Consider the following 288,358-nt stretch of genomic DNA (forward strand, 5'->3'; position numbering starts at 1 on the left):
CGGCAACTCGAAATCAACCTCATTTTGTAGTGCGTATGCTTTATTTGAAGAAAAATGTAGCATTACTGGATTGCTCGATCGTTCAAATATAATCAGATTGAAGCTGAAAGGCTAAACAATCGTTTGGACACATTCAGGGAAGTGCGTTGATGGGAAAACATAGTGAAATTAACGTTTAAATTTTGGTTGCCGAAAACAGTCAATGGGTGCCGAAGCCAACATTTACCCTATGTTTTCGTATGGTTCTATAATTCGTTAGTGGATATCGAGTTATGGAGAGTTGACTGTAGTGTAGATCAACTACTGGTCACAGTAGATTTTTGTCCTAAACAGCCCAAAAGCAAATTAGCATATCTAAAAATGTAAACGTAATGGAAAGGAGAAATTGGGTTCTTTAATTTTGAAAAAAAATATCGAAAGCACAACGATATTTTTTGCGTACCCATAGGCTTTCATTTCGGTTTTTAATAATAATAATAACTTCACCGTTTGACACTAAACTAATAAATTGACAGCTCGCTCTCATAGAAAGTCACACCGAGGAGCGCTAAGATGGTGATTTTTGCCAATGTCATCGCATTTATTTAAAATAGTTCTAACACAGACAAACAGACATAACAGATTGAATATTTCTCACTGTAAAACATCGTCGCTGAAACATTAGCACCATCTGTTGAGCACACTGTGGTGGGTAGTACGCTGAACAGATGGCGGTAGTGTGTAAACGTCAAACGCAAGGAAAATGACTATGCGCGCCACAGGTGGCGGTACTACCAACTACGATACTTTTAAATTGACCGTTAAATGCTTATTCGATGAACAACTTGAGTGTTATGTCTGTTTGTCTGTGGTTCTAATGTACCAAAATTGATGAAATTTTGTATTCAGGTTCCATTTTGTAATGCAGATTACGAATTGCATTTACGTCAATGCTCTTAAAGAACCCAATTGAATATTAAAAGGTAGTAATAAAAAACAAGAAGCACAATAAATTGAAAAGTTGCAACAAAAAATACTTTAGCAAGAGCAAACATAACATTAGCAATACAAAATCTTGAATACTGCATAAATAGTTGAAGAAATGTCAATTAATAACCTAAAAGTTGAAATGAAAAAATCAAAGCTTTAACTTCAATATTAGAAATAATTCTAATTAAAAAGAATCTAAAATTTTCCAGAAAAACTTAAATAGTGACAAATAAAAACAAATACAAAATGCCAATAAAATCTCACAAAATATATACAGCAATTAATTGTTTGTATTGCAAAATTTAGATTTAGATTTATTGGCATTTTGTCATCTTTTTATTGGTAATTTTTTAATAGGGAAACGCCGTTAGCTTAGCTTACACTGACAGAGCTGGTAGCAGGTCACTTTTTAGTGACTTGGTCACTATTTTGAAGCCAGTCACTAAAAAGTCACTTTTTACACCAAAAAGTCACTAAAGTCACTATTTCCCTAAAAATAGTCACTAAAGTCACTTTTTCACTACTAAAATAGAATGAAATTTGAAAATATCAATAATGTTTAAGTTGAGTACTTGGCACTTAGAAAGTCTATATTAGTTTTAACAAAATAAACATATCTGTTAAAAAATTGAAATTTTTAACCAGAGTGACAAGTGAATCGTAAAACTTTAGAACACCAGGAAAACTATTAGGAAATGCCTTCAATTTCAATTAAAAATCGGGGAAATATGCCTCCTTTCCCAGAAAATAAATTGTTAAACTTGGAAACTTTCCAAAGGTATTTGTCTGTGATAGATTTTCAAAAGCCTTTCAAGGATGATTACGAACTTTAAAAATCCAAAGTACATTTTAAGAGAATTTTAAGGGATTCCAGGTATGACACCAAGATATACCAGAGAATAATACCAAAGTACAGACTACGAAAATTGGATTCGAGGCCCAATTCTAATAAGAATTCAAATTAATTCTGAAATTTTGTATAAGGGAGTGTGATGAAAATTCCATGAAAATCCCGTGCACTCCAAAGATGCTCTCTGCGGATAGTTCTAAACGAATTCTGGGGTGATTTCTGAAGATACTTCCCAGATAATCCTAGAGAGTTCCGAGAAGAATTTCCAATGGAATCGAATTATGATGATTCAATTTCAAAGGAATTCTGGGAAGAGTTTCAAAGTTATTCTTTGATGGATTTTTGTTTTGAGATTTTGGAAGAAATACCACAGACAAACAGACGTAACTCTTTGAAAAACTTGTTCTTGAAAACATAGTATCTCAAAACATATAACCTCAGTAACGACATCTATCTGGCTTCTCGCGGAAAACAAGCTTGCTCGCTAACTCGTAAACAATATTGCATAAAATTTCTATAGAATATAGAAACGTCAAAGTGATCCGATGCCAGCGCTGCGGCGAGTAGTTCGCGGAACTGATAATATTCAAATCAACCGTTAAATGCATGAACGAAGATACACAATGAAGAGTTACGTCTGTTTGTCTGTGGAAATACTATGGGGATTCTAATGAGAATACGAATTGAATTTCCAATTAAATGCAGGGGAGGAGTTCAAGCTTATTCTAAGCAGAAATTTATAAAATTTCTGAGGTAATTGCATGGAAAATCTAAGGAGAATTCAAAGAAATTTAAAATTGATTTATGGAAGGAGCCTTCAGGGAGTTCCTAGAAGAATTAGTAAAAAATCGGAAATAATCTACCTTAACTAATCATATGTTATTACTTCATGCATGAATTTAACGATTAACATAGTCGGAGATGCTTAACGCAGGGCTGATAGCGGGTCACTTTTTAGTGACTTTGTCACTTTTTTGAAGGTGGTCACTAAAAAGTCCCTATTTTCGACAAAAAGTCACTAAAGTCACTTTTTTCGCCATTCCCGCTTGAATTGCAATGTAAAATTCGTTAAAAAAAATAAAATTGTAACAGTGCTACACTGCTTAGTTCTTAGTTGGAAGTACGCAGAAGAAACCTGGACGATACATAATCAGAGCACACTTTTATTTGCGATTTCTCACCTTTGAGGAATCCAGATTCAACTGCAAAATTAAATAATCAGGGTGACCGGGACTAGATTTTCAGGATACAGTTACTTTGAAGAACTATTAAAAGAACTTTTTCCAAGTAGGCCTGTGAAAAATTTCTTGGGTACAAATTGGACTAGGAACTACTTGGAAAGCAGTTCCAGATAATTTTAAGGAGAAATCCATGTGAATTTTCAGTAGAACTTAGAGGAGAACTCCAAGACAATTCAGATTAAAAATTTATAAGAACTCAGAGGTAAACAGTATGGGAATTTCTAAGGGGGTGAATTCTTTAAAAAAGTTTATAATTCAAAGAGAATCTAAGGACGAATTTGATGATTGTTTTAGTGTTCTGCAGAGAAATATAATCCTGTTAAGCTCTGTAAAGCTCTGGAACTTCAAATACGGCAAGTTGGAATTTAAATAACTGAACAGTCTCAAATACTCATGTTAAATATTTATTTCGTTACAATATATAAGAACCTTATGGTAACTAAAATCAAACACTTCATCAATAAGTAGCTTTTGGTTTTATATATAATTAATCTACTGATTGGTTTAAGTTAAATTTGAATCCATGTCTCTAAAATTTCACCTTTCACCAAGTTCATGTACCTGTTGAGTTTAAATTTTTATTCTTGTCAATGTGTATAAAATTTAACCCTTGGATCATTTTCAATGTCCTAGAACTCTAGTTTTGTAGGCAATTCTGAGGCAATTCCAAGGCAACATTGAATAGGATTCAATACAAATTTTAATGAAAATTCATAACAGCTTTTGACTCTTATTCTTAAGGAATTATGAGAAAATTTGGACGAGAAGGAGGATTACACCATGATCATTCTGAGGTGAACTTCAAGATAATACAAAAGAGGACATTCTGAGGATAATTTAAAGAAGATTCTGAGACAAAAGAATCCGAAGCATATTTCTATGTGAGTTTTTGGAGAAATCATAGGATTACAATTGAATATGAGTATAATTTCTATTGAACCTCAAATGAATTCGGTTAAAAATTTCAAGAGGGTTCTGACAAATTTTGTGGAGAAATTTAAGCAAAACTGAAAGTAATTTTTCAGGTGAGAATTGCATAGTTCCTAGTAAGAATTATTAATAATGTAATGAGCATTGCAGAGTGAATTAAAATAGTTTTCTAAAGATGTTGTAATATTTTTTAAAATCAATTTTTTTTCTTTACACTAGTCAATAATACCTATCAAATTTCTGGCTCCATTTAAAATGTTTCCATTATACATTTGGATTGTATTTTTGAAAAATGGGTAAAATTAGGATCATAGGTTAATGAAACTATGGTACTTTATGGTAGAAACATTCGGAAAAACCTGTCCCAAGACGACCTGATGACACATTCAGCCTTTGTTCGATCCAGTAGATGTTCGGCCCAGTAGAATGAATAGCAACTCCTGTTGTAGAAGAATTCTGCTTTTTTTCAGTAATTCAAAAACTAGATCTGGGTATCTATGTCATTTAATATTTTAAAACGCTATCTCGCTTCCTCATTTCCCTGTCTTCTTATTAGGTAACTAAGCAAACGCGGAGCACCTTCGTGAAGCAAATCCGCAGATCGCATAAAGATTATCATAGTTCATAACTAAAACGCGTAACGTGTTAGAGAATAGATTTATTCTAAACTTTAATTCAGGATACCATAATAATTTCAAATATGGTAAAATATCTCTGTTATTGAAAGTCGTGTTACACGGTTGTTAGTTTTTAATCTAGTTGTGCAAGATCTTGCAATATAAACTTTTGACGAATGCGTACAGATAGGAAATCAATGTCTACCTTTTTTGGATGACTAACAAATCAATTTGCATGATTCTATTTCTGGAAGTTTTCTGATCATGTTTAAGTCACATTTTGGTAACTTTTTAAAATGATTTTGGTCACTTTTTAGTCACTTTTTTAAATGCTTTTAGTCACTAATTCACTATTTTTATTGCTTAACACTGCTATCAGCCCTGTTAACGTCAAATATCAGACTTAAAGTGCAGATTGTATATGATAGATGAGGAGATTAAAATATAGAGTTGATAGCTCCGTTATAGTACGGCAGTGTGAATATTGTATATACAAAGTAGAAAGCGAGCAAGATCAATTTTGATGAAGGTACGAATCTGGTAGTTTTTTTATTTGCTCTATTATAGAGTCTTTTAGCCTTTAGCTAGTAGTTGTTTACGTCAGATGGGGACTTGAGTGTGAAACAATCGATAGAACTGTTTCCGCACATCGGAGGTACATGAGCAAATCGGCGATCATCCCTTTTGCCAGTGGTGGCAGGGGGAAACACCCCTCACCATCCCTCATTAACGGATGAGCTTGGTAAAGAAGATACTCTACCCGATTCGTACGTTCCTCAAAATTGTTCGCTTTCTACTTTCTATCCAGCATTTTACGATCGCTTATAGGATGCTGCACGCTGACGTCACGAATGAACGCCATGAACCCGAATTCATCAGTTTGACATCCAGTGGTGGTTTGTTTACCTTTGCTTGTTAGTCAATTCAAGTGAATTTGAGGTTTTAAATAAAAAGAATTAAAAGATATGATATCCGACTATGTTCGTTTGAAAAATATTCCTCTCCAATAAATCTAAAAAAAAATTAATAAATTTTTTAAACTTTTTTATCTAAGTCCATGTAAGCAAACCACTGCCAGATGTCAAAAAAGTGAGGTTAAGCGCTCGTAAAATGCTGGATATACAAATTTCACACTGCCGTATTATAACGGAGTAATCAACTCTTTACTTTCATCTCATCAATCGTATAAAATGTCCACTTTAATTCTGATATTTGATGTTGATAACTACCAAAATAATCAAGAATTTTGTTGATTGTTCTGCAAAGAATTTCAAAAATGCAATATTATGTTTGTAAAAGCTTATTTGCCTCTTAGTTTAAATGAAGAACTATTATTCTAAAAAAAAATCTTGAGATCATTCTAAAGAAATTCTGTGAAAAGTTCTTATCGAATTATAAAAGTTATCTAACTAGATATTCGAACGCAGAATCAAATTCAAGATCATAAAAAATCGGAATTAGTATTTGCTATGATAACGTAAATAAAAGTAAATTATTCAAATCACTTAAATGTTCTTCACAGGAGATTCCGTTGTGAGATTCGATTAAATTAGAGGAATTTATGAAATTTGACTTTAAGTTCCATGACATAAAAAGTTTATTTCAATATGTATGAAACCGTATTTGAATTTCTATGTTACAATATAAATGATTACTTATTCAGTATTTACAAGTCACTATTTGGTCACTATTTCCGTAATTTTAGTTACTAAAGTCACTACTATTATATCGGATCAGCACTACCACCCCTGCACTGACAGCATATATCAATGTTGATCAGAATTAGTTAAATAGCACAATTAATCAACAGAATGGGGTTGGCAGTTTCGCTGACTCCATATCAGGTGGGAGTGGTGAAGTAATATTCCTCCGCGGTCCTCATGATCGTGTCAGGGAGGAGGCGTACGCACATGACAATACATCAAAATCTAATCGGTCAAGTGCTAACATAGTCGTACTCAGGATATTTGTTTAGGTGGTGAACTCTCATGTTTGCGCCCCCCGTTTGTAGAACTTCCCTGAAGTTCAATGAACTTCTCTGAAGGTTATTGATCTTCTCTGCTTCTCTTGAGTTTTCAAGAATTTCTAGGCGCAGCTATAAAGCAAGACCATGCTGAAGTTCGATTCCCGGTCCATTCTAGGAATTTTTCGCGTTGGAAAATTTCTCGACTACCCTGGGCACAGAGTATCACTGTAATTGCCAGGCCACACAATATACTAATGAAAAATTGGTACAGGCTTCGAAAGCTATCAATAAACAACTGTGGAAGTGCTCCAAGAACACTAAGTTGATAGCGCTACTATCAGAAGTGCAAAATACGACCATGGCAAGAGCCTATATATAATCAACAAAAATAAGCCTTTCCATTTCGCTTGCCTCCATCCGATAACCCCGACTATCAACGTGATGTCAAGCATCCATAATTTCCATCAATATAGTGCAACTGTACCTACCTAACTAGTTATTGATTTGTTACTCCCCAGCAGAGCGATAGTATTCTTTCTGCAACGTTTCACATGTTGTTTGCATGTTAACTTGTAAATATTTTTTTCCTGATGGTTTCAGCAATCAGTTAATCACTAAGCGTTACTTTCTCCTTGACTACAGTTTACTTCCAGCAACGCACAGGAGCGGATCTTCAAGTCGTGCTCTCTTCCATAGCAGAATCATGGCGAGTGGAAAAATTGGTACGGTGAAACCGATAAATTTAGAAACATTCTGAATATTTCTACTAAACTAATAATTTCAGCAATCCTTAGTGTATCCGACAAGTCCGGTCTGTTGGACTTTGCCAAGGGTCTCAACCAGCTGGGATTGAAGTTGGTAGCTAGTGGTGGCACAGCCAAGGCTGTTCGTGAACAAGGAATTCCGGTTCGCGATGTTTCCGACGTAACCGGAGCCCCTGAAATGCTGGGAGGTCGTGTCAAGACTTTGCATCCAGCGGTTCACGGTGGTATTCTGGCTCGTCTGACTGAGTCCGATTTGAACGATATGAAGAGCCACAATTTTGAGTTTGTTCAACTGGTCGTGTGCAACTTGTATCCGTTCGGTTTGACCATCTCGAAGTCAGACGTGACGGTTGATGATGCTGTTGAAAACATTGACATCGGAGGAGTTACGCTACTGCGGGCAGCAGCGAAGAACCATAAACGAGTTACGGTACTGTGTGATCCAGCAGACTACGGTAAGGTAATCGATGAAATTAAGCAATTCGGAGATACCACTGAAGCAACCCGTCAAGTGTTGGCCTTGAAAGCCTTCACCCATACCGCTGAGTACGATAATCTCATTTCGGATTACTTCCGTAAGCAGTACTCAGCAGGAGTGTCACAGTTGAACCTTCGCTACGGTATGAATCCACACCAGAAACCTGCTCAGATTTTCACCACTTTGGAGAAGCTCCCGTTGAAGGTAGTCAACGCTTCGCCAGGTTTCATCAACCTGTGCGATGCCTTGAACGGCTGGCAGTTAGTTCGTGAGCTCAAGAAAGCCTTAGGACTACCGGCTGCAACCAGCTTCAAGCACGTTTCTCCCGCTGGGGCTGCAGTGGGAGTACCCTTAACAGTGGACCAAGCAAAACTATGTATGGTCGATGACTTGTTCGACAGTCTAACGCCACTGGCTACGGCATATGCTCGTGCTCGCGGAGCAGATCGCATGTCATCCTTTGGAGATTTCGTAGCACTATCCGATACCTGCGACCTGGTGACGGCTAAAATCATCTCCCGTGAAGTATCCGACGGAATCATCGCTCCAGGATATACTGAAGAAGCTTTGGACTTGTTGAAGAAGAAGAAAAATGGGGCCTATTGCGTCCTTCAGATAGATCCAACTTATGAGCCAAGTCCAGTGGAGAAGAAGACCCTTTTTGGATTGCATATGGAACAGCGGCGTAACGATGCGGATATCAACAAAGCCCTGTTTACCAATATTGTAACGAAGAATAAGAATCTCCCGGATGGGGCCGTCCGAGATCTGATCGTGGCTACTATTGCTCTTAAGTACACTCAGAGTAACTCGGTGTGCTACGCAAAGGATGGTCAGGTGGTCGGTATTGGTGCTGGTCAGCAGTCCCGTATACACTGCACTCGGCTTGCTGGGGATAAAGCTGATAACTGGTAAGACCTTGACCTGCATACGGTCTCCTGTACATATATTAATAGTTTTCCCTCAATAGGTGGCTCCGTCAACATCCCCGTGTAACTTCGATGCAGTTCAAAAAAGGAGTAAAACGTGCGGAAATCTCCAATGCCATCGATAACTACGTCAACGGTACGGTCGGTAAAGATATGCCACTAGCTCAATTTGAAGCTATGTACGAAAAGATTCCAGAGTTCCTGACCGATTCCGATAAGCAGAACTGGGTCCAACAGTTCTCTGGAGTATCGCTCGGGTCGGATGCTTTCTTCCCGTTCCGAGACAACGTTGATAGGGCCCGGTTGAGCGGTGTGTCGTACATCGCTAGTCCATCTGGATCGACTAACGATGCCGGAGTCATCGAGGCTTGTAACGATCATGGTATTGTGATGGTGCATACCAATTTGAGATTGTTCCACCATTAGAATTCGTACGTTATGCATTGTTGTAGGTTTAAACAGCAAAAGTGTTATATTCGTGCCTCTATAATAAAACATGGCTAATCAATATCGATTTACAATAAAGCAGTTTTTATCGTTAATGACGAAATTGAAAGAAATGAAATTAGTGCTCTCATAGAACTAACCAACTAGTAACGCTCTATGGAAATTCAGATGAATTATATGCTGGTGAACCTGTGAACCACCTTAAGAAGATTCATGCTATTCACCCATGTTCTCGTTTTCGTTCGAACCGTATTTTCCATACAAAAAGCAGTTTTTTGTATGGAAAATAGGTTCGATCGAAAACAAGAATATGGGTGATTATTATGTATTAGACCGAAAAATATTAAACCAATTGCAGAAAACTGTAAGTCCGCAAGCGTGAACAAGGAGATTGACTCAGAAAAAAATAGATCCAGAACTTAGAATATATTTAAAAATTCCAGACATAGTTTCGGATAGGATTCTGAGATGGTTGATATCTTGGATTTGGAAATATTTTCCAGATCGTACTAGTTTGATATCTTTGGATATCCTACAATTTAACGCGCGCACATACCGAATTACATACGGGACTTTCTCAACTTTAGCGAGCCTAGCTGGGAGAACCAGTAGTAGGTTCGCAAAGAGAATACTAGCTTCTTATTTTGTGAAGTTATTCGATAAGCCAACTGTGAAGTCGGGTCGAGCTTCAGACTAAGAATCTTTTTGTTTATTGAAATGCATTTTCCTTTTATACAGTTTTAGTTACATTGATTCATGAATGTTGAAAAGAGTCATTTGGGAAAAAGAGTGACACGACTGGAGTGACACCAAAAATGCGCATCCTAGCAATATCGGAAATAATGGTTATATTTTGGTTGAGCGCCCGGCGTTGTCATTCGAAACCTTTCTTGCTGCGCGAACAACCTTGGCCCACCCGGGAAGGGTGGAAGAGGACGAGGGAGCGCTGCAGTTCTAGTGACGAGTGACAAACATATGGGTTGTGTAAAGTTGCATAATTGCATTCTTGGCCGAGCGATGGCTCGGTGCCTGGAGTGGATAATTTATTAGCATGGTTCATATTGATTGGGGTTTTGTTAGCTATGTGAGAATGGTATACTACACTAAATACAGAAGAATTCTTAAGATTTCAGATTAAGAACAAAATTTCAAGATCTTAAAAAAAAACAAATAAGCAAAAAGACAGTACTCACATTTGTTGGAATACACAAAACGTTTTATTGCCCAAATATCGAATAATGTTTATGGAATGTTTTTTTCTCATACTATTACATACTAAAGGGTGTCCACGATGAAATTGCCACACACAAAATTGATTCGCAAAATTCGAGTTTTCATCCGATTGCCATCAAATTTTCAGGGATTGAGAAATAACTATTAAACTTCATTTTACCATTTTACTCGTATTTTATTTACAGTCCATACGCAAATGCCCGCACCTTGGCCTTAACCCCGGCCATAAGATTCTGCACAACCTGTGCAGAATTTTTTGCATGTAAACCCATACTTTCTTCAGTTCCTCGACTGTCTTCACTACCTTAGGTCGTTTAAGAAGGTGCTGCTTCATAATCGCCCAGTACTTCTCGATGGGGCGGAGCTCCGGAGTGTTGGGAGGGTTGAACATTTTCGGCACGAAATTGACCTTATTGTCCGCATACCACTTCAGCACGTCCTTGGAGTAGTGGCATGAGGCCAAATCCGGCCAGAAGATTGTTGGGACGTTGTGGGCCTTCAGGAGAGGAAGCAGCCGCTTCTGGAGGCACTCTTTTATGTACACCTGTCCGTTCATCGTGTCCTGGGTCACGAAAGGTGCACTCCGCTTCCCGCACGTGCAGATGGCTTGCCAAACCAGGAATTTCTTCGCAAATTTGGACATCTTCTGAGTGCGGACAAGCTCCGGAACGCTGAACTTATCCTTGGCCGTGAAAAACAGGTTGCCGGGGATCTGTTTGAAGTCGGCGTTCACATATGTTTCGTCGTCCATAATGCAGCATTCAACTTTCGTCAGCATGTTGAGGTACAACTTCCTGGCACGGGTTTTGGCGGACTTGTTCTGCTTCTCTTCGCGATTAGGGGCCTTTTGTACCTTGAACGTTCGAAGCCCAGCCTTAGTTTTGGCCTTCTGGACAAAACTTCGGCTTAGGTGCAGCTTCTTAGCCACATCCCTAACGGAGGCGTTCGGATTTCGATTGAAGGCCCCAACTACGCGGTTGTGATTTTTGGTGTTGTACGGAATACTTTTTCCTTCACTTCTGGGCTTCCGATCGGTGGTCAACCGTTCCTCGAACCGCTTAATCACTCGCGACACCGTGGAATTCGCGATTCCCAACGTTTTAGCGATGGAACGATGCGAGAGATCCTTGTTCTCGTGATGAATGCGCAAGATTTTATCACGCACGAGCTGTTCTTTCGACTCCATTTCCGCGAGTTTTGATCACAGGACTTTAAAACTTGCAGGATGTAAATAATGCACTATGAACTAAATCCACCCAAATTTTCATTAAATTCTACCCAACGGTTAAAAAGTTAGAGCAATTTCATAGTGTGGCAATTTCATCGTGGACACCCTTTATCAATCCCGTCTACAGTCTACAGAAGCTTGGGCTGAACAAGTTCCTCGCCGGGGAAGAATGGGAGTTGCTGCGGGGGGTAAGGGTAATATTTTTCCTGCGTTTGTCTGTATCGGGTATTCCAAAATGGTCATACCTTTTACGAATTCCAGTTCGTGACTATATGGCACTTGTCTAGGGTTGTGTCGACGGTAGTGATGCGGTAGAGTGGCGCTTTGTCGTTGGGGTCTGGTGGATTGTGGATTGTGGAAAACCCGCTTTAAAACGCAATAGAGTTCGGTCGGGGCCGGTTAATAGATGTGATGCAATTCTCGATTCAGATCGGAAATCATGGTTGAGCCTTCCAAGGAGGTACATTCGTTCTTACTGATTTTTCATTTCGCGTGATAGTTGTCGTCGTCACCTGATTTGCACACTGATACCAACGCGGCTGACGTAATTTGTAGTGATATGACAAGCTCGTTGGCCTAGTGGTGTCCGTTTTTGCTTACTGCACAAAAAATCATGGGTTGTATCCCAGGCCCCTTTAAATTACTGAGTGGATTGAGTCACATCATGAGGGGCACGCAATATAAAGTGCAAGCAAAAGTTCTTGAAGTAATTTATTCATTTTAACCAGTACTGAGAGATCATAATGAAATTATTTTACCAGTCCGCATCGTGCTCTCTTTGCTCTATTTGCTTTTTGCTGAAGGTAGAGTACTGCTTCATATAGTTACAACAAATTTAAACCGCACTTCTCAGTGTTACTTATTACCTGCATATTGTGTACCTTGCTCGACTCTTTGATCTTTGTTTGGATCCTACCCGAGGTAAACATGCTTGGAAAATTCCTCTACGATCCTTCGGATTCTTATAGTAATCTGCTTGGAAATCTATTTGGAGGAAAAATATAAATTTATATTCCCCACTATTCTGCGAGTCACGTGACTCTCTCTCACCGGTGAGGTGACAATAGTCACCTCGTGTGAGGTGACTCTCCATTTGATTTGCATGGAGAGTCACGTGACTCGCAGAATAAGGGGGATTGTATTATTCCTCTTAGATCCTTGTTTGAACCCTACCCGTGGTAATCCTGCTTGGATATCGAGTAGGAAAATTCCTCTTCGACCCTTCGGATTCTGATAGTAATCTGCTTGGAAGTCGATTTGGAGAAACTTTCTCTGTCGCTAAACGTTAAAAGAAGGGCAATCTCTTGATCCCCCTTTTGATGAAATTTATATGAGCAACCAAATTTGATATGCTCACGGATGATGAGAATGATCCATCATCCGACTTAATGCCAAGAAGGAAAGGTTTCCCCTATTGTGATATCCACTTTCGATTTCCATGCTCTTTGCCCGGAACTTTTCAACTTCGTTAAATTCCAGTTTTCACTTCAGATTGGGCGTCGAGTCGAATGCCGTGTATTGGTTGAACGGTTTTAAACGTCTTCTCAAGTATCTTACTGAGAACCAACACAAATTTTTCACTTACGACACCAACGTCTGTTCAAGGTTGTCTTGAAAGGTCTGCCCAGTGGTGAATCCCTGGAGAAGATCAAAGATGCATTGACAAAATTAATTGGAGTTGAGCCAGTTCAAGTAATCAAAATGAAAATGAAATCCCGATTCGTGCAACGAGATTTCCAACGATTTTTATTACGTTCACTTCAAGTCTATTGTGAACTGAGCAACCTTAAGGCCTTAGAAAAAGCTAGGCGTATGCTCCATGTCCGAGTGAAGTGGGAACAGGGATGAGGTCGCGGAACAAAAAAATTGCTACTTGCCAGCATGAATTGTGGTGATTCCTCTCACGCTAAGGACGACTGTCCTGTGAAGGAAGATCCTAAAAAAATGTTCAAATTGTGGTGAAAACCACAAATTAAATTTTTGGGAATGTAAGACTTGTAAAGCGATCCTACAATCTCATTCGAAACGACAGGTTCGACTACGTTCCCGACCAGGTTCTAATTTATCTGCTGTTAACAACGGTTAGCGAGGAACCAATTCTAACCATCTTTTCATGTAAAGGATTTACATACGTATTTATAATTTTTCAACACTAACTTTAAAGGGCTTTATCTTGCAGGTTAGCAAGTATTATCAACAGTATTATCAACCGGTGAAAACTAACGATTTTAAATTGACTCACTACTTGACTAGCCTATTGGTCCCAAGTACATCTATAAGCGTACCCCATTCTAGTCGAAATTCTAGTACTACGCTACAACGACCTCAACTTTTTGGCTCAGCTCTGGTACACACTTAGATTTTTTTTCGCCGAGATGGGCACCACCGAGCAGCTCGGCATTTTATTTTGCTGAATCTCAGTGAAAAACTTGCCGAAATTCTGCTAACAAACGGGAATTTTGCCGAGATCTCAGCTAACAAACATATTTTTTGCTGAAATTCCAGCAAAATAAAATGCCGAGCTGCTCGGTGATGCCCATCTCGGCAAAAAAAATCTAAGTGTGTACTATCTTCGGTCCAAAGTTAATAGATGCACCCCACGAAACATAGGAGAATCCACTAACCACTCATTTTATCTGTCAAACTTTCACAGCGAATCAAAACAAACATTGTGTAGTACTAGAATTTCGACTAGAATGGGGTACGTTAATCGTTTGCTTGAGACCAATAGGCTAGTCAAGTAGTGAGCCAATTTTAAATTGTTAGTTTCGTATTGATTGTTGGTATTTAATATTCTGTATGATGGTAGGGGCAAGCCAGCTGTACTCATAGATAATATTTTTGCTCCGAGTAAATTTGAGTAGCTCATAATTACTCAACAATGATCAAAGTAGTCTGGCCTTATATACATACATCAACAAATACAAATCACAGTGTGAATGTGTCAGAGGAGAAGAAGAATCTGAATTATTTTATTTATTTCTTGATACAAATCGTTATTTAATCAATTGAATTCATTCACCGCATGAAATCTAAGCGAAATCTAATAACTTTGCTTTGAAGGGAAATAAAGTAAAAATGCCATATGCGAAGATGCCCTAACATTAAAAATGTATCCGCATCACCCGGCAAGACGTGCTTTATGAGGCCTTCATGTGCTCGGAAAATCAGAGGTTCTGCATATAGCAAATTGCATCATTTTAAATAAGAATGAATAAGTTGAGAATGCAAGATGGATGGTAGCTTGATTTGGTTTTATGGAAACATAAAATTTAAAATATGGCTATACGATGACAATGTATTGCTTTTCTATTAATCTCGGGTTGAACTTAGTGGCAAATAGTTATTTTTTTCTGAAAGTCATGACAACCAGCATTATTTTTCTAGACTTCTTACTGCCTCAAAGTTCTGCATTAATTCTTGGGCATTCAGACAAAAGTCAGAGAATACTATTGCAAAGTAGTAGTCGTAACTTTGATGTCTTTCGAAGATTCAATCTGTGGTTAATTTTACCAAATGTATTTCGGAAAATTTATCATATTTTGAATCTGCAAATGCTATGGTCAACGTCGACCGATAACAGCCTGCATTAGACTCGGATGAAAACGGCTAACAAAGGATTGGCACAAAGCAGTAGGAAGGTCATGGGATCTATCTATGGATGGTTATCCAGTGTAAACCACCATTTTATCTCTTTATACAGCTATTTCACTACGACGCCCACATTCATCAGGATTCACCTTTCGACAATGGGAAGCTGCAGAATTTAGAAATATTTATCACCGTTGAACGTCTTTCTTTGACAGTTGGGGAACGAACACAACAAGGTTGCTGTGTTGCCGTGCATCGCATGTTGAGCAACTCGAGTTACTCAGAGTTGCTCAAAATTAACTCAAATTTTACTCATGATCAAAAGCTGTCTTGCCCCCAGGTATGATGATTCTTCTGCACACGGCCAATCATACCAAAGAAGAATACTAAGATGAAACTGTTGGAAGAAAAACTTTATATTTTAGTGTCCTTTTTTACGGTCCCTTTCATCCAATGAATATCAACCCGTATGCAAGGTAATTTTGTGGTTTTGCTGCCCCCTCGGTAGAGATGAAATTTTGAGCTCTTTTTATATCAAAACAATCACACTAAAATCAGAGATGTCCCATGTTTTAAATTATTCGATTAACATCTAATCGATTATTTTTTGTTCGCTGTGCTGTCATTTTTCCACCAATGAGAGTGCAGCATATGTTTGAAACAATGGGTGATGATCCTCTGGAGAAGTTCATGCTTGTATCAGCATGATATAACCAATTACAAATATTTTACTTTTCTGTTCGTTAATCGATTAATCGATTATTCTAATGAAAATCGGCCATCACTAGATGAATGTGAAACCACCGACAAACCGACATGAATGACCATAGCAAAAACAATAAAATGTCTGACCAAAGCACACTAATGACATCTGGCTCCGGGTTCGCGGGAAATATTTTGCTAAGCCATGAACCCACATGCAAAAGTTATGAATTGGTTCCTGTCTGATCTATTCTGAACAAATTATTTTTATCTAGATAAATAAATCCTATGGTTTTGACAGTTCGGATCCCGCACATTTAAATCGACCGTTTACGATTTTCGGACATAATTAAGAATTAAGTGTCATGTCGGTTTGTCGGTGGTGAAACGTCATTTCAAATTTAAGGCCGTACATAAATAATGGTAACTGAAATAAACACGAGTGCGGACCGGTTGGTAAAGCCGTTGGTCCAACAATCAATACGAAACTAACGATTTTAAATTGGCTCACCACTTTAGTAGTATTGGTCCCAAGCAAACGATTAACGTACCCTATTCTAGTTGAAATTCTATTACTACACTATGTTTGTTTTGATTCGCTATGAAAGTTTGACAGATAACATCAGGGGTGTGTGGATTCATGCAGAACATGCAGGGGTGAGTGAAATAGCTTGGGACTGCTTGGAACCGTTGTTCTGGTACTGAGTGAGCCAAAAATAATAATGATTTTCTTCGGGTCGATAGGTAGGGTCCAGGTGTGGGAGCTGCCTCCTTGGCGTCGTTAGCATTGGTGCTCAGCACAGAAAACAACTTCGATGGAAAATATTCGGCTTCAATATTGGAACAACTTTTGCATTTTCCCATTTATCAGGAAAGTATGCCAAATGGAAACACTAGAGTCGGTGTATAATGAGTCACGCCAAGAGAAAAACAGTTGAACTCGCATCACGGTTTTCGAAATATTCCCTTTCTTTTAACTTGGCAACAGAGGACTGCTACATCAACTTCAAATGACTTCTAGCGAGAAAAAATAATAGCGGCTGTAGTAAATCATTATATTAGTGATTTTATCAAATTATCTTAACAAAAATTAGTAGAAATTCTCATTCCTGATCATTACCAAACGTATCCCATGACAATTGAATGCGCACTGCGTGTTTATTATCATTTCTTCGATTATATTTTATATTTTATTGCAATAACTTTCGTGGACCTTTCATAGCATCGTAATGTTTGTTTATTTTGCACGATAGGTAGCTGGTTTGACAGTTCGATAGGTAGACTTGGCTTTACTCTTGGCGTGACTCATTATACACCGACTCTAGGAAACACCTGTTGAATTTTTTTTTTTTCAAGAAAGACAAGGTACTCTTCTCTGCGAGTTTTTTGATGAGGATATAGTGTAATAACCTGCATCCCCGTGATCAGAGATGTTATGCCTCAGAACATCGCGGCGGCGTCGACTGGGATTGAACCCAGGCCTGCTGGGGTGAGAGGTAATCACGCTTACCACTACACCATCGGCGCCGCTGCTGACGTAACTCTGCAGCTAAATTATCAGAATTCATCATCTGATCGACTACCTGTTAGAGCAGAACTTTCTCAGGGTAGCATTCTTGTGCCTATATGGTGTAACATTTTTACTAGGACCTCGCTGATTTGCCTCAGGGTTGCCACAATTGTTTGTTCGCCGATGACAACGGCATTTCCGCTAGAACAACCCAATAATCATTGAATGTTGAATAAAAGCGAATACATCATATCAAGAAGACTGGTAACTCTTCCATTTTCTCATACGATCATCTTGATTTGTTGTCTTCTAAAAAAGCATATTGAGGCAAAAATATGCTTCTGCAGCTGATAAATTTATTATTTAGTTTTAAATCAGCTAAAATTGTTCGCTGGGAAGTCTTCGCGTTATTTGCAGCAGACCTAAATACATTAAATGCATTTTCAAAGATTTCTCTCCTTTTAACGCTTTCATCCCAGCTTGTTTCAGTTGCCAGAATTACGGAAAATGATGAGCATAATAAATTTTGATAGTTTTCATTAATTTTTGCTGGACTTTTCGTACGGTTGAAATTTCGACAGTAAATCAAAATTTTAGTCGCATTCTGTTTATGCGAAGAAATTATTGGAAGTACGTCGGTTGATAAAATAGTTTATTATTATTAGTTAGGGTAAATGATGGCTTCGGTACCCATTGACTGTTTTCGGCAACCAAAATTTAAACGTTCCTTAGTCAATCAGCTTCAATCTGATTATAATTTCACCATACTGTATTTTAAATCAATATCTAGAAAAATGCACGATAATTTCACTACACAGCTTAACGTAGTCTACGTCAACCATGCGGTCGTATCATAGAGGTAACTCTAAGACCAGAAGGTCCCGAAGAAACGAGCTCAACTTTTTGGCTCAGCTCTGGTACTATCTTCGGCCCCAAGCTAATCGATTCACCCCTCGAAACATAGGAAAATCCACGAACCCCTCATTTTATCTGTCAAACTTTCATAGCGAATCAAAACATCCATAGTGTAGTACTGAAATTTATACTAGAAGGGGGTACGTTGATCGATTTGCTTGGCACCAATAGGCTAGTCAAGTAATGAGCCAATTTAAAACCGTTAGTTTCGTATTGATTGTTGGTCGTATCTTGTACATAGCCCCGCCATTTTTTCTATATGTGTTAAAGATCCATTCAACATCGAGTTGTAAAGAGTTGAAGTATTCAAGAATTGGTATCTGTATCCATTTTCGGGGTTATGATCACCGACGAACCGAAATGCCACAGGAGCATTTCGTTTGTCCACAATTCGAATTGTCAAACGAGCGATACGAACTGTCAAATGGGCGATCAGATCTGTCAAACGAGGTGAGACGCAAACCAAGGCAATATAAATTATACATGGGTTCGTGTCCTTGCTTATGGTATGACCCGATCGGATAAGTAGATGTCGGTAGTGTTTAACGTATTTTAAATATGGCGTCTTGGGCATGAATTTGAAAGTAGCTTGTATGAGCTGTCACGTAGGTTCGTCGGTGTTATGATGGTACAATTGGGGTGATGGGATATATATTTTAACGGGGTAATGTAGCACAATCTTGGTATCTTATCAATTTTCGGGGTTATGGTACGTTCGGGGTAATGGCATTCAATCGCCGTTTCATGTAACATTTGTATAAAGGAAGGCATATATTATAGTGAAAAACAGCGTCAAGTATGGTAGTGCTTTCACGGTAATGGTTCGGGGTAGTAGCATTCGGGGCAAAGTCATAGAGTCCTGTTCCCTCCGGCTTTCGGTGCAAATGAGACAAACATAGGGAAAGATACCTAGTTAAAATGATTTCACATTACTCTATGGTTATGTATCGACTGCTTATTTACCTACGGCAACCACGTGGTTGTTCATGTATTGAAAATTCATCTATTTTTAGTTCGATACCTGCGCGTGGTCGTCACCGAGTTGGCGTGATACCGGTTTAACAGCGTATAAGGATACGAAAAGCGGTTGAATATCGTATTACATACAAGTGCGCTAAGGGCAAACTGAAAGTGAATGGAAAGACTTATCCGGAGTACCTTTGTACAGTAGCAGCGTACCTTACTCCGAACATCCCTTGGAATTCCAGTACCAAATAACGAATGAAGCACTCCAAGTGACGAATCAAGCGCGACGATCAAAATTGCGTTCTGCTTACAGTTGTTACTCCAGTACATTTGTGCGTATTATTCGCGACACATGTGAAGCGCCCGTTCAAATATTAGGTAACAATCAGGGATCCCGGCAACAACTTTGCCAAATCAGTAAATGTAAGAAAAGGATGACCAAATGCATCTACCCTAATCTCACATGCTCTATTGTAAATTGTAGGTAGCCAAGTGCTCTGTAGAGCATCTCTGGATCCTCAATGACGTCGCCGAACCGGTATGGGAGATACGCAGTGAAAAACAAAGCAAAGTAAACTCCTAGACTGATAAGCGGACCCGGAGATCTCCGGGGCTTCGGCCACAGTTGGTGTGTAAATAGAACAAACTTTTATAAATCGTCAGTGATTGTGTAGTACGAAGACAGTGCATCTCTCTCTTCAATTCTTTACGCTTGTATATATAGTTGATAGGAGTCGGCGGTCGATGAAAGGTGACAAATCGGGGTACGTGCCTCCTAAAAGGTTTCATAGTGCAGAAGAAAAGTTTAGAAAACCATTAGATTAATTTTCTGGGTTAGTGGAGTGCAATCTTGTTAGAAGTCGAGGGTTAGTGATAATCAACCGAACAGCGTCATGATGGATGATATCAATTGGAATAAAATTATCTACATAGATGATGAACAAAAGGTGAGTATACAAAATAGTCTTCCAGCGGTAAATATTGAAAGAGGGTGAATTTTTGTTTATTCTGTGCCGGTAAAAAAGAACACGAAGAAACGGCAACATATTAAGAGGTCTTATTCTCATAAATGTTAAACTCTAGCAGTGATAAGGTACGATTTTTGAAGCGATTTTTAACTGTCTCTTATCAACTGTCCTTGAACGAATATGATTTACTTGCGTTATGTGTGGTTTATTTATTTACTTATAGCAATGTGAATATCGCTCATAAACTAAGTTTCACTTTTACATCAAAAAAGTTTGGTATGACTTAGCATAGCGTTTCTCAATACAGGTGGGTCGTGCAAATTCAGACAACTTGGTCAGAAGCATTTACATTTTCTAATACTAGTTTAGATCTCTTAACGAATTCTTTCTCCCTTAACTATTCTGGAAATCTAAAATCATTTTAGAAAACTTGCAATGCCATTTTTGCGATTAATGGGTTCAATGTTTTGGCGTTTTAAGGATTGAACAATCATCATTTACGTAATTCGAGAAATAGTTAAGAGTTTTAAGGGCATTTCTATACAAACATGTCAAAAGGTTTTGATACCCAGGACTGCAAACAGATTTTGGGCTATTTTTGCCACATAGTTTTGTAAAGAAGATTCTAATATAGCGTCTAAAGCCTCAAAAACAACAGGGAATGTTTTTGCAGCTGAGTTATTGCCGAAAGAGAAAGTCAATGAAGAGAGTCGAGCAATGCAGATAGGAACTTTTGAAATGTTAGATTTTGGAGATTTAAATGTCATTGTGGCATTTAAAATTAATTTTTAAAAGTTAGATTTTGACTTATATTTGGCCATTTTTAGCGTCTTTATGGTGTGTTTCAACGTTTCAAGATTATTATGAGATTATTATTAGAGCTTTCGGCCGGTTTACGGGTTTTAGGACCGTGGTAAGCGTGAAATCTCTGAAGTAAAGCCGTTGGTCCCCGGTCGAGCTCCCTCCCTGGCGGCGGTAGCATTGGTACACTCAAAAAATTTATCACATATCTAATCGATTTTTTTATCTAGTTCGTTTATATGTAAGGTTCAATCACGTTAGCTTTACGGAGCCGATAATTCATTGTTCTTTGTTTGTAACAATATTCACTTAATTATATGTCTAGTAGGAGTTGGGCCGAATACTCGTGGCTTACCCGATGTTAGAGGGGTACATTGTCGAAGGGTATGAAAAGGGGAGGAGCTTGGGGGCAGGGTTTCGTTGTCTCATCAGAGCGAGTATGAACGGTAGTGTGGTTCTAGATTCGTCTGGAGTTCGACCGGCTATGGTGACGGGGGACAAGACAAACAAAAACTAATTAAGAGATACAAAAGACAAACGAATTAAATTCTTATACTAGACATTTACAGAAGCACATCAATCGACTGCATATAAAGGGTTATATGGTCAAAATTTGGTCAATATCAACTTGACGTATTTCTTTCAATTTTGCATTTAAAAAACCTGACCACCCCTCATTTTGAAGGTGTGTGTGTGTAGAATGTTGCTCCTATTTTGATTTTGGAATTCACTCTTCAGTTGTCAAAATGCCGTCCAAGCAAGAAGAGCAGCGTATCAAAATTTTGCTCGCGCATCGCGAAAATCCGAGCTACTCGCACGCAAAGTTGGCAAAATCGCTAAAAGTTGCCAAATCAACCGTTACAAATGTAATTAAAGTGTTTGGGGAACGTTTGTCGACAGCCAGGAAGTCTGGATCGGGGGGAAATCGAAAACCGGAAGCCGCTGAGACGACAAAGAGAGTTGCCGGTAGTTTCAAGCGAAACCCTAACCTCTCTCTTCGAGATGCCGCAAATAAGCTGGGTGTATCGTCTACAACCGTGCATCGAGCCAAAAAACGAGCCGGACTATCGACTTACAAGAAGGTAGTGACTCCAAATCGCGATGATAAACAAAATACGACGGCCAAAGCGCGATCCCGGAGGCTGTACACGACGATGCTGACGAAGTTTGACTGCGTGGTAATGGACGACGAAACCTACGTCAAAGCCGACTACAAGCAGCTTCCGGGACAGGAGTTTTATACGGCAAAAGGAAGGGGAAAGGTAGCAGATGTTTTCAAGCACATGAAACTGTCAAAGTTCGCAAAGAAATATCTGGTTTGGCAAGCCATCTGTACCTGTGGCTGGAAAAGCAGCATTTTCATAGCTTCCGGGACTGTCAACCAAGAAATTTACGTGAAAGAGTGTTTGAATAAACGTCTGCTGCCTTTCCTGAAGAAACACGGTTGTTCCGTACTGTTTTGGCCGGATTTGGCATCTTGCCATTACGGTAAAAAGTTGGAAGGGTTGTATACTAGATACGACCGCAGGGTTGGCGTTGGATAACGTCTGTTATGTGTTGTACTTAATTGTGTATATTATATTTTTGGAATATTCCTTAATAACTCTTTTGCGAAAGTTTGGTGGCCCTGAAAAGGTCCGTTTTGTTGGGCTGATGTTGTTGACAATGATGGAACGAGCGACCTTGTTGGATGCTTATATAGTAGAACAGAAAATATCAGAGATGTCAGATACTCGCATACGTACGTTAAACACTTTCTTGATAATGTTGTGGCCCTGAAAAGGGCCATTTGTCCAAGGCGCTCGGCGTAGTTGTCCTTGCGGAGCATACGGTGAATACGACCGACTGAGAACTGCAGCAGCTGGGCATTCCATGACGGCGACCCAGTATACCGGAGCACTGGCACCAACGCACTCGGCGCACTGGCACCAACGCACTGCCGCTGCTCTGCTGCCGCTGCTCTGCTGCCGCTGCTCTGCTGCCGCTGCTCTGCTGCCGCTGCTCTGCTTCCGCTGCTCTGGTACTGCTGCTCTGCTGCTCTGCTGCTGGGTCGACGATCGGATAGACAATGATGGAACGGGCGACCTTGTTGGACGCTTATATAGTAGAACAGAAAATATCAGAGGTGTCAGATACTCGCATCTGATGTCTCGGTTGGCGAAATATAAGAATATAAAAAAATCAATCGATTTTCACCATCTTTAGACAATGGTTTACTTTTAACCATTTTTCAATAGTTTACAGAATGAAATCAATAGTTTATCAACATTCAGCAAATTGCTAGAAATATTTCCAATCGATTGATGCCATTATCTCGTAAATCTATCGAGAGACGGTTGAGTTATTATCGTTCAAAATCTTTTAATTTTTCGTAACGCATCTAAAATGACTGTTTTCAATTTTGTACCCCCGTATGTTGCCGAAAGACGTTATCCAACGTCAAAAGGCCATGGAGTGGTACGCCGCCAACAACGTGCAGGTGGTTCCCAAGGACAAGAACCCTCCCAACACGCCAGAGCTCCGCCCAATTGAGAAATACTGGGCTATTGTCAAGCGGAACCTAAAGAAGACCAAAAAACTGCTAAGGGCGAGCAGCAGTTCAAGGCAAACTGGCTTTCTGCGGCGAAGAAGGTGGACAAGGTGGCTGTACAAAATCTGATGGCAGGGGTCAAGCGTAAGGCCCGGCAATTCGGATTTGGAAAAGCGGAAGCCTAACTGAATATTTTTCCTGAATTTTATACTAATTGAACTTGAAAAAGAAATTTAATTTGATTTTTTAAATAAACGATTTCACCGATTTACACGCGTTTTCCCTTGACCAAATTTTGACCGTATCACCCTTTAGTAGAGATCGCAGGCATTCAACACGTCTCTGATAGGGATATAGGGTTGTCTTCCTTGGGCCTCGAGGGTATTCCAAAGTCGCTCTCTAGTGGCGTCATTATCCGTACATTGCCAAACTGCGTGATCGATGTCATCGTAACCGTTTCCACACCAACAGATGTTGCTGTCCACGAGGTTTATTCTATTGAGCGAGTAGTGGTTGGACATAAGTCTACTCATCACGCGAATGAAGTCACGATCTAAGTCCAAGCCTTTAAACCAAGCTCTCGAAGAAACATTAGGAATAATAGAATGTAACCACCTTCCAAGATTTCCATTGTCCCAATCGGTTTGCCAACCCGAAAGACTACTCTGACGCACTAATTGGTAAAATTCATCGTGTGAAATTTGCTTGTAATAAAATTCGCCTTCCTGCGCGTCCACATTTGCGAGAGAGTCCTCCTTCTCATTGCCTGGGATTGAGCAATGTGAGGGGACCCATACAAAGGTAATCATATTTCGACCAGCATACTCATCTGCTCCCTTACCTTTGAAAGGAAATAAGATGAGTACCTGGTTTCATCGACCGAATAGCCTCAATCGAACTGAGACTTGACCGATACTGCATCAAAAGCCTCCTTGATATCCAAGAGCACAGAAACCAATTGCTCTTTTTCAACAAAAGTCAATTGAATTTCTGCGCAAAGCAATGCTAGACAGTTGTTGAAAAGATCGCAGTAGGCCGCGCTTGAAAGCTGACGTGTTTTTCTTTTGCTGCGTATTTTTCGTAAGCGAATTAAACACTTTTTGGCTTTAAATTTGTTAATTTGTGTGCTGAAATTTAGTTTCAAGTGTCCATAAAGTTATCATTTAGTGATATATCGTGTTTTGCCTGTGTTTGCCTTGAGTGACTCGGTTGACCTTGAATCTAACCTCCAAAATATACGACGCAGCTTCAGTTCCATTGTTCGGTGTCTCCCGGGAGCCTGGTTCTCCGAGTTCGGATGCTACACTTTCGGCGTGTAGTTCTATTGAGAGATCGCTCCGGTTGGTGAACTACCCGGGAACGTGTTGATAATGTGTCCGTCGCGAGTTTTGGTGGTGATTCGGTGGCCGACGTTGCCGTGAATCAGCAAGTTTTCCGCTTGCAAAAATGCTCGACTGCTGGTCTCTCGCCAGTGTCGGAGATTGCGAGCAATATGAAAGATGCCTCGCTGGATACGCCCAAGACTAGACAGGTGGCAGTTGGTGGCCGCGAACTGTTCCTGAGGAAAGCACTAAACGCGAATCTCCTCCCAGATGACCATGACAATGCTAGTGATTTGTGTTCGTTAAAGGAAGTATTACGGCAAAGGTGCATCACGAAATGAGATGCAAAGCTTAGAGAAAATCAAAATTACGGAACCCATGGATTGGAGGATCAAATTAACATGGTGAGACCAGTCCAAATACATTTTACAATATAAAAAAAACATAACCTGAATACGTGCCAGGTTTGCAAGAATATTTTCGAACCTGGAAGCGTGTATGTAATACCAATATCCATTTGATAACCGTGATACACACATGCGGGGCTTATTGTAAGTGAAAGTAACCACGGAATGGGCGTGACTCTCCAGACATTCTGAAATGGGTTGCTGGATCTCCCACTTTCTAACTCCCGGACTAAAGCTGTGTACAATGGCCATAAATGCGACATTGCAGAGAGAGTTCTTCCATAATAACACTGCCAGCCAGTGGGAGTTAGAGGGAACACACACACACACACACACACAGCAACGCTAGACAGTCGTTCGTTCCCTTACCCCTACGGAAACCAAATTGAGTATCTGAGAGTAGGTTATGCATCTCAACCCATTCGTCCAGGCGAAAAAGGACCATTTTCTCCAACAATTTTCGTATGCACGACAACATCGACGAATTGCAATCTGACGCGGGTTTGCCAGACTTTTTAATTGGCTCTCACCCACCTCCAATCATCCGGAACAATATAGCTCCAGGAACTGACTAAACAAGTTAAACATGCGCCTCTTAGCGATGTCTGGGAGGTTCTCCAACAAGTTGAACTTGATCCTATCAGCCCCCAGAGCCGAATTGCCACACGAAAGGAGCGCGAGTGAGAGCTCCAGCATTGAGTAAGGTTGACTAATCTCGTCTACCAAATTCGTCGTTTCGCGAGGAATCATTTGTGCCGGCACGGAATCAGGACATACTTTTCGCGCGAACTTGAGAATCCAACGAACCGAGTACTCCTCGCTCTCGTTGAGAAGGTTTCCTACAGAAAGACGTTCCTGGAACCGGTCGAGTTTGAGCTTGAAACGCGCTGTCCAAGATCAGATTGGATAGGAACCCTAATAAAAAAAACACCATACCCGAACCATAACCCAAATTATTGAACTATTCCACAAATGGTTGGGATGATACCCAATACAAATTTTATTAGGGAAGTTATATATGGTTATATTCCTCCAACGATGGAAACCCATCTACCGACGTTAGTGCTTCATCTATCACAGTCTTGAACTTTGCCCAATCGATATTACGGGTAAGATCGTTCGCCGACGTTAACGGGTTCCGACGGATTGAACCCACTGGCAACTGAAACTTTAAACGGCAAGTGATCACTACCGTGGGGATCTTGGATCACATTCCACGTGCAATCCAACGATAATGAATTAGAGCAAAGGGTGAGGTCTAATCAAGGCCACACGTGTTATTTCTCCATTGTTAAGAATTTTCATATTGAAGTTGTTACAGAAAACATATAGCAAAGTAGAACCGTTGTCATCATACAGTTCCCCCCCAGCCTTTACCGTGGGAATTAAAATCTCCTATAATCAACCGTGGAGTAGGAATAACTGAACACATAGGGGAAATGACGGCTTCGGCATGCCAGACTATTTTCGGCAACCCAAATTGAAACACTATTTTCACTGGATTTTCTTACGAAAACACTTCGCTGAATGCATGCAAACGATTCTTTATGCTTTCAGCTTCAATTTGACTATATTTTTACCACTGAGAAAAAGCAATCTAGTAGGTTTTTCTTGAAATGAAACACACGCACTACAAATTGTAGCTGATTTCGAGTTGCCGGTAGCTGGGTTGTACCAACAATCAATACGAAACTAACGATTTTAAATTGGCTCACCACTTTAGTAGCCTATTGGTCCCAAGCAAACGATTAACGTACCCTATTCTAGTCGAAATTCTAGTACTACGCAATGTTTGTTTTAATTCGCTATGAAAGTTTGACAGATAAAATGAGGGGTTATTGGTTTTTCCTATGTTTCGAGGGGTGATTCGACAAGCTTGGGACCGAAGATAGTACCAGAGGTGAGCCAAAAAGTTGAGCACGTTTCTTCGGGACCTACTTGTCTTAGAGTTATCTCTATGGTAGAAGCATAGAGGTAACTCTAAGACCACTGGGTCCCGAAGAAAATCATTATTATTTTTGGCTCACTCAGTACCAGAACAACGGTCCCAAGCAGTCCCAAGCTATTTCACTCACCCCTGCATGTTCTGCATGAATCCACACACCCCTGATGTTATCTGTCAAACTTTCATAGCGAATCAAAACAAACATAGTGTAGTAATAGAATTTCAACTAGAATAGGGTACGTTAATCGTTTGCTTGGGACCAATAGGCTACTAAAGTGGTGATCCAATTTAAAATCGTTAGTTTCGTATTGATTGTTGGTAGAAGTCTCCTTTTTTCTACTACTCCTTGATTTGGACTAGCTTGATGTGGGGTTTCTGATCTAAAACTTTCCGCGAACGGATGCGTCTTCGTTTCCGTGCAGAACCTTCCGGAAAACTGAAATGAGTTCCCTCCTCAGCCAAGTCTTGCAATCTGACAAAAGAGAAAAGGGATTTTTGTCGTTGGTCGATGGCGTGGCTGTCTTAAGCATTTCTGAAAAAGACTGCCTGGAACGTTTCTTAAGTGATCGTTGCAGTTTCTACCTGCGTTGTTTGTACACCGGGCACGACGTGAAACCATGAAGAGGAGTTCCTTTGCAGTACACGCATTTTAGTGCAGTAGCTTTACAGGCTACATCCTCATGCTTCTCCACGCATTTAGAACAGCGTTTCGTGCTGCCACAGTGGGAGGCCGTATGTACCTACTGCTTACAGTGTTGGCAGTTCATGACCGGGGAACGAACATGCGCACAGGTAGTCGAAGTTTTCCCAGTTCGATGTAGTGAGGATGGGCTGATCTAGAAAAGGTCACACGAAACGAGCCTGTGAGGGTAAAACCATAGAGGTAACTCTAAGACCAGAAGGTCCCGAAGAAACGTACTCAACTTTTTGACTCAGCTCTGGTACTATCTTGGTCCCAAGCTAATCGATGCACCCCTCGAAACATAGGATAATCTACGAACCCATCATTTTATCTGTCCAACTTTCATAGTGAATCAAAACAAACGTAGTGTAGTACATACTAGAATTTCGACTAGAATGGGATACGTTAATCGATTTGCTTGGGACCAATAGCAACCGGTGGAAACTAACGATTTAAAATTGGCTCACTACTTGACTAGCCTATCGGTCCCAAGCAAAGCAGTACTACACCAGTTAAGATAGGCAGCATGCTACACAGCAAAAAAAATGTAATATCGATCAATGTAATTCAAGTTGATGCATGAAATAATGATGTAATAGCAAAAAGCAGATACAATATTACATCAATGGATGTAATTTTGTTCGCAAAATCGATGTACATCGTACAACGTTATATTACACAAGCGATGGATTGACCTGGTTGCAGCAGTTTGGATGTAATATTCAACAATTTTTTTTTCTGTGTATGATAGTGTGAGTGCACATAGAAAACCCGTGAGGAACGCTACCCGACACATTGCCACAAACGAACCACTTTTTGATTCATCGATTCGTTGGCACTTTCCTTTCTGTTCTGTGCTTTTTTCTGTATAGTTAATGTTATGTTTCGTAATTATAATTTCTTATTGTGTTAGTTGGAAGTGCAAAAAGTCAGGAGAGTAAAAATAATTTGTTGAACTATTTGAGATTTTGCCAAGACGGTCCTCCAACATTATATGTTGGAGATGTTGGACGATGGAATGGTTGGTGTAGCATCCACCGCCATGGATGTATTCGAGCAGTTCGAATGGTCGGATAGTAGTTTTTGTTTGGTTGTTGACTTTCATTTGAAATTTTTACAACATTTAAAGGTTTGTTTTTGGGCTGAAAATAGACAACCCATGAACCAGTCGAGTCATTCGGGTAGGCCCGCGGTCTGGTTAGGATCGTTCTTTATAGAATTTTTAGACTGTTATAAAGAAAATTTCTATGGAATCCCAGAGAGATTATCAAATTGATATTAGAGGAATTCTAAAAAGAACATTCATAAAAAATCCTATGAAAGTACTATGCGAATTTTCAAGTTAGTTAAAACGTAGAACAATTTTGCTGCCTTTGTAATGATTCATTTTACTTAGCGATCCGTTCGGTTCAATTGCATTCGATTTTATGCCTAATTTAAAAGTATAACGCACAAGCGAGACGGTAGGGTGCATCAGGGCATCTTTGAAGTTGTAACTGGACAATGGAGTTGAGTCTAGGAGGGATTGTGTACTGTCATTTAAGATAGTTGCATTTCACTCCAACAGTTGCAATGAATTTGGCGCGCTGTTCTCAAACAAACCATCCCATTGTTTTGTTGGAAGAAGATTCTCTTATTCCCGCGGGTTTCGCGTAAGTGTCTTTGCTTCCGGGCCCGTCCAACCCCTTTTGGCCCTTCATACAGCAGTATGTTGTATGTTGCATGGCAAGACCCAATCTAGAATGGTGGCTTCTGTAGAGAATAGGACAAATATATCGGTTGTTATGCTGACAATCATTAGAGATCGATAGTAGGCGAAATATATCGGTTGAGGTAAAGAAAATGATCGGTGAAATCAATAGTAGGCTAGTTGATAAAAAGGACACAATAAATCAGTCTTAAGAGTGAGTTCGTAACGAACGGAAGCAAAACATAGAAAGTCGTCTGTTTGGTGAAAACTAGAAAAAAGAAAGAAGGTTCCAGATAAAGCCGCTTGGAAATGGATGGTCCAGAAATCGAGTCCGGTCACGACAGCTTCTTACATACAATTTAAATGTATATCGCACAAGCGAGACAATTTCTAGAATTCCGAGAAAAAAATACAATTTTTTTAAATACTTAAAGTTATTCTTCTTTGTTTAAACTGCAAACAGAAATTTCAATTTCGGTGAAATTACAGAGATGTAGTTATGGTTGGCAGGGGTCCTTTTAAACCATGAAAATTACGCCCCTCTTCAAAACATCAGTGATTTTTTATTATTTAACAGCACAGACATTAAAAATTGTAAATCAAACATCGTGGTTGTAATGGGTCATATAATATGGGGGCAAAAATGCCGTCTAAGAAAATGTTCGGCTCTTCATACTTTAAGTCTTGAGATTCATTTAAACCTCACATCATCTTGTACAGCTCATCTACTTTGATCAGAAGACGTACAAACTACCGGAGGCCATCCTAAACCTGTACTCGGATCGAGTTCGTCATCTGGATCTGAGCTACAACAAACTGTCCTCGTTCGAATCGCTGGAACTTTTCACCAAACTCGAAGAACTAGTGCTGGATAACAATTACCTCACGGATGACATCATCTTTCCGGCGCAGTTGGATGGAATCAAACTGTTGTCGTTGAACAATAATAAGGTGAGTGTTACTACCTACTGATGTTTCTGAGACATAATTAACCATGCTTTAACTAAACTCTAAGATGCAACCGAGCACCGATAATTCACCATCAAGTATCTTGTGTTGTCTTATTTTTTTTTTTTATAGTCACTTTAACACTCTTGGGTCATTCGTGACTCCTACGGGGGTGAGATTTGCACCCCTATTCTGCATTTCGTTCAAAACGAAATACACATACAAAAAAATATTTTTTTGTTTATGAATTTCGTTTCGAACGAAATACAGAATAGGGGTGTTGAACTCGTGACTTTGGCGTGAGAAATATGGATGTTAACCACTACGCCGGGGTTGCCCCTGTTGTCTTATTCATTTGTTACAAAGTGTAACAAGTTGTAACTAACGCTTCGGAACCAGTTAGTTATCTTGCTGAAAAACTCGGCTATATACTAGGTACTTGGTAAGACTAGCCTGGAAACAGAATGTTAAAACCAATACGCATTGGTCCATTTGTCCGACCAAGAAGTATATTGATATCTAATCAATATTATTATTAAAAATCTGACCTTTCCGCCACCCAGATCATTCCATGGTGTTTAATTAAACGCTCCTTTCCCTATTGCATTCTTGATAAATGTTGCATCCTGCAGCACGAGCTCGTATCAGTGCAGTGGTTTGATTTTTCCAGTCTCAATTCACTAGCAATTCTGCCTTCGCAAAGAAAGCATTAAAACAGGGTTTACTTTTATATATTTTCAGTTCGAAAATCTGGATCTGCTGCTGACAAAGCTGTCTCTCTGCTTCCCGAATTTGGAATACCTGAGCTTGTTGGGGAATCCAGCCTGTCCGTGCCATTTGCTGAATCTCAAATACTCCGAGTACGATTATCTCAAATATAGGTGAGACAATGACATGGGATTTGACCCAGCGATCAATTCATACCGGCTTTCGTTCCACTAGGTTGTACATTATTCGCTATTTGCCGCGCCTTCGGATCCTGGATGCACAGCGGGTGAAAAAGATGGAACGCGACTTCGTACGCAGCCAGCAGAGTCAGGAATACGAGGAAGAGGAGAACACCAGCCGGAAGGGTAACGCCCTGCGGCATTTCTATGCCAGCTTGAGTACGGCCTTAGGTGTCCGACCGAAGGAACCACCGGTGTACCATCCACTGCCGGAGAGTATCCGCGAGGCGGGCGACCATCGGGGAGCTTACGGGAAGTGCCGCTATCGCTACATCGGGGCACAATCCGAGGGAAATCGGTTTATACTCAATACGGATTTATGAGTATTTTTATGCATTGTATTTGTAGGTATCATTTTTACACAGATTGATCATAATCATTATAATTAAGGTAATAGTTATTTTGTATATGTGGATCATTATTTGGTGGAACTTAAGAGAAACATAAGTGGGAACGTGAGCAACTTCTGGTAGGAGTTCTAAATCTAGTGTTTGCCAATTCCTGTCATATCCTGGATATTTTTGATGAGATAGGCATTGTACTCCTTGTGATTAAGGGATGTGGCTGCGACAGCGGTGGTCTTGTTCCGTGCTGAGTCTCCGTAGAATTCGACCTTTGTTCGCAGCTTGAAGACGTAGTTCTTGAAGCTTATCGCAGAGAAGATTTGTTCGGCTTCCTCTTTGTTGAATTCTAGGGCATCGCCGATTTCCTGGGATGTTTTCCCCAACAGCTGTTCGGCCAGATCCGAGAACACCGTGATCCATCGGTTGGAAGTCCAATCGCCAACCAACATCTGAAAGAATACAATTTATCAGGGACACAAATCCTCGATGGCAAGATTTGCAAATACTTACACTGACCAGCAACCGATACTTAAAATTGGGGAAATCGGCATTGCATTTTTCACACCTGTACTGTCCGTTCTCTTGATCAACGACTTTCTTGTTACACTCTGGCTGTGGGCAAGCTTTGTAGACCGCATTACTGGACTTGACACTATGAATGAGAGCTTTCACCTGGAAATAATCCGGCTTATCGCCATTGCCCAGGTTCTTTTCCTTAGCCTCGTGGAATGTTATCCATTCGGTTGTATAGCCAGATCCGGCTCCCGTGCGAGTCGAAACACTGCTAACGACATTATCACACCCACCATTATCATACCAGCCGCGAACCTTGTGAGCAGCTTCGATATCGGGATTCATCTTCATGACACTGCCAGCGACCAGTCCAAGCGATTTGCCTCCCCCAAATTCGGTCACTCGAGCTCCCTTGATCACGATTACCGGATTGGTGGAAGCGGGGAAGTTCTGTGCATCATCACCCCACAAAGTCAACTGTACGGCCGCATTGCTTGAATCGACCACTGTGACCTCTCGCTTCTTCAGCTCCCGTCCGGATGATCTAGCTGTGAATTGCAGCACATCTCCGGCTTCCTTACAAATACCGACTACATCGATCACGGCATTTGGTTCCATGTTGCCAATCCCGGAAATCGGCACAAAGTTGTACTGAATCGTCGGCATGGAAGAACATGCATCTTTGCACTCCTGCACAATCGTATCGTTTGTCATGGTCATCTCGTAATCGTTCTTTAAGGTCGAGAATTGCTTATTGGCCGGTTTCAGCTGACACTTTGTAATGTAGTAAACCTTATCAGCTTCGATCATATCGTAGAACTTATCACATTGGTCCTTAAAGGCCGTGACACGAATTTCACCCGATTCATCCATAATGTCCATGGAGAACAACTTACCCTCACCCTTGGCATTGCTCCAGGTACGAATTGCCGATTTCGACATGACACGCGCTCTGATGACCCACTTGTTCTGGTACGGGCTCAGCGAATTGATAGGATGAGTCAGGGTATCCTGGAGCGACATGCTACCACCACCGGACGGGGCACTTCCCATTCCTCCAGCCGGTCGGTTCTGATAATTAGATCCGTTACTAAAAAAAAAATATTTCGTACTAAACATTCCACAAAACAAATCCTTCCAAACCCTACCTGACACTTCCGGCAGATTCCGACCGGGTGGGGGCAGCCGATGTCGACGCAGAGCCAGCACTGCCACCAGCACCCGTTTCAGTCAACGGTTGCGGATTGCCAATCTTCTCCCCAATCGACGCACCCGGCTTGATCACATTCAGTTCCAGAATAATCAACACCCGTTTCTCGCCACGTTCATTCCGGTTCACAACCGATGTAATGTACCGGTCAATCCGGATCACGGTGTACTCAGCCAGCTGACCATTTTGATGCAGCTCGTTCAGCTGCGTTGCCAACATGGCAAAACTGTACAGATTCTGACCATCGGAAATCAGCAGCCGATAGCGTTCCGATTGTTCACCGCCACCGGCGATACGTTTGGAACCCAGAATCTGGACCACCGGTTTCTCCAGTTCTGTTCCACGCATGATATCCTAACATTTAAAACATCAGTTTTTATCAAATCAAAGTGAAAGAACAAAAAACTACTTACGGCAATACAGCCCGTGGTTAACAATCCGCTGAAACTCATGTTAGCTATCTATTCCTGTTCGTTCCTGAATGAAACCAATAAATCCGATTGATCCGCAGTTGTTTTGTTCAAGCCGTTTCCAAAATACTTTTAACGGAATTTTTACCAGCTGCAGACGTTCGAAATAAATAATAGTTTGATTCCGTGAAACAATTTCTTATAAAAACACGAAAAATCCTGAATTATTTCCAAGATTATTCCACATAAGATGGTCACTGTTTGAACTGTGAACAGAATGTTTACAAAGTGCGCACAGTGCGCGGGAATTTTTGAACGTCAAGCGTTATTTGCGTGTTTGTTGAGCGCTTTTCGTTCTTCCAGGGGGTGATGCAGTCTACTGATTTTGTTTAGATTAGGTCAACTCAAGGCAGGGATGCCAGATTTAAAAACATGGCTTCCTTTTGAAGTCTTTTGAATGAGCGAATCCAATACACGGATAGAAACCTCCTTATACCTTTTGGCAAATTTCTATTGCTGATTATTCATAAAATGTATAAGTCAAGTAATAAGCAGACGCCTTGCAAAAAGTTAATGAAGATCATATGTCAAATGAAATGTATGAGCGGTCACACATACCTTTTATGCATTCTTTTTTTTTTTTATCTAGTTCGTTTATTTGGAAGGCTCAATCGCGTTAGCTTTACGGAGCCGATAATTCATTGTTCACTGTGTGTAACAAAATTCACTTAATTCTATGTCTAGTACGAGTTGGGCCGATTACTCGCGGCTTACTCGAGGTTAGAAGGGTACATTTTCGAAGGATAGGATCAGGGGAGGAGCTTGGGGTAGGGTTTCGTTGTCTCATCAGAGCGTTGTCGCCAGTATGAACGGTAGTGCTGTTCTAGCTTCGTCCGGAGTTCGACCGGCTATGGTGGGTGACCAGTGGGCGACGATGAGACTCATCGAGACGGGGGGACAAGACAAACAAAAACTAATAAAGAGAGACAAAAGACAAAAGGAATTAAATTCTTATACTAGACATTTGAAGAAAAACATAAACGGACTGCATATAGCAGAGATCACGGGTTGCCAACACGTCTCTGATAGGAACATAGGGTTGTCTTCCTTGGGCCTCGAGGGTATTCAAAAGTCGCTCTCTGGCGGCGTCATTATCCGTACATTGCCAAACTGCGTGTTCGATGTCATCGTAACCGTTTCCACACCGACAGATGTTGCTGTCCACGAGGTTTATTCTATTGAGATGAGCATCTAGCGAGTAGTGGTTGGACATAAGTCTACTCATCACGCGAATGAAGTCACGACTTAAGCCCAAGCCTTTAAACCACGCTCTCGAAGAAACATTAGGAATAATTGAATGTAACCACCGTCCAAGATTTCCAGTGTCCCAATCGGTTTGCCAACTCGAAAAGGTACTCTGACGCACTAAATGGTAAAATTCATCGTGTGAAATTTGCCTGTCATACAATTCGCCTTCCTGCGCGCCCACCTTTGCGAGAGAGTCCGCCTTCTCATTGCCTGGGATTGAGCAATGTGAGGGGACCCATACAAAGGTAATCATATATGATCTTTCGACCAGCACACACATCTGCTCCCTTACCTTTGAAAGGAAATAAGATGAGTGCCTACCTTGTTTCATCGACCGAATAGCCTCAATCGAACTGAGACTATCCGAGAAGATGAAGTAATGGTCTGTGGGCATATTGGAAATCATCCCCAATGCGAAGTTGATTGCTGCCAGCTCAGCAACAAAAACGGAACAAGGTTCCTGAAGTTTGCGGAAGGCGCTAGAGTTTTCATTGAAGACACCGAAGCCAGTGGATCCATTGAGACGGGACCCGTCTGTAAAATATCTTTTCATGCAATTGACTTGTTGGTACTTTTCAGTAAAAATACGTGGGATAATAATAGGTCGAAGTTGATCTGGAATCCCATGAGTTGCTTGTTTCATGGTCAGATCATATTCAATTGAGGAACTGCGATTGGTGAAGTGAACACGGTCTGGAGTATAACAAGGAAGACACATATCTGATGATATGTAGTGGTGGTAGATTCTCATAAATCGAGATTGTGTGTTCAACCCAAGAATTTCTTCAAAATTAGCAATTATAAGTGTGTTCGTCACTCCGCATTTGATTAGTATTCTGAGAGAGAGCTCCCAGAAACGGTTCTGGAGGGGTGTTACTCCTGCCAGAACCTCGAGACTCATGTTATGCGTTGAGTGCATACAGCCTAGAGCAATACGCAGACAACGATATTGAATTCGTTCCAATTTTATTAGGTGACTTTTTCTTGCCGAGAGAAAGCAGAAAGAGCCGTACTCTAGAACAGAGAGAATAGTTGTTTTATAAAGCGTTATGAGGTCTCCCGGATGAGCACCCCACCATGTGCCGCAAATTGAACGGAGAAAGTTGATCCTCTGCTGACATTTTTGCTTCAAATACGTAATATGGGCATTCCAAGTGCACTTTGAATCAAACCAGACCCCAAGGTACTTGAAAGACAATGATTGAGTAATGTTTCTGCCCAAAAGATTAAGATGCATTTGGGCTGGGTACCGCTTTCGAGTAAACACTACCAGTTCAGTTTTCTGCGGCGAGAATTCGATCCCTAGATTCATAGCCCAAGAAGACAAGTTATCTAAGGAATTTTGCAATGGTCCTTGCAAGTCCACGGCATGTGGACCTCTTACGGAAACCACACCGTCATCTGCAAGTTGTCTAAGCGTGCATTGTTCTGCCAAACAGTTGTCGATATCTTTGACATAAAAGTTATAAAGAAGAGGGCTGAGACATGAGCCTTGGGGCAGGCCCATGTAACTAATTCTGGAAGTTGTCAGTTTTCCAAGAGAAAAGTTCATTTGCTTTTCTGACAACAAATTGTACAAGAAATTATTTAAAATTCCAGAAAGTCCACATCTGTGCAGATTGTCTGACAGAATTTCAATGGAAACTGAATCAAAAGCCCCCTTAATGTCCAAGAATACTGAAGCCAATTGCTCCTTGTGTGCAAAGGCCAGTTGAATATCTGTGGAAAGCAGCGCTAGACAATCGTTTGTTCCTTTGCTCTTGCGGAACCCAAACTGTGTATTTGATAGCAAGTTATTTGTTTCGACCCAGTGATCGAGTCTCCGAAGGATCATTTTCTCCAACAATTTCCTAATGCACGAAAGCATAGCAATCGGACGTATGAGTTATGGTCAGACGCTGATTTGCCAGGTTTTTTAATGGCTATTACTTTGACCTGTCTCCATTCAGGCGGTACAATGTTGTTTTCTAGCAAGGAATTGAATAAATCTAGCAAGCGTCTTTTAGCGATATCTGGGAGATTTTTCAGAAGATTGAATTTAATCATATCGCTTCCCGGTGAGGAGTTGTTCGATGAAAGAAGAGCCATAGAGAAATCCAGCATTGAGAATGGTCTATCCAGAGAGCCGCCGCTAGGAGACGCTTCTCGAAGAATATTTTGTGCTGGAACTGAGTCCGGACAGACCTTTTTAGCGAAATCGAATATCCATCGGTTGGAGTATTCTTCACTCTCATTGAAAGATGAGCGGTTACGCATGTTGCGAGCCACCCTCCACAAGGTGTTCATTGAGGTTTCTCGTGAGAGTCCCTCGACGAAATTGCGCCAATAACCGCGTTTTTTTGCTTTGATTAATTGTTTCAGCTTTGTCTCAAGCTTTGAATATTCCTCGAAGTAAGTGGAGGTTTTGTGTCTACGAAAAGCTTTGAAAGCATCAGATTTTTCTACATACAATTTTGTGCATTCTTCGTCCCAACCAGGTGTGGCTGGTCTCCTTTTAAAGGGTGCACTTGGAACTTTTCTTTTTTGTGCTTCCAGTGAGCTTTTGTAAATCAAATCGGCTAGGAATCGATATTCTTCCAATGGTGGAAGCGCATCTATTGATTCGACCCCGATTGTCACCGCCGTTGCATATTTCTGCCAGTCGATGTTCCTTGTAAGATCAAATGGAACCCGAGATGGTTCTGCAGAGTGAGGGCCACACTTTATTGAAATGATGATTGGCAAATGATCGCTACCATGGGGATCATTGATAACCTTCCACTGACAATCCAATGATAGCGATCTTGAACACAAAGATAGGTCGAGTCGGCTTTCTCGAGCCGGAGGTTTTGCTATACGTGTCGCTTCACCAGTGTTCAAAATAGTCAAATTGAAATCGTCACATAAATCGTAAAAAATAGCCGCTCTATTGTCGTCATATAGATCGCCCCACCCAGTACCATGGGAGTTCATATCACCCAGAATTAATACTGGGGATGGAAGAATCGAAACTAGATTCCAGAGTTGACTACGGCTAATGGAGGTTCTTGGTGGAACGTATACTGAAGCTATGTAAAGATCTTTGTTCTTCACATTTATTTGGCAAGTGACGATTTCGACGCCTGATAGAGCAGGAAGGGAAATTTTGTAGAAAGGGTAGCACTTTTTGATCCCTAAAAGTACTCCTCCATAAGAATCGTCTCTATCCAGGCGAATAATGTTAAAATCGTGGAAGTTGAGTTCTTTATCGGAAGAAAGCCATGTTTCACAGAGAGCAAATATATCACAATCAGAATTGTGAAGTAAAAATTTGAACGAGTCTAGTTTAGGCACTAGACTACGGCAGTTCCACTGTAGCACAGTGATCATATCTTCAACCTCGTTCGACGAATTATCCATCGAAAGATATGATTGATGCAAGGAGGGGCCATGAAACAGTCAATTGCTTAAGATATGATTCTAACGTTGGAAGCAAGGCAGAAACTAAGCTTCTTAGAGGGTCTTGTATGTTGAACATGTTTAATATGAATTCCACAATGTCCGAAAAAGCTAGCAAACCTCGTTCGGACTTGGATTTCTTTTGAGAAGTTTGAGGAGCAGCTTTTTTATTTTTTTTATCTTTGTTGGGCAATGGCGGAAAATTCTTGCTGCATCCAGGGATTGGATCAACAGGAGCCTTCGGTTTTGTTTTTTCATCCCCATTACCCTGGAATTTGGCAATCGTCTGGAGGTGACTTTAGTTTTCTTACGGCGCACTTTCGGGGAGGGGCATTTTCTTTTTGAGGAACCGTCTATTTTTGAAGGTGCGTGTACCACCGTAGAATCACCTTCATCGGATGAGTCAGAGTCCGATTCTTCAACTGACAAAACCGAAAATTGGTTTGCATCTTGGACGGCTGATGCAGCCTTCAACATTTGAGCATATGTCTGCTTGGAGCGTCCAGAGATTGAACGCTGCACTTTATCGGAGTGCTGTTTGTACATCGGGCACTCCTGCAAGGGGTGAGGATTCTCGCCACAATAAGCGCATTTTACTGATTCTTTGTGGCAAGAATCCTCTTTGTGGTTTTCACCACATTTGCCACAACGAGTTTTGTTGCCGCAATGGCTGGCCGAGTGTCCCAGTCTTTTGCAGTTGGTACAATTATATACCCTCTGTACAAACAGTCGCACCGGAAAAAAAGCACCATCAATTTTAACAAAGTTTGGGAGAACTGAACCTGCGAAAGTCACCCGGAACGAGTCTGAATGTTTATAAACTTTTTTACCGTCTAGCAAAGATGCTGAATGCAGTTGCCTTACATCCAGTATCTTCACTAGCGCGGTAGCGAATGTCGAGTTTTTAAAAGTTCCCGAGGCATGTTTCAAGTCCTCGACAGTCAGACTCGCGTCGGAGACCACGCCTTCTATCTCCACATCTCGAGAAGGGATGTAGATGTTGTACTCAACACTAAACAACTCGTGATCAGCAATTTTATTTGCCACATCATAAGTCGGTGCTTCTACACGCAGTTTGTTGAATCTTTCTTTGTGTACCAAGATTCCCGGATACTTACGCAGCAAATCTCTCGTTATGTCGAGAGTTTTCAAAGGTTTATTTTTGGGCCGAAAAAAGACAACCCATGGTCCTTTCGAAGACGGTTCATAGTATCTGGTTCGCGTAACGTAGGCATCGGAAGATGCCATAAGTGTTGCGCAAAAGCGGTGCGCAACCACTTAAGAAGGAAAAAAAAATAAAACCTTCACTAATTAATTAATTTTAATTACTAGTAATTAAATTTTTTGCCCGACGTACGAACAAATCAAAAAGAAAAAAAAAAATCGAAACAAAAAAAAAAGCTTATATCTACTTGCAAAAAGTTGTCTCACTATGACCCATACTCCCCTACCAGGGGTGAGAGACAGAGTCACGCGCCTAGAGGCAAAATTAAACTACAATAGGGAGGCAATGGACTTGCAAAATGTATTGTCTAATACTTATGCCGGTTGTAAACAACCTATCAGCCGTTGCAGCTAGATGGTCCGTTTGCTGCTGCTGGTGGTGATGGTTGGTGTTGGTGGGTCGGCACGATGATGGAAAAATGGCTTGACGACCGGATGGATTACCGGGGTGAACTAAAGCTGGATGGCAACTCCAAGGGGCTCGGCCCATGGAATTCCACTTCCTCTGTTGCACACTGGTCACTTGGGGCACCCAATGGGGGGTGAAAAAACCGCTTGGGCGGAAAAAACACCGAAAAAAACTAGATGCCGCGCGACTGAGACCGGGACGTTGTTAACCGACTGAGTGTTCAACTAGGAATGATTTTTATGCATTCTTATTGAAAAATCCAAGTTTCAATCGACCACCGTGACGCTGCAATCGTAGCGGTGATAAGTCCGAAATAATGTGTCAAACTGAATACATTTTTGAAATTTCATCCAAAAAACTATTATTTTCTATTTATTCTAGCGAGTTTCTGTGGAAGTCAAAACATGATCCGAGCAAAAAAGTAGTACTCGTAATAATAGTATATAATGCTGAATTTTATCGTGCTTTGTTTCGAAAATATCTTCCAAATAAACAAACATCATCCAAATCACCCGATTCGCCAACCGACTAAATCTATTGCCACTTGTAATTAATTTTAGTTGGTGTATTAATCAGCATATTAAATCGTTTTTCGTTTGATGATACACCGAGCAATCGGCCTATTTAATAGTTTTTCGTCGAGGGATTTAGTCGGCCGACTTCTTCTTCTGTTTAATCGGCAGATGATTTCAAACCTTAACATGTTTTCTGTAATTTATAAGTCTTATAGTAGCTTTTTATTTAGGGACAATGCATTACAAAATAGTTTTATGCATTTTGTACAAGATTAATCCATTCTAAATAGAAATTTGCATGAAATTACATTGAAATTAATCAATTTTGAAAACAATCCATGAAATTATCAAGGGCTGTCACAAACGTATCACCGTCGGTTAGTGCTTATTCCTGCCACCTGGCGCGCAGGAGTTTAAGTTGGATTTCTCAATAGGACCTATGTGGTTTATCTTATGGAATGTATAAGGCTGATGTTTGGGCAAAAATGTATAAGTGAAACACATGATTAAAATAATTGATTTTCGTTTCGTGTAGAAACTAGGTGACCGTTTCAGTATCTAGTGGTGATGAATAGGAGAACACTCAAAAGAGTGATGAGGTATAGAACAATTTTGCCATGATGACAAGAATCCCAAAACTCGAATCACCATCCAGGAGTCACTGGAGACGGAATGGATGAAGCAGGAAATCAATTCGGCACAGTTCAATTTGGCCAAAATAACACCCTGCGACCCGTACGAACAGAGAAGTACAACGTAGATGCGAATATCTTCTCCAGCCAGACGGGACTGTCTACGTTGCCGCACAGCCTTTCGATGGTGAAGATGACGAACTAACCCACAAACGGTTACCCCGTAACGTGGGTAGATCACCTTTTCGTGGTACGTTACGGGATGTAAGATCTACCACCGATTCCTAGTCCTGACTTCTTCAAACTAGGGGAACAGGATTATTCGGTAATCAAAGGAACACATCTTAGTCCTTGTTACTTTTTATGCCTTGTTGATAGTGATAAGTCCTCGGGTTGATCTTGAAACAAGGAAAAAATGAGTTAGTTAGTCTTCACCTATGTGATTCCTAATCTTCTAATCGTTGTTACCTAGTTTGAAGTGATTAAGACTAGGGTTCTGATTCCTTTTTCATTGTCGGTGTCATAGCTTGTTTTTGTTGTTAAGGAATCCAATTTTGACTGACAAAGACGCCTTTGGAGGGTGTTCCAACTCCGAAGGGTATAAATAGCAGAACCTTTCAGTTAGAATCGATTCCTTGCGATGAAGGCAAGAATGGCAACTGTATCAAAACCGAATACTTCATCATTTCTCAATAGTGATGGAGTAATACGACATGCACTAAACTAAGGACACGGTGTATACTATAATAGATCAAATTACTGATCGCAGTGGTGTTATGTCCCGAACAGAGGGGGAAAAAAATCCACAAACGGTTTGGAGGATACCCCGAACACGTCGTTAAGCAAAATAACCATAACAATTTTATAAGGGCGATCATGTTTCAAATTCTAATGTGTTGTATTATCGTTCAAGTTGAAAATCAGAAAACCCCACACGTGACAATCTATGTTACTTTCGACCTTGCGTCGGACATAGTACAGTACCACACACAGCAAAAAAAAATGTAAAATCGATCAATGTAATCAAATATCGAGTTGGGGACTTTGATGCTCCCTTTCGAAATAAATAAAGGACCTGTGTTGACCTAATGGAGCATTCCACTCTTTTCACTCCAACATAAACAGAAAGTTTGAGCCACCCTGTGAATGTTATGACATTTTTAATTGCCCACGAATCATAACAACCAAAAGGAGGAAAAAAAAATATTGCGTCAACGGGAGATCGAGAGAGAGAGAGAGAGAGAGACAGAGAGCAACAGCAAGGATTTCGCCTTGACGGCAGTGCTGAAGTGACGTTTCTTCATACAAATGTTGACAGTTTCGTATACGATTTTATAATAGTGTGAGAGAATAAGAAAAAGTCCACCATGTTTCACACATAGACTGACAGTTACATACGCAATTTCCCCATAGGAGTAAAGAGTTACACCGCTCGCATCATCGCCAATAGAGAATTTTCGAAAGAAAAACATCAGAAAGTCAATCTCAATCGAGACACGGCCCGTCGTTTCGTCATTGAAGTGCAGCTGCAGGCGAATAAAAGTTTTTGTCAAATTTTGATTCTATCCCTGCTCGCCATCGAAAGTGTGGGTATTTTATATTTGTCTGACTACAATTTTAATTCGCACGTCTATATCAAGGCCAAGTGTATGCGATTTTCATTCGATTCGGTGGTGGTAATCGATTAGTGCCTGTTTTCTTCTCTTGCTTCCGGGGTAACGAACGAGCAGCAGACAAAGGGGTGTGCAGAGGGAATACATCAGCAGCTTTGGAGAGGAGTCACCAGTTCGGGATTCCCTCCGATTGTGATCTTCCCGAGAAGGGACAGGTATGTCATAATTGGGATTTAACTTTCCCATCAGTGCGGAAGATTATAAAATGAACTACGATGTGCTACTGAATCGGACGGGTTTCGGTCGTCTGACGATCAGTCAACACATCAGGAGTATTTCCGAGAGTGAAGGTCAGCAGTCCTTTCGGCAACAGCAGCAGCAGCAACAGAATGAAACTCCTGCTAGGAAGATATCGTCCCAATCCGCTCGGCAGGATGTTGGATCCGGTGCGGGAAGTGTTCGCGGGACTCCTGTCCGATCAGGTTGTGCGGGGGCGGGAAACAGCGGAGAAGAGCTGAAAGGCAAAGTAGAAACAAAGCTTATGACCATGTGGAACAATGTCAAGTTTGGTTGGAGTGGTAAGCTGAAGACTAGCTTCTCGAAGGAACAACCTCTGTGGCTGCTGGGACGATGTTACCATCAGAGGCCACTGCATGGTTCACCGCCGATGGAAAATTCAATGGAGTTGGTGACTGCGACGGTTGAAACGAATCAAATGGTGTTCGAAAGCGTTCAACAGTTGCCATCGGAATTTTTTGGGGAATCGCCTCCGGCAGAGACGGGAACAGATGCAATTGAAGAAAGCAGCCCGGAAGTCGAGATGGAAGACATTGAGGCATTCAAGCGGGATTTCATAACGCGGCTTTGGATGACGTACAGGAAAGAGTTCCAGACGATGGACGACTCGAATTACACGTCCGATTGTGGGTGGGGTTGTATGATTCGGTCGGGGCAAATGCTGCTGGCCCAAGGACTGTTGATTAATTTTCTTGGTCGCAATTGGCGCTGGGATGCATCGGCTGAGAGTTTAAAGTTGAATTACAATTCGTTAAGCTACCAGGACACTATCCACCGGAGGATCATTCGCTGGTTTGGGGATACTTCTTCGAGGACCAGTCCGTTCTCGATTCACACATTGGTTGCACTTGGAAAAGCGTCTGGAAAGAAGCCTGGCGATTGGTATGGTCCCGGTTCGGTAGCACATTTGCTTAGACAAGCGGTCAAACTGGCGGCTCAGGAGATATCCGATCTCGACGGGATTAACGTGTATGTCGCTCAGGATTGTGCAGTTTACATTCAGGACATAATTGACGAGTGTACAGTGTCCACTGCGCCAACCGTTGCCCCGTGGCAGAAGAAGCTGACCTCTGCCAGTAATTCACCTTCTTCATCATCGTCACCTGGTACGAGTACAGCTACCAGCACCACAAACGCCACTGCTGGACCTTCAAGCGCCTCTACCACTTCTGCCTCCGGAGAATCTAGCCACTGGAAGTCGTTGATCCTTTTAGTACCATTACGACTAGGAACGGAAAAGCTAAATCCGATCTACAGCGATTGCCTGAAAGCAATGCTCAGTTTGGAAAATTGCATTGGAATAATCGGCGGTCGTCCAAAGCACTCGTTATACTTTGTTGGATTTCAAGGTACACATGTACTTCTGTTTGCGAGGTTTGTCTGTTCAATAACAATCTTCTCTTTGTTTTCAGAGGACAAACTAATCCACTTGGATCCGCATTACTGCCAGGACATGGTGGACGTGAACCAGGAGAGTTTTCTCGTTTCCTCATTCCACTGCAAATCGCCACGGAAGATGAAACTTAACAAAATGGACCCGAGCTGTTGCATTGGGTTCTACTGTGAAACAAGAGAAGACTTTTTCAAATTCGTCGACAACGTCAAACCGGTGAGTGCGACCTACTAGGTCATTATCTTCAACATAAACACATCAACTGATCCCAACTTCCTTCTAGTTCCTCCAACCGGCCAAGCAACAGATGAGCAACAGTTTCACCAGCTCGACCGGTGTGACACAGTTTCCCGAGGTAACCTATCCGATGTTTGTGTTCTGTCGGGGCAAAAGTAGCGAACAGCAGATGGAACTTCCGCCACGACCCATCTATAGAACGCCACCGGCTCCGCCGCCTCTCACGGCACAAGGGCCCGATGGCATCTCGCAATCCCATCAGCAACTGCCGCAGCCTGATGACGATGACGACGATGACGAAGACGAGGCAATGGAGTTTGTGATTTTGTAGAATTCTCGTCATTGTGTGAGGTAGCAGGTAAGCTGGACCATTCGCGCCAATGATTAATTTTTGCAGCACATTCCGACACCTCCCCATAGCACCAAACAGTTATGCTAACTTTGATTTATTACCCCCAAACCTCGAGAGATACCTGCTGACACATATGAACTATCCGGAATAAAATAGCGGTAGAATGTACTTATAGCGATTGATCATATATAGGAAGATTATACATTATAGGTACATATTAATCAATCATCAACAGAAAGTTTACATTGACGACGTGTGTCTTTGTTTGAAAAATATTCGCGCTCGAGATAAGCTTGATTTTCGACTAAGCAGTAACAAAGCTCCACTGCTAAATCTTTGGCTAGTTTTTTTTTTTTTAAATATACATTAGATGTGCGTATTATTAAAATTTATTTTGACAAATTTTATTTATTTTTTTTACATTATTTATGACGTATGTTTGCTGTACACTGCACCAAATTAAAGTTACTATGAAAAAAGCTTGCTCATTTCAGTTATAAAGACTTACATAATTATTAAAGCCATATCTACTGAACAAACATTTGAAGTTGAATAAGTTCATTTAAGTTTTTATCTAACTTCAAAATGTTTGTTAGCGCCGCGGTTCGTCTAATGCAATCGAAAAAGAATAGCTATTCACGCATTAGTAAAATATCCCATCAAATGTTATAAACCGTGACTGTAACAATATATGAATACAAATGTGGAGTATTATTTGGCCAAGTTGAGAAATCCTTTTCGTCATCCATAAGTTAATGATTAACATAACACATGTCCTGACAGATGTTTTCTATTTTCTATGTGTATTAGGTACCTACTGCATTTTTTTTTCCAAGCTGAACTTCTTGGAACATTGTCTCCAAATCACTATAGACGGATTTCACGCCAACTCATCCAGTGGTTGGCAGCACCCTCTCAGAACCTTATGGAACTTTGTGGGTGTGGAGACTTAGCAATTTTAAGCAACTTTGCGTACTTATTTTTTTCAAAATTTATCTCGCCTAACATTTGATAAGGGTCAAAGTTTTTTGTCGATTTTTTTTTTCAAATCGATATAGCTTAAAAATGACAAGCTCTACAAAAAAGTGATGTATGGCGAACTTTTAGCAAATAATCTGAAATTTTATAAAAAAATTTAAATAAAATAAAAAATCGGTTTCTACACTCTAAAAAAATATATTTAAAAATTAAAAGTCATTTTCTCAAAAATGGTACCCCTCAGATTCGCTTGATATTTTTTCTCATGAAAGGCAATATAATTACCTAACTTTTCTTCATACATCGCAAAGTGACCTTTTGATAATCTGGGCGTGCTTAAAACAAAAATCTAGCCTAACATTTGATAGGGCCTAATACAGAGGATTTTCCTGCATTTCGAATGGTGTTTTAATAAATGAAAACTCTAGTGTTTTTGTTTAGTGCATAATTTATTTTCCTATAATTCTCCATACATAATTTGAGTTTTTCATTGATTATTAGTCTATCGGAAACAGAGTGAAATTTTTCGGAGTTTCCTTTGAATGTGAAAATCGCTTAGTAGAAATTATGTTTTGAGAAATAGGTACAAAACAATGAAATTTTTGTGTACCAGGTATAGTTTTTACATGACTTAATTTGTCATTTGTACTCGTAGAAGGCAAATTAAATTTCTCCTTTAACTGCATGATCATTTCGTCAAAATCATTTGATTTGTTGACATCGTCTGAATCCATCCCAAATATATTTTTACGCACTGCCTTTGTGATCTCTGCAGATTTTTGAACACGATAATTCATACTTCTCATACTTCTCGATGAAATTGGTGATAACTGTAAGGTTGAAGCTATACAATTGAATTGTTCCACATTATATGGACCTTGGATCTGATCCGCTGATGGGATTGATTCTAGCGATGGATCTGTATCTGTAAAATTAAAGAAAAGAAAAAAAAATATTACCACACGGCAGAAAGCCGTCAGGTCAGTGAGAAGACCGTACCAGGCAGTAAGCCGTCAGGTCAGGGAAGACCGTATCAGGCAGAAAGCCGTCAGGTCGAGGAAGACCGTCAAAAGGAACGTAGCTCTCGGGTCGAGGACGACCGATAAAGGCAAGAAGCCGCCAGACGGAAACTGGCCGGCCGACAGGATTCGTGGATGTCAATCGTATTGTTGGCCGTGTTTAAACGTAATTCGTCGATTTTGGAAAGGTGAATGCGTAAATAGTATTTACTAACAAACGAAAACCAAAAACAATTATTTTAAATTTTAGCGTTTTTATCAAATAATCAAAGATGGACAAATGGGACATACCGCAATTCAAGTTCAGATCGATTCCAAACAGTACCGTACGCGACGAATGGCAGAAATATAAACGGAATTTCGGTTTCATAGCGGCTGCCAATGGGGAAAAGGACAAAACCCGATTGAAAAATATTTTTTTGGCTAGAGCCGGCCCGGACGTGCAGGAAGTTTTCTCTTCAATACCAGGAGCTGACGTTGATGAAGACAAAGAAAAGAAGATCGATCCGTATCAAACGGCGATCGAGAAACTTGATGAATATTTTTCGCCCAAACGGCACGAAGCTTTCGAAAGGAATTCCTATTGGAATTTGAAGCCAATGGAGGATGAGTCTATAGAGAAGTTTTTGTGGCGTTCGCTTGAGGTGGCTCGAAAATGCAATTTCGGAAGTACCCTTGAGGAGAGTCGTAATATCGCTGTCGTTGACAAGATAATTCTGTTTGCTCCTCCGGAATTAAAGGAGAAACTGCTGCAAAAGGAGTCCTTGACACTAGACGATGTAACTCGAGTGGTCAGTTCGTATGAAGCAGTGAAATATCAATCACAGCAGATGAAAACAGCGTCATCGAGTACAGAACGTTCAGCACCTAGCTATTGGATGGATAATGGCACTAATGTCTGCAAGATTCAAGGTTCGTCGAAAAACCCAACCGGTGAATGTTACCGCTGTGGGCGTAAGAACCACTACGGAAATGATCCGAAGTGTCCAGCTAAAGATCAAAGGTGTAACAAATGTAACAGAATCGGCCATTTCTATAAACGGTGCAGAACAATCACACTTCCTCAGAAGCGAAGCGCGAATAACCCTATCGAATGGCGGGGAAAGAAACCGAAATCCCAAGGTATCATGCGAGTTCAGGACAGCGCACAGTGGGGAATGGCTGGCCATTAGACAAAATTGAAAAATTTGCATTTCTTCCTCCATTTTATTTTTTCTATCATTATATACTATTGACCCGTTCAAATCCAAAGTTTGAACGCCATACGAGAAAATTTGAATTTTTTATGCCTTTTTGAAGTTGGTCACTTTGAACTTTTTTCGCATTTTTTCGAAAAAAACGGCATTACTACTCAATCAACTGGAGGTTTAACGGTAGCTTGGATTATGGTGACGTCTGAGAGAAAGTTGTTTTAAAAACAATGCATAACAAATTTGTTTCATTAAAATTTGTAGAATCTTATTAAAGTAGGCCTAAATCTTTATTTGATTAAAAAAATAGTGATTTTTCCATATAAATGAAGCTTCAAAGTTATGAAGCCAGGGTTTGCCATGGTTGACACTAGTTGTAAAAGGTAGTTTAAAATGTAAGATTTCGAATGAGCATAACCTGATCTTGCGCAGACTTGCGCAGGATGCTGATAGTGCGAAATGAAAAGTGTTTGTACTCAGGTGGAATTCTACAATTTTAAATTAGAATCACGATCAGCAGATTGGTTGATTGCTCATTGCGCCTGTTTGAAAAAGCACTTAAACCATCACTTATGAAATGTTTTTTTTCCAATAAGGCCATCACAAATTCAATGTTGTCTTCTTATTGCTTAAAATTTTTCTGATTATATACTCATTCAAAGTTTCATATTTCTTGAACTAACTTGTTTGACATTCACGCATGTTTTTTCTATATTAATCGAGCATTATCAAAGTAACCCCAAATCAAAATATCAATGTTCGGTCAAAAGACTAAAAAAATAGTGCAAATACAATAATTTTCGTTAAACATGTTACTAACGAATGGACTCAAGGAACCTCAGTACTTGTTTAATCTAAAGGAAACGGACAAAAAAGAAAACAGATTAACGAAACGATGAAACATCAAGAATCGCTAGAACAGATGAAAGCAGCCGCGGAAAAATGCTTTCCTTCGAATGCGAAAAAGGAGTTTGAGATTTTTTGGAAAGCATTCAACAGGAAATTTCTAAAATCCCAACGGAAGCGCGACCGCTTTGAGAAGGATTAGTTAGAGGAATTTGCAATACCACCATCTGATGCACCTTGGCGGCTAGGAAAATCTGGAAAATCTTTTGAAGAATGCAGTGATCGATCGAAGCGGCGCCGTACTGAGGAAATTAGAGCAAAATATTCGTCAAATCAGTTAAGCTTTGCTGTGGAAATGAGTTTGCGTGCCGACCACAATTAAAAAGCAGCAAAGTTAATAAAACAGGCTATTGATCTCATCAACCAAACCACTCAAATCACACCTGAGAAGGCGTTGTCCATTTTAGTGATGGCAAAACTGACGAGATATAGTTACAACATTATTAGGGAACCAGTAAAAGACAGGTATTAAGTTTAAAATAAGGAGTTTGTATGTAAAATACAATGGTTTTATTATGTCAGGTACCCATCGTACTACCAAGTACAAAGAGCCAAAAAGGAATGTTATCCTCCGCAAAACGCATTTTTTGCATTGATCTCCAGGCTATTCTAAATAAAACCGCTGAAAGGTTACTGCTGCTGCTACACACTAAGATTTTTTTGCCGAGATGGGCACCACCGAGCAGCTCGGTATTTTGTTTTGCTGGATCTCAGTTAAAAACTTGCCGAGATTCTGCTAACAAACGGGAGTTTTGCCGACATCTCAGCTAACAAACAAAAATTTTGCTGAATCTCCGCAAGTTTTCACTGAGATTCAACAAAATAAAATGCCGAGCTGCTCGGTGGTGCCCATCTCGGCAAAAAATCTAAGTGTGTAGAAAGTACTTTTGAACCCCGATTGCAACATGGTAAGGAGTAGCATTTGACTTTGATTGCCAAGTGGGGTTGTGATGGTGCTTCGGGACTCACAGAGTACAAGCAAAAATTCCAAATCGATGTAAATAGAGATTCAATTTTTTTTTTCATCATTTGTTCCATTGCGGTTGCTAAATGATTGGAACATAGAGGACATTATATGGGATAATGATCGACCAGGATCATCATATTGGTGTAGACCGCTTCATTTACAATTTTGCGCAGAAACTGATGAAGTGATTCAAACCGAAGTTAGCCGTATCGAAAGCGAAATTAGTGCATTGAAACCTTATGAGGGGATGGTGAAGAGCAGCAAAATCGTCGTTTCGTTTTCTCTTTTCCTCACAATGATCGACGGAAAATGTGTCAATACTTTAACCAATACAAGTTCTGCCCAACGGTGTTATGCTTGTAAGGCAAAGATTTCGGAATTCAATGATATAGAAAAAATCCAAAACTTAGAAGTAAATGAAGACTATCTAAACTACGGAATCTCTTCGCTGCACGGTTGGATACGCTGCTTTGAGTGCATGATCCACATTGCCTATCACCTGAGTTTCAAACGCTGGAGAAAATCTGGATTTGAAACGCAGTTCGAGGCGAACAAGAAAATAATTCAGGCAAGCTTCAAGAGCAAAATGGGTCTGATTGTCGACAAACCGAAGCCAGGAGGATTTGGCAACAGCAATGACGGCAATACAGCTCGTAGATTTTTTTCCAATCCTAAAGTCATTTCCGAAATAACAGGAGTAGATTTGGAGTTGATTACAAGACTTCGGAACATTCTTATTGCAATTTCTTGTTCCCAGCAAATAGACCCAGCTAAATTCAAAATTTACTGTGTTGATACCGCAAAGCGCTACGTAGAATTGTACGCGTGGTTTTACACGCCGTCGTCGATGCACAGAACTTTGATTCATGGGCATAGCATTGTTCAGGCGGTGATATTGCCGATTGGAAGAATGACGGAGGAGGCTCAAGAAAAATGTAACAAAGTCATTAAAAACACTATAGAGCATTTCACTCGGAAGGATAAGCGTGAAAACACAAATCGGGATATTATTAATCGACTTCTTATCACCACCGATCCAATGGTTAACTCTTATTATGAGAAGGAAAAACATAATTTTAAAATTCTACCAGAGGAAGTTAAATTTCTGATGAAGACAAAAACTGACTCAAGCGAAATGGTACCAGAAGATGATGATGATGATGATGACGATGATGATGATGATGAAGAAGCAGAAGAAGAAGAAGAAGAAGAAGAAGAAGAAGAAGAAGAATATGATGATGCTGATGATGAGGAAGAAGTTTAAGTAGCAGGAAAATACAAATTTGACCAATGGTGATTTTTAATTTGTGCTGCTTTTTATAATAACTTTATTGTTAGGGATATTTTAAGCAAATAATAAAAATATGTTTTCTAAGCATTGTTTAACAATGAAAATCTTCATTGTATGACTTGTTTCATGACCATCATTCAAAGTTACAACGTATAAAAAATTTAACATAAAAAAAAACATACACATATAACGTAAAAAATACCAGATATAATGCAAAACTGATGACATATTTGGATTCAGCGCCCCAAAATTACCCAATAATCATGATTTTTTTTCATAATTTGGAGAATTATTTGCTTGGCCAGACTTTGTATGGAGTCGCCCCACTGTGCAGCGAGGAGGAAAAACCGGTACCGCCAAATTTCATCTTTAGTATCGGAAATGGGGACGAATTTATCTGGGTCAAAGTAGGAGGCGTCATGATCCAAATGTTGATTGATTCTGGAAGTGCCAAGAACATTATAGATGACAGGACGTGGGCGTACATGAAAACTCATGGAGTGAAAGTTGAGGAACTTTGGAAAGAAGCCGATCAAACTTTCCGTGCGTATGGCCGCGATTCGGAACCGTTAGCAGTAGGTGGAATGTTTGAAGCAGTTATTTCTGTTGAGGATGCCGGAAAGCGGATTGAAAGGAGCGATCGCTTTTATGTAGTACAGGGAGGTACACAACCCTTACTCGGGCGATTGACTGCTACCAAGCTAGGAGTATTGTCGATCGGTTTACCTAGTGTCCAATCTTCTTTGAACCAGGTTGTAGACGAAAAAAGGCCTTTTCCTAAAATCAAGGATGTCAAATTGAGAATTCCTATCGACAGAACTATAACTCCTGTTGTACAACATGTCAGACGCCCACCTATTGCTCTGCTTTCACGTATTGAAGACAAATTGTCGGCACTTCTGACTACAGATATAATTGAACCAGTCACTGGAGCCAGCGAGTGGGTATCACCGCTAGTGACGATAGTGAAGGATAACGGAGATCTTCGCCTATGCGTGGATATGCGACGCGCAAATCAAGCTATACGACGAGAACACCACATGATGCCAACTATCGAAGATTTTCTTCCTCGCCTCAAAGCTGCCAAGTTCTTCAGTCGGCTTGATATTAAGGAGTCCTACTATCAACTAGAGCTCGAGGAGGATTGCCGAGATATAACGACGTTCATCACTCACAAGGGACTATACCGTTTTAAGCGATTGATGTTCGGCGTCAGCTGCGCGCCGGAAATGTTCCAGAAGGCCTTAGAGCAGATTCTAGCAGGTTGTGAGAATACAGTCAATTATATCGACGATATCATCATTTTCGGACAGACAGAAGAAGAACATGACAGGGCATTGCAACAGGTTCTATCAACTCTAAGAGAAAAAGAGGTGCTTTTGAACCATAGAAAGTGTGTTTTCAAGGCAACGGAGATTGAATTCCTGGGACATGTTATCTCAGAGGAAGGCATACGACCAACTGCAAGCAAAATAGAATCCCTGACCAGATTTCGAGCGCCGAAGACTGCTGAAGAAGTTCGCAGTTTCTTAGGACTGGTAACGTACGTCGGACGTTTCTTGCCGGACTTAGCCACAGTAACGGCTCCTTTACGAGAGTTGACGCAATCGGGAAAACATTTTGTTTGGCAAGAAAGTCATCAAAAGTCGTTCGAAAGATTGAAGGAAATAATCGGCGATATTCGAACCCTGCACTTCTTCGATAACTCACTGCGAACGAGAGTAATAACTGACGCGTCTCCAGTAGCCCTGGGCGCTGTGTTAGTACAGTTTGAAGGTAGTGATGATGAAAATCCTCGGGTTATATGCTACGCTAGTAAGAGCTTAACCGCAACGGAGAAACGTTACTGCCAGACTGAACGTGAAGCGCTGGCAATCGTTTGGGCTGTGGAGCGGTTGTCCGTTTATCTCATTGGTCGGAAATTCGAATTGGAAACCGACCATAAACCTCTGGAGGTAATCTTCTCGCCGTCTTCGAGGCCTTGTGCTAGAATAGAGCGGTGGGTCTTACGCTTACAATCCTTTACATTCGAAGTTAAATACAGGAAGGGTTCAAGCAATGTCGCAGATTCTTTCTCTCGGCTGGTGGAAGAAGATAACGCGGTGGAGTTTGAAAAGGATAATAAGTTTCTTATCCTTGCGGTAACGGAATCGGCCGCAGTGGACGTTGGAGAAATAGAGAACGCGGTGGAAAGGGATCAACAATTACGATTGGTAGTTGAAGCTATGCGATCTGGATCATGGACCAGGGTGGAAGTTAAGGCATTCGAACCATTCCAGAATGAGCTTGGACTTGTCGGAGATTTGTTAGTGCGTGGAAGTAAACTGGTGGTGCCGGAACAGTTGCGGAAGAGGATGCTGGACCTTGCACACGAAGGTCACCCCGGTGAATCTTTAATGAAGCGTAGGCTGCGGGATAGAGTCTGGTGGCCCCGGATGGATGTTGATATCACGTCATACGTCAAGAATTGTGAAGGCTGTCGACTAGTCGGACTTCCTAGCAAACCGGTTCCTATGTCACGCAGAATGATGCCCACAAAACCATGGGTGGATGTGGCCATAGATTTTATGGGTCCACTTCCGTCGGGTGAATACCTGCTTGTCATCTTAGACTACTTCAGTCGATATAAAGAGGTAGAAATCATGGTTAAAATAACAGCTAAGGATACCGTTGGACGTCTCGATAGAATTTTCACTCGACTCGGATATCCACGTACCATGACACTTGACAATGCCAAGCAATTTGTTGGAAAGGAATTTGAACTGTACTGCAACACCCATGGGATTACGTTGAACCATTCTACACCATACTGGCCGCAGGAGAATGGTTTAGTTGAGCGGCAGAACCGATCCTTGCTGAAGCGCTTACAAATAAGCCACGCTCTCGGCCGTGACTGGAAGCAGGATTTGCAGGATTACCTTATTATGTACTATACTACACCGCACTCTTCAACGGGAAAGACGCCAACTGAGTTGTGTTTTGGCAGAACTATCAGATCAAAGATTCCATCCTTGGAGGATATCGAGACGGCACCGGTTAGCACCGAATATACAGACCGTGATCAAGTACTGAAAACAAAACAAAAACAGAGGGAAGATTTGAGAAGAAGGGCTACGGAATCATCAGTTGAGGTAGGTGATACAGTTCTTATGCAGAATCTCGTTCCAGGTAACAAACTTACCACAACATTTAACCCAACGAAGTTCAAGGTCCTCAATCGCAGTGGGGCACGTGTCACAATCGAGGATCAAGATAATGGACGGGTTTTCGACCGTAACGTTTCTCATGTGAAGAAGATAAGTGACGTGGGTGAAACCGGAAGCAACCAGGACCAGGATGTACCTTTTCAGAAGATCATCGAGTCAGATTCAGACGATGATGAAGACAGAATGGGTTTCCACGGATTTGAGGAAGAAGACCAGCAGAGGGATGTTTTGCCAGAGAGGGAGCGACGCAATCGCCGAGTACCGGACAAGTTTCGAGATTTTGTACTGTAAGCGGATTATCTAAAATTTATATAAAAGGGGAGATGTGGCAGTCCGTAAGTAGCCACAGCCACTGGGCTGAAGCTGAGCTACGGATGTCAATATGCCGTACGGCTAACCACTGGGCAGACGGACGGTACTATGACATCTGTAGAGAAACGTAGAGGAACAGATAATCGTTAAATAAACGTTCTTATTAAAAGCACTAATTATTAGTTGATTAATCATTAATAAAACGGGTTATCACAGCAACGATGACGCTATCGCTAATGTGTTGATCGGAATTACATATAAAATCCTTCTCAAGAGCAGTTGTTGTCGACGTCGGTAAGATCACCGCTGGGATTGAAATCTAGTGACAGCAAGTTGAACGGGAACTTGATCGTAATTTTTCTGTGATTTAAGGAGCTCGTTGGCCTTGTGGCGACCAATTTTGGGGGTTCGAAAATTTTAGGCTTAATTTTTTCTATCATTGATTTTTTCATCGCGTTTTAGCCCGAAAAAATGTGCCACTCAATAACATAGTTCTAAAAAAGAACTTTAGTGCAAAGCAAGTGCAAGTGATCGGGTAAAATGCATTTCAAAGTGGTTTTTTTTATCGGCATCCTTTTCGTCAGAACTGTTATTAGGGCAAGTTGGCCCGATGGTTCTGATTGGATTAGAGGCGGATTGTGCAAAAGTTTCTTTGAAGATCCGATGGAATGGTTTGAAGTGTTGAGCTAGAACTAGGAGATGCAACAGGCTTCCAAGTTTTTGCTTCCCGGGCAAACCATCGTTCATTTGGTGAGATCGTTCCTGTTTATATATTCTGCTTTTTTGGTTTCTACAACGTTGTCTTAGACATCATTTCGAAGAGCCGCTTTCGTGCTGTATTTTGATGAGAAATCAAATGTTGAGTGCGCTATTGTCAAAGGTTGGGAACGAGTGATTATGGCCAAGTTCTAACATAGATTTACCAATTGGTTCATTCGGCAAGAGAGTCGTCCTATTGCTTTTTTTCTGGTTTTCGCCGTTTGAGCGCAGCAGGACAGTAAGAGTACACAATTAATGAAACTTGCTGAGATCTTACACTTTATTTTAATTTATATGTGTTTTTTTTTTTAATTTATAATATATTTTCGTTCTATTGCTCTCTCTTGAAATCTAGCTCTCACCTGTTTGTGTTCAGCGTTGGAAAATTTTGCGTGGTTTAATGAAGCACACAAAAGGAAAAGTTCGCGAGTCATTGTGAGTTTCAGCGAAGTTTTCCTGTAGATTGATTATAGACCCGTTTTTTTTAGATTTTACACAAGGGAAGATAGAACTAGGGTTCCTTCCTCCTCTTCCTTTTCCTACGGACTTTTATTCCTTTTTTCTTTTCAGAAAGCGAGTATTGGCCCTATAACCATAAGCCATATAGGGCTAAGACAAGAGCTAGTGCTCATGTCCCAACCACTCGAGGAAAATGGAGCATCCTTTAACTTTTTTAGATTAGATGCTCCCAACGACCAATCATTTATAGATAACAATACAACAGAACGTATGGTACGAGATGTCCACGTTTCATCCATTTATTGGATTCTGAAGCATCGTGTTTAAATCTTTGATTTAAACAGGCCCGATGTTTCTGAATCATCTTGCCCCTTAAATGCTGCACAGTAGACCTGGCCGTTTTGATATATTTTGCGCATCTCTGATGGACAAAATATACCAAATAGACAAGAAAAGGATGGAGGTATATCTATCATTTTCCAGGATGCTTTCATGAACTGGCTGTCTTGGTGTTAGATTAGATTAGTAAGAATTGGGTCGCAATCTTGCTTGTTCAAATTCAGATTTTGTATGGTTTGAACGGTTCGAACGAAATCAAAAATATGGGTGTAGGTATATCTAACAAGTTTTCCCATTATTCCTAAAAATGCGTTTTGGTTTTTGTCCTGGATTCATTCAACGCACTGTGTGACGCTCAGGAAGGAATTTTCTTCTACATATGTTCACAAATGAAACACTGCAATTAACGATTTTTTATGACAATTTATTTGGTTTATTTTTCATCACTATGTACAGCACTTGTCTTCTCGCATTAATTTAAAAAAAAACAACTGTTTTTCTTTATCTTCCTCTTTCTCATTTGTTGATGCTCGGTGTTACAAATATACAAGACACAAAGCGACTGATTGGTTTATACAAATCCATTTCTTACGACGTTAATTTGATTTGTTTTTTTTTTTTCGTTCTGCACAATAGTAAAAGGTATTCTGTTTTGCTATCTTCCTAGGTTTATTTTTTTCTCGTCTTTCCGCTTACGTTTTCTCGCAAAAAAATTTCTTTCAATCTTTCTTTTCATCTCTCTGCAGTAGGCGTTCTACTAGCATTCCATTTTGTTTGTTTGTTTTGTTAATCAGTATCACAGATTAAAAGATTTCATTATAATAATATTTGTTATTAAAAATTAAAAAAAAAAAAATTGTTTCAAATTGCGGGTTGGTTGGTGGTGGTGGTGGTAATGTCGGCGTCGTTGCCGTCGTTTGTTGTTGCTGCTGTTGTAGTACAATCATGCAATAAGACGAAACCATTTCCTATCAAGGGAACATGATCTAGGTAAGGCGTTGCCCATAAACTACGTATACAATCGTCTATACATTTATTTTTTTCAAATTTATACGAACTGTCGACATTTACCGATTAAAGTGTTTACGTGGTTTATGGATATCCCTTTCTTTCATTAAACTGGATTTCTTCATTGTATTGTTCTGGTTCCCTATTTCCAGTTCTTCCTAGTTTACTTTTGATTAGATGCCTAGGGGCTGTCCACAAACCATGTAAGCGGCTTAGTAGGAGGGATCTATACATTTTTTTTTTTACGAAGCGCTGTCTACGCATGATGCGGGAGGGTTGGTCTAAATTTTATCAAAAACTTTCTACGTAGCTTATGGACGACGCCCTAGGTGTTCTTCATTTCTTCCTTTTATACATTTTTGAATCATTTGCTATCTATGCTGCATGTAGATTTTTTTATTTTCATTTTTTTACAAATATTGTTTACCTGAGTTGAAATATACATATACACATACTTTGTTTACTTTATTTGTTTGACTTTTGTCTGTGTTGGTTCTATTTTTTTTTTTATTGTTTCAGCAGTAGTATTAATGGAATTTTTTGCCTTTTCGCGTTGATGCTTGTTTGCTGTAGGTGTGTTTTCTTCTTCTAACAATGGCATTGTTGACGTTTTCTTCTTTGCTTAAAACAATTTGATAGTTTAAGTATGCCTATATCATTCCAATCAGTTCTGATCACAAGAACCATTGCGGTGGCGTGTGTTACGTATAAATTATAGGAAAAAATAGGGCAAATGCACATCGTGAATGGCAAAAATGCATTTCAAAGTGTTGCTGTTGATTTCAGTTTGCATTTTTTTTTTGTGTTTGACAAGTACAAATCAAAATAAAACAACACAAATTGTTTAGAACTATCTAAAATTTGGCGGATTGAACTTTGCTGGGCCAATCAACCAATGTTCAAAGTAATTCCCTGGGCCGATCCTAGCATCCATTGACCATGGCTTCGACGACGAGAGTGGATTTCCCGGCGGGAGTCAACCCATTGACAGCGGCTTTGATCAGACTGGCCGGGGCGTAATTGACGCTGATGCTTATCGGATGCAGCGGAGGCATCTGCCGATAGCTCTTGCCAAACAGATCGATTCCGTTCAGGTATGGCAGTAGACTTTCATAGTTTACGTTCAATGGAATATAGAAACCTTGAGTATGGCAGGCGAAGATCGGAACGGCATACGAGGCGTAAACGCTTCTCGCCACGTGTTCACTCTTGATTTCGGTGAGGCCGTTCTTGGAGTCCTCTCGGTCGTCCCGAACCTGCGGCACTGGCGAAGGTTGCTCTCCGGAGGAAATCTTCCGCTTCAGGGATAATGGCTCATCGTTTCCGTTGTTCTGGACGGTAACACTGTCAGTTCTACTCTTCGGACCAAGCCCATTTACCAGTCCTTTGATGGCGGACGGCGGAGGCCCTTCAGCCATCGGATGATCGTCGTGGATGGACGAAGGACTGAGTTCCATTTCCGTCATGTGACCATTTTCATGACCATGATTATCCTGCGAAAAACGTTGCTGGATGTAGTTCTTAAATTTGTAGCTATTGTGACTGTGTTCGTGTTCGGGCGATGTTTCCGAGAACTTTCGCATACGAATCGTCCGCAGGACACTTTCGTGCTGAGCGTTGATGTTGTTGTTGGTATCCTGCGAGAGGTGCTGCATCTGGCCGTTGGTAGAGCTGGTGGAAATGCGAGAAGGTGACGACGCTTCAAAGTCCACCGTTGAGTGGTTGCTGGAGGTGTCCAGATGTTGTACGCTGCTGGGCGCAGTTGAAGTAATTACCGCAGCCTGTGGCGGATTGCTACTGTTACTGTTGGTGTTGCTGCGGAAACTAAGATCCTTCACGTCGTGGTGGTCATTGCTACTGTGTTCGATATCCGACGGACACGATAGCATATCCCTGAGCTGTGACAGAGGACCTGGATGCAAATACACTGGACTGCCGCCGTTGGGAATCTCCGATCCGCACCGCGACTTGATCATTTCACCTACAAACAGACATAGACACATAAGTTGGTCACAATCTTCTAGCCCTTATCAAAAGCACCGCCCTCCTCACCTTTCATGATTTCATTGCAGTGTTCCTTGAGATGCGCCACCATTCGGTAGCACATCTCCTCGCCACGCTCGCGCAGCATAAACTTGGCCGCCTCAGTCAGACAATCGTTGTAGCCCAGCCGGTACTGCTCGGCACAGGAATTCTCGCGGGCGCATTCCTGGTTCTGGAGGTTCTTCAGGTGACGGATCGCCATTTCGATGATTTCGGTTTTCTCCACCCGACCACGACCCTTGCGCATGTACTGCTGGGGGATGAGCCGGGACAGGTCCGCCAGGCAGGAGTTCATGCGATCACGCCGCCGTTTTTCTATTATTCGATGTGATAATGGATCTTGCTGAAAGGAGAGACAGAGAGAGAGAGAAGGGATATATACGGCTGTTAGTATTTAATTTATTGCTAATTGTGATAGGGTTTTTGATCTAATTTCCGTCCTACTAAGCACAACCCGCGCTTTACCTCTCTTTTTTGAACGGGTTTGATAAAAAATGGAATTTTATTCACCTTTCCATACTTTCCATACTACGTGGACTTGATAAAGAGTCACACATTGTTGAGATATTGTTTAAAATCTAATACTGCTTCTTGATTCTAAATTCGTCTTACGAGTTTCAATTCCGTCCTAACGCATTGAAACGCCATTAGATTGTCTTCGTCATACGGATGAACGTAGAAAAAGGGGATTCGCTAGGAGCACTTCATGTGTTTTGAGAACAATGAGCGTAAATATAGCTTAATCAAACGTACTTTTCGTTGAGCAACGAACTTTTCAGTCTCGGAGCACTTAATATTACATGACATGTTTGTTTACGTCTCATCTTTTATGTCAAAGATGGATTCCGTCACTGGTAAAATTAGTTATTTCTAAGTGTGCAGGAAAGGGTTGCATTTTCATCGCCTGGTGTTGTTGTGATGATCCTTGGATGATCCATATTTAGCACAAATGGAACATTGTTGAATGCGGTCTTTTATTCATCCCAGGTCAACATAGGTTAGTTCTGGCCAACTTCATAGTTGATTCTATTCTGGCTTATTTGAAGTTTGTCAATGAGCGATGCAAGAACCAGTACTTCTCATTTTTTCATACTGGGATTGTCCAGAATCCCCCTTTGGACTGACTGGATTGTTTTGAATCCCCCCTGGGACTGCCATGAATCCCCCTCAATATTGAGTGAAATCCTCCCTGGGATTGTCCCAGGGAGATTCCTCCTCTGGGATAGTCCATATTCCCTGTTTGGATTGTCCGTAGTCCCCTTTGATATTGTTGGGAAGCCGCACTGCACACTACGAAAAAGTCATGTAAATTTCGGTTCCATGAGACCGACACATGTAAGCGGCCCTTTTGACATAAGAATCAGTTGAAAGAAACGGGAAAATCAATTCAATCAAACGTTCTCTTCGTCGAGTTGCTTATGTTTCGGTTTGAGAACACTTAATTTTACATGGAATGTTTGCTTACGTTCCATGATTTACGTCGAAAATAGATTACGTCTCGTGTAAAAGTAGTTATTTATAAGTGTGTGGGATTATCTGAAATCCCCCCTAGGCTTGTCCGGAATATCTACTGAGACCGTTATAAATCACCATCAATCTACCATCGATTTTGAGGGGGCAGCTGCAATTGCCCTTTCATTGCCGAAAGATCTTCCCGGTTAAGCATTTAAAATGTTGTTGATATATGGTTGCAATGCGTATTCGATGTTTAGCAACGCGATTTACTCAGAGTTACTCAAAATTAACTCCGATATTACTCATGATCAAAAGCTGTCTTGCCGCAAGATTTCTCGTGAATAAAAGCTCAATCTCACTAACTAACAACACGATCAGGTGGGGGAGTGATTCCTCTAGCTACTCTAGCAGTTGGTATAGTTTGTTTGGTAAATCGAGCTTTTATTTATAGGCCCACCCTGGAAGCTTCTATAAAATTATAGAAAGAATTATTTTCTGATTGAACTTGCTAAATTTTATTAGAGTTTCGTTAGGGTGGGCATCTTGCCCCACTTTTCCCTATGTAAGAAGGGCAGATCTTAGGTGAATTTATTCGGATTGTTCATGACGAATCTCTGGAAATAGGTAAGCCGCTAGTAGGTAATAAATGAAGGCGTCATACTTGCCCAATGGAACCAGTTGCAACAAAAGAGGTCCAGTCATCAGTGTGAATCGCGTGTGTGTGTTCAAGCTGGTCTGATCCTTTTATCTAGGATGAGAAATTGTTGTATTGCTTGATTATGTTGGTTAAAAGTCAGTAAGCTTAAGTTTCGGAACATACTAATTTACCAATGTTGGTTAAGAAGAAGAAAATGATCTGCATGATGATTGACTTCACTTCAATGATGAACTTTTCTCTCCGTTTTACGGTACTATTTTTAGTTTTCAAAGGAATGCTCTGAAAATTATTGGGCTCTGATATGTTGAACAACTTATGCAGCGTCAAAAGTTTCAACAAGTTTTGCAAAGTCTATCAATTATCGTCATCTTTGGATCGCCATGGCCGTGTTATTTTCTAGTAGCTAGAAAAGTAGCTACCCGAGCAAAGCTGAAGATCAAATTGAAATCAAAATTTGCTGTTATGATGTAACTTATTTTGAATACTCCAGTTGATCTCATTTTGGTTGACTTAACGGTTAACACAGCAAAAATGAGAGCAAAATTTTACACTGTTGAAGCAAACGGAAAACTAATCCTGCTTTCAATGAAATCAATTTGATTACTGATTTTGCATTCATAATGTTTAACTGAATACGGGCCTAGAGTAAATGGTTACCATTAATGTTTCTCAAGCTGAAAGACTTAGGCTCCAATCTCAACGCGGGCAAGTCACGAATGACCTTAAATGTGTTAAACAAATCAGATAAACGATAATCTTTAGTTCAACGACAGATGAATTTCAATTAAATTTTAAACAAGACGTAAACAGCAGAACTTCAAGTTAAGTTGCTTTCATTTAAAACGTCTTGACTGCATAATGAAAGCACAATATGATATCAGACTTATGTCGCAACATTTGAAATCAAAATGAGTTTTCATTATGATAGGAACTGCACACTTTAATATCGATTTGCTTTCATTTTGTTAACCGACTTTGCTCGGGTATCCAGCATCCAGTACGACAACTACACTGAACCAATTTGACATATTCCTGTTATGTGGAAATCTAATAAATTTGCGCTATAAGATAATCCATTGAAAATGATATGATTGAAAATGTGTCAGGTAAATTATATATGAATATCTGATACATTTACAATGCTGATAATTTGGTAACTTTTATGTGATCGTCATATGATAAATGAAAATCAGTCAAATTATAATAATTAACTGAAATGGATTTGAAACCCTTAAGCATAAGCTTTACGTTTCACCACAATATTATATATGTGTCATAAATCAATCGAAGTAAAGTTTATGTGAAAATCACATGAAATTTACTTCTTCTTTTGACACATATATTTAATCGATTTCTAAAAATAAATCGAAAAATAAACATTAGGCAGTGGGAGCTTTCACAGTTGTGTCTTTTTTTATTGTAGCTGATTTGGAATTCGATCAAGAATTGTTGAGGTGTGATGCTTTCGGTTTCTGCGCTCGATTCCACTGGACCACGGCTGACTTCAAGATTGAGCTCGTTCAATTAGCATGAAGTAAGAACAGCTCTCCCGACATGGAATGTAGTGCAACTTTATGCTCGTTTTGCTAGAGTGAAGACAAATAGCACTGACAAATTTATGTTCCGTTTCGGTGGTGTCGTTTGTTCAAATCTTTCTTAATGCGCCTGTGTGCAATAAAACAACGACTAAATTATATGAGTTGATGGAACTGGTTCATGAAGTTCGAGTACTAGGGCTGGAATCTGAATTAGCTGTGTAGAAGGCTTACAATTAGAATCACAGCAAAGTAAATATTGCAGTAGAATAATTTTTTTTTCAATCTCAATACATTCTTTTCCGGAACCCCTTATCTTATGAAACAATAACAAACAAAGATTATTCAATACAGTATCATTGTTGTTAGCAATATTTACAATATCAACAATATCAACTAATCATTTTAATGAGTGTACGATAACATCGTTGAAAATTGTTTCAATAATTTATAAAGAACAATCAAGTAAGATGTATTTTATTGGGAGCGATGTTCATCCCAGAAAATCATGCCAAAACAAATGTTTGCTGTTGGATTTCTTAAAAGGCAAATCTATATGACCACAGACAAGCAGACGTAACTCTTTGAAAAACTTGTTCTTGAAAACATAGTATATCAAAACATATAACATCAGTAACGACATCTCTCTGGCTTCTCGCGGAAAACAAGCTTGCTCGCTAACTCGTGAACAATATTGCATAAAAGTTCTATAGAATATATATAAACGTCAAAGTGATCCGATGCCAGCGCTGCGGCGAGTAGTTCGCGGAACTGATAATAATCAAATCAACCGTTAAATGCATGAACGAAGATACACAATGAAGAGTTACGTCTGTTTGTCTGTGATATGACTATATAATGATTGGGATAAATCTGTTTACAATCTTTAAACCTCAAAAATCTAAGGAAGCTATTCCAATGAGATATGAGATATACATGTTTTCCTATACTGCAAAGTTAAATGACAGTCCAATAGTTTCTACATGTCTGTTTACACGCGACATATCAACAAACGTCAATTTCTAATAATGCAAACTTATATGATTTTCCATTACTTTCTAGATGTCTGTTCCCACATATATCAACATGACATATCAACAATTTTTCACCATGAAATATATCAGACAATATTCATATACTTTTTACCTATCGCTAACCACGTTCGAAGCAAAGTATTATCAAGTACAAAGTATGTGAAATTACGATAGAAATCATTCCATATCGCAGTCATAGTTTTAAAGTGATAATACAATAAAATCTATCAATCATCACATAGAATGAATAAATCTGCTGACATTGCTATGTTATAAGATGGATCCAGTAAACGGTACATGTCGATTTGTTTCAGTGTACGTCCAGGAAACTTAGATGAACATTTCAAAACGACCTATCTGCTTTGATCGATTCTATCCATCGACTTTCTCTTTTGATAATCACTAACAGATTTAAAGCTGAACAATGCATTAGGTCCTAAGTAACATTGACAGATTCTCTTCGTCGACTTTCTCTTTGCATCCTCACGGCCATGTTAAGACATTTCCAGCTATTTTCAGCACACATATCGATGAAAGAAGCTATGACAAACATGACGGTTCTATACCCAAGTTATTAACGAAAGAGAATCGATCAATGTAACTTAGGACCCAATTCATTGTTCAGCTTGATTTCGCGCTACTTTTGCCACATAGACGAGTGCACGGATGGATTTGATGGTTTGAGCACAGACAAACAGACATAACACTCGTAAGTTGTTCATCGAACAAGCATTTAACGAACAATTTAAAAGTATCGTAGTTGGTAGTACCGCCACCTGTGGCGCGCATAGTCAATTCCCTTGTGTATGACGTTTACACACTACCGCCATCTGTTCAACGTAGTGCCCACCACTGTGTACTCAATAGATGGCGGTAATGTTTTAGTGACGATGTTTTACAGTGAGAAATATTCAATGTGTTATGTCTGTTTGTCTGTGGTTTGAGGTTGAGTGATTAACGATGAAGCGAAATGTTGAGCGAGAAACTTAACTCTAGACAAACTTTTCAAAAGGTCATATCTTGTTTGATCGATTCTCTTCAACGACTTTCTCTTTCGTTAATAACTCAGCTGCAAAAAAATCCGTGTTGTGTGTGTCGTTCTGGATGCTAGATGAGAACCTCTTTCTTCAAACTAGGGGAAATTGATGTTATGTCGGCCTAAATGCCCCTACACACTTAAAATCAAAATCTGTGCTCGGTGAAATATATTGCCGTAACAATTCAGCAAACTGAAAATTTACCAAAGTTTCGTTAAACATATGATAGTTCACTGAAATTCGTATCTGGTTTTAGCCAAATTTCGGTAAAAACATAATTTACCAAGCTTCGTCAATTGTAATCACTGATCTAATTGGAAAAATCGCAAACTGCCGAAATCAGCCAAATAATTTAACGAACTATACGGCATTCACATTTTGCTTTGCCGAAAATACTTAAAATATTTGTCAACGAAAACGAGCACATAAATAATTGTCAGAATGAAATTAGGTTAGGTGCGCATGAAAATTTTAAAGTGGTAGCGTCGCAGTTCAGAAAAATCAGTGAGGAAGATTAAACGGGTGCCCCGGAATGCACCTTCCTCGACGGAAGAAGCAGCACCGACAACCGGAGATAAGATGTCCGAAGCAACCAGTTCCTTGCAGTGGCTGTGGTGCATTGCTGCAATGCGCTGAACCGTGCATTACCGGGTACCTGCCCAGCAGCTGTTTAAGAATAAATCCAAGCAGCAGCTAATGACCGCCATCTGCAAGAGGTGCTAGATTACGTCGAGATTATATCCTCCATCAAGGATATGAAGTCACTCGTCCTGTTGCTGGTTGGAACCATTTTGCTAGGCTTCTGTTTAGTAAAAAAAAAATGTTAATTTCTCTTGTAATCCCTTTCAGGTGGATCTCCTCGATCTCCCGTGCTCTCTCTGGCCGGGTCTGTCGGAAATTATTGGATCCAAACGATCGATAATCGTCGTCGCGAACAAAGTCGACCTTCTTCTTCGGGACTGCCCCGGCTATCTGAACAACTATCCTGGAGGCTGGCTTCACCAGAAATAACATCAAATACGTGTCGCTCATCTCGATCACCACCGGTTACTGAGTCGAACAGCTGATCACTAAAATTCACAACTCTCGGGAACACGTGGTGACATCTATCTGGTCGGATACACCAACGTCAGCATTGCAACCTAGCAGGTTGTATTGGCTATCAAAAGCAACAGCAAACGCACCAAAAAATGTTAATCCAAGCGAGTTATTAACAAAAGAGAAAATTGACGGAGAGAATCGATCACTGTAGGCCCTTATGGACGCTCACTGTCGAATTTCACATATCAAGCTGAACATTGCATTAGGTCCTAAGTAACATCTTTGTATCCCCATGGCAATGTAAAGACATTCCCAGCTAATTTATTTTCTGCACAGATCGATAAACGAAGCTTTTACCTAGCATCTAATACGACAAACAAAACAAGAGACGGCTCTGTGCTCAAGTTATTGACGAAAGAGAAAGTCTTTCCTTTTGGTTTGTTTTTTTCCGTCGATCTTGTTTTCCGTGCTGAGCACCAATGCTACCGACGTGCCAGAAAGGCAGCTCCCACACCTGGACCCTACCTATCGACCCATCAACTCATGAACCGGGGACCAACGGCTTTACTTCCCATCCGAAGGAAGGCGTGATCAGAGATGTTATGCCTCAGAACATCCCGGCGGCGCCGACTGGGATTGAACCCAGGCATGCTGGGGTGAGAGGTAATCACGCTTACCACTACACCACCGGCGCCGTTGAAAGAGAAAGTCAACGAAGAGAATCGATCAATGTTACTTAGGACGCCCGAGTAATTGCCCTTTTGCAATATAAGGCTCATATACGACTTAAATAAAGTTCAGGAGCCCTATATCAACCTTCTATTGTTATTGTAGTTAGCGGGCTTGATGGTAACTTGGGCGCAATGCATTGTCCAGCTTGATATATCTACCAGTCGACTTGAAACACGAAATAAAGTACGTCGTGTTTTGTTTCTCAGCAACCACAGCTCCAAATTGGATGCAACAACCGTTAAATGACCCTAAAGAATGCAATTGATGTTTATTTAAGAATCGGTTAACTGGTTCCGGAGACATCGTTGGAACATAGGTCATAAGACTTGAACCGACCAAAAATGTGCCGAACCCATCATGCGACTCCTCAAACCACATGAAAATGGTGCAATGGTAGTTAAATCAGATGTCCAACAGCCCATTTGGCCATATGCGAACATGTTCCTAGTGCTCCGGGGAAGTGGTTAGTGTCTACCTTAATGCGTCACCTCGAATCACATGAGAATTCGAAAACAATCGCAATGGTAGCCAAATAAAGTACCCAGGCCCACATTGACCAAATTCAGGCATGGTCAGGGTGCCCCGGGGAAGTGACCTTGGATACTGATCACTTGGACCAAAACCTATTATACGACACCACAAATCACATGAAAATTCAAAAACAAGGTAAATGGCAGTCACATCACAGCACGCAACAACCACCCTACTGCTTTCTCTCTGAGATGACCACGTTAGTCATAACGAGAGGAGCAACACAATAGTTGGGTAAAGAAGAATAATTGCATTATAACGCACCATCGATTGGAAATGCTCTCGCAAACGTGGGGCTTTAGGTAGTGATGAAACGTCGCTAGAACTATTCCACAGCCGCAGTCAGTTATGAGCAAAAGGAGGACGCACATCTTTTGCCTGTAGACTTGAAGACATACTTCAAGTCTCCGCGTACATCGTACGTGTTAGGCAAAAGATGTGCATCTGACTTCAAAAACTGTCGCATTAATGGCCCTTCACTCATTTTCAACTTCTATTCAATTTTCATACGGCAGTACTCTAACGGAACTATCCACCTACCCTCGTCTAAAGATCATTCTTAGCATTTCCAACCATCTCAGTCATATTGAGTTTCTAATTTTTCATAATGGCGAGTTCGATATGTTATGTCCTAATCACAGGGCTGGTAGCGAGACACTTTTTAGTAACTTGGTCTAATTTGCTTGAAAAAAGTTCACTTAAAAGTCTTCTTTCTTAATTTCCAGGTTTATAATAATAAGAGAGCTATTTATGAAATGCTTTAAAAATATGATTAAATTTTTTTGAAAAACAACAACAACAACAATAATTATCGCAAACGTTTTTAAGACATGACAATCAGTTTTAAAGCAACAGCTTTACTACATTTTAGTAAGTCTAAGATCACAAAATGTTAATGTCTTGAGGTTTCGTACTAGCAGAATTGTGGAAACTTTAAAGAAGTTCTATTTATCTTAGAAAAACTAGATCTAGAGATCTTTGGGGAATTCCAGAGATCTTAAGCGGAAGTCCCCGAAATTTTAGCCCAGATTATTGGATTGGTTTAAAAATCAATAAGCGTGAGCTTAGACACATTTACGATATTTCCATGATGTGCTGAAATGTTCCGAGAAATTCAGTACAGAGACCAGGAACCAGAAATCCAGAGAATTCCAGGGAAGTTTAAAGGTGTTCACGAGAATTCCATTTATTTTAAAGCAGAACTGAGATCTGCATTAGAATTGAGAGTTTTAGGGAAGCTCCGAGAATATCAAGACAGATCATAGTATTAAAGGGTAGTTTAAAAAAAATCAAGAAAATTGCAGAAACCTTAAAAAAGTTTCAAGAAAATTTAAAGGAATTTTCGGAAACTTCGGTTTACTCAGAGAAAATTTCTGGAACCCAAAAATTATATGAACATCCCGAGGGGGGCGACACATCTAAATCTCAATTTTAGATGCTCAAAAAATCTCACTCTAATCTTCTTTCATTTCTCGCATCTTCTTGCATCGCGCATAATCTTTTTGCAGGAAATCTTCAAAATCGTGATAAATCTTCTTTCTATCTACTGTATTTCTGCATCGTAGATAGAGTCGCCCCCCTCGGTTTGAACAAATGTCATTTTTGCCTTGATTATTTTTTTTCATCTGAAATATAGAATGTTTTTAAAATTGAATTGGAACTTTCAAAACATTGTCTAGCTTGTTTGGAACTTTTAGGAGTCTGTATTTATGATGAAGAATAAACACAATCAATATCAAATAATTCATAATTTAGGATTTTGCAATGTTTTTAAGATCCAAAACTTATATATAACAATGTATTGACAAAATCGAACTTTTCCACTTGCAGAAGCCGATCCGCGATACACAAAAAAATGGTAAATGTAGAAAACAAAGTTCCCAACGAATGCTGAATTGTTAAGTCTACTATCACTATCACGGTCGACTGATGTCATTTCCATCTTTTGTTTGATTTGGATTACGGTTTAAAGTGCAAACGACTTATACCTATACTTAAGTACAAGAAGTACTTTAAACGCTATATATAAACGGTGCTACTTGTACGCACTACCCGTTATCAACTGTTTTGTTGTATTTATTGTTGACTTAATTTATGACAATTTCATTGCGAGCGGTCAATTTAAAACCACCAATAAATGTTTCGCGCGATTACCAGGATTATTGTCCCTGTTGTTATGTACCGTAAGTCGGGGTAGAGCTTGATCACTATTATTTCTCATCGTTTTTCTCAAGTGCAACAGTTTTGTTGCTTCCGGACGTTTGAAGGCAGCCTATTTCTACAGCATTGGTTACTGCCCATTCAGAGAAAAATTGACATTTGGCGTCTGTTTATCAGCTGCAGATTAGTATGCTGCGGTTGTCAGTTGCGTTTAACTTTTGCCCTGAAATAATATCATACACACACTGATTTAAAGTCTATTTTGCTCAAAAATAATTTCAAAACTAGTTAGATCTAATTCAAATGATCAAATCTTGCAACTGTTGTGGAGTTTTCGAGTAGTAGCTTTGAAACAATAATATTAGACTGCCTAAACATTACCGAACAGTTCAGCCAGGGATGCCAAATTTGAAGACTTTTATGTTCTGCAGATGTGTTGAAGACATTTCATGTTTTGTGGAGACTTATAAAGATATATGACGACATTTGAAAATTAAAGTAGATTTCGGAGCACACAGGTGAAGAATTGAAACTTCATATTTGAATCAGCTCCGTGGAAATGGTAATTATTAACAAGGGCGTAACCAGGTTTCAAAACAGAGGGGGCCGAAATCTGGAATGGAATGATGATCATATTTAAAAGAAAGAGAAACCAACCACAAACAATCATTCATAGTCTCGGAGTCTTGAAAAAAATCATCAAGTCTGCAATTTTAAATGTGTATACATTTCGAAATCGTTTTTAAATCTCAAATCTTAAACATTTGCGGCAAAAATTTTGTTGAGCTATATCTTCAAAAATATTGAAGGACAAAAATCCTAAAATGCTCTGTTGTAATTTTCCTAGTGGGTGCCCAAAATTAATTTTTGGTTCACGGCTTCCATCTAGTATAACTTCTTTTCTTGTGCTTCGTTCCTTTATTTATCGTCGGTCTCTGTTCCGCAATCTAGTGCCAATCACCGACGAACATCGATTGCCATCCATTGACGGCAATCGAATGTGCAGGAAGACAGCTTCCGCACCTGCGTAGGATATCGCACCCATTGAACACACATGGGCCGGGACCAACGGCTTTACTTCCCTTCCGAAGTATAACTTCTTTTAAACAAAATGAATCTTGATGAGCTTTTCAGCACTGAAAGAGGAAACATTTCAAAACAAACTGCTGTCACAATATCCGACCGCTAGGAGCACTGCAGTGAAATAAACAGTGCGTCGAGATATTAAATGACTTAAGCTTTAAACAACTTCTACTAAGACACTAATCACCTACGGAACGGAGTTTTTTTTTCCCCATTATATGGCCGTTTCGGACCACAGTGCACTGATCAATCGAACAGTAATCATCGTCGGAAAGGGAATATATAAGCATTCGCTCTTTATCAAATCAAAAAGTACACATTACTGTATTTTGAACTGCCTACCCGACACGACACAATGGGTTGGACTTGGTACGTAATTGAGGTTGCTTTGTAAATGTGTAGTGTTAACACACTCTAAAAGTGATAATAACAACTGTAAAAAAAATATTCACGTTTGCGTTTCTCCATATCGGTGGCAACTGTTGATATTTTTACAGCCAATTAGCGAAAATCGGCGAACTGATAACAATATCAATAAATGTACGATCTGCTAAGGTTGTTGGACAAGCGGAACCATCGTCACGAAGAGCAATATGTTTCATTCCACCATTTGTCGCCGAAGATTGCGCCCACATGTGACAATTATTGTGATGTTCATACAGGCAACTCGAGGCAGGCCTGATCGGCTGACTAACCGTTGAGTGGCCTAGGGCCATCTGAATTAGTTTCATCCGGGAGTCAAACCTCGTACATTCAGATTGAATACAACATATTTTCGAATTTGAAGTTTGACATTTTGGCTCAACAAACTATCCTAAACTCCTGAATCGATTAACAGGTTGCTTAGATATTTCATTTTCATGTAGAATTTAAAAAGCGTTTTCAGCCCTCCGGTATCATCGTACTGTCGGTTGCCCGAAGGCGCGCGAGTTTACAACGACACAGTAGGCGATAAAAAAGAGCAAACAATAGTTTGCAACACATCTCGCGTTTTGCCTTGGGGCGGGTTGGCAAGCGACATTTCTTCACTACATTGGCCCCCCTCGCATTTGTTGGTGTTCGAAAATATTGTAACCTCAAGATTTCCTTGTGCACCACGCGAGATAGATAAACTGCTGTTGTCGTTCGTATTGACGGATGAGAGCGAGTATTTTGTCGTTTCGCCTTTCCATGGCTGAGCAGACCATCATCATGTAAGTACCTAAGTTATATGGCCATGTGATCGTGCTCTTATCGGTTTAACCAAATGCCGTTGTGAACAGTTCTAAGCTGGTAGGCGTTTGCTGAGTTGTCTCCACTCCCGCGGCGTGACGTGGAGCCGATAGAGTCGAGAAGAGCTTGTTAGAAGAATGATATTTACATAGAGGTTTGTTTTCTTTCGCAATCAGCAGCAATAAATACCTTCGAGTGTGCGTTTGCGACGAGTCGGCTGGGCAAATTATGTACACATGCCCAGCGAACGTGTACAGTATACAGTGTACGGCAATTTGTTTGTTTGTTTATATTTTCCCTTCCACATAGACTGAAGTGCGTGCAAATGGGCAGCCAGGTCGTTGTCACCGCCATGGATGGCGGGTAGGCTCATTTGTCGCATACGAAAAAAAAGAACAATAATAAATTAACGGTACGAGAGATAGGCACGTGAGCAGACACTTGCTTCCGCTGATAGAAGAAATTGAATGTTATCTAGGGGAAGTGCCCCAATTCTGGCATTACTTAAAATTAGAGAGGGTCTAGTATAAGAGAGGAGCTGACTCAAAACAAACTACCTTGCTGAATTCTAGCAACACTGCCGCTGTAACCAAGATAGGCGCTGCGCGATTGACTCTGGCTTTGACAGTTCGTTTGGCCCAAAATTTGCTCCAGTTTTAGCAGGTACCAATCATGGCCTATGTGATTTAATAGGGTAAGGCCAAAAACTGGTACCGTTGCGTACATGGAATTGTGCCATAACTGATGCATATGCCATAACTGGCTCACTTGCCCTACTTTACGTTACTGCTCGCCACACACAGGCACACACCTCAGTACATACCTACTATAAAAAGAGTGATACGGGAAACCGCGGGAATGATGTCATGTGGGCACGGTAATAGATTCGCGGCATGTTGAAGTTTTGCGATGATATATATCAGTTGATAAGTCTCTGAATAAAAAGTCATTATTCGAAGTTACGTACCATTTCCCCAGGCTCTTATCAGAACACATTCGTTAACTGTCTGATTACATTTGACCGTTTTTGATGGGTCAAATTGATGATGTAAGGATGTATTTTTCATCCACGATCTATCATTTTGCTCTACCTTTCAGTATTCCATAAATGTTGTAGAGTTACTGGGTGCCATACGCGTCACAGTGTAATATGACCAATAGGATGCTCCATTTTGAAGAGAAAAAAAACATATGTTAGATTTCTTATAGGCTACACGGGAAAAAAGAGTTCTCATATTCGTGAACCACAGCCGTCAACTATTGTTCACGGTGTATATTTGAGAAAATTTTGTTCTGGATAGTTGGCCGTGATTTTTAGTTCTTTGGTCTAACTTTGGTTCTAGTTATAAAAACGTTAAAAAATAATAATATATGGTTGCCATGACACGCCTGTTGTTGTTGTGATTCATTTGGTGTTGTTGTCTGGTACATATTCAACTATCAATTTGTCAACGGCGCCGGTGGTGTAGTGGTAAGCGTGATTACCTCTCACCCCAGCAGACCTGGGTTCAATCCCAGTCGGCGCCGCCGGGATGTTCTGAGGCGCCTTCCTTCGGATGGGAAGTAAAGCCGTTGGTCCCCGGTTCATGAGTTGATGGGTCGATAGGTAGGGTCCAGGTGTGGGAGCTGCCTTCCTGGTGGCACGTCGGTAGCATTGGTGCTCAGAACGGAAAACAAGATCGACGGAAAAAAACAAACCAAAAGGAAAAACTATCAATTTACCCTAAGGGAATAAAATAAGGCTTTCTGATGGCATACCAAATAAATGTTTGATGTTTTAGATTTATTCAATTAGAATCTCATAAACACTTAAATGTGCACGATAGGAACCTTTAGAGCGAAAGATTCAATAGAAAGTGTATGACGAAACCTCTAAGTGTCTACTACTTGGAAAAACCTGAAAAAAACGAGAATTCTCAGGGAATTTGATTTCTCCTGAAAATACCTGGAAGTCTCAGGGAATCTTATCAGTATACAGGAAATTAAATATTTTTTACTAAGGATATTCCAAAGAAAAGAATGCATTTTAAAATAAAAACATTCAATATTCCTAGTTATTTTCATTAACACATTTGAAATCGGAGCATAAGCTTTCGTAATTTTATGGTGAATACTTAGGGGGTGAAAGGGGATGCTCAAAGGAAGATTACAGTTAAATCTGAGAATAACTCCAGGGGATCTTCAAAAAAAAAATCTTAAAATAATTCCAGGAGAGATTGGCAAACAAATTAAGGGGAGAAATCTAAGGAATTTGTGAGGAGAAATGAAAATGAATTCTTAGGAGGCTTTCAATGCGAGTAGAATTCCAATGGAAGGAGTTAGATCAAAAAAGGGAAACCGGAAATGAATTCAATGAAAATTCTTAGAATCTTTCCCTAGGATTTCTTACTGAAGAGAATTTCAAGGCAATCCCTAGGAAAATTAAACGAAAATTGGATTCAGAGGATAGTTGCGAGAAGTATTCTAACTATATTTTTGTGATATTTTTTAGAGAATTCAGAGAAGCGTTCCAAGTGAATTTCTGAAATAATTCCATGAGAGTTTCGGTAGAATACGAGCGAATGATGAGGAGAACTCCAAGCGAATTTACATGAGAAAACTCCGTTGAACATGTAATGGACTACTCCGAGGACTGTAGAACAACTTGAAAGTTCCCAAAATATTCCTGAAGTTAATGAAACTGCCTTGAAGTTCTTTTGTAGTTTGAGAAACTAGCCTGATGCACGCAATACTTCTCATCATTGTTTTTAAGTTCTCTTAACTTTCTATAGTTTCCAAAATTTTCCTAACGATCATGAATCTTTTCTAAAGCTTTAACAATTCACTGAATTTCTCGAATTTTTTTTTAATTTATGTAATGGCGCTGCTTTGGAATATCTCTGCTCTGAGGATATCTCAAGAGCAAATTTTCATTACGTCGAATGTAACAAAGGTAAACAAAGTCGAGCTATCAGTGTCAATCGATGCTCCTGCTATTACACTATATACTGTCCGAATATAGGATCACATCCCATTTTTAAATTTATTTTCCAGTCAAATTGCTTTTTGACGTAGTCACCTTCCGATCAAAATAGTTTTCGATGTTACTTAAGTCACCCGATTTCTATGGAGATGCCGTTTGACTTAAGTAACAGCGCAGATAAACCAGTGAAAAGTGTACGTTCGTCGTTTCGCTTTCTCATTATTAAAGTGAATAAATCGAGCTGTTTGTTGCTAAGATGATTTCGGTGGTCCTAAAATCCAGAACAACATGTGAAAAGGGCATACCAGCTTTTTGTAAACAAACCTTTGTAGGCCCTTTTCTCACCAACCGAGGGTCGCTCACGCAAACCAGCAATATCATCGGGAAGGGGAAAGTGTCGCCTACCCGGTGATGTTAAAGGTTTCCGTTGGTGTCATATGGGTGGCGAGAAAAAGGCATAAGAAGGTTTGTTTACAAAAAGCTTGTATGCCCTTTTCACATGTTGTTCTGGAAATGATGAATGGTCTGCACGTAAGGAGACGTAATTGATAATTCTCCCGAATATCCTGGTAAATACACTTTGACTTAAGTAACAATAGGGGCCACCAAACGACGTATAATAACTTTTGACTCAAAAACCAGTATTTTTTAGCATGAAAGCTAGCGATTTGCATTTATTTGATTAAAACACTGCTAAATATGTTAAACATTGTTATCACTATGAGATTATATGTGTTTAATTGGAAATAGGAATAACTTTTCGGTCATCAAAACAAAACTTTATTTTTCTCGGATTGGTGCGAATTACTTACGACATAATGAAAATTTGCTCTTGATCTGTTCTTTCTTGAATTTTTTTTTTGTTGAGATTTTTAGCGAGATCAGTATCTTTCTTGGAGTTCTCGAAACTTCTTTAAAGTGCTTGCAGTTCTCATGAAGCTTATTGTACTATCCTGAATTTAATTGAACTTTTCTAAAAAAAATTAAGCTTCCCTGAACTTCTGGACTTCTATGATTTTCACTGAAGTTCTCAAAATTTGTCAATTTTCAAAACTAATGCATAGCTTCTTCAAAAGTCTAGAGTTTTCTGATGATTTTAAAACCGATCAAAATATTTTTCAATTTCCATAATATTCTCTAGACTGCCTTAGTATTTTTTTTTAAAGAACCCACAATTTTACTGTAATTGATTGAATTGCCTTTAGGTTGTACAACTTTACTTAAAGTTTATAAACGCGCACGGAACTTTGCCTTAAATCACTAATTTTCCCTGGAAAGTCCGGCCCTGAAGTTTTCTATGCTTACCATAATTTCTCGTAATTGATCAAATGTTCCGGTAAATTTTCTGATACATATTTATAATTCCCTGAATTTTCTAAAGTTTTCAGATTAACCATAGAATTCTCGGAATATCCCATAATTTCAATGAACTCCTTGTAAGTCACTGCAAATTTCCTCAAATTAATGGGATTTTTGTGATGTTATCTGATCGACCTCGAAGTACTCGGAACTTCACTGAGAATAACGAAACAATCTAAAAATATCTAAATTTCTTAGAAGTTCTCTGGAATTTCTTGATAATTTAGGTGCTTGCTAAAAGTTCTAGCATTTTTTTAATTAATGAAACTTTGTTGATGTTCTCTAATCAACTTAGCTAAATTTTCGAATTTTTTTAGATCTTGAAATACTCTCACATTATTCGGATGTTCCGAGGGGGATGACTCTATCTACGATGCAGGAAAGAATGTGTTTTACTGTGGCTAGCTGCACGCACACTGAGTAGATAGAAAGAAGATTGCTGACGATTCTGAAGATTTCATGCAAAAAGATGAAGTGCGATGCAAGTAGATGCGAGAAATGAAAGAAGGTTAGGTTAGGTTATCTTTATTAGCGAGACTTTCAGCCAGAGTCAATGAACAAAGATTTTTCAAAAGATTAATTCGCTAGTGTGAGATTTACGCTAGATAAAAAACAGACACTGCACTGGTTCCTTGTAGCTTCTATTGCTGAGCAGTTCCAGGAGTGAAAATCTTAAGAAAAATTAATTATTTTCATTTGGGAATATTTTAAGTTTGAAATATGCATATATGCTTTATTTTAGGAGAGCTACCGATGAAAAATATTCTTATCCGAATCCTCCTCACTATTCCGGCAAAACCTCCATAACGCAACTATAGGTACATCCCTATTACTGGAACACCTACCCTAACAGCTTTTTTTCTTTTCTTCGGTGTGTATTTTTTTCTGAAACGGCGATCCAGTTCTCTACAACATTATCTCAGACGTCATTTCAATTAGATGAGCCGTTTTCGTGCTTTGATTTATAGAAAAATTATCGAATACGCCATTTTGAAAAATCCGATGAGAGTCAAAATGGCTGAATTCCGCAACAAGCTTGGTTCATTGCCGCAGCGAACAATTATGCGAAATTTCATGCAATTCGGAGAGGGAAAAATAAAACCGATTCGATAGTTGGTGTGAAACTCAAGACCAACAATTGAAATGGCCTTAACTCTAGGGTTACCATATCAAAAACATGAAAAGGAGGACATTTCATTTGAGGTTTGTAGATTAAGGAGGACAATTATTCCTTCTCTTAACATTAAAGGAGGACAATGAGTTTTTATCAAACGATTTAATAATATGTGCGCTATCACAAAATTCATGATTTGCAAAGGTTCAATTTAGATTGTTCATAACTTGCAGTCGTTATTAATTCAATTAATCTTTTCGTTATACTTCTGAAAACTGCATCAAACTAGCCCTCATAATTAATTTTTGATACTTGGAAATTATCTAGTCTTGCTTATTTGCATGAAAACTACAGCTTTACAGCCTTAAAACCATCTGAAATTTTATAATGTACATAAATCAAGATACACGTCATCGCTGATTGAAACCGAAGTCACTGTTTGTAAAATCAGATACGTTGATTTGAATATTTATGCTTGGAATACCTAAAATCTCATAGAAACAGAACGTCAAAGTCGAAAACATGTTGGATTCAATCTGTTGTTTTATTTATTTATTTTTTATTTAATTTAATTTTTCTAATAAACGGAAGTCTGGCACTGGACCATTCCGTTGCCCACGCTGTCTGCAGTGTGCAAGTGATCCATCTCTTCACGTCCTGCATCGGTACCTTGTGCGAGTACCGAGGACCAGATGGGCCTGACCCGGATAGGTTGTTCGCCTCGATGTTCCCTGGGATCCCGCAGTGTCCGGGCATGAAGAATAGCCGCTGCTTCTGCCGAGAACACCGAACATTGTTTTGGCAGACTTCTACTCGTTGAGGAAATGTCACCAGTGATTCCCATTCCGACTCCAGCTCTCGATCTTGACCCATCCGTGTAACGATGCATGTAGTTTGGGTACAATCCGGTCAGCTCTGCTACCGATCTCCTAAGGGCTACGGAATTGTCCCCGGCTCTGAACTTCTCCTTTATCTGGCTGTCGATGTTTGGTGCGGGAGATTGCCAACTCTTATCTCCGTACCAGTGAATCTTTACCACTGAGGGGAGCTCTGCGTTGGCGATTGTACGGAGAACTCTGTCCCCCTCGGTAAGGAGGCAGTTTCTGTCGTTTCCGGCGGTATTTGCTGAAAATGTAGCGGCTTTGTTGGCAATGGCTGCATAAATGCGGTACCGGAAAGGGAGAATGCCGGCTTCGACACAGCTAGCATCGGCTGGCGTCGAGGATAGGGGACCGGAGATGATGCGCGTGTAGCTATTGTACACCGGAGCGAGTATTTGTATTGCCTTGTCGGTGGCGATGCAGGTCAGCTCGAGTCCAAACATCAGCCGGCTGTCTACGATGGCCCGGGCAACACGAAAACGTACTTCTCTGTTGTTGGACCGGTGGGTACGGGAGATTGTGCGGATGAAGATGATCCTGCTGCGACAGCTGGCCTTGACCCCTTGAAGGTGGTGGTCAAAACTGAGCGACCGATCAATGACAACCCCCAGCAGTTTCACAGTTTTCTTCAATGGGATAGCTGGATTACCGATCTTTATGGAAGGCCCGCAGACCAGATGTCAATACTGGCAAACGTGGCACCTAGCGCTCTTTTCAGCAGACAGCTGAAAACCTTTCGAAGCGGCCCATCTGGATACGGCGGAAACCCCTGCTTGGGCTCTAATCCTCGTTCGTCCCGGAGTTTGACCTGTGGCTACGATTAGAACGTCGTCTGCGTACACGAAAATGCAGATGTTCGCTGGTAACCGGTCGAAGACACTGTTCATGGCTACCAGGAACAAAGTGACAGCGATCACTGAACCTTGGGGAACGCCAGTTTCCTCGCAGAAAGTGCAGGGTTTGGTATTACCTACCGAGGCTAGTCAAGAAATTTTGGACGAAATGGATGATATGGCCGCTAAGGCGCCAGCTGACGAGTTGCTTCAGTGCCGTGGGCGTCCGTACGGTTGAAGGCTTTCGCCCGTACATGGACGCCCGCAGTACTGAAGCAACTCAATCTGTGTAGTTGTGATCCATTTGGTGAATTTTAACTTAAATTTGACAGATAGAAAATTTTCAAATAAACATGCTATTGTACCAGACTTATTTCTGGCAGACCAGGAATTAATTTTGACAAACAGAGATTTTCGAACATTGTAATTTATTTTCGAAATGTCAAATTTAAGTAAAAATTCAGAAAAAAAATGGAACGCAGTGTTACATTTGATGAATTTTCACTGATACTTCGAAAATAAATTATAATGTTTGAAGATCCCTCTGTTGTTCATCGTCCAACTTTCGAGAAATTATTTGTCAAAATTGATTCCTGGTATGTCTGAAATAAAGCAAGTTTATTTGAAAATTTTCCATCTGCCAAATTTAAGTGAAAGTTTACCAAATGGATCGCAGCCTAAATGTGCGGGGGTTGACAGCTGTAGTATACTCCTAGTCTCACCATCGAATGGTATTTGCTAGATAAGATGAGGTTAATCAAATAAGCTCTGCAAACAACGCTCTTTGAAAACAATTTTATGAATATGTAACTGGAATAAATGCAAGGATTAAAAAGGAGGACATTTTCGGGCAAAAGGAGGATGTAGAAAAATTATTGAAAAAGGAGGACATGTCCTCCTTTAGGATACCATATGGTAACCCTACTTAACTCCATGTTGTAAACAAACCCTGTAAGGCCATTTTCTCGCGAACCGAAACCTTTATTCGCAAACCTAAACCACATTCGGGTAAAGGAGAATTTCCCCTACCTGTTCATTATGTTGGTTTGCCTTTGCGGACTTCAGTTCGCGAGAAAATGGCCTTACAAGGTTTGTTTACAAAATGGAGTTAAGGCCATTTCAATTGTTGGTCTTGAACTGCTCTATAGCAAACCCCACACGCATCAATATATTGACGCGAAGGGGAATTATTGACAATAATATTGATGATGTGAATTCAGAAATATTGTCAATCTCGATATATTGACGTCAATATAGCATGTATTGACAATACGATTATTGTCAATAAAAGCAATCGTGTAGGGTTCACTTATAACAAAGAACTTACATCAATTTTTACTATTAAAAATTTATTGTTCCAATCGCCCAGTCTTCCCTTTTCCTCCCTTAAACCGAACATTTGTTGAAAACGAGTGAATAAAATCTGACCTTGTAAAAAAAAACACTTCTTCACCTGAGACTAAGGCATACTTCGATCAATATTAGAAAAAAAAAATCTTTTATTTAAACCAATTTGTTAACAGATTGACACGTTCAGAATTCAACGTCAAATTTGCTGACAAAAAAAATAAAGAATCATATTTTTCGATTACTTTTTCGAACGTATCTGCATTTGTAAACAATGCATTTGATCGACGATCAAATGCATTGTTTACAAAAGCAGATACGTCCCGTCGAAAAAGTAATCGAGATTTATCTCATTTTACACTGAAAATTTTAAGATTGTTTTCAAAACCATACCAAGAAAGTTATACCTTACTATTAGTATTTATTTTTTTGATAATTTTCGTTGAAAGGTTCCACTACAATTAAAAAGCTGCAGTATCTTTACCAAAGGCAATACATAGGGCTCAAGTTCCAAAAACTTTGATTGTTTACAATCATCAATAAAAAAAAAAGAAAAACAAGTTTTCGAAAAACTCACCCTAGACGTTTTTCCTCGTCGACCTGGGGCAAAGTCGGCGTCATCCTCGCTGTAGGTGGTGTTGGCGGCGGAAAAATTTAGCTGCTCGCTGCAATACGAATATCCGGGCACGGATGCTTCACTGGAGAGAAGTAGAAAAGAAACCGAAAAAAAAAGAAAAAACAATCAGACTACGTGGGCAAAAATAGTGTGGGCGACGACGATTCTCAACGAGGGGTCAATTTCCTGCTGAATGAGCATCCCACCCCCCATCGATTGAGTCGGATGTGTTACTAAGTATGAATATGTGTTCTCATTTGCAGTTCATTAATTTCGGGTGATCGATTGTGTCCATTGCATCCGATCGAATAATTCAAACGGAAATTCAGGATATTGGAACATATCGGAATGTCAATAACAAACGTAGGAGTCGAGATATTCAGCGTTGCCATGGTGTGTAACTGCAACGATTGCATTGTGATGAGATTAGCAAACAAACAACAATCTGCGCTCCATCTCAGCAGGCAGCGTTGCAGTTGCAGCTGCACCCGGATCGACCAACAATAGGGATTTTCTCATAGGCTACGTATGAGTCTGCTCAAGTAGGTAGCTAGTAGTGGTAGTGTAATGAGATGGAGACACCCCGTCGAGCATCTTGCATGGAAAACGCAACTTGGCAACTGTGGCGGAATGTGGGGGCTTGCCGTCCAAATACCAAAATAGGGTCAACAACCGTTGCAGATTCCGATGATGTTGTTGCTATTGCTGTTGCTGCCGGCAATTGCACTACTGTAGGTGGCCGGTAGAAGAATAGAAGGCAAGATTACAGCAACAAGATTTTGTTCTTTACGCTGCATCATGATGAGCAGTTCCAGGCAAAATAGCGAAAATGTACACACATGTTAGATTTCACCTCGCAGAATTCCATGAAACTTCGCATAATGGCTCACTAGGGGTAATGAATCAGGTTTGTGCTGAAATTCAGTCGTTTTGGCACACGCCAAAATTTTCAAAATGGTGTGTTCGATATTTACCAATAATAGCACGAAACGGCGCAGCTAATCGGAATGACGCCTGCGACAAAGTTTTAAGAAACTGGATTGCCTTTTCCGAAGAAAAGCACACTTTTAAAAAAATTAAAAACACTGTTAAAAACATATGTTTATTTGAAAGGACACAATGGACCCATCAAAATGGATCAAACTCGTAGAACATGAACTTTTAGTAAAGTTTTTGAACTTTTTTTTTCACAATTTCGGAGACAGCAAAATAAAATCGATTCGTCAGTTGGCGTGGAACTGCTCTATAGAAGAATAATTGCTTGAGCACTGTCGCTCCACGTGCATCGCGTTAGGGCATGAAGATAAGACGTTTCAGTCTGATGGTGCAACGTCAGTCAGTCGCTCTCTGGCCAGTAATGCCCCTCGGGTGTATTGTTTTGCTTTTGCATAGTACGCGCATTTCCTCATCATGGGTATTCTTTCGTTTGGAGAGCTTTGCGATTTCCAGACGAGGGTGTGTTGTGACCTTCTCGATTCTTGAGCAACGTGGAATGTTGCTCGAATGTATTTAGTTTTCAGTCAGTGATGTTATCAGGAAGTCTTAAACCCTCAAAGGCATATAGAACATAAAAATAGAATATTCGCGTCTGTCGTGTTGGGAGCTCTATCGGAAATGGCAAACAAATTTCGAATTCAAATGAAAACAGTGCGTTTTTGCTAGTCGACGATACACCGACTGACCGGCTGGCTGGGTCACATGCCAATTCCGGTGGTGGAATACTGACGGGTGGCTTTTGTCTGTGGCCACCCCAGTCCAGTCTGGGCGAGAGCGGATTAAGCTATTCTATAAAACAAATTAATATTAATTCAAGTGCTCCCCGTCTTGACTGGTCACAACACTATGTTCAGACATTTATTTTTACGTCTAGGTATGAATAACCAAATTAGAAATGTTAATATTGCTCGTGATTGATCGGGGATCTTGTCCGAAGGATTCAATACATACGTAATCCGTTGAAAATTACGTGTGTGTTGAATATCACTCAAGTTTGTTTACAAAATAAGATATGCACAAGAATTATTTGTTAGGGTAAAAACGGAATCACATGTTTGCTTAACATTGGGTCAAAGAATTCGTAATTGAGGTTTCATCGTTTGAGGTACAGTCAAATACTTTTGACTCGATATTTTTTTTTATTCACGTGGTAATAATATTTACAAAACATGACAAATCTAAAGAAATCATGATATGTGATCATTGAAAATAACTACAAAATAAAGAAAAGAAAACAATCATGTGAGATTTTTCAAATCATGTAAATATTAGTGCCACGTGCAAAATTAAAGGGATCATCGAGTCTGAGAGGATATTGAGTTACGATTGTGTAATTTTGGAAATGTACAGGCAAAAAGTGAGCGACGTAGTCTAAACGAAGCATTTTTTTGTATGAACGTTTGTATGAAAAAGTCTGTCGTTTCTAGGGCTGTGGAGTCGGATCAAAATAAACCGACTCCGACTTCTCTGATTTGAAAAAAAAAATCCGACTCCAACTCCGATTAGTTCACTTATTTAACCTGCATTAATGCATTAAGACATTACACATTGTGCTGGTCAAAATAGACCCAAACTGAAACTCTCTCCCAAAAATCCATTTTTGAACCGATTCTTGATCCATTGGCCTCAAATAAAAGATGAAGGTTCCTTAAATCGCATACTGACCAGGATTTCTCCGATTTTGCCATTTAGGCTACCTGAATCCGGTTCCGTTAGGGCACAAATGGACACTTCCAAACCTGAAAACTGACCCTGATATTTGTCGTTAAGCATCTTCAACTATGTAACTTCTCGCATGGAGTAATACAAACATAATTAGTTAAAGTACATAACTCTAGATGGGAGCTTACCGAGTCATGGAAGAATATTGAAATGCAGGAAAAGATCTCATGGCTTTAGCGTTGGATATCAGTAAGGCATTTGATACTGTAAATGTGCAGAGTTTAAGAGAAGTTTTAGATTAGTTGACGAGGTGTTATTATGTGTTAGCTGATATTTTAGGGAGAGCATAAATAAGACCCTATTTTCTTGAGGTTCTAGAAGACAAAATCTCAAAATAATGTTGCAAGGCAAAGTTCGAGTGGTAAGATATAACATTTTAATCCTTTGAACCCTGTGGAATGGCTGTATAAAATCATCACATTACAGCCACATCAACAGTAGAAAAATTCAGGGTTCAAAGGGTTAAACCATAGAGGTAACTCTAAGATTAGAAGGTCCCGAAATAATGTGCTCAACTTTTTGGCTCAGCTCTGGTACTCTCTTCGGTCCCAAGCTAATCGATTCACCCCTCGAAACATAGGAAAAACAAATAACCCCTCATTTTATCTGTCAAACTTTCATAGCGAATCAAAACAAACATTGCGTAGTACTAGAATTTCGACTAGAATGGGGTACGTTAATCGTTTGCTTGGGACCAATAGGCTAGTCAAGTAGTGAGCCAATTTAAAATCGTTACTTTCGTATTGATTGTTGGTTAAACTGCAGGAATGATTTGATTAATTCCAAGAGCATCTCTAGAAGAATTTTTAGAGTATACTAAGGAGAGTTCCAAGTGAATTTTCTTAAGATTTTAGAGTAGAACTTCAGGACAGTTATGAAATTTTTTTAATACAATTCTGAAGTGAACTGCTTGAGAATTCTAAGGACAATTTAAGCTAATTTTAATTAGAATAATTGAATGAAGCTTCAGCGAACTTTTGGAATAATCATAAAAAAATCGAAAAGAAGAGGATGAATTTTATGAATCTTTCGGGTTGTACTAGGCAGTTAAAACATACACACTTATAGGGGAAATGACGGCTTTGGCATGACAGACTATTTTCGGCAACACAAATTGAAACACTATTTTCACTGGATTTTCTTACGAAAACACTTCGCTGAATGCATGCAAACGATTCTTTATGCTTTCAGCTTCAATATGACTATATTTTTACCACTTAGAAAAAGCAATCTAGCAAGGTTTTCTTGAAATGCAACACCCGCACTACAAATTGTAGCTGATTTCGAGTTGCCGATAATAGAACAGCAGATTTACACGCAGTTCAAATGGAACGGTTGCCGAAGAAAAACTGGTTGCCGACAATACTCGCTCTCACTAGAGAAGATTGGAGCTTTGTAAAAGCGTTTCAAAACAGTTTTTGACAATTCTTTCGACTGAAATTGTTAGAGCAGCTGGCAGCAAAAGATTGTAAACAAACCAATACTGCATATGTGTGCGTTCCTTAGAGAAAAAGCCTATAGAAAGATGGTCGCTGCTTAGGTTGCCGAGAATACGTAAATTCCCCTATATGTTTACAGAAATCAGAATTTTTTACCGAAATCTCATCAGAAAAGTTAATTCTTAGGGTGCATTTTAAAAATAATTAGTAAAATTATAATTATTCTTAAAAAGGAAAAACCGGAATTCATTCGGCTTAGAGATATTTAGTGCTGCAACCAATGATCCAGGTTTTCAACCCTCATGTGATTTTATGTGTCGCCGGATTAATTTTGCATTATGGCAGATTCTGCTCCATCCCTGGTGGCATCCATAACATGTCCGGGAAATGCATTCTTCTAGTGAATAGCTTTTCGGTACGCCTAGGATACACGTGACCAATAGACTGATGCAAAATTTGACTTTTTCGCTCCACAGTGCTTAAATGGTGTCAAATCGCGTCCTGATTAGCCTCCCAAAGTTACAACTCATTTCTAGATAGAGCAGGAATTAGGGCGTAACAGCTTTTGTAAACAATTACTTCTATCGATGATTTCTAGGAATTCAAGGCACGTCCACGAAGACCAACCTAACCATCGGATAGGGGAAGTCTTTCCCTACCCGATGAGGATGTTAGTTTGCGTGGGCGAGCCTAAAATTTCTAGAAATCATCAAGAGGAATCATTGTTTACAAAAGCTGTTACGCCCTAATTCCAGTTCTATCTAGATTTGGTTGGAAACAGACTTCGCACAAGCCATTTGAAGTTAACATGTAAATTACTATGGGAAATCTCAACTTTTTGTTCATTGCCTTCCAGTCTTTTCCATATTAAGCTGCGAAATAGTTCGATAGCTATTATTATAGAAAATTTTCTCAGCTACAACTTTGCTCAAGATCGTTTCTATGTTAAACAAGACAAGAAAAAGTTATTAATTATTTAATAGATTGGTAAACTTATGACAAGATCAAGCAGCTGCTCTGTAGGCAACACTGTATTTTGCAGTGTGACATAGTAGCCATGATTTTTGTGTCCTATTCAACACCCCAGAAACACCACTGTTGCCTGTTGAGCAGTTGATTGAGCATGATCATAAGACATCAACGCATTGAACCATTGATAACTTTCGATCCTTGCATTTAATCAAAAAGTGATCCTCAGCATAGTTGTAGCTGGGAAAATTTCCTACAAGTACAAATGAAAGTTTTTGAAGCAGACCGATATGGTGAATTGTCAGATAGACATGAACAAAAATCTTGATTTTACCATAGTAATTCCCATACAAATTTCAAATTGTTTGTGCCATCTCAGTTTCTCACCAAATGGGTTCAAATTTCGAGAGGTTAGTCAGGATCCAATTTGGAATCGTTTAAGTATTGTGGAGCGAAAATTTCAAATTTTGCATCACTCTAGTGACCAATAATATTCAGCTTTTGACAATGGTTACACGGGTTTCCACTTAGCAAAATTCGACTTCAAACAAACCAATTTCCGCACCGAAACGTAGCTTCCAATGTGGATACAATATGTTTATCACACCTTTCAATGTCATTTCGTTCATACCGGACGATGTCACGTGCAAGCAGCAAGGGACTAACAGCCAACCAACCATAAAGTCAAATACCTACATATTCTCTTTAGGAAGTGTTTTGCTTTATTACCCTCAACAAAAGCTGGCAACAGAGAGACACCCTTTTGCCGCGTCATTAACACTAGAAAAGAAATAATAAACGGCATTCGAGACAAACGGTTCGGCTCATGAGAATATGACTAACACCTCAAGCACTCTACCCAGGCAGTGTAAACGCAAGGAACCAGTTCCCAGCCGCACCGTTCACTGGTACCGTAACAAAGGCCTTCTAAAGTTTATTGACGGTAATGCAAGCGGTGCTAAGTCGAAATAGTTGAGTAAAATCACCAATCGCGGTTTCATGACAGCGAGAAAAAATAAAATCAACCTCAGTAGGCATGCGCTTGGCTCCGTCTACAGGTGTGACTGGTTTTCAACGATGACGACGACGTTTTGCGCGTTGTCTTTCCTGAATGTTTAATGCTAAGCCAGTACCGGTTGGTGCGGTTAAGCATTAACGTAAAGAACGGTTCACTCTGTAGGATAACCAGCTCATCTATCAACTCAGATCGTAGTTGACCGTGCATTGCGTGTTTGCATGTTTACTCGTACGAAGGATGACTTGCGCATCAAAGCAACCGTGTCCGTCCAGTTGACATGACCACCACGATTGACCAACTGCCGGGTTATTTGCAGTTTCTCAGCGGCGTCCATTACTTCAATACTTTCATTACTCTCACCCACTGCACCTAAGAGAACGAATAAGTCTATTTTTAAGAGCACGTTTTATAACAAACGCTGCCAAGCTAATTGTATGACTTTATGGCAGCCGAGCAGAACTCGCACTGAACACATCCACGACGCATCGAATTTTAATGCATCGCAGCAATTTTGTGTGGCCTACAGCTACAAATAACACCGGCGAACCCATATCAGCCGGGGCGTATATGAATAGAAGCGTATGCAAAAACAAAAACTTTGTGTAACTGTTTATATTGACCGACCGAGTGAATTGCATTGCAAGCAGGAAAAATCATGTGCGAATTTTTTTTCAGATAAATTGACGTTCGGTTGCAAGCATGCGCTTGCTGCGCTTTTTATGTGAACCGCAGTTGCACCTGATGAAATCTAAACACCCCTGCGATGCGGGGTTTGGAAGCGGATAATTATCCTACCCGATTGAGAAACAGCACACTTTGTAGATTGCATATTACTTAAGGCACATGTCGTTGGTGAACAGAGAAACACAAGTTGAAACATCGAGTGCCATGCTTTGTAAACATACCCGCATTCCATGCCGCGTGACACAACATAACTAACTTTGATCTCTTTCCCGGCTAGTCACCAGAAAACTAACCTCCACGTTGTCACGTAGCGAAGTCCCTATGCGGAGGTATATTGCACACCGTTACAAGTAAACAATAATTCCGTAAAATAGGTCACAGCAAACACGTGACCAGATGTAACAACAACGCTAAAGCAAGCTACGATCCGTAGAGTGTTGTACCCATGGCGACAAAATATGCTTCTCTATATTGGCCACGGCCAGACGACGACGGCGGTGGCGTGGCCTGCTTTAAATAAATTCCAAATCTAAGGCCATGCATTTTGTCGTCGTCCGTCGCACCAGCTACCTTCGAACATAAATATTCGCGGCAATATCTAAATCCTACTGCTCTATCCTTTCTCCGACTTCGACAGGGTTTGCAAATTACAAAACAAAGTTAACTCCTTCATGAATAAGCAATCACTTTTCCGGTATATTTGTCGGTTGCTGTGTGTGACCCTTGCACAAAACTTACAACTGGCGATGACTGGCTTCACTTCGGCCGTCGTCGCTAGTTTGGATGAGTAAGCGTCTACAGTGACCAATATGGTGAATAATTATTCTAATTAGAGACGCTAAACAAACTTGCGTGATACCGATGCGTAAAATGTGTTATAGCGATTAGCAGCTTGACACAAACCCGGCATCTTAGGATGGCTTTTTTTTTGGCAGTCAGTGGACTGGGAAAGTCACAGGTACTTGCGTTGTTAAACTCTCTCGCGTACTTCATTATGGTCAAACTTTCTTCCTCAATGGCTCTAATTAATTTCACCTACATAGAATCCAGTCCAGTTACGTCCCAACAGGAATGCCTGCCCTCAACCTAGTTTTCGTTGTGGTGGAAGTGCCCTAACTTGTTAAAATTGTTTATTTATTTATTTATTTCAATGAAATTTGGCATGTAGATTATTGTGTATGGTTGCAGTAGTGTACTTCGATATAAGCAGCTCGGTGACCTAGTGGTGATCATTTTTGCTAACTGATCAGAAGATCGTGGGTTTGATCTTAAGTTCCTTCGTAGCCCAGAGCAGACTTGATGAAACTTGAGGTTTTAAAATACTCTTGCCTTTCGAGTTTACCCAGCCCTCGGCTCGAGTTAGTAGCGGCTGGAATATGAAATAAGTAAACAACGACTCCCCGAATGAGAGCGAGAGCGAACTCAAGGATGATTTGAGGTGAGGTGAGCTATTCGAGGCTCAGGATGACTTTTTGTTCTAGGCAAGAAGCTCAGAGTTCACACAAGGTGAGAGTAAAAGCGTGTGAAAGAAAACATACAAGTGTATGGCCCCCTTCGCTCAAAAGCTGTGAGGCTCGGTGAAATGATTTGTGAGTAGGAATCCTACTCCTACTAGAAAAATGCTACGCTCGGCTCATTTCAGACTCACGGGTGACGCTCCATCAAGCCTGGTCCAGAGTTGTTAGGATCACGATGCAATCAAACGGTGGTGGTGAATCCAGATCTTATTTGTCCCTCCCGTGACAACCGTGGAGATGGAGAGGTAAACTGGGTCTCTAGTAAAAACGGTGGTCGAACTAAGATTTCTTCTCTTCCTCAATGACTGCAAGGACAGGGTCGGCACCATTGTTGGCAGTATAATATAATGCGCTTCCAAATCATCTGTCACGACCACGAGACGAAACTACCTATTATGAGCTTTCATGTCATTTTTCAATGTTCATGCACTCATGAGAATAATTTCCATACGGTTGTGGAATCAAAATTTTTAACTAATTTAGATGAATTTATATTCATAAGATTGTCGCGGTGCATATAACAATAATATCAATAAATGAGCTAGAAATTGCAATGATCCCAACACTAAGAAAATCTCTATAATTGTTTTCTCATCCGATGATAGTGACAGAAGTATCTCTGTAAATATCGCGTGAGATCTTTCATTGAAAATGACATTTGACAGCCCTGGTTCATCCTGTAGCTAGTGTGGCTGATAGTTAAAATAAATAAAATACTATATTTTACCCAAAAAAATCTACATTACAAATTGAAATCACCATTAACCTATTATGGATCGCCCGGAGTCTATTATAGGATTTTGTTTTCTAAAATAGAATTACATTTAACATAAGAATTCATCTTATAAACAAGGTAGGATCAATAGGGTTTGAGTTACACTTATATCAATCCAAAAACAAGCAAAACTGCCTCATGTTTTGATAAATTGTCACATAAAACAAATGGTCCACTAGAGGAAACATTCAAATTACGTGCACACTTGGATTTTTTGCGGAGATGGGCACCACCGAGCAGCTCGGTATTTTGTTTTGCTGGATCTCAGTTAAAAACTTGCCGATATTCAGCTAACAAACGGGAATTTTGCCGAGATCGCAGCTAACAAACAAAAATTTTGCTGAATCTCCGCAAGTTTTTCGCTGAGATTCAGCAAAATAAAATGCCGAGCTGCTCGGTGGTGCCCATCTCGGTAAAAAATCTATGTGTGTAATGTGGAACCCAGAGGCGTCGCGTGCCTCATTTGCTTACTTGTGCACTAAACTTTGTTTGTTATAGTTTACCACCACATATTAGTTTTTGTTTTTTTTCAATGCTCCATGAATTCGAGGGGCATATCCTCAATTACTATATTAATCACTACCGAACGTAACATTTGAGGGCCTATCATCTTGTGTAATACCCCGTTCACATTACAGCGTATATTACGTTATATACAACTACGTCTTGCAATGAGCACTCTTACATCTAGTTTTCACTGGAAATCCTTTGTATGAGTGCTCATTGCAAGGCAGCCCATATTACGTAATATAAGCTGTAATGTGAACATGGTATAAGCAAAACTTGTACGGCCCTTTTCGCGCTAACCGAAGTAAAAGGAATTGCAAAACTAATTCTCGTTTTTATCACAAGGCTAACTCTTTCCACTGAAGTCTCCTGGGTAGCAAACATGAGTTAATCATCAGAACAACACTATGATAATGAACCAGGAGAAGCTCATAAGTTTTGACAGGTGCACCGGTGCAACCATCGGAATTTGAGAGATTTACAACTGACAAGACAGTGAGAGCGAGCTTTTGCGCTCCCTTTCTCCATTACTCTCTTTGCCTGCAATCAGCACGTGCACAGCGAGAAATGCACGCTTTAGGCGGAACCCATGCATCACAAATGTTCTTCTAATTTAAAGTCACACATTCAAGCCGGTCTGCAAGTGATAACGTACCACCCAGACTGCTGTTTCCATATTACTCCCATTTGACGCGTGACTGTTGAAAGTTTCAATTGCAACTAGTGGTCCAAACCGCCATGTACTGTGGAAAATTTGTGGTATGTTTCAAGAGGTGATAGAAGGTCTGCTTGGCTTACATCAGGCATTTGACCATTCAAAACATGCCACCAGCCACCCAAAAAAGCTCGCTTTTAGGTGCACTATTTAACGAGTTTTGTCATGGTAGTGATATCGACCCGCTTAGAAATCATTGCATTAGGGATTGGCAGGCCATCCGAACTGAATTTAATCCTTTTTGAAGCAAATCAAGGTCGAAGATGTAATAGATAAAATAGTGTATTCATGGTCACTTGTGGTCTGGAGTAAAGAAGTACATTTTTTTAAATTATTTACACCTGTGTCGTGCACAGGTTGCACATGTAGACGCGACGCCACTGGTGGAACCTTTGTTTATTAAACAGCTCCTGCCGTGCTTGACATCAAAATGTAAAAAATGCATTTTCTGCTTGTTTGAAATAGTATTTGACCAATGCTCTCCATGAATTCGATGCAGATGAGTTATAAAAAATGTCTTCCGACGGCTTTAGTTTGAAACTGGCCACTCCTTTGTTGGTGGATCCGGATATGTCCTATTTCGACCAGGATCTTGTTTTCCAATTCTGATGTCGTTTGATGTGCCTCATAATAGATTTTCAGTCAGGAACTGACCACTTCTCCGGGGGTCCCCGGAATTTGAACGGATGTGACCAATGTGATCCTGGGAACTTGACATGACTATCAATGAACTTGCTGTTGTATGCTCATTTGATTCTATGTATCGGATGATGGGTTAGGCACGTTTCAGGTAACCTCCATTCTCGTAACCCATACTCATTGGAACATGTTCCGACCATATCCGGCCGATTCCAAAAATATTCAATACTGTTCTGTGAGACAATGATGTTAGGAGAGACCACATCTCCACGGGAAAGACATTTTGAAGAGGGAATGATGAATTATATCTGCATTAACAAACCAACGAACAACAAACTCTGCGACGCCTGGAAAATTCTGCTCAAAAAGCAAAATTGGTTGCCACTAGGACGCTGAGCCCCAAGTCGATGTAAAGTATTATCGTTCAATCCTGGCGATGGCTTCAACGACGACGACAACGACTGTCACACGAAATTAAACATTAGCAGGAAAACTGCAGCAAATAAAAGCCATTCCGATTGAATGATCTCCCTGAAAGGATTCAATCAGCAGACTTCCCATCGTACCGTAAATAACACTTCTGTTACTTGTCAATTATCACAAACTAGGAACACTCTATAAATCATCTTAATAATCTACCAGGAATGTACGGTAGTCCCATTTTCAGAGATGGAAGCAATACATTTTCATTTATAAATAGTTTTCCATTTGCCATTGCTATCAGCGCCCACAAATGACGGAGGTGGCTTGGAACGAACGGGTCACTGCGTTATGTTATGTATTCAACAAAACGTGACCACCGTTCATTTTTTAAGCACTCTTTCTTCCCACACACATCGACTAGTGTACTACCCTCATATGTGCTCACAGATGCTCATGATGCGCGTTGCTCGGCATGGCCATCTGCGGTAAACAATCTGAGCCTACGTTGCTTGCACATTCCATCACTGTGGAAAACACAACGCATCTACTAGATACCATACCACGATGATTTGCTTGGCCTTCTTGTAATTTGATTGTCAAAAATTAACACGAGGCACCATGTCTGGCTTAGTTTTAATTTGTGTGGTTTCTGTTAGTTTTTGTGATGTGCTTTTCCGCGACGACGACGACGAAAAGCTGCTGTCAGTTGCTTTCTGTGCGGTCCAGTGTGTGAAAGAAAAAATCAATTGCCTTCTCCGTTTACGACGGGTTATGAGCGCTGAGGACCACCAAATCACCCTTCTGAATTCCGGACGACGATGTTTCCCCACAGCTGTTAAGGTAAATTGAAAACGTGTATGCTCAAGTGCTTGCATACGGGTGTCGTGTTCGATTCAACGTCGGATTAGCAATGGTGCTTGTTGTTGGAACGTGACTCGGACGCATGTTTGTTTTTGAGATTAATCGAAACTATGTTGACATTTTGATTGAAGAGAAGTTAAAAGTTGGCTTATCATTGATGGATCAAAAATGTCAGGCAACAATGAGCCTCCATGACAAAGCATCTCCTGCTGGAGGCGCATGGTTGTTGGTGCAGACATTTACATATGGTTGTCTAATTTTGATTTCAGTACTGTTACGTATACCGATCACCATTAGAAGCCTTGTAATCTTCATTGTCGTGATTCGCGGCTCCTCCACCTTCCAGCCATCCAGCCATCCATCCATCTCAATCCGTTCCAGATGACGCACGTCGTTTCCAGTTGTTGCTCTGTAACCAGCTCGGTTGCCTCGTGACTGATTGCAAATTAATTCAATTGCCACTCACCCCCTTCCCGTCGGCGTCGTCCTCGTTGTCGTTGGAGATGGAGCACTGTGCTCCTACGGGATGTGCCGGTTGAAAATGTTTGCCGGGAGGAATAATTGTAGAATAAATATAAAACACTTTTATTCCGCTTTCAATTTCTCGTCACACAGCTGGGCTTCTGTGATCCTAGGAGATTGCAATGTGCTGGATCATTCTAGATGTTTGTACGCCAATAGCCTTGAAGAGTGCATCTATTAATTCTCTCGGCCCTCGGTTGCATAGCAGTAGAATGTGATGTTGAGCAGTTCCCCACGAGGGAGTTGATTCGTACATTTATCAGTCACGTGCCCCCGTCTGTGGTGACCTGCCAATCAGTGATGCGCCATGATGATGGGCGAGTGAGAGTATTGTTATCACTTGGTTCGACCGTTTGAATGTGGAGTATCACGTGAACCTGTTGATAGAAATAGATCGTCAACTCAAACGATAACGTCTTATACTGCGAAAAGCGAGCAGTTGTTTGGCTAGCGAATTAGATGAATGGGATTTCCAATTCGAATGCAGACGTACGTACATGTGGCTCTCGAGTGGTTGTTAACTGTTTCAATAAAGAAACTTGTTTACGAGATATATATTTTTGCGAACGATCGATATCGATGCGTGCGAATAGCTATTTTGTTATGCTACTTAAAAACTTATGCAAATAACGTTTTGTGACCTCTTAAAACTGGCGTTCTTTGTTGTCTATGATTTGGAATTGCCATGTTTACCGGGGAACAATTTCGATAGAATCTTCACCATTCGTTTAGGAAAATCAAATTCAACTCTGCTATTCACAGCTTTTGATGATTCATGATTGTTTGTTCGGATCAATTTGATCTGTATCAAAAGACTTACACAGCCTAATAGATGAACAAAAGTTTAAAAACTGGGAACCAGGGTTACTTTCTACTCAATTTCTGTAAAAAAATGTTTTTCGGAATTATGAAATCGTGAGATAGTATAACGATAATTAGTACTTGTAAGTTACAGGAAGAGGTCGTAAAGTATATGTTTGACTCATAAATATTTCAATATTGCTTTCAGTGCGTCACAATAAGCGATTCTACGACTCGTGAACGCTCACGAATCATAAGATCGCTGATTGTGAAAGCGAAATTGGCAGGTTCCCTGCTGGGAACTACCCATAAAACCTTTTCAGATGGTTGCGTCGATCGACGCGTCATTTGGCGTGGATAGAGCAGGTCGCAATCTTCTCCGATTTAAATAAAACTTTGCATAATTGATTGCTATGATCAATTATTCACATGTGAGCTAAGATTCGACCATTTTGAATCTCGCAAAATCTGCAAAATGGCGTATTCCAGCGTTTCTCAATCTATGAATCACAATTGGGAATTTTGTCTTTTTCAAGCCGATTCAATATTGTATTCCTGCCGAGATGACATTGAAGAATTCCTCTCAAGAATTCACCGCATGAGCTAGCTAATCTTTTTGCCGAATTCTTCGAGAATGGGCACAGTACAACATCACCGACATTCTCTCCTGACAGTGTAAGGACCTGCCCTGCATACAATCTGATCTGTCCACTTTTAGTTGTGAGCCAGAACGAAATGTTTTTAGCTTTGCAAACATTAGACGTTTCGAAAGGGCCTGGCACTGACAACATACCGCAGTTGTTTTTAAGAGAATGTGCTGGTTCAGTGCTTACGCCGCTCAAGATTATTTTTAACAGGTCACTCAGTGAAAGTACTTTTCCCGAAGCGTGGAAGTTAGCCTCGATCACCCCGATCTTCAAAAAGCTGGTAACAATCATGCTGTTGAAAACTAAAGAGGTGTTTCGATGCTGTCTAGCTGAAGTGTTCGAACAATTGGTTCACAAAACTCTGTTTGTCGCCTCCAGACTGCTGATATTGGACTTTCAACATGGATTTGTTAAGAAGCGATCTACGACGACGACCCTGTTGTCCTACGTAAGCTCCCTGTCTTTAGAGATCGAGAATCGGCACCAAGTTGATGCCATATACTTCGATTTATCGAGGGCGTTTGACAAGGTTCCTCATGACTTCACAATTGACAATTGGATCACCGAATGGCTACGCTCTTACCTATCCGGTCGGAGGGCATTTGTCAAATTAAACGGTGCTCACTCCCGCGATTTTTCCATCACGTCAGGTGTCCCACAAGGAAGCATTCTGGGACCACTGCTTTCTATATTGTTTGTGAATGATTTGTGCTTTCGGCTCAAATCGAGCCTACTGCTTTACGCTGACGATCTAAAAATATACAAAGTGATATCATCGCATCTCGACTGCTGTGCTCTTCAGGCCGATGTTGACGAGCTTCTGCTGTGGTGCTGTGAGAATGGAATGGAACTTATCATCAATAAGTGCATAGTCATTTCGTTTTCTCGCCGACAATCCCAAACAGAATTTGAATACTTCATCAGCTCAAAGGCGATAGAACGTGTTCAAGAAATACGTGACCTCGGGGTCACTGTGGACAGCAAACTCCGGTCCAACGAGCATGAAAGCATAACTACCGCAAAGGCCTTTGCGGCTCTGGGATTTATTCGTCTCAATACAAATGGCTTCCCTGATATATATGCTCTCAAGGCACTGTACTGTTCAATTGTTCGCAGCACAATTGTTCGCAGCATCATGGAATATGCTGTTAGTGTATGGCGGCCATATCATGCACAGCAGATCATCAGAATGGAAAGGGTTCAAGGTAGCTTTATACGGTATGCTCTTCGACAACTTCCGTGGAATGATCCAGTAAATCATCCTGACTATACAAGCCGTTGCAGACTTATAGACATGGAAACTCTAGCTCACAGGCACACTGAACTTCAGAGGTTATTTTTTTTCTCTGTTCGGGAGACGACGTTTATTCAAAATAGCAACCGTCTGATGCGTTGCTACCGGGTTGCTAAATTTATGAACTCACTACTTCCCAAGGTGCGGATTGCTAATTCCCCCACCTGAATAGCAAGCAACCCCCGGTACGCAAGTAGCGTTATGGTAGAGGTTGGTAAATGTGCCTTATTTACTCATTGGTACGGTTGCTCTTAGCACAATTTTAGTACATTGCGCATTTGCCGCTGTATCGCTATGTCGCTATGCCGCTATGCCGCTGTGATTATGTTCAGCCCTTAACAGAGGTTCTGACATCGAACGCATGCTGGTCTGCGGTGACTATCATCAACCTGGAGTGTTTTGGAACTGGTCTGATGGCGAAATTCGACCTGTGAACTCTGTGCCATTACCAATTGCTAGCTCACTACTGATTGATGGCATGGTTTTCCTCAATTTGCATCAGATGAATTTTGGGCGCAACCACTTGGGACGCATTTTCGATTTGCTCTTTTGTCCATAGCTCTTTTGTGCTATGGAAATCTCAAGTTCTGTGTCACCACTTTTGCCAGTCGACCTTCATCATCCACCGCTTGTTGTCTGCTTACCATCTCTAATTGACAATGGTGTACAACAAGATTGATTTCGATGCTCTATTGGATTTCCTGCCGAGTATCGACTAGGATATTCTTTTTGATGGAATGGATGCTGATGAAATGGGTGAAACGTACCTGGAGCACTGCATCGCTACGAAAACTAAAACGCAAACGAAATGCTTCGCAACGCAGATTACAGCGATATCTTTCTCTGGCTAATAAACGTAGCTTTCACTTGACGTGTAACGAGTACCGTAAGCTTAACTCTTCGCTCTACAAATCGTACGTTGTAAATACGTGTGCAAACTAACCTAAGACGAAACCCCAAGAGCTTTTGGAGGTACGTAAACTCGAAGAGGAAAAATTCTACTATATACACTTAAAAAATTTCGCCGAGACTCCAACAGCCGAGTAATTCTGCAATTTATTTTGCTGAGATTCAGTCAAAGAATTGCCGAGACTCAACTTACAATAACATTTTGCTGCGATATCAGCTAGCAAACAGATATTTTGCAGAGATATCAGGAAAAGTAAATGCCGAAGTAATCGGCTGTTGGAGATTTTACCGAGCTAGATTAAGTGTGTACCCGCAACCATTTTTCTAAATGATGTTGAAACATCGATAGGCGAGGAGAAATGTGAGCTCTTTGCTGCTCATTTTTCGTCAGTATTTGTCACAGAATCTGAACTTGTCTCTGCTATTTCGGATGTTCCTGCAAGCGTTGCCAGGTCATTTTCAGAAAAATCTGGACCAGGTAAAATATAAAATCTGGAAAAATCTGGAATGCTTCAAAAAATCCTCTTTTTTAACTTAATGCTATTGAAATTAAAGTGATGTGCCAATCTCCCGTAACAATAGGTCAGTGTGATCATCTGGAATTTATTTAAAGTACTAGAATGGTTATAAATGATATGTTTAAATAAATTATATAAAGCAAATAACTTGTAAGCATTGCTAAAATCATCCAAAAGTTGAAAAGTATTGACACGGTGTGCTCAAAAATTCAAATATCCATTACGCAGCATTTCAAAAATTGAGTTAAATGTGGGTATAAAACACCAGAAAATATAGTTAGAATTGTTTTTTAAACTGTAACTTTTTTTAAAAGAATGAGAAGCAAAGAATCAAGGAAATTTGATGAGAAGGATTTTTTGAACTAATAGTCGATGTAGTCCTTACTATTTCATGCAGTACCAGAATTTAAAGATTTTATTAGTTCTAAATAATTCTAATATTACTCTGAGGTTGATCAGATTTACAGTTTAATTCTAGACATCATACAACACACAACACCCAGCAGACCAGTAGCTAATGTTGTGTCCATTTTTCTCTATGAAATTCTTAAAATATTCTTAACAATTTCCTTGTTACACTTCTCAGAATGACTGTCACACTCTTCTCAGACTTATCCGATAATTCCCTTTGAACTGCTTTGTAGGTAAGGTCAGAATTGTTTTGAAATCCTTTGCAGTATTACCTAAGTACTCAAGTACTTTGCCAAAATGGTTTTGAAAGTTTCCCAGAAATTGCGCTTGAAATTTTATTAAAATTAATCTCCATAGAAACATTGGACGGAATTCTGAAATTATTCTCACTATTCGTATCAGCATAGTCCTTAAGTTTCATCATAAGAATTTTCTATGATTTCTCTTCCGGATTGTATTTCCTTAATTGACAAAATCTCCATGCAATTGTCATCAAAGTTGACAAGACAATTGACAAGAGGTTGCACAGACTGAATATTTAACACTAGACAACGGACAACACACCACACTCATTGGACCAGTAGGGAAATTTTCAGCTTGTCAAAATTTGCACCGGCTGGAGCGGGAATCGTACCCTCACTTCGTGGCACTCACAATACTCCTAAATGATGGGTGACGCCGCACGACCCCGAAGCCCACAAAGATGGATGTAATTCTACTCAGAGAAGCTTGAAATTCTCCTTTGATTTCTCAAAGAATTCGCCTCACACTTAACTGTGAACTATTTTCAAAGTTCCAATAATGTCCAACGTTAGTGGCCTTTAATAATTAAAGTAGCAAGCTTGGCTTTTATTTTTTTATTAGAGTTTAAATCAGTTGCAGTGATATTTTTAAAGCAACATGTTAAAAAAATGTGGAACATCTTTAAAAAATCTGGAAAGACGACTAAAAATCTGGAAAATCCAGATAAATCTGGAATACTGGCAACGCTGCCTGCAAGTCTTGTAGACGTGGATACCTTCGAAGTAACGTAACTTATGCCGCGAAGAAAATTAAAAGCACATTCACGCCTAGACTAGACGGCATTCCTCCTGTAGTGTATTGACTCGTTATTGGAGCTCTTGTTGAGCCACTTCGCAGAATCTTTAATACATCGTATGTGGAGTCGAAATTTCCTGCTGTCTGGAAGGAGTCATTAATGGTTGCAGTACACAAGAAAGGAGACAAACGTGATGTTAAAAACTACAGAGAAATCACCAACCTTTCAGCTGCCTCAAAACTGTTTGCGATAATTAATTATATGATTTGAGTAGTAGCTATACTGAAGATCCGAGAGATGTCGCCCCTTCATTGGTAGGAAAGTCATTTTTGCAGTATGGAGAATATCAGAAAATCCACGATTTGTGACTAAACATGCTTTCACAGAAGGAAGCAAATAAACGAGTGTTTACCTTATCAACATAATAATGTACTCGTGCAATTTTTGTGCATCCAAAACTGCCCATAAAGTGGATAATGAATAAAAACTGAAAATTTCCATGCATTTTCAAATGGTTTCCTACCATTCCCATACATTCGATGTGACTGGCCCTCTGGTTGTGGATGATGTCAAAACAACAAAACATGATTAATTGTGAGTGGGGTAATTCTTGAACTACCAAATGTTACATCTCTTGCGACCAACATGGATGTTCGGTTACAACAAATCTCCTGGATTTTACCACGACCTGTTTCAAACAACTGGAGAATGGGGCGAAAGTAGACGTCATCTATACGGACCTAAAAGCAGCGTTTGATACGATCAACCATGATATTCTGTTGGCTAAGCTATCCAAACTCGGCACATCAGATCGGTTGACATCGTGGATTTGCTCGTACCTGACTTGCAGGTCTTTGCGGGTTAAACTTGATTCCAGTACTTCCTCGTATTTTACAAACCCGGGGTAGCAATCTTGGCTCGTTGTTTTTTTTTTTTTTTCAACGACGTATTGCTTGTACTTGGAGATGGTTGCAGGCTTGCGTATGCCTATGACCTAAAGCTGTATTTCGTGGGGCAATGTACTGAGGATTGTATTCGTGTTCAATCGTTATTGCAACGAATTGAATTCGTTGGTTGCCATCAATGGTGTTATACTGCAAAGAACCGACCAGTTCAGCGATCTCGGCGTTCTACTAGATCATAAATTAACGTTTAACCTCCACCGTACTGCTGTGATCACCAAGGCTAACCATCAGTTAGGATTCGTGTCGAAAATATCTAAAGACTTCTCTGACCCACACTGCTTGAAAGCTCTTTAATTCTTCTTTGTTCGACCTATCCTGGAAAACACCCTGTTGGTCATAAATTGACTTAAAACTTGAAGATCGAAGGTGTTCAGCGAATCTGGTCGTTGCAATTTGCTGAGTTTGGAAAGCTTGGAACGTCGCCGGAAGAATCAACAGGCAGCATTTGTTGCCAAGTTATTGAATGGGGATGTTGACTGTGTAAGTCTTCTTTCGCTGTTAGATAACCGAGTGCCGCCGAGAACATTACGAAGTGGTACCATACTCCAACCACGATACCATCGAACAGCATTCAGTTACAAAGAACCACTAACAACTATGATGCGTACCCAAGTAACCAACCAGGGGTTGAAACTTTTGACGTTTTTTACGACACCTGCTTCGTTGTCATGCGCGACAGTCTGTTTTTACTCGTACTCTCATGCTCTACCGTCGTCTCTCTTACATAACACAAACGGTAGAACAACATTCGAGCAAAAAGGAAATTTTCAAATGACTATCATATGAGATGTGTGATTTCGTTCTAATTCCTCAATTTGATGTAAATTAAACCATTCTGAATAGAATGTTAATACTAGGACATCGTTGCTTGCTATTTTCAGAATTTACACAAGCACAACATCAGCAGCTTTTATTATGAGAAAAACTAAAATACACACATTCGTGACGGTCTTCGGTAACAGTGTCGTATGACAGAGCCTGTCATATGACATTTTAGTTTGGTACTGTAATTTGATAGCTTGTTTTGCAAGTGTCGGAAGCAAAGGCAGTCAATTATCACAGAAAATATGTCGACTACGGTGACCACTTACAAGACTGAACCAACAAGCCCGCTAATCGCCCTTTGTGCAATATAATGCTGATATACGACTGATATAAAGTTTCAAAGCCCTATAATAGCCTTATATTGCAAAAAAGGACGATTAGAGAGCTATTAACGGGCTTGGTGGTTACTTGGGACGTTCACGGCTGTTGAAGAATTGTTTGAGTTTGGGAAACCTTCTGAACGCTTTTTGACTTGAATTAGAAATGCATGTATGGTATAGTTTTTAAGATATATCATGTAGACAACAGTCAGTTGAATAATTAAATGAATAAATTGTGTTAAATTCTGATCATTTCAAAACCTTGCGACTAAGTTGTTTGAATTTTGGCGACCCACGCACCGGTGGGTCGCAACACATAGATTGAGAAACTGCTTCAGTCTGTTCTGGTGTAATTTAATAGTTCGTCACTTGCCACAAATGTCAAATAATACAAGTGACAATTGAAACAACCTGCCACCCTCAACATCTTAATCAAATATGCCTACGTACGCTGAAAAGCAACCAAAGGAATAGGTATCACTTCATACGTAGGTACCTTTATCCTATTAGGCTTGCGACAAAACACGTTTCTCGCGTTCACTTATGCTACCAGACTCGTGATATAATTTGAAATTTAAATTACAAGCGTCTTTAATTGATTTCCTTATTCCATTCCAGGCCCGGAGTCGGTTGTTGGTTGCGCGGTTGGTTGTCCCGCGAGATCGTAAATGTTCTCTTCTGTTGGTTTACCTACGCGCAATCTGCGCTGCTGTCGACGCCTTCGGTGAGCTCTATGGCACCAGCACCGAGTAGAGCAAAAAATAATAATAAATGCACTGGACTCGTGTTTGAGCAAAAGCGCGCGATGGTGTTTACACTTTCAGGTTCAAAATCTGTGAATTGATCCGCAGAATACGAATGTGGTAAACAACACATTCCGTCACGATCGCGGAATGCCACCAATAACCATGAGTGGGGATCGTCAATTACCGCGCGCTGATGCGTGTTACGGACACGGAGGACGGTTTATTGGCCGAAGGGGCAAGTCCGGTCGATCGGTCGAATATGAGCGTTTGCGTTGGGACGTGTGAATTCCATACTCGAAATGTTTTCCTAATTCTTGAAATAAACTGAATTTACATTACCTACGAGTGCGGGGGGAAACAATTAGCCGGGAATATCATACCTGCAACGAGAGAAAAAAAAAGAAACAAATGATTATCATTAGTAACGTCAAAACTTGCGTCGCTGAATAACATTTTCGAGTTAATTTTTTGCTCTACAGTTCGAATTCACTTCACACAAACCACCCAAGTGGTCGTCTAATCTATTGCAAATATCAGCAGACACAGTCGTGACTTGGCTGTTTTCTTTATTTCGTATACCACACATGTGTGAATGTCGAAAATTTGCACCATCAACAAACAGATAATTCCATTCCCCCCGGATTTCGGTTTCGCCTTTTGTTTTGAGCGCAATAAGAAGCTAAACTGACGCAAAAAAGCGAACTTTGAGAACCTCAACTCGTGTCGGGTATTATTATTATCGTCAAGTTATTTTTAGTACATGTATCGCATTCGCCTCAGCTTAGGTTCTGGTGAATCGGACGAGTTGCAATCGTGAAAGGAAGCAGAAGACTTTGAATAAAAGGTATTTTTCATCCGACCGTACAAGTGTGGAGTTTAACTTGAAGATTAAATTTTATTATTGTTCTGGGAAGGCTCACGGCGGCAGCACACGTGTGCATTAAGGTGGGTCAACTTTACTACCCCTTGTTCCGCACTACTCTTTCAATGCGTATTGAGGTCCTTAGCAACTGAGCAAAATTTGTATTTGCGGGAGAATTTTAAATTTTTTATGGGAAAGGGAACGATCGTATTCATTTGCTTACCAAAATTCCAAATATTGCTCAAATTTCACCAAATCTCGGACTGTACCAAACAAGTGTTCCACACGTACCTACACGCTCATTAATAGACCTGTAGATATGCGGGGAGCAATAGGTCTACATTAATATAATAATAAAAAAATTCACATAAGTCGAATCGATTTGCATAGTGTTGTAAAATTGAAATTTGAGCAATATTTTGGCAAGCAAATGAATTGGTTCGTTTCGTTTCCCATACATTTTCTATAAAACATTTAAAGATCTCCCGCAAGTCCAGATCATAACGAAATTCGTTCAAATTTGGCACCGTTGTTAGAGACCTCAATTCACATCGGAAGAGCAGTGGGGAACAGGGGTTGTGATCCACCATACAAACTTGACCCACCCTAGTGTGCATACTTCTTACCCACAAAGCAATTGAGAAGACGGACCCCGAATTCCCAGTTTTATCGCACTGATTGTGTTTGTTGACTGTTGGTAGGACTATACCGGGTTTTCCTAATGATCTCATCAATAAATGTCAAATTACAAATCTACAAAGCTGGGCGTATGTATACGATACGTATGTTAGGAATCAGGTTAACTGCACCGCAATAGGGCTGCAAACGTGACAGCAGTCGTGATTCTCACTCTCTACACAGCAAAAAAATAATTTTGATATCACGTCAAAGTGGATGCACTACAATCATGTCGAAAATATGGTGTAATATTACTTGCTAAAAAGGACAAAATTATCATTAATACAATGCATGAACTGACATTACGCTGCGTTTACTGCATTTGTTTATTTATGTGGTCATAAAAATTACATGAAATTTTCGACATGATTGTAGAGCATCCACTTTGATGTGATATCAAAATTATTTTTTTGCTGTGTAGCTACACAGCTAAAAAAAGTAGTGTAAATTTCCGTTACTATGATGCACATAAATGGAGCGTCATATATCATACAAGTTTAGATTTTAGATCGTGTAAATTTATGAGACATGTCATGCAATATTCCATATATTGTATGCAACTGTCCACTTTTGTTTGCAACCTTTCTTGCAACTGCTAGTTTACGTGAAAAGGAAGTTTACATGTATGAATGTTTGCATGCATGAATGTTTACATCGCCAGTAAAATTCAGAATTTTTTGGTGTGTAGTCTCTACAGCCGATTAGAGTGGTTGCTGAATGATTTCACGAAACGGAGTTTGTCCATACAAAGGATACTAAATGGCAGCTATTGGCAGATAACGATTCAGTATCGAGTGGAACTATAGCTATATCAAGCCTTCAATTATCGACTTAGGATAATACTTTAGTTAACGAATTCCTTGAAAAATCAAGCACATAGTGCAACGTTTGCTTTATCTCAACGTAGTTTTCATTTTTCCGATTTTGTTCTAATTTTGGGATGAGTACAGAAATTTAATGAGGCCTCTGATAGCCTAGTCAGCAAAGCCACTGTATTGGCCTTGACGGCACCATCGGAAAATCGTCTCTTCTAGCAAAGATTGACAGTTTCTGATGAGAATTTTTGGTGGAATGAAAGGATTATTCAAAGTCCGCTATGTTTCACACACAGTCTGACGTTTGCTTATGGATTTTACCACAGGAGTAAATAGTTACATTGTCGCCGTCAACGCCAATTACCGGGAGGTGTTGTGCGTGTTTTTTTTTTCTGAAAAGCAACCCAGTTTACTACACGGAGATGAAAAACTAACCAAAAATTAAGTACTTTTCCCTCAATTCCCGGGTTCAGCCCAATAACTCAAATTTGATTAAATCGCATATAGTAGGGTTTTTGATCTAATTCCCGTCCTACTAAGCACATCCCGCAATTTAGCTCTCTTTTTTTAAAGGGTTTGAACAAAACATGGAGTGTTTTCATCAAAGATAACTTCTAAATTTATTCACCTTTCCATACGTACCGTTGGATTTGATAAAGAGTCATACAATGACGAGATATTATTAAAAATCTACACTGCTTCTTGAATCTAAATTCGTCCTACGAGTTTCAATTCCGTCCTAACGCATTGAAAGGCCATAAAATTTTCTTCGCTCTACGGATGATGGTAGAAAATGTGGATTGCGCTCCTATAGTTTTTGTTTTGAGAACAATGAGTGTAAATATTCATACAATGCGTTGTAATAGGCTTTATGTTGTGGCTTATGAACTAACGGATCGGAACAAACGTATTATTGTTTTGTGCATGGTGGAATCATTGATATTATTGATGATTTCTGCTTGATAGAACGGAAATGGGCGATTACGACGAAGTAGCGCTCTTCCCTAGTTTCCATATAGCACCAACAAAAAAATGACTTAATCTTAAGTATATTGAACCCAAAATTAAGTTCAATTCACGTAAATTTGAGAATATGCAATTTACTATATCGTTGGGTCCGAGGGGGACGACACATCTAAATCTCAATTCTAGATGCTCAAAAAATCTCACACTAGCAAATCAATTTTCGAAAAATCTTCAATCATTTCTCGCATCTACTTGCATCGCGCATCATCTTTTTGCAGGAAATCTTCAGAATCGTCATCAATCTTCTTTCTATCTACTAAGCATGCGTGCAGTTAGCCACGGCTAAATAGAATCTTTCCTGCATCGTAGATAGAGTCGTCCCCCTCGGTTGGGTCGAATCTCTCGTTCCTTTTTTGACAACAATATATATTTTTTTTTAGCTTTATTCGAAAGATTTTTAGCCGTTGGCTAGTTCATCTCTATAAAATAGGAGGCCCCAGAGGGGGGTTTTGCCTTCAAATTTTGTTACGGAGTTGGCTTACAATTCACATTTACTTAAATAGAAGCAATTAAAACAGATTCCAGTAAAAAAGACTAACACTACAGGCAACGAGAAAAAAAAAACAATCTGGTACATCAACAGGGCTGGTAGCCATCACTGCTGTCAAAAATAGTGATTTTAATGACCATGTTGAAGAAATAAGTGACTAAATAGTGACTTATAGATGTAAAAATAGTGACTAAAAAGTGACAGTAGATTTCATTGAAAACTCTTAGGAATTTCTGATGAGCACAAACCCCGTGAATTTCAGTGGAAAATTCCAAGGCCATTCTGAGGATCATTTCATAAAGTTTGTGGGAGAAAACGAATCCGAAGCATAAGTCCTTGGAATATTTTTGAAAATACTCAAAGGAGGGTTACAATTAAATTTGAGAATAACTCCAGGACAGCTTCAAAGGAATTCAGAAATTAAATTCAGGAGAGTTTGTCAAACAGATTATGAGAAGAAATTTAAGGAATTTGTGGGTAGAAATGCCAATGAATTCTTAGGAGACTTTCAATGTGAGTAGAATTCCAAGGGAAAGTGTGAGATTCAAAAGGAAATTTGAAATGAATTCAATGAATATTCCGATAATCTTTCCAAATGGTGTCTATTGTGGAAAAGAAAATTGAATTCGACTATTCTGAGAACTTCCCAATTTTTTCCTGAAGTTAATGAATCTGCCTTGAAGTTCTTTTGTAGTTTTGAGAAATTAGCCTGATGCTCACAATACTACTCATCAAATTCTTAAACTTCCCTGAACTTTATATGACTTCTTACAGTTTCCTTATTTTTTCTAACGATTAAGAATCTCTTCTAAAGGTTTATCAATTCGCTGAAGTTCTCTAAATTCTTTAAACTTTATGTGACTTCTCTTATGATAACGGAACTGCTCTGAGGTTCTCTGTTCTAATCCGAAATTCGCAAAACTTCCCTAACGTATTTGCAGTTCTCATGAAGCTTGTTGTACTGAGCTGAATTTAGCTGTACCGTCCTTAATATGTTTAAGCTTCAGTGAACTGTCTCTGAAGTTATATGAAAATCTGGGAATGTTGCTGAAGACCACTGTTCTTCTGTGAAGTTTTTGAAGTTTTTCAAAATTTCTGGAATTGTTGTGTTCCCGCAGTTTTCATGGAATTAGAACGAAATAATTAATATAGTTTTATGAATTCCACTTAAGTTCTCATGATTTTGTCTGAAATTCATGAAACTTTCATTTAATTATCGACACTAATTTAAAACTCCTTCAATAGTCTAGACTTTCCTGGTGTTATTAAAACTACCTTAACGATTATTGCATTTCTTTAAAGTTCTCTGTACTGAATTGATCAGTACATTTTTAGAACCTGCAATTTTACTGAAATTAAGCGATGTACCTTGAAGTTTCTGCAACTTTCCGTAAGTAAAGGGTGATACGGTCAAAATTTGGTCAAGGGAAAACGCGTGTAAATCGGTGAAATCGTTTATTTAAAAAATCAAATTAAATTTCTTTTTCAAGTTCAATTAGTATAAAATTCAGGAAAAATATTCAGTTAGGCTTCCGCTTTTCCAAATCCGAATTGCCGGGCCTTACGCTTGACCCCTGCCATCAGATTTTGTACAGCCACCTTGTCCACCTTCTTCGCCGCAGAAAGCCAGGTTCCGCTTGACAATAGCCCAGTATTTCTCAATTGGGCGGAGCTCTGGCGTGTTGGGAGGGTTCTTGTCCTTGGGAACCACCTGCACGTTGTTGGCGGCGTACCACTCCATGGCCTTTTTACCGTAATGGCAAGATGCCAAATCCGGCCAAAACAGTACGGAACAACCGTGTTTCTTCAGGAAAGGCAGCAGACGTTTATTCAAACACTCTTTCACGTAAATTTCTTGGTTGACAGTCCCGGAAGCTATGAAAATGCTGCTTTTCAAGCCACAGGTACAGATGGCTTGCCAAACCAGATATTTCTTTGCGAACTTTGACAGTTTCATGTGCTTGAAAACATCTGCTACCTTTCCCCTTCCTTTTGCCGTATAAAACTTCTGTCCCGGAAGCTGCTTGTAGTCGGCTTTGACGTAGGTTTCGTCGTCCATTACCACGCAGTGAAACTTCGTCAGCATCGTCGTGTACAGCCTCCGGGATCGCGCTTTGGCCGTAGTATTTTGTTTATCATCGCGATTTGGAGTCACTACCTTCTTGTAAGTCGATAGTCCGGCTCGTTTTTTGGCTCGATGCACGGTTGTAGACGATACACCCAGCTTATTTGCGGCATCTCGGAGAGAGATGTTAGGGTTTCGCTTGAAACTACCGGCAACTCTCTTTGTCGTCTCAGCGGCTTCCGGTTTTCGATTTCCCCCCGATCCAGACTTCCTGGCTGTCGACAAACGTTCCCCAAACACTTTAATTACATTTGTAACGGTTGATTTGGCAACTTTTAGCGATTTTGCCAACTTTGCGTGCGAGTAGCTCGGATTTTCGCGATGCGCGAGCAAAATTTTGATACGCTGCTCTTCTTGCTTGGACGGCATTTTGACAACTGAAGAGTGAATTCCAAAATCAAAATAGGAGCAACATTCTACACACACACACACCTTCAAAATGAGGGGTGTTCAGGTTTTTTAAATGCAAAATTGAAAGAAATACGTCAAGTTGATATTGACCAAATTTTGACCGTATCACCCTTTATTCTAACCATTAAAAACGCTCACTTATTTTCCCTGAACTATGCTTACCTGAAGTTCTTTAAATTTGTTTAATAATCCGGCAAATTTTCGGATACATATTCATAATTCCCTGACGTTTTTGGATGAATCTTAGAATTCTTGGAATACCTCATAATTCCACGAAATACCTTGTAATTTGCTTAAGATAGTGGAACTATTCTGAAGCTTTATGATCGTCCTTGAAGTACTTGGAACTTCGCTGAAACTGAATGAAACTATCTAAATTCTAAGTTGTCTGAAGTTTCTTGAAGATATTTATCGCTGCTTGCTAAAATTTCTCACATTTTTTTTTAGATTAATGGAACTTCGTTGATATGTTTTAATCAACTAAGCTAAATTTTCATACTTTTTAAAGTTCCTAATATCTCCATGATATAACACTCATATAATACTCTCACGTTTTCCGGATATTCATATAACTTTTATCACGTTCCAGAAACTCTATCGGAGCTTTGCTGAAGTTTCGGAACTTCCTTGAGGTTTCTACAAGTTTCTTGAAATTATTTGAACTGCCCTTTGATTCTCTGATCTGTCTTTATGTTCTCGAAGCTTCCCTAAAGCTCTCAATTCTATTGAAGATAAATTTCTCTGAAATTATTTGGACTTCTGTGAAGTTCCTGAAATATTTCAGAAGTTTTCATTAATTCTTTGATGGTCTCTGTACATCCCTGAAATTCTCGAAACATCTTAAGGGTTCTAAATTTACGATTATAGATATTTAAACTGCTCCAAAAAGTCTCAACTAAAGTCATTGGAGCAGCTCTTAAGATCTGAAATTCCCCAAAAGATCTCTAGATCTAGCTTTTCTGAGATGCTTAAGACTTCTAAAAAAATTGCACAAGGTTTCTATATTTCTCAAGTTCGCTTAAAACCTGTGATGTGCTCTGAAATTCTATGAGTTTCATAAAAGTTCCTGAAAATTTTTGGATGTTAAAAGAACCGACTTGAGGATCTTAAAGCTTCCAGTAAGCACCTCATAATTTCAGTGTGTTAACTTACATTATGTTACGGTAGTTTGTTTATGGAGCTTTACTAAAATTCACAGCATTTCCTTTCATTCCATAAAACATCTTCAAAGTCCCTATAATTGTTGGGAAGTTAATGGTACAGCAATGAATATCTCTAATCTTTCTTAAAGTTAATTACGAACTTGAAATAAATCATTTAATGTTTTCCTTAATTCAGGCACTTTAAAAAATTTCAATTTCTTGAACTTGTACATGGAATACGAAACTAGAAACTTTGATTTTTTTTAGATCTTGGACTTATTCAAATTAAGTAGGTTTTTTTTAAATTTATTAAAGTGAGAAATTAAGTAAGTGCTAAACTTCCACATTCAATGGATTTGATTATAAAGTTGTTTCTTCAAAACGGATTGCCATGTCTAAAAAACGTTTTGGTTAATTACTGTTGTTTTAGATCTTCCAGAAAAAGCATATTTTGAATGCATTTTAAAAATAGCCTTTAATTTATCCGTAAAGTTCTGGAAAAACCTGGTAAATTCAAGAAATTTGATTTCGAAAAATGAGTAGACACCCTGTAGATAGAGAAAGACGATTAAACGTCACAAAGCAAAGAATGATGAATCTTGAAATAAATTCAAGCTAAAAAAGTTGAGGGAAGTGACTGATTACAAGAAAAAGTGACTTTAGTAACTTGACCTTAACAAAAGAGACTTTTTAGTGACTGGCTTGAAAAAAGTGACCAAGTCACTAAGAAGTGACTCATTACCAGCCCTGCATCAAAGTTATGTAGGGTTTTGAAAGAGATCGGAGCTCTACCGGAGGAGAGGTAATCCCCCGTCCGGCAGAGATGTCCCGTCAGCCAAAAGAAAGTTAAAAGGACCTAAATGTTGTTGTTTAACCCAGCGTCCTTGAGGAAATAAATAACTGTCGCTAAAGTGGAAGGTTCGTCGCCCAGTATGTCCCTCATGCTGTTGGGAAGTGCGTACTGCTCCCGTAGTTGTTAGTATTGCGGACACAGGCATAGGATGTGTTCCACCGATGCAGTGGTTCCGCAAACGTAGCACATTCTGTGGAACTGCGTCCCACCAAAACTCTGTGAGATCCTTGTATGGCCTGTCCTAAGACGAGAAACCACCTTCTGGTCCCGTAGTTTCGACATATCCGTCCACTTGCTCGTCGTTCCTTTGATTCTTCGGATGAAGAGGGATTGGGATTGGCACCACTCTGCTTCCCAGGCTTCCCACATTTTGCTGACTATCCATCGCTTTATGTCCTGTAGTGGCACTGGTCCAGACCCTGCCAGGCTGTCGGCTTCGCTGTTTCCTGGGATACGGCAGTGCCCAGGGATTGACAACAATAACGAGTGCAGGTGAGAGGCTCAACTCAAAATTAAGTTAAAAGGACTCAAATTTTGGGTTGTAATTTTTCTCCGTGTATAACTTTGTCTCATACGTCATTTCGAAAAGATGAGCCATTTTCTGCAATGATTTATTGAAAAATCTCGAATATCCATTTTCCTTTTTTGAAAAACTAGGCGTGAGTCAAAATGGCTGAATTCCAGCACAAATTTGGTTGAATTGCCCCTACACACCAAATAATTCTGAATTTTACTGGCGATGTAAACATCCATGCATGCAAACATGTATACATGTAAACTTCCTTTTCACGTAAAATAGCAGCTTGCAAGAAATGTTGCAAACAAAAGTTGACGGTTGCATACAATATATGGAATATTGCATGAGATGTCTCATAAATTTACACGATCTATAATCTAAACTTGTATGATATATGACGCTCCATTTATGTGCATCATAGTAACGGAAATTTAAATTACTTTTTTTAGCTGTGTAGCGAACAATTATGCGAAGTTTCATGGAATTCTGAGAGGTAAAATCTAAATCTTGTTTATTTTTTCGCTAGCACGTTTTATTTTTTGTTCGAACTGTTCGAAGTTTCATCGACTTGCAATGGCTTAAGGAATTTTAAATAATTTTAGGAAACTTTGTAGAAGTTAAACGAATTAGGAAGCAATTCGAGGAGCTTCGTAAAACTTGCTAAAAGTTCAGAAAATTTATAGACGTTCAGTGAATATCGTAGAAGTTCAGCAAACTTCGTATCAATTTAGGGAACATCGTACCAGTTTGTCGGAGAATTTATTTAGAAAACACTATATTAATCCTCCTATGGTGAGATCTGACCCTTCTTACTAATATAAATTCTGACAAATGTGATTTGAGATATCGCATTATGGATTTTGATCTTAATTAGAAACTGGCCACTTGTCAGGATATACCCGTAACAATATTTCAACGAAGCCTATGCCCGTTTCAACTGTTATCCCACACTTTGTAATTCCATTTTGGGCGTAGAAATTGAAGGCCGTATCGACACTGGAGCTAGTGTAACGATTATGAGGTCTAGAAAGCTACTAGATCGTTCAGAACTAAGAATTCATCCGTGAAATCTTAAAATATCAACTGCTGACTGGACATCTTATAGCTGCCTCGATTATAGGCCTTATTACGGGTGTCACTACACGGTGATAAGGAAGTGATACTTATAATAAGAACCGTGATTGCCTTACAAATCAAATGGTAATCACTTCACGACAAGTGACAAGTTTTCACCGAGAAGTGACATCCGTAATAAGCCCCTATGTCAAGATTCCGTATGAGTTTGGGAGGATCACGAAGGTCGTACGTAGGTTGTTGCAGAAATCTACCGAAATCTAATCATTGGTGTAGATTTCCTGAAACCGTTCAATTTTCAGTTGACAGTGAATCCAGAATCAGCGACGTCAGAATGTGAAGGAGCTAGCACATGAGTGAAAATTTTCATTTCTGTAGCAGAAATCTTTATATCAAGCTGAAGGTCTTAAGTAACATTGACAGATTCTCTTCGTCGGCTTTCTCTTTGCATCCTCACGGCCATGTTAAGACATTCCCAGCTATTTTCAGCACACAGATCGATGAAAGAACCTATTACCCAACAAACAATTTAAGTTGATCAACAGCTGAATAAGCTATTTTTTAGCTGAAGAAGCTTGATTTTGCCTGAATTAGCTCTTATTCAACATTCAATGTTTGTTGGGTATCTATCTACTAAAACGACAGACATGACAAGAAACGGTTCTATACCCAAGTTATTAAAGAAAGAGAAAGTCGATGAAGAGAATCGATCAATGTTACTTAGGACCTAATGCAATGTTCAGCTTGATATGTCTTCTTAAAATTCAAAAATCCATTGGAAGTCTTTTTTAATTTCACAAAAAAAATTTCTTCAAAAAGGAGACATGTCTTCTGATTTCAACCCTGGTAATTGTAACCGCCTAACCAAAAAATGCCAAAATTGACCTCGTTAAAATTAAATCCGTACGCCGGTTCCAATGCACCACAATGGTCGGAACAGAAAATATTAGCCATTTGCATTTTGTTTATTATATATTGACGCCGACTTACGACAAACTGACCCACAGTGTGCGGCTCCACCTAGAGTGAATTGATTTACTTAGTTTGTCGGAGAGGTGGGGACCAGTTTCGCTAATCGCGTCGTTGACCGCTGCTCGAGTGAGCGAACACACAAAACCGGATGGGTTGTGAAACCGATTAAGTGGCTATTTTTAGACCCACATCGTTATTTTCTGAATCGATCAGGTAGTACCGGTTCAAGGAGCCACCATGCAGTTTGGGCGGTGGCCGGTGACATTCGGTGCGCCATCTAGCCGGTGCCAAATGAGAAAACTATAGCAGACCAGCCGTAAATGCGATATCATCAAAAATCGATACACGTCCTTACAGCTCTCGTGTTGGATTCACCCGAAGAAGGTAGTTGGATACCAACTTGGCCAAGGGAGGAAAGTTTTCCCGTGCCGCTGTGTGAATCAGACCGTGTTTTCTAATACGTGCTCAGCTCAGCTTTGGTTCTGTTGCTGAATCACGTGATATGTGACCTTCCTTCGTGACTCGGAGCACACTCTGAGGACCGACACCGAAAAGACGAGCAGCTCTACCGTGCACTCTCGTGACTCCCGCACGTTTACGAGAGGGAGTCATCGTAAAGATAAACGTCAGACACGTGCTAAAAATTAAACCTTGCTTTTATTAGATTGAGTAATGCCGGTGCTGTGGTGATAAAAGTTTTTTCTTCGGTGTTTGAGTTTTTTTAGGTTTTGACAATCGCGTCTGGGAGACGCCTCACTGTGATGGGATGTGAAAAAAAAAATCATTCTAGAACGTTTCGTCGGAGGGGGAGGGTACACGCTAACTTGGAAGTGCCCATTAATAATAAAAAATCCACCCATTTTCAAGAAAAGTGGTTTAACAATTAATGGGTAATTGTAACCAATTTGATAATAGTGTAGTCAGATTTTGTGAGGTCAGATATTCGTAATTCCAAATCTATCTCATTAATCTTCAAGATGTATGTTTAAGGTATACTTTGGACAACTGTTACCCATTAAATGTGCATAATGAGTAACAGGAACTTAAATGGGAAACGTGTTTACCCATTAATAAGTTAAAATGCTGTCCAGACTGGAGAGTTATAACATGTTATAACGGTTGTCAAATAATTGCAACACAGAAACCACCATCAAGATAGCACTATAACATGTTATAACTCTGTAGTCTGAACAAGGCATAAGCCACCTTTCTTCAAAATGGGTGAAATTTGACTCATGAATGGGTACTTTCAAGGTAGCGTGTAGATGTGTGAAGGCAGATTGATGGTATGGTGCGATGAGTATGGAATGTTTACGATGGCCGCAGTCAGACGGGTTTCAATAATTTTCGGTTGGTGATGAGCCAATGGCTTGTGTCATCTCTATGTACTGTTGGACGGTTTGTTAAAATAAAATTGTTCTTCTACTTATTCTGTCCTGTCGAAGCGCGAAAGATCACCAAACAACCGGCTGAGAAACTTGTGATTATGTTCATCGTCGATGGGTGTGTTTCGATTTTTGTATCATTTATGTGCTCCATACACACTGCAATCTGGTTGATGTTCGGTTATATCGTATGTTTGAAGTTGTAGGTGGTAAATTTACATTTTTACTGCAGAGATGTCATCCACTAAATTGAATGGGGGAATCTTATGGGGATTTTATTATTATTATCAGACAGGTTTGGACCGAAGATTCTCAGAAAGCTATGAAATTTCGGTCAGGAGTATGAACTATATAAAAAATTAAAAAAAATTTGGTTGCGAATTTTCCGGGAAAATTTTAGTTGAAGATTTAGATTTTTCCAGGACATCACGTACTTTTAAAATTCATAACTCATGAACCAAGCATCGTAGAACAAATATTGTATAGGAAAATGATAAGCAAATTATCTCTGCAATCCATATAACATATAATTTGAAACATGTTTTTTTTTTAACCAAGAAAAACCATTTTCTGAGTGATGAAAGTTGATTTAAAATTTTCCTGGCAGTTAGTTGTTTTGTTCATAACTCAGAAACGGCATAATAGATCACTTTGAAGTTTTCCCCAGTGAAAGAGGTTTTTTCTTAGCATGAAAACAAAAGATGGACAAAATTTCATCACTCAGAAAATGGTTTTTCCTGCTTTTATTTGTGATTTTCTTCCGTTGTGAAAATTTTCGTGGAAAGAATTGGTTCAATTGCTGAGATAATTTCCTTGTCAGTTTTACTATAAATTTTTGTGCAACAATGCATGGTTCATGAGATAGGTACGTGAGGTCCGGGAAAATCCAAAAACTTCAACTAAAGTTTACCCGAAAAAATGGCCGCCCCAATTGGCAAATCAAAGTTGGCATTAGTGGAGAATAGAAGAACTGTGAGAGTGATAATGGTTTCAAAATTTTCCACGGAGAGGTATATCCGGAGTGATTTGAAATTTGCGCGTAATTGTATTTGTAAACAAACACGTCAATCGCTGATTTCTCGCGAATAAAAGCTCAATTTTGAAAACTTATAACACTTTGAGGTAGAAGTATGATTCTTCTATTATTTGGAATAGTTTGTTTATAAGATTGAGCTTTTATTCACGAGAAATCAGTGATCTACCTGTTTGTTTACAAATACAATTACGCCCAAATCTCAAATCACTCCGGATATGAGTGCAATCCTAAAATGCTTTTATTTTGCAAATGGAGCATTTTATGGAGCATTTTGACGTGGAACTGCTCATTGCTTGAAGCTCTCTTCTGAACTATCTTGAAATCAACCTTAGAGTTCTCTTTGATTACTTTTGAGAGTTATCATCATAACTCTCTTGGAATTAACTTTAAAATTTACCTCTAATTCTCTCCAGAATCACCATGAAATTTAACTTACGTTAAAACTCTCTTTGAAGACTTACGATTCCCTTGGAATCTTCTTGAAATTCTAGTTAGAACTTGCAAGATTTTAGAGGATGATGGTTTCGGCAACAAAAATTTGAACGTTATTTTCGTTGTATTTTCTCACCAAAACACTTCGCTGAATGTATTGAAGTGGTTCCATAACCTTTCAGCTTCAATCTGATTACATTTTTACTTCTAAGCAAACCTGTTTTGCCCAAGGGGTGGAAGTGCCTGTCAAATACGAACAATCATCGCCTACCTCGCATAACTGGTTGCAAATTTAAACAAGCCATAAGAAACCTACAGGGTTTGTACATAGAGGTAACTCTAAGACAAGTAGGTCCCGAAGAAACGTGCTCAACTTTTTGGCTCACCTCTGGTACTATCGTCGGTCCCAAGCGTGTCGAATCACCCCTCGAAACATAGGAAAAACCAATAACCCCTCATTTTATCTGTCAAACTTTCATAGCGAATCAAAACAAACATTGCGTAGTACTAGAATTTCGACTAGAATAGGGTACGTTAATCGTTTGCTTGGGACCAATAGGCTACTAAAGTGGTGAGCCAATTTAAAATCGTTAGTTTCGTATTGATTGTTGGTTTGTATACGTTTGGAACCAATTTCATACAAGAATGATCAGTAGGCTGATTTGAAAGCACGTCCCACCCCAGGTTTTGCCAGGTTTTTCTTCAAATAAAACATGCGTAACTCACACACCGAATTTAAATCGCTGAAAATCAGCAAAATTTTGTTGATTTTAGACTTGATGTAAGATCAGCAAACTTTCCAGCAAAATATTGCTGCTGAATTTTCCAGCAATTCCAGCTTCTGTCAAAATTAAAATATATGACTGAAAATCAGCAAATATGCCAGAAATATTTCTTTACTGATTTTCAGCAATAAACATTTTTGGCAGCATTTTGCTGATTAAACTATTAAACTCAGTAAATCAAAATTGTTTTCACTAGGGACTTCTAGCTTCTGTAAAAGATCGTTGATACAAATAATAAAGACAAAATCGCCAGTTCTTTTCCATGTATAATTTATTTAATATAGTCAGTGTCCGAGCCAGTGTCCTTACCTACATAATATGTAGTTTTTTGCCTCCTGCAGGGTGGACGGGTTTGTACGAATGCAAAATACTTGGGACTGTGATGCTATCAGTTTGACAGCTCTTAACTGGGTGTCCAGCAATCGTTTATGTTAGCTGAATTTCTCGGTAAAAATATCGTTTGCTGTTTTTCAGTAAAGCATTTCTCGATGAACATTTCAAATGGTCCTATCTGCTTTGATCGATTCTCTTCATCGACTTTCTCTTTCATCAATAACTCAGCTGCAAAAGCTTTCCCTTTTGTATTTGACATTTTGGACGCTAGAAAAGATCCTCCTTTATCAAACTAGATGGTATAATTAGCGCGAAATCTGTTTGCATAGCAGTGGTTATGAAAAGAGAAAGTCGATGAAGAGAATCGATCAAAGCAGATAGGACCATTTGAAATGTTCATCGAGATTTGATTGCTGATCATGATTCAGCAATCTGTTTTACTGATATTGAAAACTCAAATTTGGTGTGCAAAATACGGCTGATTTCTCGCGGCACTTTTCAAAAGGTCCTAAGTAACACATGTAAACAAATCGAGTTAAGCGATACAAACTATTGCTCTTCTATCATTGTATGTGATACAAAAACACCCATCCAAATTTACTTTCATTTATTTAAGATAATCATAGGTCAAAAATTGTCCAATGTACAGTTTGAAATGACGGGTACATGATTGTCACTTCGAGTGTTCACTCGGCTGTCGACAAAAGCAGGCCACTCTCGATGTGTGCCACGCGATCGTCTGTTTTCTCGGCAGCAACCATTGCACAGTGGCTTATTTCGAGCAAAAAAACAGACGCAATTCAGGAACGGGTTTTCAGCTTACGGAAGATAGTGAATCTTATGTAAAAAATTCCGGGGAATCTCATGGTGTCAACCCCTTTCCGAAAAAATGGCAGGAAACGTCCGATTTCTCCCTTTTTCCCCTATAAATGAGAAATATTTGAAAATGTCGATCTATAACAATCTGCAACCTCGATAAAGACATTCAAAAACCATTGTACCTTACGTAAAAAAGTTTAAGGAATCGAATGCCAGTATCCTCTTTGATGTCAAAAATCTTAAAGTGGCCCAATTCACCCGTTTTCCCCTATAAGTTGAAATTTTTGAAAATATTGATCTATAACAATCCGCAACTTCAATAAAGATATTCAAAAACCATGCTGCCTCACGTAAAAAAGTCCAAGGAATCGAATAGCGTTATCCCCTTTCATGTCAAAGATCGAAAAGTGGCCTAATTCACCCGTTTTCCCCTAAAAATTGAAATTTTTCAAAATATCGATCAATAACAATCCGCAACTTCGATGAAGGCAATCAAAAACCATGCTACCTTACGTAAAAAAGTCCAAGGAATTGAATGCTGGTAACCCCTTCAACGTCAAAGATCGAGAAGTGGCACAAATTGCCCGTTTTCCCCTATGAGTTGATTTTTTTTTTAATTTCGATCAATTACAATCCAAAACTTCGATAAAGACATTCAAAAACCAAGCTGCTTTACGTAAAAAAGTACAAGAAATCGAATGCCGTTATCCCCTTTCATGTTAAAGATCGAAAAGTGGCCTAATTCACCCGTTTTCCCCTAAATATTGAAATTTTTCAAAATATCGATCAATAACAATCCAAAACTTCGATAAAGGCAGTCAAAACCCATGATACCTTTCGTAAAAAAAGTCCAAGGAATCGAATGCCGGTAATCCCTTCAACGTCAAAGATCAAGAAGTGACCTAATTCACCCGTTTTCCCCTAAATATTGAAATTTTTCAAAATATCGATCAATAACAATCCAAAACTTCGATAAAGGCAGTCAAAACCCATGCTACCTTACGTAAAAAAAGTCCAAGGAATCGAATGCCGGTAATCCCTTCAACGTCAAAGATCAAGAAGTGACCCAAATCAACCGTTTTCCCCTATAAGATGAAATATTTTTAAATTTCGATCTATAACAATCCACAACTTCGATAAAGACATTCAAAACCATGCTACCTTATGTAAGAAAGTCCAAGGAATCGAGAACCAGTATCTCCTTTAACATGCAAAATCGAGAAGTTGCCTAATTCACCAGAGAACAACTTGGAAGACATGATGCGCCTCTCATTGACCTGGTCAGACCCGAAACACGCTGACCAAGATGTTCCAGCAGAACGCTCACGGAAAAGAATAAAAGACGAGCTGTTTGAGCGACAGATGACATTTTACTATTCCGATCAAGATGATAGGGATAAGGCCGATGAAGACGATAGCAATGTACAAAGTGATGATGAGGAGATGGGCGATGATGAATCAAATGAGAGTGAAGAGGAAAGCGATGAGGATGATACTACATGATAAAAAAGAATTAAAATTGATAACATTTTTGCACAGGTGCAAAGTCAAAGTCAAAACGCTTCTTATTATTTCTAATGAAAATGTCTTGAGCGGGCAACATTTGATTTGATTTCTGATCTTTGACAGTATAAAGGATGCCGGAATTTGATCCCTTCAACTTATTGTTACATATGGTAGCATGGCTTTGGAATGTCTTTATCGAAGTTGCGGATTGTTATTGATCAATATTTTCAAAAATTTCAACTTATAGGGGAAAACGGGTGAATTAGACCACTTTTCGATCTTTGACATGAAAGGGGATAACGGTATTCAATTTCTAGGACTATTTTACGTAAGGTAGCATGGTTTTTGAATATCTTTATCGAAGTTGTGGATTGTTATAGATCGATATTTAAAAAAAAAATCAACTTATAGGGGAAAACGGTTGAATTTGGTCACTTTTAGATTTTTGGCATTAAAGAGGATACCAGCATTCGATTCCTTAGACTTTTTACGTAAGGCAGCTTGGTTTTTGAATGTCTTTATCGAAGTTTTGGATTGTTATTGATCGATATTTTGAAAAATTTCAATATTTAGGGGAAAACGGGTGATTTAGGCCACTTTTCGATCTTTAACATGAAAGGAGATAACGGCATTCGATTCCTTGGACTTTTTTACGTAAAGCAGCTTGGTTTTTGAATGTCTTTATCGAAGTTTTGAATTGTTATAGATCGAAATTTAAAAAAAAAAATCAACTTATAGGGGAAAATGGGCAATTTGTGCCACTTCTCGATCTTTGAAGTTAAAGAGTTTACCGGCATTCGATTCCTTGGACTTTTTACGTAAGGTAGCATGGGTTTTGACTGCCTTTATCAAAGTTTTGGATTGTTATTGATCGATATTTTGAAAAATTTCAATATTTAGGGAAAAACGGATGAATTAGGCCACTTTTCGATCTTAAACATGAAAGGAGATAACGGCATTCGATTCCTTGGACTTTTTAACGTAAGGCAGCTTGGTTTTTGAATGTCTTAATCGAAGTTTTGGATTGTTATTGATCGATATTTTGAAAAATTTCAATATTTAGGGAAAAACGGATGAATTAGGCCACTTTTCGATCTTAAACATGAAAGGAGATAACGGCATTCGATTCCTTGGACTTTTTTACGTAAGGCAGCTTGGTTTTTGAATGTCTTAATCGAAGTTTTGGATTGTTATTGATCGATATTTTGAAAAATTTCAATATTTAGGGGAAAACGGGTGATTTAGGCCACTTTTCGATCTTTAACATGAAAGGGGATAACGGCATTCGATTTCTTGTACTTTTCTACGTAAAGCAGCTTGGTTTTTGAATGCCTTTATCGAAGTTTTGGATTGTAATTGATCGAAATTAAAAAAAATGCAACTTATAGGGGAAAACGGGCAATTTGTGCCACTTCTCGATCTTTGACGTTAAAGGGTTTACCGGCATTCGATTCCTTGGACTTTTTTACGTAAGGTAGCATGGGTTTTGACTGCCTTTATCAGAGTTTTGGATTGTTATTGATCAATATTTTGAAAAATTTCAATATTTAGGGAAAAACGGGTGAATTAGGCCACTTTTCGATCTTAAACATGAAAGGAGATAACGGCATTCGATTCCTTGGACTTTTTAACGTAAGGTAGCATGGGTTTTGACTGCCTTTATCTGTCAGCTACGGCTTACCTGCCAGCCTATAGCTGGCCCGATTTTACCCCGGCGGGGCGGCCTCGAGCAAGGGTACTTCCCCCAAAGACGTTCGGATTTGGGTGGGACAAAACAACAAAAGGAAATGCAATTTTAGACGTCTATTCGCTACTTATCTTCTCCTCCTCGCTGTTGCTGCTGCTGGTCGGTGGGGCCCTTCGACGGTATGGCGGCGGTTCTGCTGCTACAAAGCACGTTCACGTCGGCACGGACTGTGCCAACGTACCCTCTTCTTCTTCACTTTTGGCTGCCTAGCAGCCGTCCTTTACTTTTAGCGGGGGGGATGAGCTAGGCTCCTTTTTCGGAACCCCCCCGGCGACGATGGTGACGAATCACCGAACCGATCTACTCCACGCAGACGGTCCTGATAGCCACCGCAGTGGACTATCCAGGGGAACGCTCCTTCGGTTCCACCTGCCTCGCTCTCCTTGACTATTAGCAACAAAGGGGAGTCTGGCTCGTTCGGCTTACCCTTTGTTGCGAGAACGGCGAGCGTATTCCGGATCCTTGTCGTTTAGCCGGGGAAGCGAAAAGATCCTTAATGATTAGCTTCCCAGCAAAGGCGATCCTACACTCTACTGTTCCTCGTTCCGATACCACGGCCGGCACTTTTCGGGGGAACTTCCCTTGTTTCACTCCCGACGGTGCTGGGAATACATCGACCAGCTGACGCGCGCCACGGTTAACGGCACAAATTTCCTTTTTCGCGGAAAATCACCGGACGGGGCAAAAACGCGTCGTGTTCCTTACGTGGTTCGAACTGTTCTCCCCGTTTTCACAACGTCACAAAACAAAACAAAACCGCCATCACTCCTGCAACCGCGCTCGACTTTTTATGCTGTTGATGTGATTCGCCTTCTTTTGCAGCGGGAGGAGAAACGGGACCTAATTTTATTTGAGACACGATACATTCTAAAACGATAATTTTTTTCCTATCTAACTAAACTAATAACAACAAAAAATAAATAAAATAACGCGCAAAATTTACAAGTTAAAATTATTCACGAAGGCATAGTGGTGAGTATGTCGCCGGCCGTGCAATGACAACAAAAACAAAGCATAACAAACACGGCACACACTCGTGTAAAATACGGCAATATTACACTCGGCGGCAAAACTACACAAAACGGGATAAATTGTAACACGCAGGTTACAATCTCGCCCACACCGAGGAGAAAAAAAATGGCACCATTTTTTTTTTGTTATCCCTAACACCTAACACCGTGAACAATTTTGTATAAACGAATTAAAATGAAAATAAAAAAAATAAATAAGAAAAAAATAAAAAATCTGCCTAATCCTAACAACTTTTTCCACAATAAAAAATGTCACAATCAGGGACAGAGAAACGACCGGACTAATAAATCGGTGCCTCGACATTCTCACCCATCTGTAGACCAGAGTTGGGTCTCCGAGATGCGTCAACTCCACCATTATCACATCCGGGTTGCAACGGGTGAATGAAGACTCAATTCCACCCGAGCCAATTCAAATTAACACTCGGAAGCATTCGCTTCCTAAAACCCTGCAAGTCCCAGTTACGGTTTTGACTTGCAGTGAAACAGTTGTCAATTCCAGTTTTTTTTGACTGTCCAGTTTGTGCCCTGACGATATCCATACTCTAAATATCGATTGGGGTTTCAATTCTCTTCAAATTCATACTTAAATGTCTCACTCATTCATCAACACTCATTTGGCCTACGCGTTCATTATTCAGTAACGTGAGTACTCCGAATTAAACCCCCGACATATTACACACATAAAGTAATCAAACAACTGGACACATACTGGACATCGGTAGGTCTTCTATACATCAAGTGAATTTCCGAAGAAAAACACAAGAGCAAGACCCCGAATGTGAAAGCCAGTCAATTAAAATCTATTTCTATGAAGAATTAGCCTAATTACTCTGATTTCAACATAAAATGAAAGAAAACAAAAATTATGAAAAACAAATTAAAATTGGTGTTTGCGCGCGCCAAAATTACGGCGAGAAATTTTCTCAGTGTATTCCCACTGAGGTGTTACGAGCAAAAGTGTAACCCATCCTGAACAGATTGCGGAACGCACGATAAATGAAACTGTCAATCCGTTGATGACGTCATCCTCGCGAAGAGGCAAAAGAGAATGAGAAAACGAGATGTAAACAAAAACAATCGAATCGCGAAACCGTCGATCGCGGTTCGATTAATCTTACCTCGTTTTCGGTAGTTTTGAGGCTTTCCCGCATAAACGCGAACCATAAATTGACCTTACCTAAAATGGTTAAAAATTGTTTATAATCCCTGCTAAACTTTAACTGAAATGGTTATGGAACTTTACATGAACGTTTAATGATAAAGTTTCAACCTTATGTATTATGGTTTTTTGGAATTGGACCTTACAAATAATGGGTTGTTAAGAACCATTACCATTCCAAATTCTTGTTTTCTCCATACATTTCCAGAAAGAGAACTATATAAGAACGTTTTTACTTATGATTTGAGAACATTAATGGTAATGGTTATGGTAGTCAGTAAGGTCCATTAATGGTTTTGTATTATCGCTCAACTTTACGTGGAATATATCGTGAATTGGTAATCAGTAAATTACAGGCAACCAATTCGCGATATATTCCACATAAAGTTGATCGATGTTACAAAACCATTCGTGGACCTTACTGACTACCATAACCATTACCATTAAAGTTCTCAAACCATAAGTTAAAAGGTTCTAATATAGTTCTCTTTCCGAAAATGTATGGAGAAAACAAGAATTTGGAATGGTAATGGTTCTTAACAACCCATTATTTGTAAGGTCCAGTTCCAAAAAACCATAATACATAAGGTTGAAACTTTATCATTAAACGTTCATGTAAAGTTCCATAACCATTTCAGTTAAAGTTTAGCAGGGATTATAAACAATTTTTAACCATTTTAGGTAAGGTCAATTTATGGTTCGCGTTTATGCGGGTTTGCCGTCGGGAAAGCCTCTGGTGATGATTTTTTTTTTGCTGGTGGTGTCCTTCTCCGTAAGGAGGAAAATAATGTGCACGGCGGATTGGCCGTTTTAAGGTCGAAAATGGACCTGTGAAAATCCCGTCATTCAGTATGAATGACTACGGGTAATGTTGTGGTTCTCTGATGAACCATTTGAACGGTGCCGAAGAAAGAAATTCTCCCTGCGGAGCAATTTTTTAAGTTTAACGGGTCCTAGGTCGACCATTTGGATGACACCGACTTCCAAACAGTTAGAGGAATCTGGAGGTAAGTCAACCGGCAACATATTGGTGATGAATTCGCTTCCGAAATCGTCACTTTCCATCCCGAGACTCCCAATTGAGTACCGAGTATGATGTACTGATGACGATTTGGAAGCAGTAGGAATTTATTTTGTTGACCGGTTGACGATGATTCGCTGTTGGACGGAAAATGAAACTTCGGTACAAAGTACTGTTGTTGGTAAGTACTTTGCATGTAAGTCAATTAGAATTAATCATGCTAATTGATATTTTTCATTTTAGGTCATCTTCATCAAATCCCGGTGGATGAGGAAGCTTATTCCTGTTTGGATGGTGCCGCGAAGGCTGAAAAAATGTTTGGGCTCGAATATGGAATTTTTCTATTGAGAAAATTGAAAAGTAGGTGAGCTCCAAATTTAATAAGAATTAGTTTATAATGAAGTTTTTGAAGGGATAAGATTCCAAAACTATTTTTAGTCGGATCTTATCCCGTTTTTCAAACAATAAGGGCATTGAGAATGCTCGTACCCTTCAAATCCACAGATAACACAGAACACACGTGAGGGTAGGGGGCACGATTCATGATCGTGGCCTCTTCCTTCGCAGTTATAACAGACTCCAAGGTCTGGTGGACGATATACGTCCACAAGGCAATCCAATAGGGTTACCGATTTGTGTGTCTGTGTTGTTTTCAGGTTTTTATGAGCATTCTTGGGGAGATTCTGGCCTATCTGTTTACCAGATGGTTTGTTGATTTCTGGTGAAGGTGGTCGTCCACTTTTATTCCAGAAAATCTTTGTTTTAGAATTGTTTCTGCGATTCTCCTGCTGTGGCTTATCTCTTTGGTAGCCATCCGAGGCAGGTTTCGCAGATGTTGTAGTGGTTTCTCGGAACTTCCCAAATACCTTTTGGTAGATGGGTGTCTTTGAAGCATCTACTGATTTCCCGAGGCTTATTAGCTCGGCCAGCGTGTTCACCGGCTGGAAGATAAGAACCTCTTTGTATTCGGTTCTGAGATTCCGCTTTAAAATTTCGAGCTTTTCGCTTCGTGTTAGCGATGCGGTCATAGCGCAAAATATTTTCTCCATTTGTAGGTAATATTCCTGAAAGGATTCATCTCGTTGTTGGCGACGCTGAGATGCTTTTGTTTTGAGCGCAGCGTCAAGTTCAGGGTGAACAAAGTTCGCCTTGAGCTCACAAACGAGATGATTCCAGTTGAAAAGGCGCTTTTGAGACCGCATAGTCTGGAACCAGGCCAGAGCATTTCCGGTGAACAGATGCATGGCTGAGTTGAAGAGTTCCTCTTCGGAAAGTTGTTCTGATTCTGCATAGTGGTGAACATTTTCTAAAAATTCGTTAAGTCTGATCCCCTCATCATTCCCAGCGTATTTTTGGATTTTCCAGTCAGCCACCCGTTGGTGCTGACGACAGAACGCGGGGAACTCGACCGTTTCTTTACTTTTCCAGTTTGGAGAAGTAAAGATCGGGAGTGAAGGATGAACTTCGGAGTTCTGAAAATAATGTCCAGGACCGACATTACCGAATGTTTTAGAATTGTTCACCATACCAGAATCAATAAAAATGTGTGGTTTAAAAATACCTGGACTTTTTGCAGGCTCTGAAAAGCGCTTTTGCAAATCCGCTGGATTTATAAACCCTCCTAACGTGTGTTGGTCTATATTAGAAAAACCGGTTGGTTCTCCCACCAAACACGGATCATCCAGTTTTGTGTTTAGATCTGGGCCAGTCACGTTAGGAGTCATGTTGTGAACGATGATCTGTAAATCAGAAACCGTTTTGCGAAGTGTTTCGACTTCCAAAAGTGTGTTCTTCAGTGCAGAGGTCATCGAGTTGATTGTAGCAATCCCGCTGTGGAACTTTTGAAGAGATTCTTCAAAAGTTTGATTCCTCAGAGAAGTCTTTGCTTCACTCTGTGCGGATTGTTGTTGCAAATCCTGAATCTCCGCCCTAATTTCAAGTAAAATAGCGAAAATTTCATTTCCTACGCCTCGGTTTCCCGAGTCTTCCACATTAGACCATTGTTTGTATTGATCTTGTGGCGTAGTGTCCAAAACGAGCAAGTCATCCTCATTTTCTCCATCTTCCTCAATCGTCAATGGATCAGATAAAGGAATGTTTTTGTGATTTTTGTCGAAATGTTGCTTGTATAAAGCAAACACTTTTTGAAAGAATTGTAAAGTTATTTCCCTTATCTGACCCATGACGTGATGTTGGATAATTTGAAGTCGGGTACCCAAATGGAGTAACCTACTCCGAAAAATTTCCTTGTTCGGGCACCTTTGGTGAAGTTCTTCCTCAATGGAACAGAACTTCCCCTGACAAACCACCAAATCATCCACCGCACTACCTGGGAGACGACGAGCAACTTTAGCGGATTTCTCCTTTTCACCATTCATCATTTCCCACAAACGACAACATCGTTGGACACCAGTTGGATCCGATTCAGGAGGAATAATAACACCACGAGAGTTCAACTCGTAGTCCAGTTCATCGCAACACAAATAATCAACGCGCAACTGCAAATATGCAGCGTTGAAATCGTCAAGCGACAACGATTCAACAGCCATGTTGATAGGATGAATGACACAAAGAAGCAAAATATGAAAAGGATCAAAACGACACAAACAATATGTAGAGTATGGACACGGTAAGGTACCTTAATTGATTTACTGACGATTCCTTAAATTTTAGGTAACCAAATGCGTCCGAATGCCATCCAAATCGGCTCGAGGAAATTAAAAATCAACTTCTGAGAACGAAACAACGCCGGATGTGACAACTCGTTCTACAGAAGGCAATAAAAGTCGATTAGCCGATTTAAATTAAGACAAACATGTACAAAAAATTAAAACGAACCGCGCCTATTGCGGAAAAAGCCTCACCACTAACCTTATTCCACCCAAAATCCAACTTTTGGTGGAAGTACCCCACGCTCGGATGGAAAAAAATATCGGAAGATATTTTTTCGTGTATATTTACGTTGGGCGCCAATTGTCAGCTACGGCTTACCTGCCAGCCTATAGCTGGCCCGATTTTACCCCGGCGGGGCGGCCTCGAGCAAGGGTACTTCCCCCAAAGACGTTCGGATTTGGGTGGGACAAAACAACAAAAGGAAATGCAATTTTAGACGTCTATTCGCTACTTATCTTCTCCTCCTCGCTGTTGCTGCTGCTGGTCGGTGGGGCCCTTCGACGGTATGGCGGCGGTTCTGCTGCTACAAAGCACGTTCACGTCGGCACGGACTGTGCCAACGTACCCTCTTCTTCTTCACTTTTGGCTGCCTAGCAGCCGTCCTTTACTTTTAGCGGGGGGGATGAGCTAGGCTCCTTTTTCGGAACCCCCCCGGCGACGATGGTGACGAATCACCGAACCGATCTACTCCACGCAGACGGTCCTGATAGCCACCGCAGTGGACTATCCAGGGGAACGCTCCTTCGGTTCCACCTGCCTCGCTCTCCTTGACTATTAGCAACAAAGGGGAGTCTGGCTCGTTCGGCTTACCCTTTGTTGCGAGAACGGCGAGCGTATTCCGGATCCTTGTCGTTTAGCCGGGGAAGCGAAAAGATCCTTAATGATTAGCTTCCCAGCAAAGGCGATCCTACACTCTACTGTTCCTCGTTCCGATACCACGGCCGGCACTTTTCGGGGGAACTTCCCTTGTTTCACTCCCGACGGTGCTGGGAATACATCGACCAGCTGACGCGCGCCACGGTTAACGGCACAAATTTCCTTTTTCGCGGAAAATCACCGGACGGGGCAAAAACGCGTCGTGTTCCTTACGTGGTTCGAACTGTTCTCCCCGTTTTCACAACGTCACAAAACAAAACAAAACCGCCATCACTCCTGCAACCGCGCTCGACTTTTTATGCTGTTGATGTGATTCGCCTTCTTTTGCAGCGGGAGGAGAAACGGGACCTAATTTTATTTGAGACACGATACATTCTAAAACGATAATTTTTTTCCTATCTAACTAAACTAATAACAACAAAAAATAAATAAAATAACGCGCAAAATTTACAAGTTAAAATTATTCACGAAGGCATAGTGGTGAGTATGTCGCCGGCCGTGCAATGACAACAAAAACAAAGCATAACAAACACGGCACACACTCGTGTAAAATACGGCAATATTACACTCGGCGGCAAAACTACACAAAACGGGATAAATTGTAACACGCAGGTTACAATCTCGCCCACACCGAGGAGAAAAAAAATGGCACCATTTTTTTTTTGTTATCCCTAACACCTAACACCGTGAACAATTTTGTATAAACGAATTAAAATGAAAATAAAAAAAATAAATAAGAAAAAAATAAAAAATCTGCCTAATCCTAACAACTTTTTCCACAATAAAAAATGTCACAATCAGGGACAGAGAAACGACCGGACTAATAAATCGGTGCCTCGACATTCTCACCCATCTGTAGACCAGAGTTGGGTCTCCGAGATGCGTCAACTCCACCATTATCACATCCGGGTTGCAACGGGTGAATGAAGACTCAATTCCACCCGAGCCAATTCAAATTAACACTCGGAAGCATTCGCTTCCTAAAACCCTGCAAGTCCCAGTTACGGTTTTGACTTGCAGTGAAACAGTTGTCAATTCCAGTTTTTTTTGACTGTCCAGTTTGTGCCCTGACGATATCCATACTCTAAATATCGATTGGGGTTTCAATTCTCTTCAAATTCATACTTAAATGTCTCACTCATTCATCAACACTCATTTGGCCTACGCGTTCATTATTCAGTAACGTGAGTACTCCGAATTAAACCCCCGACATATTACACACATAAAGTAATCAAACAACTGGACACATACTGGACATCGGTAGGTCTTCTATACATCAAGTGAATTTCCGAAGAAAAACACAAGAGCAAGACCCCGAATGTGAAAGCCAGTCAATTAAAATCTATTTCTATGAAGAATTAGCCTAATTACTCTGATTTCAACATAAAATGAAAGAAAACAAAAATTATGAAAAACAAATTAAAATTGGTGTTTGCGCGCGCCAAAATTACGGCGAGAAATTTTCTCAGTGTATTCCCACTGAGGTGTTACGAGCAAAAGTGTAACCCATCCTGAACAGATTGCGGAACGCACGATAAATGAAACTGTCAATCCGTTGATGACGTCATCCTCGCGAAGAGGCAAAAGAGAATGAGAAAACGAGATGTAAACAAAAACAATCGAATCGCGAAACCGTCGATCGCGGTTCGATTAATCTTACCTCGTTTTCGGTAGTTTTGAGGCTTTTGCCGTCGGGAAAGCCTCTGGTGATGATTTTTTTTTTGCTGGTGGTGTCCTTCTCCGTAAGGAGGAAAATAATGTGCACGGCGGATTGGCCGTTTTAAGGTCGAAAATGGACCTGTGAAAATCCCGTCATTCAGTATGAATGACTACGGGTAATGTTGTGGTTCTCTGATGAACCATTTGAACGGTGCCGAAGAAAGAAATTCTCCCTGCGGAGCAATTTTTTAAGTTTAACGGGTCCTAGGTCGACCATTTGGATGACACCGACTTCCAAACAGTTAGAGGAATCTGGAGGTAAGTCAACCGGCAACATATTGGTGATGAATTCGCTTCCGAAATCGTCACTTTCCATCCCGAGACTCCCAATTGAGTACCGAGTATGATGTACTGATGACGATTTGGAAGCAGTAGGAATTTATTTTGTTGACCGGTTGACGATGATTCGCTGTTGGACGGAAAATGAAACTTCGGTACAAAGTACTGTTGTTGGTAAGTACTTTGCATGTAAGTCAATTAGAATTAATCATGCTAATTGATATTTTTCATTTTAGGTCATCTTCATCAAATCCCGGTGGATGAGGAAGCTTATTCCTGTTTGGATGGTGCCGCGAAGGCTGAAAAAATGTTTGGGCTCGAATATGGAATTTTTCTATTGAGAAAATTGAAAAGTAGGTGAGCTCCAAATTTAATAAGAATTAGTTTATAATGAAGTTTTTGAAGGGATAAGATTCCAAAACTATTTTTAGTCGGATCTTATCCCGTTTTTCAAACAATAAGGGCATTGAGAATGCTCGTACCCTTCAAATCCACAGATAACACAGAACACACGTGAGGGTAGGGGGCACGATTCATGATCGTGGCCTCTTCCTTCGCAGTTATAACAGACTCCAAGGTCTGGTGGACGATATACGTCCACAAGGCAATCCAATAGGGTTACCGATTTGTGTGTCTGTGTTGTTTTCAGGTTTTTATGAGCATTCTTGGGGAGATTCTGGCCTATCTGTTTACCAGATGGTTTGTTGATTTCTGGTGAAGGTGGTCGTCCACTTTTATTCCAGAAAATCTTTGTTTTAGAATTGTTTCTGCGATTCTCCTGCTGTGGCTTATCTCTTTGGTAGCCATCCGAGGCAGGTTTCGCAGATGTTGTAGTGGTTTCTCGGAACTTCCCAAATACCTTTTGGTAGATGGGTGTCTTTGAAGCATCTACTGATTTCCCGAGGCTTATTAGCTCGGCCAGCGTGTTCACCGGCTGGAAGATAAGAACCTCTTTGTATTCGGTTCTGAGATTCCGCTTTAAAATTTCGAGCTTTTCGCTTCGTGTTAGCGATGCGGTCATAGCGCAAAATATTTTCTCCATTTGTAGGTAATATTCCTGAAAGGATTCATCTCGTTGTTGGCGACGCTGAGATGCTTTTGTTTTGAGCGCAGCGTCAAGTTCAGGGTGAACAAAGTTCGCCTTGAGCTCACAAACGAGATGATTCCAGTTGAAAAGGCGCTTTTGAGACCGCATAGTCTGGAACCAGGCCAGAGCATTTCCGGTGAACAGATGCATGGCTGAGTTGAAGAGTTCCTCTTCGGAAAGTTGTTCTGATTCTGCATAGTGGTGAACATTTTCTAAAAATTCGTTAAGTCTGATCCCCTCATCATTCCCAGCGTATTTTTGGATTTTCCAGTCAGCCACCCGTTGGTGCTGACGACAGAACGCGGGGAACTCGACCGTTTCTTTACTTTTCCAGTTTGGAGAAGTAAAGATCGGGAGTGAAGGATGAACTTCGGAGTTCTGAAAATAATGTCCAGGACCGACATTACCGAATGTTTTAGAATTGTTCACCATACCAGAATCAATAAAAATGTGTGGTTTAAAAATACCTGGACTTTTTGCAGGCTCTGAAAAGCGCTTTTGCAAATCCGCTGGATTTATAAACCCTCCTAACGTGTGTTGGTCTATATTAGAAAAACCGGTTGGTTCTCCCACCAAACACGGATCATCCAGTTTTGTGTTTAGATCTGGGCCAGTCACGTTAGGAGTCATGTTGTGAACGATGATCTGTAAATCAGAAACCGTTTTGCGAAGTGTTTCGACTTCCAAAAGTGTGTTCTTCAGTGCAGAGGTCATCGAGTTGATTGTAGCAATCCCGCTGTGGAACTTTTGAAGAGATTCTTCAAAAGTTTGATTCCTCAGAGAAGTCTTTGCTTCACTCTGTGCGGATTGTTGTTGCAAATCCTGAATCTCCGCCCTAATTTCAAGTAAAATAGCGAAAATTTCATTTCCTACGCCTCGGTTTCCCGAGTCTTCCACATTAGACCATTGTTTGTATTGATCTTGTGGCGTAGTGTCCAAAACGAGCAAGTCATCCTCATTTTCTCCATCTTCCTCAATCGTCAATGGATCAGATAAAGGAATGTTTTTGTGATTTTTGTCGAAATGTTGCTTGTATAAAGCAAACACTTTTTGAAAGAATTGTAAAGTTATTTCCCTTATCTGACCCATGACGTGATGTTGGATAATTTGAAGTCGGGTACCCAAATGGAGTAACCTACTCCGAAAAATTTCCTTGTTCGGGCACCTTTGGTGAAGTTCTTCCTCAATGGAACAGAACTTCCCCTGACAAACCACCAAATCATCCACCGCACTACCTGGGAGACGACGAGCAACTTTAGCGGATTTCTCCTTTTCACCATTCATCATTTCCCACAAACGACAACATCGTTGGACACCAGTTGGATCCGATTCAGGAGGAATAATAACACCACGAGAGTTCAACTCGTAGTCCAGTTCATCGCAACACAAATAATCAACGCGCAACTGCAAATATGCAGCGTTGAAATCGTCAAGCGACAACGATTCAACAGCCATGTTGATAGGATGAATGACACAAAGAAGCAAAATATGAAAAGGATCAAAACGACACAAACAATATGTAGAGTATGGACACGGTAAGGTACCTTAATTGATTTACTGACGATTCCTTAAATTTTAGGTAACCAAATGCGTCCGAATGCCATCCAAATCGGCTCGAGGAAATTAAAAATCAACTTCTGAGAACGAAACAACGCCGGATGTGACAACTCGTTCTACAGAAGGCAATAAAAGTCGATTAGCCGATTTAAATTAAGACAAACATGTACAAAAAATTAAAACGAACCGCGCCTATTGCGGAAAAAGCCTCACCACTAACCTTATTCCACCCAAAATCCAACTTTTGGTGGAAGTACCCCACGCTCGGATGGAAAAAAATATCGGAAGATATTTTTTCGTGTATATTTACGTTGGGCGCCAATTGTCAGCTACGGCTTACCTGCCAGCCTATAGCTGGCCCGATTTTACCCCGGCGGGGCGGCCTCGAGCAAGGGTACTTCCCCCAAAGACGTTCGGATTTGGGTGGGACAAAACAACAAAAGGAAATGCAATTTTAGACGTCTATTCGCTACTTATCTTCTCCTCCTCGCTGTTGCTGCTGCTGGTCGGTGGGGCCCTTCGACGGTATGGCGGCGGTTCTGCTGCTACAAAGCACGTTCACGTCGGCACGGACTGTGCCAACGTACCCTCTTCTTCTTCACTTTTGGCTGCCTAGCAGCCGTCCTTTACTTTTAGCGGGGGGGATGAGCTAGGCTCCTTTTTCGGAACCCCCCCGGCGACGATGGTGACGAATCACCGAACCGATCTACTCCACGCAGACGGTCCTGATAGCCACCGCAGTGGACTATCCAGGGGAACGCTCCTTCGGTTCCACCTGCCTCGCTCTCCTTGACTATTAGCAACAAAGGGGAGTCTGGCTCGTTCGGCTTACCCTTTGTTGCGAGAACGGCGAGCGTATTCCGGATCCTTGTCGTTTAGCCGGGGAAGCGAAAAGATCCTTAATGATTAGCTTCCCAGCAAAGGCGATCCTACACTCTACTGTTCCTCGTTCCGATACCACGGCCGGCACTTTTCGGGGGAACTTCCCTTGTTTCACTCCCGACGGTGCTGGGAATACATCGACCAGCTGACGCGCGCCACGGTTAACGGCACAAATTTCCTTTTTCGCGGAAAATCACCGGACGGGGCAAAAACGCGTCGTGTTCCTTACGTGGTTCGAACTGTTCTCCCCGTTTTCACAACGTCACAAAACAAAACAAAACCGCCATCACTCCTGCAACCGCGCTCGACTTTTTATGCTGTTGATGTGATTCGCCTTCTTTTGCAGCGGGAGGAGAAACGGGACCTAATTTTATTTGAGACACGATACATTCTAAAACGATAATTTTTTTCCTATCTAACTAAACTAATAACAACAAAAAATAAATAAAATAACGCGCAAAATTTACAAGTTAAAATTATTCACGAAGGCATAGTGGTGAGTATGTCGCCGGCCGTGCAATGACAACAAAAACAAAGCATAACAAACACGGCACACACTCGTGTAAAATACGGCAATATTACACTCGGCGGCAAAACTACACAAAACGGGATAAATTGTAACACGCAGGTTACATATCAAAGTTTTGGATTGTTATTGATCGATATTTTGAAAAATTTCAATATTTAGGGAAAAACGGGTGAATTAGGCCACTTTTCGATCTTTAACATGAAAGGAGATAACGGCATTCGATTCCTTGGACTTTTTTACGTAAAGCAGCAGAATGTCTTTATCGAAGTTTTGGATTGTAATTGATCGAAATTAAAAAAAAAAAATCAACTTATAGGGGAAAACGGGCAATTTGTGCCACTTCTCGATCTTTGACGTTGAAGGGGTTACCAGCATTCGATACTTTGGAATTTTTTACGTAAGGTAGCATGGTTTTTGATTGCCTTCATCGAGTTGCGGATTGTTATTGATCGATATTTTGAAAAATTTCAATTTTTAGGGGAAAACGGGTGAATTAGGCCACTTTTCGATCTTTGACATGAAAGGGGATAACGCTATTCGATTTCTTGGACTTTTTTACGTGAGGCAGCATGGTTTTTGAATATCTTTATTGAAGTTGCGGATTGTTATAGATCAATATTTCCAAAAATTTCAACTTATAGGGGAAAACGGGTGAATTGGGCCACTTTAAGATTTTTGACATCAAAGAGGATACTGGCATTCGATTCCTTAGACTTTTTTACGTAAGGTACAATGGTTTTTGAATGTCTTTATCGAGGTTGCAGATTGTTATAGATCGATATTTTCAAATATTTCTCATTTATAGGGGAAAAAGGGAGAAATCGGACGTTTCCTGCCATTTTTCCGGAAAGGGGTTGGCACCATGAGATTCCCCGGAATTTTTTACATAAGATTCACTATCTTCCGTAAGCTGAAAACCCGTTTCTGAATTGCGTCTGTTTTTTTGCTCGAAATAAGCCACTGTGCATTGTGTGGTACTCCTCATTGTTCTTCATCAGCAGTTCTTTCAGTCGATGCGTCGTCGACTTTGGAAAGCAACCGTTTCGTGATGAGTGTGTGAGTGCTGACCACGTTTTGCGTCCATTGCTGCAATGGACGCGCTCTGACCCTCGTTGGCGTACAACAATTTGCCATACAATGAAACTACTGGAAGCGCCTCCAGTTCTGATGGAGGAGGCTTTTTGGATAGCGGAAGATAAAGTGTTTATTGTATTGTACCTTTTGACTATAGTTTTAAGATGTATTGTATATTGACCAAGAATCCTCGGCTCTGTAAAGTTAATTCGGTTGAGCCTTATCAAATAAATTAATGAACAAAAAAAAAAAAAAAAAAAAATGATTGTCACTTCGGTGTTCATTTTCTAAAGGCGGGGTCAATCTAAACTTAGGTACTCTACTCTGAAATCGGTCAAAGGGAATCTAGTATCATGTAGAACGTAACGTTCGTTTCTACTGAATTTTAAACGTTATTATTCATTGACTCCACAGAAAAAATTTTGAATTTTACTGGCGATGTAAACATCCATGCATGTAAACTTCCTTTTCACGTAAACTAGGAGCTTGTAAAAAAATGTAGCAAACAAAGGTGAACAGTTTCATACAATGTATGGAATATTGCATGACATATTATGTAAACTTGTATGATATATGACGCTGCATTTATGTGCATCATAGTAACGGAAATTTACACTACTTTTTTAGCTGTATACAGTCAAAATAGTATTGCTAAATGTATTGTTTCTAAACAGTTAAAATAAAAATCTGTCGAACTTCGACTTCGATTTTTTGAAAATGTCACGAGTTTTAAAGCTGCTGATAATAGAACAGCTGGCCACCATGCAGTTCAAAAGGAAGGGTTGTCGAAGAAAAAGAGGCTGCCAACAATAGTCACACTCACTTGAGAAGTTGTTAAAACGTTTTCAACCCATTTTGGATCATTCTGTCGATTAGAAGGGATAGAATAGCAAGCTGTAGATAAATGTAAACAAACAAACACGTCATATGTGTGTGTGACACTGAGAAATTGCTTATAGATGTGCGGACGATGCTTAGATTAACGAGAATACGCAAATTCCCCAACTAAGTTCAATCTCTTGCAATTTTATAATTATGACCTAATCAGGTCGATAGCGTTAGGGCAGTAGACTTCTCTGACGTTTGTCTGAATACAAATTGTGTGACTGCAAGAATTGAGTAAATTATATGTATACACAGATAAAAATTCTGAATTTTAATTCTGATGTAAACATTCATTCACGTAGACTTGTATTTCATTTCACGCAATCGAGCAACTTGCAAACAATATTGTTTACAAATATGAGCTTTTGTATACAATATTTGCTACATTGTATGAAATGTGTCAGAACTTTACATGATATATAAAACGTATATGATATGTGACGCTCCATTTATGTGCATCATATTGAACAGAAATTTACACTACTTTTTCGAACTGTGTAGGTTCAAGAAAACCATGTTTATATACGACCGTACCTCACTTATACTTAGAAATTACGTAAAGTTCTGCGCTAATACTTGGACATTTAGAGAAGTCTGTTGGCTTCTAAAAAAAATAAAAAAAATTGCGAGGTCATTGAGTTGTCTAGGACATCGAAAACGTGTTACGATCATGACGCTTACAACATTTTCAAAAACTTTAAACTTACGAAAACTGTGACATTGTTCAAATTTATGTTGTTACTGAATTTTTCTCTCCACTGCTCCCCGCTGGCTATTTTCAATGTATACTATCCTTAAAACAGACAACTTTTTTGTAGAAAGCAGTACGAAAACATTACTTGATCGCTGTAATTAATGGCGAAAAAAATACACAAGCATACCTTCTGAGGTTGGAATTATTTCTATCAATTTCGTTCGGAGCATTTACCATTGAGCAGCAGATGGCGTGATTGTACTATAGATTCCGTAGATAAGCGGAAGCACAATAAGTTTTTTTGGCAACCTTGAAAAATAAATGCTCTTACTGGCATCCGTGAAAAATGTGCATGTCATCAAAGAGCTCTTCGTTTGTTTATTTTATTTGTTTGTTACGTAATGCCTAATATTAAAAAAATATAAAGAAATGAAAATACATAGTAATTTTGCTCATAATACTACAATACTTCTCTCGCAAAAGACACCATGAAGACGTCATGCTCGTTTGGCTACACTGGGTTTAGACAGGGCAAGTCAATTGATCAAGTCAGTTGAATTCAACTGACTTGAACGCGAATTGAACGTACCATGCCATGCAACTGACTTGATCAACTCACTTACATTAATAATAGTTGAACCAGGCTCAACTTTTCAAGTCAACTGAATTCAACTGAGTTGATCATTTGACTTGCCTAGTCTAAACGCTTATCTACAGTAGGTATATGTAGATTATACCTGTTTCGATGTTTTCTTCGATGTGATGCATATTTCGTTAAATTTGAAAAGTTAAGTTTTAAATGCAAATTCATCGTAAAGTTTTACTGAAATTGATAAAATATTTGTCCGAGAGCAATAATGCATCAAACGCTTCTTTTTTTTTTCTTCATTAGAGAGATTTTTAGCCATAGACTAGTTCATCTCTTAATCAAGCGCTTCTGTTTCGATGTCATGGGCCAACCAATGTAGATGCGTAACTACGCTTTTGCACTTAAAACAAGCCGTTTTTTTTTCTGGCCTACAGGTGAAGCACTGTGCGTCGCGCTCCGTCTTCATTGTCACCGGTTGATCGCGGTCGTCCGGGTGACAGCTTACGCGTTGATTTAATGAATGCTGCGCGTTGTTTAAAATTCACACACCAGTTTTGCAGGAAATTTTGGTCGCCGTTCGGTTGGTCGGTCGGTCGGCGTGTTTTGGTATTTTGTTTTTTCGATGTTTCTCTTTCGATCCCCCTTTTGTTTTTTTTGCCCATGTGTTCGGTGATTACGCTATTTTTGTAGCGCGTGAATGTTGTTTTTTCTTCGCTTCTCCGTTTGCAGCTCTTCTCGGGTGCGATTCAGGTTTTATTTTTAGCTGCCTAATTTTCTCGCCATACGATCGATCAACAAACATGCTTGGTCAGCCTTCTTTTCTCACCACTTTACCTCTCGGACTTCTGGGTGAATGATATTTCGGCATTCGTTTCGGCTGTTGTACTCACAAATAATGATTCTCTACATCGGTCAGCTGACGTAAATGAGGAAAGTTTACCGAGTTGACGAACTCTCTGTGTCGCCTCGACTGGCGCTTGGCTTATGTGTTGTTTTGTTGATCCATTTTCACGGGCTGCTGAGTTATTTCAGTTGTCATCTTGATTTCACATCAATTTCTGGCCAAACCAACGCCCACATTTGGGATCATCGCTTCCTTCCAATCCCACGCTCCTCAACCGCAAACCGGAAAGGCGTGAACATGGCCTTGAAGGTTCAATAATGAGTAACTCCGTTCAAACACTGTTCCATAATAAAACGCTCGTGACATTCGCCCGTCATCGGTTTTCTTTTGGAGGGCGGTGTGGATTTTCCTCCGCTTTGGATTTCTATTTTTGTACTCCCGTGCGCGCACATGGAATGGGTACCGCATTTTACCAAACACTCCCACGTCCCGCACCGCCTACTCCGCCCCAGGCCAGGCAGCCATTAATGGTTTTCCATTTTTCCCATCCTGTTGACGCTTTGGCCACCGGCACCGGGGAGCCGCCGGTCGATCTGCCCTAAAGCCAGTCCTATTGCCGGTGGTGGTGTGGTTTTCGTTATTTGCGTCACGTTTTCATCACGCGAACACCATACATAGTAGACCGCGTCGCCGGTCTCCCTCCTTTGCTCCCATGCAAACAGGCAGTTGTGTGGCTTCCGCCAGTCGAGCGTTGTGTAGTTTAAAAATAGAGCGTTCACTTTTTTGCCCTGGTTGGTTTCGATATCTACCTACCGACTCGCACAATGTTTTTACTTGTGCACCCATTTGCGCGTGAGGTTTAGGTTATACACGTATGTATTCGCATTATAAATATTGCTTTCATAGCCATCAACAACTGCATGCAGCAGAAGGCATATACAGTGTGTATTATTAGAATGGTTCTGGTTGCTGTTGCTGGCGCGTTTGCCAAGCATAATTTACCGAGAGATGAAGGTCATCTTGTTCCCGGGCCACCACGACGACGCACGACGGAAACGAAATTACAGGTACGATCAATTCTACATTCAAATATGTGCGTAATTACACTGCTTACAATTTTGGGTTGTGCTATGTTCGATATCAGATTGACATTTCAAGTATGCACCCACCAGATGAATGGCAATCGGGAATTGAGTTTGATTTGAAGAAATAATGTCTGTAATCTATTCAATTACTGAAATGAAAGCTCAAATTGTCAATGTCAATTAATCGTATTGTCGAGCAGTTTTGGGACGTCCTTCTACCAGATTTGATAAAGAGTCACACATTGTTGAGATATTGTTAAAAATCTACGATTGATTTGTTCACATCACAATCATTGGTATATTTGATGTTTCCACTGGATATGACGGAAATGGTAAAGTTCGAGTGGTAGGAAATGTCATTTTAATTTCAATTGACCACTTTGTCAAGCAGATTTGGCGTGACTTTCTACCAGCGATTTCACAAAACTGGACCAACTAATTTCTATTTTTTTTATGAAACGCACAAATGTTGGCTATTTTTCTCGTGGTTCTACTAGTAGAAAACGTCTCAATGTAATGTTTTATTTCAAAGCTCGTGTGGTAGTAAACGTCATTTTAACTGCTCGAATGAAGTGGTTAATTCAATTCCTCCACCACACGGTGCTAGCATAGAGGTAACTTTAAGACCAGAAGGTCCCGAAGAAACGTGTTCAACTTTTTGGCTCAGCTCTAGTACTCTCTTCGGTCCCAAGCTAATTGATGCATCCCTCGAAACATAGGAAAATCCACGAACCTCTCATTTTATCTGTCAAACATTCATAGCGAATCAAAACAAACATAGTGTAGTACTAGAATTTCGACTAGAAATCGTTAATCGATTTGCTTGGGACCAATAGGCTAGTCAAGTAGTGAGCCAATTTAATATCGTTAGTTGCCATCGGTTGGTGTTAGTGTGCAATTTTCCTTATAAAGGGTGAAAAACTTGAACACCCCTTATTTTGCAGTTGTGTGCGTAAGGAATGTTTGCCTCTATTTTGTTATTGCCATTTACTATTCAGTTGTCAACGTGGCGTCGAAGCAAGGGGAGAAGCGTATCAAAATTTTACTCGCGCATAAGCAAAATCCCAATTTTTCCTACTCAGACTCGGCTAAATCGCTGAAAAAGGCCAAAACGGGTACGTCTGAAAACTGCTAGGAAACAATGATCTGGAGGAAACCGAAACCAGGATGCCTCAACGACCGGTAGAAGAGTGGCCAGCGTTTTCAAGCGTAATCCTAACCTTTCCATCAGAGATGTCGTAAAGAAGCTGGGACTATCGCACACAACCAGACTGTCAAAATACCAGGTTACAGTGACACCCAATCGAGATGATAAGCAAAACACCACGGCCAAAGCAAGATCACGTAAAATGTACACGACATTGTTGACCAAGTTTGATTGCATCATAATGGACAATGAAACATACGTGAAGGTGGATTTCAAGCAGCTCCCATGTCAAGAGTTTTACAAGGCTACCGGAAAAGGACAGGTTCAAAGTTCCCGAAAAATACTTGGTTTAACAGGTGATTTGCACATGTGAGCTGTTTGCAAAACGCCTGTTGACTCGCTTCCTGTCACTACGAGAAAATGGAGCTTATTACGGATGTCACTTCGCGGTGAAAACTTGTCACTTGTCGTCACGGTGAAGTGATTCCCATTTGATTTGTACGGCAATCACGGCTCTTATTCCGAGAATCACTTCCTTATTGCCGTGTAGTGACACCCGTAATAAGGCCCAATGGCTCTGGAATGGTATACCGCTAACAACGTCCAAGTCGTATCCAAGGACAAAAACTCCAAACTCGTCGGAGCTGCAGCCAATCGAAAAATATTGGGCAATCGTTAAGCGAAACCTCAAGTAAAAAAAATTGAAAATGATAAAAAGTTCAAAGCAAATTCGCGTTCAGCATCTAATAAGGTTGATACAACAGCGGTAAAAAATCTGATGGATGGTGTGAAACGTAAAGCTCGGTAGTTTGCATTTGGAAAATCGGAAGCCTAACACAATAATATTCCTGTATTTTGTAGCCGTTCGAAAAGAAATAAATCAGTCTGCACTTAATTACATTTAACCAATTTTTGACCGTTCCAGCCTTTACTTGCTTGTTAACCCTCCACTGTCCAAGCCCGCTCTTTTGGCGGGGTAAATATAAAAAGTTAAATTTGAACACCCCTGTCCCATTGACACGTTTTTTTCCTGTACTTACAAATGCATAGCGTGCCACAGAATCTTACAGAGCGTGACATGATTAAAGTATCACCAAATATACTATATTAACAATATAGTTCACTCTTCGATTTTCCATACATCACGCAAGAGACAGAAACTTCCTGTTTGACACACCACCTAACGACAAAAGGCAACCAACATACATTTGATTGCAATTACTACACATGAAAAATAAAGTATGGTTACATTAATTACAATCATGGAAAAACGTTCTATCATTCAATGTTGAGTTAGTAGACATCTAGTGGTGGAGAGTTGACAGTATTTTGTTTTTCTACCGTTGATAGCAACTAAATAATCGGCAAGATTAGGTAGGGAATGATACATTTGAAAAAAAAATAATCTTACATGGTGGAATTTTTTTTGAAGTGCAACAAATTGGTGGAGTATGTTAAATGGATATTTATACGCTTGTCATTCTATCCGCCGTAACTGCCCTCGTTAAATTTGCCTATCATTTATGGATTATAATATAATCTTATTTTCGATCACCAAGCACCAAATATGTCGCGACAGCGTAGGTATTTATCGAAAATCTGTATCTAAAGTAAAACGTCAATGAAATGCCATTTCAGCAATTACAGAAAACGAACTGTAAAAACAGATCAACAGCAACGCGGAAATCGAGCCTTCTTGCGCCTTGCGTTCTTTATGTGATTCGTACAGCCTATACCCACCCTGCTATAGGCCCCGCATTTTGATTTATTGATCCGCTCGTGATCATGTGTCCGTCTCAAAACCACTGCGCCCGTCCGCCTTGCCCTCAACTTGACGAACACTCACTCGATTCGTGCTGGTGGTGGCAGACAAGAATCTGATCCGAGTAACAACAACTTGTTATTCCAGAGAGTGGTGGGCCTGCTCTCAACGTACCGCAACGAACGGTTACTGTGCTTTGTCTTTGTTGTTGAAATTTGCACTGACTTGAGCACACCACGGTGCGGCGCAATGGCTAAATATGGCTGCTGGGCAACATGCTCCGGTAAGTCAAGGTGACCAATCGGCATGCGGGCGCGAACGGGCGCGTGACATTCACAGCCAAATATGGCCCATATGGTCGGTATGTGTACGGATATGTTCCGTTATGCCGACCAACCAAACAAAAATAAGTGGAAGTGACGGCGTGTACCGTTGTTCGCTTGTGTACGTCATCCCAAAGTCGCGGAAGTGCGGATAGTCGACTGTTTAATTTCAGATGTTTTCCATAACTCGTGAATGTGATGCGTATGCTAATATTCAAATGAGCTCATTTCGATGAGGCCACACGTGTCCGCTAAGATTTGTTGACATTCAACGTTAGCAAGGTCGACGGGGCATCGAGATCGAAGAAGACCGACCGGTTGCTTATGTTTGATAATTAACTTGAAGTACACTCAATTCTGTGTTTATGCGATTTTCATTTGTTTGGATTTTACCCTCATGCAGGATGAATTCCAAATTTTAAACCACCATATGTACGGTTGATTTTTTTTTGTGATTCGTTGAATTAAGTTGGATTAAATTTGGTATTAATTTGAGATCACAAGATAAAAACTAGAGGCGAAAAAAAAATCGCGTAAAAACAGAATTGAGTATTGACTTTAATGTCATTGGCATGGTATATGAAAGTCTGACAATTCATGATCATTCAGCCATTGAATTACGTCACACACAACGATATATTTGGGAAGATGTTTAAAGTTGTATCAGATGAACAGCTATAGTGTCAATAGATGCGCGCTTCAATAACAAGGCTAATCTAATGACTCATAGCGTGCTGTCACGTTTTTATATAAGTGAAGTCACAAAATACTTTGTTGCCTCTGCTCATCAGCAAAGTGTGCTGATGATATTTGTAAACAAGAACTCAGCATTTACTAGAGTTATCAAAAAGTTTCGAATAGCTCCCAGAACAATCAATGTGGTGCATCGAAAATAACAAAAAGTCTGACCGAGGCTGCTGGTGATGAAAAACAAGCCTCCTTTGATGATCACCTCATCTTCACGTTTCTTCGCACTTACACACTCACACACGCCTGCTACGGTTATCACTTTCAGTTCCACGGAAAATTTGCCTACGTGACTGCACTCTGTCTGGCTATGTATACTTATTTACGCAAATGAAAGACAGAGACGGCCAACCGGTTGTACGCGTCGAACAAGAGCTTACAAATGTGTTTTGCTGATAATAAATTTCGCAGGCAGCGCTCGTTCCTACTTGACTTGTGATGTTTGTTTGTTGCACTCGTTACCGACCGACTCATCACCGTTGTCACGTTAGGTTAGGGTTAGGGTTGCTCGCTCGCTGATGGGGAATCAGCGGGTGACGTGGCCGCACGTCTCGTTTTTCCCAGCCGATCCATTCTATGGAACACATTGTATCATATTACACGAACGCGTGACACATTGCCTCTCCACCATAGCACGGTGTACGGTCGCCGGTGATGTGAAGCACTTGATTTGCGCACATACATACCTACACCAAACACCGGAACTTGAGGTTTTAATAGAAAGTTTTTTTTATCAGTCACTGCTCGCGGAGTCCCGTGTAAGGCATGTTTGCTGATAAGAGAGGTTAGAGCCCAGATAGGGAGGGCTCAACGCATTGGACAACTGTCGCGTCTGCTGTTGGTGTGGTCGCGGGTAAAATTTCGACCGACAGTAGCTGCTGTTGCCAGTCATCATCATTCCCACCCCGCTCGTAAATCATATGGTATTTTGCAAGTCTAATGCTGGACATGGTGTACTTATCTTGTGTAAGCTCGCAGATAGCGTATAGATAAGTCAAGAATTTGTGTGGCTTAAGCCACAGTAGACTTGCACAAAGTTTGAACATTTTTTTTTGTTTTGGCGTCGCAGAAGCCGTGCCCTCTTTAATTACAAGTGTTAATATGATCCAGTTTGTATGCATAACACTTTGTATTCGTAACCGAAATAAGATGCTTCGCCGTGAGAAGCTCATAAAGATTATCGTTGGAATTCTTCAGAAGAAATGCTAACACAATTATCTCTTATGTCTTCCCATCACCGAACATGTTATATTTGAATGCAAAAAAAAATAACTTTTAAAGCATTCAGAACTGAACTTTGATAATTTTATGAACATACCACTCATTTTCAGGATCGCCGCTAAAAAAAGTGTATAAACGATGGGCTCAAATTTTTTTAAGATTTTGGACGAATCTTGGAAAGAACTGCCCGTAAACTATGTAGGCAGCTTTAGATATAATTTAGAATTTGCACACAGATTCAACTTAATGGGGATTGGGATTGGCAATCCATTCTCAGTGTGAACATTCCTGTGAAACAGTATTTTCAAAATCAATGACGGTTATTTATTTAATTTGTTTTTCTTCATCGGACTTAACGTGTCTAAATGAAGCCTGATGGGGAAAAGCCTAGAAAAGGCGTAAAAACCCCATATCTTTTCGAAATACATGAATCACAATAATACAATACAATTACAACGAACATTCAGTCTATAGCATAAAAAAAGTTATCCTCCTATGGCATAGAGTTGTCCGTGAATCAGGTAGAAGTCCTCGTCATGCAGTTGAACTTCTCAGGAGTGTGCGTTGAATACGGTGACGAAAGGTTTAAGTCGAAAAATTCGTAAAACTCGTTGAAACGCCCAGACATGAACCGTATTGGGTCATGCAAGCTGTAGTTCGCAGCACGAGGTCCAAGATGCAGGAAACTCCTCGACCGAAGAACTCGTTCGGGTGCGTAGATTTCGAATTCACCCAAGATTCCTGGAGAGTCGATATCGCCAATAAGTACTTTCGCTGCGAACACGGCCTGACTAATCGTCCGCCTATGTTCTAGTGTTTCAAGACCCAGATGTTGACAACGATCTTCGTACGGCGGAAGGTTCACAGGGTCATTCCAAGGAAGGTGACGAAAGGCATACCGAACAAATTTCCTTTGAACAGATTCAATCGTCGCTATCCAAACTGCTTGATACGGGCACCACACTACCGAGCTGAATTCCAAGATCGATCGCACTAGAGAGCAGTATAGAGCTTTTAGACAGGCAGGATCGCGAAACTCGTCAGCGATCATGAAAATGAACCCGAGTTGCCTGTTAGCTTTCGCAACGATGCCCGAGTAATGAAGCTTGAATGTTAAGGCGCAGTCCAGCGTGATTCCTAGGTCACGAATATTGTCCACACGTTGCAGAAGTTGGTAATTTATCGTATAGTTGAATGCCATTGGTTTCAGCTTGCGATGAAATGAGATAATATTACATTTTTGTACATTCAACGTGAGATAGTTTCTTGGGCACCACTCTTCGAAAGTATCGATTAGGTGCTGAAGCCTCAAGCAATCGGCGAAGCTACGAACAATCACATAGATCTTCACATCATCCGCGTAGAACGATCGGCAACCAGTTGGGAGGATCAGTCCGGCCTCATTCACAAAAATCGAGAATAGCAATGGTGGGACAATGGTGGTTGCTACCTTGAGGAACACCGGAGCTGTTTGTAAAATAGTCCGATTGCTCTGATCCGATTCTAACACAAAGTTCCCGATTGGTCAGATAGGACTTGAACCAACGAGTTAAACCCGAGGATACACCGAGTTTTTCAAGTTTAGCTGGCAGTATGGAGTGGTCAACCCGACCGAATGCAGCCTTAAGATCTGTATATACAACGTCCACCTGCGCTCCAGCTTCCATACTCCGAAGACATAAACAAATGAACGGAGCTAGATTTGTTGAAACTGATCTTTTGGGATAAAAACCGTGTTGGTCAGGAGAAATTTAATTTCTGCAGCTAGAGAATAATGCGTCGTTGATGATGATTTCGAAAACTTTAGAGCAGGCACCGAGTGATGTGATCCGTCGGTAATTTTCGACGTTTCTCTTGTCTCCTTTCTTGTAGATCGGGAACATGAATAACGATTTCCAACGCGTAGGGAACTCCTCCTGCTGTAATGAAATATTGAACAGCTTCGAAAGCGGTGTTGTAAGCTCTGAACAGCATCGCTTCAGGATGCTTGAGGGGATCCCGTCAGGGCCAGCAGCATTAGAAAATTTCAGCTTCTTGGTGGCGGATTCGACGAGGTCTACTGTAATCGAGGTAATCGAAAAATTGAAAGCATCACTAGGAATGTCCCTCACCGCTTCAGCAACTTGGGACAACGAAGCCGTAGTGTCATTGAAAATGCTTTTGAAATGTTCTGCCAGAAGATAGCATTTCTCAAGGGAATTGCTGGCGATTCTATCACCCAGGTGAATTTCGACTGGTAGCTCCTCCTCGTTTCGTTTGGTATTCACGAATGACCAGAACTGCTTTGGATTAAGCCGTAAATTAGCCTGCACATGTCTGTAAAGAATGCGGTTATATGTGCGCTGTTGAAAATAATCGTTTGGTGAATGGGTTACGAGTACGACAGTATTTACGGAGGGCCTTCGATCTCAGACGCTTCAAATTCCGTAGTCGAGCATTGGACCATGCGGGTTTGGGAGAGGGTCTCCTCAATGAGACAGAATCAGTTATTGCCCGGCCAACGACCTCAGCGAAGTAGTTGACGGCTTCATCAATAGATGAACACGTGTCAAGGAACTGCCAATCTGTCTGGGCAAGCGAGTGACTCAGCGCGACGAAATCTGCTCTACGAAAGTCGAACTCATGTACATCAACAAGGGGGGTTATCGTAGCGAACAGGAACAGATAGGTTGATGGAAACTTCCAACGCAGGATGATTGGTGTCGATGCCAATCAAAGGCTCTGGGGCTTCTAGGATAGAACATTCCTGTCCTGCAGCTTCGTTCGCCAGAACGAGATCAAGCAGCCGAGAGTTGCTATTCAGTATCGAGTTGATTTGCGTTAAGCCATGCAGGTTGGAGGAGAGCACAGCAGGATGCGGGCATGTTCGAGCAAAGAACATCAATGCTAGGAAGATCGTTTGCAGGAACGTTCCATGAGAGCCCAGACTGATTGTAGTCAGCAAATACTAGAGCTAGGTCGTTTTTTTCTAGTCGAGAGAACACGGTACCAATCGAACTGATGTGGTTTGCAATGCTGCTCGAATCAGATTTCCGGTCTGGAGGTAGACACATAGCGCCAATACTTATTGATCTACGAGGTGTCGTTATTTTGACCCACAGCTGCTCTAGAGAAGTGCAAACTGGAGCAGGATCGATGCAGGAGCTTAGGCGTTTGGATACCGCAATCAAGACGCGATTTGGTACTATTCTGGTGATTGCGGTCGTTTCGAAATACCTTGAATAGACTGCCAAATAATTAAGATGAATTAATGCGGTCATCGAGCCAGGTTTCCGTAAGAACTATGACCAATTTGCATGGAACTTTATCTCATATTTAAACTAACATTCAATAATTTTGTACCTTGTAAAAATGATCAAAATGGCGTATTCGACATTTTTCAACAAATCATAACTCGAAATCATCACTTCCAGTCGAAATAACGCCTGAGACAAAGTATTAGGAAAAAAATACTCCTTTTCAGTATATATATTCAAGTAATTTTCTATCAAAAATCCAAAACTTAAATAACAAATTTTTTTTTTTATATTTTCCATTAATTTTTTATGAAAAATGCTATTTTTCTATAGAATTACGAATTCGAACATTTAAAAATAAACAAAAATCATAGAACAACACTTTTGGACAAGTTTTTAAGTTTTTTGATTTCATAATTCCGACAAACATTTTTTATATCGAAGTGAGTTGAAGCAAACAAGGCTCAAAACAGGGGTTTGAAGAAATTTTGGCCATAATCTTCAATATCGATGTTGATGGGTCACGAGTTTTTTAGGGGCCTTAAATAGCCCTCGTTACTGAAAGCACGGTATTACCAAGCCGGAGGCGGTGGGTTCGAATCCCGGTCCGGTCGAGGAAACTTTTCGAGTTACAAATTTTCTCGACTTCCCTGGGCAAGAGTATCAGACATAATATAAAAATTCATGCATTGGTAGGCATAGAAAGCTCTCAATTAATTACCGTGGAATTGCATCTAGAGCCAGCAAAACACTTGCTACAGAAGCGTAAAAAGTTTAAAAAAAAGTTAAGGGTTGTGTCCTAAGCACGACCGCATTGTTGGCGTTGAACTATGCGATTGTTTTTGATGCTCCATTCACTAATATATTAATATCAAATTAAATGGTCTAGAAACTTAACTCCAAAATGAACAATTCATTTTTAAATTGGGCGGGTATTGAATAAATCCTAAAATTAGGATCACCTTTGGCCGCTTTCTTGTTGGCTCGACACAATCGAACGCGTTCAGCAACGGTCCGCGTCTGTTTCGCAGGTTTTCCGTGCCTCCCTTTCGATAATCGCGGAGATATTTTGTAGCCATGTGTTGAGACATTTTTAAGATTTTTATAGAATTTCTCAATAAACACTTGATTCGCTTCGAATATTGACTCTATCCCACGCGAAGTGTAAACACTGAAGTACTTACTGTACCAATTGGAATATACAGAGAATGATACAATGCATAAACACGATGGTGTTTTAATATGATGTCTGTGTTTGGGAAACAATCACAAGATCAAATTTTGATTGCCTTTATTTTTGCACACGCCGGTAAGCTACACAGACTCCTCCCATCATGAGTAGTTTGCTATCAAGTAGCGACTATCTCCCTTTGCGTAGTTTGCCAATGTCAATTCTTAAAAGGAAAGGGCAATTAATGAGTTATTAACGAAAGATTAAGAGAATCTATCAAAATCACTTGCACCTCTGCTTCCAAGTTTGGTTACAAGATTACAACTCTGGAGAGCATTTTGTGTGGTCGTTGGAGGCGTGTGGCTCTGAATATGGACAAACAGGCACAGATAAATTCTATCGCATTTCTTTACTGTAATAAGCTTGTTGGACCTGAAAAGGGCCGTTTTGTTGCCAAAGTTGGTGATGATCTAAATCCGTGCAGAGTGCGTCTGTCGCTTCAAAGCGTAGACGACATCCATGACCGCTTACGCTTGGCGTGTTCAGAGTAGGTGACAGCATCACGGATCACTTTTTCCAGGAACACCTTCAGCACACCTCGTGTTTTCTCATAGATCATACCGGAGATACGTTTGACACCAATACGGCGAACCAGACGACGGATGGCGGTTATCACGAAGAACCTGGCGATGACGCTTGGCGCCTTCTTTACCAAGACCTTTTCCTCCTTTGCCACGACCAGTCATTGTTGCTTGTTAGGTAGAAGAGTGGACTACCTAACCTGCAACCAGCTTCCTACTGCTGCTATTGCTGCTTCTGCTGCCTGCTCACCACGCCATCCGAAGCGAAAATGAGTTAAGGCTAGACAGCAGCGCTCTTATATATCTTTTCAGGGTAAAACAGAATGATGTGCAACCAAGTGGCACTTATGACGAATGAGTTTGGGAAGAACGTTTATTCCATGAAAACAGTGAGCACATTACCACATTACCACTTTTCAATAGTTACTTGTTGAAAATCATTAGTCGGAAGCATTGCTTTTAATGCATAGACATATTTATGATCGATTGATGATAAAATTATTGAAATTGGTCCAGGGGCAGCTGAGTTATTAATGTTCAAAATCTTTCATAATTTTGTAACATGCTCCATTTTCGGTTGTCACAAAGTGTACCCCCATATGGAAATCACAGACGTAGTCCTACGTCAAAAAGTATCATACTGGGTCGCAATCAGTAAAAGATTGGGAACCACTGACCAACATGGCCAAGAAAACTCTGAAAAGTTTAAAGCCTAAAACTCCTGAAAGTCCCAGCTCCTTTAATTTTAAATATAAGACATCAATAATGTATAACGAAAATGATAACTCGGCTCTGTTAAGTTTAATCGATTGAGCCTGTACAAACAAAGTAATTAATTTAAAAAAAAACTCTTGAAATGACCATCAACGCCAAAACAGCTGGTCTTAAATATCCTACTAAGCTACGAAATTGACGCTTTAGTCGCCTTAAATCGCCAGTACGTCTTTTCAAATTACCTAATTGACTTAAAAACGCTAAAACTGTTCGAAAAATTGCAAAAAAAACTGTAAAAACTGTAAAAATGTTATAATTTCCTTTAAACTCTAATATGCAAGAAAAGTTGCAACAATTGGACGTACACGTACATCAGTACCAGGTACTCAACACCACTGATGAAGTCTGCAAGTAGTAGACGAAAAACGCGTATTTGTCAAAAGATAAGCAATTTTACCGGAATTTAAAGGAAATAAACCAACACACTCAAAGCTATTCATAAAGGGAAAAAGAGGTTCGACAAATTTAAAATATTGATTCATTAAGACCCATAAATCGCGTTTTGTCATCAAATTTACCCAATGGGAGCGCGAGTCCCACCTTTGATGAAATTGCTAGTTTTGTGAAAGCACTGGATGCGAACCCGGTTCGGATGGAAGCAACTTGCCAAATTGTGGATAAGAAAGCACTTTTCATAAAATTCAGTCAGAAGAATGAATGCTGCATGCGTTGCTGAATAACTCTGAAGATTTAATTTTTTACTATGCGGATGGAAAAGCAGTGATCCCAAAAGCGCATTTAGGAATACAAAAATGCTTGTGTTTAAACCGTCACTTTTAGTTAAATATTGTGTTGGGAAAGTTTGTCAACATTTTGATGCAAGTGGCCACTGGGTCTCTATGGTTATTAAGTTCAAAATATCAACCTCTTACTGGTTATTAAAAGGTAACGGAGTCCGTCTGTATTATGCAGAATGTATACATTTTGATCTATTGTATTGGCTAGCGCGGTTCGGCATGTGTGGTGAGTTAAGCTCATGTTTTTGTTGAGACATGATCCGTTTTGAGGGAGATTGAAGATACATGCATGGTACTTGACCAATTAGATTTCGTTTTGTTTAGAAAATTTGACCAATGCTAACTGCTTTTCCGTAGCTTCATGTTTCCGAGATTGATCCGCGGTCGCAGTGTTTTGTTTTAATGTAAGAGGCTCAGTTCTCTAGCGCCATCCGTTTTTGCTTACTGAGCAGAAGATCACAGATTCTATCCCAGGACCGTTTACATTACTGAGTTGACAGGGTCTCATCCTCACAAAAAATCACATTACTTTCCAAAGTGAATTCAGATCTAGTTCATATTTCCCACTAACAAAAGGGCCTGTCGTGTGACAACCATAGAGATGCAGAGCAACTAGAGAATTAACAACGGGTGACCGTAAGGACTTTGCCTGGCCGATAATGATCTTTAAAGTAGTGGTTCACCGGATTCGGTCATCAGTGTTCACGCTCTCTACTCACGCTTACATTGCTCGATCGTCGTGTTTTATGAGGCAGTTGCCGTTGTCGTGTTTGAATGGTCATAGCATCAACTCGAACATCAAATGGGGCTCGGTGGCCCCATCATATTAATGAGCGTTATAGTCACATTACATGATCATCCTGTCACCGTCGTTGGTACCGGGTTTGAATAGCTACAACAACAACTCGATCAGGTGCTCGGTGGCCTTAGGGTGACCGTTTTGCTTACTGAGCGGAATATGATGAGTTTAATCTCAGGCCCATTCACATTAAAATTATGTAGTCGCTTTCGTACTAAACTTGAACCTATCACATTAATTAAGCAATTTATTCTAGGCACGTTTAGAACTTTTGATTGCGCTTGTTTTCTCTGAAGTAAATAAGTAGCTATCTCTTTCTATTGGAAAATTATAAATTATATTGAAAAATGTACTATTTCCAAATGTTAATAACACAAAAAGGACCAAGTGGCTCTAAGTGCTATTAGTTACATTTGAATGATCACGATTTCATTAATGTAGAATGTACAAATTATGAGAACCATTTTTGTTTAACTCATTTCATCTTTCATTCATATTTTTCACGAAAATCGTAAATAACTTTTCAAATAAAAGAGATAGCAACTCGGTTGCTTCAACAAAAACTGCGGCATCAAAAGTTTCTATAATATGTTATTGGCGAGAAATCGATACATAAAAAGTTAATTTAAAAATTTGGTTTTCTCCCCATTGATCTCCACAGTTGCAATAAATTTTAAATCAGAAAATAAAACCGCTCTTGCAAGCCGCTGTGCGTTCATCTAATTCCGGAGAGGTCTCATGAATATTCATTTGATCGAGCGATCTAAAACTATTTTTAAAACGTTTCCAAAGATAAAACCCCAAAGTTTATTGTGCAACTCGTGCCCATTTTGCATAACTGCTCCGTCATACTCGCAAAACCTGTCTCTTAACGAACCGCTGTTGGTCAAAACGGGTCGTATTAGTTTGTTTTCGCGATCCCGTCCTCTGATGAGTGTTTCGCGTCGTCGTGGTGCTATGCGTCGGGGTGTCTCGTTTTGTTTTTTTACGAAACCAACCAGCTACCACCAGGAGAAGGAAGTCAAAGAAAAAGCGCTTGGTCATGTGACCGATCAGACTATGGCCATTTAGTCAGGAGAGGAAATATTCCTTCACCTGCCTGTGTGCAATACATAGTCCGAGTAATTCTGAAAAACGGTCGACCGATGGTTTTATTGCCTCCCATTCGCGGCAGCTAGTCAGTGTCTGGAAATGAATAGAATCAGAAATGCATTTAAACGGAGATATATTTGCATTGTAGGTACCTTTATACCCACACATACTGGTAGCAGCAATTGTAGACGAGGCTGGACTTACAAATTAGTTTTAGAACGCAAAATCAACAAAGACCCGTTTTCCGCGATTTGCGTCACTACAACACAGTCTAATGAAATGCATTCGTGGAACCTGTCCAAACTATACTAAATAGTCGAGTGACTATATCCGAAAAGCCGCCTAAATCACGTACCAGTCAGCCCGTCCACGCGTGCCCATTTTTTCGCACCACGCGACGACGACGATGACGGTGGTCATCCGATTCGAGAAATCGACGAATGGAATCCGCCAGTAAATAACTCGATTTATCCACCCGTCACGATCTCCTCGATTATGGCACGTACGTGACCGGATTGATTGATCCAATATAAGCTGCTCCGAAAAAAAAAATCATTCGTCGAAACACTGCGCAAACAATAAATATACCCGAGAGAGAGAGAGAGAGAGACAGAGGAACACCCACCGTACAATAAAGGAACCCAATCACGTTAATTGTGGAGCCATTGGCCGCGACCGACCGGTTGTTGGCTGTATTCTTCCGACAAATCGGAGACCACTTAATGAAGCTATGTGGGTACTAACAGTGCAAAACGTGTTTCACGCCTGATCTATGGGTGAAACCTGTTTCCTGCAACTCCTATTACGAGAGTTCTACGGAGACTGTGAACTTACTTCAAGTTACATCGAATTCTTTCGACACCGCCGTTGTTGTCTTCAAGCAAGCAAGAAGAGCATTCTTATACCTTTGTCTGACATGATTGTAGTACCGTTGTACTCCTTTAATCTAGTACGTCGATTGCTGGAAAGGTGTTCAGCACTCACTCAAGCAACATTGACATACGATCTGAGCTGGACAAAAACTATTAAACAAAGCAAGCAACCTTGATTCCTTTGCGACTGTCATCGTGAACAAAGCTGGATGTGAAATAAGAAAATCGATTACACACACACACACACGAATCCCCCGAAGAGCATAGTGGGTGGCTTAGAACTGACTATTGAGCTATTTTTTGCACGTGAGCAGTTCCACGCCAAATGACGAATCGGAAAAAAAAAACTCGACCTTATTCGATTTGAATAATTCTGTGCATAATTGTGTGCAGGGCTGTCATCTGATCACTCAATGTGCGCAGTGTATTGATTTTCTGAAATAAACAAAGTGAGAATCAAGCAAACACAACGCTTGCTTGTCTTTCGCTTACACTTAGGCTAGTTCACTAGCGCTAATGACCACGCTGCTAGCAAAAACGCTCACCAGCATAATGTAAACAGGGCATCAGCGTCTACCAGCATGACATTTCAGGAGCAACTGAAATTCGTGCTAGTTGGCGAGTACACTAGGGCGAGTAAATCGACACAGATGTAAACACCCCATAAGTGTAAAGCAGCGGAGAAGAGAAGACAGACACACACACACCCAGACATAACGAAAACTCAATGTGTAGTCATCGCTCCGGCAGCTCCGACGCAAAGAGCGCCACTCAGTGTAGGGTTGCAAATGGGAAATCCAGCAAAAAGACAAAATTCAACTTCGTTATGCACTTCTTAGGCTCTGAACCATTTGGTGGATTATTTTAACTTTTGGTTAAAATTTGACAGATGAAAAGTTATTGATTAACCCTGCTATCCGAGCATGGTTATTTCTGACAGACAAGAAGTTAAATTTTGACAACCGTGGCTCGAAAACCGGTCGATCGACAGCACGGGGATTTTCGAACATAGAAAATAACTTTCGAAATGTCACTTTTAACCACGAGTTAAATTTAACTCGGCAAATGGTTCACAGCCTTAGGCTCTGAACCATTTCGTGGATTATTTTAACTTATGGTTAAAATTTGACAGATGGAAAGTTATCGATTAACCCTGCTATCCGAGCATGGTTATTTCTGACAGACAAGAAGTTAAATTTTGACAACTGTGGCTCAAAAACCGGTCGATCGACAGCACGGGGATTTTCGAACATAGAAAATAACTTTCGAAATGTCACTTTTAACCACGAGTTAAATTTAACTCGGCAAATGGTTCACAGCCTTAATATCCCATGCATGTAGTCGTGGTAAGCTGCAAAGAACTCAAATAAGACATTAGCGCTTGTTGTATTATATTCGCTCCCTACGCCGCTCATTGTGTGGATCGCTTTCTCAAAGATTAGTTGGAAAAGAGTTGCAAAGCATATGGGAGAACCACACACTCTTTGTCGAGTGTTGTGAGATGCATGCACAAAGTTGCTTTGCAAACGTTTTGAGGCACTTTCCAGACCTGATTGTGTGCTACATTTTTACAAAAATTCGGCCATTTTGAATGTTGTATTTTTTAAAAATGGCATCTTTGTCATTTTTCAATTAATTGAAGCACGAAAACGTCACTTCTGATCGAAATGGCATCTGAGACAAAGTTGTAGAGAAAAAGAAAGTCTTACATGGTAATTTTGTGTGTTAAAAACTCAAATATTGCAAAGAGCTTATCTTCATTTTTTTTTAAATAAAAGCTTTAAAAAATTTAATATTTGAAAATTCTTCTTCTTCTTCTTCTTCTTCTTCTTCTTCGCATTTCTAGCTTATTGCATATCGCATATAAGCTTATTGCGTGCTCTCAACTTAGTGTTCTAGATGCACTTTCACAGTTATTAATTGAGCACTTCCGATGCCTGTACCATTTTTGCATTAGTATAATTGTGTGGCAAGTATAATCATACCATAGAGGTAACTCTAAGACTAGAAGGTCCCGAAGAAACGTGCTCAACTTTTTGGCTCAGCTCTGGTACTATCTTCGGTCTCAAGCTAATCCATGGACCCCTCGAAACATAAAAAAAATCCACGAACCCCTCATTTTATCTATCAAATTTTCATAGTGAATCAAAACAAACATAGTGAAGTACTAGAATTTCGACTAGAATGGGGTACGTTAATCGATTTGCTTGGGACTAATAGGCTAGTCAAGTAGCGAGCCAATTTAAAATCTTTAGTTGCCACCGGTTGATCATACTCAATGCCCAGGGAAGTCGAGAAATTTTCCAACGCGAAAAATTCCTAGACCGGACCGGGAATCGAACCCAGCCACCTCCAGCATGGTCTTGCTTTGTAGCTGCACCTTTACCGACTGAGCTAAGGGAGGCCCCAAAATATTTGAACATTGGAATATTTAAAACCATGACAAAAATTGTTGAACAAGAACTTTTGATCAAATATTTGAACTTTTTGCTAGTACGTTTTTTATGTAACACAGTAAGCAATGTTTGAGACATTCTAAATCGTTATCTGTGCAAAAATTACATAAAAAAGTTAATTAACAAGATGTTTAAGATATAACCAAAAATTGATGTTCTGCGATCTTACATGGTTTTAAATATTCCTAAAGTTAAGTTTTATTTAAAAAAATAAATTAAAAATATTGAAGATATGCTTTTTAAGATATTTCAAAAAATTACCGTGTATATTATTCCCAGAAACAACTTTGTCTCAGACGTCATTTCGATCAGAAGTGAAGTTTTAGTGCGACCATTTATTAAAAAATATCAAAGACGCTATTTTGATAAAAAATAACAAAATTCAAAATGGCCGAATTTATCAAAAATGATTGATGAATGATTGCCCATAACGCATAATTATGGAAAGTTTCATACAAATGGGGGAAGGTCGAGTTTTAAAGTTTTATTTTTCTTTATCCTATTTGGCCTGGAACAGGTCACGTGCAAAAATAGGAAATAGAAATTGCCCATCACCAATTAAAGACGTTTTTCGTTTTCAGCACTGAATGTTCTTAGTTGGAGATGCTTAACGTCATATATCAGACTTAAAGTGGTAATTTTATACGATAGATGAGGATATGAAAGTATAGAGTTGATAGTTCCGTTAGAGTATGGCAGTGTGAAATTCTATATAAAGAGTAGAAAGCGAGCAAAGGTCAATTTTGAGCAAGGCACGAATCGGGTTAGTCATCTCTTTAACCAAACTCCCCTGTTTGGAGTGATAGTAAGGGGTATTTCCCACACCACCACTGGCAAAAGAGATGATCGCCGATTTGCTTACGTACTTTCGATGGGCGGAAACAGTGCTATCGATTGTTTCACACTCAAGTCGTCATATGACGTTAGAATCTAGTCGATAGGTATGGAAATTGCAGTTATTTGTTGCCTCTACCGCTGTATGTGCTCCTGTCAACTTAACAACCTCGAGTAGACACGGGTAGGGGAGGTGCTGCTACTGTACCTTTCGACCAATGACAGTATGATTGATGGTAAACTCCCATATAGAGTTATGTACTTAGTACTGACACGGCCTACTTCAATTCTCTCAATATAAATTACAGATGACATTTCAAAATAAAACTCAATCGATTATTCCATCTGCATTAATCCAATAATGTTTTAATTTGATGGAATACCATATAATTGGTTGATTTGGAATATCGAACATCCCTATCCAGAACAGCGAACCGAGCACTCGTTCTCTGACAACTATTTTATTACAGATAGTAATTAATGAACCAAAGTGCACCCGAGTAAATAATTATAAACATATATTGTAGAATTATAGAATATTGAAAAAAAAAACAAATACAGTATTTTCAATTACCTTTCATTTGATATTGAAAAAAGTCATTTTTGAAAAAAAAACGATTTTTTCAACCACCCTAACAAACCCTAATGACAAAATGAAAGAAAAAACGGTTCTAATATTTTGCAATAAGGAACAAAACTACCAATTTTAACGAAATTCTAAGAGCCACTATATCGTTTTGCTATGGAATGGAATCCTCCAGTTACTTTCCGTCATTTCCTATTGTTCTCATGTGTGTCTATAAATAAACCTCTAATGTATTGATGGTAAAGCTTAGTAATACAGTGCCTTCCCGTTTTTGACAACACGACTTCATCAACTAATTCTTCCTTCGAATTTGTGCTAGCGCTTGCTGGGGAATTTTTATTGAAATTCCAAGTAGATAGGATCCTTAAAGAGGGGTCTAGTAATATCCGAAATGGATTTAAGCGTTCGATGGATTTTCTAGAAAGTGAAGAAGACAACAATCATATGTTCCCAAAAACGTGAAGGCACTGTACTCGGGCGGTGTCAATGACATTTATCTGGTGGTGTGGGGAAAAGGTAGAGACATTTGGAAAACAACACAAAATACCCCCGCATCTGATGAAAGCATGTGTCACCCATTACCATCGGTCTGGTCCTGAATTCGCATTTACCGCACACAGATGCTTAACGAACGTTTGCGAGTTGTGGAAGGTATCCTGGCTTAGGTATATATTATCGGAATTTTTCGATACTGAAGAGTTGATGGTCACGCTCCACAGCTAACCGCCGGAACTATTCATATATTTTGGTGGCACGTGTGTTAATTTGTTTTCTGTCATTGGAAAATACCAAAGCAATGGCGGTTGGCATCAATGTACCTCTACTTGGGAGCAGAGGAAATTTGTGTGTTATCATCGTCGATGTTGACGGAACACGTCATTAACTATCAAATGTATATTTAACGATGACGCCGTTGCTGGCTGTCGAGACAATCAAAATAGTTCACACCGAAAACATATTTATAAACCTTCAATGAGAGATACTGAGTTTTTAGAAATCGGACAGTAAACATCTCTGTGGTTATAATCACACACGAACCAAAAACCAGCAGCTACAAGCGAGCGGACAGAGTTTTTTTTTTGGGGGGGAACACGAACAACCTTGCTAGAGGTCAAGAATGCGCTAATTTATATCGAGAGCGGGCGGCAGGATATTTTTGTCTCCGGTGGCGTCTTGCTTGGATCCACACGGATCTTCGTCGTCGTCGTCGCGTGAGACCGTTTAATAAGCGGTTCAATAAAAGCCTGTCTGCTGCTGATAAATTAAATTTACGTTAGTTATAAAGAAGCGAGATATGGTTTTGATCTAATTAGGAGTGGTTTGGCGTGGCGGCTGGAGATTGAATGAAATATGGCCAAGTGGTACTCTGTAGCTACGTGCATGATTACTCGGCTGGCGCTGCTAGAGAGAATTATGGCGCTGTAATTGAAGCTTATCGATTGATAAGGTTTATGGACCGTAGTTTTGACTGTCGATGGGCTATGGCTGTAGAAAAATGTTTGGGTTAGGGGGAGCAAATGAAAAGAATATCTTCCTTAATTAGGGGGAATATTGTTTGTATGATAACATCAAAGACTAGTGTTTTATGTGACATTTTCGAAGGAGCGCGAAGAATACCTATCATATGAGGCAATATACATAGAAAGTGACGACCTCTTAAAGGGCGAACACGAAATTATTGCGACACATTCAACAGGGCATAACTTTTTTACCATTGGGTAAAAATCAACCAAATTTTGCACACTTTCTCATTGATGTGTATTGTGTACATGCTGTCAAACTCGAAGTCGTGTTTTTCGATTCAACGAAAATGGAGGTGAACCAACGCGAGTTGAGAGAACAAATTCTTTCCAAACACCTGGAATTTCCTGACCTGTCGCACCGGCAGTTGGGAAAAATGTTGAACATTCACCATTTAACCGTCTCCAGAGTGTTGAAGCGGTTCCAGGAGCGGTTGACGTTGGACCACGGCAAAGGAGCTGGAAGAAAACCGGGACCGGAGAACAAAAAGACGGAGGGAAAGGTGAAGCGGATGATTAAAGCAAATCCCAACGTCTCAAGCCGTAATTTGGCTAAAAAGATCGGCATGTCGCAGAGCTACGTCTAGAATGCAAAGAAGAGAGCTGGACTACATACATACAAGGTACAGAACTTCCCAAACCGCGATGAGCGGCAACAATCGACGGCTAGAACTCGGGCACGGAAGCTCTACGAGAAGATGCTGACAAAATATGGCTGCTGTGTGATGGACGACGAAACGTATATAAAAGCCGATTTCAAGCAAATTCCGGGGTTGGAGTTTTTCACCGGCAAGAGCAAGTTCGATGTGGACGACAAATTTAAGAAGAAGAAAATGTCGAAGTTCGCCTCCAAATATCTCATTTGGCAGGCCATCTGCTCTTGCGGACTGAGGAGTGAGCCTTTCGTGACAAAGGGCACAGTAAATGGCGAGATCTACAAATCTGAGTGCCTCGAGAAGCGCCTTTTGCCGTTCTTGCAGCAGCACGACGAAGCTCCGCTATTTTGGCCAGATTTGGCATCATGCCACTATTCTAAAAGTGTCCTGGAGTGGTATGAGGCCAATTCTGTCCATTTTGTTCCAAAGGACATGAATCCGCCAAACTGTCCGGAGCTGCGCCCGGTGGAGCAGTACTGGGCAATAAAGAAGCGGGAACTTCGGAAGAGCAAGAAGACAGTCAAAGACGAGAAGGACATGTTAAGAAAATGGAAAAAAAAACTGAGAAACTGGTACCGGATGACACTGTAAAGACTTTGATGGAGGGCATCAAGCGAAAATGCGTTCAATTTTACACTCAAGGCTCCATCGATTAACTTTTCTTTTGATTTTTGAAGTAAATATATGTATAAAACTACCCTAAAATTTTGGTTTGATTCTAAACATACTAAGAAAATTGGCATGACATTTTCGGTGTCGCAATAATTTCGTGTTCGCCCTTTAAGGTACCATAAAGTACATAACCCATGTAATAATTTTGGTTTTATCATACTCTTCTAGAGCATGATTTGTACTTAAAGAATGCTGTGAACCCCGGATAAATCTTGAAATGTTACCTGGATAAATTATACTATTCTAGGAGCAGGGAGGATATGACATTCTCGACTTGTTTAGACAATTTCTTGTGATTGGTGAAGTGACGTGTTCAAAAGAACACTAAGTTGAGACCAGGTCTAATATCTGGTAGGGGAAAGTAGTAATCCAGGAAAAAGAATACCAATGAAAGAGTAAACATTACAAGATTCAGTCACTCATAGAGATGCAGCAGACACCGCTTGCTTTCGCTCGTTCTCTCAGAGACCTAACCCAGTCCCCCAGTTAAAAAGTTCACTATAAACTGAATTGGACATGCTTTGGAGACAGTGATTTTCATTTCTCGATGAAGATTTCAAATGGTCCTATCTGCTTTGAGCGATTCTCTTCATCGATTTTCTCTTTTTTTAACCACCGCTATGCAAACAGGTTTTGCGCTACTTTTACCTCATAGTTTGTTAAAGGCGGTTCTTATCTAGCGTCAAAAACGTTAAATACAACAGGGAAAGGTTATGCAGCTGAGTTATGAACGAAAGAGAAAGTCGACAAAGAGAATCGATCAATGCAGATAGGTCCTTTTGAAATGTTTATCTAAATTTAATTTGAAAAAAAAGACAACACATAACGCATCATAGATGAAATTGTTTAAAAAGGTGTTGTCATACATGCCATTAGTTTACAATTAAATGGACCAGTGATGCCAGCGAGTAATATTGCTACGATTTTTAGTCGTACGCACAATAAAGAGAGAAGAAAGAACGTGTGGCCTGCGTATCCAGTACTTTTCCGAGTTTTTCAGAATTTGTTTTTTTAGAATACTCACAGCCGATAACGACAAGCCTCGGGGCCGGTCTAACGTTAGACCAAACATAAACAGACATACCTGAAATGAAAAGAAACAGAAATGTTTTAGAATTATGACATAAGCAATCACTTGATGGTATGTTCATAATTTTGATCTCGAAACCATTGAACTTAGATAGAGCCAACGCTAAAATATAATTTTTAAATGTAGTTTGTCCGATATCATTCGCATTAGGATGAATCCTTCTCTGATTTTCGCCAGGGCAAGTCAATTAGTTGAATTCAACTGACTTGAACGCGAATTGAACGTGTAAACCATGCCATTCAACTGACTTGATTAACTCACTTGAATTTTAAACTTTTCAAGCCAATTGAATACAACTGAGTTGATCATTTGACTTGCCTAGTCTAAACCCAGCATACAAGTGCGAAACCCACCATGGGTGAAATGGCGGAATTGATTTTGGAAGAGAAAGTAGTTTTCATACACGGCCAATCAGTAGCTCAGTAAATTATTTAAATTGGACTCATTGCAATTGCAAAAAAAAAGTTACTCATTGAATGGGTAAAATTTTCTACGCTTTTACAGGAAAAAATTCTTGAATATGAGAAAATTTGAGCAAATAAATGATTGGATTAAAATAAAAATGTTATCTGAGTCCATATATAAGGCCACATAAGCATTAACTAAAGGTCCAAGAAATTAAATCATTGTTTCAAACTGCCTCTGTCTGAAATAAGGCAAGCTTTCAAAATAATCTCAGTTCAACATTGGAGAAGTTTATTTTATAAATCGCAATATATAGTGGAGATCTTAAAATAAATTTGGACGGATCCTAAATTTAAAGGATCTTAACAAAATTGAAGTCCGAAAGTGAGAATTTTTTCTGGACCCTTCCAGAAGAGCATACCACTCTCTTCTAGGTACAACAAGCCCTTAACGTAGCCCTGTATTTGCCTTTAGGACTAGCATTATCAAGAGCATTACACGGAGAAAAAAATCATCAAGTTAAGATAACAATCCTGTTAGTAACATTCATATAGACAATGATTTTTGTGTAGGAGAAACCTATAATTATTTCAATCTTAATTTGACCGGCTATCTAATCATATACACTTTTTTTTTTTTGCAAACTTGATTGCCGAGCACTCGGCTGTGCAAATCTTGGCAATAGCAAGATTCGGCAAAATAAACTAAGTATCCTTCTTTTTCTTCTTATTCGCATTGCAAGCTTATTGCTTATCGCATATCAGTTTATTTTGTGCTCTTAACTTAGTGTTCTATCTGCACTTCCAAAGTTTTTTTTTTTTTTTTTTTTTTTTTTTTTAACTCTTTATTTGTTCCAAATTCAAAATAAATTACATTTCATTTTTAACCTAGGTGCTCCAGTTACTACAGTAATTTACCAGCCTTAATTGTTATGATATATATCTAAGTGTTTTTACATTGTTCCTGTCTTGGCAATTCAGTATTTTAAACAGGTTTTTTAACCTGCATGTCAGTATAACAATTGATAGCTTAAAACTAAATAACTAAAACTAAATCTTATCTAAGTATAAAGGGAATTAATCGTTGCAATTGAGGATTGTAACGATTTTTGCGGGAAATTATTAATTATTTTGTTGGACATTTGTGCTAAAGTCTCAACATTCGAAATTCTATGTACTTCGGTAGTACTGTACCAGGGAGGCAACTTCAAAATCATTTTCAGAACTTTGTTCTGAATCCTTTGAAGTGCTTTTTTCCTGGTAGTGCAACAACAAGACCATATTGGCACAGCGTAAAGCATGGCCGGTCTGAAAACTTGTTTAAATATTAGAAGTTTATTCGTCAGGCAAAGTTTGGATTTCCTGTTTATAAGAGGATACAAACATTTTATATATTTGTTACATTTGGCTTGAATGCCCTCAATGTGATCTTTAAAAGTTAATTTTTGGTCAAGTATTAATCCAAGATATTTCACTTGGTTTGACCAGGAAATTGGAACTCCGTTCATAGTGACTATGTGACTACTACTAGGTTTCAAAAACGAAGCTCTAGGCTTGTGTGGAAATATTATAAGTTGAGTTTTGGAAGCGTTGGGAGAAATCTTCCATTTTTGTAAATAAGAAGAGAAAATATCTAAACTTTTCTGCAGTCTGCTGCAAATAACACGAAGACTTCTTCCTTTAGCGGTAATGCCTGTGTCATCAGCGAACAAAGATTTGTGGCAACCCTGAGGCAAATCAGGGAGGTCCGAAGTGAAAATGTTATACAATATAGGCCCAAGAATGCTACCCTGAGGAACTCCTGCTCTAACAGGTAGTCGATTAGATTTGGAATTTTGATTATTTACCTGCAGAGTTCTGTCAGTTAAATAATTTTGAACTAATTTCATAATGTAAAGTGGAAAATTAAACTTTTTCAATTTAGCAATCAAACCTTCATGCCAAACACTGTCGAATGCTTTTTCTATGTCTAGAAGAGCAACTCCAGTTGAGTGGCCTTCAGATTTGTTTGAACGAATTAAATTGTTAACTCTTAAGAGTTGATGAGTAGTTGAATGCCCATGGCGAAATCCAAACTGCTCATCTGCAAAAATTGAGTTCGTATTGATGTGAAGCATCATTCTATTCAAAATTATCTTTTCAAAAAGTTTACTTATTGAAGAAAGCAAACTTATTGGACGGTAGTTAGAAGCTTCAGCTGGATTTTTATCCGGCTTCAAAATTGGAACAACTTTTGCATTTTTCCATTTATCAGGAAAGCATGCCAAATGGAAACATCTGTTAAATAATTTTACCAGGAAAGACAAGGTACTCTCTGGGAGTTTTTTGATGAGGATATAGAAAATTCCATCATCACCTGGAGCTTTCATATTTTGAAATTTTTTAGTTATAGACCTTATTTCGTCCAAATCAGTCCCCCAGGAATCATCATAAATATTTTCCCGAGAGAAAATATTCCGAAAATCCCGAGCAACCTGATTCTCAATAGGACTAGTAAGACCCAAACTGAAATTATGGGAACTCTCGAATTGCTTAGCAAGTTTCTGAGCTTTTTCCAAATTTGTGATCAAAATTTTACCACCTTCTTTAAGCGCTGGAATTGGCTTTTGAGGTTTTTTCAAAAATTTTGTGAGTTTCCAAAAGGGTTTGGAACTCGGGTCTAATTTAGAAACATTATTTTCAAAAGTTTTGTTCCTCAGGGCAGAGAATCGCTTTTTAATTTGTTTTTGCAAATCCCGCCAGATAACTTTCATGGCAGGATCGCGTGTTCTTTGAAATTGTCTCCTACGGACATTTTTAAGACGGATCAAGAGCTGAAGATCATCGTCTATTATAATTGAATCGAATTTAACCTCGCATTTTGGTACTGAGGCAGCTCTTGCTTCAACTATAGAAGTAGTCAGAGATTCAAGAGCATAATTAATTTCATCTTTGGTTTGCAAAGGAATGTTTGGATCGAAGTTATATTCCATAAATGTTCGATACTGCTCCCAATCAGCTCTATGGTAATTGAAAGTAGAGCTGTTGGGATTACAAATTATTTCTTGGGATATTTCAAAAGTTACTGGAAGGTGATCAGAACCGAAGTCAGCATGGGTAACCAATTGGCTACAAAGTTGACATGAATCAGTTAAGACCAAATCAATAGTTGAGGGATTTCTTGCAGAAGAAAAGCATGTTGGGCTGTTTGGATATTGAATAGTGTAATAACCTGCAGAACAATCATCAAACAGAATATTACCATTGGAATTGCTTTGAGCATTATTCCATGAGCGGTGTTTTGCATTAAAATCACCAATAATGAAGAATTTAGACCTATGACGGGTAAGTTTCTGGAGGTCACCCTTGAGAAAATTCTTTTGCTGGCCTACGCATTGGAATGGCAAATAGGCAGCTATGAACGTAAGTTGTCCAAATTTTGTTTCAACAGAAACTCCCAAAGTTTCAAAAACTTTGGTTTCAAATGAAGAAAGAATTTTATGCTTGATTCGTCTATGAATAATGATGGCAACGCCACCACAGGGTCCATCAAGACGATCATTTCTATAAATCAAGTAATTTGCGTCCTTCTTAACCTTATGGTCAGGTTTAAGGAACGTTTCAGTTATAACGGCAATATGCACGTTATGAACTCTCAAAAAATTAAATAGCTCGTCTTCATTATCTTTAAGAGATCGAGCATTCCAATTTAAAATGTTTAATGCTTTAAAATCCATTACTGAATTTTAAAGTCATGACAATATTATTAGCAAATTTTACTCCAGTTTGAATAGCATCAAACATGGAGTTAGATTTAAGCATATCAGAAATCATGTCAATTAATGAATTCTGTAAAAATTCCATTTTAGGGGCAGTAATGCTTCCTAAGTCAAAATTGTCAAAATTTCCGTTAGAACGTTGGTTAGTATTTTGATTTCTACCCGCTGCAATAGCAGCATAGGTAGCTCCATTGCGTGAGAGGAATCACCACAATTCATGCATTTAGCTGGCATGTAGCAATTTTTAGTTCCGTGACCCCATCCCTGGCACTTACGGCACTGAGTGAGGTTTTGGAAATTTCCTCCAGTCTTCCTGAAGTGTTCCCACTTCACTCGGACATGGAGCATAAGGCTAGCTTTTTCTAAGGCCTTAAGGTTGTTTAGTTCACTAGACTTGAAGTGAACTAAATAAAAATCATTAGAAATCCCGTTGCGCGAATCGCCAGGACGGGATTTCATTTTCATTTTGATTACTTGGAGTGGCACAACTCCAAGTAATTTTGCCAGTTCATCTTTGATCTGATCCAGGGATTCACCACTGGGCAGTCCTTTCATGACAACCTTGAACACACGTTCAGTTTTGGTGTCGTAAGTAAAAAATTTGTGCTTCTTCTCAGTAAGATACTTGAGAAGACATTTAAATCCGTCCAAGGTTTCAGCCAATACACGGCATTCACCCCGACGTCCAATTTGTAGTGAAAACTTAACTTTCACGAAATTCAAAAGTTCCATGCGAAGAGCTTGGAAATCGGTAGTGGTTATCACAATAGGGGGAATCTTTTCCTTCTTGGCATTAAGCCGGGAAAGTTTACTAGAATTTTTCTTGGATGATGGATCATTCTCATCATCCGTGAGCAAATCAAATTGATTACTCAAATTAATTTCTTCATAAGGGGGGTCAAGAGTTTGCCCCTTTCTTTTGCGTTTAGGCGCCATGGCGGCAGTAAATTTTTTATCCAAATCGACTTCCAAGCAGATTACTATAAGAATCTGAAGGATCGAAGAGGAATTTTCCAAATCGATATCCAAGAAGGATTACCTCGGGTAGGGTCCAAACAAGGATCGAAGAGGAATAAGAGGAGTTGAACAAGGTAGAAAATTTTTACAGGTTGAGCACTGAAAAGTGCTGTTTAAATTTGTTGTAGCTTTAGGTAGTAGTAACACTTCCTTAAGCAAAAAGCAAATAGATCCGCACGGCAAGAGAGCACGATGCGGACTGCACTTCCAAAGTTATTAATTGAGAGCTTTCGATGCCTGTACCATTAGACTGATGCAAAATTTGAAATTTTCGCTCCACAGTGCTCAAACGGCTTCAAATCAGGTCCTGATCAGCCTCCCAAAATTTAAACTCATTTGGGACGAAACTGACTTGGCACAAACTATTCGAAATTTATATGGAAATTACTATGGGAAAACCAAACTTTTTTTTCATTGCCTTCTACCCATTTTCCATATTGCTTTTTCGAAAATTTCTATAACTATTCTTACGGGAAATTTTCTAACTTACAACTTTGCGGAATATCGTTTTTCAGCCAAATGTCAAATTAAATTGCTATTAATTGTTATGGCATGATCAAGCAGCTGTTCTGTGGGAAACACTGTATGCTGCAGTGTGACATAGTAGCCATGATATTTGTGCTCTATTCTTCGCACCAGAAACACCAATGTTGCCTGCTGAACAGTTGAATGAGCATAATCATAACACATCAGTGATTTGAATCATAAATAAGTTTTGTTCCTTACATTTGATTGAAAAGTTGTAGCTGAGAGAATTTGCTACAATCTCTGCTATCATTTTTAAAAGCATAGTGATGTGGTGAATTGTTAGATAGATATGAACAAAAACATAAGTTTTCCCATAGTAATTCCCATATAAACTTGAAATGGTTTGTGCCAAGTCAGTTTCTTACTAAAGTAGTTGAAATTTCAGGAGCCTAAGCAGGACCCAATTTGAAACCGTTTAAGCACTGTGGAGCAAAAATTTCAAATTTTGCATCAGTCTACTGTACCATGTTTGCATTAGTATAATCATAGAGGTAACTCTAAGACTAGTAGGTCCCGAAGAAACGTGCTCAACTTTTTGGCTCAGCTCTGGTACTATCTTCGGTCCCAAGCTAATCGATTCACCCCAGGTAGCAAGTTGATGTTTAACAAGTATTGTTTCAACGATTCTGGTAAAATCTGGTGATTTTAATCAGTGGAAAGCTTAACAGTAATATCAATGTTAAGCTTTTTAAGGCATTACATAACAGTCTTTTCCAACCTTTTTTTCAGCCTTCTAGTTTTTGTTGTTTATTAATTTATTTGATAAGGCTCAAACGAATTAACTTTACACAGCTGAGGATTCTTGGTCACTATACAATACATCTTAAAACTATAGTCAAAAGGTACAACACAATAAACACTTTATCTTCCGCTATCCAAAAAGCCTCCTCCATCAGAACTGAAGCGGCTTCCAGTGGTTTCATTGTATGGCAGTTGCGCCATCGGGGGACAGAGCACTTCTATTGCAGCAATGGACTCAAAACGTGGTCAGCACTCACACACTCATCACGAAACGGTTGCTTTCCAAAGTCGACGACGCATCGACCGAAAGAACTGCTGATGAAGAACAATGAGGAGGACCACACAATGGTTGCTGCCGAGAAAACAGACGATCGAGTGGCCTGCTTTTGTCGACAGCCGAGTGAACACTGCCTTCTAGTTTTATTTAAATAAAAAATAATGGAAGACCGCTTCATATCTTATATTCTTTATGTGGCTGCTTTACCATGTTGCGGACTAAGTGGATTTACATATTGATATTGTTATTATATGTCTAAAAATTACCTTTACATTTCGGAATTCGAAATACAGTCGCTAATTTACAGGCGTCAACTATACCTACTGGACCTCTTAAGCATATGTGTGGCAAAATGAATGATCATTATCTCAGTTGAATAATAGCAACCGGAAGAGTACTATACAGCAATGCAGAATTGTAAACAACAAATGGTGACAGTAAAACATTCCTCTCATTTTCAAGAGCAGCAAACAAAATGTGGACACAAGTGCGCGATTTATTTCGATGGTCATTTGGATGCTATTTTAGTACCATCATTAAAGTATAGCTTTGAAATGCGGTCTGAAAAAAAGGTGCTATAAAAAGTGGTGAACAGACAAAACACAGGAATACAAATGTTAATACTTCCGACGTCATCGCAGTCCACCTGTAGCCAGGGTTGCTTCCACTCACTTGCTATAAAACAATGGTTTTCAAAATTATGAGATCATTAGATGATATAATTATATGTTGTATTTGTAAGTAACAAGAAAAGGGTGTAAAGGATGTGTTTGACTCATAAAACCTGTCAATTTCGCTTTCAGAGCGTCACAATCGACGATCTTATGATTCGCGAGCGTTCACTCTGAGTGAGCGCTCACGAATCGTTAAATCGCTGATTGTCAAACACATACTTCACTTCTTCTTCTTGTAACTTAACTACAAGTAATAATTATCATTATAACATATAATGTTTTCATAATTCGGAAACACATTTAGGTGATATGGTGCCTGCTCGGTTCAAATCGATATACAACGCCCATGTACCTACACGTTTATTTAAGATTTTACAGTGATATTTTCGTAGATGGTAAAGAAAAAAGGAAAACGTTCTAAATATGTCGTTCATTATCGGCGATTTGTTTAATAAACATTGTATTTTTTTTTCTCAACAATAATTTGGTTGAATCATCTAAAGTATTGTTGTTTTGACAAAGGATTACGTCTTTCGGCAACGACCGCATTACGAAAAGAGGGCAGGTTTTGACCACATATAACTCTGTCAATAGCAGATGGATTTTAATTCTAAACAAGCCAAACGATTGAAAATTTATCTACCAATCTGCTAAAATGAACACTTTATTAATTTTCAATAGGTCACTATTGAAAAATACACAAATGTCCTACTTTGCAATGGTGATCAAAATTATCCCCGATTGCCTGCAAAAAGCGCTTTCCCTAACACAGATTTAAAAATCGAACTCGATCCTGTCTCACTGAACGGAGCTCGGTGTCAGCAGCAGCAGCATCATCAGCATCAGTGCTTTCGGCGTGTGGCGTTGAACATTGTTCTCCAGTACACAACGAAAGGCAGCCTGCAAGCAGCGAGCTGCAGCGCCCACATGAGCAGCCATAGAAGGAGGAAGAAGCCACACCGCTATGGATCGGAAACAGTTTCTTCGTGAGTCGCTGCGGGTCAGCTATGCCAAGCGCGTCACCTTTGCTCCAAACAACATACAGCTCGCCAGCCTCATCCGCGTTGAACACCCTAATAGCTCAGCATTACTCAACTATCACGACAAAACTGTTCTTTTTAGGATCACCATAAATTATTGTTGTTTTAGAGTTCATTTTCATTCGCTTGCCTTTCTTCCAGCCACATAACCCCAAAGCTCTTTGATAATGTACCCAGCAACCAAACGTTTGTCGTCAAATGCGTGGTAAAATGAAGTGGTACACACAAATTCTCGCAATGACCGAATACCACATGACCATGTCAATTAACCAGAGAAACTTCGTAAGGTTTTCTCCAGGACACTAGAAAAAGCAAAAAATCTCGAATTTATATGATTGATCGCGATTGGAAAAATTTGAGCAAGAAATTCCTCCAATCAATATTCGCTTTCTTTTATTATCTATTGAATAAAACAAAAATTCCGTGCGTTTTATGCACGTAAATGCGTAATTTTGTCATCAGAAAACGAGGCGTTTCCGTGATGGGAAAAGTGGTTTCCCTAACACAGTCGCCGAAAATTGATACCAAGCACTAAGCATGCCAGACGGTACCAATCTTTATGCCTTTTGGTGTAAATTTTAGGCCCCTCCTATTAAGAGCATTGTGCCAAAAAAAAAATCTTGCCGAATTCTCTTAATAGAAGGGACTCTGTGAGAACATCGATCAGCATTCAGCAACACACCCCCTGTCCGTCGTTTCGGCGAATTGCAAGCGCAGCGAACAAGCAAAAGGAGCGAAAGCATGAAGCATAAACGTCATACACGTCACATGCACAAACGTGTACCTCACGACTTCCGGACTTCCGTTCGAACGAATTGGAGCTGAAAAGGTGATTCAGCAACAGAGGCTAGACGAAGTGCAGATTTTCTCTCGATTTTTACTTCATTTAATCAACCCTCTGCCTTCTACAGCACCCGCACGCAAGGGGATTACGGAATTAGAACCGGCAGAGCGATCGGAAATCAACACAATCCAAAGGTAAAAGATAGTAAAGTTCTTGTTTAGACATGTGATTTATCCCTCGTATTCCAATAGCACCCTTAGGTCCACTGACCTAGGAAGATCACCGAAGCAAATCTGTTAGACCAGCCGCGAATTGATGGTTCACGGCACGGTTCCCAAAACGACCACACTCAAAGGTGGTGCAGGAGATGAAACGTCCACTGATCGTCAAACCAGCACGATAATCACGTCGTCATCACGTCGGTTGTTCGAACTGAGTCGGAGCAACGAAAGGGATCGATCTAATCGTAAGTTGGACGATCTGATAAAACTGAAACCTTCTTTCACCCATAGGATCCCTTTTTTATTGTAGGACTCAAGTCCCCGCTTCGGTACTGGAGCCTAGTGAAGACGAACGTATAAACCGGACCGAGTAATAGCATAGAGGTAACCCAAGTAACACATAAAACATCTTTTGAAAAAGAATTAGAACGGATTGTTGTATAAATGTATTATAAGAGATGCAGAAAACATCCTACGTTATATATGAGGTTTAAAGATGTTTTCTTCATACTTCTTCGATTCAACATTTTCCAAAATAGTTTTCTTTTGCTTTTATCTTAAAATGTTATTTGAACGTGCATCTTACTGTTTTAATACCACTATAAAACTTGTCGTATACAAAATCAATCTAGATTGACGTAAACATTGACGGTGCCATTGAGCCGGACTGTCTCTTCATGCCGTGATTGACAGTTTCTTATGAGGTATTCGGAGGTTTGTTATAAAGAAAGTTGAAAATACTTTTTTATAACATCTCATAAATTAATACAATTGAAAATGTGCAGGTTGTCTTATAAGGAGTTGAAAATACGTTTCAATAACATTCTGGCTATTAGATGTACGCTTTGCTACTAACAAAACGTCTTCATGACGGATCGAAGGCGTGTTGAACGAGAAAATAATGTTCATGCCATTGGCAAGAACATGATAGATACTTATAACAAACCTTTCATCAAGCGGTGTTGGTCTAGTTAGGTAGAAACAAGTCTACCACGCCAAGGACCAGTGATCGAATCCCATGCTCAAGATTTTTTGATTGTTTTTTTTTGTCGCTGGTTTTTATGATGTTTTCAAAATACATGTTATAAGACCAGTATTTAGTTGTATAAGCTCCGCGTCTTGCGCTTTTTAGGTTGTATAAATGTATTAAATGATGTATATTAAAGTATTAGTGATTCTTTGCGTTAGTCATTACAAAGTATTTTCAACTTCTTTATGACAAGCCGTGTTGCTTGGGAACTCTAAGACTAGAAGGACCCGAAGAAACGTACTCAACTTTTTGGCTCAGCTCTGGTACTCTCTTCGGTCCCAAGCTAATCGATGCACCCCTCGAAACATAGGAAAATCCACGAACCCCTCATTTTATCTGTCAAACTTTCATAGCGAATCAAAACAAATATAGTGTAGTACTAGAATTTCGACTAGAATGGGGTACGTTAATCGATTTACTTGGGACCAATAGGCTAGTCAAGTAGTGAGCCAATTTTAAATCGTTAGTTTCCACCGGTTGGTAATAGTGCCGTAGGAGGTGTGATTGCTAGTAGAGGGAGATCACGTGTTTTACCAGCGAGCCAGCAAGCAGGACACCAGGTAGGTGAAGAATCACCGGCGACCTGAGTGAAGAATCACCGGCGACCTGAGTGCCTTGGTGGTGCGTGCGCGAGAGGACGTCGACGTGGTCCATCCGGCGCAGATCCGTCTCCGTGCGAACGCGGCAAGTGAAACTGTCAGACGGTGGTGAACGAGCACCAAGGCGTTGACCTGGTCCGCCTTCGAGGGTGTGTGTCACTGCTGAGGCGGAAGATGGGTTGACGGACGGCGTACCGAATCAAGCGGCTTCTGCATGGACGAAGCATGCTAGGGGTCGTGTTACAGCGACGTAAGTACGGCAGAAAAATAAGCTTTACTGCAAAAAAAAAGAACGACATGATTGGTAGAGAGTAAGAGTTAGGAGCTAGAGTTCAGGACTGCACGGAAAGGTGCACTTCTTCTTTTTTCCTTTATTTAACGTCGGCCCCGGTTCCGTCCATTGACGGCAATCGAATGTGCAGGAAGGCCGCTTCCACACCTGCGTAGGATATCGCACCCATTCATCAACACACATGGGCCGGGACCAACGGCTTTACTTCCCTTGCGAAGGAAGACGTGACCAGAGATTTTCATGCCTCAGAAAAATCCCACCGACCTCGGCTGGGATTGAACCCAGACCCATTGGGGTGAGAAAACAGTCATACTCACTATTACACCACCGGCGATGGCTGTAAAGGTTCACTTGATGGGGAAAGTGAATAAAAGATTGAATGTCGTGCTTTGAATCCCCTTGATTTGGGAGAGTCTCAACATCATGTTTGTAGACCGTTTTTGTTTTTGTTACATTGATTATCTTAAGCAAGTTCAAGTCTTAGTACAATATGGTTCTCCTACACTGATAAAATTTTAAAGATTGTTTTTATGTGTCCCACACATGAATTTTTGCAATGTGATCAACAAATAATATCTATGTGTCGGACACATACTTAATATGTGTACACATAAAAGCCATGTTTAACCACACATACTATTCATTTGAGTCATAAATTTCATGTGTGCTTCTGGGTGGATTCTGTATATGTTTGGTCACATGAAAATCATGTGGAATTTTACATGGAAATTCGTCAATAAAAGTGAGCGGATTTCTATTAGTGTAGTTATCATTACACGCGAAAATATTGTTTTCGTTTGGTTTTGGACATTGTAAAGTCCATAGTATCGCAAAGTTTTTGTGCGCATAGTCATCATTACCTTCATTTATTTATTATTTTCGATTCTTATAAGCACATAAGAATGCTGATTAATGGCTTATTAGCACTATTAGGGATGAATTGACGCTGATTTAAGACTTTGAGCTAATGGTTGTGGTTACATGGACACTTTATTTTGGTTGCCTCGTCTCGGGAATTTTTCGACAAAATGTTCACAGCCGAGTGTTTGAAAAAAATAACACATTTTCCGGGAAACTGAAATCAAATGACGTTTTTATTATGATCACTGCAATAAATCTAAGGGTGGTTTTGGTTCATGCTGCCTAAATACAAATTAATCGAAATAGATTACTCAGATTTACTGTACTACCCGTGTTTTTTTAGTCAAAGGAGCGGGGTGACGTTCAGAATGAGTTTCCAAAAGAAGTCTTTTAGAAGCTTATTTTAGAATCTTCTATCTCATCCTCGCATGAATCCCTCATTATTGTATGCAAATCTTACATCCCCAGGTTGGGTGTAGTATACCCTTGATCCGCATTAATGACACTTAATTCTAACTTTTTACTCCGACATTCTGAAGATTCGACGTCTGCGATAAAGTTGTTAAACTCATAGAAATAAAGAACTCTACAGAAAGCGTCAAAATTCCACAGCCTACTGGTTTCGATTCATTTGAAAAACTAAAAATATTTATTTAAAAAAAAACTGTTTAATCGGACATTGCAATCATACTTATAATTAACAAACAACCATCTTATTGACTCAATCGTGGTTTGATTCGATAGTCAAAAAACAAAACATCCAAAAACAACTGTCTCAAGAAGTCAAGCAATGTGAAGCAAACGGATAAGCAAAAACATTGTAAAACGTGCCCGTCTGGCGATAACGGTGTTATTGCAATATATGCACGACCATCAACGGACGTCCCATGAATGCGGCTATGTTGACTCGAGGGCACGTCAGTTTAATTTTTTTTTCTGCATCAGGCGATCCCAGATTTGCCTCACAGTGGAAGAAATGAGGAAACACGCGTCAAATGAGCTCCAACGTGGGGAAGCAAAACTGCCGGCACAGACGATAAGAACTTAACGTTTATGCATTTACATACAACATATGAATACGAATATGGCGGAGTCAGGTGGAGCCGCCTGGTATCCACTGATAGTGCGATACCACGTGGTTGTCACTTTTTATGGCATATCATTATTATGAAAGTGCCTACTCAACAGGTTCAACAGAGTGCAGCGGAAGTGACACCGCCGTCGTACCCTTTGTGCTAATAACATCACAACTAGCGTTCCATTGATGCAAATAAAAACAGTTAACATGTGCCAGATGGACGCTATACAGCGCTAGGTGCTGCGCATAGTTCGCTTGTTATTCAGTGGGAAAGAGAATAAATTGTATACTAGATACTAGACAAATATACGGTCAGCCGGCCAAGGGGCTCACAGCAGGGTGCATCCTTTTCGCTTGAATCTATTTTCGATGACGATTCGTCCTCGCCGTGTGTGCCGTCGGTTGAGGTGAATAACGAAAATATTGAAACACCATTCGGGTGGTGCGCTATGCGATGATAAGTTTGAACTTTCAATCTTGACATACAATGCACGACAAAACATGTAGGGTAGAACAGGCCAAAACGCACCCCCGGGGGTAAAATGGCTCAGCGTGGTTTTTCATAGCTTTCCCATCATTAATTCGTGAATTTATCCAGCAGTATTGCTAGATGAGTACTTAAACTTGCATGTCGGCACATAAAATCCAGGAATTAGTAAGGGGAAAGCATAGAAAACCCTTGAGAAAACCCATTAATCCAGGGCTGCATTATGGACTGTTCTCCCCTACTAGCTAAGAACAGATTACCTATATGTAGGTAGTTTGTTTTACCTAGATTGGACTAAACCGATCAAACCAAAATATGGGTAAATATGATCCATATCTGAGTTGAAAAAAAATAGATCAAATTAACTAAGACATGAATCATAATTAACCATATTTAGGTTAAAAATTTACCCATATTTTGGTTTGTCCGGTTTAGTCCAATCTTAGTAAAAATCTACCTACATGAAGATTATCTATTCTTAGCGTGTATGTGGAAGCGGAGCGACCGTAGTGTTTATTTATGGCTGATCTTTATTGGACAAGTGAAGTGCACGACTGTCGGAGTCACAAGTTGAGCAATCAACAGCTCAAATTTGATACCGAATGCGTTATCTGGAACTCAAACATGTTTTTTTTTCCATTTCGGGTTTCTCGGGAATTAGAAGATTAAGCTCCAATGTTGACTTGCTTTAATGATGGGCAGTATTTTTAGGCAGGACGTTTCGATAAGTACGCCTCGGGAGCGATGCGGTTGCTGGGAGGATTGTTCCAATTATCAACTGAAGAAGAGCTCAAAACAAAATTAGGTGTAAGATTACATTCCGCAACATTGTAGTGAGTAGGATCATTGTTTTGATAATACAACACCTATAATCCTGTGTCAGGTTGTGCACAAAGAGAAGTTTTAACACACAGAGCAACCGTACGTCGACTGAGAGTGGAAAAAGAAATGCAAAGGAGAGAGAATTGATATTTTCATAGCAAAGGCTGCGTGCAATTTTTTTCTGTCAACGACGCATCGACTGAAAGAACTGCTGATGAAGAACAATGAGGAGGACCACACAATGGTTGCTGCCGAGTTAACAGACGATCGCTTGACACACATTGAGAGTGGTCTGCTTCTGTCGACAGCCGAGTTAACACTCAAAACTCCCGTTTTTGGCAAGACATGATTCCTAACTTCTTTGCTTTCTATAATGTTATTTGTATATTGTGAATTCGTTTAAGCATCGACCATACTGAGAATGGAACCCGCCGTATCCGGCTTGGTATTACCGTTCCTTTACTAACTTGAACATAAATACATTCAGCATAATGGACGTTAGACATTAAAGATTGTAGCCGGCATAAAGTCGGCTAGCCGAAATCGGTCTACTAGGGTGTTCCGTAGATTGGTTTTAAACAAATGGCTAAAGCGCCACGTCCATAGAGGACCACTTGTCGTTTCGTATGCCCGGCAAACTCAAAACCCCAGAGCGAGTTCAGTCTAATGCAAAAGATTGGAACGTGCTAGTAGACATTAAATAAGTGATTGGGATTCAAATGAAAACACTAAATCCAACCGAATGAAAACTAATCAGAAACCGTCTTTCTACCGGAGCCAATGCACTGGGCGACCTGTTATCATCACAGGTCAAGCTCTTCCCTAAACAAAAAATCTACACGTTTCAGGACAGAAATGGTGGACTGAGATTCTCAAGCAGTCCGACTTGGAGTAAAACCAAACAACGAAAAACTACAACAACGAACGAAACGTGAGAAATTTCTTCAGACCACTGCACTCATTCCTACCTAACTGTGCGGATTTTTTAACTGGCTATTTATAAGTGGCGCTTCATCCAGATTTAATGCATGCATGTGGACATTGTACGGTTCTACTCACGCTTCTGCTTTACCGACTGCTCCTCACCTTCGTCTGTCGACTCTGCGACGCTCGCTTTACGGAATACAATGGACTCATCAAATTGGGTGCGAGTCTCGATTCGCTAATTCACCAACTGCGTTGCGTGGTGATATCCCGGTGGGTGGGAAAATTGCTCACCTGGAGCGCGATATAGACGGCGCAGCTCCCTTCTAACTCCGGCCAAAGTTAGGTCCTTTAATGTCGACGTGTGGGGTCAGGGTAGTGGTAATAACGAGGGGGCGCGGTATGCCGAGCGGGAGGTGGGACGGAACTTTAGACAAAAAGCCGTCAAACGGCTGTTCAACTGGATGAGCGCATTGTTGCAAAACTGCATAGCAAATAATTTACCTTTTTGTTGAAACTTAAATCGCGCACAGTACCGCACTAGCCTACTAAACTAATTCAATAGTAACTAATCGAAAGAAATTAACGAACAATTGATTACACTGAACTTAAAGACACTTCTCACATTTTAAATACCTCTACATACACACTGCGAAACTATTCACAAAAACTTCACAGTCCTGCCTCTTCCACGGGTTGGATTAAAGTGGACTAGAAAGAACTTGGGATTCCTCAGAAAGGCCGCTAAAACAATTCTTGGCCTTCGTTCCGGAAACCGAAAAAAACGAGCTTGTCAATATGCAATCTCCGATTACCTTCCGATTCGATCAAAGATACTATCTCTTTTCCTCCCAAGTGTCCCACATCTGTCTAGCTCATTCCAATCTTTAACTTAAAGTGTTTTTCTTATTATTAAATTTCCGACGACAACTAATCCTACTGGGAGATTATACTCAATCCCACGGATCAAATTTCATGCCACCTCAAATGAGAAAACTTACGCGCCTAGTGAGCGGATGAACAAATAATGAGTGAAATCTCATGCAGGGATAATTTACTCTTGATAGGAGTTCACCAGTTGCATACAAGTGAATTGGGATAGTGCGTGTCGTTTCGAATAGTAACAGTGAACATTTGTAGCATTTGAACTTAATGCTACATTGATTTAATATCTAATCAGAATACCGCTACAAGATCATACTATTTTGCTTGTTTTGAAACATACGTTTTGCAACTTTAAATGCTTACTGAGCAGAGGAACGTGGGTCCAATCCCAAGTAATTTCACATTAAGGAGATTTATATTCCCATCGCTTGCTTATCGTTTTTTTGCGAAACTTGTCATCGTCGTCGTCGTCGCCTTCGGTACCGGGTTTGACAGCTCGATCCTAGATGGTTTGATGTGATATGAGGGGCTCGATGGCCTTAGAGCGACCGCATTTGCTTACTGAGAAGTACATCATGACTTTAATCTCAAACCCCTCCACATTCAAGATTCCTTAATCGGTTTATTTGTTAATATGAATACTGGGTAACAACAACTCGATCACAAGTGGTGTGTTGTCATGTAAGAAGCTAGTTTGCCTAGTGGAAAACTTTTTTGCTTACTGAGCAGACGACCGTTGGTTCAATTCCAAGCTCCTTTGCGCTATAGGATCGTTATCACATCAATTCAGCCTATCGTTAACCAAAGCAAATTCTGTTCAAAACCCAACATCCCAGTGATTCCTGGTGGAAGTGCAAAGGATTACTCAAAGCGAATGTTACGTCCACTTATTCCTACCCATTATTTTCTTGACCTGCATGCGGATGCGACCGGAGTTTGAGATCACCAGTTTTTACACATTGAGGATGAATGCTAGTTCCCAAGCATGGTTCTCTGTGGAATAACTGCTGATCTGGCTATAACGAAAAAGCATCCGCGGGCGGTCAACTCCTGCTTTTGCAATATACGTTCTGTAACATTAAACTTGAATCTGGAAATTCAGCTTGTATTGAGATTATCAGGGCCTTCTCGAAGGTCAACATTATGATATGTGCTGGTTTTTTAGGCTTTGCTAGAGAGGATTTTATTAGAGACCCCACTCATACTTTATCAGAAAAAAATCGTTGAAAGTAGTATGGGGTAGATATTTAGTCGCCAATACCTCCACCCTTTCCACTCCTAAAGGTACGTTTAGGCTATCTGATTTGTTGGTCTGATTCGAGCGGACTGCTCGATAATTTTGTCGGATGCAATTTTCGAATGCGTTCACACTTTTTCGACATGATGATCAGATTTGACGTTTGATTTGTCGATCGTAATAGGTTTGTGGTTAATTTTCATTCGACTCATTCAGCAAAATAGCCGCAAGTGAAAAGAAAATATTGATTTTTTTCTTCTAAAATTGCATGAATTTGATTTGTGTTTTGATCGAGGTTTTGATGGCATCCATCAGCAAAGTAAACCGAGTTCTCTATTCAATGTGTAAAATTTGAATTTTATATAATACGTATAAACAGTGTTTATACGTATTATGTAATAATAAGCATGCCAGACAGCAGGCCTCATAGCCTAGTCAGTAAAGGCACGGTATTACCAACAATCAATACGAAACTAACGATTTTAAATTGGCTCACTACTTGACTAGCCTATTGGTCCCAAGCAAACGATTAACGTACCCTATTCTAGTCGAATTTCTAGTACTACACAATGTTTGTTTTGATTCGCTATGCTCATTTGACAGATAAAATGAGGGGTTAGTGGATTTTCCTATGTTTCGAGGGGTGAATCGATTAGCTTGGGACCGAAGATAGTACCAGAGCTGAACCAAAAAGTTGAGCACGTTTCTTCGGGACCTACTAGTCTTAGAGTTACCTCTATGGTATTACCATAGAGGTAACTCTAAGACAAGTAGGTCCCGAAGAAACGTGCTCAACTTTTTGGCTCACCTCTGGTACTATCTTCGGTCCCAAGGTTGTCGAATCACCCCTCGAAACATAAGAAAAACCAATAACCCCTCATTTTATCTGTCAAACTTTCATAGCGAATCAAAACAAACATTGCGTAGTACTAGAATTTCGACTAGAAAAGGGTACGTTAATCGTTTGCTTGGGACCAATAAGCTACTAAAGTGGTGAGCCAATTTAAAATCGTTAGTTTCGTATTGATTGTTGGTATTACCAAGCCGGAGGCGGCGGGTTCGATTCCCGGTCCGGTCGAGGGAATCTTTCGGGTCGGAAATTTTCTCGACTTCCCTGGGCTAGAGTATCATTGTGCTTGCCACACAATATACAAATTCATGCATTGGTATTGGCATCGAAAACTCTCAATTAATAACTGTGGAAGTGCATTTAGAACACTAAGTTGAGAGCACGCAATAAGCTAATATGCGCTTAAGCAATAAGCTTGAAATGCGAACAAGAAGAAGAAGAAGACAGCAGGTCTGAGAGCCTACTATGAATTTTTTAGTGCTTCAGATAGATTTGGAGATCTACTGAGAAATTTGTTGAGCTTCAGGGTAGTTCGTAGGTCTTAAGAACAGAACTACAAAACTTCAAAAAAAATTACAGAAATAAAAGAAATATGCAGAAATTCAGAAAAATTCACAAGAAAGATCATAGATCTTCAGAAAAATGTTCAAATAAATTTTCAAAACTTCAAGCAAGCTTAAATATTTTCAGATCAATTTGTAAAACTATAAGCAAATTTTGGTAAATATTCAGGGAAATTCGCAGACCTTCAGAAAAGTTCAAGAATCTACAGTGAAATGTAAAGAATTTCACAGAAGTTTGGAGATCAACTGAAAAATTATTGAACATCAGAAAAGTTCGTAGATTTTCAGAACAAAGCTACAGAACTTTGGAAAAATCACAAGAATGGTCATAGAACTTCAGATAAGACCTTTAGACCTTCAAGAAAGAGTGCAGATTTTTTGATGCATTTTTAGAATGTCAGAAATTTTAAAGGATCTTAGTGTAATTTGCAGAACTTCAGGGAAATTTGACGGCTTAAAAAAAATATTTATACGATTTCAGGAAATTTTTTAGATCTTGAGTGAAACATGTAAAACTTCAAGGAAAGGAAGGAACCTCAACTATTTTCAGATAAATTTTGAGATCTTTAGGTAATTTAGAAGATCTACAGGGACATTTTCAGATGTTCAGGGAAGCCGGAGAGCCTACAGAATAATTTACAAAACTTCAGACAAGTTTGCAGATCTACTGAGAAATGTATTGAGCCTCAAGGTAATTCGTAGATCTCTTAAAATAAAACTACGGAGCTTCAGACAACTTTACAGAACTTTAAAGGTATTTTCAGAACTTCAGGAGAGTAGAAATTTAGAGAAATCTGTAGAACTGCAAGGAATTTTGTAGATCTTCTGAGACACTCAGTGATTCAGTGTTTCAGAAAAGTACTTCAATTCCAAAACAAATCTCAGCGAAGTACGAAAGTTCAAGATTTTGCAGAACTCCATGGAAGCTGGAAATAGATAGATCTGAAAAACTTCAGTAAAATCCATAGACCTTAAGAGAAGTCTGTAGAACTTCAGGAAGTTCATACATTTTCAGAAAAATTTGCTATACTTCAGCAAAACTCACAGAACTTCGGGAAAATTCACTGATCTTTAGAAGTGTTTACACAACTTCAGAGAAATTCAAATATTGTCAGATAATTTGTAGAGCTTTAGTGAATTTCAAAAAAATTTAGATAAATCTGCAGAACTTTATGGAAGTCCAAGAATCCTCAAAAAAATGTACAGAACATTAGAGAAGATTTACTGAAAAATCTGCAGAATTTTATTGAGGTTCTTGGATTTTAAGTGAAATTTACAAAACTTGTGGGTAGTTCGCTGATCTTCATAGATATTTGCACAAATTCAGAAAAAAATAGTAGATCTTCAAAGAACTTCCTTAAATTTTCGGGAAACTCAAAAATTTCTAGATAATTTTTTCATACTTAAGGGAATTGCGTAGATGTTCAGAGATATTTGCAGATATTAATTGAATCATGATAATCTACAGAGAAAAAGATATAACTTTCGAGAAGTTCGTAGATTATTAGACATTTAGTAAACATCAGAGATAATGGTTGATATTTAAGGATCTTAAATCTGCATGGATTCAGGATCTTTGTAAATTTTTAGAGAAATTTGCAGAAATTACCAGAGAACAGAAATAAAACTTTAGGGACGTCCGAAGGTCTTCAGAGAAATATGCAGAATTGAGATCTTAACAGAAATTTTCATGTAAATCTATAGAGAACTTTTCCCACTAGCTTGTCGACATCCTGACATCTTGACATCCTGACGAAGACTTGAAATCCTTTTTCGTCTTAATATCGCAGTTCTTGAAGGACAAGATGAGCCAGATCCCTGCCGGTGCTCCTCCTGAGCAACCATATCCTACTCGACATGTGCAAGCAGTGTGAACACCAGCAAACCAGGCGTTCGACAAAGTGTGTCAAAAGTAAAATCGAGCAAATTTTTCATTATGGCGGTAGTCAAAATCAGACCAAGAAGTCAGATAGCCTAAACGGACCTTAAGCTGTCTCCGTAATTTATGGACAATCCCAATCTATACATTTTTCGCAAGTCTCAAATTTGTTATAACACAAGATCTCTGAAACTTATTCAAAGCCCTAGAATAGTATTTTTTCTGATATACTCAATCATAAAAAAAGTAAAATATACTTAAATAAGACAAAGTTTTTGAAATAAATTTTCTGAGATTTAAAAATATTTATGATTCTAAGACATTGAAAAATTGTAAAATTTCTGGAAAATTTTCAAAAAACATCAGGATTCAGACACTGGGGCAATTTTCAAGATCTCAGGACATAACTTTTTTTATACCTGTACAGAAAAAGATTGATGGTTAACGATTTGGTAATTTAAAACTTCTGGGTCTTTAAAAAATTAGGCTTAGATTTTAAAAATACTTCAAATGCCGAAAGCTTTTAGAATTCTGCTATTATGTTGAATTGTCAAGACCTCGATCTTCGATTATTTTTTTCAAATATCAGACTGAAAAAAGTTTGAGAACCAAAATAAAAAAAAATAATAATAATAAAACAATACTTCAAACTTGAAGATGATATTCTGTAGTCCAAGGCAGAAATAATCAAAATACCAGACATGTTTCTGCTTTTTTTGCAAAATGAATTAGTCCTTGAGAATTATAATGTGGAAAATATTATTGGCATCGTGGCCATTGGCCATTCGGTCTACCCACATTCGGCCTGATGGCGTTCAGTAAAGTGCCATTCGGCCTAATGACCCATCACAAAAATCTGACTACGCCCTTGGGTTGTTTGGTTGTCTTGGTCACCCAGTATCATTAAATCAATGAAACGTAGCTAAAACTGTGGCTCTCATCGGAAAATAACAAAAATTCTGCATGTATTTTGATTCATAGATTTGCAACTTCTGATAAAGAAGATTAAAAAGCTTGTTCTAAAATAACAGCTCATGAGATTAAAAATGGAGGATTCTGTGATTTGTCATTTAATTATGAATGGTGCCTATCGTCCATTATGCCTAACGTACAATATGTCAACCGTTCAGTATGCCATCGTACATTATGCCTAACGTCACAGACCCGATACAATGGTAGACCTCCAAAAAATATTATTAAATTTTATGCTGCAAAATGTCCATGTAAAGGAGAAATCCTTTCATGATGGAGCACTACTATCAAACATTAGATCATTTTTTTCCCTACATGGATCGTTACGCTGTACATAGTAATGGAGTGATGCCCTCCATTGAGTGTAAAAATTATAAAAGCCTTGCAAACTTGCTAATAAATAAGATTATCATACTTTTAACGAAACAGTTGACACGCAACATTTTCCCCGCCATATAATTTCGATTCCTGATAAATCCTAAACATTTCCTGTTAATTCTCGTTCCGGTCGGTAACCATCACTTTCGCAACAAGTTGAGATTCGTCATCATTCGCCACACCCTACCCCTTCGACCACCACCACCTCCATCACCCGTGACCGTCGTCCGTTCGTCCGGTTCGCGTACAGTCTGGGCCATTAAACGAAAATCAAACATTCTCATGCCACATGCCGATCACGTGATAATTCCAGAACAATTCCAACACTGACTGCCTCCGTTCCGTTTTCGAGTCGATTGCGAAAAAGTGCCGCGCACATTCAATCGTGATGTGTCGGTGGTGGAAAACAACAACGACTTACGGTGCAAAGTTTGCAAGATTCCCATCGCGTCCGCTCAAACTGCAAAACTGCAAGCTTCACAATACGCTGCTGGCTGCCCAACCGCTGGTGCTGCTGCTGCAGAACCGCAAAGCTCTCACGTTTCCACTGACTGGTGGCGAGCACGTTCTCGTTGGGCTGTTTCGTGGCGTGTCTACAAGGGGAGAGTAGCTAGGTATGTACCAGGGATCAGGTGACAGCAATAGCGGAGAGTCAGAGTACACCACCGTATGGGAGTGTGTTGGTTCGCAACAAAGCCGGTAGTAACACACCAATTCCGGATCGGCGAGCAAAGTGTCCGAGACCGTGTGCGGCGATTTGTGACAGGCGATTAGTTCATATGCAGCCAGGCAACCGACCCGACCAGCCGGTGTTGAAACTGTTAGCATGCTATTCGAGTGCCTGGATTTGTGGCCAGGTGGAAATGATTCCACATTGTGTTGTTGAGCAAAAGGCAGTTGTATGAGATGACATGGGGAGATTGGAATGGAATATGGCTCAGTTTGGGTGGGTGTTGGAAAATGTGATTTTGCGAGATTCAATAGGATTGCGATTCAAGCTTTATAATATCATGAAACTTAAGCTTCCAGCAACCAAATCGTTTGATTCAATTGAATGAAAAGACAGTCTGACGAAAATAATTGTTTAATGTATGGACATAGGTATTTGATTTGTAAGGGAAAGATTTTCCATACATTTAAGGTACACGGCCAATCATACCAACTCAGCGACTGAGATTAATTGACTCAGAGAATTTTCTTTCCATACGAAATTTACTCAGATTTGGAAGAAACTGCAGTTACTCATAAGCTATGAGTAACTTCAGTTTCTTCCAAATCTGAGTAAATTTCGTATGGAAAGAAAATTCTCTGAGTCAATTAATCTCAGTCGCTGAGTTGGTATGATTGGTCGTGCGGACACCTTCAAATCACTGTAAATTTTGAAATATTGCACGTAGGAGTGAAAAATTTCGCTGAGGTATAACTGGGAGTCGTTGATGAAAAAGACTATGGTTGGTGTTTTCATTCCATGTTTAGTGTTCAACACCAGAGACGATGTTAAAAGAGACGCGCGAAGACTGAAGCCAAAAGTTCCAATCAAACTTGTGTGAAATTGAGCAGGGAATTTTATTGTTATTCACCAGCTGTATTCTAGTTATGCTCTCACGAAATATTTGCTCCAGCATAACGAAATAAATCTACATAGGCTCTGTAACAAAGATCAAGGCGTTTCCGGTGTAATCTTTCAAGATAGTAAAATTTGTGAGAGACTTCAAAAGAGAGATTTCACTCATACATCTAGATAGAGCTGGAATTAGGACTTAACAGCTTTTGTAAACAATGACTTCTATCGATGATTTCTAGGAATTTAAGGCACTTCCACGCAGACCAACCTAACCATCGGATAGGGGAAGTCTTTCCTTACCCGATGAGGATGTTGGTTTGCGTGGGCGAGCCTTGAATTTCTAGAAATCATCAAGAGAAGTCATTGTTTACAAAAGCTGTTAGGCCCTCATTCTAGCTCTATCTAGACATGATAGGAAGCTACAATCACAGATTGAATAATTTGGTGCAACGCTCTGTAGAATATACCCTCCAATGTGGTATATTTGGTTTCACTCAGAATTGTCAAAATTGAGTCTTCAAATACTTCAAGCATCGGATAGCAATACTACCGATACGGTTAAAAAAGTATTCATTTTACCGCGATGCTGCAGCAGACGACAGTAGCTCAAATTAAAATTCACTTGAAGTAAACCGAAGACAACATATCAAGAAGACTGGCAACTCTTACATTTTGTCATACGAAAGTTATGAGACAAGTACAATCGCGTCATCTGCCGCTCAAAGGTAAATGCTTCGAACGAATTTGATAGCAAAGATTACATCCTCAGAAGAAAGGTTTGTGTATTTGCTCATTTTTCTATGCGTTGCTTCAACCTTCACTCAAGCGCAGCACCACTGTATATGTCGCTTGGATTCTGAAAGTTGCCAGTCTTCTTGATATGATGTCTTTGAGTAAACACAAAATTGCGGGTTGCCAAACCATGCAGAAAAAGAAATAAGTTGGCCGTGCAACCAGATTTACTTTTATTTTCTCCGCGCGTCTCTTATATAACATCGTCTCTGGTCATACCTAAATTCACTGCTCACGGTGTGATCAAATCATTTTCGGAACGTTTGACAGTCGAGAGGAAATCGAACCCAGCAGGCCTGGGTTCAATCCCAGTCGGCGCAGCCGGGATGTTCTGAGGCATAACATCTCTGGTCACGCCTTCCTTCGGATGGGAAGTAAAGCCGTTGGTCCCCGGCTCATGAGTTGATGGGTCGATAGGTAGGGTCCAGGTGTGGGAGCTGCCATCCTGACACGTCGGTAGCATTGGTGCTCAGCACGGAAAACAAGATCGACGGAAAAAACAAACCAAAGGAAAAAAAAAAGAGGAAACCGAGAAGTGAAGAGGATATTGAAGGAAACACCGAATCTCTCTGTTCGAACGATGGCTTTAATAGGAATGTCACCTGGTTTTGTTCAAAAATCAAAACAGTATTTAGGGCTGAAGTAGTATTAAGTAAAAACAGTTCCGAACGCAACGACAAACAGAATTTGACAGCAAAATTACGGGCTCGATGTTTGTACTGCGAATATTTGACGAAGTTTTTATGCATTGTTATGGCCGGTGAAACTTATGTCCTGGAGGATTTCAATCAGCTTCCAGGGCTGGTTTTCTATTCTGCTATGGTCAAAAATGCTACAGCTGAGTATTTCAGGACGAAGAAGGCTCGGAAATTGCCCAAAAAAATACCTTATTTGGAAGTAATTTGCACTGTGGCGGAAAGAGCAAATCTTTCGTCTCTACAGGCACAATCAACAAGAAGATTTACCAAAAAGAGTACCTGCAGAAGCGATTGCTACTTGTCATCAAAAGCCACAAAGAAAACCCTTTGTTCTGGCCCTATTTGACATCATGCCATTATGCTATAACTATTATGGAGTGGTACGAAGCAAATCAAGTGAATATCGTACCAAAAACCGCGAATCCGCCAAATTGTCCAGAGTTACGTCCATTCGAGAGATATTTATTGCGCTCGGATGAAGCGGAAACTTTATGGGAAGAAACAAGGAATCAAAGATTACAAACACTTCCAACAAATTTGGAAAAATCCGGCCACCACTGTATCTGAGGAGTCTGTACAAACCCTAATGGATGAAGTTAAGCGCAAAGTTCGAAAATTTTATGCAAATACCGAATTACTATGTTTTGACTTCGTGAAATATTAAATCATATCGCATGAATCTGAAATAAACAACTATAATGTAAATATAATGCGAAGTTTGTGTTTTACTTAAGTTTTGATGTGTCCGGATTATTCTGGATACAGACATTATAAAAAGCTAGTTTGGTGATTCTATGCTATTGTGGCGTTTCTTTTGCCAATTCGGCGTTGTTTTTTTTTTTAGTTTTCTTAGGGCATTTTGGTTTACTCAAGGTCAGTTTGTTGATCTCATATTGGAATTTTAAGATGGCCGGATAGTTGAGTTATATTGATATTATTTGCTACCATTTCATCGTTTTTACCGCCTTTTTTGAGTGGTTTTCTAATAAGTTTTTTTAATACTGTTTTACCAATACCGGTTTGCTAATAAGTGTTTTAATACTGTTTTACCGTTTGCTGTTTTAAGACCATTTTGGCTTATTTTGGTCTGTTTTTAGCGTTTAAGTACCATTTGTTTATTTTTTGACGTAGAACTACGTCTTTGTCGACTATACTGGGGTGCAAGTTAAAAAATATGTGTGGTGAAGGAGTGTTAGGTTTTGAACGCTTGTAACTTTGTCATTTATAGATGAAATTAAAATCCAAATACGCCAATCGATAGGATATTACATTACGAATCTGTTGAAATAAATATTTTTCCAATTTTTCTGTAATTAAACTTTTGAAAATGTACAAATGATAATTTTATCACTGATTTCATGAAATAAGCCTTTTTCCCAAACCCAGTCATCATAAACGAATACCACTTGGTTGCACATCATTCTGTTTGAACCTGAAAAGATATAAATCAGCGCTGCTCTCATGCCCCTGCTCATTAACGCTTCGGACGGCGTGGCGCTTGGTCCTGCAGCAAACAGGACCAAATCAGTGGCTTAAGGTGGATCACGGCGTGACCACAATGAGGAAAAGCACACACGCCCTTCACAACAATCTCTCGCCCCCCCCCCCTCAACAACCTCTCCTACCACCCCACCATCAAACCCCTCCTACCCCCCTCAAATACCTCTCCTACCCCCCCCCCCCCTCAAATGCCACTCCTAAACCCCCTCCCCTCAAATACCTCTCCTAACCCCCCCTCAAATACCTCTCCTAACCACCCCCCCTCAAATACCTCTCCTAACCCCCCCCCCCCCCCCTCAAATACCTCTCCTAACCCCCCCCTCAAATACCTCTCCTAACCCCCCCCCCCCCCTCAACAATAACCCGAAAACGAGACAGACTTTGACGATCCCTTTTTTCCGGGAAATACATTTTAAACAAACCGCAATCATTAGTAAAACCAAGTTTTACCAAATTTGAACAAAAAATTGCATTGAAGACATGTTTGATGACATTCAGTTGGTGAATTACACACAACTGACGGTTAAACATATCTGGTGCCTCTATATATGCAATTATATTAACATCCAAAGTCCATCCTACTTTACATATTCTGCACAAAAGAAACTTTCTGCTCCGCCCCATTCATAAAAAACTGCGGAAAATCCTATCAGGTTCTGAACCGGAAAAGATATAAAACAGCGCTGCTGTCATGCTTTTGCTCATTGTCGCTTCGAACGGCGTGGCGCTTGGTCCTGCAATAAGCTGGACCAAATCAGCGGCATAAGGGGGATCACGGCGTGAGGAAAAGCAATAATGTAAACCCCCTCCGCCCTTCACAACAATCTCTCGCCCCCCCCCCTCAACAACCTCTCCTTCCCCCCCCCCACCATCAAACTTCTCCTACCCCCCCCCCACCATCAAACCTCTCCTACCCCCCCACCATCAAACCTCTCCTACCCCCCCACCATCAAACCTCTCCTACCCTCCCCCCCCACCATCAAACCTCTCCTACCCCCCCCCCACAATCAAACCTCTCCTACCCCCCCTCCCCCACCATCAAACCCTTCCTACCCCCCCCCTCTCAATTACTACTCCTAAACCCCCCCCCCCCTCAAATACCTCTCCTAACCCCCCCTCAACAAAAAATAACTCGAAAGCGAGCCAGACTTTGACGATCCCTTTTTTCCGGGAAATAAATTTTAAACATACCACAATCATTAGTAAAACTAAGTTTTATCAAATTCGAACAAAAAATTGCTTTGAAGACATGTTTGATGACATTGAGTTGGTGAATTACACACAACTGACGGTAAAACATATCTGGTGCCTCTATATATGCAATTATATTAACATCCAAAGTCCATCCTACTTTACATATTCTGCACAAAAGAAACTTTCTGCTCCGCCCCATTCATAAAAAACTGCGGGAAATCCTATCAGGTTCTGAACCAGAAAAGATATAAAAGAGCGCTGGTGTCATGCTTTTGCTCATTTTCGCTTCGGACGGCGTGGCACTTGGTCCCAGTGATGCCACATATACAGATTTATCTGTAATGATACAATTTTTTTTCAATATTTTGATACAGATATCTGTATATGCAGATTACAGATTTTTGAAAAATATACAGATTTTTCAGATTTTTCAAATAAATGTATAAATAAATTTCATATATTTTTTTTTATATTTATTATTTACGATAAATAATTATTTTTTCCCTTCTAAGCAACTTGAATTCAATCTGATCATCAAATCCAAATCGATTTTTCACTAAATGAATATTATTATTTTAGCTGCGAATTGCCTTGGAATCTTTCGAATGGACTTATGATGTTCAGATGTTCTGATGTCTCGTTATAAGGGATTTTAGTTTCTCTTTCTATTTGTTTAATTAATCATATCACATGGTTACAGATATGAAGGTTAATTAAATATATTTTTCGTCAAATCGATAAACAAGCCATTTTAGAAAACCAACCAAGGGGTTGATTAAAGTTTGTGAGTCGAAGAGTCAACTTGATATTTTTATAATTGAAAAGCATACTTATAGAAATAAAGATTATTGCATGCCATTCGACTAAACTTCCAGTAAAAGTTCTGTGTTATGTCCAATGTCCAGATAAAGGTTTTCGTAACCTCAGACAAAAACAAAATCAAATTCTAGGGATTTTTGATAGGGGAAATGTTTGCTTCAGCAATACCTTAACTTCGTCAGGGGGGTAAACAAGGTCTTTGAGAGCTTAATTTTGGCATGTGGATACATTGTGTTTTAGAGCATCTATTGGCCAAATTTGAGTGCTCTAGAACTTTGTTTACCCTGCTGACGATAATACGTTAAGGTATTGCCGAAGCCGACATTTCCCTTGGGTAATTCATTACGAAAATTTTCACTGTAGAAGAGATACAAAACACATCAAGATTGTGGGATTTCAAGATTTTAAAAATAGACAAATTCTTTAGAAAGCAAACTTCATTAAAATGCTACGAAATTCGCAAAACTTCTATAAAGTTTGCCGCACTTGTATTTCTGAAGAGGCCTGGCCCCCTTGTCACCCCCATTAGCTATGCCAATGAAACTTTAGTAATTTTTTATGATTCTAAACTTAGAACAAACTGAACTATTTTGAACTATGAATTTGCTCAATGGAGATTTACGTAAATCCGCACTGAGACCATAAAACGGAAATTATACAGATTTTTGTGAGCAAGATTTTTAAAAAGATTTTTTGCGATGAAAATACAGATCTAAATTCGAAAAATGTGGCATCACTGCTTGGTCCTGCAGTAAGCAGGACCAAATCAGCGGCTAAAGGTGGATCACGGCGTGACCACAATAATGATGTAAACCCCCTCCCCCTTTCACAACAACCTCTCCCCCTCCCCCTTCACAACAATCTCTCCCCCTCCCCCCTTCACAACAATCTCTCCCCTCCCTCAACAACCTCTCCTAACCCCCCACCACCACTCATCAACAACCTTTCCTAAACCCCCTCCCCCACCCCTCAAATACCGCTCCTAACAAATCAATATCTATGTGTCGGCCACATACTTACAATATGTACATATAAAAACCATGCGTGACCACACATACTATTCATTTGCGTGTAAATTTCATGTGTACTTCTGAGTGGATTCTGTTTATGTGTGGTCAAATGAAAATCATGTAGAATTTCACATGGATATTTGTCAAGAAAAATGTGTAAATTGTTTTGAGTCAACCATAACCGAAACATTGAAATACTTGAAAATTTTAAGATAAAGTATAATAGTCAAAAATGCATGAAAAACATCAATTTTGTGTGGTTCTACGTCATACTGCGGTCGTGTCTAGGACACAACCCTTTACTTTTTTTCCTTGATTTGTTTTCCGTTGATCTTGTTTTCCGTTCTGAGTACCAACATAGAGGTATCTCTAAGACTAGTAGGTCCCGAAGAAACGTGCTCAACTTTTTGGCTCAGCTCTGGTACTATCTTCGGTCCCAAGCTAATCGATGCACCCCTCGAAACATAGGAAAATCCACGAACCCCCTAATTTTATCTGTCAAACTTCATAGAGAACCAAAACAAACATAGTGTAGTACTAGAATTCCGACTAGAATGGGATACGTTAATCGTTTACTTGGGACCAATAGGCTAGTCAAGTAAAGGGTGATACGGTCAAAATTTGGTCAAGGGAAAACGCGTGTAAATCGGTGAAATCGTTTATTTAAAAAATCAAATTAAATTTCTTTTTCAAGTTCAATTAGTATAAAATTCAGGAAAAATATTCAGTTAGGCTTCCGCTTTTCCAAATCCGAATTGCCGGGCCTTACGCTTGACCCCTGCCATCAGATTTTGTACAGCCACCTTGTCCACCTTCTTCGCCGCAGAAAGCCAGTTTGCCTTGAACTGCTGCTCGCCCTTAGCAGTTTTTTTGGTCTTCTTTAGGTTCCGCTTGACAATAGCCCAGTATTTCTCAATTGGGCGGAGCTCTGGCGTGTTGGGAGGGTTCTTGTCCTTGGGAACCACCTGCACGTTGTTGGCGGCGTACCACTCCATGGCCTTTTTACCGTAATGGCAAGATGCCAAATCCGGCCAAAACAGTACGGAACAACCGTGTTTCTTCAGGAAAGGCAGCAGACGTTTATTCAAACACTCTTTCACGTAAATTTCTTGGTTGACAGTCCCGGAAGCTATGAAAATGCTGCTTTTCAAGCCGCAGGTACAGATGGCTTGCCAAACCAGATATTTCTTTGCGAACTTTGACAGTTTCATGTGCTTGAAAACATCTGCTACCTTTCCCCTTCCTTTTGCCGTATAAAACTCCTGTCCCGGAAGCTGCTTGTAGTCGGCTTTGACGTAGGTTTCGTCGTCCATTACCACGCAGTCAAACTTCGTCAGCATCGTCGTGTACAGCCTCCGGGATCGCGCTTTGGCCATCGTATTTTGTTTATCATCGCGATTTGGAGTCACTACCTTCTTGTAAGTCGATAGTCCGGCTCGTTTTTTGGCTCGATGCACGGTTGTAGACGATACACCCAGCTTATTTGCGGCATCTCGGAGAGAGGTTAGGGTTTCGCTTGAAACTACCGGCAACTCTCTTTGTCGTCTCAGCGGCTTCCGGGTTTCGATTTCCCCCCGATCCAGACTTCCTGGCTGTCGACAAACGTTCCCCAAACACTTTAATTACATTTGTAACGGTTGATTTGGCAACTTTTAGCGATTTTGCCAACTTTGCGTGCGAGTAGCTCGGATTTCGCGATGGGCGAGCAAAATTTTGATACGCTGCTCTTCTTGCTTGGACGGCATTTTGACAACTGAAGAGTGAATTCCAAAATCAAAATAGGAGCAACATTCTACACACACACACCTTCAAAATGAGGGGTGTTCAGGTTTTTTAAATGCAAAATTGAAAGAAATACGTCAAGTTGATATTGACCAAATTTTGACCGTATAACCCTTTAGTGAGCCAATTTCAAATCGATAGTTTCGTATTGATTGTTGGTACCAATCTTACCACACCTGGACCCTACCTATCGACCCATCAACTCATGCCCCCGACCAACGCATTTATTTGTTTCAAAGTTATTTCGCGAATTTGTATGACGTGCAATTAGTTTTTTTGGTGGATTTCTGGCCACCAAAGCTAAAAAAAACTCAAATAGGCAAAATTTATGGTTTAGGCTGTGTTTCATTTGGTGAATTTTATCTTAAATTTGACACATCGAAAATAAATTATAATGTTCGAAAATCCCTCTGTTGTTGATCTTCCGATTTTTGAGTGTTTGTGTGTGCCTTTCAACAATAAGCAAAATAAATTGCATTGCAATAACAAAAGGCTTGTTGACCACATAGTCCACATATTTAATTTTGACAGCATTAGAACATAAGTTAAAGCAATATTTAAGAATATTTTCAGAGTAATTCATAAAAATCTCCATACGTATAAAGCTTATACGCGACCCCTCTATGTTCAACAATCTTTACGATTTTCGGTACAGTCACATAATGTTGGGACTATGAATCAAACTTTTTATCAAAATGATGCGACGCTAATGTATGTAGCCATCCGAAAACTTGTCCATGAATGATATAAAAATTAACATTAGCAGTTGTTTCGTTTCCGTAATATCGAGTTTCAGAGACCCTATCCAAGATATAGATTTACAGAACATAACTTCAAGAATTTCTTTGTGTATAATCATCAAAGCAATTGAAAGATGAACAACACTCACCTCTCGTACTTGACGGGATGCGGTGCGTGACCGTTGGTTGCTTCCCAATAGCCTTCCATGGTGCTCGGCGCCTTCTCAAAGTGCTTCCTGGACAATTCACTGGTAAGGTGTCTGCGTTGATTTAAGCTGACGACCGACACGCTCGCTGAGCTTTCCGAATCTTCCACACTCGATTGGACTCGCTCGTCACAATGTTCCACACGGGTTATCAGATTGTTGTAGGACACCGAGTATCGTATTTCGCGCACAATTCGCCGGTGCCGTATGTTGTCCGGTGAGTATCAGCACTATTTTCCCTCAGCACAGGGAAGGCACATTGCCACACATGTGATTTCGCTGCCGAACACTCACTTTGCTTGCACACTTGAGCCCCTCAGTGAACGTTCGTCTGGTTATGGCAAAGTTATCCACTCGCGAGCTGTACGTGACGGGAAGTTATGTAAAGCTCTTCACCCCGGCGGACACTGTAAAGCGTAGAACCGGTCCTGGAGCTTCCCCTAAACAAACGAACACACGCACTGGACAAGACTCGGTAGATTTTTGTTCGCCTACACAAAGTGCTAGGAATGGATTTTCGTTTGAATTCTTGACGAATGAAGTGTGAATACTACTTGGGTTGTTGTGTGATGATGATGGCTGTTACGCACTCTCACAGTTTTGGAAAAATATGGGAATTCAGTTGATCCGTGCCCGTCGATCCGCGCCGTTGACCGTTTTCTCCTCCGCTGCTGCCGCTGCCGATTCTATAATGTACCAAACTGAGCAGTAGTGCGTGTAGCGTGGCTTGCGGAAGAATAGTCGAACACGTTTCTTATTGTCGAGTAGGATTGAATTCTTCTTGCTTGCGAATTTACACATGAAATTAGTTATTTCTGTCGATCCGAGCAAAAAACAAGCACCGGTTTGATAGTTGGATTCGCTAGTAGAATCGTTCCTCACTGTACTCAGTATAGGTTTATTTTTACCTATTTTCTTCACAAAGTAACCAAGCTCACACTTGTAACGGGAAACACTTTGAACTTGATCTTCACTGCTCTCTACTTTATTATGTATTTCACGCTCGAATTCACGAAGAATTTATACATATGGAATTCCGCCGTGTGGCTAAATCACGTTTTCCAAGCAAAGAACTTGTGCGCACTCAAACACAGACACGCACACAGACACCGGTGGTTGCCTAGTGATAGAGACTTCTTTTGATTCGCACACACCGTGGTTGTCACGCGTCGTGAGACGTATTCGCTCCCAATTTTCTCACTTCTTCACTGCGGTCAGTATATCGGCCCCCTTTAACACCCTTTGCCGACGTCTTCGTCTCTAGTACACTGCACGGAGACGTATTGTATCGATTTGCTTCAGACACCAACAACAGCAAAAACAACAACTATAACACACACCCGATCCGCTCGCAGACAGATCCGCTAATTTTAGCAATTGATAGTGAATTTGCCGAAAAAGCGAAATTAACTTGTCGGGACTGACGATTCTTCCGGCTAAAAATAAGCCCCACGGCTGAGCACTGGTAACGCAATCCGGCGGCGCGGTTGAATCACGAATTCACGAAACCCGTTTCGTTCTTCTTGGTGATTCACGAAAGCTCAATCACTGTGAACCTGTGTGAATTTTCTTGCTATTTCTCAGCACAGGATCCAACTAGCAGTAAGTCCCGTCGCAATCGATTCCTGAAGCGGATTACTCAGAATACCGGAGTACAGTGTAGTGTGTAGAGAAGTTAGCGCTACTAGCTAGGCTAGTTAGTGTCTGCAACGTTTGATTGACTCTGACTGACTGACCGAGAGAAATTGGTTCCCGCGAGTGTCATTGTTAAAATACCGTCACCAATACCAGCACACACTGCGATGGGACTCCCCTGGGTGGGCTGTGCATAAATGAATGGCACCGCTCCAACGCCTCTCGTGAGAGGGCGAGAAAATGCGAGAGCCGGCAAAACAATGATGATGCACCACCCCGCACTCAGTGAGGGGCTAACGCAGCAACGAAACTATTCATTCATTGATAACTAAAACTGCATTCGTTAACCCGCGTTGGCCGCCCTGGCAGCGTAGGTGGTCGGTGGTTAATCATCGTCGTCGTCTTCGTCAGTGTGTGTCTAGTAGAATGGAAAAACACTAACCAAAGGCCAAGCACGCACTGTTTTTATGTAGAGGCATTCAAGGGAGCATAACTGGAGTTACATGCTGGTAAACTCGGAGTGAACCGGTCTGTGAACTTACAAGTCACGATGCTGTCTAGGCGGCTAGCAACAACATATTTTGGAAGAGCAGGTTCAACAGGAATCAAAACAAGACATAAAAAAGAACGACAAAAACGTGAGCATGCGATTTTTTTTTTCGCTCGTGGTCTCGTGTGTTCTCAAAGAGTAATTGGCTCCCGTTCTCTCTCACGTTGGGTGTTGAGGGTGACGATTCGCGACGTGGAAAATTCGCGACAGGGTTGCTAGTTTTAAACGGTTGAAGAAAACTGCTGAACGGCGTGTTTGACATTATGATCTATCCTTTGAATTTCTCGAACCTCTTAACAGAATCCCTTTATGAAGAGCTTTGAGTGGGTTGGTTTATTTCCTTTAAATTCCGTTATAATTGCTTATCTTTTGACATCAAAAGATAAGCAATTATGATCTATTCAATGGGTAGTGGGTTTTGGAAATATGTACTTAAGTTGATCCTACCCATGGGGAGGGACATGGATCTTTCGATCTAGAGATTCACAACAACTGTGTCAAGAGTGCACGAATCGTACGAAGAACTCTTTTTCTCGGCTCTCCTTCAACCAATTGGCCTGCCATCACCTATTACAGTAGGTGTCTAGTTTATGGTTAACATTAATCACTATCTAAAAATCAGCTCAACCGGTTGGAAAACAATCGAGAAATAGCGGTGGGTGGACAAAAATACCAGGGTCCTAATTTTCCAGATTTTTTCAGGTTCCTATAATTAAATTCCGGGTTCTCACACTGCACTATCAGATATCAGGCGGTCAAAATTCAAAAAATCAACTTTCACTAATCCTTATTTCGTTATGATAGTAAACATTTCAACTAAGAGAATCTAAAAGTTTCAAGCTTCTAGCAGTTTTAGTTTCTGAGATATCGGATGTCGAAGTCAAATAAAAGTACAAATTTTGCCCCAAAAATACACTAAATACTACTCAAATAAAATTTCATCCACTATTTATCATATAACTACCACATCATTATACATCGTTGGAAAGGTAATTTAATAAGCTTTCTGTAAATAAAATCCATTTGGAAATTTGATGGAGACAAAAAAATTTAAAAATAAAAATAGAAAAAAAAATAATTGAAAATTAATGAAAATTTAACTTTATTGATCACAAACTTTCGAGTCTCGCACATTCCCAGGCTAATTCTCAGCTCTGGATGAAGTTTTGAGTGTACTATAACAAGAACTGAAGAGTTTGCCTGCCCCAACCTGTCCCATTGGAAATATAAGCGATTTGAAAATTTTCGGTTATTATGGGAGATTTCAAATTGTAAAGAGCCGGCTTGGAAACAAACTTTTTCAACAATTATTTTGCAACTTTTGGAGTTATATTCGGTTGGTATAGTCGACATATATTGTTAAAGAACATTTTCTAATATTTCATGACCAACTATTAAAAAGGGCTTAAGCTTTTGTACAAAAAGAAGTCATCATTATCATAAAGTTCACTGTTGGATGAACGTAAAACTACATTCGTTTATGCTTTATTCTAAAGTAAGTACCTGGGATATGACGATTATAGAAGCATATGCGTAATTATGTACCTACGCATATGCGCGCATGAGTTTAATTTATACCTAAGTCTGTACTTAACCTACTGTAGTGTCAATTTGAAGCCATAGTGTATTTTGTGTAGCTTTTATTTAAACTACTACAGTGTAATTCAAATTTACGGTTGAGACCAAATGTGAGCATGGATATTCATTATTAATCTATTAGACGCAAAATTAAGCCATAGTGACAATGTTCACAGAGCCATTGAATTCATTTGTGAAAATTATAACATCTCGGTGGAAAAACGTAAATGTCTCGATGAAAAGATCCATAAAATCGTTACTAAATACATCAACAAATGGCATGAAGCTAATCGCACGAAAGAGCGATTTGAGTCGTATTTTCGGAATTGGCTTGATGGAGAATTTGGCATCGAGGAATTCATCGAACAGGAGCAATGTGTTGCCTCAACCTCGGCCTCGGGAACAAAACGTGGACGACCTTCAAAACCCTTCTTGGATTTGAGTGAAAGAGGAAAACGTCGCGTCATCGATAAAAAAGCAGTTGATCCAAAATTCGATACCATCGAGAAAGCTTTCTTTTAATTTAGTTAAAGTTATTAGGCATATTTTAAAAAACCAAAAAAGCTCTAAAACCATGCTGGCTCAACTAACTGATCAACGAGGAATGATGTCACCAGAAGAGGCTTTTAGTGTACTTATCGAGGCTGGATTGAGTAGATTTCAATACGAAGTAATACATAGTGAATCACCTTCAAGATTTCCACCTTACTATGTGATCGGAGCAATGAAAAAAATATGCGCCCCTCCTAGTGAATTCATCGAAGAAAGTGCATTGAAAATAAAAGTGAAACTCCAGGCGCTGATGGAAAATACAGTGAAACGAATCGTCCAAATAATTGATGCAGAGCTCAACGAGTATATGGATAGCAACGATCTAGTTTCTACGGAACTGGTTCTTCTATGTAGCTGGGGTATGGATGGATCAACTGGATATTCGCAATATCATCAAGTGCTACCAGAAGGATGTCAGGACGATTCAGATGTATTCTCGTCCACTTTAACACCAATTCAGTTGTTCATGTACAATGATCGAAAGGAAATTATGTGGTTTAATCCCATGCCTCAAAGTACTCGATTTTGTAGGCCATTCATCCTTGAATTCATTAAAGAGAGTAAAGAAGTTATTTTGGCTACAAAACAGGATGTAGAAAAAGAAATGAGTGAACTAACGCCAGTGAAAATTGAACTCTCAAACGACAAGTTTACTTGTTGATTTTGATTTTGTCCTCAGTATGATAGACGGAAAAGTCTTAACTTATATCACTGGAAATTCGTCGATGCAGAATTGTCCAATATGTGGGGCAACACCAAATGTAATGAATGATGCAGAGAAATTCGAGGAAGGATTTATATCAAACGAGAAGCCTTGCATTACGGCATATCTCCACTTCATGCTTGGATAAGATTTTTCGAATGCCTTTTGCATATTGCATACAGAATGGATATCAAAAAATGGAAGGTAACGAAACCGTTCAAAGAACTATATGAACAAAGAAAAAACATGTGACGACACAGCTTTACGAAAAATTTGGAGTAAGAGTAGATCAACCATGATCGGGTAAAGCAGGTACCAGTACTACAGGAAACGTTTGTCGAAGAGCATTTGGAAATCCCAAGTTTTTAAGCTCCGTGCTGAACATTGATGAAGAGTTAATTTTCAGATTCCGGAATATATTAATTGCTATTAACTGCCAAGAGCCAATAAACCCGGAAAAATTTGATGCATATTGCAAGGAAACATATAGGCTCTATCTTAAATTGTATGATTGGTACAAAATTCCTGCAACCGTGCATAAAGTTCTCGCTCATGCCGGAGAAATAATCATACATTCACCAGCACCACTTGGTTCATTGACGGAAGAGGCAGCAGAAAGTCAACATAAACAATTGAAAAAATATCGAACCCATCATGCAAGAAAACGATCAAGAGTAGAAAATTTACATGATGTCTTTATTCGTGCCATTAATGAATCGGACCCACTGATCAGTTCCATTTGGATGGCAAAAAGACGACAAAAAAAAGTATCCCTGGATTATCCCGACATCGTGAAAAGTTTCATGATATTTGAAAATTCTGTAAGTGATTCAGTAGTCGATACTAATAACTTCAATGCCTTGGAGGAACTTATGAAAGCAGTCGATGAAATTGAAGAAGAATTTGTTCATGATGATATTGTAACAGAGGAATAAAAAGAAATTCGTTGAAACATATTTGATTTTGATTATTGTATCATGGCTTTTCGTATTTTTTATTTCCAAAAAAAAGTTTTATTTTTTTATTTTTTACGGTGTTTCCCCCAATAAAACCATGGTACGTTTTCTTTGTTCAATAGATTTTATTCTCTGAAGACAAGCTTGAAACTGTAACCGTTATAAAATCGTAAAAATTAAATTTTGATTAATCAAAAGTTAGGCCCTTTTCAAAAGTTGGTCGTGAAAATGTTGAAAAGTGATAACGCACACCTTATATTGATGAAACAAATCAAGAATAATAGCAGAAATTGTTAAAAAATGATAGAAATTTTTTTGACCGCCTGGTTGTATGAAAATGCCCCATAGTGCACTGCCTCTGTGCAGTGTTGGAAAAGTTCACCAAAACTCACTATGACTCGCGAACTTTTCCCTTGGTGAACTTCGAGAAATATCGCGATCTTTTCCAACGCTGCCTCTGTGTATAGAAAGTTAAAAGATACCTATAAAATATAAGTCTAGGTTAGTACATTTAATATTGATTATAATCACCAACGTTTTGACAAAATTGAGTAATCAAATTTTACAAAAATCAAGTTACTTTCAAATTCGCATTCCGTTAACTAATAACTCAATAGAATTAAAATGTCTAACTAACACCGAAATATGGGATAAATGTTAAAATTGATTTTAGCAATGTTCATTATTTCAAATATGAGTAAAAATAGTGGCATATATACCTCGAGCTAAATATCCAAATAAATGTTACGAAATCATTTCAAAATTTACCTTAATTGTATGTATGTATGTAAGGTAGCCACCATCCCTTCAAAGATCTTGTCTTGTATGCAGCAAGATCAATTTGAGTTACCGATCTGAATTCACAATATCGCTGTATGAAGGGCCAAAAACGGAGGTGCAGACCCGTAAGCAGAGACACTTACACGAAATCCACGGGAATTTAAGAATCTCCTTCCAACGATACGATCCAACAAATCGAATAACACAATTCGCAATACTTATTAAGCTTCCTACAGGATGGTTTGTAAAGAAGGGCGCGTCAATCTCACTGAAACTGTTGAAGTAGAATTCACACCACCACAATCGAATCGGTAGGATAAAGAAAATGATAGTGTTTATTCCCTCCTAGACTCCGGTTGTCATACCACTCATACCCTTCCAACCCAGTATTTATTTATATAATGAAAATATAAATGAAATATATCAAAACATTAAATATGAAATAATGAATATAAATTTATACAGATAAAATAGTTGATATTCTGCAATGACCATAATAATTATCTTACATATAATAAGATGCAGCTCTAGGTTTCCTCAGCTCACAATATCAAGTGGATGTAGTACTGAAATTTCAAGGTTATATTAAGCAAATATATATTTTTATCTCTAATTACTAATAATGTAAGGATGTAAATGTAAAGTGTAAAGTGTAATGTATAACTAAAAAAAAAAAGACTGCATCCACTTTCCATCACCAATCACTCGCAACGCCAGCTCCTCACCGGCCGAATCATCTCGCGACCAACATCCACATCCACAAGGACTGCATCCACTTTCCATCACCAATCACTCGCGACGGCAGCTCCTCACCGGCCGAATCATCTCGCGACCAACTCCGAAATCAGAACCAAACCAGGGATGTGTTCATGATTTATTCTATACATAATGCTCATGTTTAAAGTTTGCCATACAAGTGTATCCGCGGCATTACACTGACCAGCAGACGATCACTTTTGTAAGCCGTAAACTCGCTGATTCACGGTAACGTCGACCATTTCAAAATTTACCTTAATTGATTAGAAAAGAGCTACAGCGTACTTCCTGTTTAGAGATAGATTCTAGTGCATAAATCTAATATGATATAAATGTTGACACATATTACACGTGCTCAATCTTTCGCTGATTTTAAGCCACTTTTAAATTCTATAAGCCTGTAACCCCACTATGAACATTTTTTTTTATCTTTTTTTATAATTAAAACAAGAAGTGTAAGGATCCCCTAAATTTGTGTGTGTGTGTGTGTGTGTGTCATCCTCTATCCCTCACCCAACCGGGGGCGTTGGACAAGTAGAACTGCGAATAATTTGATCAAATCTCATGCTCCGTAATAATGCCCATTATGTTTTGAAGACTAGTACTTCAAAAAGGGTAACTTTTGAGGCAAGACAGGGTGTCCTCAGCAAGTCAAGGGAACAGGATGCACTAAATGTCCACAACAGGTACAGCAAAACATCACATAGACGCCCTTATTCACACTAACTACTCAGGGGGTAGAAGGTCAAGAAGAGCCACCGCCGCCAACTAAAGCTTGAACCGGGTACCTGGGTCTCCCACGATATACCCGCGGCAATGGTCAGCAGACGATGCCCTGTGCGTATTTAGTATGTAATATGTTTTATTTGGATACACAAAATGTTTGAAGCCATGCGTCATCTAAACCATAATTTGCATCACCACAAATACACTTGTCAACAATCTTCAACTGGAACGTTCTCACCAAATCACTTCACCCGGGAGCGCATTCCCGATGCTTCCACGCATATTTTTTTTCCCTCCACTCCAACCACACAACAACCAAATATCACTTTTCTGCACTTTTCTTTTTCAAGTCACTCCGTGCACAAAAGCAATGCACATCTCAAAACCCTGACAATAGATCAGCGCACTTCTCATCACCGAGTAAATAAACAGAAATTAAAATTTTCACTCGCGATGCCACAAATTTCTGGTCCGGGAGAAACAATCAAACCACGCCAATTTTACAAACATGATGAATCATGTTTTCTTTCTCGATTCTAAAACTTCTCGGAAAGCGAGAAACCTACACTCAAGGATCCCCTAAATTTGATCTCTAAAAATCAGCATTAGAGCAATTCCCTACAAATTCGCAAATCAGTTTATTTTTTGCATTTGTTGATTTGGTTGAAAATTTGCAATGCCATTTTGCATCTTCATATCACCATTTTGAATCCAGCCTTATTTTCAAAAAGGCATATAGAAAAATATCAAGCTTATCTTCAGGCCGAATCATCTCGCGACCAACTCCGAAATCAGAACCAAACCAGGGATGTGTTCATGATTTATTCTATACATAATGCTCATGTTTAAAGTTTGCCATACAAGTGTATCCGCGGCATTACACTGACCAGCAGACGATCACTTTTGTAAGCCGTAAACTCGCTGATTCACGGTAACGTCGACCATTTTAAAATTTACCTTAATTGATTAGAAAAGAGCTACAGCGTACTTCCTGTTTAGAGATAGATTCTAGTGCATAAATCTAATATGATATAAATGTTGACACATATTACACGTGCTGAATCTTTCGCTGATTTTAAGCCACTTTTAAATTCTATAAGCCCGTAACCCCACTATGAACATTTTTTATCTTTTTTATAATTAAAACAAGAAGTGTACGGATCCCCTAAATTTGATCACTAAAAATCAGCATTAGAGCAATTCCCTACGAATTCGCAAATCGGTTTATTTCTTGTATTTTTTGATTGGGTTGAAAATTTGCAGAAACGTTCTTTATGACCGACAAAACCATTTTGCATCTTCATATCGCCATTTTGAATCCAGCCTTATTTTTGAAAAGGGCATAAAGAAAAATATCAAGCATATCTTCAGAAAATGTTTACTCGAAAATTGTTTGTACGATCGGTTTGATGTCTTCGGTAATATTGCAGGTAATAGATGAGACTATTTGAAAAAATATGCATTCTAAAAAGTTCAGCCACCTTTTTTTTTCAAATAAAGTCTTAAAAACAATGTTTCTCGAAAAAGGATTTTTTTGTATACTTTATTTGTTGATATGTTTTAGGGGACAAAAAATTCCATCTATTGCACTATAGGTCAAGATGGAGAAATGATGGACAAAAAAGTTATGAATTTTTAAAAACTCAAGTTTTTGGAAAATATTTAAAACTTGATTCAATTACTGTTTTGACTTTATATAATGAAAGTATACCAAATTTATAATAAAAAAGCACCTGTGTAAAATTTTGCTAAGTCACACCGTTTTCGAGATGCAGCGGTTTGAAGTAGATATTTTTAAAATGTTGGCAGTTTTTGTCCATTTTTAAATGTATTTCGCGGTTCTTTAGTTCAGAAAATATATTTTTCCGAAAGATCAAAAAATTTTACAATGAAAATGCTCGATATGATCTAAACTATCCAGAATGTGTATGTTTTAAAACAATTTATTTTCTTGCAAATACATATTTCGCTCGTAGCATATGCAAAGAACTTATAATTGCAATTTTTCGAGAATGATTTAATTTATTTTTACATTGTTACATTGTTATAGTTGTAATAGAAATCCATACTTTAATTCTTAGTAATATAAACAATTTTCTTTTCACTTTTACAGTTTGAAAAGCGTCTGACTTCTATTTGTCTTTCAGAAATAGGAATAAATGTGTGGTATTGTTGAGTTCCTTGAATGGTTATAGTCCTTGAGTATTGTTCGTTGAGCTCGTGCTTATGAGTTTCATATTCTTCAGTAGTTGCATAACAAAAGAAAATTTGAGTCAGCTGATTCTCGTTTCGCTTCTGAGCCTAGTCGTATAGTTCCCTTGCATTATTTATCGCATGTTCACGTTCTCTAGCTAGACTAGCTCTGGTAGCCATACGTGGACCTTTTCCATGCGATGTTGCGAAGAAATATCATTCAACTTCTAATCCATATTTATTCTTAAATTGGCAAAGACTAGAAACAAAATTCGATTTTTATACTGCGATGCAGCTGCGTCAGACATGAAATAAATTTTATTCACAGTTAACTGCTGTTCTGTACGTAGAAAAACAATCATTTTTTAGATATATAAGTTTACATACAGACACATAATCATGGCGCAAATCTTCTGAAACTACTACATAACTCAAATGATTAATTTTCCCATCATGATTAAAATAAATGGATGAATAGTTGCTTGCTGATGACTTTGCACTTTGTCTTGTAATACAAATGTGTAGTTTTCTGAAAAATCACGTATTACTACAAATTCACCTTCCTGTTAATTTTGTTTTGTGTTCTGCAAAAACATAGACTGCTGTTGTTTTATAAAATCATGAGGTATTAATTTCTCTAATTTTCCAAATAAATAAAAAAAATTCATCCGGCTCTTTAACTAATGTTTCTATATCACATCTGTCGGTTGTGACCCATTATTCAAATTGTATTTAATTAATGCCTTTTTCTGCTTTTCTTTCACATATCAAACTATCTGTAATCAATCTTCAAATCAATGGACAAATCAAATTTCTTTAAGTTGTGAATAATCAAATTAACATTTACATGTACAGTACATACACACACATTATGTGTCCCTGAACTAGTCAACAATTTACAGTTCTTGGGCCTGAGATTCGCAAAGGTTTAAAACCCAACTTGTACTTCACTATTTAATTCTTTGAATCGGTTGTACGACTCCCGTAAAGTGGACGTCATTAAACTTTTTTGAACTGACTGACGCTTAACATGTTTTCTTATTGTTACGCAATCACGCTGCCCAGGCATTGCTCTGCTGGTTTCCTCGTCTTCAAAATATATAGTGGTGTAGTGGTAAGCGTGATTACCTCTCACCACTGTGGAATTTTTTCCTGGATGTTTTTGGAAATGATAGCGGTGCGGAAATTAAATATGTAGGGGAAATGGATGTACTATCGGCCTAAATGCCCCTAATTTGGGCTCATACATAAACTCAGCAATCGACTAAATTTTCAATGCGACCAAAAATATCCATTAGTACCGTCCCAATGACGCGTTCATCTGAAGTTTGGCAGTCAGAGCTCCGATGACCTTACCCTTGTAGACGATGGATGTGTCATCTGCGAACAGAGACAACGATCCACCATCAGGGAGAACCGGCATATCGGAGGTGAACAGGTTGAATAGGATGGGGCCAAGGATGCTTCCTTGTGGAAGCCCGGCACCGATGTTGAAAGCAGCCGATGTGATGCCATTCAGAGAGACTCGAAACGTCCTGTCCGACAGTTAGTTATTTATTATCTTCACTAGGAAGATTGGAAGACCGTACTGCTGCAATTTGAACACCAGGCCATCATGCCAGACATTGTAGAACGCTTTTTCAACGTCCAACAACGCCATGACAGATGTTTTCGAAACAGACTTGTTCCGTCTGAGAATGTTTGTTACTCGAGTCAGCTGGTGGACGGTCGAACGACCTTTCCGAAAACCAAACTGTTCCTCGAGTAACAAGTTGTTTTCATCGGCAGATGTAAGGAACCGGTGGTACACTGCTCTTTCGAACAGTTTTGATAACCCTGAGAGAAGGCTGATTGGTCGATAACTTGAAGGAGAGGATGGATACTTCCCAGGTTTCCGGATGGGTATGACTTTAGCTGACTTCCAACACGAGGGGAAGTAGCCAAGTCTGAGGCGCTGATTAAAAATCAGTGCCAGATGGTTGTAGAATCTGGAACTCAAGTGTTTGAGTTCCAGATTCAGGATGTTGTCGAAACCTGGGGCCTTCATGATGCATTAAGCCTTAGATGATTTGATATAGGCCAACAGTTCGTCAGCCGTAATCTCGGATTCCTCTGGAAAAATGTTAGAAATCTGAAGAAGATTGGTTGCATTTTCAGCAACGTCAGATTCATGAGGGCTGACGATGTTTTGTCCGAGATTATGGGAGCTGACGAAGTGTTGACCTATCGCGGCTGCCTTCTCTTCAGGAGTTATCAGATGAACCACTGGGTCGCCGGGACGATCCAGTGGGGCCAGTGGTGGAATGGGCCTAGGCTTGTTTTTAAGAATTTTTGTATGTTTCCAGAATAGCTTAGCACAATCTGGGAGAGAGCGGATTTTACTAACACAATCGTTATTTCTGAGATCCACAATCCTGGTCTGAATGATCTTTGTTAATCGATTACAATTGGTCTTCAAGTTAGGCAGACCAGTACACTGGTACTGCCTACGAATAGTGTTACCATAGAGGTAACTCTAAGACCACTGGGTCCCGAAGAAAATCATTATTATTTTTGGCTCACTCAGTACCAGAACAACGGTCCCAAGCAGTCCCAAGCTATTTCACTCACCCCTGCATGTTCTGCATGAATCCACACACCCCTGATGTTATCTGTCAAACTTTCATAGCGAATCAAAACAAACATAGTGTAGTAATAGAATTTCAACTAGAATAGGGTACGTTAATCGTTTGCTTGGGACCAATAGGCTACTAAAGTGGTGAGCCAATTTAAAATCGTTAGTTTCGTATTGATTGTTGGTGTTACGGAGTCTAATGAGATCTTTGGTAGGACTGTCAAGGTTCAGAGTGTTACTCACCTGTCTGGATACTGGCACGTGTTGTTCCCTGGCCCGGGAAATCGCCTCCTCGATGGTTTGTAGATACCGGTCAACATCTTTGGACGTCCCCGGTTGGACATCGTAGTCGATGGTTGTGTCGACGCAGTGTTGATATTGCGCCCAGTTGACTCGATGGTAGTTGCGCCGGGAAGCTTCGAATCGGTTTACCGAGGATCCAACTTCAGCCACCACCGGGTAGTGGTCCGAGCTCAGCTCCTGGAATGCCACAGGTTGCTAGATGTTGTGTCCCATGTTGCTTACGAAGATGTCGATGGTCGCATAGAACCCAGACCGGGGCCAAGATGGTATAGTGGCCCTCTTGCAGGTCTTCATTGAGGATGATGCCGTTTCTATTGCTCCGACCGTTACCCCAAGCTTGGTGTTTTGCGTTCAGATCGCCAGCGATGATAAAGTTCCCGCTCCTCCGGGTGAGTTTGATGATGTCTTTCCGGAGAGCCACTGACGACCCGTCCCTGATGTTGGTTTGCTTGGGGCAGTAGGCCGCGATGATGGTGTGATGTGCTCACCTCCACTCCGATGGCTTCAATTGTTTTCAGCTGGAAGTTTGGTAGCAGCATACTGATGTTCCGTCTTGCAGCGATGGCCACTCCTCCACTTCCAGAGCAGGTGCGATCAAGTCTGACGAGCCGGAAGTCTGGAAGGAATACGTTCAGTTCGGACTTCAAATGCGTCTCGGTGATGATAGCAATGTCGACCTCCTTGGTGTTGAGGAAATGTAATTTTTATAGCTTCACCTTGACTTAATGACCTCGGCCACGAGCGTCACAAGTTCCTGGACAGATTCACCTGAGACAGCACCAGCGTATGATAAACCAGGGGCGGTGGATGAACCTGGAATTGGCTGGGCCGCAGCAGCAGCGAGACGATGCTGAACTGTCCGACTGTTGGGAACCATTTGGATACTCGCAGGATTGGCTTGCTGGTTGTTGAGCGGAAGCGGGGCTAGGTTCGGAACATGTCGACGGGGCTGAAGAGCTGGGTACTGGACTTCCATGAGTACAGGAGGCGAACGATGATTACGGAGGCGACCGAGCTGGTTGTTGATTGTGGCCTTCCGACGGATATTAATGAACTCCACTCACTTGGGACATTCGCGATTGGAGGCTTGGTGGTTTCCACCGCAGTTGACACACGTTGGCTCGATGTCATCGACTTGCTCACAGGACGCAGTTGAGTGAGTTCCAGCACACTTGCCGCAATTTGTCTACATGTGGCAGTTTTTGGTGCCATGGCCATATAAGAGGCAGTTCATACACTGCGTTACACCACGATGTTGGGGTTTGTAATGCTCCCAACTGATGATGACCTGAAACAGGTCCCGGATTTTGGATCTCAGAGCCGCAAGACTGGTGGATCCCTTCGTGAAATGCACCAGGAACAACTGATCACGGAAGCTGGTGTTGTGGTTGGGACGCCGGCTCATCGGGTACACTGCCTCAGGTGCCTGGGGTGAGAGGTAATCACGCTTACCACTACACCACCGGCGCCACTAATGCGGTGTTTGCAGGCAATCGGTGATAATATTGATCACCATTGGACATTTATGTATTTTTCAATAGTGACCTATTGAAAATTAATAAAGTGTTCATTTTAGCAGATTGGTAGATACATTTTGAATCGTTTGGCTTGTTTAGAATTAAAATCCATCAGCTATTGACAGAGTTATATGTTGTCAACACCTGACCTTTTTTGCGTATTGCCGTCGATTTTGGTTTTTTTTAAATTGCACCCCTAATATGTTGCCGAAAGACGTAATCCTACGTCAAAACTTAATTAAAACACTAATTTCGCATTATATTTCAATTGTAGTTGTTTATTTAAGATTCATGGGATATGATTTAAAAATTTACGAAGTCAAAACAAAGTCATTTGGTATTAGAATAAAATTTTCGAACTTTGCGCTTAATTCCATCCATTAGAGTTTTTTTTAAACAAATTCCTCAGATACCGTCGTGGCCGTCTTTGTACACATTTGTTGAAAGTGTTTGATATCTTTGATTCCTTGATTCTTTCCAGAAAACTTCCACTTCATCAGAGCCCAATATCTCTCGAATGGACGTAACTCTGGACAATTTGGCGGATTTGCGGATTTTGGTACAATATTCACTTGATTTGCATCGTACCACTCCACCGCAGTTACAGCATAATAGCATGCTGCTAAATTGGACCAGAATAAAGGGTTTTCTTTGAGGCTTTTGATGAAGGGTAGCAATTGCTTCTGCAGGCACTCTTTCTGGTAAATCTTCTTTTTGACTGTACCTGTAGTGACGAAAGATTTACTCTGTCGGTCACACGTGCAAATTGCTTGTCAAATAAGGTATTTTTTGGGAAAATTCGATGTCTTCTTCGTCCTGAAATACCCAGCTGTAGCATTTTTAGCCAAAGCAGAATAGAAAGCCTCCCTTAGCTCAGTCGGTAAAGGCGCAGCTACATAGCAAGACCATGTTGGAGGTGGATGGGTTCAATTTCCCTGTCCGGTCTAGGAATTTTTCGGGTTGGAAAATTTCTCGACTTCCCTGGGCATAGAGTATGATTGTACTTGCCACACAATTATACTAATGCAGAAATGGTACAGGCATCGAAAGCTCTCAATTAATAACTGTGGAAGTGCATCTAGTAGAACACTAAGTTGAGAGCACGCAATAAGCTAATATGCGATATGCAATAAGCTTGAAATGCGAAGAAGAATAAGACGAAGAAGAATAGAAAGCCAGCCCTTGAACCGGCTTGAAATCCTTCAGGACATAAGTTTCACCGGCCATAACAACGCATGAAAACTTCGTCAAATATTCGCTGTACAAATGTCGAGCCCATGATTTTGCTGTCAAATTCTGTTTGTCGTTGCGATTTGGAACTGTTTTTACTTTATACGACTTCAACCCCAAACGCTGTTTTGATTTTTGGACAAAACCAGGTGACATTCCTATTAGAGCCACCGTTCGAACAGAGAGATTCGGGTTTTCCTTCAATATCCTCTTCACCTTTCGGTCCATAACAGGATCCAATGTCCAATGTTTTTATCACTTCTCGGTTTCCTCTCCGTCAAGCGTTCCGAAAATGATTTGAGTACATCGTGGATTTAGGTAGGAGACAATGATACATAACGCACCCCCTGGGCAGAACGCACCAGCGGCCTTTCATTTGTGTTTTTCGAAGTTTTTTCGTAACTTTTTAGATGCCTTAGCAAGCAGCACTTCTTGTTTAGCATCTGAACTCAAAATGTTGCATGATGAATCCTAGAATTGGGTTAAAAGTGCCGAGAAAAAATCAAAATTAAAATGAAAAAATGCGTTCTACCCAGAGGGTGCGTTATGTACCATTCTCCCCTAAATTCATTTTTTTTGCAAGCTCCCGTATTAACAAATAAGGATTTGCATTACGTTCGTACAAAATCCGCTCGCGCACGTGTTTTTCATTCGTCGTCATCTTGAATACTAAACATGGAATGTAAACACCTATCATAGTCTTTTTCATCAATGACTCCCAGCTATACCTCAGCAAAAAATTTCACTCCTACGGGTAAGATACATTGATTTTAAGGTGTCCGGATTAATGTGGATACAGACCTTAAGTTCAAATGTCTAAAACCAACAATAAATCTGAATACCGTTTTTAAATTTAAATCCAGCTATGTGGACCAACCTTCATAAAGCATTTAAAGCATGTTTAAGAATACGTGTAAATCTGCTTTAAAACCCTATGATCGAGAGTGGCTGATTCTGCAACCTTCTGATTCGTGAGCGCTCACTCTGGACTAGGGTTACCATATGGTGACACCATATGGTGGAGTCTCCAAACCTCAAATGAAATGTCCTCCTTTTCAAATTTTTGATATGGTAACCCTACTCTGGACGCTCGAGAATCATAAAATTGCTGATTGTGACTCTCTGAAAGCAGAAATGACATGTTTTATGTGTCAATATCATACTTTAATCCTTTCTTGTAACTTACAAGTACAAAATATCATTATATCATCTAATGATTTAAAAATTCTGAAAAATATGTTTATAGCGAAGTTAAGTGGAAGCAACCTGGCTAAAAATATCTGTTAAAAAACTAAATTTAAGAGAATTAACATAAAAAGCCCTCCATAACACTGAAAATACTGGCCTGGAATTTTGTCTTCTCCAGCAAAGTTGCTTGTTTTATCATTTTCTAAAAATTCCTTTCACAATGGAATCGTCACCAACGTATCTCTCGAACAAGAATTGGATTTTATTTGTATGCCATGGGAATCCCAGAATCATCAATATATATACTAATATCTAAGTGTGACAAGCAATAAACAATCTATGGCAAACCAGTTCAACGTCAAAACAAGACCTGTTCGATGCGAACCGGCTAGACGATACGTGTACGTGACAATCATCAGATCCATCCATCACAAACTGCAATATGGAGTATCATAAACCCAGTAGTACTGTAATCACGTGATTTTTAGAAAATGTTGAATCATGCATGTCTTCAAAACATGCTACACTACCAAAACAAGCGTGCCTGATCGTCAATCTGGCAACGATTATCGACCCAACGGCGATTGCTCGCGCCGGAAAGAGCTCTCCCAACTCTCTCATTTGCTAGTTTTTACTTGCCCTATACCAACCCAACGACCGACTGAAATGTGTTGTGTAGAATGAAGAAACACAAACAAAAACAACACCATTTGGAGAAACCCGACATGAGTCTCTCACAATATTCAATCCATATGCACAGAGTAGTTAGCTGATAGTGAACTCATCCGTCCATCCACACTGCTGCCCAGTGCACCCCAGCCCACCATACCAGCATACACAGAAGCCACCCACCTACCGATCATCTGCGACGACGACTTTCCGACATTATTTGCGTTTCTGAATCGCTCCAAACCGTGTCAGGCCGTGTGGAAAATAACGTGACTATTTCACACATGATGGTGTTATATCGCGTCTCTCCTATCTTGGAACCTACCACCCGTCCTTCCACACCGCGGTTCGGTCGTTCTAATCAACTGGTGACGATCAGATCACTCACCACCTAATGCCTGCACAGCAAAAAATAAATTTTATTATTACATCCAAGAGGATGCACTTCAATCATGTCAAAAGTCTCATGTAATTTTTATGGCCACAAAAATAAACAAATGCAGTATAAGCAGCGTAATGTCAGTTCATATAATTATTTTGTCCTTTTTGGTAAGTAATATTACACCATATGTTTGACACAATTGAAGCGCATCCACTTTGATTTGATAGGGGAAATGGCTCTAAGATTGGGCCCATGGCTAAAAATTTTCTATTTATCAATTTTATCTAGATAAACGCGTCATTAGGACGGTACTAATAAATGTTTATGGTCGCTATTGAAAATTTAGTCGAATTTATGGATGGGCCCAAATTAGGGGCATTTAGGCCGACATTACATCCATTTCCCCTATCAAAATTAATTTTTTGCTGTGTATGATATGGACAAGAGATTGGGACTTGCTGAAGGGCGAGATGATGAATCGGGTGCAACACATCAGCACTTTTGCACTTCACACGCTTAATTTTTTTTTACCGAGATTGCAACAGCCGAGTAGTTCTGCAATTGATTTTGCTGAGATTCAGTAAAACAATTGCCGATACTGAGATAACAAATTAGATTTACGCTGAGATTTCAGCCAACAAACAGATATTTTGCAGAGATATTAGGAAACGTAAATAACGACGTAATCGCCTGTTGGAGATTTTACCGAGCTTGATTGAGTGTGCAGGTGGTGACGGGACATTCCCGGAGATAATTAACATCATTTCAATTTTCCACGCGTGACGCGAATACCGGAGTGGGTGGGAAAATCGCTTTAGGAATCACGTAACATATACTTAACGACGATATGGATAAATGCAACGGGCAACTGTTTGGTTTCACATTATCCGATTATTGGGCCATTGCTAACTAATGCTTGGGTTTTTCTGCAACTAAACACCGGGGAATAGTTTGGGAACAGAAGCTGTGATCGGCCATGTATTAGGTATAGCAAAATACGCTACGAGGGGGCAGGGGGTACGCTCAAAAAATGAGATACGCCATTTATGGATGGTCCCTTTCTTTCAAATCCTATTCTTGGGGTGTCTGGGTAGTAGACGATCATTGCTCCGGATTAGGTGTTCGATTGAGATGAAATTCAATAGAGATACATTTAAGATATTTGGAATTAAATCAATCATTATATTTTATTTAAACAATCATATTCTTCTTTTATGTACATTAGAGTGGGTCAAGTTTATATGGTGAATCAAAACTCCTTGATTCCCGCTGTTTAAAATTGATCGAATTTGATTACGACCGGGAACTACGGGAGAACTTTAAAATTTAAATAGGAAAAGGTATCGGATCAAGGCTTTGTGGAACATCGCAAATTGATTTGACTTCTGTCAGACCCCCTTCACTCTTTGAAATTTATAGACAGAGATAACAGCGCCAAACGGTTTTTGACTAGACAACGTTGAACTGCAGCGTTGGAAGAAATCACGCACACAAACATATATGCATGTACGAACCCACACCACTGAAAGGACGGTACAACAGAAATCAAAACACGAAGCGGTGTCATCACTCATCGTCTTCATTCCGCTTCGGCGGCTTCCGATTGCCTTTGCATCTTACTGATGCATCTACTGATGAAACTCTTGCACTCGAAAGCCAAACATATTACAAGCCCACCATCATGCGAGCTTGGATGTGTGATTGTTTTAAGTGTTTCTGTTGTGCATAAAGTTGTAATGATTGAACTTCGGAGCAAAGAGCATGAGCATGAGCATGATTGGCCACCCACGGTTGCTACTCTGTTATCTGCCTGGCGTTTCCTGGAAACCATCTCACAGCGGCTTTCTCTACCCAGACCCTGTACACTCAGTATTTCATACAGGATCAGTTAGCCTTCTCGACTGCTATAGTACAGCAACACTATCTCAAATAAACCACGTAGTCAACGAAAACAACAGTAGCCTGCACGGAGATGAAAAACTACCCAAAATTAAGTACTTTTCCCTCAATTCCGGGGTTTAGCCCAATAATTCAAATTTGAGTAAATCGCATATAGTAGTTTCCATTTACCATCAGCAAAAATAAATACCTGCTCTTAAGTATATTCTACCCAAAATTAAGTTTAATTCACGTAAATTTGAGAATATGCATTTTACTCAAGAGTAACTTATTGGGCTGAACTATATCGTTGGGTCGAATCTCTTGATCCTTTTTTGACAACAATAACGAGTGCAAGTGAGAGGCTAAAGTCAATATTAAGTAAAAAGAACTCAAATTTTGGGTAGTATTTTTTCTCCGTGTGGACCTCTGCTTCGTTAGCGTTCAGGACACCGCTCCTTTCATCTCCACGGCACCTTCTCCACTAGTAAAGCAAGTACATCACTGTTGCTGACAATCACGATCGGGTCTTTGACGACATTTCCACGACCGTGTCATACGATTTCCGGAAAGCCGATCACCGTAGTATCGTCAACGTGCTATCTAGTATAGATTGGGAGAGCATCCTCGATCCTGATAATGTAGAAACCGCTGCGCAAACATTTTCACATGTCTTGGCTTATGTCATTGACAGGCACGTTCCGAAAAGAGTTCACCGTAAAATTTCTCATCCTCCCTGGCAGACGAGTGAACTGCGTAGGTTGAAGTCGACCAAGAGAGCCGCATTAAGAAAATTCACTAAGTATCGTACGCTTTCGCTGAAACGTCACTACGTTAGACTCAATTATGAGTTCAAGCGAGTTAGTCGTCGATGCTATTCGCGATATCAACGAGGGATTCAAAGGAAACTCAAGTCGCACCCGAAGTCATTCTGGAATTACATAAATGAGCAGCGCAAGGAATCCGGCCTACCTTCTTCAATGGTGATGAATGGAGCAGTTGCTTCCACTGCTCAGCAGATCTGCCGCTTGTTTTCTGAGAAGCTCGCCAGTGTTTTCACGAATGAGAGATTAACTGACGAACACGTTACCCTAGCAGCTAGTAATGTTCCACTGTACGGTCAAACACTGGGTGCGATGGATGTCAACGTCGAGATGATTTCCACTGCCGCATCACAACTCAAGTCGTCCTTCAATCCAGGACCCGATGGCGTTCCATCCGTAATTCCTGAAAAAGCATATCGCCAGCTTGCTGATGCCCATGCTTCGCCTATTTCGATTGTCCATCTCGAGTGGTACATTTCCATCTTGTTGGAAATTCGCACATATGTTTCCTATCCACAAAAAGGGCAGCAAACGGGATGTAGACAATTATCGTGGAATTACGTCGTTGAGTGCAGTTTCGAAGTTATTCGAGTTAGTTATCATGGAGCCTCTACTCTCTCATTGTAAGCAGTATCTAAGTGGTGATCAACACGGCTTCACTTCCGGTCGTTCTACTTCCACAAATCTGCTGTGTTTGACATCGTATCTTACGGAAAGCATGGCAGAGAGGACTCAAACAAAAGTCATATACACCGACTTGTCAGCTGCCTTCGATAAGCTAAACCATGCCATCGCGATTGCCAAGTTGCATAGACTTGGGGTCAGCGGCAACCTCTTGCGATGGTTTCGTTCATATCTCACTGATCGGCAACTGATGGTTGCCATTGTGAACTTGGTCATCGAAGGCCCACGACTATCGTATGCAGACGATCTTAAAATCTACCTACGAATCCGCTCGATTGATGACTGTCACTTCCTTCAACGTCAGTTCGAAGCCTTTGCCAGCTGGTGTAATTTGAACCGAATGGTGGTTAACCGCACTAAGTGTTCAGTGATCACTTTTACTCGGAAGAAAGAACCAATCACATTTGAATACAAACTTATCGGCACTGTAATCGACCGTGTGAACCATGTGAAAGATCTGGGTGTTATTCTGGATTCTCAACTTACGTACAAGTAGCACATCTCGTACGTTGTCGACAAGGCGTCTAGGACATTATGATTTATCTTCAGGATAGCAAAGAATTTCTCCAATATCTACTGTTTGAAGTCACTGTACTGTTTCTTGGTGCGATCCATTCTGGAATATTGTTCTGTGGTCTGGAGTCCAAACTACAACAATGGTGCTGAGAGAGTTGAGTCCGTTCAACGCCGTTTTCTTCGATTCGCTCTGCGGAAGCTGCCTTGGAGAGACCCATTTCATCTGCCCAGCTATGAAAGTCGTTGCCAGTTGATTGATCTGGAGCCTCTCCGAACTAGAAGAGACACCTCTAGGGCCCTGTTCATTGCGGACACTTTACAAGGTAGAATTGATTGAAGTGCAATCTTGGGGCAAGTCAACATTAACGTCCAACCCCGTGCGCTACGTAACAACGTTATGCTGAGATTGCCACTTCAGCGCACAAACTATGGCATGAACGGTGCAATAGGTGGGCTGCAACTAGTGTTCAATCGAGTCTCGGGCATCTTCGATTTCCATATACCTCGACAGCTGCTACGAAGATACTTCTCATCGTTCTTTTCTGGCACAGTTAACCGTGAATGATTGTGTGTTTTATTTATGTATTTTATTCTTAGTTTTTTTATTTTTTGACTTAACTATATAAGTTACTTAAATCATCATTGGGGCTATACACAGCCTGTTAATGCAGACAAATAAATAAATAAATAAATAAATAAATTGCCAGACCAGCTGTAATTACACAGAGAACCAATAGACTATGCTTGGGACTAGCAATCATCCTCAATGTGTAAAAACTGGTGATCTCAAACTAGGCAATACCAGCGCCGGCCCAGACAACCAGAAGTCGTGCAACAATGTATAGACAATATCGTAAATTGCTACAGTTTAAGTCAAAATCGCATATAAGAATGGCATACTTCGCATTATGTTTAAGTTAAATCGTATACCAATGCATATTTCCGACTTATATGCGATGACTCATTTCTCCGTCGTACTGAATCACAAATTAAATCAGATTACATCGTAAGACTTTTCAAAATGCATTTGTTATTACAGATTAAATCGTTTATGATGTTAAATCAACTCGTTTAAAATTAAATAAAAATATGCACGCATATGGCCTCCACTTTTGTACGTATAAGCCATTTCTTTGCATTCTATACGAATTGTTTGTTTGCATATATGTTTGTATATCACGAAAACAACTTTGAATATACGTGCATTCTGGTTGTCTGGGGGCCGCGCCCGAACACAGGTCAAGAAAGGAAGGGGTAGGAATGTGTTGACGTGACACTAGCTTTGATGGAAACCGAGAACACCTCTACACTTCCACGAGGAATCACTGGGATATTGGGTAATAGGGTTGGGTTTGTAGCAGGGTTCGTTTTGGTAAACGATAAGCTGAATTGATGTCCAAACAATCATATAACGCGAAGGAGCTTGGGATTGATCCCACGGTCTTCTGCACAGTAAGTAAAAACGTTTGCCACTAGGCAGACGAGCTCCTTTTTAATCATCGAGTTGCTGTTATTACCATGTAGTCATGTTAACAAATAAAACGATTGACGAATCTTGAAAGTGAATGGGCTTCAGATTAGACTCATGATGTTCTGCTCAGTAAGCAAAACCGGTTGATCTAAGGCCACCAAGCCCCTCATATCACAATATAGCGTTACTCAAGTCACCGACGACAACGAAAATTTTTACAAGATACACGATAAACAAGCCATCTTACCATACATTTCTAATATGAAAGGACCTGGGACCGCGTTTTTCTGCTCGGTAAGCAAGCCACTACCAAAGAGTACTTAGGCCTTCATTAAGATCCACTTTCACGCGACGTTCAATGTTTCGATTTTCTCTTTACGCATGGTTCAGGCAATCATAACAAGCTAAGACCGACGTGACGATTGTTTAAGACCTGGTTAAACAAGCTATTTAAATGAAATGATGTTCTCGAATTTCACTTGGCATGTAATGAACAACAGAAATACGCGATAATTCATATTTTCAGCGGTGACTACACGGCGGTTACGACAGCGACTACGACGGCGCCTACGACAACGACAACAGCGAATTTTTAACTTACCATTTGTCTAGGATATAACACCTTTGCCCGGCACCTCAACTGGTTCTTCATGTCCGCTATCTGTCACTGTTTGCAAACATATCTAATTTCAATTACCTTTGTTGTAATACTTCCTGCATTGTCATGGTTATCTGGGAGGAGGGTCGCATCTAGTGCTTTCCCCAGGAACCGTTCTCGGCCACAAGCTACCGTTCGTCCAGTCTTGGGCGTATCCAGCGAGGCATCCTTCAGCTTACTCACAATCTCCGACACTCAATGCAAATCGCAGGCACACTTACGCTAGTTACAAAAAAACACCCGTGCAAAGAAACGGATCGGAGAAACGTCACTCTCGCGAAAGCACAGCCGTCGTCGTCGAACGGCAAAAAAAGGAATCGGTGAGCAATTTTGTGATACGGATTTCCACAATCAACTGGGATTCATGCTTGGCATGCACAGTTGTACACACTAACTTCATTTAGTTATAACTTTTCACTCAGATGTTGAAATTTATTTTTCTTTAAAGTAATTGATAGATTAGGATCATAGCACAAAGTAGATAAATCTTAAAATTTGAATCAAAACCAATGAATTTTTACTCTTAAAGTCCGAGATGTGCAGCGAGCATTTCTCACCTCATTTTTAAAACGCAAAAACAAGTACAGTTTACTACTAGCATTAAAATCTACTTTTTTTTACATATCTATAACAAGCTTACACTCTATTCTATCTACTGCTTCAAAAATAACTATGTTCCGTCAACTGTGTGCAAAGTTATTAGCAAATGAGCAGTTCGTAACCAAAACTGTGTATGCCAAGCATGCCAGGAATGCACGAATTTCACCACACCCAACTGCAAAAATCGTTCAGATGCACTTTTGGTACACTTTCGTCCAAAAACACTTATTTTTTTTCAAAAATAGTTGCGAGTGAACCAACATCATCACCGCGTAAATACACTAAAAATAATTATCTGTAATGATTGAACTTTGGAGCAATGACAAAAAAGTGAGAATCTTGCCGTCGCAATATAATGCTGATGACATCGAGAATGATATCGTCCTCTTCCCATGGCTGATCATCAACGTCCGCGCTAGTATCTGTCATGGTGACACCTGTCAGTTGTGGAGGGGGAGGGGGGGGGGTGAAAGTGGCGGAGGACTTCCAACAGTTTTAATGTGCACTCACCAGATGGCATAAAACGGTGGTACATCCGTTGCCTTCTTCGAGGAATTGATTAACTAGTGGGATATCTTGTTAATAAGATATCTTTGCTTCTGTGCAAAAAGGTATTATTGTTTTATTGTTTAGCTGTCATTTTCAGTTGTTGTCGAATTTATACTTACAGAGTGCGTTCATGAATGGAAAGTGTGTTTTCAACAAATGAAAAGTAAAGGTACAGAGATTATTTTTCTTTATCAATATAATAAAAAAAAATCATTCTTGCTCGTGAGATTGTATCTAATAACATAAATTTGAGGGTATTATTCTAGCAGCAGTTGTCATCCACAACTGAAATTTTATATATGTTCCTGCTGAAATCAGGTAGATTTTCATCGTACTTCTAAAGCACAACGTTTTGGCTGTATCCCATAGAAAAGTATTTTTTACTTTTAGGACCACAATTAAATTATGGACAGAAGAAAATGAATGAGCTAGTTATGATTTAATATGATGAGAATCCTGCCCAGAACATGTGAAACATAACATAACAATATTATTGTCGGCGTAAAATATATTAAATAGCATTGATTTTCCATCAGAAAAGCTCAAAACTACCACTCACTCATCTGATCATATCTCAAACACTATTTGTCCAATTCATTTGCCCTTGAAAACACATTAAGTAAAAGAGTTTTCCAAAGTGTGTTAAAAATTTGAGCCCAAAATATTAGGAAATAAAAAATCCCGCCCATGGTGAAAATAGGCCATTTTTTGACAATTTTTATACCTGCCGGTAATCAGTCTGTTTACTGTAGTAACTATAACAAAAACAAAATGTGAGTACATTTTTACTACACAATTCTGATTGTGATATATTTGCTCTCTGTGAAACATGGCTTTCTTCCGATAAAGAACTCAACTTCCACGATTTTAACATTATTCGCCTGGATAGAGACGATTCTTATGGAGGAGTACTTTTAGGGATCAAAAAGTGCTACCCTTTCTACAAAATTTCCCTTCCTGCTCTATCAGGCGTCGAAATCGTCGCTTGCCAAATAAATGTGAAGAACAAAGATCTTTGCATAGCTTCAGTATACGTTCCACCAAGAACCTCCATTAGCCGTAGTCAACTCTGGAATCTAGTTTCGATTCTTCCATCCCCAGTATTAATTCTGGGTGATATGAACTCCCATGGTACTGGGTGGGGCGATCTATATGACGACAATAGAGCGGCTATTTTTTACGATTTATGTGACGATTTCAATTTGACTATTTTGAACACTGGTGAAGCGACACGTATAGCGATCATTTGCCAATCATCATTTCAATAAAGTGTGGCCCTCACTCTGCAGAACCATCTCGGGTTCCATTTGATCTAACAAGGAACATCGACTGGCAGAAATATGCAACGGCGGTGACAATCGGTGTCGAATCAATAGATGCGCTTCCACCATTGGAAGAATATCGATTCCTAGCCGATTTGATTTACAAAAGCTCACTGGAAGCACAAAAAAGAAAAGTTCCAAGTGCACCCTTTAAAAGGAGACCAGCCACACCTGGTTGGGACGAAGAATGCACAAAATTGTATGTAGAAAAATCTGATGCTTTCAAAGCTTTTCGTAGACACAAAACCTCCACTTACTTCGAGGAATATTCAAAGCTTGAGACAAAGCTGAAACAATTAATCAAAGCAAAAAAACGCGGTTATTGGCGCAATTTCGTCGAGGGACTCTAACGAGAAACCTCAATGAACACCTTGTGGAGGGTGGCTCGCAACATGCGTAACCGCTCATCTTTCAATGAGAGTGAAGAATACTCCAACCGATGGATATTCGATTTCGCTAAAAAGGTCTGTCCGGACTCAGTTCCAGCACAAAATATTCTTCGAGAAGCGTCTCCTAGCGGCGGCTCTCTGGATAGACCATTCTCAATGCTGGATTTCTCTATGGCTCTTCTTTCATCGAACAACTCCTCACCGGGAAGCGATATGATTAAATTCAATCTTCTGAAAAATCTCCCAGATATCGCTAAAAGACGCTTGCTAGATTTATTCAATTCCTTGCTAGAAAACAACATTGTACCGCCTGAATGGAGACAGGTCAAAGTAATAGCCATTAAAAAACCTGGCAAATCAGCGTCTGACCATAACTCATACCGTCCGATTGCTATGCTTTCGTGCATTAGGAAATTGTTGGAGAAAATGATCCTTCGGAGACTCGATCACTGGGTCGAATCAAATAACTTGCTATCAAATACACAGTTTGGGTTCCGCAAGAGCAAAGGAACAAACGATTGTCTAGCGCTGCTTTCCACAGATATTCAACTGGCCTTTGCACACAAGGAGCAATTGGCTTCAGTATTCTTGGACATTAAGGGGGCTTTTGATTCAGTTTCCATTGAAATTCTGTCAGACAATCTGCACAGATGTGGACTTTCTGGAATTTTAAATAATTTCTTGTACAATTTATTGTCAGAAAAGCAAATGAACTTTTCCCTTGGACAACTGACAACTTCCAGAATTAGCTACATGGGCCTGCCCCAAGGCTCATGTCTCAGCCCTCTTCTTTATAACTTTTACGTCAAAGATATCGACAACTGTTTGGCAGAACAATGCACGCTAAGACAACTTGCAGATGACGGTGTGGTTTCCGTAAGAGGTCCATATGCCGTGGGCTTGCAAGGACCATTGCAAAGTTCCTTAGATAACTTGTCTTCTTGGGCTAGGAATCTAGGGATCGAATTCTCGCCGGGGAAAACTGAACTGGTAGTGTTTACTCGAAAGCGGTACCCAGCCCAAATGCATCTTAATCTTTTGGGCAGAAACATTACTCAATCATTGTCTTTCAAGTACCTTGGGGTCTGGTTTGATTCAAAGTGCACTTGGAATGCCCATATTACGTATTTGAAGCAAAAATGTCAGCAGAGGATCAACTTTCTCCGTTCAATTTGCGGCACATGGTGGGGTGCTCATCCGGGAGACCTCATAACGCTTTATAAAACAACTATTCTCTCTGTTCTAGAGTACGGCTCTTTCTGCTTTCTCTCGGCAAGAAAAAGTCACCTAATAAAATTGGAACGAATTCAATATCGTTGTCTGCGTATTGCTCTAGGCTGTATGCACTCAACGCATAACATGAGTCTCGAGGTTCTGGCAGGAGTAACACCCCTCCAGAACCGTTTCTGGGAGCTCTCTCTCAGAATACTAATCAAATGCGGAGTGACGAACACACTTATAATTGCTAATTTTGAAGAAATTCTTGGGTTGAACACACAATCTCGATTTATGAGAATCTACCACCACTACATATCATCAGATATGTGTCTTCCTTGTTATACTCCAGACCGTGTTCACTTCACCAATCGCAGTTCCTCAATTGAATATGATCTGACCATGAAACAAGCAACTCATGGGATTCCCGATCAACTTCGACCTATTATTATCCCACGTATTTTTACTGAAAAGTACCAACAAGTCAATTGCGTGAAAAGATATTTTACAGACGGGTCCCGTCTCAATGGATCCACTGGCTTCGGTGTCTTCAATGAAAACTCTAGCGCCTTCCGCAAACTTCAGGAACCTTGTTCCGTTTTTGTTGCTGAGCTGGCAGCAATCAACTTCGCATTGGGGATGATTTCCAACATGCCCACAGACCATTACTTCATCTTCTCGGATTTGGTCGATGAAACAAGGTAGGCACTCATCTTATTTCCTTTCAAAGGTAAGGGAGCAGATGAGTGTGCTGGTCGAAAGATCATATATGATTACCTTTGTATGGGTCCCCTCACATTGCTCAATCCCAGGCAATGAGAAGGCGGACTCTCTCGCAAAGGTGGGCGCGCAGAAAGGCGAATTGTATGACAGGCAAATTTCACACGATGAATTTTACCATTTAGTGCGTCAGAGTACCTTTTCGAGTTGGCAAACCGATTGGGACACTGGAAATCTTGGACGGTGGTTACATTCAATTATTCCTAATGTTTCTTCGAGAGCGTGGTTTAAAGGCTTGGGCTTAAGTCGTGACTTCATTCGCGTGATGAGTAGACTTATGTCCAACCACTACTCGCTAGATGCTCATCTCAATAGAATAAACCTCGTGGACAGCAACATCTGTCGGTGTGGAAACGGTTACGATGACATCGAACACGCAGTTTGGCAATGTACGGATAATGACGCCGCCAGAGAGCGACTTTTGAATACCCTCGAGGCCCAAGGAAGACAACCCTATGTTCCTATCAGAGACGTGTTGGCAACCCGTGATCTCTGCTATATGCAGTCCGTTTATGTTTTTCTTCAAATGTCTAGTATAAGAATTTAATTCCTTTTGTCTTTTGTCTCTCTTTATTAGTTTTTGTTTGTCTTGTCCCCCCGTCTCGATGAGTCTCATCGTCGCCCACTGGTCACCCACCATAGCCGGTCGAACTCCGGACGAAGCTAGAACAGCACTACCGTTCATACTGGCGACAACGCTCTGATGAGACAACGAAACCCTACCCCAAGCTCCTCCCCTGATCCTATCCTTCGAAAATGTACCCTTCTAACCTCGAGTAAGCCGCGAGTAATCGGCCCAACTCCTACTAGACATAGAATTAAGTGAATTTTGTTACACACAGTGAACAATGAATTATCGGCTCCGTAAAGCTAACGCGATTGAGCCTTCCAAATAAACGAACTAGATAAAAAAAAATGTGAGTACACCTATATAAATCTACATTAAAAAAAACCTATCAATTAACGTTCTAATATCACGAATAGCTTATTTGGTTGTGGAGTAATCTCTTCTGAAAGTTGAAATTTTTAAAGATCTTGAACATCCAGGGTTGTAGCCCAGAAGGATCTAGGCACTTCAGAGTAAAATCAAAAAAGGCGTTTGTTCGGAATGCCAAAATAAGCGTTTTGGCCAAGTTTGGCTCAAATCGGTGACACATACCCACTTGAGCTGGAATGACCCCTTCATGGATTTGTTATCAAGAAAACATGATTTGTTATCTTTATAGTATCCATCGTATACCATTTAGATTTCATTTTTGTTATTATTACTGTTAACTCGACCACACGGTAGGCAAAATATGTTATCACGAATGCTTATATCAAAATATCAAATTTATTTTTCATTTTGTTTTCATTCTCTGCTCGGGTAATCATTTAATTCTCAAAAAAAAAACCGATCATTGATCATCAGACTCCATAACGTGTTCGAATATTTTCCTAAACCTGTTGATAAGCACCGTGTAGTACTTTTGAACCAAGCGTCCAGGTCTGCTGTTTTTCCGTCTCGTTTGTTTGAAATATTTTCGCTTGTTGCCAATTTACCGATAAGCCTGTTGTGGAGTCGAAGTTGATTTGTTTTATCAGCTCTTGCCGTACGGTGAATTACCGAAAGATTCCTTTCTTCTCGCAAATCGGTAGCCGTTTTTGTTTACACCTGAACACGTTTCTTATCGACAGTCATAAACCGGAGGATGATGTAGCTTTTCTGCTTATTATTTACTGTCTGCACGCAGAGGATAATATTTACCAAAATACATATTTTCCGACAAATGTGACGGTCGACAGAGCGGTTTCAGAACAAGATTCATACCATATTCGAGGACTGTTGAACCAGCCGGGAATCACGTGTCCCACTTATCTGAAGTCATCGCATGGGTGCCGGTGGTTAGGCTATTATCAGGGGTGCAAATGGAACAAGGAATTAGCTGTTATCAAATGTTTTGAAAGTATGAGAAGCTTATCGCATATTGCCGTGGATCGGATCGCGAAGGAACAGCTTTTGCCAAGCCACAGGAAGGGACGTCATCACGAGATATGGGATTTATGGTTGCCGACAGCTGTTTGGGCACTTGAAACTACACAACAATGCATTGGTTGAAAATGAATTTTATTCTCGGGTGAGATGGCTTATCAGGCGTTTTGAATGACAGTGTAATCGAGTAAGTATTACAGAGTAGGGAAACGAATGCAAAATTGATAATAATAATTAAGTTTGTGCGGTTGCCCGTTTTTGACCTGAACACGTGATCTGCGCCGGGAGCGACAGCCAGAGAGCAAACGTGTCAAGTCAAGAGGCGTTTGGCGTGATCAATCAATTTTAACGTGATTCATTCTTCTTCCTGCAGATAAAAGAAAGGAAAACTCAATTCGCTTTTCGAGTTAAATTGACGAATTGAATGGGTTTTTGAGGGTTTAGAGCATATGTGGAGCTTGTTTTACTTTTATTTGCTCGATTGATTATACATGCAACCCATGGTGATTAATTGGAATGTGATTTTAACCCTCTCAATTTGATTTATACACGCAGAAAAAAATATTTTAAGCGTAATAATATTTGACGTAAATGCAATAAGAATTTCATGTTGTTTTGGCTGCAAAAAGAAATCATTATTGTTTCAACAATCCAGTATTGTTGTCCCTTAAAACCCATGGATTGTTAAATCAAAAAGAAAATCTTTTCGAATTTACAAGAGCTTTCATGGTTTTGACGTAAGCTGTCAAATTTGGCAGCTGGGTCAACAAGAAAATATGTTTGTTTTTAAAAGAGATTTCTTGTTGATTCAATCAAATTTATTTTATGAAGGCTGACAATTCACGCAGTAGAAATAACAATATGTTTATTGATTCAAAAATAATGTCGATTTTTTTTTTGTGTTTTGTTTTCTTTTTGCAACAAACAGAATTGCAATTGAATTTTTGAGGCATACCATCTCTGATCACGCCTTCCTTCGGATGGGAAGTAAAGCCGTTGGTCCCCGGTTCATGAGTTGATGGGTCGATATGTAGGGTCCAGGTGTGGGAGGTGCATTCCTGGCGTCGGGAGCATTGGTACTCAGTACGGAAAACAAGATCGACGGAAAAAAATCAAGGAAAAAAAACTTAAAAATTGATTATATTTAACAACTGCAGCTTCAACTGCAGCTTACTTGCTTACCTCAAGTCTCAAGATTTTCGGAAATCTCGTACTTATTTCCCGAAATTCACAATTAAAAACAATACTTAATCAAATGAGAAATTTGTTGTTATTATTTACATTTTTGTCCGGGTGAAAACGAGGGAATAGTTGGTAGTTATTTTTGTATTCATGGCCCGGGGAATAGACACAGCAAATAAATGCTAAATTAAAATTAACTATTGTTGGCTTAATAATAGAATATTGTTATTTTTACAATAGTTGCAATTGAAAAGTGGCTTATTAAAACAAAAAGAATCTTATGTTGAATTTATTTGAATAAGTTTTATAGAAACAATAAAATGCAATATAATTTCAACCGGAATTGTTTGTTTAAATACAACTAAAGTTTTGTTTGGTTCAATGCAAACAATTTTCTGTCCGTGTAGAGCTGTTAAGAACAAATGGGTCAATATATGCTTTGTCAAAATGTGATGTTCACATTTCAAGTGTATATCACTTGATAGAGCCTATCTTTATAACAGTACCCATTAGAATGGGTCAACTTTACAACCACCTGTTCACAACTGCTCGTTGGATTTTTATTGAGGTCCCCAACAACTGTGTCAAATTTAGACAAATTTGGTTGCGATCTGGAACTGCGGGAGATTTATAATGTTTATTTGAGATAATGTAAAGGAAACGAAAAAAAATTAACTTTTTTTTTTCCTTGATTTGTTTTCCGTCGATCTTGTTTTCCGTGCTGAGCACCAATGCTACCGACGCCAGGGAGGCAGCTCCCACACCTGGACCCTACCTTTCGACCCATCAACTCATGAACCGGGGACCAACGGCTTTACTTCCCTTCCGAAGGAAGGCGTGATCAGAGATGTTATGCCTCAGAACATCCCGGCGGCGCCGACTGGGATTGAACCCAGGCCTGCTGAAGTGAGAAGTAATCACGCTTACCACTACACCACCACCGCCGCTAAGAAAATTAACTTGTTAAGAATATGTACACAATTTAGCCATTCTATAGCAAAACAATCTAGTGGTTCTCATAATTTCGTAAAAATTGTTAGTTTTGTTCCTTATCGCAAAATTTATGACCGGTGTTTTTTTTTTTATTTTATCATTAGGGTGACCATTTCCATGTTAGGGTGTTCTAAAAAATGTTTTTTTTTTATCAAAAATGACTTTTTTCTGATCAATAATTGAGATAAAATGTTCCCTAAAAATTAATGAAAGGTTCCATAAAAAGTAAAAGGGTCTGTGCCTAGGGGCACGAACGGAAGCTTGACGTAGGACCGCTAGTGGACGGAACAAATGTGAAGAGCATTTAGTTCTTTTAATTGATCAATCATCAATTATCTTAACTCTTTCCATATTTTATTTGTAAGCGTATCAAATTTGTAGTATTTTTTTTTTCAAAGAGAAAGTTGATGAAGAGAATCAATCAAAATGAATTGCACCCCTGCTTCCAAGTTTGATTACAAGATTACAACTCTGGAGAGTATTTTGTGTGGTCGTTGCGGGTCTGTGGTTCTGAATATGGACATACATGCACAGATAAATTCTATTCCAACTCTTTACTGTTATAAGCTTGTTGGCCGGTTTATTGTAGACGACATCCATGGCCGCTTACGCTTGGCATGTTCAGAGTAGGTGACAGCATCACGGATCACATTTTCCAGGAACACCTTGTGTTTTCTCGAAGATCAGACCGGAGATACGCTTGACACCACCACGGCGAGCCAGACGATGGTGGTCTCGAAGAACTTTGCGATGACGCTTGGTGCCTCTTTAACCAAGACCTTTTCCTCCTTTGCCAGGACCAGCCTGCCAATTGTTACTTGTTGGAAGAAGAGTTGACTAGCCACCATCTTCCTACTGCTGACCACCACGCTGTCCAAAGCGAAAATGAGTTGATGCTAGTTTTTTTTTTTTTTTTTTTTAACAGTTAAATGATCTTTATTTCTTGTGTTTGTGTGGTTTACATGTATGAATTTTTCAAGTGACACAGATGCGTCTTTTCAACTTTAGTACAGTGAGATTTTAATTATTATTTACAGTTTCTAGTCCTACCAGGCCTATTTTAAAGTATGACCACCTTGGTGGGATTGGTTTGATTTGAATTGGAAAAAGGAGTCTACTTATAACTACTATTTACAACTACAACTAACCTACAACTACTATATACACCTAACCTACTATATACAAATTGCTTATCAAAGCATGTTCTGAAAAATTACATTTTTGTGCAAATTCAGTTTTAATTTCGTTAATTCTATAATCTATTTTGGCAATGCCTGCCTCTTCGTGTAAATTTGTTATTCTAGTGTCGAAAGGACGATCAAGAACCATCCTCAGCACTCTATTCTGAGCACATGATTCCCACACCGGAGCTGCGTAGAGGATCGCAGGTGCTATGATTTGTTTGTAGACGGCCAGTTTGTTCACCCTTGAGAGGCGGGATCTGCGGCAAATCAGCGGAAACAGACACCTAACCAAGGCAGAACACTTGACTACTGTTTTCTCTACATGTGAACGGAAGAGGAGCTTTTCATCGAACAACATCCCTAGATAGGTTACTTCGGCGGACCACTCAACCCTTGTGCCATCCATGATTACAGTACAAGATGGAGCCGGTTTCAGTTTGGGCGATTGCCGATGGAGGAACATGATCGCTTGTGTTTTGGAGGGATTGATTTTAATTTTCCACGTGGTGGCATAATCAGCAAAGGCGTTAAGGCATCGTTGAAGTTTGTTCGTTGTTTCGCGAGGCATCCTTCCTTTGACGGCTATTGCGGTATCATCTGCGAACAGGAAGAACACGCAACCGTCACCGAGGGGAGGAATGGCGGAAGTGTAAATGCTGTAAAGCAAGGGGCCCAGCAAACTGCCTTGCGGGACTCCTGCTGGGATGGAAAACGTGTCTGAAAGACAACCATTCAACGATACCTTAAACGACCTTTGCTGATGGTAGTTACTGGTGATTTTAACCAGATGTAATGGGAAGTTGAAGTTACAAAGCTTGTACACAAGTCCGTCATGCCAAACATTTTCAAACGCCTTTTCAACGTCTAACAAGGCCATGGCTGTGGACTAGGATACAGCTTTGTTACTTCGGATGTTATTCATCACCCGTACTAGCTGGTGATTGGTGGAGTGCCCCTTTCTAAATCCAAACTGTTCCGGAAGGAGAATGTTATTTTCTTCGACAAACTTGAGCAAACGATTGAGAATGAGTTTCTCGAACAATTTGCTCAGCGCTGAAAGAAGGCTGATTGGTCTGTAGTTTGAAGGCAATGTTGGATCCTTACCGGGTTTGCGGATTGGTATGATTTTTGCTACTTTCCAGATGCTTGGAAAGTAGTGCAGTTCCAAACATCTGTTGAAGATAGCGGTTAGAAGAGACTGCACTTTCATGCTGAGTCTCTTCAAGATCAAGTTGAATATACCGTCAAACCCGGGAGCCTTCAGCGGACTTTGGATATTCGAGCCAAGCAAATGCGATGAAGCAACATGCTTGCCGATCGCATTTGCTTTCTCCTGTGGGGTGATTAAAAGCCGATCGTCATCATTTTCGACTCTGAGAGGTGGAATGGGTTTGGGATGAGTTTTCAGGACCTTAGCTACCTTCCAGAATGGTCTGGAGCGGTCGTCCAGATTCTGGACAACACGCCCAAAACTTTCATTTCGGAGTGAGTTCATTCTGGAAGCAATCTGTCTGTTCAGATCGGCCATTTCACGTTTTTTGCCCAGATCTCCAGTCCTCTGAAACTGGCGTTTACGAACATTTCTCAGGCGAATCAAAAGTTGGGTGTGGGAATCAATGGCAATAAACTTACCCCTCACAGGAACTCGTCGAACTCGTCGGACGCACGCCTCGTCAGCCACGGTTATGGCTTGGTGGAGTCCCTCCAACGCTCGGTCGATGTCCTCCACGGTGTCAAGCGGCGGGTTGTCGATGATGTGCCTGTCTACCACGCGTCCAAACTGGGCCCAGTTTACGCGATGGTAGTCCTTGCGCAGGCTTGAAGCAGGTTGCAGCCCAGTTCAGCCACCACCGGTTGGTGGTCGGAGCTGAGTTCGTTCAAGGCTACCGGCTTGGACAAGCCGATATTTGTCAGGAACGGGTCTAGCGTCGATGGGTTGCCCGCCGCTGAGATGAATGTTGGTTCATCCGAAAACCAAACGGAGTACAGCCCATGCTGTGAGTGGTCGAACAGGAGACGACCGTTCTGGTTCTGCTGGTAGTTCTGCCAGGCCTCATGGCGAGCATTCAGATCTCCTCCAACTACGAAGCAGGAACCGGTACGGGTGATGGTGGACAGGTCCTTCTTGAATTTAGCCGCTAGTCCACTGCTGGCGGCACACTGTCGAGGGCAGTAGACGGCGATGAACTGGACGTATCCAGTCGACGACTCCACCTCCACACCAAGGGCCTCGATGATAGAGGTGCGGATATGGGACAGAGTGCGGTATTTTATTCCTTTCTTGACGACGACCGCAACACCACCCTGGAGCTGGTACGATTAACGTAACGATACGACGTATAATGTTGTGGTCAGGCAACCAGAAGCTGTCACCGGAATTTAGATGGGTCTCGGTTAGAAGGCCCACGTCGATGCTGTGCTTGCGGAGGAAGTCAGCAAGCTCAATCTTTTTTGATCTTACAGAGCAAGCATGGATGTTACTGGATGATGAACTTACCGAGCACTTGGATCTGTTCGGCCTTATTGCGGCACTTGCGAAGAGCACCGGACATGTTGACGAAAATTTCCATCAGTTCATCCGCTGAGAACAGATCGGGGTTGTTATTTTGCGCTGTTGGTTGTCTCCAGAATCCAGGGGGGATGGAGAGCTTTGGCCAGCAGAATTACCGGAAGTTGCATGAGTGGGATGCACCCGCAAATTCGCTTGCCTTTGCTGAGGAGCACGAAGAGGCGGGAAATCCACCGTCCGAAATGCCGGGACTTTGTCCTTCTTGCGTCCTGGTTGATTGTTAGTTGCCACCTGTTTTCGGATACGTTTGAAGTCCTTGCGTTTGGAGCACTGTCTGTCGAAACCGTGAGGAGCACCACCACAGTTGGCGCATTTTAACGCCACGGCTCCATCCGCAGGGCAGTTGGACGTGGCGTGTTCTTGAGCGCAGTTGCTGCAGCGTGGCTTGATGTTGTCCAAAATTGAGGCACCGCTGGTACTGCGTTACGTCACGATGGCCGCCACGGTATGGCTCCCATCGTACGATGATGGAGTAGATCGATCGGATGGCTTGCAGCGCATTGAGCGTCATCGTCCCTTTCTGGGAGTGCACCAGGAAAAGACAATCCGGGTACGTCTTCACGTTTTCGTCTCTCCTTGTCATTCGGAAGACAGCGATTGGGGCTAGCTTGTACCGGTTGATTTCAGCTTCGACCATCTTGGGGTCGAAGTTTGGTAGACCCCTGATCACTACCTTGAAGGGCATCTATAACGCCCTGCGATGAGAGATCGCCAATCAGCGTGTTGAGTGGTACTTGCTTCACCACCAGTGGAGGAAGCTTGACTTTTACCGCACTTAGGCCGGCAAAATTCTCGGGTTCGACGGCGTCGCCGAAATCACCGATGTCGCTGGCGTTCGTCGTGGTAACATCGTCGCGTCCACTCGTGCCATCGGACTGTCCTTGATTCATCTTCCTCTATTTCGTCCGCTTCACCGGGGCTGGGTTGGTATTGCCAACATCGGTGGGAAGAGTAGCGTACCTATTTGATGTAGCTACCGAGCTACCCTCACCACTGTTTTTCTTCTCCGCTTGGTCACGAAGTCTGCTCCGGGAGCGCTGTCTTCCCATCACGCGATGCGACCGACACTACTGACGACGCGTCGTGCAGTATATCTGCGAACGTTTGTAACAAACTATAGGTTAATCGAACAACTCGACAGAGCGAGCAAAGACCGAACTGTATTGCTTGACGTTCAAGCAAAGAATGGTTCGTTGTCCATGAGTTGATGCTAGACAGCAGCGCTGTTTTATATCTTTTCAGGTTAAAGCAGAAGGATGTACAACCAAGTGGTATAAAAGCTACAAAGACTCCTCCCATCATGAGTAGTTTGCTATCAAGTAGCGACACTGGCTCCTTTCATTTTGTGTAGTTTGCCAATGGCAACACCTTGAAAGTTAGTGGCGCCGGTTAGTTCTGAGCACCAATGCTACCGATGCCAGGGAGGCAGCTCCACACCTGAATTCTACCTATCGACCTATCAACTCATGAACCGGGGACCAACGGCTTTACTTCCCTTCCGAAGGAAGGCGTGACCAGAGATGTTATGCCTCAGAGCATCCCGGTGGCGCCGACTGGGATTGAACCCAGGTCTGCTGGGGTGATAGATAATCACGCTTACCACTACACCACCGGCACCGCTATTGTAGGCATTATGTGTTGCAATTTATTAGTGCATTGTTCACATTCCAACACAATGTATATCTTGTAGTGAAAAATACGAAAAGTACCTTTATTTAAATCAGTTTAGCATATTTTTATACGAAAAACATTCATATTTTTATACGAAAAAGTTATGCTGAGAAATTAGACATGTAGTAGGAAAATCTACGCATTTCAGCCCCACTATATTCACTAACTTACATGTGTAATCCAATTGGGACCTTCCTTAGCTCAGTCCGTAAAGGCACAGCTACAAAGCAAGACCATGCTGGAGGTGGCTGCGTTCGACTCTCAGTCCGGTCTAGGAATTTTTCGGGTTGGAAAATTTCTTGACTTCCCTGGGCATATAGTAAGATTGTACTTGCCACACAATTATACTAATGCAAAAATGGTACAAGCATCGATAGCTCTCAATTAATAACTGTGGAAGTGCATCTAGAACACTAAGTTGAGAGCACGCAATAAGCTTGAAATGCGAGAAAGAACAAAAAGATGTGTAATTCAAAACAGCGCCAGCTGTAGAGACATGGAAGAGGAGTTTTATAGACATCCCGCATAAACAATAACCATAAGCAGCGCCTAACCACCAATTCAGGATATCACGCCATTGCTGTATAATACTCTTCCGGTTGCTATTATTCAACTTAAATGTTTCGTGCTGCAAGTTGATGATCCTACCTTTTGCCGCACATCGAGTGGTCCAGCAGGTATGGTCGCCTGTAAATTAGCAACTAAAAATATTTAAATCCAATTAGCCAACCTCAAGGTAAGGCAGCCGCATAAAAAATATAAGAAATGAAGCGGTCTTCCATGATTTTTTGAAATAAAACTAGAAGGCAATGGTTGAAAAAGACTGTTAAAAAAATGTGACTAATATAACGCTTAGCATGCCCTATGTTAACCGTGCATCAGCCTTATATTGCAAAAAGGCGAATTAGCGGGCTTGTTGGTTACTTGGGGTGGTCGATGTATAACAATTATTCAAACTAATGCTGAATTAAAATTGTTGAAAGAACACTTGTTAAGCATCAAATTGTTACCTGGATAAGAACTGAAATTTTCCGTGTTGTTTTTTATGTTACTTCATACGCGAAGTTTGCGATTTTCAGAGTTGGTTGAAAATATCACATTAATGGCCGCTCGCTCATTTTCAACTTCTACTGCCGTACTCTAACGGAACTATCTACCTACCCTCTTCTAAGTGATCATTCTCTAGCTAATAAATTATCACACTAAAGCTTCATGTTAGATAGGATTTCCAACCAACTTTGAACCATGATGTGTTTGACGTATTAAGGGGTTACGCCTACCTGCAAACTTTCAAAAAGTCGGTTTTTTTATTGTCCTAATCGAAAGTATATAAAGTCAAGAATATTTCCTTAAAAGATCAAGTTGATCCGATGAAAATTGTGAAAGTTATGCGACGTACAAAAATATTCACTTATAGTGGACTAAACCCAACTTGAAACTTTAAACGCGATTATCTCGGAATCATATTTTCAAAACCGGTGCCAAAAATGTATACATTCGATTCGTCCGATTCGTTTTGATTTCTGTTCAGTACTATTTTGTGCAGTCCACGATCGTTCGGATTTCGTCTATCATTTAGTTTCGATTTTTTACAGCCGATCAAAGACAAATTTTAAGGATCAAAAATCGGCACTTCAACTTTGCAAAGCCGCCATTTTGTCAAAAAAATTAAAAAAAAAAACCGAACGATCAAGGACTAGTTTAACACATGCTTAACGATTTGGCATGGTTTTTTTTTATTTCAGATGATTACATTACAAACCGCAGTTGGCACCGCAAAAAGCGTATTTTAGAACATCGTCCACGGGAGCAGCTGTGCGGGGCACCAGGACCTCGTTTTTACAGCATCGACTGATAAATGTACCATTTAATGTGTGTTCAATAAACGGCAGAAAACCGATTTTCAATATGTTGCGTCGTTTTCGAGAAAATAAAATCCAAACTTTCGCTTTTTTCGGTCTTGTAGGTAGGCATAACCCCTTAAGCTGCTCGCCTTTTCCACGTAGTTATTGAAGTTCCTGGCTAGTTTGTACCATCAAAGGGGAAACTATCAACCCTTATAGAACAGAAAAACCTACTGAACCTGAACATCCTCCACTCCTAGACCCACAGCGATCATCAATAGTCAGACTCACGGAAAAATCTGCAGCTGGCGATCGACGCTTTTTGAAGGCACGACTGTGGGACCCCAACATTATGGACATTGTGCGGACTTATCTTTCTTACTTACACGACTAGCCACCTTCAGAATACATTCGCGGAATCACTAAAACTAGTGCAACTTTAATGCTGGTAGAAGAAGGACTACCAACGGACACAGCCCTTTTACGCGAACTTTTCCTGGACGTTCACGAAGAACTCAAAATTCTACGCACCGACGCTTGGGCAGACCTGAAGTCACACCGCGCGTTCCTACTTAGTGATCGCACACAACGACTGCAGCAAACTGGCCTCCCTAGCACGCAAATTTAGCAGTCCTCCAAATTGTCAACGGCACTGACGCGCTCTATGTAGGAAGTAACGACGACTATTCCCATGCAAGGGAATTATTATTATAGAATGTCGACACTCTACATGAGGTAGACCCTGCTAATTAAATAACATCCAAAAATCTCTCCACTTTCTCAACAGAATGCGACTGAAATGTTGGTGTATTGCCAAAATTTCAATCGCATGTAAAGCCCAGCTAAAATGATAGTCCATCAGAAACTTCTATCTTCTTCTTTCCAAATAATTTTTGGAACTGAAATAAGCTCGGAAGCAAGCGTCAGAAGCGAAGAAATTTTTGGAAAAAAATTTAATGTATTCTGGCACGACACGACCACCAACTCTGTACTACACACTTAGTTTTTCTCTACCAAACTCGGCTGTGCAAATCAGAAGAATAGTGAAGTCCGACCGCAACGCGGTCCGCAAGAAAATAGTTTCCCTAGAAGCCCTTCAATTTAGTGAAGAGGAAAAAAGTGCTGAGTGGTTGCGATGATGCGCGTTGGTGTCGGCCAAATGTTGTAAAGGATCGTGATCGGATTTACCGGGAAATACCGATTGGAGCTTATGGCCATTAAGGACAGGTAAGTAGTTGGTCCATCAAGGTAAGATAAATTAATAAACATATAAAGTATCCGTTCTCAGTATATTTAAACTGCTTGTGCTCTGCAGTTATATTATTAAATTCTGTTTAATAATTTTCTTAGATTTTCAGTAAAATTGTGGAGCTTTAAACGTCACCTGCAGGCCTGTTCTGCGAGTAGTATGGCTCTCTGTCGCTAGTAGGGTGACGGTGGTCGCCTCGTGTGAGGTGACTCTTCATTTGATTGCACGGAAAGTCACCCCACTAGTGCGTGACTTTTGTTGACTCATTGGTGGTGGAGATTCGCACGACTCGCGGAATAGGTCAGATGATAAGATTTGCATTTATTAAAGATTTTGAAAAGCTAAGAAGGCAAAATTGTGTTGACAAAATCTAACGGGTAATGCCGATATTAATATATATATATATATACACATTAAATGCAAAGGGGAGGGATGGGACCACCAGGGCACCGGATTGAAGCGATTTGGATGGGGAGAGTGGAATTGCCAACTCCCTGTCATTAACATTTCGTGAATTGACGGCGGGCTCTTCTCCCCACTCATTGGGACGTTCCCTCGTATGATGGCTTGTGCTACATCGGGTTGTAGGATTTTATCATTGGAAGGCGATTCTCCTGATCCCGCGGATTGCGCGTAAGTGTATCTGCTTACGGGTCCGCCCCTCCGTTTTTGGCCCTTTTTACAATGGTAAATTGAATACAACCTGGTATCGTACTTGATCAAGTCATACTTGGAGGATGATCCACTGTCTAATGGCTGTGCCTTGCAACAATGAGTGGTATCCTTTACATACATACATACCAAGCTCGGTAAAAAAAGTTTTACTGAGATCTCAGCAAACATTTCATTTGTTTGCTGAGATTCAGCAAAACATTATCCAAGGCTCAGTAATCAAATGTCACAGCCGCGCTCGGTAGAAGAAAAAACGAAGTGTGTAGGACGACTCACTGAAATTCACACAACTGGAAAAAAAATCCTTAAATTCGCAGATATTTTTTAAAGTTCAGTGTTCATAATATATAATACACAGTACACAGTACACAGTACACATTACACAGTACACAGTTCACAGAACATCCTTAAAGTTTGCAGAACTTTTCTGACGTTTGAAGAACTTTTCTTATTCTTGTAGAACTTTGTAGGGTTTCAGATCTACATTGAAACTACAATGTTGATAGAGCTCACAGAACTCTCTTGAAGCTCGTAGAACTTACCAGGAGGACATTGAACTTTCCTGAAGTTCGCCGAATTTTCCTAAAATTTCTAGAACTTCTCTGAACTTCCTGAAGTTTACAATACTTTTCTTAAAGCTTGAAGAACTTCTGTAACCGATGGTTACAGTGAATATTTTGAGGTACCTCTGTCACCATGTTTGTAAATAATTAGTAGGTATAAACAGCGCTCTACACAACCCTATTTGTACAATCTCACCATTATCTTGTGAAAGCCACTTTGTTTGCAGCGGTTTGAACCATCGGAAAATACTGCGCCGATTCGCTTTGCTGCAGAAAAAAAGCGAAACCAAAGATGATGCCACGGAAGAAAATGTTTTACTGGAAACCAAGGGTCAACTGTTTGGGTTCGGGTTAATATGCTCGGCAATCTAGATGTTCGATCCATTCTGTCCAAGACCTCCGTAGGGAGTTGTAGTGCGCGCGGTTATTCAAATTAAAAATTGTATGTGATTCTGCATGTGGTGTAAGGTAGTTTAAAGTTTGCTCTTGTTTCAGTGAACATATATTTAGTGGAACTGTAGGCTGAGTATAGGGATAACTCGTTTATAACGTTGTGGTGCCGATAGTACGTCAAGGGAAAGGTCTGAATGATCAGAAATAATTCAGTACCTGAAAAAAAATATAAGTTATTAAAGTGTTCAATAAGAAAAAGGTAATTGTTGATTTTCATAACGTTTGTAAAAGGTTAAATTATGTGACGTCCATGTAATAACTGGGTGAGTAGGTCCATTCTACGGGACCTTTTTCTCTTTGTTTCGGACAAAGTCCGTTATTCTCTTCCTCAGCCGGAGGTCATTCGAGGACAGCAGGACTAGCGACGAGTGGACCGAGGACCACCATTTTCTTGTTGGTAAAATGGCTCGAGACAAACACGTGTTCGTGTAACCACTACCGCATTGACGCCATTATACGAGTGTGGTCGCCTTTCCATGGTCATCAACAACGTCGTCGCTGTTTCCCGGTCGACTCCTCCGGTGTAGCTATTCCACAGTCGGTCCCGTAGTCATCGCTAATCGACGGGTGGTATCAGTCGAAGAAACACGGGTGATCCCACCGCCATCATTATTTCACGAGCGGCCCCAGCAGCGTCGCCGTTTCATGGACGTTCTACCCACAACCGTTGTCGCCTAACGGTCAGGCGCCCTTGGTATATCGTGGCCCCTCGGGTGATCCCAACAGCATCGCTGTATTGGTGAGAACACCAATATCATCGCAATACGAGCAAGCATCACCACATGATCGTTCCACATCAACTATACCATCGCCGCCAACCTACCCACCTCTATGAAGAGACAGACAAAACCGCAAGTACCCAGCAAAATGCATGTGACGTCACTAGGTTAAAATAAAAATGTTAAAATGTTCAAAATTAGGCGGCTTATATTTTCCTAAAGAGTGCAGCCCTTAAACTATTTTCCACCATCTTCTTCGTTCACTTTCGTTTCTACCGAACCCAGAAAGGGGTTTTCATGCCTCGCCCGGGAAGTCAGGTCTAGAAGGTTGAACATCGTGAGCTTTTGAGCTTCTCCTTTAGTTGACTGTCCAGAGTTTAACGTTTCCTTTCAGGTGCATGATTTGTGGTTGAGCTTCGCGTTTTAAAAAAAGTTCCTGGTATTAACAGGTGGCCACGGAACAATTGTGAGATTTGTGCTATTAGAAATCCTGTGATTACCGAGAGTTAGTTAAAGGGATAACGCTTCTATGAAGCTCGAAGCGTGCCTTTGAAGTTTGTAGTATTTTCCTGAAGAGGGACCCGGTGATGTAGTGGTAAGCGTAACTGCTTTCCCACCCCAGTTTGTCTGGGTTCAATCCCAGCCGAGGTTGTTGAGATTTTTCTGAAGTCACCACATAGACCGACGCTAATCAAACAAATAAATCAAGAATTTTCCTGAAGTTTTTAGAACTTCCCTGAAGATTGTTGAATTTCTCTGTTTCTCTGTAGTTTGCAAGAATTTCCTGGGGCTTACAGAATTTTATTGAAGTTCAAAAAAATTCCTTGAGCTCGTAGAACCTCCCCGAAGTTTGCAGAACTTACATGTGTTCGCAGAAGTTTTCTCAAATGCGCAGAATTTCCAAGAAGTTCGCAGAACGCCCCTAAGGTTTGCAGAAATTTACTGGAGCTTAAACATTCCCGCCCTAATGTTTGAAGCAGTTCCCAAAAATTCTCAGAATATTTTTGAAGTTCACACTGGAGTTTTGCATAACTTCCTCGAAGTTCGTAGAGTTTCCCTAAAGCACGTAGAACTTTTGAGATGTTCTTAAAATGTCCTTGAAGCTCACAGATTTTTCCAGAAGTTTTCAATGCATTCTAAAGGTTCGAAAATTTTCACTGAAGTTCACAAAACTGCGTTAAAGTTCGCAGAACGTCTTTAAAGTTTGCAGAATTTTCCTAAAGTTCGCTGCAGCTCGCTGAAACTCGGTCTACTTATCTATAGTTCGCAGAATTTCCTTGAAAGCCACGTTCGTTCATGAAAGCTTCCTTAGAAAAACGGTGGGAACTGTTTGAATTGAAATTAAACAACCCAATTGATTTTTAGTATGTCCACTGGCAGGCAGGATAGCTGATTTTAGGATGCTTGTGGAGGAAACATAAAATACAACTTTCGACACAATTATGCTCGACTCATACCAATTGAGATATCTTGACAATTGAAACACCAGTGAAATCCTAGGTAGATATTAAGGGGGTATTCCCAATCTTTTGCCTTTTTTCGGTCTGTTTTTCAATTAATTTTTTTTCAAGGAAAATGAATAGTAATGCGCCTAACTCTTTGGGATTCTTGTTTATTGAACATTAAAGTTTACAAATAAATTTTTTTCGGCACAAAAAAAGACATTATTGACGTCACAAAATGGCGGCAAACAGACCCCTGTTCGTCGCAAACGCTTGGACGGGCGAAGACTTTTCTCTGGAACGCCTTATCTGAAACAGATTTCGTGATGAAATTAATAATCTGCATAAGATTCTCTGGAGCTTCTCCCGTTGGCAGCAAAAAATCTTGCAAATTAACAAAATGGCGGCCATATGAAAAAACAGGCGATTTTTAGCCCGATTTTTTGCAGCTTTAAGGTGCTTCAAACAATGTTAAATGTTAATATTTTTGGTTGAAAGTGGGAGAAGCTCCAAAGAATTTAATAAGGAACAAAATGCGCAAAGATTCAAGTCAATATCTCTTATAGTTTCTGAGAAAAATCTTCGCCCGATAAAAAAAATGTGGTTTCGAGAAAAACGCGTTTAAAGTTTTGACTTTAGTTAAAACCATTTGGGGGTTCTTACCATTAGTCAGCTATGCCTGGACACCGAATTCGCTGATCGGAAAACGGCTTGGGGGAATGAAAGTATATAGTCTAAAGTACAAAAAAACGTGAAAAAAAAAATTTGATTTTTTGAAAAAAAAAGATCGGGAATACCCCCTTAAATTCAGTCTAAAAACGTGTACAAACGTGTATGTCAAGGTATAACACTCCAAAAATAGCCTACATTCACAACACACTACATAATTTCTCCTTTATGGAGACGCTTAGTCTTTCGCTACAGTAGTAGCAGGAATGATGGCCATGGAGGAGGCTCGAGCACGAGTCAACTCGAAGCACTAATCCAAAATAATATGGAAAAATGCCACTAACCTGCACAGAAGTTTGCAACACGCGACCTCATATTCGTCCAACTAAATCCACCCCTCAGCAGAAAATCCCTTCAACGGACAACTAGTTACGTAAAAATCACGCGCCAATCCCACCCGACCGTCGTTGGCAGCAGAATAACCTCTTCGGATGGAGAGAAAGAAAAACCAAAACCAAACAAAGTAGCCCCTTCCCGGTCCCTACGACAACCCTAGCACTGGCCAACTATGTCGTTACCGGTGGGCCACATTTCACTGCACGTTTTTGACGTTTGACATTTAGACTGCTAGTCTAGGTGCTGCAGTTTTCCAGTTTTCCAGACACACGGCCTATGCGATCGACTCAAAATTTAGTGGTTTTTAACTCAAGATCGCAAAGACGTAGGTTACTCATAGACTGAGTAAAATTTGTCTCGCTTTTCCACAAAATTCTGCTAGAATATGTGCAAAATCGATTAAAATTTTTCCTATCAGTAGATAAATAGACTGCTGGTGGTAAGCTACAACCGGTATTTTCCACGAATTAAATCCCGATCAAGGATGTGCAGCTACTTTAATGTCGACGTCAGAGTTATTCAACGTGTCTCTAAGCAAACATTTTACAGATTATCCAAACAGGGTCGGTATTAAAAGTTAATCCGAGTTGAAGCTTACCGCCATGAGTGAAACATCTCTCGATATTCCTTATATTCGAAAAAAAATCCAGTATAATCGATGAAAATTTTACTTAGTCTATGAATAACCTACATTTTGCGAATTTAAGTGAACGAAACTCAAATTTGAGTTGGTTTACTCGGCCGTGACAACGACGAGTGAGGAAAATTCATTCATGTAACGAGCACGAGCTCTACTCGTGAGCATGAAAATTGCGTTTCGCATCACTTATAGACAAGCGTGAAGCCGGTTTCCAATATTTGCACACAAGTATGCTTGTACCTACACATACAAGCAGGCAGGTACGTGGTACATAGGCGCAAAATTAACGTCATCTGCACGGGGTCTGTCACGCCGTGGCATTTACAATCGGATATGTCGTTACACGTGAGAACGGTTTTCAGTTCGTTATGGCAACGCGTAAGTAGGTGCTCGGATGGTGAGCTCAGGATGAAGTATATCTGTAAATAAATTAATTGGCTTATCACGTTTTGATTAACGTAGTAAACGTTCACGTTTTGAGACATTCACGTTTGTTTCTGTGAATAAAGAGTTGCTGATTTGTGAGATGCATTTCAATCTGAAACCAGATATCCTCATATACCTACAGTAGAGTTGGAAAAGTGAATACAATGAACCGGCGAGAAAACATTATACATCTACAATTTATATTCTATACAGGAGGAATTAGTGGAAAATTTTCCATACCTATTGATTAACCATTCACATACGAATGAAGCTGCTAATAATAGTAAGTGTAAAGTGTGACTAGTCACCGAGTGAGTTCAACTCCTGGTCTGATCAATAATCTATTCAAGTTGGATGGATGGTAATGAAAAGCTCTTAATTAATAACCTCCCAAGTAACCAACAAGCCCATTATTGGCCCGATGAGGGCCCTTTTGCAATACAGGCATTATATCAGCATTATATCAAACTTTTTGTATTAGCGGACTTGATCGTTACTTAGGCGTGGAAGTGCTAAAAAAAACACTGCCTGGGAGCAGGACTGCAGCCATTAATTTGGTATAAACAAAATCTGTTTGGGAATAATGAAACCATTAACGGTTATGATAAGAGGTTGTAAAGAATATGTTTGACATATGACACCTGTCAGTTTCGCTTTAAGAGAGTCACAATTGTATGATTAGTGAATATGCACTCATCACGATTTTTTTTTTTATCTTTATTTAAGCGATTTTTAGCCATAGGCTAGTTCATCTCTACTCATCACGAAAGGATAAGATCATAAAATCGCTGATTGTGACTCTCTGAATGTGAAATTTAAATGTTTTTTTGTGTCAAACACATACGTTACCACCTCTTCTTATAACTTAAAAGTGCAAAATACCATTATACCATCTATTAATTTCTTAATTCCCAAAAACATGTTTATATCGCAAATGAATGACAGCAGCCCTGCCCGGGAGTGGCGTTCCATGAGGATAACAAGTCAGGAACAAGTATAATAAGAAACCAACGAACATTACTGTTATGTCACTCTTGGCCATTACTGCCGTGAGATGACAAAATGACGTAAACGCCATCATGGTTAATTTTCAATTTTTACCATATTTGAGTTCTGCATCCATAATGACACCCAATAAACTAGTATAAAATTTGGTTTTGAAGCATGCAGACAAAGTGACGTTAGCCATACATTTTCGGAGAATCAGTGAAAATTTTTAACTGTTTCTACACATAAAAGATGTGCTAAAAAATTAAAAGCTATTTTAAACATCAAGGTTCATATTTTTAGCTCCGGCTGGATCATATTAAACAGACCCAGACAGTGCTGCAAAATCTCGACAATACACGGTGATATTCAAAACTCTGCTTTGGTCACTCATTTGAGCTAACAGTCATCGTCAAGGCAAACCATGTCAATTGGGTTGTTTAACCTCGAAAAATATACCAATTTTTATATCTCATCTGATAGAGCTTCGTTTTCTGAGCACAACGATATTTTTATCGATCCCGTAGACGTTCATCTCGATTTTTAAATCAAGATTTAAATTTTTGATCGTTGACACTAAATCTATTCGTTGACAGCTCGCTCCAGTACAAACTCCCACCAAGGGGCGCTAATATGGTGATTTTTGCTAATGTAATCGTACTTATTTAAAATAGTTCCAGTGTACCAAAATTGACGAAATTGTAACCGATGGTTCCAAAAATAGGGCTTGCGAATCCATCGCAAGACAGTTGTATAACAGTTTACTTGAGAAGTGCGACCAAAATCCTACTCCGCTGCAACTGCTCACTTTCCCGTACCTTTCCAGTCTCCCACGGCACCACTCACTTTCATCGAATTTGCTGTCATAAACGCTGTCCAGACTGGAAAGTTATAACATAGAGGTAACTCTAAGACCAGAAGGTTCCGAAGAAACGAGCTCAACTTTTTGGCTCAGCTCTGGTACTATCTTCGGTCCCAAGCTAATCTTCACCCCTCGAAACATAGGAAAATCCACTAACCTCTTATTTTAACTGTCAAACTTTCATAGCGAATCAAAACAAACATAGTGTAGTACTAGAATTTTGACTAGAATAGGGTACGTAATCGATTTGCTTGGGACCAATAGGCTAGTCAAGTAGTGAGCCAATTTAAAATCATTAGTTTCGTATTGATTGTTGGTTATAACATGTTATAACGGTTGTCAAATAATTGCAACACATAAACTACCATCAAGATAGCACTATAACATGTTATAACCACAAACGAAGTGACAGACGGAGCGGCTCAAAAACTTTGGTGACTAACCTGATATTGCAATTTTTCAGTGTACCACATGGCAACACCACTACTACTGGACTGTATACCACATGGCAACACAACTACTGGATTGAACCATAGAGGTAACTCTAAGACCACTGGGTCCCGAAGAAAATCATTATTATTTTTGGCTCACTCAGTACCAGAACAACGGTCCCAAGCAGTCCCAAGCTATTTCACTCACCCCTGCATGTTCTGCATGAATCCACACACCCCTGATGTTATCTGTCAAACTTTCATAGCGAATCAAAACAAACATAGTGTAGTAATAGAATTTCAACTAGAATAGGGTACGTTAATCGTTTGCTTGGGACCAATAGGCTACTAAACTGGTGAGCCAATTTAAAATCGTTAGTTTCGTATTGATTGTTGATTGAACTAGCATTTTCACCAATTGTACTAGAATATTTTGGTTCTATCTCTTTCACTGTACTCAAAACTGGAATGCATAAAAAAATGACAAAATGATACACTCTTTGAACACTGTCAAAGAATCATTGTACACTAAATCAGCTTTGTACAAAACCAAAACAAAAATACTATCCCATCTGGTGGATGATGGCACAAGCTTCTAAGAAAATTCTATTACAACGAACCACATTATTTTAATTGATTTCTTCGCCAGTTAGTCGTCTGTCACTTCGTTTGTGTTATAACTCTGTAGTCTGAACGTACTAATAGCAACAATCAATACGAAACTATCGATTTTAAATTGGCTCACTACTTGACTAGCCTATTAGTCCCAAGCAAATCGATTAACGTACTCCATTCCAGTCAAAATTCTAGTACTGCACAATGTTTGTTTTGATTCGCTATGAAAGTTTGACAGATAAAATGAGGGGTTAGTGGAATTTCTAGTGTTTCGAGGGGTGAATCGATTAGTTTGGGACCGAAGATAGTACCAGAGCTGAGCCAAAAAGTTGAGCACATTTCTTCGGGACCTTCTGGTCTTAGAGTTGCTAATAGCATAGAGGTAACTCTAAAACCAGAAGGTCCCGAAGAAACGAGCTCAACTTTTTGTCTCAGCTCTGGTACTATCTTCGGTCCCAAGCTAATCGATTCACCCCTCGAAACATACGAAAATCCACGAACCTCTCATTTTATCTGTCAAACTTTCATAGCGAATCAAAACAAACATAGTGTAGCCAGGCATGGAAAATCATTTGAATTCATTTAGTGCATTCATTTACATTCATTTGCCCCTTACTTTTTTCATCGACAGAAGTCCTCAAAATGATGTATGGAACTTTTGTAAGTTTTGCTATTACCTACAACTTTTGTTAACAACTCAAATCCGTATCTCTTATGCATGACGAACCAGAGCGAACAGAAGCCACTACTGTTTTTCCGTGAATGTATTTTACTCTAATTCTTGATGCAGAGGAGATACAGATTTGAGTTATGGGCAAAAGTTGTATAGCTAATAACAAAACCTACTAAAGCTCTCAACATCATTTTGCGGAATGCTGTTGATGAAAAAAGTTAGAGGCAAATGAATGTAAATGAATGCATGAAATGAATGTAAATGATTTTCCATGCCTGAGTGTAGTACTGGAATTTATACTAGAATGGGATACGTTAATCGATTTGCTTGTGACCAATAGGCTAGTCAAGTAGTGAGCCAATTTAAAATCGTTAGTTTCGAATTGATTGTTGCTAATAGACTCTCAGCCGAAGAGGTTGTCTGTACACTGAAACAAATCGACATGTACCGTTTATTGGATGCATCTGATAACATAGCAATGTCAGCAGATTTATTCATTCTATGTGATGATTGATAGATTCCATTGGATTATCACTTAAAAACTATGACTGCGATATGGAATGATTTCTATCATAATTTCACATACTTAGTACTTGATAATACTTTGCTTCGAACATAGTTAGCGATAGGTAAAAAGTATATGAATATTGTCTGATATATTTCATGGTGAAAAACTGTTGATATGTCATGGGTGGGAACAGATATCTAGAAACTAATGGAAAATCATATAAATTTGCACTATGAGAAAACTCAGTAAAATATACCTGTTTTCATGAAGAATATTGCTCACTAAAAGATATATCTTATAAGATAGGCATGTATATTTTATTGGAGTTGCTTTTAACGATTTTTGACGTTTGTTGATATGTCGCGTGTAAACAGACATGTAGAAACTATTGGATTGTCATTTAACTTTGCAGTACAGGAAAACATATATATCTCATTGGAATAGCTTCCTTTGATTTTTGAGGTATAAAGATTGTAAACAGATCTATCCCAATCATTAGATAGTCACATAGATTTGCCTTTTAATAAATCCAACAGCAAACATTTGTTTTGGCATGTTTTTCTGGGATGAATATCGCTCCCATTAAAATGATTAGTTGAACTAAATATTACTAACAACAATGAGACTGTATTGAATAATCTTTGTTTGTTATTGTTTCATAAGATAAGGGGTTTCGGAAAAGAATGTATTGAGATTGAAAAAAAAATGATTATACTGCAATATTTAATTAGCTAAGATTCTAATTGTAAATCTTCACACTCGAGTGTCATGAACGAATTCCATGAACTCATATAATGTAGTCGTTGGTTTATTGCACACAGGAGCATTAAGAAAGATTTGAATACACGACACCACCGAAACGGAGCATAAATTTGTCAGTGTTATTTTCCTTCACTCTAGCAAAGCGAGCATAACGTTGCACTACATTCCATGTCGGGAGAGCTGTTCTTACTTCATGCTAATTGAACGAGCTCAATCTTAAAGTCAGCCGTGGCCCAATGGAATCGAGCACAGACACCGAAAGCATCACACCTCAACAGTTCTTGATCGAATCCCAAATCAGCTACAATAAAAAAAGACACAACTGTTAAAGCTCCCACTGCCTGATGTTTATTTTTCGATTTATTTTTAGAAATCGATTAAATATATGTGTCAAAAGAAGCAGTAAGTTTCATGTGATTTTCACATAAACTTTACTTCGATTGATTTATGACACATATATTATATTGTGGTGAAAAGTAAAGCTTATGCTTATGGGTTTCAAATCCATTTCAGTTAATTATTATAATTTGACTGATTTTCATTTGTCATATAACGATCATATAAATGTTACCAAATTATCAGCATTGTAAATGTATCGGATATTCATATAGAATTTACCTGACACATTTTCAATCATATCATTTTCAATGGATTATCTTATAGCGCAAATTTATTAGACTTCCACATAACAGGAATATGTCAAATTGGTTCAGTGTAGACGGGGCGAGGGGAGAGGCAATGCAGATAAATTAAAAAAAAGTAAATACGGCGAAATTCGGGTTCGTTCGTAGGACATGGTTTTGCCGGTCTTACTTGGCTTGTTAGCAGGAGTAAAATGCATTGCATTCTTGACCGCACTCGGGAATAGTCTCAGTGCGCGCCGTGCTACACAGAAAAAAAATGTTGTTGAATATTACATCCAAACTGCTGCAACCAGGTCAATCCATCGGTTGTGTAATATAACGTTGAACGATGTACATCGATTTTGCGAACAAAATTACATCAATTGATGTAATATTGTATCTGCTTTTTGCTATTACATCATTATTTCGTACATCAGCTTGAATTACATTGATCGATATTACATTATTTTTTTGCTGTGTAGATGTTCTCGTAAGTTCGCCGAAAGGGCGAAACGATAGTGAAATTATTAATAAGTGTGTTTGGTTTTACAATTATAGGGTCTAGTGCGTGTAAAACGTGTTAGTATAGTTAGTACTTACTACGCTAAAGTTAAAACTAGTTGATACACTAAAGCTAAAGGGAAATGCAGTGAAATTAATGGTGCTCCCTTTGTTCTCCAACTAGGGTAGTGTGACCTATTGTCACCTACGTTGAATGTTCACTGTCACGGAACATTGTCGTCTGTAAGAAAAAGGTAATTTATTGTAAATTGTATTGTTACATTGTGAAATTTTGAATATACGATGCTTGTAAACTTGCGGTTTATTGGGTGATTCTGGGCAGGGCAAAATTTGCATGTGTAGTGCGCAACTAATCCAAGGCGATTAGGTCCACAAAAGGGCCTTTTTCCTCGCCTTTTTCGTTTGTTTCGACAGCTTTGTTCAGATACAACGGCCATCGTTTTCCCTGACGGTCAAAGGACGGACCGTACGTTCGGCCATTTTGAGGAAGAACCACGTTTGATCTGGCATGTTTTCATCCCCCTCAGGCTGAATGGAAGTTAAACCCGTTTGGAGGATACCAGCAGAGACATTGCTTGCTTGAGTTGACGGGAAATCCACCCCCATCGGCCATATTCACATCGATATTCACATCGATCACTGCACGTTCGGATTGATCACCTGCATGACCCGGTGGAAATTGTATGCCCCGTGAGTGAAACAGGTCCGTGATTCTCACGTACTCCCGGTTTGCGGTGCAGATACGCCCGAATTACCAATCGCACTGGTCGCACTACCGCTGCCCCGCACCGTTGCAACCGTACCAGCACGATCACCGCGCACTAGCCATAATCGCCCACACCACCAAAACAAACCGCAAGTAGTAGTATGTGACGTCACAAATCTAGATTTAAGCTATAAAATCCATCCATATTTCTGTATACACCAAAACCTTAGAACATAGCATAATGCAAGCGTATTTCTTGGTGACTTTTCATATTGTTGGGTGATTTCACTACTTTTTGTGTTTGCTTCGTTCTTCCGGACTCTAAAGGAGTCTCCATGCCTCCCTCCCTTTGCGGTTATTTAATGAATGTTTTTACACTGCGGCTTTTGAGCATAAAAATCATGATACAGTTATCTGCCATTGCTAATCCCGCTGCCCTATTTATGGATACTTCCTCAACGTTGTGAGTTTGTGAGTTCCTCATGATAGCCGTTTGATGAGCGAGAGTGGTGTATCGTTGTTCCTCTTCCGACCCTGTTGATCCCTTTTCCCACTGAGCAGCGAGGGGTTTACATAATTTTGTGTTTCGGTTCCATTGTTAATGCAAATAACGAATATGTATTTATCTCAATACCCCTAGACAACCCAATTGTCAGTGGCAATGCTGCCACGCAGAGCTGAAACCTATCACAATCACGATCGCCAAACAGCTGATGGTAGTAACGCTTTGTACATTCCTATCAATGTGCTCGTCGAAGCTCTCTCCATGACCATCCATCAAGTTGACGAAAGAAGTAAAAAGTAACTGGTGAATGTCGTCTTCTGTTGTGATCCATCACCGATCTGGTCATTCCCGACAATCACGACACTCATCTGTGCTTAATAATTAGATCTGTGGAAAATCCTACAATAAGACAATTACCGATGGAAATTGGCAAGATGTTCAATGAAAACTGCTTAAATTTGCGTTGTGAACAATAGTTATTCAGATGTAAACAAACGGTTTGGTTGACGTTTCTTCTCGAACTTGTAACCCTCGTCTAGGGTGACAATTAATAACCCACCCTTTTAACGTGTTTGCCATGAGCGTGTGCCTTGTCTGTTATGATTTGTTTTTGTTTTGGTCGCACGCTCGGCAACATACTCACGACGCGGTTTTTGCCCGGTCCGTTTAAGTAAATCGAGAGTTGGGGTGCCGTTTTCGTGGCGTGTGTCAGCTGGAGGGATAATTCCCAGCATCGTTGCGTGAAAGTGACGTCGTTTCCTTGAAAAGTGCCGTGGTTCGTGAGCTGAAGTGAAGGGTGTCGGATCACCGCCAAGGGAAGCTAAATTTCGAGGATTTTTCCGCTTCCCGGCTAAACCCCAAGGATCCCCGAACACCCACCGTCCTCACTGCGGTGGCTCAGTCAGTAGAGCCAGTCTCGCCACCGCAGTTAAGAGCCAAGGAGGGACGAAGCAGGCCGAACCGAAGGAGCGTTCGCCTGGGTAGTGCACTGCGGTGACTACCGGGACCATCTACGGCGAGTAGTTGGTCCGGTGATTCGTCACCATCGTCGCCGGGGGGGTTCCGATAAAGGAGCCTTGCTCATCCCCCCCCGCTAAACGCCAAGGACCGCTGCTACGCAGCTAAAGTGAAGGAGATAACGCTCGGCACAGACCGTGTCTGGAGCCGACGTGAATCAGTACGATCAGCAACTGCCGCCGCTATCGTCGAAGGGCCCCACCGAGTGACACCGAGGACAACGAGGAGAAAAGGGAAAGGTTAGAGGATAATAGACGTCTTAAATTGTATTTTTCTTTTTCTTTTCTTATCAATCCATCCAAATCCGAACGTCTTTGGGGAAGTACTCTGCTCGTAGCCGCTCCGCCGGGGTAAATCGGGCCAGCTATAGGCTGGCAGATAAGCTGCAACTTACAAACTCGCGTGGCACACTCTACGTTGGTGGTGCATAAAAAAGGTCTATAAATAGCCATCCACATCATCATTCACTGCCTCGTGAGAGTCTGAATGATTGGGAAGTAAACGAGTCACTGACAGCAGAGCACTCAGTCAGTAGCTCAGTCAGCACGTTTATTCTTCCGTGATGGTACCCAATCCTTGTTTTCAATGACTGAGCGTATTTTTTCTATGGAAAAATGCCTCAATTACATGTTGTGTGAGCGAAGGCAAGCGGTGTGAGTCACCTGTTCATGAGTGACTGAATGTTTTTCAGGGTGTCGACTACCTGGAAAAACCTGGAAAGTCAGGGAATGTCAGGGAATTCTAATTATGATCTGGAAAGTCAGGGAATGTCAGGGAATTTTAGTGTAGGTCAGGGAAAAAAATTATGTTGATCACATTGCAAAAAATCATGTGTGGAACTCATAAAAACAATCTTTGAAATTTTATCAGTGCATGACGTCAATGTTTTTGGGAAGATCACGGGCATCAGATCTACTCGCTGCGTTTATGGACGCCCTTGCCGGTATCTCTTCGAACAAGTTGCTGCAAGTGTCCATGGATGGGTCCAATGTGAATTGAAGCTAGAGATACAAAAAGGTGGCGAGAAGCTGATAGATCTGGGAAGCTGTGAGCTGTTTATTTTGCATAATGCATTCATTTATTTATTTATTTATTTATTTTGTCGTCAATCAGATGTAGACCATTTTTTACAAGTTACAAGTCATGTGTTAAATTTACGAATAGAATTAAAGTACCCCAACAAACATTGGATGCAGAATAAGAGTTTCTTCAAGAAAAAATATGCTTCTTCAGCTAAAAAATTGCTTATTCAGCCTTTGTTCAGCACACATTGTTTGTTGGGACTGCTTTAATCTGGTTTTTGTCATTATAAAATCAATAGCTTCACTATGTTTATTGTAAGCAGTCATATTTTGATTTAGTGGACCAAATTTGGCATAATTTGTGCGATCGTTATTTGTAGTAAATATATTTCGAGTTCGCAGTTGCCGAGAAGGTTTGTGAAAATTAAGCTTTGATAACAGTTCTACTGAGTCAATTCGATGCGATACTATATCGTTCACAAACGAAACCATTGCAAATTCACGACGCGCTTTCAATGTTTGAATGTTGATGAGCATGCAGCGTGCTTCATAAGATGGAAGAGGAAATCTTGTCCAACCTAATTTACGAAGAGCAAATAGTAAGAATTGCTTTTGCACTGATTCTAATAGTTCCTCATGCGTGAATGAAAAAGGTGACCAAACTATGCTGCAATATTCAAGTATTGATCTTACATATGAAATGTACAGTGATTTTATTGTATACGGGTCATGAAAATTGTAACTGAATCGTTTGATAAAGCCAAGCATATTAGGTATTTGCTTTGTTGATAACTGTATTGTAATGATCATTGAATGCTAGTTTTGAATCAATTATAACTCCTAAATCCCTAACTCGTTCACAATTTTCTACTGCCTGATTTCCTAATACAATTGTATTTTCTGGTTTGTTTCTTTTTCTACTAATAGCTGGTAGAGCGCTACTTCGTCGTAATCGCCCATTTCCGTTCTATCGATCAGAAAAGATCAATAATAGCAATGATTTCACCGTGCACAAATCAATAATAGATTTGTTCCGATGCGTTAGTTCATTAGCTACAACATAAATCCTGTTAGAGCGCATTGTATGAATATTTACGCTCATTGTTCTCAAAACAAAAGAAGCGCTCCTAGCGAATCCCCTTTTTCTACGTTTATCCGTAGGACGAAGAAAATCTAATGGCGTTTCAATGCGTTTGGACGGAATTGAAACTCGTAGGACGAATTTAGAATCAAGAAGCAGTGTTATATTCTAAGCAATATCTCAATAATTTGTGACTCTTTTTTATCAAATCCAATGGTACGTATAGAAAGGTGAATAAATTTAGAAGTCATCTTTGACAGAAATATTACATTTTTTGTTTAAACTCGTTCAGAAAAGAGAGGTAAAGCGCGGGTTGTGCTTAGTAGGACGGAAATTAGATCGAAAACCCTATTGATTTACATTTTTGAACGTTTAGTTGCAGGAGGTTTTTGTTACACCAAACATAGAATAAGTTTATTTCAATCTGGTACCTATGTCTGTATATCTTCTTTATTTCTTATTTCTAGAAAGAGTTTCATGTCAGCCGCATAGATTAAAACTTTTATGTTTTTAAGAATAAAGGAGATGTCGTTTACAAATAAAATAAACAAAAGAAGGCCTAGATGCGAGCCTTGGGGGACTCCAGAAGTAACAGTGATAGGGTTTGATTTTTCACCTTTGAATCTAACTATTTGTTGGCGATTATTTAAATATGACTCAAGCCATTTGAGAAGTCCAGGTTCAATTCCTATTTTTTGTAATTTGAAAAGAAGCATGGGTATATCAATACGATCAAATGCTTTGCAATAATCGGTATAGAGTGCTTCTACATGGTTTCCATTATCCATTGCAACCAAAGAATAGTTGACGAGTTCAAGTAAATTTGTATTAGTTGATCGTCCTTTGAAGAAACCATGTTGCATGTTAGTGATTCTGTTTTTGATCTGATTGAATAGTTTTTCATTGACGATCGCTTCAAGGATAGTGTTCGCAGTATCAGTTGGGATGTTGTCCAATATTTGCGTGGTATCTACACTATCTTCAAAGATGTACCAGTAAGACGAGCGTTTATCACGATGTAATCTGGATCTACCATATTCCCGTTAAAGTTTTGCCGTTGTCGTTCAAATAATTTCAAGGAAATATTAGAAACCTTAAAAAAGTTTCGAGAAGCTCAGTGAATTTCCGAAAACCTCAGCAAAGCTCCGAGAGAATTTTATGAACATCTGGAAAACGTGATAATATTTTAAGGGTGTCATATCATGGAGATTTCAAGAACTTCAAAAATGTGAAAATTTAGCTTAGTTGGTTAGAAGACATAAACGAAGTTCCATTAATAAAAAAAGAGAGAACTTTTAGCAAGCAGTGATATATTCTAGAAATTCCAGAGAACTAAATTTAGATATTTCTAGATAGTTTAATGATATTCAGCGAAGTTTCGAGTACTTCGAGAATGATCAGATAGCTTCAGAATAATCCCATTAACTTAAGCAAATTTGCAGCAACTTACAAGGAGTTCCGTGGAATTATAGGGTATTCCAAGAATTCTATGATTGATCCTAAAATGTCAGAAGCGTCAGGGAATTATGAATATGTATCAGAAAATTTGCTGGATTATTAAACAAATTTAGAGAACTTCAGGTAAGCATAGATAAGTTCAGGGAAAAGCGAGTGTTAATAATGGTTATAATACTTAAGGAACATTGTCAAAACTTCAAGACAAATTAATTAATTTCAGTAAAGTTGCGGGTTCTTAAAAAATACTGATAAATTCAGGGTAGTCTAGAGAACTTTAAAGAAATTCAGTAATCGTTTAGGCACCAAGAAAGTCTAGACTATTGAAGAAGTTTTAAATTAATGTTGATAATTTAAGGGAAGTATTATGAACTTCAGAAAAATCTTGAGAACTTCAGTGAAAATCATAGAAATATATTAATTATTTCGTTTTAATTCCATGAAAATTTCGGGAGCACAAAAGTTCCATAAATTTAGAAAAATTTCGGAAACATTACAGAAAGACAATGGTCTTCAAAAACAAAAAAAAATTATTTTTTTAAATTTATTTCTTACTGAAGATTAATCCACTGTGAATCTTAAAGTTCAAAGTGTGAATAAAAATATCGAGAAAAAATAAATGGTTGTATTTTAAAATTCATCATTTTCTTTAAATTTCCTTAGTAGGATTTTTTTTTTTTTAAATTCTTTGAGACTTTCAGGTATTTTAGGGAAACAAAATTTCCTGAAGATTCCCGGTTTTCCAGATTTTTTTAAATTAATAGATACCGTGACTAATACCGTGGGTTTGGTTATAAAGTTTCTATTGAATATGTCGCTTTAAAGGTTCATATCGTACATAAGTGTTAGGTCTTAGGTCACTTTTTAGTCACTATTTTTACAACTTTAAGTTACTATTTGGTCACTTATTTATTCAACATGGTCACTAAAATCACTATTTCTGACAGCAGTGATCGCTACCAGCCCTACAGAGGGCAAAATTACTCCGCAAATACGAAAATTTATTCAAGGCGTCCAGAAAGACAAAATCGAATGAACGTAAGCTTCCTACCAAGATGTTAAAAACGGTTTGAATGACTCGCTGCTGATGGCAAATAGTAAGTTCAGATTACAGATGTATAACATGTTATAGCACTATCTTGATGGTGGTTTCTGTGTTGCAATTATTTGACAACCGTTACAACATGTTATAACTCTGTAGTAGTCTGAACGTGGTATTAAGCTAGCTTTCTTCAAATCAGTTGGTGTCGAAGTTAAGCCATTTCAATGCGAATTTCAGACGGACAACCCTATGGTGTCTTTTTTGTGCAACACGATGTCTCAAATGGTTAGAGGCATTATGGAAAGGTTTATTAATATTGATTATCTGAACAATATTGCACAGGTAAATGCACATTTGATCAATAAGATCGCAAAAAGGAACAACTGGACGTTTTTTGGCACAGGTTATTGGTCGGCGTATTTAGAACTATTGTTGGTTGTGAAAATGATTTGCTGCTTATCGCATGACAACGCCAATGCAGAGAGAGGTTTTTCGGTAAATGCAGAATATCTTTGTGAAGACATGAGGACTTTCCTATCAAGGCCCAAGCGCAATGACAGCGGAACGGCAGTGGCAGCGGAAAAGCGATCTGAGTAAGCCTATTTGTCGGATTGAAAACTAGTTACACGGTAAGAAAAAAGTACCCAAAATTGAGTTCCTTTCACTCATCACGTGGCTTCCGTGGGGCTAGGTAAAATTAAGTTAAAGAAGAAAACTCAATTTTGAGTAATCACCAAGTTGACAAAAAAATAATAAAACGGAGCAGACTGGAACCGAACCATGAACGTTGGTATTACGGGGCTCGTGTGTTGACCACTCGTCTCTCAACGCTTGTGAAAATGAAATGGTTAAAGGCGCATAAGAGCAACCTCAATGAAAATAAACTTATAATTGAGTTCATTTATGATTACTCAATAGTTGAGTAAATTTTAACCAACGCCGCTTTTCTGATTCACTCAACGGCGGACCTCAAATGATAGAACCCAACGTTGAGTTTTTTTTAACTTAATTTTGAGTATTTTTTCTTACCGTGTAGAATCAAATCGACTGCGGTTAGGCATCTTGATGTCATTTGTGACAATTGTCAAACTTTCCGTTTCCGTTCCGCTTCCGCCCACATTGCGTTTGGGCCTTCAGTCGTAGCGCAACGTTAGATCTATGATGGTGTTACTCATGCAGGCGGGTTGGAAAACTTACAAATTTTGAATAAACTTATTCAGCGAGTTCGAAAAATCTCATTCGCTTTCCATGTAGACAAGGATCGTCGTATGAAAGAAGCTCTCGATTCCGAAAACTCAAGATGCTCAAAAAGAAGCCGAGAGTTTGCAGGAGAAAATTGTTCTGCTCAAATGATAAACATTTTTAAAAGTAATCTGAAAATGAAAATAAACACAAATTCAACTTGCAATTTCTCGTTGTAATGTGAACTCACCGAGAGAATAAAATGTTAATGATAATTAGACTTAAATTATTTTGCCATGTCTGTGGTTGTCATATGGAGTTCCAGAGAGTACGAAACTGGCTAATGCATGAGCAGTGCATCCTCAGGTTGTTCGGTTGCCAAAGCAAGAATAATCACTGCTCTACTATTTTACAATAATTTATATGTTAAGAGAAAGGATCGTCTACGGGTTGATTTTTATTTGGCTGTGAAATTATGAACACAAATTGAGAGCTTGGTGACATTGATTAAATATTCATGTTATTACTTAGTAATTAATAGTGAGCCTAGTTGTGAGCAGTAGTTATTCATTATTATATTGTAATATGTATTTATAGCCCTAGGCATATTCACATCCTTCGTAGATAGTCGGTCATATGTTTTGTAAAAAATGTATTAGTATCAAGTTCTGTTGTACGTGCCATGAGTATGCTATTCTTGATATCTTCGAAAGCTTACCCTGCTGCTCATTTTAAACTAACCTTAATTTACACTACGGTATAATAAAGCACATCACGTTGTAGCTTCTTAGGTTAAAATAACGAAGTTTTGATGACTGGAATATTTCTTAAAACCGACTGGAAAGTCAGGGAATTTTATTTTCGACTTTAAGTCGACACCCTGTTTTTGTTGGCTCTTTCATTGCCTCGTCCTCTACCGTTTGGTACATACGGTCTGGGTAGAGCAATGAATTGAATAGAGCAGTGCTTTCACACTCAGTCTAAGCCGTCTAAGCAGTCAATAATTTTAACCTCTGAAAATAAGGCAGTATCGATTGAAATTTGCAAGATGTTCAATGAAAAATGCATTAATTTTCGTTGTGAAAAAACCTTACTCTGATGTAAGCAAACGGTTTGGTTGACGTTTCCTCTTGAACTAGCCTAGCGCACTTTACATTGGTGATGTTATGGCTTTGTTTCAATACAATAAAACTTTTAGTACCTACCGAGTATATTTAAAATCATTTATTCAACTAGTGATAAATATATTGGTGGGTCTAATGGAATTCCATAAAGTGCGTCGCAATCGACAAAAGTTTGAGAACGACTGGCCTAACGTAAAAAGACATTTCTCAAGTTTCCCATCACCATCACGTGTTGCACATGGCGTTCAGGCTACACTGCTATTATATGCGTTATTTCTATTTCCCAAGTCGGCGGATGCATACATTGCATATCTCTATAGATTACACCGCGCCGTTTGTTCTATAGAGTTCCCAGCAGTACAGCACCTACAGACTCGCGAGCAGCACCGATGTGAATTGAACTGATAACATAAGCTGATGTATTCGTCACGATAGACTAGCCGCTGGCACTCAATGGTGGCGGTTATTTCATGCTAAGGAACGGGATGGTGAGAATAATTTTTCATTGAACTGGACCTTTAGGCTCAAATTTGTATTCTTTGAGTGAGGCTTTCACAGTTGATTATCGAGAGCAATCGAAATCTTTCGCAATGGGATAAACAATTGAGTTGTTGACCTGAAACTAATGAAACTAGTGAAACTAATTGCGAGTTCGTTTATTATCGGGATTAACACCAGTTCCAACCCAGTGCGAAACCGAACTTTTTGTCAGTGTGAACCTCAACCTGAGCTAGGTTTTAAAGACAAACGAGCAAACTGACGTTTGTCAGAAAACAAGCAGACCCAATCTTGATACCCGATCCAGGTTGGAACTGAATAATAAACGAATTCGTTATAAATCTACAAATATTTCTCCCTGCCCTCAGTACAGTAGTTCCCAAACAATTTGAGTAAACACTAACTTACTTCTCGCACACGTTGATCACGTTTTAGTGGCTTGCGATCAGTTGGCGTGATTAACCGGTTAAGACGCAATATTCAGCTCTGATGGTGCAGCACTGATAGACACAACAATTGCATAGTTGCATAGTGAAAAATGACTAATTACACTTTCGCAAAGTTCTATTCCTAGGTATTAAATAGCCCGATGTGTAAAATCTCATTACGATGAAATACCTACATACATTGTTGAACCGCATAGTCCGTGCGAATCCAGTTTACCACGAGCTTCGTATTGGAACAGCACCAGAATAAATAACCCAGACAGTCATTCAGGTCATATAATCCTGTTCCTCTCATCGTGAGCTTGGATTTTGGTCCTATCTTATCAGTAGAAAAAGCAGCAGCAGTACTCGGACCGACACGAAAATAGGCATCTTGCCTGAGTTTCATTCCTCATGTAGCGCCTATCAAGTCCAACTGTTGTCGTCGTCGTAGGCTATATAACAACCAGCGGGGATGGGATTTTTCGTTTCGAGTTTAAATATTTGTTCAAACAGCGCGAACCCGCGCGCATAAATAATATCAAACAAGCGAAAGATGCTGATAACCTCGCGGGTTCACTTTTTGACCACTCATGTATTTTGTACCTCAGTCTGAATAGGGTGGTTTAGCACCAAATGAATGTTATCAATCGTTGGCACTGTACACGCCCCTATTGGCTGGAACGTTTCACATGATCATCCAAATTAGCGCCCGTTTGCCTCGACATCTTTTTTTAACCCACAGTCTGCCTGGAATGAATTACGTAACAAACTTATATGCTTATTTAAATTCTTGTGTTTTATACACCTTCAAAGTATTGTTCATTCATGAATTTGGTACTTAAGATTACTAGTATTATTGTATTAATTAGTATTTGGGATTGGCACGCTTTTGCGTCAACGGATGTTTTTAAATTCTGAAGTGTTGAGGCTCTTATGTACGTGACTGACTTCAGAAATCTGATTAGGTGCTCAGAATCTAGTATTTAATTTATTGTTAGCATAACTTCTATTTAGCGGTGCATACACACACGCACATATGTATTAGTGGGTAAACATATTATACTCGAACATTTCTTCAGATTAACGCTGTCTGATGTCTGTCACGTACATCATACGTAAAATATACAATTCTAGATAGAGCTACAATTAGGGTGTAACATCTTTTGTAAACAATGACTTCTTTCGATAATTTCTAGAAAGTTAAGGCTTGCCAACGCAAATCAACATCACCATCGGGTAGGGGAAGACCTACCCTACACGACGGTTATGTTGGTTTGCGTGAGAGTGCCTCGAGTTCCTAGAAATCATTTGTAAACAGGCTGTTACGTCCTAATTCCAGCTCTATCTAGAATTAGGAAATGCATCCAGCTTGCCAAGCTATCCTTAATGGCATTTTTTTTGTAATGAACACTCCCTGCATTTGATAAACAGGAATTCCCGGAAGCGCGGTGGGTGGTTCAATGCTTCATGTCTTTCATGGACCAACGTCTTTCGGTGATACTTCATCTTTCTCCAGTTGGTCTAACCACACACTTAGAAATAACTAATTTTACACGTGACGGAATCCATCTTTAACATAAAGGATGAGATGTAAACAAACATTTCATGTAAAATTAAGAGCTCCGAGACCGAAAAGGTCGATGCTCGACGAAAAGTACGTTTCATTGAGCTGAATTTTGCGTCTATTATGACTCAATTTTATATCAAAATTGACGCTCGTATATGTCAGTCTCAGAGCACCTAAATTTACATGAATTTTTCTAAGTGTGCACAACTTGCTGCGCTACTCTACACACTTAGAAATAACTACTTTTACACGAGACGTAATCCATATTGGATGTAAATCATGGAACGTAAACAAACATTTCATGTAAAATTAAGTGTTCTCACACCGAAACATAAGCAACTCGACGAAGAGTATACGTTTGATTGAATTGATTTTCTCGTTTTTTTTCAACTGATTCTTATGTCAAAAGGGCCGCTTACATGTGTCGGTCTCAGGGAACCGAAATTTACACGACTTTTTCGTAGTGTGTATGTCTTGTTCTTGTGCCAACTGACTTCGAGGTAAACTAATTTTTGCAAGGGGGGGAGGTGGCTGTCAAATACGAACAATCGTCGCCTACCTCGCATAACTGGTTCCAAACGTAAACAAGCCATAAGAAACCTACAGCGTTTGTTTACGTTTGGAACCAGTTTCATACAAGATGATCAGTAGGCTGATTTGACAGCACGTCCCCCCCCCCCAGAATTTTTGCGGGATATTGGGCCGTATGAATAAAAAGAGTTTACTTTACTTTCCCGTACTTTTCTTACGGGAAAAGTAAAGTAAACGCTTTTATTCATAGGGCCTATTGATTCGGCAACGTGTCTCGTCCATTGTACACAGTTCGAAAAAAACATGTAAATTTACACTAAATCTAGCGCACATAAAATAAACGCACCCTTGGCATAATTTTACGTGTTCAGAAAATTACATTCTACTTTTTTGAGTCATGTAAAATTACAAACCATCTTCGCGCAATTTTCAACGATCGTGCAATTTTACTCCTATTAGTGTAGATTGTGAATTTTGGTTGCATTTTTTTGTTACTTGGGTACTCATGATGATCTGCTTTAGTAAGGATTAAATTGTATTACCAGGCCTGGCTGACTTAGGAATTAATCCAAGCTAATATCACTCAAAATTAGGAGATCTTATATTATAAAGTTATAAAGTTTAATCAAATAAGAAGAAAATCTTTTTATAACTATTATGTAAGTCAAATTAAGCGTCGTTTCGGGTCACTGCTACATAATAGGGCCATAGAGGTAACTCTAAGACCAGACGGTCCCGAAGAAACGAGCTCAACTGTTTGGCTCAGCTCTGGTACTATCTTCGGTCCCAAGCTAATCGATGCACCCCTCGAAACATAGGAAAATCCACGAACCCCTCATTTTACCTGTCAAACTTTCATAGCGAATCAAAACAAACATAGTGCAGTACTGGAATTTATACTAGAATGGGGTACGTTAGTCGATTTGCTTGGGACCAATAGGCTAGTCAAGTAGTGCGCCAATTTAAAATCATTAGCTACCACCGGTTGGTATTACTCACCTGTCTGGATACTGGCACGTGTTGCTCCCTGGCCCGGGAAATCGCTTCATCGATGGAGCGCAGACACCGGTCGATGTCGTCGGTCGTTGCCGGGTGGACGTCATAGTCGAAACTCGTGGCAATGCAGTGTTGGAACTGCGACCATTCTACCCGATGGTAGTTTCGCCGTGATGTTTGGAACTTGTTGATTGAGGAACCCACTTCAGCCACCACCGGATAGTGGTCCGAGCTGAGTTCCTGATACACGACAGGTTGCGAAATGTTGTTGCCCATGTTGCTGATGTAGATATCGATGATGGCGTGAGCACCGGACCTACTCAACCGGATGGGAGTGTCCTTACTCAAGATGTTGCACTGCGCTTCCTGCAGATCGTTGTTCAGAATGGTGCCGTTTTGATTGCGCCGACTGTTGCCCCAAGATTGATGTTTGGCATTCAGGTCGCCAGCGATGATGTATTTTTGCCGCCGCCGAGTCAGCTTGATGATATCTCGTCGAAGGTCCGCTGCCCAGACAACCAGAATGCACGTATATTCAGAATTGTTTTCGTGATATACAAACATATATACAAACAAACAATTCGTATAGAATGCAAATAAATGGCTTATACGTACAAAAGTGGAGGCCATATACGTGCATATTTTAATTTAATTATAAACGAGTTGATTTAACATCATATACGATTTAATCTGTAATAACAAATTCATTTTGAAAAATCTTACGATGTAATCCGATTTAATTTGTGATACAGTACGACGAAAAAATGAATCATCGCATATAGGTCGGAAATTTGCATTCTATACGATTTAACTTAAACATAATGCGAGGTATGCTATTCTTATATACGATTTTGACTTAAACTGTAGCAATTTACGATACTCTCTGTACATTTTTATACGACTTCTGGTTGTCTGGGTGCTGATCCATCTCTGTTGTTGACTTGTTTGGGGCAGCAAGCCGCAATGATAGTGATGGGACCAAGCGATGTGCCAACTTCAACCCAGATGGCTTCGATAATTTTGAGTTGAAAGTACGACAGCAGGTGGCAGTTGATGTTACGCCTCACAGCAACGGCTACTCTCCCTCCTCTTGCACTGATTTCGTCGAGTCTCAAGAGCCGAAAGTCCGATAGGTAGATGTTTACTTCCGGCCTTAGATGGGTTTCGGTGATGATGGCAATGTCGATCTACTTGGTGTTAAGGAAGTAAAGTAGTTCGATATGCTTGTCCTTCACCGAACAAGCGTTACAATTTGCAATCTTTATAACTTCATGGTCCATACACAAGTAACAATCTAAATGCTTGGAAGATTTATTCTTATTTTATCATTGTTTTATCATAGCATCCCTTGCAGCTTGCAGTTGTATTATGGTTTTGTGTGCTTGTCATAAAATCAGGCCTTCAAGTCGTATTTAAAACTGTTTTATGACTACTAAATTAAAACTCAGACTTCATAGTTTTAACGGTAGCTGTAAGGTGGTTCTTTATCACTACCTATAACTGCAGAATAAAACCAAAACAAAACATACAAATATGTTTTATGGCATACTTTTTATGACCGATATAAAACATGAAGCAGTCTTAGACCTTCATTAAAGCCTCATTACAACTATCATCTTTATCAGTGGCCTAAGATTCTCAGATAAGAAATATACTACAACAGTAACAAAAAATACTCTGAAAACAAACACCAATATAAAAAAAAACAAATCTATTCAGATACATGAAATGAAAACCCCTTTAGTGCTTTTGAATACGATGAAGATGAGACGATCGCCAATATGAAACTCCTGGAGGCAGTGTTGTTCCACTCATGATAAATATAATATCAATTTGCTCTCAAAATAGATCCGCACTCACTAGTGATATGCAATGGTAGCTCACTCAAAACATCAATCGTTACAATCTCAAATGATAGAAAAGCTCCCTTGAGTCATAATAAAAACTCACGTGAGATTTTCTGTCACTCAATTTAAAACACTCACACCCGCACGGCTTTTGAATCAACCGTGAGTCAAAGATGGCTATGCTTTCTGTCATTAAGATATTTTCAGTGTTCTCAAATGTCTTTATCTGCTGGTGTGCTACGGGTGTGGGTTAACTTGGAAAAAAAGTGAAAATGGAGCAACGCACAACGCAGAGATCCAAAATCGCAGCGGCTAATTTAGTGACAGAGGACAATAAATTCCGGTGTGTCGCTGTACAGAACTGTGACTATGTTCAGAAAGGGAAATTGGTTCATGGTAATTTTGTTCGACACGTGCGAACAAATCAGTGCTAACATTTGAAAACGGCACAAAAGCCATTTGTAAACAAATGGTTTGTGCGCCCTTTACTCACTACTTGAAGTACACCCACGCGACACAACAGCAACATCGGGTAGGGAAAATTTTCCCCTTCCTGACGATGCTGTTGGTTTGCGTGGGCGTTCTTCGGGTAGCGAGTAAAGGGCCCACAAACCATTTGTTTACAAATGGCTTTTTTTGCGCCGTTTTCAAATGTTAGCACTGAAATCATCCGGAGAAGTTGGAATTGCTCGGCCTGCCAGCTCATGACAAGGACACGGAGCCTACGCTAAAGCGAAGGAAAACAGGAAAAATCAGTGTCGAAACATCACAAACAAACGTGTTACTCGGGACGTTGCAGCTGGTAAGTGCTCATTCACTTCCTTTGAGCTACCCTGAATGGACGGGATTCAAAACCTTGGTTGGGCCATTGTGGCAAGCTTCAAATCTGTCAGTGAACAGAAAAACTTTGACCGATATGGTCGATAAAGGAAGCGCTCTAGGAAGGAAATTCCTCGCAGATGAGATGAAAGGTTGTCCACTCCATCTAAAGATTGATAGTGCCTCCAGACGAAACCATCATTCGTTTGCCGCAAACGCGGCATTTTACAAAGATGGAAAAATAGTTACTAGATCACTTGGTAGGTTAACATTAATACGTACTTGAGGCACAATCATAATATTCATTTTTATTCCAGTTATCAAGGAAATGGTAAAGAGTCAGACGGCGAAGAATCTTCGCCAAACAATCGTTCAAGAGGTTATCCAACGATATGGAATACTGCCAGAACAAATATTGACAGTTGTCCATGACAACGGCGCAAACATGGTGGCTTCAGTTACAAATCTGCGCGAGTATATCAAAGACGGCATCGCAAGTCTGCTGAAGAAGGAAACCTCAGGTAATCGGAAATTCGTCCAGTCATCGTTTAATGGACCTGGTGGAAACGGATGCCGCTCTCGAAGAAACAGCAATTGATATGGAAGTAGAAGATGAGCCTCAAAAAGAAATCGAGCCAGAGGCTGACGAGGAGGTTGGTGAAACAGACCAAAACGAGCCAGACGATTCCCAAAGTGATTTTGATGAAGACGATGAGGAAATTTTGTCCGTTACTGACACCCGGTGCGCTGCTCACACCTGCCAGTTGGCTGTATTTGATGTCCTTAAAAAGCATTCCCGCCAAACTGTGTAAGAACACTCGACTGGGTAAATATAGAGAAGTTTTCTGTGCTCACAAAGCACATCTTCCACCTATTCCTGGAGCAACAAGATGGAACGCAATTTTCCTTATGTTGAAGTCGCTACGGGAACAAAAATCATTCTTTCTAATGCTCCAAAATGATTTCGAAGAACTCAGTTAGTTTTTAAAACAGATTACTTCTATTTCTCTTTGTTATTTCATTGCATTTTGTATTTCAGATTTCTCAAAACACTGGGCGTTCATTGATGTGTTCTGTAATGCTTTGGAGCCATTTTTTTTTTTTAACTGTAAGTTTACAAAGGGAACATGTACCGTTGTCGGAGTTTTACTCGGAATGGTTGATTTGTCACGCAAAGCTCAATTCATTGGCATCTAACTATTTGGCCAAAAAGTTGCTAAACGCTATGGAACAGAGGCTGCAAAAGCTTACGGACGCGATTCAGTTCAAAGTAAGTCTCTACATCGATCCACGGTTTAATTATATCGGATCTAATAGAATGACGGCTACCGATTAAGAACGCGCACAGGTAAGCCTAACAGATTTCAAGAATGTACTGGTAAGGTAGATGCATCAATCATGGTTATACGTTCATATTATGGTGTATTGCTATTGTCACTAGTAACAAACTAGCGAAAATGATTTTACTCTAGTTGTATGCGTTATACATAGCGTCGGAAGTAATGCGCTGTATAACGCATCATTGTGCGATTACAGCGCACTACTTCCGACACTTTATAATGTATAGAACGAGAGAAAAATAGACTTTCGCTAGAGGATTATTTCAGTATTTAACCGTAGCGACAATATTTGCTATGGCCAAGGGGAATTTCATAGACCATATTTGGAACATACAATAGTAAAGGGCCACGCACATTAGATCCGTTTGCGTTGCGTTGACGTAAATTTGACAGTTACACAATAGATTTAGCTGTCACTTTGCCGCAACGCGTCCGATCCGGATCTAATGTGCGTGGGCCTTAAGAATGAATAGCTATGACTGGTAAATCTACTCTAGTTTTCTCTCTTCTTTATCACGTAATGTATTGTAATATTTTATTCCTCATCTCTTTATTTTTTTTTGAAATTTAGAGCTACTTGCTTCAAGTATGGACACGACTCAATGCACTGGAAGGTAAACATGAAGATCAACAAAATATATCCACTGAACCGAACGACGAAGCGAGTGATTTTGTAGAGCAGTATCTGGATAGATATTTCGAACGTGATTCTCCGGGAAGTGGTGGACGCATGCAGCCTGCCGAAGACAAAATTTTGCAGCAAATTAAGAAGCTAGAACTGAGACCCAAAGTGCGCATACGTGTAGGAGGTTTGGATGCTTTATCGAGTGACGAACGATTTGATATCCTTAAGTACTGGATTGGGATGCGAACGAGCCATCATGATGTATTCAGGACGGCTTCTGCTATTTTATCAGCACCATCGACACAGGTCACAGTTGAACGAGCATTTAGTGGATTGAAGCTTGTCTTGACTGACCAGAGACAAAGACTTAGTGATCAGCGCATTCAGGATTTGATGATTCTAAAATTGAATCAAGACTTATTACCGTTCATTGCAGAAAAGTTATGCAGCGAATTTTAAATAAAAAATGAAGAACTAATTCATTGCTTTTTGGAGTGGTTTACGATACCCTCTCTTTTATCAATCAATGAAATAATACTTCTATCGGCTTCTCCTTATTTCGTTTGAACCTCTTGTTTTAAAAAATGATTAAAAATAAATTAAAAGGGTTGGACTCAAAACTATTGTTTGATTGATTTAAATAGGAATCCTTAAAAGTACTAGGGCCTTAGGGTTGATGCATATATTATGTCACGCTCTAGGGGGGGAGGGGTCTAAGATTTTGTGACAAGCAATGCATTAGGTATACGAAAAACGTCACGATAGGGGGGGGGGTAAATTTCCTCCTCGATTTAGCGTGACATATTTAATGCATGGGCCCTTATTACGGCTGTCACTTCACGGTGAAAACGAAGTGAAGTGACCAGTTGTCACTCACGGTGAAGAGATTGGCGTGTAAATCAAATGAGAATCACTTCACCGTGAGTGATAAGTTGTCACTTCACCGTGAAGTGACATCGGTAATAAGCTCGGTAATAAGGGCCCTAGTAATTTGCTACCCTAAAAGCATTACCACATTGTCATGAAATATTATGCAAGCCATTAGTTTAAAAAAAATGCGTAATAGCAAAATCGATGCCTCAACTGTCGTATTTTCACTATAATATAGGACAGTTAGGCATCTACCGTAGGCGCTGTAGGTCCATGATTGTCAAAAGGGATTTAGTAATTTTCCATCTGCACAAATCTGTATGGCAGTTTACAACACCTTGTTCCCCACTACTTTTTCGATTTGTTTTGACGTCCCTGACCTCTGTGCCAGATTTGAACGAATTTAATTTAATGATCTAGATTTTCGAGTGAACTGTAAAGAAAGCTCATGTGCTTACCAAAACCATAATTTATTGATAAATTTTGTCCTTACCTGAGACTTCAATTGTACAAAAAATCCAAAACATAGGTCCACTGTAGGAAGTCCTTGGGGGCCCCGTCCAGCGGGGATGTCCGGACTAGCCGAAAGAATCCGATTGTTCTTATGTCGCCTTTAATTTTTCTAATAAACGGAAGTCTGGCACTGGACTCCAGCCAAAAATATTGGTTTGTTGTTGTTAACCTCACTTTTGGAACATCAATGCTCGCACATTTAGAATGTACTAATGTACTATTAGCTGAGTGGTAGCTGGCACCTCGGCTGGCACACAGTGATACCAGTCAAAGGAGTTGTACACAAAAGGAAACGTTTGTATATTTCGTTTCATTGAATGGAAAGTGCATGGGTATAATCCTTTGAGAGTGAAAAAAAAAAGTGAGTGCTGAGTTGTAATGTTGCATTGCTTGGGTTGTCAATAACTCAAATGAGTGGCGAATTTAAAAATATCAAATGAGTGTTAATCAGTGCTGATATTTCGTGGGCGTGATATTTGTGATACAAGTGATTTTCACAACACTGCCTGGAGGATCTACAGTTATGGGCTCCCTCATATAACAAAAGCTACAGTCCGGTGAAGGAGCTCTTAAAAATATTGAACAAGCGGCTTTCCGATACACTTCCGAAAGATCCACGAACCCTTCTTAAAACAACGCAGACAGTTTCACCACAGACAAACAGACATAACACTCGCAAGCTGTTCATCGAACAAGCATTTAACGGTCAATTCAAAAGTATCGTAGTTGGTAGTACCGCCACCTGCGGCGCGCATAGTCAATTCCCTTGCGTTTGACGTTTACACACTACCGCCATCTGTTCAGCGTACTACCCACCACAGTATACTCAACAGATGGCGGTAATGTTTTAGGGACGATGTTTTACATTGAGAAATATTCAATGTTTTATGTCTGTTTGTCTGTGGTTTCACTAAATCCCGTTGGAGATGGCCAGTATTGGTATCACGGCTTTAAACCTTGTTTTGAAAAAGCTTTTAGTGTACCCAATAAGCATTTCTTACATCTTGATTATAAGAGAACATTAGGAGGATCGCTTGAAATGTTGACTTTTTGACAGGTTGCCATGGTTTTTGTTTTGTATCGAATAAAACCAGCAAGCTAGTTATAGAGCTTAAATATAACTTAACGCTTTCAATTTGGACTACGAAATGCTAAGATACAACCATTAGGTTTATGTTATGCTATAGAACTCCAATCTAGGAGAATATGTTATATATAGGTATTTTTAAGAAGTAGCAAGTTATGTCGCCGTATGAACAAAATTCACACAGGATGAATAACTACGCTTTAATTGATAGGCGATAAAACACTTTCACACATCTATGTATAATTAAATAATATGTGACTGATTATTTATCAACAGTAGTAACAGTTTTGTACTAAATAGATAATCTTCTAATGACTCTTTAATGCATGGTGCTAATGCAGACAAATTAAAAATATCCCTATATTTTAGTATTCATATGGCGAACTCAATTTATGCTCCTATTTGGTATAATAATCATCATAAATATTGCACGGTATGCTGTGGTTTAAAATTGTAATAAAGTCGTCGTATATTGGAAACAATAATATCAGCTATTATTACCAACTGACAAGTATCATGATTTCACATCAAACATCGAAAGAATAAAACCACAATAAAATATTTCTCAATATTAACTATCATCAAAAAACCTCAACTTAAAATCTCCAAGGTTGTCAAAATGTTTTGCGTATCATGTTTTATCAACTTCTTCAGGAGCGATTTAAGCGGTTGTAATATAGTTTTATGGTAGTCATCAAAAGGATGTTATATAACTTTCTGACCTCGAGGAGGGTTTTATATTAACATTTTTAACAACCACGTGTAGAGTGGTTTATATTAAGTTTTAATGATTGCATTAAAACTGGGCCAATTGGCCATGACATGGCTGCATAGTGGTTCTCACGAGGTTGTTAAAGCAATGTGGTCGTCAGTGAAGGTTTTATAATTTGGTTATATCAACTGCTATAAAACTTCAATAAAACAAAAATTGTTGCTTGGGTACTTAGTGACAAGGGACAGGGCAGCATGAAGCTGTTCAGATCTGGACTTGCAGGTGCGCAGGATGATGATGACCTCTGCCACGAGTGTCACAAGTTTCTTCGAGGTAAATGGGGAATCGTCAACGGACTCACCTAACACAGCACTGGTATCCAGCATTTTACGAGTGCTCATGGCCGCCACAATCTGGCTGAGTTTCTGGTAGGGAACATTCGACTTGATGTTTGGGTTGTGTCGTTTGACGTATAAACGATCAAATTTGACCGTTTACAGGTCAATCGACACACGCCAAACTTCAAATAATATGTTCCCTACCAGAAACTCAAACCAGATTGTGGCGGCCATGAGCGCTCGTAAAATACTGGATACGATTAACCAGGGGCAGTGGAGGGACCTTGGTTTGACTGGGCCGCTGCAACAGTGAGGCGATGCTGGGCTGATCGGCGGCTGGGGGCCGCTTGCTCTGTTGAAGAATACCCGGCGGGGGTGCTAAGCACTCGTTGTTTGTTGAGGGGAAGCGGTGCTAGGTTCGGGACCAGTCGTCGGGGCTGGATTGCAGGGTACTGAGCATCAGTGATGGCCGGGGGCGCACGATTATTGTGGTGTCGACCGGTCCGGTCTGGCGAATATTAATGAATTCCACTTGCTTGGGGCAGTCGCGAGTGGACGCACGGTGGTTTCCACCGCAGTTGGCACGCTTCGGCTCGTTGTCATCAGCATGACCACAGGACGCTGTCGCGTACCTCCAAACTTTTCACAGCGTGGCTTCATAGGGCAATTTTTCGTGCCATGGCCGTAAGAGAGGCAGTTATGCACTGCGTTACATCACGGTGTTGAGGTCTGTACGACTGCCAAGAGATGATGTGCGGTGGAGCCCTTGAAAAAGTGCACCAGGAATAGCTGCTCCCGGTAGTTGATGTTCGGCAAGGGTCGCCGATTCATCGGATACACTGCCTCTGGTTGTTGGTTGACCAAGCCACTCCAGCTCAGCCTTCACAATGGCCGCCTCGAATGACGGCAAACTTCGCAAAACTACCTTCAGTGGCTTCAGTGATGGCAAATCATGGGTGTACAAATCCACCTTGTTGTCCTTCAGGGAACTTCCGATAGCCTTGTACTCCTCCAAGCTGGAGCAGATAATTTTTGTTCCGACGCTGCAGAGCTTAAGCCGAGGCTATAGGTTTTGATCTGTCAATACAGTCCTAAGCTGGTCAACATCCTTTATTGAAGTGAAGAGTGGGGGAATCCGCTACTTTTTTATGATGGCAACGGCGCACTACCACCTCCATTGTCTTCCTCGAGCACTGAGAACTGATTGCTTTACAGCACACGGTTTTCAGCGTCGTTCATTGACGCGGTCTGCGTTCGGGCCTTCTTCGTAGGGCCCCCTACTGCTGATGCGCTAGTACTCTGACGCACCATCTGATTTTTGGCTAGTTGAACCAAACTTGCCAAAGGGTGTAACGATGACGGCACTTCCACGGCGCGAAACTGGAAAAAAAACGAAGAACGAAACAAACTAAAACCGAACAACTCGAGAAGGCGAACGGGAATCCGAACTGAACAGAACTGCTCGACGGTCAAGCAGAGAATGGGTCCTGAAAAAAAAATTAGACGGTACCTCTATTTATGCTAAGAGATAAGCATCTTAAGTCCCTCCTACTTGGAGAATTATGCAATCGAACGGCTTGCTATGCCTCGCCCCCATCAGCAAAAAATCGGGGATTTTATAAACCGTTCTATAGCATAATTTTTCAAGTAGGATGGACTTTCACAGCTTATCTTAAAGCATAAACAGTACTTGGTACAGAAATCTGTAATCTCATGATCATTCTTTGCTTGAACGTCAAGCAGTACAGTTCGGTCTTTGCTCGCTCTGTCGAGTTGTTTGATTAACCTATAGTTTGTTACAAACGTTCGCAGATATACTGCACAACGCGTCGTCTGTAGTGTCGGTCGCAGCGCGTGATGGGAAGACAGCGCTCCCGGAGCAGACTTCGTGACCAAGCGGAGAAGAAAAACAGTGGTGAGGGTAGCTCGGTACCTACATCAAATAGGTACGCTACTCTTCCCACCGATGTTGGGAATACCAACCCAGTCCCGGTGAAGCGGACAAAAAAGAGGAAGAAGAATCAAGGACAGTCCGATGGTACGAGCGGACGCGACGATGTTACCGCGACGAACGCCAGCGACATCGGTGATTTCGGCGACGCCGTCGAACCCGAGAATTCTGCCGGCCCGAGTGCGGTAAAAGTCAAGCTTCCTCCACTGGTGGTGAAGCAAGTACCACTCAACACGCTGATTGGCGATCTCTCATCGCTGGGCGTTGCAGCTGAGTTTAAGCTCGGCAGGATCGGCACCAAGGTGATGCTCCATACGAAAGCGGAGTACGACGTGGCCGTGAAATATCTGAAGGATTCCAAGGCGGAATTCTTCACGCACGACATCCCCGGTGAGAAGCCCTTCAAGGTAGTCATCAGGGGTCTACCAAACTTCGACCCCAAGATGGTCGAAGCTGAAATCAACCGGTACAAGCTAGCCCCAATCACTGTCTTCCGAATGACAAGGAGAGACGAAAACGTGAAGACGTACCCGGATTTTCTTTTCCTGGTGCACTACCAGAAAGGGACGGTGACGCTCAATGCGCTGCAAGCCATCCGATCAATCTACTCCATCATCGTACGATGGGAGCCATACCGTGGCGGCCATCGTGACGTAACGCAGTGCCAGCGGTGCCTCAATTTTGGACACGGTACCCGCAACTGTAACATCAAGCCACGCTGCAGCAACTGCGCTCAAGAACACGCCACTTCCAACTACCCTGCGGATGGAGCCGTGGCGTTAAAATGCGCCAACTGTGGTGGTGCACATCAAGGTTCCGACAGACAGTGCTCCAAACGCGAGGACTTCAAACGCATCAGAAAACAGGTGGCAACTAACAACCAACCAGGACGCAAGAAGGACAAAGTCCCGGCATTTCGGACGGAGGATTTCCCGCCTATTCGTGCTCCTCAGCAATGGCAAGCGAATTCGGGGGTGCATCCCACTCAAGCAACTTCCGGTGATTCTACTGGCCAAAGCTCTCCATCCCCCTAGATTCAGGAGACAACCAACAGCGCAAAACAACAGCCCCGATCTGTTCTCAGCGGATGAACTGATGGAAATTTTCGTCAACATGTCCGGTGCTCTTCGTAAGTGCCGCAATAAGCCCGAACAGATCCGTTTGCTCGGTAAGTTCATCATCCAGTATGGCGTCTAAACCGCTAACTATCGTCACCTGGAATGCTTGCTCTGTAAGATCAAAAAAGATTGAGCTTGCCGACTTCCTCCGCAAGCACAGCATCGACGTGGGCCTTCTAACCGAGACCCATCTAAAGTCCGGCGACAGCTTCTGGTTGCCTGACCACAACATTATCCGGCTTAATCGCACCAGCTCCAGGGGGGGTGGTGTTGCGGTCGTTGTCAAGAAAGGAATAAAATACCACACTCTGTCCCATATCCGCACCTCTATCATCGAGGCCCTTGGTGTGGAGGTGGAGTCGTCGACTGGATACGTTCAGTTCATCGCCGTCTACTGCCCTCGACAGTGTGTCGCCAGCAGTGGACTAGCGGCTAAATTCAAGAAGGACCTGTCCACCATCACCCGTACCGGTTCCTGCTTCGTAGTTGGAGGAGATCTGAATGCTCGCCATGAGGCCTGGTAGAACTATCAGCAGAACCAGAACGGTCGTCTCCTGTTCGACCACTCACAGCATGGGCTGTACCAACAATCAATACGAAACTAACGATTTTAAATTGGCTCACTACTTGACTAGCCTATTGGTCCCAAGCAAACGATTAACGTATCCCATTCTAGTTGAAATTCTAGTACTATGCAATGTTTGTTTTGATTCGCCATGAAAGTTTGACAGATAAAATGAGGGGTGATTGGTTTTTCCTATGTTTCGAGGGGTGAATCGATTAGCTTGGGACCGAAGATAGTACCAGAGCTGAGCCAAAAAGTTGAGCACGTTTCTTCGGGACCTTCTAGTCTTAGAGTTACCTCTATGGCTGTACTCCGTTTGGTTTTCGGATGAACCAACATTCATCTCACCGGCGGGCAACCCATCGACGCTAGACCTGTTCCTGACAAATATCGGCTTGTCCAAGCCGGTAGCCTTGAACGAACTCAGCTCCGACCACCAACCGGTGGTGGCTGAACTGGGCTGCAACGTGGCTCCTGCTTCAAGCCTGCACAAGGACTACCATCGCGTAAACTGGGTCCAGTTTGGACGCGTGGTAGACAGGCACATCATCGACAACCCGCCGCTTGACACCGTAGAGGACATCGACCGAGCGTTGGAGGGACTCCACCAAGCCATAACCGTGGCTGACGAGGCGTGCGTCCGACGAGTTCCTGTGAGGGGTAAGTTTATTGTCATTGATTCCCACACCCAACTTTTGATTCGACTGAGAAATGTTCGTAAACGCCAGTTTCAGAGGACTGGAGATCTGGGCAAAAAACGTGAAATGGCTGATCTGAACAGACAGATTGCTTTCAGAATGGACTCACTCCGAAATGAAAGTATCGGGCGTGTTGTCCAGAATCTGGACGACCGCTCCAGACCATTCTGGACCTCTCAGAGTCGAAAATGATGACGATCGGCTTTTAATCACCCCACAGGAGAAAGCAAATGCGATCGGCGAGCATGTCGCTTCATCGCATTTGCTAGGCTCGACTATCCAAAGTCCGCTCGATGATTAGGTTGCGCAATGCGTACAAAACCTTGATGCCTCCCCTTGTGTCGTGCCACCGGCGGATATGATTACAGTACAACAGATTTACTCAGCGCTGAAATGCACCAAGAACATGAAGGCTCCCGGGTTTGACGGTATATTCAACTTGATCTTGAAGAGACTCAGCATGAAAGTGCAGTCTCTTCTAACCGCTATCTTCAACAGATGTTTGGAACTGCACTACTTTCCAAGCATCTGAAAAGTAGCAAAAATCATACCAATCTGCAAACCCGGTAAGGATCCAACATTGTCTTCAAGCTAAAGAGCAATCAGCCTCCTTTCAGCGCTGAGCAAATTGTTCGAGAAACTCGTTCTCAATCGTTTGCTCAAGTTTGTCGAGGAAAACAACATTCTCCTTCCGGAACAGTTTGGATTCAGAAAGGGGCACTCCACCAATCATCAGCTAGTACGGGTGATGAATAACATCCGAAGTAACAAAGCTGTATCCAAGTCCACAGCCGTGGCCTTGTTAGACGTTGAAAAGGTGTTTGACAATGTTTGGCATGACGGACTTATGTACAAGCTTTGTGACTTCAACTTTCCTTTACATCTGGTTAAAATCACCCGTAACTACCTTCAGCAAAGGTCGTTTAAGGTATCGTTGAATGGTTGTCTTTCAGACACGTTTTCCATCCCAGCAGGAGTCCCGCAAGGCAGTTTGCTGGGCCCCTTGCTTTACAGCATTTACACTTCCGCCATTCCTCCCCTCGGTGACGGTTGCGTGTTCTTCCTGTTCGCAGATGATACCGCAATAGCCGTCAAAGGAAGGATGCCTCGCGAAATAACGAACAAACTTCAACGATGCCTTAACGCCTTTGCTGATTATGCCACCACGTGGAAAATTAAAATCAATCCCTCCAAAACACAAGCGATCATGTTCCTGCATCGGCAATCGCCCAAACTGAAACCGGCTCCATCTTGTACTGTAATCATGGATGGCACAAGGGTTGAGTGGTCCGCCGAAGTAACCTATCTCGGGATGTTGTTTGACGAAAAGCTCCTATTCCGCTCGCATGTAGAGAAAACAGTAGTCAAGTGTTCTGCCTTGGCTAGATGTCTGTATCCGCTGATTTGCCGCAGATCCCGCCTCTCAAGGGTGAACAAACTGGCCGTCTACAAACAAATCATAGCACCTGCGATCCTCTACGCAGCTCCGGTGTGGAAATCATGTGCACAGACTCACAGGAACAAAATTCATGTCGCTCAGAATAGAGTGCTGAGGATGGTTCTTGATCGTCCTTTCGACACGAGAATAACAAATTTACACGAAGAGGCAGGCATTGCCAAAATAGATTCTAGAATTACGAAATTAAAACTAAATTTGCTCAAAAATGTAATTTATCAGAACATGCTTTGATAAGCAATTTGTATATAGTAGGTTAGGTGTATATAGTAGTTGTAAGTAATTTTTTTTTTTCCTTTATTTAACGTCGGTCTCTGTTCCGCAATCTAGTGCCAATCACCGACGGACATCGATTGCAATCCATTGACGGCAACCGAATGTGCAGGAAGGCAGCTTCAACACCTGCGTAGGATATCGCACCCATTCAACACACATGGGCCGGGACCAACGGCTTTACTTCCCTTCCGAAGGAAGACGTGACCAGAGATTTTTATGCCTCAGAAAAATCCCACCGACCTCGGCTGGGGATTGAACCCAGACCCATTGGGGTATTAGAAAGCAGTCACGCTTACCACTACACCACCGGCGCCGGCTTAGTTGTAGGTTAGTTGTAGTTGTAAATAGTAGTTATAAGTAGACTCCTTTTTCCAATTCAAATCAAACCAATCCCACCAAGGTGGTCATACTTTAAAATAGGCCTGATAGGACTAGAAACTGTAAATAATAATTAAAATTTCACTGTACTAAAGTTGAAAAGACGCATCTGTGTCACTAGAAAAATTCATACATGTAAACCACACAAACACAAGAAATAAAGATCATTTAAAGTAAAAAAAAATCTGTAATCTTTGTAGGGAAATCCTTTTCTTTTCCATCACAGAAACACTCCGTTATCTTATGCAAAATAATGAATGTTCGTTCACAAAACGCACGAAATCCTTAAAAACCATATTAACCCGTAAAAGCCCGGGACAAACATTTTATTTTCAAAAATTTGTATGTCAGAGATGCCATGGCCGATTAAAATTACTTTTTTTAAACATCATTCCGGTGAGTGGTTCTTACATTTGTTGGGTGGTACTTCCCCCCAGGACCATCCCTCTTTTCTATATATTCAAAAATGTGTTGGCACGGGGGTGTTTTTTTCAATCTTTATCATATATCTTACATATCATCGCGACAACATATTGATTTTTTTCGTGGAAATCCCGTAAATGAAAAAGAACATTCATAAGATCACATGCCTACCATGGAATCGGTTCCGGATGTTCCGGATTATGGTTCCATATGGTCAAATTTATTGTCTGTCATAACAATATCAAGCAACATATAAACCCCCATCTCCTCAATCATATCAAGCAACATATAAAATCACATCTCTCGAAATATGACCAATGGCACTCAAAACGACGTCCACAGGATTTCCAGTGAAAACTAGTTGTATGAGTGCTCATTGCAAGACAGCGTATATCACGTGATATACGCTGTAATGTGAACGGGGTATGATAATCTCTTTTGACTTCGATACGCATGACGAAAATGAACGACTTTACCTTCACCGACGGAAAATTCTCGCAGAGAGCAGCCCCTCGGCTCACAGCATCGATTAAAAAAGCTGTCAAATTAATGTTTCTCTCCAGTGCTGTCAGTTATCACGTGCGAGAGAGAACTGTCAAAATTTTCTCGTTATCCCAGCAGCAGCAGCTTTCGAGAGTGCGCGAATAAAAAACATCAGTTTGGCTCGGTGTTGTTTGTGAACGTCGGTGGGAGTTTCAAAATTTTCCATAGTTTTGGAAACTTCTGTGGAGATAATCGAAATCATCCGGTTAGCTCTTCAATAACCAGACAGCAGGTACATCGATTCATTGATTAATCCGAGCAAAACTTATTTTTGTGCCTAGAAAATTCATTTTGAAGTTATGTAACATTACGCACCGAAAGAATGCCTTTTTTTAACAGTATTGTGAAAATCACATTTTCATTTTCATGTGTCTTGTTCCAGCAATGGGAAACACCATCTCGGCGGCTGAACTGATTGCTTCGAACATCGTACACGCCGAAGCTGCTGCGCCCGATGTGGCACCGGCAATACCCAAAGGACATCCTTCCATTGGCGCGATGAAAGTGGCCGGCGATGCAAATCCACCACCGGAATGTCCCATGCACCAGAAGGAAAAGCCAATATTGGTGTCCGAATGTCCGGTGAAGCAGGATAATTCGGACATCAATCCACTTAACATGGTGAGTAGTAGCAGCTACGGCGCCTCAGTCAAGGACGCCAGGTAGATTCTAGTTAATAGTTTTTAGCTTCCTTCACATATAAATACTGCGTAAAGTAATAAAAATGTGTTTATCAGATGCCACCGATGAATCAAAACAAGGCGCCAGATCAACCCTTCGACCTGCCCAAAGATCGACAGGTATCGTCTATCCCGAAAGTCACCGAAGATGGAAAGCAGGAATTCTGGGTTTACCCTAGTCAGCAGATGTTCTGGAATGCTATGCTTCGCAAAGGCTGGCTCTGGCAGAAAGACGATATTCAGAAGAAAGACATGGACGATATCATCAAGATTCACAATGCCAACAACGAACAGGCCTGGCAAGAGGTACTCAAATGGGAAGCACTACATGCTCGGGAGTGTGGTAATCCCAAGTTGAAGAGCTTTGGTGGAAAAGCGACAGAATTTAGCCCCCGAGCTCGAATGCGCAGCTGGCTTGGCTACGAGTTGCCGTTTGATAGGCATGATTGGATTGTTGACCGTTGTGGCAAGGACGTTCGGTACATCATTGATTACTACGATGGTGGTATAGTGGATGAAAAGTATAAATTCGCTCTGCTCGACGTAAGGCCTGCGATGGACTCACCGGAAAACGTCTGGGATCGAATGAAGGTTACCTACATGCGCTGGAAGTATGAAATGGAAGGTAAGCTCAAACAATTGACGAGTTAAATTGAAAGGGTCAAAGCGGAGTCGAGATTGTACTTTTAACTGCAAATAGTTGATAACCATCCAACTATGAACTATAGCACCATTTCTCAATTATAATCTGATGACCGATCAACGGATATCGGTACATACTTCAATAAACTACAGATGTTTGACGAGAACACATCTTTTCATAATTATCTTATCATGGAACACTGAAGGCGCGATGTTTTGATGCACCTGGTGAGTATCACATTGATCCTTCCGTATCGTCTCCATTGCGACGCCTGAGAATGGATGCAAGGGAGAGCAAATAACCTCCATCGTCAGAATTTTAATTATTGTATAAGCTAAGCTAATCCATAGCAAAAAACAAAACAAAAATCAAACATCACCCTCAGCGGCGTCGGTGGTGTAGTGGTAAGCGTGACTATCTCTCAATCCAAAGGGCCTGGGTTCAATCCCAGGCGCCGTTGGAATTTTCTGAGGCATTCAATTTCAAATCACGCCTACATTTCCATGAAACTTTGCAACTATTGTTCGCTATGGGCAATCATTCAAATTTGTGCTGGATTTTTCTCAATCAAGGCACGAAAATGTGTCGTCTAAGGGATGGTCCATTAATTATGTCACGCAAATTTGGCCCATTTTCAACCCCCCTTTGTCACATTTTTTTATGAACCTTAATTTTTTTGTATGGCTCGTCACAGTTTTCAAAACCCCCCCTCGCCCCTAAATGTGTGACATAATTAATGGACGACCCCTAATCGAAATAACGTTTGAGACACACAGTAGGAGAAATAGATAACCTTTTCAGAAAAACAAAAAATAAAATACGCTTTATACCGAATATAAAGCTTTTCAAAAATGCTAACTTTTCTGAAATTTTCAAAATGGACACTTTATGGACACTAAATATTGCTATGGCGAACAATTATAAAAAGCTTCATGTAGGAATTGGAGAGGGTCAAGTCTGATGAAGTTCGTTTTCGTTAGTTGGCGGGGAGCTGCTCAGCTCTAAGATCATAACCAATTTTCGAAATCCCAGAATTGTTTTTTAGTTACAGAATCTTTTTTGACGTAGGACTACGTCTATGATTTCTATATGGGGGTACACTTTGTGAAACCTAAAATGAAACATGTACCAAAAAATGAAAGATTTTGAACGTTAATAACTCAGCTGCCCCTGGACTAATTTCAATAATTTTATCACCAATCGGTCAGATATATTTCTACACATCTGTTAAATTTAAGACTTTATCGTTTTTTTAATGTCGCTATTGAAAATTGCACGAATGTGCAACTGTTGCTTTAATAGTTAAAATTATCCCTGATTTCCCTAACATAGATTTCAAAGTCAAATTCCATCCGGTCTCACCAAACGGTGTTTATTCAATCACCGCGTGGTTAGTGGTGGTGTTCTTAAGTACACAACGAAAGGCTACCTGTAAGCTGCGAGCTGCAGCCCACATGACCATCCATAGAAGGAGGAAGAAGTCGCCTGTCGCACAGCTATTGATCGGAATCAGTGGCTCTTCGTGAGTCGCTGTGGGCCATCAATGTCGCTCAAATACCTATTCCTACACAAAACACAAGCTCCTGCTGCAGTTAACAAATAAAATTTATTATATAAGACCACGTAGTCCTACGTCACTATTGCGTACAACCCCTTAGGGCTGTCCCTTGTAGTTTTTTTGATGACCGCTAGACCGCATGATTCGTTAGACCGAACTTTGAACAGTGTGGCAACTATCTGAAAAACCTGGAATTATCCGGGAATTTAAAAATACCTGAAAAAATCCTGGAATTATCAAAGAATTCCGTCCCCAATCAGTGAATTTTGGAAAACTAAGTTCAAACGACTATGAATCTGTTTCTGTTGTTAACGTAGCCAATACCAGTTACGAATTATGAGAGCTTTATTCTGTACTGGCTACGCCCTCTCTTAACCAGGAATAAAGATAAATCTCAAAGCTTCAAAGACTGCCACGAATGTATGACCTAGGATTAGCTTCTGAAAAACGTCCGCCTTCTGCAACTTCGATTCAACGATTGTCTTAGACTGAACCTTCTCCTTCACGAAATGATGCAGCAAGTTGATATGCTTGCTGCAGAGTACGTAGCCAATCTCCTTAGTTTGCAAGTTGGGCAGAGTCGGCACCAAGGTGATGCTCCGTACGAAAGCGGAGTATGACTTGGTCGTCGCCCACCTGAGGACTTCTAAGGTGGAATTCTTCACCCACGACATTCCCCGTGAGAAACCATTCAAGGTCGTCATCAAGGGTCTACCGAACTTTGACCCGAAGCTGATCGAAGCGGAAATCAAGAACCGCTACAAGCTAGCCCCAACTGCCGTCTATCGGATGACAAGGAGGGACGACAACGTCAAGAAGTACCCGGATTGCCTTTTCCTGGTGCATTTCCAGAAGGGAACGGTAACGCTTAATGCGTTGAAGGCCATCCGCTCCATCAATTCCATCATTGTCCAATGGAAGCCATACCGTGGCGGCCGTCACGACGTCACCCAGTGTCAGCGATACCTGAATTTCGGGCACGGCACCCGAAACTGCTTCATGAAGCCGCGATGTGGCAAATGCGCTCAAAACCATGTCTCCTCCGAGTGCGTTATAGACGAATCGGAAACGTCCAAATGCGCCAACTGTGGTGGCGCTCATCAAGGGTCCGACAAACAGTGCTCCAAACGCGAGGATTTCAAGCGGATCCGAAAACAGGAGTCCACAAGAAACCAACCAGGGCGAAAGAAGGACAATACGCCGGCATTCAGAGCGGAGGACCTCCCGCCTCTTCGTGCTACGCAACACGGTTAAGTAAATCCGCGGGTGCAATCCAGCCCTTGTCAAGAAACGTCCGGTGCTTCTGCTGGACAAAGCTCCCCATCCCCCTGGATTCTATAGACAACCATAAGCACAAAACGTCAATCCCGATCTCTTATCTGCAGATGAGCTGATGAAGAATTTCGTCGACATAACCAGCGCTCTTCGTCAGTGCCGCAGCAAGCCCGAACAGATCCAATTGCTCGGTAAGTTTATTATTCAGCACAGAGAACAGACGTTCAAGTTCGGTCAGAAACTTGTGTAAAATAAGTGGGAACGTCGCCGTTACGTGGTGTTAGCATCTCCTGATTTTCTCTATAAATTTTCCACTTTCGATCAATTTGGCGCTAGTATTGATAAATTTTCTGTTGAAAATTGCCACTTGGCGCTACTAGCAATTAGTGTCTAGTGTAATTTGTGCAACGCCAGCGCCATCGTCAAAGAGGGTTTTTAAGTGGGGAAGTCGCCGTTAGTGGCGCTTAAGTCAAATAGGAATCTTTACACAAGTTTTTATAAAAATTTTGTACGAGCCTCAATGTCTGTTCTCTGTGTATTCAGTATGCTGGGCTTTTCAGTGACTTTGTCACTATTTTGAAGTCAGTCACTAAAAAGTAACTATTCACACCAAAAAGTCACTAAAGTTACTATTTCCCTAAAAATAGTCACTCAAGTCACTTTATCACAACAAAAATAGAGTGAAATGGAAAAATATCAACACCATTTTAAAATTGAGTACTTGGCACTAACAAAGTCTACAGCAGTTATGACAAAATATGCATATCTGTTGAAAAATTAACAATTTTAACCAGGATGACCAAAAAAATTCAAGGACTTTGAAACACCAGGATAAATACTGGGAAATGCTAGATTTTCAGTAGTCTTTGAAGAATTATCAATGAACTTAAAAAAATCAAAGGACACTTTAAGACAATTTTAAATGAATTCTTGGAATGACACCAAGACATTTCAGAGAAGAATACCAAAGTACAGACTACGAAAGTCTTATGTAAAATTAAATGCTCTGAGGGCCGATTTCTTCACCTCCGAAGAAATCTTACAGCAGGTTTATCTATATAGTTAAACCTGGTTGAAGGCTTGAGCGGAGGTAAAAACCCAGCCCTGAGACTGGCACATACGAGCGTTGCTTTTGATTATTGTTTAAATTATTAAAGATGTAAAATTCAACTCCTGGAAATAATTCCAATATAATTGAGAGAATTCTATGATGCTTGGATGAGGATTCTAGGTCCAATTCTAAAAGGAATTCAAAAATAGTTCTGACATTTTTTAAGAGAGCTCTGATGAGAATTCCATGTAAATCCCGCGAACTCCAAAGATGATCTCTGCGGATAGTTATAAAAATGTTCTGCAATGATTTCTGAGGATCCTTCAAGAGAACTCTAAAAAGTTCGGAATAAATTCCGAGAATAATTCCAATGATTTCGGGTTTTGAGGGTTCAATCTCAAAGGAATTCTTCGAAGAGTTTTAAGGGTATTCTGAGATGGATTTTTGTTTCGAGAATTCTGAGCAAATACCATAGAAATTCTGAGGAGAATACGAACTGAATTTCCAATAGAATTCAGGGGAGAAGTCCAAGATTATTCTAAGCAGAAATTTATGTAACGTCAAACAGTAACATTAAAAAAAAAACTCCGGGAAAATCCGCAAATTGCTATTTGCTATTTGCTAGCCATCAAAATGAAATTATTCAAATCACTTCAAGTGCTCTTCATAGGAGATTCCGTTGAGAGTTTCGATATACATAATTAGAAGAATTGATGAAATGTGATTTTATGTTTCATGACAAAAAACAGTTTATTCCAATATTAAACCTTATTTGTGTTTCTGAGTCATCTATTGGATGCTAATTTATTATTAAAAAGTCACTATTTGGTCACTATTTCCGTAATTTTAGTCACTAAAGTCACTACTATTATATCGCATCAGCTCTACCAGCCCTGAGTATGGCGTCTAGCCTAGTCAGTAAAGGCACGGTATTACCAAGCCGGAGGCGGCGGGTTCGATTCCCAGTCCGGTCGAGGGAATCTTTCGGGTTGGAAATTTTCTCAACTTCCCTGGGCCTAGAGTATCATTGTGCTTGCCACACAATATACAAATTCATGCATTGGTATTGGCATCGAAAGCTCTCAATTAATAACTGTGGAAATGCATTTTAGAACACTAAGTTGAGAGCACGCGATAAGCTAATATGCGCTAAGCAATAAGCTTAAAATGCGAACAAGAAGAAGAAGAGTATGGCGTCTAAACCGATAACTATCGTTCCTTGGAGCGCTTGCTCGGTAAGAGCAAAAAAGCTTGAGCTTGCTGGCTTCCTCCGCAAGCATAGTATCGACGTAGGCCTCCTAACAGAGATCCATCTCAAATCCGGTGACAGCTTTTGGTTGCCTGATTACCACATTATCCGGCATGATCGGGTCGACTCCAGGGGGGGGGGGGGGGGGGGGTTTCGATCATCATCAAGAAAGGGAATCAAGTTCTGCACGCTGCCGCATATCGGCACTTCTATCATCGAGGCCCGTAGTGTGGAGGTGGAATCACCAACCGGAAACGTCCGGTTCATCGCCGTATACTGCCCTCGTCAGTGTGCTGCCAGTAATGGATTAGGCATCCAATTAAAAAATAACCTGACCACCATAACTCGCACGAGCTCACGATTCGTCATTGGGGGCGATTTAAATGCCCGCCACGAAGCATACGCGGAACTATCAGCGGAATCTGAACGGACGTCTGTTCTTCGACCACTCGCAGCATGGGCTGTATACAGTGAAATTCCCGGATGAACCGACATTCATCTCTCCGGCGGGAAAGCCTTCCACGTTGGACTTTTTTCTATCGAACTTTGAACTATCCAAACCGATGGCGATCAACGTGACACCTGCTCAAAGCCTGCGCAAAGATTACCATCATGTCAACTGGGTGCAGTTTGGGCATGTGGTTGACAGAAACAGCAATGAAAATCCGCCGTTTGACAACGTAGAGGACATCGACCGGGCTCTGGAAGGAATCCACCAGGCCATATCCGTGGATGACGAGACGTGTGTTCGACAAGTTCCTGTGAGGGGTAAGTTTGTTGCCATTGGTTCCCACACCCCATTACTGATTCGCTTGAGAAATGTGCGTAGACGCCAGTTTCAGAGGACTGGTGATCTGCTTAAAAACGTACAATGATCGATCTGAACAGGCAGATTGCTTTCAGAATGGACGCTCTCCGAAATAAAAGTTTCGAGCGTGTTGTTCAGAATCTGGATGACCGCTCCCGTCGATTCTGGAAGGTAGCCAAGGTGCTGAAAATTCATCCCAAACCCGTTCCACCTCTCAGAGTCGGAAATGATGATAATCGGCTCATTACCCCACAAGAGAAAGCAAATGCGATCAGCAATCATATTGCTGAATCGCATTTGCTTGGCTCCAACTATCCGCTCGAAAATCAGGTGACGCAATGCGTCCAAAATGTAGATTACTCCCCTGGTGCCGTGCCTCCGGAGGATAGAATTACGGTAGAACAGATTTGCTCAGTGCTGAAATATTCAAAGAATATGAAGGCCCCCAGTTTTGACGGCGTATTTAACCTAATCATAAAAAAGGCTTAGCATGAAAGTCTATGCAGTTTTAACTGAGGGTTTAGATGCTCAACAAATCTCACACTAGCGAATAAATCTTCGAAAAATCTTCTTTCGCATCTACTTGCATCGCGCATCATCATCATCATTGCAGGAAATCTTCAGAATCATCATCAATCTTCTTTCTATCTACTCAGCGTGCGCGCAGCTAGCCACAGCAAAACACAATCTTTTCTGGCTAAAGGGCGTTTGACATTGTCTGGCATGACGGACTTATATACCAGCTTTGTAACTTCAAAATAACTACCGTTGCATTTGGTCAAAATTACCCGTAACTACCTTCAGCAAAGGTCGTTCCAGGTATCGTTGAATGGTTGTCTCTCAGACAAATTTTCCATCCCGGCAGGCATTCCGCAAGGCAGCTTGTTGGACCCCTTGCTCTACAGCTTGTATATTTTCCACATTCCTCCCCTCGGAGACGGTTGCGTGTTCTTCCTGTTCGCAGATGATACCGCGATATCGTGAAATTACAAACAAACTACAACGATGCCTTGACACCTTTGCTGACTATGCAAAAACTTGGAAAATCAAAATCAATGCCTCCAAAACCCAAACTATCATGTTCCTGCATAGGCAATCGCCCAAACTGATACCGGCACCTTCTTGCACAGTAGTCATGGATAACACAAGGGTTGAGTGGTCTGCTGTAGTTACGTACCTTGGAATGGTATTCGATGGGAAGCTCCTGTTCCGCTCGCATATAGAAAAGACGTTAGTTCAAGAGCAAATTTTCATTACGTCGAATGTAACAAAGGTAAACAAAGTCGAGCTATCAGTGTCAATCGATGCTCCTGCTATTACACTATATACTGTCCGAATATAGGATCACATCCCATTTTTAAATTTATTTACCAGTCGAATTGCTTTTTGACGTAATCACCTTCCGATCAAAATAGTTTTCGATGTTACTTAAGTCACCCGATTTCTATGGAGATGCCGTTTGCCTTAAGTAACAGCACTGAGAAACCCGTGAAAAGTGTACTTTCGTCGTTTCGCTTTCTCATTATTAAAGTGAATAAATCGAACTGTTTGTTGCTAAGATGATCTCGGTGGTCCTAAAATGATGAATGGGCTGCACGTAAGGAGACGTAATTGATAATTCTCCCGAATAACCTGGTAAATACACTTTGACTTAAGTAACAATAGGGGCCACCAAACGACGTATAATATCTTTTGACTTAAAAACCAGTATTTCTTAGCATGAAAGCTAGCGATTTGCCTTTGTATGATTAAAACCCGGCTGAATATGTTAAACATTGCTATCACTATGGGATTATATGTGTTTAATTGGAAATAGGAATAAATTTTCGGTCATCCAAACAAAACTTTATTTTTCTCGGATCGGTGCGAATGTTGCTTACGACATAATGAAAATTTGCTCTTGAGTTAATGTCGTTTTCGTTTTTGCGGTGTAGCACTGGTGTAGTGTAAGCAGGAATAAACGCGAGTCTTTGACAGCTCAACATCATTTGTTTGTAAACAAAGGTGCATTCTATATCTACACCCTAAAATATTTCGGTGTACGGCAGTGTAGCACCGGTGTAGCTACACCGCAAAAACGAAAACGACATAAGTGTTCAAGCTTAGTCAGGTGTTTGTATCAGCTGATTTCTCGCAGATCCCGCCTCTCTAGGGTTAACAAACTGGCTGTCTACAATCAAATCATAGCACCTGCAATTGTATACGCTGCACCGGTGTGGGAATCAAGTGCTCAAACTCACAGGAACAAAGTCGAGGTGGCACAAAACAGAGTGCTTAGGATGATACTCGATCGTCCTTTCGACACTAGAATAACAAATTTACACGATGAGGCAGGTATTCCCAACATAATAGAATTAACGAAATTAAGACTAAATTTGCAGAAAAAAATAATATATCAGGATATGCTTTGATAAGCAATTTGTATATAGAGGTTAGATGTGTTAGTAGTTGTAGGTTTTTTTCGTGTTGGGTATATTCATTACTTTGATCTATTGTTCCCCGTTTTTATATTGCTTTATCAGTTATGTCGTATCACTATTTTGTGAAGCGACCGACATAGACTGACCAAAAAGCATTTTCCCAGCCAGGTATTACATTTCGAATGAAATGTACTACTTGACTGGGACCTGCATTCCAAATATCAAAGGGTTCTGCCAGCCCCTTATCCAGAAAAATACGCCTTTCATTGAAGATTGCTGCACAAGAGCATAGCAGGTGTTCAGAGTCTTCTTTTTCTATGTCACATAATCGACATATCGACATATCCTCTTGAAGTTTTCCTATTAACTTAAAATGATATTTACATGTACAATGTCCTTTTATCAAACCAGTATAGACACTGAGATCTTTCTTTGATAATTCAAGAATTTTGCTAGTCATTGAAATGTTCGGAATTATGAACCGTTTCGACTGCCTAGCAATTGAAGTGTTGTTCCAATTGGTCTCCACTTTCATTTTTTTTCCATTTCTTGATCTCCATTTTAAGAGAACAAGCAGAAACTCATCAGAATGGTTCTGGTCCTACACACAAAAAATAATCGTTAATAAATTTTAAAAAACCATTGGTAAAATTAAAAGTTAGCGTTGGTTCTTTTTGGTAGAAAGTATTTAGCATTCAAAACTAAAGTCCCCTAACTGTCAATTCAAAAGTAGCTCTCTTTCTACTTTTAAAAGTTGAAACTTTCAAATCGAATTGTAGAACTGTCAAACTGAAAACCTATAGTTTTTAAATTGACGTATAACAAATTTTAATTCAAATGATAAGCATTTTAATCGCAATTACATACGTTTTTTTTGAATAAAACTTAAATCAATTACTTTTATTTTTTAAAAGAAATAACCAGGGAAATTCCTTTTATTCTAATTTATTTTTTTATAATAATTATATTGTCCATTACAAAGCAGCAGAAGTGACGCTCCCGAAGCTTTTACAGTATGAATTGTATTATTTTAAAGATTGTTGATCAAAGCTGGAATAATTTACTCCTGACGGACTCGGTGTGGGGGTACTTGAATGAAAGTGGCATCTTGATGGGGGTGGAGTCGAGGTGGGAGTAAGGCCGTGGCCAGGGTAGACGCAACACGCGACGCGATGCGATGCGACTCACGCAAGGAATAATAATAAATAATAAGGTTCTTTTGAATTGGTCGCGTCGCGTCGCGAATCGCGTCTACCCTGGCCGTACCCTAACCTTCCTTTCCGGCAAGACTGAGGCTGCTGAAAATTAAAACATCTCAATTAGAACAATCGGAAATTCATTGAAAATTATACCAAATTACCGTCAATTGAAGCACGCCATCATTGTCTCCATGTTATGATAGAGTTTATGTTTCATCTAACATTGCTTCCCTCCGTTGGCTGCTTTGACGATCACCTGCA

At 40.1% G+C, this 288,358-nt stretch overlaps 6 protein-coding genes and 1 pseudogene across 7 annotated transcripts in view; 5 read left to right on the forward strand and 2 right to left on the reverse strand.

Moving 5' to 3' along the window:
- The window catches only part of LOC135703989 (bifunctional purine biosynthesis protein ATIC), a 10,804-nt gene extending 1,557 nt beyond the window's left edge, over positions 1-9,247 (forward strand). For both annotated transcript variants that reach the window (XM_065225346.1, XM_065225347.1), the window contains exons 2-4: positions 7,216-7,295; positions 7,358-8,726; positions 8,786-9,247. In XM_065225346.1, coding sequence (XP_065081418.1) covers positions 7,277-7,295; positions 7,358-8,726; positions 8,786-9,170 — 1,773 coding nt within the window. In that variant the 5' untranslated portion in view covers positions 7,216-7,276 and the 3' untranslated portion in view covers positions 9,171-9,247. The remainder of the gene's footprint in view (positions 1-7,215; positions 7,296-7,357; positions 8,727-8,785) is intronic.
- A 10,660-nt stretch (positions 9,248-19,907) lies between these two features.
- On the forward strand, positions 19,908-31,983 carry LOC135704002 (leucine-rich melanocyte differentiation-associated protein). Its single transcript, XM_065225366.1, has 4 exons — positions 19,908-20,283; positions 30,402-30,632; positions 31,371-31,510; positions 31,572-31,983. Exons 1-4 carry the CDS (start codon positions 20,230-20,232, stop codon positions 31,897-31,899), a joined length of 753 nt encoding a protein of 250 aa, XP_065081438.1. The 5' UTR covers positions 19,908-20,229; the 3' UTR covers positions 31,900-31,983.
- On the reverse strand, positions 31,901-34,294 carry RpA-70 (replication protein A 70). The gene is made up of 4 exons (XM_065225344.1): positions 34,057-34,294; positions 33,582-33,997; positions 32,431-33,523; positions 31,901-32,369 (listed from the first exon to the last, which is right to left on the reverse strand). The coding sequence occupies exons 1-4, from the start codon at positions 34,093-34,095 to the stop codon at positions 32,061-32,063; spliced, it is 1,857 nt and encodes a 618-aa protein (XP_065081416.1). The 5' UTR covers positions 34,096-34,294; the 3' UTR covers positions 31,901-32,060.
- An 8,776-nt stretch (positions 34,295-43,070) lies between these two features.
- Positions 43,071-46,153, forward strand: Atg4b (Autophagy-related 4b). The gene is made up of 3 exons (XM_065225330.1): positions 43,071-44,817; positions 44,881-45,077; positions 45,145-46,153. Exons 1-3 carry the CDS (start codon positions 43,437-43,439, stop codon positions 45,427-45,429), a joined length of 1,863 nt encoding a protein of 620 aa, XP_065081402.1. The 5' UTR covers positions 43,071-43,436; the 3' UTR covers positions 45,430-46,153.
- Positions 46,154-57,279: 11,126 nt separating this feature from the next.
- Positions 57,280-195,995, reverse strand: cwo (transcription factor cwo). The gene is made up of 4 exons (XM_065225355.1): positions 194,600-195,995; positions 81,479-81,599; positions 59,937-60,270; positions 57,280-59,865 (listed from the first exon to the last, which is right to left on the reverse strand). Exons 1-4 carry the CDS (start codon positions 194,656-194,658, stop codon positions 58,808-58,810), a joined length of 1,572 nt encoding a protein of 523 aa, XP_065081427.1. The 5' UTR covers positions 194,659-195,995; the 3' UTR covers positions 57,280-58,807.
- Positions 195,996-265,435: 69,440 nt separating this feature from the next.
- Positions 265,436-266,745, forward strand: LOC135704011 (uncharacterized; annotated as a pseudogene).
- A 10,568-nt stretch (positions 266,746-277,313) lies between these two features.
- On the forward strand, positions 277,314-278,719 carry LOC135703974 (holocytochrome c-type synthase). The gene is made up of 3 exons (XM_065225331.1): positions 277,314-277,446; positions 277,597-277,835; positions 277,952-278,719. Exons 2-3 carry the CDS (start codon positions 277,599-277,601, stop codon positions 278,543-278,545), a joined length of 831 nt encoding a protein of 276 aa, XP_065081403.1. The 5' UTR covers positions 277,314-277,446; positions 277,597-277,598; the 3' UTR covers positions 278,546-278,719.
- The last annotated feature ends 9,639 nt before the right edge of the window (positions 278,720-288,358 follow it).

Source organism: Ochlerotatus camptorhynchus, unplaced genomic scaffold (genome assembly GCF_037179485.1).
Source record: "Ochlerotatus camptorhynchus isolate MF236.1 unplaced genomic scaffold, CSIRO-AGI_Acam_v1.1 ptg000228l, whole genome shotgun sequence".
Classification (NCBI taxonomy): Eukaryota; Metazoa; Arthropoda; class Insecta; order Diptera; family Culicidae; genus Ochlerotatus; species Ochlerotatus camptorhynchus.

What these genes read in the sequence shown, in the direction of transcription:
- LOC135704002 (XM_065225366.1), top strand. Translation starts at nt 20,230, where the DNA reads ATGATGGATGATATCAATTGGAATAAAATTATCTACATAGATGATGAA. An exon ending in TGTCGTTGAACAATAATAAG is followed by an intron (nt 30,633 to 31,370) that starts GTGAGTGTTACT and finishes ATATATTTTCAG; the next exon opens with TTCGAAAATCTGGATCTGCT. An exon ending in TACGATTATCTCAAATATAG is followed by an intron (nt 31,511 to 31,571) that starts GTGAGACAATGA and finishes TCGTTCCACTAG; the next exon opens with GTTGTACATTATTCGCTATT.
- RpA-70 (XM_065225344.1), bottom strand. Translation starts at nt 34,095, where the DNA reads ATGAGTTTCAGCGGATTGTTAACCACGGGCTGTATTGCC. An exon ending in TAACCACGGGCTGTATTGCC is followed by an intron (nt 33,998 to 34,056) that starts GTAAGTAGTTTT and finishes TTTAAATGTTAG; the next exon opens with GATATCATGCGTGGAACAGA. An exon ending in GAATCTGCCGGAAGTGTCAG is followed by an intron (nt 33,524 to 33,581) that starts GTAGGGTTTGGA and finishes TTTTTTTTTTAG; the next exon opens with TAACGGATCTAATTATCAGA.
- Atg4b (XM_065225330.1), top strand. Translation starts at nt 43,437, where the DNA reads ATGAACTACGATGTGCTACTGAATCGGACGGGTTTCGGTCGTCTGACG. An exon ending in ATACTTTGTTGGATTTCAAG is followed by an intron (nt 44,818 to 44,880) that starts GTACACATGTAC and finishes CTTTGTTTTCAG; the next exon opens with AGGACAAACTAATCCACTTG. An exon ending in TCGTCGACAACGTCAAACCG is followed by an intron (nt 45,078 to 45,144) that starts GTGAGTGCGACC and finishes ACTTCCTTCTAG; the next exon opens with TTCCTCCAACCGGCCAAGCA.
- cwo (XM_065225355.1), bottom strand. Translation starts at nt 194,658, where the DNA reads ATGGAAGGCTATTGGGAAGCAACCAACGGTCACGCACCGCATCCCGTC. An exon ending in CATCCCGTCAAGTACGAGAG is followed by an intron (nt 81,600 to 194,599) that starts GTGAGTGTTGTT and finishes ACTTCTCTCCAG; the next exon opens with TGAAGCATCCGTGCCCGGAT. An exon ending in CTGCAATGAAATCATGAAAG is followed by an intron (nt 59,866 to 59,936) that starts GTGAGGAGGGCG and finishes GTCTGTTTGTAG; the next exon opens with GTGAAATGATCAAGTCGCGG.
- LOC135703974 (XM_065225331.1), top strand. Translation starts at nt 277,599, where the DNA reads ATGGGAAACACCATCTCGGCGGCTGAACTGATTGCTTCGAACATCGTA. An exon ending in ACATCAATCCACTTAACATG is followed by an intron (nt 277,836 to 277,951) that starts GTGAGTAGTAGC and finishes TGTGTTTATCAG; the next exon opens with ATGCCACCGATGAATCAAAA.